At 42.5% G+C, this 261,614-nt stretch overlaps 3 protein-coding genes and 1 long non-coding RNA gene across 14 annotated transcripts in view; 2 read left to right on the forward strand and 2 right to left on the reverse strand.

The window, feature by feature from the left end:
* The window catches only part of dnah9 (dynein, axonemal, heavy chain 9), a 175,913-nt gene extending 96,169 nt beyond the window's left edge, over positions 1-79,744 (reverse strand). For all 5 annotated transcript variants that reach the window (XR_015111651.1, XR_015111652.1, XM_086196258.1 and 2 more), the window contains exons 1-47: positions 79,332-79,744; positions 76,903-77,099; positions 76,653-76,811; positions 73,953-74,083; positions 73,600-73,811; positions 72,337-72,570; positions 72,095-72,262; positions 71,621-71,737; positions 71,387-71,537; positions 66,796-66,910; positions 66,554-66,622; positions 62,954-63,080; positions 61,954-62,100; positions 59,756-59,864; positions 56,326-56,567; positions 56,084-56,219; positions 53,674-53,870; positions 53,254-53,516; positions 51,885-52,046; positions 51,296-51,518; positions 50,942-51,108; positions 46,470-46,613; positions 46,181-46,340; positions 44,352-44,507; positions 43,711-43,843; positions 43,355-43,632; positions 42,896-43,026; positions 42,651-42,777; positions 38,870-39,022; positions 38,339-38,464; positions 35,200-35,439; positions 34,826-34,986; positions 30,405-30,561; positions 26,942-27,046; positions 23,731-23,888; positions 22,284-22,422; positions 16,984-17,271; positions 14,042-14,252; positions 13,827-13,954; positions 13,414-13,522; positions 12,378-12,525; positions 11,743-11,917; positions 10,732-10,905; positions 9,709-9,916; positions 8,609-8,774; positions 7,878-7,980; positions 6,204-6,443 (exon numbers count right to left, since the gene is read on the reverse strand). Coding sequence is in view for 3 of the 5 variants with exons in the window: in XM_086196258.1 (XP_086052384.1) it covers positions 6,204-6,443; positions 7,878-7,980; positions 8,609-8,774; positions 9,709-9,916; positions 10,732-10,905; positions 11,743-11,917; positions 12,378-12,525; positions 13,414-13,522; positions 13,827-13,954; positions 14,042-14,252; positions 16,984-17,271; positions 22,284-22,422; positions 23,731-23,888; positions 26,942-27,046; positions 30,405-30,561; positions 34,826-34,986; positions 35,200-35,439; positions 38,339-38,464; positions 38,870-39,022; positions 42,651-42,777; positions 42,896-43,026; positions 43,355-43,632; positions 43,711-43,843; positions 44,352-44,507; positions 46,181-46,340; positions 46,470-46,613; positions 50,942-51,108; positions 51,296-51,518; positions 51,885-52,046; positions 53,254-53,516; positions 53,674-53,870; positions 56,084-56,219; positions 56,326-56,567; positions 59,756-59,864; positions 61,954-62,100; positions 62,954-63,080; positions 66,554-66,622; positions 66,796-66,910; positions 71,387-71,537; positions 71,621-71,737; positions 72,095-72,262; positions 72,337-72,570; positions 73,600-73,811; positions 73,953-74,083; positions 76,653-76,811; positions 76,903-77,099; positions 79,332-79,682 (7,995 nt within the window). In the remaining 2 variants the exon portion in view is untranslated. The remainder of the gene's footprint in view (positions 1-6,203; positions 6,444-7,877; positions 7,981-8,608; positions 8,775-9,708; positions 9,917-10,731; positions 10,906-11,742; positions 11,918-12,377; positions 12,526-13,413; positions 13,523-13,826; positions 13,955-14,041; positions 14,253-16,983; positions 17,272-22,283; positions 22,423-23,730; positions 23,889-26,941; positions 27,047-30,404; positions 30,562-34,825; positions 34,987-35,199; positions 35,440-38,338; positions 38,465-38,869; positions 39,023-42,650; positions 42,778-42,895; positions 43,027-43,354; positions 43,633-43,710; positions 43,844-44,351; positions 44,508-46,180; positions 46,341-46,469; positions 46,614-50,941; positions 51,109-51,295; positions 51,519-51,884; positions 52,047-53,253; positions 53,517-53,673; positions 53,871-56,083; positions 56,220-56,325; positions 56,568-59,755; positions 59,865-61,953; positions 62,101-62,953; positions 63,081-66,553; positions 66,623-66,795; positions 66,911-71,386; positions 71,538-71,620; positions 71,738-72,094; positions 72,263-72,336; positions 72,571-73,599; positions 73,812-73,952; positions 74,084-76,652; positions 76,812-76,902; positions 77,100-79,331) is intronic.
* A 43,830-nt stretch (positions 79,745-123,574) lies between these two features.
* On the forward strand, positions 123,575-125,108 carry LOC147239158 (uncharacterized). Its single transcript, XR_015111690.1, has 3 exons — positions 123,575-123,655; positions 124,532-124,587; positions 124,885-125,108. It is a non-coding gene; the product is annotated as an uncharacterized LOC147239158 (long non-coding RNA).
* Positions 125,109-128,910: 3,802 nt separating this feature from the next.
* On the forward strand, positions 128,911-241,985 carry myocd (myocardin). Of its 3 annotated transcripts, XM_086196042.1 has the most exons (15): positions 128,911-129,117; positions 131,381-131,418; positions 169,425-169,622; positions 213,871-213,936; positions 222,268-222,423; positions 228,669-228,853; positions 230,530-230,634; positions 230,716-231,023; positions 232,204-232,360; positions 232,460-232,993; positions 233,911-234,417; positions 235,975-236,121; positions 236,430-236,549; positions 238,397-238,454; positions 238,719-241,985. In XM_086196042.1, exons 3-15 carry the CDS (start codon positions 169,466-169,468, stop codon positions 239,252-239,254), a joined length of 3,036 nt encoding a protein of 1,011 aa, XP_086052168.1. In that variant the 5' UTR covers positions 128,911-129,117; positions 131,381-131,418; positions 169,425-169,465; the 3' UTR covers positions 239,255-241,985. The 3 variants fall into 3 exon arrangements, with proteins under 3 accessions (XP_086052168.1, XP_086052166.1, XP_086052167.1); XM_086196040.1 differs by lacking the exons at positions 128,911-129,117; positions 131,381-131,418; positions 169,425-169,622; positions 222,268-222,423 and having other exon boundaries at positions 213,919-213,936; XM_086196041.1 differs by lacking the exons at positions 128,911-129,117; positions 131,381-131,418; positions 169,425-169,622; positions 222,268-222,423; positions 236,430-236,549 and having other exon boundaries at positions 213,919-213,936.
* A 3,215-nt stretch (positions 241,986-245,200) lies between these two features.
* Positions 245,201-261,614, reverse strand: part of map2k4b (mitogen-activated protein kinase kinase 4b) — a 17,199-nt gene continuing 785 nt past the window's right edge. The window contains exons 2-13 of one of the 5 annotated variants that reach the window (XM_086196047.1): positions 260,512-260,547; positions 257,319-257,351; positions 256,197-256,299; positions 255,716-255,890; positions 254,698-254,817; positions 253,856-253,975; positions 253,710-253,761; positions 253,456-253,583; positions 252,287-252,364; positions 252,052-252,200; positions 250,514-250,559; positions 245,201-247,939 (exon numbers count right to left, since the gene is read on the reverse strand). In XM_086196047.1, coding sequence (XP_086052173.1) covers positions 247,886-247,939; positions 250,514-250,559; positions 252,052-252,200; positions 252,287-252,364; positions 253,456-253,583; positions 253,710-253,761; positions 253,856-253,975; positions 254,698-254,817; positions 255,716-255,890; positions 256,197-256,299; positions 257,319-257,351; positions 260,512-260,547 — 1,094 coding nt within the window. In that variant the 3' untranslated portion in view covers positions 245,201-247,885. Of the gene's footprint in view, positions 247,940-249,421; positions 249,568-250,513; positions 250,560-252,051; positions 252,201-252,286; positions 252,365-253,455; positions 253,584-253,709; positions 253,762-253,855; positions 253,976-254,697; positions 254,818-255,715; positions 255,891-256,196; positions 256,300-257,318; positions 257,352-260,511; positions 260,548-261,614 lie in introns of those variants that run through there. The other 4 variants (XM_086196043.1, XM_086196046.1, XM_086196044.1 and 1 more) reach the window with 4 other exon arrangements.

A 261,614-nucleotide genomic window follows, 5' to 3' on the forward strand; every position in this document is an offset into this window, starting at 1 on the left:
GCGGATTTACTTCACGCTCACAGCAACTACTTTTACACTGATTTAACAGAAAACTCCACGTAGTAGTCTGGTTGTTGCTCACTCCAACTGCAACCTTATTCAGGTTAAGGTCATCAGAAAATGCTGCTTACATAGCACTGTTCTTATTCAATGTTGACTGTATGTACATGGGCGGCAATATCCCTCGCAAGAGCGTCCAACCTAGATGGCACCAGTATAATATATACCAGGGCTACCAGGAATAAACTATATCAGCACAGTATGGGGTGGGGGACTGGTGCATGAAGACAGGATCGAGAGAAATTGGGATGTAAATCGAAACCGTTTACGGATTTATCGCAGGCTCCATCCCAGTTTCACCCACGTCTCTAGAGGGGGCCGGTGCAACATGAGGGCTTTCCCACTGGGCTGATCACCGAGCAGCCAGGTGGAACTCTGCACAATCCAGGAGCGTCACGTAACAGGTGCTGTGCAGAATGAGGAAGGGGATGAAGGGGCGCCCAGGCTCTGTTTGTTCCCCTCTGAGCATTGTCAGGAGGCAGAGACAGAGGCAAGCAGATGTTGTGTGTTTCCAGCCCCAGAACTTATTCCAATCAACAGAATCATCTCTGGGGGTAGAGCCAGCTAAATCCGATCTCCCTTCATATCTGAGCCCACTGAATGTGACAATTGGCTGCTAAATCCACTGTGTAATGGTGCAGATGGAAGGTGGGCCTGGGTGTGTGGTTCGTCAGGAGGATATGTGTATTGAAGATTCAGACTAAGCCTGAATTATTGCTGCCACTTTAGATGTACAAAAGTCAAGATGTTTTCCTCAAGTGTGAGTGAATCCTCTAATCCTTTGACTTTTAATGGATCTGCCTTTTTATACTCCATTTCATTGTCTAATGCTGTCATTCTGGCATGAAACAAAATCTGAGCCCGGCCATTCGTGCTTGCTTTAATCTAATAGTTGAGTAATACTCCTAAAAACAAATGATTGGTCGATGCGTCTTGGGATATATATCATATCCTGTCACCCTTTAAAGGCTTGAGTGCAGTTACAACCTGATCGATTTCTTATGGGGTCTTATTTTCTCTTCAATAACTTAAAGACCCAGGTAAAATGCAAAGCTTGGCGTATCATTCCTCATCCACCACCCACTATTATGAGTATGTGTCCAGGTGCAATGTTGGTGCATTCCTATATCAGGGCAGTACGAAGCTTTTCCACCACTGACCAATAAAAACCAGGTCTAAAGTCTACTACACAGTTTTTCCTGCTATTGAAGGGTACAATGATCAAACAGTGGTCTGGTCCAACACAGGCAGATGCACAAGACACAAACGCTATTTTTTACACACACAGGGCCACAAATCAGTCCAAATATGCAGAAGAGGACCACAGAACATTGCCAAGATGATTACTGAGAACATCACGTCAGCGTCACTTCAGGGTCCACGTGCTTTCAGGTCTGCAGCACAAGTGGCTGATGTGTCTCTCCTTTAGACTTCATCTATATTTATGTAGCATGGAGTCACTGATGATTTAAATCTTTACGCAGTGATGTATGTTGTTCTTTATTATTGGAGAGGCTGTTTTCATTGGACATTTCACCAGCAAAAGTTATCAACTTGATGGGACAGAAAATCCTGAGTACAAAGGAAACTTTGCAGGAAAAAATGAGCTCAGCATTGAGCTTCTAAAACAGACAAGTGAGAGGTGTTCCTGATAAATAAATAAATACAAGTTTTGTGTCACACTCGCTGCATAAACTATTTAAATAGTGATAAAGTGAGGTGCACACACACCTGCCACAGGACAAAACACACCCACAAATATTCTAGAGACTAATAACAATCCCTTTGCACTTTGTGCTAAACCTGCGGCCACCGTTTAATCTGAACGGCATGGACATGCCCTGAAAGCACCTGGACTTCATACCTTTGGTTCAAGATGGCATAAATGAGGCCAGTTCAGTTTATTTAAGATGGCATAAAGACACTCATCCTTCTCACAAACCTATGATTGGTTGTAAAGGACCATCTCCTAAACCCTGAGAAAGCTTAGATGATGCATCAAATGTTCATCTTGATACATGATATAACTTGTAAAACTCCTGCAGCGATCTCTCCCAACACAAACCAATGTCCACAGGCTGGACAAAGTTTACACTTGTATTGATTTATTGCCTCAATCACTGACACGGCAGAATGAGCTGTCGGAGCTGACAGAACCACAGATGAACGATTAGTCCACAATGCAAAGTGTCGAGCGGTGGTTCTGACAGTCGACCGCTCTGTGACACGTCTATCCTGTGCAAAGCCCCCTATGGTACCTCCATATAAGAGTCCGACGCCTCAGCTGTTTGTCATACCAATCGGACCGCCGCCAAAGTGCTAACAAACTCAGGAGAGAGAACTTTTCTCCTATCCAGACGATTTTGACAGACTATCTCATCCTCTCTGTCCTTGATCCTTCATTGCTGCGTTCGCCTCAGAGGAGCGGGATTAGAGAGTTCTGGGTGTTTCTGTCTGTCTGTCTGTCTGTCTGTCTGCGGCGGGCATGCTTTCCTTGTAGCCTGACAGCTGCTCTGAGCCCCAAATACTTCCTACCTTTCTCGAACAAATGCTGACTATCCACAGAACATCATACAGACATATCGTGCACTCAGTGCGGTTCGGCTTCAGAGTCTCTGCATCGTAAGTCTCATGTACTCTCATTCTTGTCCTCCTCTTTCACTCCATCTTGGCCCCACATCTCCTTTCTTGCCTCTCGAGCTTTCAAGGAGCTCATTTAGGCTGATGTGGAGGAGACAGGCCTGCAGATATGCCCGTTGGTCATGGCAGAGAACAAACACTGGCGAACAGAGCTCTTTGACAATGCTCCCAGTCGGATGCTGAACTGTTTGTTCTGCCCTATTAGTGGAATTTGGCGACTGTACTTCACTTACAATACGTCTAATTTAACATCCACAGGGCCTGATCATCGCCCAACACCTGGAGAAAGTTTACTGAAACTATGGAGGAGAAAAAAGAAAGTAAATTAGCAGTGAGGGAGTGCTGGAGAAAAAAGGGTACTTGCTATTCCACAAAAAGCCCTAACCTGAGAATTTAGTCTACAAACACCATCAACAATATTCTCATAAAGATGCAGCCTTGAGTCTTGTCTGTACCTGGCTCATTTGTCACATTTAAAAACACCTTTGAAAGGTGCGTTGCAGCCTCACACAGTGCCTCTGAGCTCAGCTTCCCGGCTTCCAAAACAAAGCAAAATAATAAAAAGAAGTGAATCACAAAAGTCCCTAATTATTTCAGCTGAGGCGAACATCTGAAACGTCAGACTGGTAAACACCGAAGTGCCAACCATTTAGGTCTCATGCTGGAAAATTAGAGGAGACATTTGTACTGTCACACAAGATACTTTCCAGCCTCTGAAGGTGCAAAAGCAGAGGTAGGGTGTGGGAATTACAGCTGAGGCAGAGCTGTGAGGCTGCTAACCTCTTCCCAGCTGTCCAGAAGTGTTACAGGCAGGAGCTGAATACGTAAGCCAAAGAAAATTTCAAACAAGCTCCAGGTCTCCCTCTCTGGCTTTTCTTTATATTCTCTCAGGGTGGGGAGAGGAACGAAGAGGAAGCTTTGACAGTGTTTCCTCTCTGTGGCTATCTGACATATAGTTGCACTCTGCAGACCACTTAAAATACAAGGAGCTCAACAGAGCGGGCACATCGAATAGCTTCTTCAACTTTGGCTTCAGGGGTTTACGCTGCAGAGAAATGTAATCAAAGGTCTGGAGGGTAAGTTGGAGGGGTCATTAAGGGCTTCAGCTTTACGTCTGATGTCAAAGTGCAACCAACTCACGCTGGAATTTTGCCACGAAAACTGTAGGTAACGCTTTGCAAGAGGGATGCACTGAAATATTGGCACATTATAGGTATGAGCAAATATTTGTCATGTTTGGAATATATAAGTATCGCTCTGATGGCCGATTTTGCTCAAGTATTTTCAACTTAGCTTATTATCTGTCATTAAGGATTAGGAATGTTATGGAAATTATACAAAGAAAGCTTTTTAACATTCACAATTTTACATGTGTTCATCTGTATAGAAATGTCATCTTCATTTATTTTCATACGGATAACACTGAAGTGTAAATAATGGTTATCAACCAAATTAGGGAGAAAAAAAAAATCATCATATCGGATCCTGGCAAAAGATCCAATATCATGCACACCTACTTTGCAAAAAGGATTTATTCCATTTAGGTATTGCATAGTTACCAGCTGGTTTACAGTTCACTAATGTGTCTAATAGTCATTTACTAATGGTGTTCATGTTAACCTTACAGGTTACAGCAAAGACGGAAGCACAGAGGAGGTCCATGTGGAGTAACAGAGGTTTATGGGCTTAGGTAGCCTCGGCACCTAGACCAAGGGAAATGATACAGAAGACAGCTGATCTTGCTACGTACTGGAGATACAACTGCATAACATTTCAGGTCAGAGGTAGATCACGGAGTGAATATCTAACATAGCTGGTAAAGGTTGAAAAAATACAGGTAAGGGTTAAGTGAAGGAACTGGGCGAAAATTAAAAGGATAGGTGGTTGCATGGAAAAGAAAAAAGGACGTGTAAAAATGAAAAAAAAAAGCGTAATTATAAACTAAAGGATTTACTGAACAGAAACATTTGTGAACAATGATATGATGAGGGGAAAAACTGAAATCCAGGAAATTAGAAGATAATGAAAGTTATTGTGCTGGCGAGTGAGTATAATGCTCCTGCTTCCGTGAGTCAGACATCATGGAACACATCATTAGTAGAGCTGGAGTGAAGAAAGGATGGAATAATAAATGATGATATATGCCTATTCAGCAATCATCCTGTATATATAACTAAGCATTAATGAACTACTATTAATGCTTATTAACAACTTTTCAAACATTGAAAAAGTATCATCTTGGTCCCCACTGGACACACACGCAGGTTTTTAAGCACAGGCACAGTCACTAAAAAAAGACAACAGATCGGCGTCCCATTCGAAACAAATAACTACCAACGTAGAACTCTGCCAACAAGATTGAGAAAACAACCCGCGTGGTCGTAGCTGCAGCAGCATGGAGGGTAGTGATGGCATTTTTGGTGTCAATTTTCCATTTTTGGCTCCAGTCTGTTTTTCAAAGTCAACATCCATGTTGGATGTTAAAACACCCATCCACTGCTCCTTGTATGTGGCTGGTGGTGAACCGTTCACCCATGTTGTGTGTTTAGATCATGCTGATCAAAGCTGGAGGCGATATCCGTGTCTACTGCAGCGTCATTTGACCTGGGAGTGAATGCTGCTTAAACCTGTTCCTATTGCAGACAAAAGCCTGATGTTGGTGGGTGTTTTGAGAGGGGTGAGAGGGACTCCGCAGCACCGCTGTGCCACAGTGCAGCCTCACAAAGCTCACTAGCTTAGTGCTCGAGTTGGAGTATTGTTTGACCTCCCTGCCCTTTCTTAACTTTTGTCGGGTTTCTTATTCCCCTCTGTGTTTAATTTCCTGATTTTCTACTCATTTTAATGTGTGTTTGCATATTTGACACACTAGTCTCTGCTTTCTATGTGTCTTTTTTATGAACCTAAGTACGATCTATAAACAATTAAAGTCACTGTTCTACAATTTAAGAAAGTGCCTATGAAATAGCACAATGCACCTTTGTATTCTTATAAATCATAGCTACCTTTGTAAACTCCCAGATGGAATGATGAAAAATGGAGGTCCTATAGCTGAGTGGCTTAAAGCATTAATTATACAAAGAAGTGTGTTAAATGAGGGAGCCTGCCCTCCGCGAAGCCGTGGAATATTTTGACAGAAATATTGCCGCAAAAGCTTCTCCCTGGACAGCTTTCATGCTCTAATATTATATTCATTAAAATACATTAAATCATCGCTAACACCCGTGGAAGTGCAAATCCATTCTATATTTCAGACTTATTTCTAGCTTTCAGACCCAGCTCTTAAATCAATAATCATTTAAATGAGAAATTAGTGACAGAAGATTGGCTCTTTCCACATGGGAAGCAGAGCCACAGAAAAGGAGAATGAATCAAAGTTTTTGCTTGAGAGGGAGAAAGGGATGATAGGATAGTTGACTTCTGACATTACAATGTGAAAAGATTAACCTGAGGTTGCTCATCTACATGCATAATGCCTTCTAGTACATTTGCCAGCTGTGTGCCACCTGGAATATATTGGAGAGGTCACGTAGGTTGAAGATGTAGTGGAACTTGACGGCGGTGGGGAGGAAGGTGGAGGAGACACGCAGGTGCAGAGCCAGGGCTAACTGGACCAAGGCGGAGCAGCTCTTCTGTAGGGAGGCGCTGAAGCCTTCCCCTCGCAGGTGCTGCGACAAGATGGAGGTGTAAATGGTGCTGAGGGCCTCGGCTCCAGGAAAAGACAGGGCAAAGACCGAGAAGTGGCGCTGTGGAGAGAGAGATGGCAGAAACATGGCGGCATGTTGCTCATCACTAATCAAGCAGTCAAGTGTTTGCTGTGCAGGGCAAAAATAAGTCCTCTGTAGTCGACACAATAGTTCACAAAGACCAACAATGATTGCATGCAAATGAAACCAGTTAAAAAACCTGCCTGCTAAAGTGCAGTCACCTGCTACTGCACACACTCTTCCTCAGTGTCATGAGGAAGAGGCTGGCTGAAAAAAAAGAGCCCTCCAAAATGTAACATCAGTGTGTACTACAATGTCTCTTCTCTGACTTCTTGCTACTGTGGTAAATTGTCAAATAATTCAACAAATTTTAATAGCTCAATTTTCATGAAACGGTTAAGGCATGACAACCTTTGGGATTAAAAAAATAGTAAAAATAAATAAATAAATCAATTCACGATTCCAATTCAATTACAATGTTTAGCCCTTAAATAAATGAAAAAAGAGTTTTTTGTGTAATAATTTCATAGAATATCTGAAAAAATTTGAACTTTGTATGAACCACAAATCCTCTCTTTGAAATACAGTCAAATTTAATCGAGGAGATAATTAAAGACACATGGTATTTTAACAACCCATATCTATAGACACCCCGACACAGAAGAAACTGATTAATACTGGTTTATTGATGTAACAGTGATAACAACTTGTGTCTTCTGAAAACTTTTTAAAGGGATATATTCAATTGTAAAGGATTCTTTCTGTGGAACAAACCTAAAAGAGATGATCAAAACGACAATGGACATTTTTGTATGGGTTAACCCCTCAAAATACACCACTGACAGTTGAATTCTGTTCACTCCACTGGCCAGATGCATCATCAGGCCGCATATTTACAAAAGCACCAATATCAAAGAGGAGAACAACAGTCGAGTTAATGCAACCTGAATTTAACATCATTTTCACAGTCAACACTGATTTGTAGTCACACCAACATACTGTGTTTAATGAGGTTTTAAGAGTGGCGCTAAAACAACAACAATGATGTCGAATGATATTAAGATGACACACCAAACAGCTTGACAATTATAACAGTGTTTGTCTGCTGTGTGCTTGCAGGATTCATCACATTTCAACTGCTGCTTCATGTCAGAATGCCAGAGGAATCAGAAAACTCAGTGGAGTTGGCAGATTCAAAGGTCTGGACCCACTATCATGTTGAGTAAATCACTTTTCTATCTGGTTGTGCCAAAATCCAATTAACTGTGCGTGAATGGCTTTGCGAACGAATGAATGGACAAATGAATGACACACAAACACAAACAATGTTGTCATTTTTCCACACCAAAAAAAACTCAAATACTGTCTACAGTAACACGAGCAAGCAGAGCACATGGAGCATCAAGTTTCATAATCAGTGGAACAAAATGTGAAGGGTGTGTGTGTGTGCGTGTGTGTGTGTGTGTTGTGTACCTGAAGACGAGGATTGATGGTGAAGCTGCCAGCGGTGGGGTTCATGCAGGACACATATTGGATATTGTGTATTTCCTTCAAAAGGAGCTTATTACGATCATACCTGGGAGTAAACACGCACACACGCGCACACACACACACACACACACACACACACACACACACACAAAAACATGGAAAAGAAAATCATTATATATCAGCCTTCCGTGCACACAAAGCCCTCACATGCTTCCAGCCTGGCTCACACACTTGTCCTCGCCGTGCTTTCACCGATATGGACGCCTCAGCTACCAGTCAAGCTGGCGTGGCTCAGTAGCAGCCACGATTTTATACCTGAAATCCTCCAAGCATATCTCTAATGGGCTGACCGTGTCTAAGCCAGTCAGCCTGTGTCTGACACTATGGAAACAGGTTCAAAAGTAGCAGCAGCATTCTGAAGCAGGGATCTATCTGAATACTAAAGGGAGGATGTTGTCAGTGGAAAGGCTGTTCGTCTGAATTATTGGGCTATTACACCCATTAGCTACTGGCATTCTATTATCGGAATGATCCTTTTCTGTGTTAAAACATGGAGAAATGGCTCTCATTTAAACAACTGAAGTGAGGAACAATTCCACGGCTGGTGAGAAAATCACTTGGAAAGCCTCACACATAACGTTGTTTAATTTGAACAGCAGACACACGTGCTTGTGCATAAATACATATTGCCTGGCTACGTGAAAATGTCATACCAGTGGTTGTAGTCCATGTGTTGGCGTATGAGTGTGTGAGGCTGGACGGTGCCATACGCATCCACCTCCGGCATGTTCATATCGTCTATGAAGTAGATCAGCCTCCTGCTGCCGGGAGGTCCATAGTTGCGCCCTGCCTTCTTCTCAAGGGGCTTTTCCAACACCGCTATGCAGAGGAGGAAAGGAGAGGCAAGCAGTGGAAATGTAAATGAGTTTTGTGAGTGAAATGGAATAGATATATTTATAAAACATTTATTGAGTGGGTCAGATTTGGAGTTGGGGGTCAGTGTGGAGACATAAACAAAAGCAGTAATACACAGAGGTGTTCTGAGATTACTGTAAAGTACGGAACAGACAAGAAAACAGCAGAACAACCATTTTATGGTCAATTTTCTAAACTTCCTTTCGCCAATGTTCATTAGTACAGCCTGAAACTAAAACTTTGAAACGCTGACAGAAGTTCAGCAGAGTTCAGTCGTAGTGACACATATCTGCACCTTAAGGTCCAACATGACTAGTTATATTGATGACAATAACAGACACCTACGGTAAATTTTCTAAATTTCCTTCGCCACAATTAAAACCTTTATAAAAAAAAACAAGATGTATTATGTATTGAAGCTGTCGTAGAAAACTTATTGTAATAAAGAAAAGGCTGATATTCTATATCAACATGCTGTTTTTGTTGTCGTGGAGCGAAATTAGCATTCACTTGCATTTCTGCCACTTGCTCTCCTTTTACAGTAGTTCGCCACTAACTACTCCGGTGTGATTAAGTGTCCGTAGCAAATTCATTCGTTGTTGTTTTGTTTTTTTTTTCCCCTGAAACGAACTACTGGCTGCTGGAAACCAGATGAACAGTGAGCATCAAGAAAAGAATAAATATTACAGATCATGAAAAAAAAACGCTGAGCAAGAGGGTGCTAAAATGTTTTGCCAACCCTCATTGTTAAAAGTATCAACTTCTACATGAAATACTCCTGTAGTTTGGGTGTCGCCCCAAAAAAAACGACACTGTGGTGAACACAGGTTAAGTGTTAAAAAGTATTTACCTGTAATTCCTTTACTTTAACACAAAGCTACTTGATTTTGGTTTCTACCTTGAAGCATAGCAGACGTGGTGTAATAGTTAAAGGGAACATTTTTGATCATGTATTTCTCTGCATCCAACGCTCTCAGTTTGTCCCCAACCAGAACAGACTTCCCGCTGCCGGCGTTGCCGACCAGCATGACAGGCCGGCGATGCTCCAGTAAGCGGTCCATGAAGTAACGCACTCGAATGGTCTCTGTGGTGTGGACCAGGCACGCCTGCACAGAGGAAAAACTAGCATAAAGGATTTCAGCACATCAAACGTTCCTTTAAAAAATATAGATATCCTGGCCTCTCTAGACAAAATAATATGGTAATGCTATTCATTGCGATTCCTTATTTTTCTGACGAGGAATGATACGAAAACATACGCTTAAATATTACACAGGTTTGGTGAATATTCCTGTGGAAGCCTGGTGTTCTTGCTAGCTGATGCTGTAATTTGTAGCCGTACGTGTTGCAGTTTGGACAGACATGATTATCAGTTTGGACTCATAAGTTATGATTTTGGACTTTTAAATTCTCACCACACTTTCCACAGGATACTTTTTTTTAAAAAGATATTTGCCCGCTTTAACAGAACTGGAGTTGTGGTTAACATTTGATGTGAAAACTTGCTAAAAATGATGAGATAACTTTTTCCCGCTCCAGTACGAACATTCCAGAACATCTTTATAGAAGTCTGGCTAAAAAGATGATGGACAATAAGCTTATTTCCTTTAAAAAGAGTGTTCCTTTAATCAGTTTTTGTCCGCCCTGCCCTGTTCCTTATGTCCAGTCAGCTCCTTGCTTGAGCTTGTGTTATCCCACCTGTTTTTTTTGCTGTGTGATTAGCTCAGTTTGTATTGGTTGGGCATTCTGTGTCAACCCTTTATTCTCCTTATTGTTCACTGTGCCTGTCAGTTCACCTGGCCTACAATATTTCACCCGTCTGCTTTCCAGTGTTGTAATCCAAATTTTACGTAATGTAGAGTGGGAGTAGGTCAAGTAGAGGAAGCCTGCAGCATGAGTACTCTCAAACAGTTGGATGTACCTGAAGTGGAGTATCTGCATCCATCTCAAACTTGGGCACCATTTTGGACCAGGGTTCAAACTTCTTGCTCTCAGGGTCGATGTAGTAATCAAACACCGTGCCCTGGGATGGGAACTTGATGGTTTTGAACTCCGCCACCCACCACTTGCTGAACTCCACTCGGTAGTCGACAAGCTAAGCTCACACAGAGCACACACAGAGAACCAAACGGGGGGTAGGGGACTGGTCAATACTTTAAAATGACTTCCTCTCTGCCTTTCTTCCCTATACAGTAGCTATGGATCTGTGTGTTTGATTTACACTGATGTGAATACAAACCAGGAGACAAATAAATGCAGCAAAGTCGAGATACAGCCACAGCAGCTGAAGGGTAGAAAATGAGAGATGGCAGCCCCATCTATCCATCTGTCCGATTCAGATAGTGAGGCAGGCTCATCACCTGCTGGCTGGCAGTTCCTCGCCTTCCACTCCGCCTCCTCCACCCCTTGGTACTTCTCTGCTCTATTCCCTCCCAACTCTCCAGTCAATAAAACCACTTAGCATTTAAATGCATCTGTGATGGGAAAATAAAGTGGAGTACATTTATACCGAGGGGATAGCAGTTTTATCCAGTAACTTAGATGGACGCCCTTACTGTACAGCACTAAATAGATTGCTTAGCAACTGCTCACCCCAGCTCTCCAGCTGATTTGAATTCAGGTATTCTATGTGTTGTTGAGCCAATATGAAGTCCACTTCATTTTAAGAAGGAGATCTTTCCCCTTTAAAAGGCTGCCGTTCCTTCAATTCAAAATAACTTCCAAATGACTTTTCATAAACAGAGGCAAAAAGTTGAGTTGCATAAGAGCCATCGGGGCTGGAATAATACCCATAACGCATGTGCAAAAATCTCTTTCAAGAGGGAGTTATGAGGGGGAAAATCATTCAGCTGTTTCAGACAGGTCCCATTCTTTTCCTTCTCTATGCAACCACTTAGCGAATGCCTCACATGCCCACAGGCTGGTGCAGTACCTGGTCCTGGAACATGGCTCCCCCAAAGGCCCAGACAGCAGCGAAGACAAAATAGAGCTCATAAAGTTCATTTGCACAGTCTGGTGGGGTATTTTCTGGAGTCAGCAGACACTCCAGCAAGTAGCAGAGCATCTGGACCATACTCTGCTCAGGAATCGGGATGATCTTCTTAAACCTGAGCAAAGACACACACACAGTATGTCATAAACATTACCAGGGGACGGAAAAAAATAAGGAAGAAACTCAAACATTTAATCATGGTTACGTCTTATGTAGTTTGAAAGTGTATCACAGAGCATTACACCGGATTTAACAGAAAGAAGGCAGTTTCTTTTGAGAAGCAATACTGCTGCATTATATTCATATCATAGACCTCTGCTGCATTTCCTAAATTTGGCCAAAAAAATTGGGAACAAAATGTTCCTCTGCCTCTACACCCGGTTATTGTTTTCTACTCCAGTAGCACAGAAGACAACTCAATGCAGGGTATCATCCAGTTCTGTTGAATCCCTGTCTGTTCCAGTCCAACACACCCACTTTTTGCACTGTCCCTCACCATGTTATGTCACACCCTGGAAATGACTGTGAGAATGTCATGGCAAAGAGATAAGAGATCTGCTTGGACACTCCTTCACCTTAATCTGAGTGCATCCAGGCAAGAGGGGAGGTACATGTCAAACAGAATGGTCAGGTTGGCCTTCTCTGATTGCACCTCCCTCCTGTCGATCCAGCTGGACACCAGCGGGCTCCAGCCCAGGTCTGCTGGGTTTATGTACAGGATGCCTGGAGAGTAAAGCATTATTATTATTATTAGCTGTTATTTGGAACCACAACAGTCCACTTTCAGTGCCGTGTGGATGGACTTTGTTACCTCAAGCTCACTAAACAAAGTAGACAATTCAAAGACAACTTCATCATTTGATAATGACTAGAGCTGTCACATTTAAACAAATCAGGTTCTAAAAATTACATCTGACAAATGTGTTTGAATAAATTTGAATGTAACCCACTTAGCCTGATCCCATACCGAACAGCTGACTCCAGACTTCTTCTCGTGCTTATATAACCACAAGTAGCAAATGATCTCACTGATATCCATAACCTCTGAATGCTAAATGTGCCCCCACATCAAAGACCTTACATTGACAGGAAGTGAGAGCTGACAGGATGCTCCATTGCACCCTAAGTGCACAGCTGCAAACCCCCATCATTTTGGATTGAAGTTCCAGAAACTTACCAGGGGCTAACTGACTGATTTCAATGGTCATTGTTCAAATCTACTGGAAACGCTTTGCAATAAGGGGTAAATTAATAATGGTTAGTTCATACTTAGTTATTAGTAATTTACTGATGGTGTTCATGTACATGTTAACTAATATAGCCTTCGCAGGTTATATGAGTTAAACAGTTAAACACAACATTTCACTGTCTACAGGTTCTACAGCTGAAATTCACTACCAGCTGTTTTCTGGAAGCTCAAGTGACCTTTTAAACATATTTAAAAATCAATAAGTTTGATACTGAATCAGACAACAATTATGGAGTTAAGTTTTAAAGCTAAAAACTATAGAGAGGTTTTCTTCATTGATACAGCAAAGAGAAATGAAGCAATTCCCCCTTGCATCGGGACTTTGGCCCACATGTGAAACAAGGGGGCGAACACTACTGTACCTGCTCTAGATACAGTAGCAGGGGTAGCAGTACGAAGGTGGCTGATCTCAAACACCAGCCTCATGGTGGGATTCAAGGGGATGCGCTCATTACTGGCTAGAGTCAGCACCTAGCAAGAGACAGGGTACGTTAGACAAACAAAAACTCTGTCCACATTCTTCAGGAAGATTTAAAATTCTTAGTATCTTTATGTCATACACACACACACATACGAATACATACACACCTATACACACGTATGTGTACATACACACACTACCATTTATCCTCTGAGTACAAATAGTTTACAACTCTAACATAAAAAAATTAGTCAACATTGTTGACCTTTTCATAGCTGAGTGCTGAGTTAGTGAACAATAACAAAAATGAATGAATGAGTCATCTGACTCGTTCTCAGACAAACTCCATCACACCTTGTTGTCATCCATGACTGTGTTGAGTGACTCAATCCACATTGGGTCAATGTCTCCATCCAAAACAATCCACTTGGGCCCATCGTGGCTGATGTTAGCGAGCTCACGCATGATACAGGAGAACAGGCCTGTGGGAGGAAGGAGCGTACATGCCGGTTAGTTGAGTCATGTTGTGTCGACCGGCCATGATCTTCAACTGAATTACTGCTGATCACCATCTTTCCACTCTCTGGTTGCCGGGTTGATGATGCCGAACAGCTCATCGTTAGTCACGGCCTTTGGGTTAAGGTCCACCCACACGGGTCGTCGCTTCATGTTCTGATAAGTTTTTTGGAGTGACCTCATGACCTGGCTCTTCCCAGTGCCGGCATTTCCGATGACAAACACAGAGTGGCGCACAGCCAACAGCTCCTCCAGTTGCACCACCTATGAAACAAACAAGATATTTGCGACGATGATTTGTTTATCACACTTGTTTATCACTGATGACATGTTGTACACACTAACACTAACCCTTTCACAAGAAAACCAGGCATTTCACGGGCTGCTGCACTCCTACTACTGCTTAGTCTCCTCATCCTTAACGTTGTGGGTTTTAGTGGAAATAATTTGATGCGGAATGACAAGCTACTGTGATGCACTGTAATGCAGCACAGCAGCTTATTACACTGTTCACAGGCTACAATAAATGACAGCAGTGATCTACTGCGCCTGCACACACGGGAGAGACAGCACAACTGAGCCTCTGAACACACTTTGTCTTCTTTCCTTCCAAAGTCTGACACTGTGGGCTGAATTTAATAATTCATTGCACTATTTCACAATTGAATAGTTACTTTGTCTGTTTTCATGTCATTTTTTTTTCTCAGGGTGTATTTATTCAGTATTGAATACATTTTGCAATCCACATTCTACAGCATTCAACAGGCTGAAAAACTAATGATGTCATCAGGGTTATCTCGATAGCCACGCCACAATCCATGTAGCCCCAGTTAAGCCTCCTAAACATATAAAGAAATATGTAGAAGTTAATATGCACCCATTATGGTCCCAATCTGATCCCTGGCTTCATGCTTGAACCTGACTTGTTCTCTCGAATGTGTGTGATGGACAGTTTTCTATGGAAAATAAAGACCCAGACTGTGTCTCTGAGGGTGCCATTGAAGAAGAGGAAGATAATGAGTCTCAACATGAGGGAGGCTACACTGTTAGCTGCACTGTTAACACAGCCACCATTTCCTCTCATACACAACATATTCATTAAGTAACTGAATCATCAAAATGAACTATTTTCTGTACACCCCAAGTATTAGTCAGGCTCCCTGGGAAAAACAAAACAAAAAACTCCCTCGTGGAAAAGTGAAATGAAACAGTCAACAATCAGAAACTCAACCCAGACACAACCAGTCCACGCCACTACAAACAATGTCATAAGAAGACAGTGGCACACATGCTAAGATCTCTATCTTCTTTTCATCAAGTTTTACTGTATGCCACTGGTCTTTGCTTTGTGAAATGAGCTGAAACAACTTTCTAGTTGCCCTTCCAGGTGATTTGTGCTTGATATGTCTTTGTGAGCACCAGCTAGCCAGTGCCAGCCGAGCTATGTAGCTACCATTAGTCATGTTTTCCGGAGCAGATTTAGATAGGAAGTTCTGGATAGTGATGGTGAATTACTGACTTCCGACTCACAACTGATGGTAGTGAAGGGAAGGTAGAATAAAGAATACTACTGCAAGCATCATGGAGAGAGTAGGACCGAATGCTTTTGGCATTTGACTCATAGTTGACCAAACTTAAGGGTCCACAGTGTTCTATACTCCTGGTGCAGTTGTATGTTCATGAGTGATAGCACCTGGCTTTTAATTCTAATCTCATCTGAAATTAAATATCTTGCTTCAGATTCTTAGCAGATAATTTTCTATCTTCAGAAGTTGCAACTATCTCCAATACTATCTGCTATGTGATGCTTCTGTTACAAACAATGCACAAATATTCTGCTGTGTTCAATACAGTCTCCTGAGATTGGATGATTGTGCACAGTCAGTATCACATCTTGATTTAAAAATATCACATTTAATGACACCTCATCAAAACCTAAATAACCCTGAAATTTTCCTCATCATTGACAATTCAGGCATGTGAGGAGACATCATCGAGTTTGCAACTGAGAGAAAGGGGAAAGAGATTTCTTCCCCATTTCCACGCCAACATACAGATGGCAAGCTCAATCAATGCCATCGACCTGGCTCCTCAGGGCTCCTACTTCCCATCTATTCAGCTGGAGCCCAGGTGGCTTTGCACTCTCAAAGGCCCCGACTGATTACAGCTTTGATGTGGGGAGGACTAATGCTAGCACAAGCTAATGCTAAAGGTATGCAGTTTCTCTCACCTCGCTGCCTCCCCCTGGTTGTCTAAAATTAAAAGGTTGGCTGCACAAACAAAGACAGTAAAAGTTCAGGCTCTGGGGGTGGAGGCTTGTTATTGAGCGCTCTGCCATTCACTCTCTTTCTCGCTCTGTTTCTCCTCCTCTTTATTTATTTCTGTGGCTGTCTCGCACAATGCCAGGGTTAAGTGGCGTGGTGAAGCCCCAGCCTCCGTTGATGGAGTGTTATTATGTGGTTCCTGTGTCTATTTGACCTGAGGCAGATTGCACTTATTTCCCCTGGTCCTGCGTTCATCTGTTTCTGACATTTAACGCCTTCTATTGTGCATGTGTGTGTGTGTTTGTGTTTGTGTGTGTGTGTATATCTGTGTGTGATATAATGACAAGAATCGGGTCAGCAGCTCAGGCACCTGAAGTCTCATTGCAGCCAATCACTGGCTTCTGCAATATTTGTGCGATTCATCCAGATCCTGCAGACGTGCTTGACATCAATGTCCATTTCCCACTGGAACATTATGACGTGGGGTAAACGGCTTTTGGAGAGAAGTAAGATAAATCTAAATGAAAGCACTACAACTCTAATATCTGTCTAAATTGTTAAAGATGAAATCCCATTTGGGGACTGCACTGGTGCTTCTCAGACAACTTGTGATTGCATTTGCTTGTATCTTTGGCCTAGCGACCAGCTTGCATCTTCTGAGTATTTTTTGTAATCAAAACAGAATTCAATGCAGCAGACAGGCATGACAAGAGAAATTGCATTCTCTGTACCTTTAGTACAAAGTTGTCCTCTGCCTGTAACTTCAAGTCTAGAATGGACTTCTTCACGTGCTTCTCGAACCCTAGGTCTCTCTTTCTGGGTACATCCAGGGCGGGGAACAGGTCTCCGATCAGCCCCATGAACACAGGCATGTCATCCGTCACTATCTTGGGGATGTTGAAGTCTCTCAGTGCTCTCATCAGGACTTGGTCCTCAGCTCGTCCGGGATCCCCTCTCTTCAGAGAACCAGCAACCACCAGCACTGACTTGATGGCTCGGAGCCCCCAGTCATAGTGGTCCTGCAGCAAAAGGAGACGTCAGTGAGGGAAGGAGAACACACACTTTTATGGTGTGTAACATTAGTGCACTCAACTAGGGAGTGGAGAAGTGAAGCCAATCAAAACTAATGAGCTGCCTTTTTAGCTCCTTCTAGAGGAGTTTTGTGTGATGAAGGAATTCATCAGACACAAGAAAGAGGCTGCAGACTCAGAGTTGGCTTACACTGGACCACTTTAAGGGACGTCCATAACAGATGTACAAGGTTTGCTGGAAGATGAGGTTGAGTCAGCTCCCCAGAACATCTGTGTCCGACCCTCGTAAACAGTCATACTCGTAATGTCAGACACTACCAGTAACACCTAACTGGAACATCCGGCACAATGTGACCTTCACGCAGTCTAAACCCAGCTATGCATCAGGATAGCACTGGCATCGTAAGCGTCAGCTTCACTATCAGTAAGAATTCGAACAAACAATTCACTGTTATAAAAGAACTTACGCAAGACACCACACGTTCACTCCCAGCCCAAGGTCAAGGCCTGGGGTCAGATCAGCTCTTATCCTTACGAACAAATTATGAGGATATGACCAAGAAAGTTAAAACAAAGGATACCAGATGAAATCCCTTATAACTACCCATCATTATAGTTGAGAAAACGTTCAGTTGGTAAATTCCGGGTTGAATTTCTCCGATGTTTGATGGATTGTTTTTAAGCTGGGACTTAAACCTGGAACCCTCTTGCTGTGAAGTGACGGTGCTAACCACTGCACCACCACGTCGCCATATTCTTCAATTCATTTCAATATACGTACGTTACATCACAAATAATAAAACAAACTTCCACAACTTTTGCACTACTTTGAGGACACTTTCCACACCCTGCATCCTCTGAAACATCTGTTTACACAAATAAACTGACGGAAAAATCCATGTGTAAAACTCAAATCAGCGGCCAGTTACATGGTTTGATACAACACTGTCCATCTTAACTGAGGCACATATACTCTACTATTCCGGAATTCATGATGCTTCCATTACCCTTTTTCCAGATTTTCTCATTTTCTTTAATTTTAAGAACTTTTCCAGCCCTGTAAATTGCCATTTTCAAATTTCATGACTTTCCCAGGTTTTTTAATGACTATGAACCCTGAAATTCTTCTCATGGAAACAGGGGAAGAATATTTCCCAAAATGTTGCACCACAGTAGTGAAATATAGGCTTTGCACACATGAAGTGTTTCAATAATATCCCTGTTTGGACCTTGCACGTCTTACTGATTTCACAGGGAGTGTGGTTTGCTTAAAATCACTGCGCAATATGTAAATTTCATTTCCCCCATAGTTACTCAAAAATGAATCTCAGATATTTTCTTATATTAGAAAACTATTAGCAAGTGTGCGTCCTGCCCAGTGATAATCCGCATTTGTCTGGCCTGGATACAGCCAGAGGAGGAAAACACACACTTACACTATCAGCCACAAGGCCACAAACTTATGAGAGCAACGGTTGAGCTCCCACAGCTTGTTGACTCCATGAAATGAGTTTAATTAAGGAGTAAAACACACAGTGGGCACTGGTGTCCAGTCTGACAGAAAAAAAGAGCACAGTCATTCTGTACCACCATGCAGCAGAACTTCTCTAATGTTTAATCCACATTTATGAACCAGTTGTTGAACTCCAGAGACTGGATTTTGCATTGATTTTAGCTTTAGGAAGCATAGCTCCAGGAAGCAGTCCGTTCATTATTGTTTGATTTCATCGCCACTTAGCTGTGAATGTTGGAACATTACAATGAAACTCTGTGAGGAGGCTATGAGGATATAATTACTGGGATATCTGAAATGTCTAAGGAACTTCATAAAAGAACCATAAAAAGGAAGTTGTGTGATATTAGACTTAAATGAGTCCTGTGGTCATGGGAAATCCATCCATAACTGAGGGACCATAAAACATCTTACCTACACTGATGAGTTCCATTGTAACGATTCATCAGTACCATGATTGATTTGATAGCTATAACTTTGTCAGCAACGTTTCATCAAACTGCTTTGTAAACTCTGGATGTTTTTTCCGTTTCCTAGAAATGTGAATTAAAAACGCTCCAAAATAGTCAATTTTGGATTGTACATTCATTTGTAGAACTGTGTGAGAGCAATAAAAAAACAAAAAAAACAAAACAAGAACGTACGTCTTTGAGACAGAATGCAGCTCTTGATTGCCCACTCATTTGCAATGAGACGGTATGCACATAACAGTAGTTAGGACCACTGAGTGGCAGTGTTGACAAGTTGAATAAAGCAGAACCACATGAATACATATGATACTGGAATGAGCTGTTATGAAACTGACTGGAGTAGAAGCTGTTTGAAGCGACTTCACTTCGCACAAAAAAGCTTGGGTACAGGCATCTTGACTGTACGTTTTTCACCGCTGCGTCTTTTCTCTCTGACCCCAGAATGCAGAAAGGGCCAGTCACGTAAGTTAAGCTTGGAGGTAATGGCAAGTGACAGCTAACAATAGCTAAACTGTCCAAAGATGTCCATCTATTAAAATTTCAAGAACAGTGTAATCCAAGTTTTCTTTATCCAGCCGGATGCTCAATAGTCCACAGACCACAACTCAACAGCAACACTTCTGGTTTGGGGCTCGTTCACAGTGGCGCCGAGCGTCACCAGCTGACACATCCATTTGAAGAGTCACACTCATCTGTGCTTGATAAAAGTGGCGCTGAACTCTAAGTGTTAAAGCTTGTTTGCTTTTGGCTCAAATCAAAGTGTTTGTGGGTGACTGAGCATACAGCTGAACAAAGATGACATTATTTACACTAAACGATGGGCTTGAGTTTGTAAATGGATGTTTTTGGACAGGTTTTTTTTTAGGACAGACATTAACAGCTATGGTTAGCCTTTAGCTTCAAGTAAGATATATGTGGTTGTCTCTTTCTGCATTCTGGAGTCACAAAGAAGTGATGAAGGAGAGGGGATAATGTCTGTGAACTCGAGACATCTATTCGTGAGTGCTTGACGTACAAAATATACTTTTTGGGTGAAGTATCGCTTTAAGTGTGTTTCCATCTTGAAATATGACAACAACCCCTTGCAATGTGATTTAGAAAATATTTGAAAGGAAAACAGAAAATAACTTGTGAAGTATGTCTGTTTATTTTTTGGTGGATAACGGCTATTAATAGAAGGACGATGGTACCATGACCGCTGCTAGCGTTAGCATCTAACAGTAGTTGACTTTCAACACAGGATGACGGTAGCTCAGTGGCTGTGTCAGTGTTCATATATTTTCTCTGTAGAAGGATATGAATTAGCATTTTTCAATATGATGAAAAATTGTAGTATCACATTGTGTTTTTTAATGTTTGAGCTCTGTGTTTAAGTGACCTTAAGTTTGAGACAGTTGTATGTCTGAAAAATGTCTTGCGTTAGACTTCCTGTTTCTGCATTCAGGCAGTAAGTTTCCTATGTTCTTCATTTTCTAAAAGTCCATGTCTGGCAGGTGGGAAAGCTGGCAAGAGTTCAACTTCTATTCCCTCTTTTCATATGACAGCTGACTTTGTGTTCTTGCAACGCCCAGCAACAAAGACTGTCTAAAGGCTCAAGTGACTCTGTCCTCTGTGGATTCTTCTTCAGCACATGCTTGTTGCGTGTTCAACAAATTTCCTTCTTGCAGGATTAAAGAATTGTTCAGACTCAACAACAGTTTGTTTAAGTGTTATTTCTCATCTCGCCAGAACTTCGAGCTTCTCAGGACAGACAGTGAGTCCATCTTGATCATTTTTCCACCACATTCAGACAGAAATTTCACAACTTTGAAACTTGATAAAAAGGCTTTGGTTTTATCTTCTGAAATAGGTAAAGGTACTACTCTCAGTTTTTTGAGTGGCCTCTATCGAGTGTGAACGCATGTGTGGTATGCGGTGGCGGTTTGGGTGTTATGGAATGTGCATGTGCGTAGAAGGAGGGAGAGGAGGGGAAGGAATCATCACAGTTCACCCGTGACGTCCAACCAGGCTGCCCCACTGATAAAGACCCACTCAACTCTTCAGTTTACAAAAATAAATAAATAAATAGCGTCAACTTGGAGATTTACTCAAGTATGAAACATTTGCTACTGAATGACATTAAATATTTCAAAGTATTGAAGGAATTCGGTTGGTGACTGATAACATCAAAAAATGTGCCTATTAATACTCTGGGTCCATTTGATATCTACAGTCTCCAACACCAGGCTTTCAGCACGACCACAGACATCATAAGGCTTTGGGGGAGTTGCGTGCTCGCCGAGTGTCTGCTAGTTTTATTTCAATGTATTATTCCCTTCATATAATGCAGTCAATTGTATCCATGGGAGTTGACAGGACACTTTCAGTCAACTGTACCAAGTCTTTTATTGTCATACCAGACTGATGGCGTTACCTTTTACCATACAGTTACCTTTGACAATGGGGTGGAGAGTGTGACAGGTGTGGTGTTAACCGTCTTGTCAATGCTGCTGGTTTAAAAAGAAAAGTGTCCCACTACTGAATTGCTTTTATGACGCCAACAATGTCCCCACACTTCTGAAAACAGCTTTTGAAATGTTTACAGCTGATGAAAAGAAAGAAAATGATTCCTTACTGCTTTGGTGCGAAGTGTGTGTTGAATGCAAGAATATGGATCACTTTGGAATCTGTTATTTTTAGACTGGTAAAATACATAAAAACGTCAAGGCACATAAAATGACCTTAGAATTGGCAAACAGGCCTCAGACTCTGGAGTATTAAATTATTACATTAATGGCATGATAAACAGTACCTGGGCTGAAAAGGGATTAAATAAAAATCATGATGGCAGACATCCAAGCTCCCTGCAGCGTCTTATTCAAAGTAGACAGTTAAATTAGACAACCACCTCCCTGCGTGATACCACTGACTCATTCTTTTTGTTAAAGTTCGAAATAGGAAAAGAACACAGTGACAGTTGTTTTGAAGTTGAAATGGATCTGGATTCTTGTAACGATATAACATGTTATGATGGGTACCTGTTTGGACAGCAGCTCTTTACACAGCGTGTAGAGAGTGATAAACTTCCTGGCCAGGACCCGAGCGCTGATGAAGCCCTCAGCCACCAGCATGATTTCACAGATCAGCTCGAAGTCTGGCACCACCATGGCACACGGCCTGAGGAGAACAGAGCTCATCATAATCTTCTAGCTGGAGAACTACAAGTCATGCCAGCAACAGTGAATCGCCATGGTAGCCATCCTGACTTTTGTGGTCATTATACCAGGAACATTAAGTGTTGTAAATAACAGTGCAGATGTCTCAATGCAATATTTGTCACTGATGAGATTCTAATTTGTTCCATCAGTATCCTGTGTTCCATCGGTTCATACCGCAACTCCACTGGATGTGTAAAGTTCAACTGCTCAGTTGAACCCCTCCCACATCATATTGAGGTTCATATCAACCAGAAACACTGAACACAACAGATGTGTGTGCACATGTGGGCTTGCCGAAGTGTGGATCACTCAAGTCAAGCACTGTCTCTTTAAATCAATGCACATAATATTGGTATGAAAACTGAGTCACCGAACCGATGGTCCTTCAAGGAACATGGCGACATTTTTGGAAATACACTGATTGGGCAGCATGACTCTAACATCATGTGGCCATCTAGATGTGGCTGTAGGATCCTCACTTCCCCTGGTACCTGAAGTGTCCTTGAGCAAGACACTGAACCCCTACTTGCTCCGAATGAGTAATTTTGCACCTGGCATGGACCCCTCAGCATCAGTGTGTGTGTGTGTGTGTGTGTGTGTGTGTGTGTGTGTGTGTGTGTGTGAGGAAACGGGTTGAATGAGTCAACATTGGAAAGCGATTTGAGTACCACCATGGTAGAAAGGTGCTATATAAATCCAGTCCATTTAGCTTTTAGTCATCGTCCGTCATGCTTGGAGGCAGACAAGCAGATAGAGACCCTTCTCTTCCCCTCCACCTCCTGCATGGAGTATGGGCTGCCAGACCCCCACCAGACGGTTGACTTCTGGTCATAAGGATATTCCAGACAGTTGGCAGGTTCCTTTGGGCAGTGTGAATTCAATTTTGACTTTGGCCACAATGTTCTCTCTGTCAGTGGAATTATTTTGCTCGATTATCTGAGAAGGAGATCAATAACTGCAATAGTTCACAGCACTATATTTCGCTCAAGCTACAGTGTTTATCGTAATAAAGAGAGCATCCCTGTCCTGGCACGCTGGAATACAGTTTTGCACATCTACCTTTTTTCTAAGCTGTTGGTGATAAAATATAATTCACCTTTGAATAAAACATCTTTGGCACTTTGGATTTTCTGGAACTTGAGTTTTGTGCAAACCTTGAGCTTGGCGAAAGGAGCATTGGTTCAATCAGACAATGAATCAATTCTAAAGATTCAACTAAATGAACAGCTACCAAAGCAAAAAAGAATGAAAAGCCATTCCCACCAACCTGAACAGAGCCTTCAGGTTCTCAGGAAGCTCCGTCCTGCCAGCATAGCCTGGATTCATGGTGATGAAGATGCCCACAGAGGGGCAAAGACTCACCTCCTCCCCCATGAAATTAAACCTCTGCTTCTTATTTCGAATGGCATCCTGGATGCTTTTCACCTGCACAAGCAGAACAAGACAACAGCCATCAGAAGGCCACTGTTAGCGCCAGTCGAAGATCTTTGCTCTCAGTTTAACTGCAGGGTGAGAAAAAAAAGGCAGTTTTTAAAAACGCAGAGTTTAGCATTCGTGCTATTTTCTAGCATGAATGTGCTGTTTTCATTGAGGTGTAGGAATATTCTGGTGATCCATCTCTCCACAGTGCATGGACGCAATTGCTTGGATTCTCAGATTGAAAATTGGCAGTTCAACGATACTCAGCCCTCGTCACTGTCAGTGTCTACTTATACTCCCTGAAGATGTTTCTTAATAATATAGCCGGAGCCAGAGTACTATCATTCATTAACACACCGTTAATACCACTGAGCGCATACAATAGCCAATTTGTAAGCACCTGTCAGATTGTTATGCAGCATGCTCCTTTATATTTTCAGGGACACAATTTCATCACTAATACTGTAGGTGCACAATATAAGCCAAGGTTTACTGGATAGATGAACTGCCAAGGCTCTGCTTGTCTACATGATGATTGAATGAGATATCAGAGATGAATTTTTAGGTGTGCCGTTAAATTCTGAACAGCATTGGGTGAGGGGCTTTATGAATTTAACATGGGGCTGGTAAAAGAGCGTAACAAGTCGACAGCTGGAAAGAGGAGGAACATCTCTTCAAGGATGAGTAGTCGGCTGCAGATCACTCAGTCACAGTAGTGCGACAGAGAGAGGAAGGGACAAAATGGAAAAAGAACCAGAGCAGAAGCTGCATCACAGAGAGAAAAGTTTTCATGACAGTCAGTGTGGCTTGTTTTTGTCCGTGAAATGACAGTGGCCCACTGCTGCTATCCTACAGAGATATAGAGGGAAATGAAACACCAAAAGCACAATTTGAAAGAGGAATCAAATACTGTTCTGAAAGGTGTGATCCAGTAGGGGCCACTCATCGCTGCTGCTTTGCTAGCAGGGTGTAGCTCATATATTCACAGTCAGGCAGGCCTGTGTTAGCTTCAAACAAGTCTTAACCAACTAATCTCCATATTGTTACATCTGCTGGCCTTCTGTTTGCCTCTGCTTTTTTTTAACATCGAGCTCGTCCACCTGTGTTAGCAGAGCCAGCTGCGATGGTAGCTGCTCCAACTGTAAGAGGGTGGATCTGGTGTGTGTACCAATGCCTGCTATGGTGAGCGATGGCTGGGTGTTGGCTCCACTGAGGCAAGCTGAGCTGTGGAACAGGCTGCCAGCTGTCACAGCAGGAGTTTGACGTTCCTCTGTTCCCAAGGTCTACTTCTGCATGTATAAGCTACCATGATTTATTATTCATTACACCATGCAATACCTATTTATTCCTATGGCACTTTAAAATTCTCTAAGTACTGTAGACTTCCAGAGCTTGTCGAGAAGGTTGGAGGACTTTTATTGCTGCTAAAGAGCAAAGGAAGGGCAGAGGACTGTCTGTTAAATATAGCAATGAATAATGATCACCATCGCCTCCACTAGGAGCCTTTGAGGAGCTCTATCACCATTATCATTGTGATCATAATAAGCATCCTTATCAATTGTACACATTTTTCTGAGACAGAGTTGCTTGTGCATGAAAATAATGTCAAAAGGGGCAAAAGCATGCAGGATATGAATACACAAGAGAGATAAGAACCACACAGAGGGGGTTTGTCTGATCTGGGATAACAGAATGTAAGATGGCAGAAGAGTGCGCATCAGCTGAAGCAGAGAATATGACTGAATTCGAAAGGGCAAGCAAGGTCACAAAAAGTATGCACCATTTAGTGTGTTGGGAATACAAAACTATTTGCTATCTTCATGTGTTGCTACACATGGGATGATGATGCAGGAGAAGACTCGGTATCAATGTCACTGTTTGAAGGCAGCACAAGATGTAAACATATCGGACAAAGGATCACCTCAAAAACCCTGCAAGGTAACACTGCTGCTTAAACCTTAGCAACTAGAAATGTTTCTTAAACCTGCACAATTAGTAACTTTTTTTGCCTGAACACGAGCCATGTAAATTGCTGCCTTAACAGAATAGCATCAGAAAACTGATGATTATATAGAAACTAAGAAATTAGTTCAACATTATGGCTTAATGCCTCATGTAAGGACTTTTCAATTTATACCAGTGGCCTACTTTTAAAAAGCTTTCTGCCCGAAAGACCTCCTGGAGGAAACATCTCCCATCATCATCATCACAGTAATAGTTGTAGGGTTAGGTAGTTTGGTGTTGGCTCAAGGGATGGTAGAGTATATACTGAGGGGTGAAGACTGTGGAGGACGTTCAGACTTTTACTCATCCCAGAAATATTTTTGTTCGCCCTTTCATTCATTCAAGCTGGGCGAACTCATTAATATGGTTACTGTAGACCATTTTGCATCAGTTTATTCAAAGTGGTGCAGGAGATGCTGCAGAGACACTTTTTTGTTGTGAAATAAAAGAGCCTCCATCCCCACTCAGGTCCCTGATGTGAAACAACTCCAAATAACAAATAGCTGTTGTATTTTGGCCAAATTAAAGACGCTCATTTGCACTGTTTTTGTGAATCAAGTACTCAGAGCAATAACGAGAGCAAAAACTAATTCACCCTAATGACTGTATCACATCCTTTGAGAGCTTAGAGCTCGTCCACTCACAGAGGCTCTTACTAGTGCTGAGAGATGTGAGCATTATGATCACCACCACAGAGGTGGGCAAAAGAGCTTTTGAATCCTTGACTCTCAAATCAGATCAGAGAGCGCTCCAATTATGAAGAAGCTCTGAGGTGCAAAGGTGGCAGCCTTGGTGGATTAGTCTTCTAGCTGAGCCAATTTGCACTTGAAATCAGTGATGAAGAGGCTATTTACCTCTGCAGCGATGTTTTCAAGGGCTTATTTTCACCACAACTTGATTTTCTCGGAACACTTTGTAAATAAGATTAAACATTAAAAAAAAAAAATGAACCTGCCTAAAGTGCTCAAACACACATGAACTGAACTCACAATACACTCTTGACTTGAAAGGGATTTTGGGAGCAGCAGAAAGGGAGGACCTGGACATGTTCTTACCTGTACAGCCACCACAGACAGCACCTCCACTGAGATCCTGTTAAATTCATCAAAACAGCCCCACGCCCCCGTCTGAGCCAGGCCTTTGTAGATGTTCCCGCAGGACTGTTGGACAGAAAGAGAAAGATATTCAAATGGACACAGTCAGTCATGCTCACCAGTGGAGATTCAGTCAGACTGACTGGTAGGACATGTGCTGTGTTCAAAACGGGTAAAATGCTGTCTCAGGAGGGTGTCTAACACAGCCGAGAAGCATCACAGCCGCTCAAAAGTACTTCCTGTCTACTGAGATGCCTTCAAACATCCCCCAGAATAGTGATGCACAGGTTGACCAACGACCCGTTGGTGGTTTCAGGTTGACTTGCTGGGAAATATGACGGGTCCAGGTGGGTGGGTCAAAAACATGTCAGAAGCAGCATTCTGAGTAATCTAATAATAACCTTCATGCATGTTAAAAAGTAGTTTTTGTATGTGTGTGAAAGGGAAAGTCACAGTTGGTGTTCAAGCAGAAGTCTAAACTTACGCATCAGCTGCCATCTTGTTAAAATTCACTTTTTGGATGTAAAACCTGCATCAGTTGTTTGTTTATGTGAGAGAGACAGACACCAGAGATCACATGCTTAATAAAGAATTGATTTTTGATACAGCAATTATTATTTAATTAAAATATTGTTTTGAATAATCTATGTTGTCTTAGGCTGACCTCGCCACTGCGGGCGGGGACAGCTCGCTGACAGCTGTTCACAACAGCAGGATCAGCACCACGGAGAGCGCTCAGGTGGAGTCAGTCATCAGAAGTGGAGCGTAGCATCATCTAAGCGTCACGGAAGTCAAAAGCAGCTTCCATCTCTGACAATTTCCCCCTCAGCTGATCCTCTCGCATGATCTCTATAAAATGACATTCAAGGCGCCTTCATTTTAGACTCTGTTCTGGACCCTAGGGGGGTCTGTGCCACTGATGAGACGAAGATGAATGAAGCATTACTCAGCTTAACATGCTGAAACTTTCAGGCAACCTCAGTTGCGAAAAAAACCTACGTGACCCTAAAGTCGCTTTCACCCCTGAGATCTTTGGCCTATTCTGAACCCTGGTGTCTCTCCAGGTGTGACCAAACCGCCGGACCCTGGTGCGGTTCATGTAGTGCATGAAAGGAAACTGACAAAATTTAACAAGAGGATGATGTCATGCAACTGAGAGGCGTTCAAATGTATTCATTGTATCAGGTGTATTGGGTGAGTTTTTTTAACCAACGTTCCAGTGGCCTCTGACCACATGACTTTTTTTTTTTTTTTACAATGTTTGCTGAGCTTGACAAACTGAAAGTGTGACTGGAAACCGTACCAGGTGAACCACATCGAACCCACCAAGCTAGAGGTGTGAAAGCTACATAGAGCTGTAATTGAGGTGCAGGATATAAAACCCTGTGATACACATTTTCAAGAAACTCAGCAGCAACTTTGTGAAAGTCATTTCATAAAACATCAGTTTAAATAGCGTGATAGTAATGAGTCAGGTGACACCGGCAAAAACCACTTTTGATGGTGTCACATCAACCCATTTCAACCTGACAGTGTGACTCATCAGCTAAATGGAAAAATAAAGGATGAGAAGGTTTCTTTGAGGCTTTAGAAGATTATCCTCCACGCGAGGGTGGTCACACTAATGAGGGTTGTCAACAATAGTGGTTTTCCCATACATATTGATACAGAAGTACTTCCTTGCTCTGTCTTTCCTCTGACAGCAAGCTTACATTGCTGCAGTGTTGTGCCCACCGAGCCCCGCCTCCTCTGGCTCACACTGCTGTGTCATTTCATTCACTTCATCTTGTTCTGGTGAACTGACGTTTCATGGAACCTGACACCAGTTGGATGAAAGCGTCAGTGCGAAGGCAGCAGAGCATCCCAGGCGTCATGGCACAGCATGGTGACATCACACATGAATGTAAATGTGGAACTCAACATACTCAGCAAACGCCTTCACTCCAAAGTGATATTTTGGATTAAGATTCTAACAAGCGGCAGTTGCTCCAGCACAGCAAGAGTTGGCAAATAATAACAGGAGGATATAAATAATGACTAGCACCAATAAAACTAGGTGTTAATAGAGAGGCCAAAATGCCTCCCACTGACGTTTTAGTTTTCCCAACATCAACTTGTGAGAAGCAAAAGGCTCTCTGGGGAGCAGCTGGACCACGGTGATGGAGGCAGCTGACTTCTCTCTCCAATTACAGGCCCAAGGAATCCTTCTCTGACGCAAATCTGAGCTGACTGGAGGATTGATTCAGCATGTGTGTGTGTGTGTGTATGTGTGTGTAACTGAATATGAGTAACAGTGCAGAGCTCTGAAGCCTGTTTGTAGTGCCTGTGTTCCTCCTGGAGTATATTAGCACTTCTCTCTGACACCTTGCTGTGCTGTGTATAGCTGTGGGGGGCTGTATGCCTGTATACTGTAATGATGCCCCTGTCTGGGGAAGCAGGAGGTAGCAGCTTCACAAGATTATGTTTATATCTCCCTTGACCACTCTATATGCAGAAAGTGTGAGAGTATAAAAGAGTGAATAATAAATCAGGGTGGAGGCAGGATGCAGAGAGGGCATTCTGACAAGGTTCAGTAAAGTAATAATCATGGTGGAACAAATCAACTTTTCATTCATTCATTGGCAAGCAAAGAGGATGAAGGGCTTCAGGACGGGCTGACACCTTTAGTGACAGAAGTGTTGTATATAGAGTGGCTCAAGAATTAGCATTGCTGAGCCTCCAGTTCCTTTGTCTCAAGGTCACAGTGGGTAGTTAGAAGGCTTTTTTTGGGGGGTTAAATTTGTGTTGAATTAAGGCTGAAATTCACAATAGCTTAAGATATTTTAAAACTTTGTTCTGCAGCAAAACACAGGTCATATCCTCTGTGGCTCTTCTCCAATCCCAGGATGAACCACAAACTAGTGCATCACCAATCTGTTAGGTCCCTCGCACAGGGATCAACCTAACCTGAGGTCCTTCAGATGAATGGCAGGCTAGACATGCCTCTGATGACCTCAAAGCGGACCATTCCTCCTCTGTCACCATGTGTAGCAAATACAGAGGGCAGCCAACACACCCTGGTCTCGGACCTGACTCCACAAGGTACCAAACATGTTTGCTGACCGCAGCACCAAAGAGCCAGACTTGTTGGCATGGCAACCAGAGTGCATATTCAACTGTAGTAACTGTGTTCCTTCACAGGCTGTTGCTTCAAGTGGCTAAATGAGACTATGGAGGTTGTTGTGGTCATTAAACAGGGCAACTTGCGGTGACGGTCAAGTCATTCGTCCAAAATCCAATGTAAAAATCCTGTTTGGTTTTTGGACTTGATAACGTCTGAGTTGGTCTACAAAAAATATGTCATCCTGCAGCTGAGAAAGGTGAAGATTGAAAAGACATAATACGCACTGCAGTGACTCACCTGCAGATGCTTACACGCACTCACCTTGTAGTCCATTTGCTCCGAGCAGTTAAACACATAGACCATGATGCCGAGTGCTCGTCCCAGGTCTTTGGTTGTTTCAGTCTTCCCTGTACCTGCAGGTCCGGCTGGAGCTCCACTCATGGTCAGGTGGAGGGACTGAGTTAGAGTGATGTAGCATCTAAAGGGAGTGAGGATGCACATTTAACAGAAGTGTGATAGAAAGACTTCTGGTGGCAAACATCAAGACATCATTTAAGAACAGCATGGTTCTGCAGCGGGTGATTGAAACGGGCCTGAACATCACTGGTAGCCATCTATGCAGCATCAGTGGTATCAGCACAGGAGGTACATGAGCCACCCCAGCTCCAGCCTCCCCCCCTGCTGCTGTCTAGCATGACATATCCACTGACAAACCAGCTTTTTTTTTCCCCCATGAAAAAAAAAAATAAACGATAAAAATTTCAAGGCTTTTTTGGAACGTTTTAAAAATCCATCTTTACATTTTTTTTGTTTTTATGAGAAGCATACAGGGAGTATGTCTAACTCTGTTGTAAAATGATGAAATAAGTTAAACTTGAATGACCTCAGAGGACTGGAGTCTGACAGTTAGCCATAAAAAAAAAAAACGCTTTGGACTGACGCAACAGAGTGCTCCTCATTTACTGTATGAAGATCAAGATGAAGCTGCTTCCCTCTCTCCTCTCACAGCGAGGAGCCTGACATGCACACAGGCACATTCATCTAAGTTAGCATTGCCTCCTCAGAGGGTTGCAGTTTCGCTATCAAATCTATATTATGTCACTGAAATAATTAGACATATTTTCAAGCTTTAAGTCATGTTCTCTTTCGATGACCTAACAAAAGTACAAAACTTGCATGAAGAACACAAAGTAAATGTATCTGAGGAGAGAGGACAAACTCCAACAGTTGGACGTCACGCACCACTTGACTAGAACAGTGTGTTATTTTGATCAGCAGAGGCATCGCATGATTTGACTCGGATGGTTATGAAGGCAGAGAGGCATGCTGCTGAAGCATGCACCCAGCACTTGACACAAGTGGAACATGAAAATAGTCAGCAGACTCAGGCTGATGCGGAGTGATTCCTTTCTTTGAACAAATGCTCGCTGACAATAGCAGAATTCATTTCCATTAAATTCTTGCTTAAATGTTCTCCTTTTCTTCGATCTTTATGTCATTATCTTAACTTAGTCTTCCCAAGACCAGACAAGCTTTTCTGGGCCAAGAGCTTTAAAGGTAGGTCTGATTCAAACATGAAGTAGTTCCTTTAATGACCTGATTAACTTAAAGTATATGTGAAATGTTTCATTTACTCTGCACTTACTAACAGTAGAACTGACACTCCTAAGTTGACACAGTCTCATAACCAGTATCGACGTCTCGTCATACACAACCTCATTGGGTAATATGATCGACTGGCGTGTTGATTATCGCGCAGGCTAATTACCGATGCCAGTGATTGCTCCTCCAGCAGGACCTGTCAGCACCAACACACAGTCTGCCAATCTAGTATCAATAAAACCCAGCAGCGGCATGGACGCAACCTGATGGAGGCAATCAAGACTTCATCGATCAGGCTACTAAACACAATGGTTTTGTCTTTGATAGCAACACAGTTATGATTTGAATGAGCTGCTGCTGGTTAATAGATGATGTATGGAAGGGGGAAATATTGGAAAGCATAAGTAGAGACAGAAGCTGAGAGAAGACAAATGATCCCATCTGTATACAGTGTATCATCCCAATATCAGTGCCAGCAGGCTTTATGGTGCTCCCTTGAAATATGGCCAAAAATCTCACATTCTGTCATCTCAGAGGCTGGATGAGAGGGTCCTGCACAGAATGGCGAATTCAAAGCCAGAGAAAAGATTCAGGAGTGAATTAGATGTGGACATCTGTGACTGCTTGAGTTGTTTTATCACAGTGTTTTTAAATATCTGTATCAGCCCGTCTGTTTGACTCCTTCCTCCATATCTCGCTCGCTCCGTCAGGTTCGCGTGCGAGCTGGCTAAAACAGTCCTAACATTTTAGATAAGCTTTGAGGATCGTCCAGTAAATATTGATGATTTCATAGTGTTGATAAATTTCCTGCTGTTACTGATTAAAGGCAGGGACTCCAGTAGCTTCATGATGGTGCAGCTGGGGGTGAACGCACCACAAACACGCCAGTCCACTTGGTAAACGAGCACATACATTGGAGGCCCTCCCTCATTAATTACAAGTATTTTATCGCTGACAAAAAAAGGAGTCGTTGGGGTGATGTTTTAAGAAAGCTTTAAATATTTCAAAGAAGCTGAAGACATTTTCACATCTAACTATTGTAGATGTGGTTGATGGATCAACTCCATCAGGCTCCTTCACTTCAGAATGCTGGTATTGAAAATGCAAGTGGTTCATAAATGTAGTTTTACTACAACATTTCTCAGACTTTTCCATGATTTTCATGCATTTGCATGACCGCACGTCCTGTTTACTCGTGAAAATAAACTCATACATGTCAAAGTTGACCCAAAGATATTTATCTATAATTAATGACAGGTAAAGCAAACAAATATTGACCAAAAGTGTGTTCTTACATGCAGAGGAGCAGGAGAACCGTGCAGCATGCTAGCTTACCTGGAACAGTATCTTAGCTCCTTCCACTGGCTACCTGTCTCCATAAACTGCATCAGTACACAAATATAAGCCATTCAAGTATGTGTAACGCTGTACTCTTCCAGTATGAACTGTTGTGACCACTAATCTAAAATAATCTCCTACAATGACATCACACTCCTATGCGATTAAGACAGGACTTTTTCCTTTGGTCTGATATCCTATTCATGTTGTGGACGAAATCCCCTCTTGGCCCAAAATTGACCCACCATGAGTTTGAGTTTGGCCAGCAGGATGTAGGGTTACAGTACCAGGCTTAAAAATGTCACAATTTTAACACAAAGCCCACAAAGGTCCTGCCAGGAAAAAAGTCTGGGCACCTGTTCTTTAATCTATGAGTTGATTCTCCTTTCTTTCCTGTCTTCATTTTACCTTTCTCATCTTGTTGTGATGACTCTTTACGTAACATCCTCATGTTTGAAACCTGTCATAGATTTTCACTTTATCTGAAATTTTGAATTGAAGCATTTGACAGAAAAGCCCACTCGTCCATGTTCCATTGTTGAAATGAAAGCCGGTGGCAAACAGTGTGACTGTCAGCGAGGGCATGCACCATATGGTGAAGTCTTGCTACATGGCCGCTGATCTGGCCATCAAAGCCCATTGTCTCTGCTTTGTTCTGGCTTCAAATGGAATAGTGGTCAATCTGGAAGACCACACAATAAAAGCCTGCAGTTTGGAGGCAGGTATTCATCTCTGTGGAGCTGAAACTTTATCAGGAATCCTGTAGAAACACGTGTCTGAGGACAAACAAGCTACTGGCAAAGTGCCCTCGGTGAGTTGTTCTAAAAGCTTTTGCCTGCAGTGGGTGTCCATATTGAGGCAAATGAATTCTCAGTGTGTCAGATGGTTGTAATTAGATGGGAAACATGTATCTCCGAGACACATTTTCAATTACAAGTTATGAGCTGAATTGTCAACAACAACATGTTCTTATAATAGACATCGAAAGTGCTTCATACAAGTTAGCACACCTGATGCGTTTACCCGTGAGTGATTAAATGCCAAATATATTTGATAAATACTATTTTTGTTTAATATTTGTCAGAGGTAAGCAGGGTTACCACACTCTGAGCAGCTGCCCTTTGATTCCAATACTCCCTGAAACAGCAACTGTGACATCATCGGCTAGCCCTAGCTTAGCTCCGATGAAACTCCTGGCCACCAACCCCATAATGATAACTTCCCATTTAACCCTCTGTGAATTTGAATGGGGATTAAATGATTTAATCTTAAGCCTCTACTAGACTTTCCAAATGATCAAATTATGATAGCGGGTATGTGAGTTAAAAAAAAAAAAAAATCCATCCATTTTTAGAGTCACGTCTTTCACAATGCAAGTCTTTGTATGCCATAGTTGAAATAACATGGTTTGGCCTCTATGTAAAATTGGCAGCAGCGCCCGGTCTTATTACACATTCAAGTCCTGGGGAGTCACTTTCAGTTTAACTTGTGACTGTTCTTTAAGACCAGCCATGTTGCTGCTGTCCAGAGATGAAGACAAGGTTTTGAAATGTCTGGGAAGATTCTGGCAGTGGAGAATATTATGTCTGAGATTATAAAAGAAAGAGGTTTCCATCTTGTCTTCCAAAATAGAAAAAATAAACACCTCAAGGGAGCGGAAAAAGCCTTGATTTTTAAATTTGCAGTTTCTATTAAACTTTTCTGAAGCAATACTTCAAAATGTGCATCAAAACAGAAACAGGGGTATTGTGATCGTTTGCTTCATACCCGGAGCAAAGACATCCAGACTGACACCTCTGTACCTGTCTGTTAGAGGAGTGATGACTAATCGTGGCGTGTTGCCCAGGTATTCGTAGGAGTAGAGGAACTGGGCATCGCAGATGTTTGCATAACAATGCTTGTCCTTCTCATCCCAACGGTGTCTCAGCTGGGAAAGCCACATGAATGCCTGAGAATTCACCACCTTTAAAAGAGTCAAAAGAGAGGTTTGAGATAAAGCCTGAAATAATCTTTGCTTCTCCACCTTCTAATTATGCTAATGACAAATTGCTAATGACTTGAGTGCATTATTCACTGGTAATAGCCTCTCAAAAGATACTGCAGCAATCATCGCCAGCAGAAGAATTTATACACAGTTCAGGTGCTCATATAGATTTATCCACCGTGCCGTCCTCACCTTCTGAGCAATCATCTTGGCTACCACGTCTCTGGCGTGGACATCGATGGTGCAGATTGTCATGACCTTCTGCCGATCGCCAGGTGAAAGCTCGCCGATCAGCATAGAAATTAGGGTGTTGAGTTGAGACACCTGTTTTTTATTATATTCCTTCAGAGCTTTGTCAGAGCCTTCCTCCAAAGAGGCGAAAGCCATGCCCACATCAGACGTCCACCAGATCTGAGTGCAGGTCAGAGCCACCTGAGGGGAGCGTCAGAGACGAGGACAGAAATCACAGGCACATTCACAAAAATGGTTGAACCAAGTGAAAGAGCTGCGCCACAAGACAGAAATGATGTACACGAACATGAACATAGGCAAATATGCTTCTAGAGTAAAGCTGCTCAGACTGAAAAGCAAAGGTAATGCATGTCAGCCTCCAGTGTTCTTGCTGATCCTTGTGGGAAGTCTGCTTCAAAGAACACTAGATAGGCTGAGCACTTTTCCTGTGGTTGAAACAAGAATTCCGTTAAAAACCAATTCTCAGGAATAAAAAACAACCTGAAAGAGACCTTCAGTCTTCCTTTTCATCAGTGATAATGTGAACATGAGAAACTGAATTCCTGATTCTTACTCGTGCTCTGAATGTCTCATGATCCACACAAGAAGGCGTGATTAAAATACAGATTTATGCTCATTTATGCTACATTCAGTTATCACTATACATACGGTTTTGCCTTGAGTTTTGTCTTTCAGGCTACAGGCTGCCCTCTAATCTTCTAATAAGTTTGCTGAGGCTGTATGCAGCCTGAGAATGTGTTCTGTGCTGGAGAATGCCTCCTATATTTTGATCCATAGATCCTATCCTCCTTAACCCGAACAACCTCCCAAGCCATAATATGTCCTCAGATCCTCCATTAATAAACAAGTACCAACACCACAATGCAAAAAAGTTCAAAATAAGTTGATCTAAAATCTTAGTAACAGTAACAACTCACCCAAAAAGTGTACATTGCCTTTCACGTACCCAAAATAGGAGTCTCCGGCTTCAAAAATGTACATTTTTTTCCTACCAGCATCATTTCTCGGTGACTCCAGAATACAGAAAGAACCAGCCACATATATTTAGCTCAAAGCTAATGGTGAGAGATGGTTAACATCAGCATAACTGTCCAAAAACTGTCAGTTCCCAAACACTCATGCCCATCATGCTGTGGCCCCTCTCTCACAAACACACACACACACACACACACACACACACACACACACACACACGCAATGAAAGTGTGTCCCAGATCTAGTGAAGGGTTTCTCCATCATCGGAACAAGCTCCCGACTGTTCCCTCCCAAACAGCAGGAGGGTCTCCATGTTTGACAGCACGCACTTTACAGAATTTCCCCCCAGGATTAATAAAGTATTCTGATTCTGATTGTGCTAGCTTGGGCAGTTGCTAATGATGTTTAACACACCCCAGAGGACATGAGTCACTGCACAACACCTTCACACGAGCGTCAGAGCTCAGCATCTCAGAGTTTGATCCCAAACACAAGTGAACGCACAGCAACACACACACTGGCCAATCTATGACAGGTCCTACTGAAACGTTGCCTTCATCTTTGTTACGTTGCAGTGACAGAGGGATTTCTCCCTTTAGTCTGGTGCTGTGTATTACCACTTAAAGGTCAGTGTTTAGACACAAATTCTAAAATTTGACTTTTTGAACTGAGTTTTTTTACTTGGGCCCCTCAGAAGATGAACGTTACATCCTTGGTCCAGTTTTTCACGATTTATGGGACAGATGTGAGAGGAAAGATGAAAATAGATCTGGCAGCAGATACAAAATCTGTTTGTCAGTTTTGTTTTGCTCATCTTTGACTTCTGATAAAATAGATCATTTGAACCGTTACTGACATGAAACCACATGAAAGGTTTTGAAGAAAAACTCAGAAGAGGAAACAGTGGCTCATTTAATATTCCATTCAAGGAGCTTGACCCAATGAGCCTCCGGTGAGGGCATTCTCCCTTTGACTCAAATCAGTCATCAAACATCATCAGACACGTTATCGGCATTTTGATTAGCTGTAGTGTGAAAATAGTTTCCAGCGGAGAGCTGTTGCGCTGGAGTTTCAGATAAGTTTCAAATGTATTGCAGATGTTTTTAAAACAGGCAAATGTAATGTGGTTTAATCTCTCTTTCAACTCAATGAAAGCTTTGACTGAGTAAAATCCGCCTTAGTTTTTAACCATTCAAATCATTTTCAGAGTATGGAACTTGTAAATGATGGGCCTATTTTGCTACTGGAAGCATCACATCAAAAACTACAGAAACCTTATTTTCAGGTAGAGATTAGTGGTCCAGTACTGCACCAACACAGAGAGATGCATTTGTTCTTAGTCCTTACCGCACTTGCTCTTGCTGCTAGAACAGTCGAATGATAATGCAGAACGTTGCATGCTAAACTTGGGAGAACATGTGCATCGGGTGGAGACCTCTACCCACCCGATGGAAAGCTAATGCTCCACTCACTGGAGTCAGGCAGACGGAAGACAGCAGAACGGTATGAGGAGAAAAAAAGGCTGATGGTGTGGCAGGACCGCACAATACAATTCTCATGACAATATGTTGCCATGGTGATGTATAAACAAATGAGAAAAATGTGTTAAATAACCTGATTTTGTGTTCATTTTCATGTTATCATTGTAGCACTGTACAGGTAATAAAGGACAATTTCTCTTCACATTCTATCACAGACTCAAAATACCTTTTAATTTCCCCCCCGAAACATGAGGAAAATTCCTCCTAATCATAGCCTGCTTTATCTCAGCTCCCATATCTCATATCTCACCAGGATTTTAATGTGTGGTTCTATAGCTTCAGGTGTTGTGGCACCACAAGAATGAGCTTGCAATTGTCCAGGTCAGCCATGTTTCCTCCTTGTGCAGGAGCGACAGTTACATCCGGTTAAGAATTCTGTTCCAGAGGGTAGCAAAAACTTAAAATAATTGCGAATGGCAACGGCTCCCATTCAGTTAAAGGAATTATGGTTTGCCATCTTCCCTCTGCCCACTCCATTTGAACACAGCCTACGTAATGGGGGGGGGGGGGTACGCAACACATGAATCAGTTCTGTGCTTTTATCCATCCAAAAGCCATTTTACCTGAGCTGGGTAGTCAAACAGCCATTGCTCTCTGGGTTTCTCCTCATAGGCACTCACTGCCTCTGTCATCTCATGCCGCACCGTGGCGCGCATGGCGTCCAGGACCCGGTTCAACCACACCTCCACCTTACACAAAAACACATAAGACAGACCCATTAAACAAATGCAGAAAAAAAACATTTGCATGTGTGTCGCATGAACACTGATAGGCTCTCTTATCAGAGAACCCTAATGAGGCCATTAATAAGCATTAGAGCGGAGTTGGAGTCAGGCAAATAGTATGGATGGAATGGAAAATTAATGGATTTATGGGGTTTGATATGTAAAACCCCATGGGGAACACTGAAATTAATTTGTCTCTTTTTGTAGCGTGTGAGATCTCCAGCTGATATTCCCATCTTCCCTGCTCACCTACCGACGTCCATGGTGCCTATGTTGTTGCGATGTCCTCAGACAGTCTTAGGTATTTAGCTCAACCTACAACTGTTGACGTTTCAGAGGCATGAATGAAGCAGAAGTGGTGTATTTTACCTGTCCAGAGCAGTCACAGGGCTGATCAAAAGGGACGTACTCCTCCTCTTTGCTGTACATGCCCAGAGCAGTCTTAGAAGGACTCCCCTCTCCATCTGCCTCAAATCGCATCTTAGCCATGTTGTCAAACAGCTTAGACAGATGTTTCTGGACCTGAAGGAACGCGTACGCACGCACGCGCACACACACACACACACACACACACACACATAGGCTCACTGCTATTTTCTTTTCTCAACACATAACATTGCATTACTTTTGCATTACTGTTTTTCAGACTTAATAGAAAGCCAGCGATACAAGGCTGCTGACTTCCTCTTTAAGAGATTTACTGGCAAGTTGTGCTTAACAATGATTTATTTCTCCAAGGTGGAAACGCATATGACAATGTGCTGATGAGGGAGGCAGGAAAGAAGCAAGCTGTAAATCTATGAGCGACATTGCCTCAGTGTGGACACTCAGGGTACTGCAAGAGACAACAGGGTGAGACAGAGACATGCAGTGAATTCACACTGTGGCGTGTAACAGAAGGAAGATGGCATGTGTGTGGGTAGGGGATTGAAGTATTGAAGCAGCCTATTTGAAAAAGAATCATCTCCATATCTACAAAAACACTGAGGTTTCTCTTCCAAGAGGTTTCTTGCTAGTGAAACATCGTAGCACCGAACAGGTTTAACTCTTCTGATATCAAATGATACCTTGTGCATGCATAGTGATTCATCCATTTCTGAAACAGGAATGTTTAATCATTATGAGTTAATATAGTTCATTTGCTGTATGCTTTATCTAAATGATGATTGTGATTAATGAGGATTTTGTCACAATGACATCGACTGAATGAGTGAGAAATGATTGAATCTGACTTTGACCAAGACTGAGGCTGGATACACTGGAGGGGCGAGTCATTGAGCCGGACTTTGAACAGAATGGGGCTGCATGGAACAAGATCACATGATAAATGCTGCCTTCCTTTGAACCAGGTCATCCAAAAGAATGACACGTTTTTGTAGCCCAAATATCATTTTTAGCCAAATAGTGGAAGTACAATCATTTTATTAGAAATTCATTATCATTCCTTTGTCTGTTTTAGAAAACCTCTCAAAACTTGTAAGGTCTTAAAGGTTCACTAAATCAACAAGCATCAACTCATCCACTATAGGTGCAGTTTTTCTGGGAGGAAAGCAGTACTGTACTGCCCACCCTGACCTTTTCAGTCTGAAAGCTTATGTTATATTGAAAACAGGGACCACACGGAAACAACAACCACTCAAGCGTCGACGCACATACAATCTCGCCACCCCCCATGTGGATCATACCATCTCCAAGCCGCTTGTCCCTGACTACCCTCTTCACAACATGAGGGTGAACTAGCGAAAACGATTGACGCAACTGTGATTGACAAGTGCTGTTGTTTCATGTAAATGACTAAATAAACATTTATGTCTTACTTTTAGTTTCTGAATGAGTTGACAAGCGTATAGTGATGAGATGCTCAGTACAGTAAAGCAGTTGACACCCCCCCCCACCCCCCAACATGGCGAGCACTTTAATTTCCAATATATATTGATCTCAGATTACGGATTCAACATGAGGGAGAGGAGTGGAAGAGATATCCATCATTTATATCCCACTAAAAGAGGAAACTTGCAGAACTAAGAGATGATACTGTAGTCTATATTTTCTGTGGTTTTCATGCAGGCTTCATACTCAGCAGGACAGTGTGGTTGATAAATGGGTTTTACAATTGAGGGTGCGTTTTTTTTAGGAAGCAGAAAAAATGACATTGAGCAGGGAGCGGAGCTCCGAGCAAAGAGACGAGTTGGAGGAAATTGCACTTAAGGATTTTCCTTCCATCATACCTGATACCTACACAAATAGGTCTTTGAGAAACCAATGGGCCGCACAATAACTCTGTTATTAAGACCCATCCTGAGTGATCACATCAAAAGTGGACAGCCTCATCTCCAGGTACATGAACACATGCAATAGGTCCTGAATGCCTGCTGGACCTGAGCATTGTGACCACTTTCAGAGGTGGTCTGTGCTTCATGTGGCCACGGTGGCCAAATGCGTCTTAAGCCACACTGAAAGTCAATCTCATCAGCCTCTTTTTTAGGAAGTAATGCAATGAAAAGTGCATAAATGGTGGCATATCATCCCAACCCTCAGTGACATATGACAGATGCATCAGACATCTTGGGTGGTTTGTCAGGGACAAGCTAAGGAACAGACAGGCTCTGTATTGCTTTGATTGCTGTCTATAGATGCAAATACATGTAGATGTTTATTCCCATACAGAAGATCCCCTCACAGGAGGTCCACTTGTGATCAGACCACTCAATACAGATCTTAGTACCAGGTCTAAATAGGGCCTACTGTATGTGGAGGCCTACATGTAAGCCTTTCTTTATAGATTGTCCACTTTAAGGTTGGATGAGACCTGTGAACATTTAATAGGTAAAAAGGAAAAATGAAGGAAAATGTTTTGAGAACCTATGGAATGCAATGTTTTGTCCTCTTAGTTGTTTATTGTGTTCACTGATTGCAGTGAACCCTCAGGATTTTCAGCTGATGCCTTGGTGTGAAAGACTTCATCTGACTATTGGATTGAAGTTTGGTTAAAAATTGGGTCATGTAATAACATCGTTAATTTCTCATTTTCACAGTTTTCTACAAGCTCTCTCAAGCCACTTGAGGGACCTTCCATGCATGTCACTCTTATTTTCAGACTCCCATCTCAGGTCACAAAGGGGTGAAACATTTCCAGGTAGTTTATGGACCCTTTCCAGACCTTTTCCAAGTTTAGTTGTGGAATTTTGGGAGGGAATTTGTACCTTTTTTTTTGCAAAACTGTTGGAAACTTTCCATGGACATTAATGGGAATATATGGGTATTCGCTCAAATATATGGGAATTACAAGTTATATATTCTGTGGTATTTTAAAGTATCTGTATTTAACTGCCCTGTACATTTTTCTTTGTGTGGCCACATTACTGTATTTGACCCTGAAGACTACATCCAGTCAAGTTGGATGACATTACAGTTAATCAATAATGTCTAAGTGAACACAAATTTCCATCCATCTATCCGTCCATCCATTAAATTTCTTCTACTTATTCCTATTAAGGGTCGTGGGGGGGGGGGGGGGGGTGGTGGAGCCTATCCCAGCGTCTACAGGCAAGAGGCAGGGTTCACCCTGGACAGGTCACCAGTCCATGGCAGGGCCAACATACAGAGACAGACAACCATTCACACTCACAGCCACACCTACAGTCAATTTAGAGAATCAATCAGCCTCGTCCTCTCTTGATGTCTTTGGACTGTGGAGGAAGCTGGAGTACCAGAGAGAACCCAGCAGGAACAGGGAGAACATGGAGACTCCACACAGAAAGATCCTGTGCTGGAGCCGGGACTCAAACCCGGAACCTTCTTGCTGTGAGGCGACAGTGCTGACCACTGCTCCACTGTGCAGCCTTGAACGAAAAATTCTAAATCTACATGTGTTAATAGCTACTAATGCATCTTGCAGGCTAGTTTTCTGCATACAGAAAGACTTTTGTATCATAAATGTTACATGGACATCTGCTACTGAGAATACACAACAGTTATATTTATGGACGAATGCCTGTGAAAAGTTGAATACAGTCAGTATAAATGATCCCAAAATGTCTCGTTTATTCCCAATAACTCCCATGGTCAGATTCCAACTTTAAACATTCCTGGAATATTGGCTGAACTGGATAAAAATACCACTGCAGCCTCTCAGACTAAACCTTCTCACCTGGTGTGGGTTGGTCCCATTAGACAGGATGTCCAAGAGATCAGCTGAGGAGATGAAGTAAAACCTGGGGAAGGCCAGGCGCTTGGTGTCCAGGTACTCTGCCAGAGCTTTTTCACACAGAGAAAGCCTATAAAGAAATTTGTGGTCACTCAGTGTGTGTGGATCCATGTGTATGAAATCTAAACCTAGATTGAGCCTCAAACATCAAGGTGCGGAAAGAAAAGACATCTTTGCTGTACCCTCACCTGCTCTGGATGTCCTCCAGTTTGCTGAACAGGCCGGGTTTATTGGTGGCCTCCACTACATTGGGCGTTTGATGCATACTGTTTGCCAGCTCTTTGAAATCAGCATCAATCCCCTCGAAGCGCTTGGAGTCCTGCAGATGATTTCACAAGGGAGCCCGGCCAGGGGATTTAGGTTCTCACATGAGAAAAGGAGAAGGAGAGGTTTAATAGCAAACATCTGGGTGTCGGCAAAGCCCGACATCATGGGAGCAATTAAAAAGTCAAATAATCTCCATTGCTAAGCTAGCAGTAGGAGCCAATTAATGGATCCTTAATTAACAGCCATAACAGTCATGCTATCTGGGTTCAAATGGTAACAGCAAGTGCAGGTTAAGGCCCATATCCCTAAAACATAGAGGTGTAATTAACTGTGAGCATGCATGTATCTGATTAAATGTATCCAGGGTGTGCAGAAGTAACCTCAGGCAGCTGTGAGCGAATGTCCTCTGAGCCGATGAAGATGCTCTCCAGGTGAGTCCACGTCCGCTGTACCTCAAACCAGATGGATATGACCGAGTCGGCCACAGACAGCTTGCTTTGCCAAGACGAAACTTCATCCAGGAAGTGAGCAATATACTTAGATGACATGAGGTTCTGGAGCTGGACCTGGTTGTCCTCCAGAGTCTCAATGAGCTCCTCGTCTGAGCGCAGCAGGGGCACCTGGGTGCGATGGTGGGGCTCATACTGGAACTGCATAGCTATGTGGGATCACCAATAGGTCACATTCTCATACAGCAGAATGAAAAACTCTATGAAGTGTGTTCTTCTTGCTGTACCTGTCCATGTGGTGTTAAGCTCTGAGAGGACTTTCTCCATCCCCATCTCTTTAACCGCCTTGTCCACAATCCCTCTCACCTCCTCCTCAAAGCAGTGCAGGTTGAGCCGCAGCAGGTCGGCCAGCGTCGTCTCCTGCTCTCACAGAACCACATCAGTTGTTGAATGCTACATAACATAATGTGTTGAAAATTATGTTTAACACTCTAACATGCTGACGCGCAAAATTAATCTGTAAAACTGAAATGTTACTTTGACATCAGACTTTCTAAAATCAATTTATACACAATCTGAATATGCAAGAAATAAAATTTGAAAAGCTGTATGAAAAAGGCCAGTTCCAAATGTATCCCTATCAGAACACAAACCTCCAAATTAAATTATTACATTTAGTGGGTAAATAGTGTGCATTACTTAAAAATGTTCATGTCAGTGCTGTAATGGTTATTGAAATTTATATATTTATAAATTTATATATATATATATATATATATATATATATATATATATATATATATATATATATAAAAATCTGGTAATGTCGCTCCAATATATTTAGACTACATATGAAAACATTCACCCATGACTGAACAGCAGCACTTTTGTTGTTCTCAGTGCTTATCTCAAAGAAAAAGTTAGAAACCTGGCTCATGGTGAAGCGGACTCCTGTGGCGGCCATTAGCTGGTGCCAGTGTCTGGCTCGTATGGCTGGGTTTTGGAGCTCAGCCACAGCCCGCAGGGAGATGAGGAGGTTCTTTACCCTGCTGTCCAAGCCTGTGAAGGCCTCCCATGCTCTAACCTACAGGAGACAAAAGCCAGGAAATCAGTACAAGGGCTTTTGAGAGGGACAAGGCAACTCGATACTCTGTTTTGGTGTAGTTTATTACACCCAAAATGAAAAGCCTCCAGGAGTGCCCTGCTTCAAATTCATGTAGATACACACATCCTGCTTTAATGGCTGGGCTCAAGGACATTTAACTCAGCTACAGCTGAAAGAAAAGACAAAAAGGAAGTCATTTTGAGCGTGTTCGTAACCCTTCATTGACACATGGCAAAAAAAAATCCCACCTGAACTGATACGATTTCAGTTCTTTATGCTTGACTTTCAACATTGGACGACAAAAACGGTTCTTTACATTTCTATCTTGCAACTGTCAACATTCCTGGCTGAAAGGGCAGTTAGCTCCATGAATCTCACTTGGAATGTGTCTACTACAACCCAGCTCCAGAAACAAAATGCAAAAATGGAGAGGGCTGGCAGGACATGGAGCTTGTTATTCACAATTGATTTATTTGTAATTTATTGTACTAGTGTGGTATTTTGCCCACTATTGTCTGTGAGAGTACAAAGTTTGATATCGAGGCAGGAGAAGAACTGGAGATTGTTAGTTAGTGAGTTAGCAATTTAGCTTGATTCAAATGGTACTGTAGCTTAAGAAGTTAACATAATGGGTTACAAACATATATTTGAAAAGTAATGTTATCATCAGCAGATTTGAAATTATGTGTCACTTCTACATGTCTTTGTACCATTGTACTTCAACCCTGCTAGGGGGTTGTCACACCAAGGGCTCCCCCCTGGCTGCAGCAGAACTCTGCTCCGCCATCTGGGAAAAATTTCAGTGACTGCTTTTCTACAAGTCCCCTTTGCTTTGTGAAACAACAACCACTTCTGTTAGCTAGCCAGTAGCAACCTACATGCTGAAAATGGCAAGTTATTGAAAAAGATTTTGATCGAGACGGCACGGTGGTGCAGTGGTCAGCACTGTCGCCTAACAGTGAGAAGGTTCCAGGTTCGAGCCCTGGCTCGGGCATGGGGTCTTTCTGTGTGGAGTCTCCATGTTCTCCCTGTTCCTGTGTGGGTTCTCTCTGGTACTCCAGCTTCCTCCCACAGTCCAAAGACATCGAGTGGACGAGGCTAATTGGATACTTATTTGACCGTAGGCGTGGCTGTGAGAGTGAATGGTTGTCTGTCTCTATGTGTTGGCCCTGTGATGGACTGGCGACCCGTCCAGGGTGAACCCTGCCTCATGCATGAAGGCTGCTGGGATAGGCTCCAGCCCCACATGACCCTTAACAGGATAAGTGGTACAAAATGGATGGATGGATGGATGGATTTGGATCGATCACTGCACCCTGGGCTTACCACAGCCCACAGCAATTATGATTGGATCACAGAAATTCAAACAAGCTGCAGCATTTTTTTTAACTACTACCCCATAGTGATAATAGGATGAGCCCAATGCTTCCCCTGTTTTTACATATCACAATGAAGAGGGGCCTGGCTACACAATACTTGTTTACGTTGTACAGCTCCATGTACAATCACACCACTGGTTTAGCCAATAGCAGCTGGAAACCAGCAGGAACCTGTAAATGATTCATCATTTCCATCAACCTTTCCCCAGCTTCTCTTCCCTCCCTACCACTGTGTTCCCAACCCTACTGTCCTCCAGCCTTATCTTCCCTCACCTCTTTATCCAGCCCCCGAATATCTTTAGCGAAGCGTTTGCACTCGAGCTCCATGTCCTCCACGTGGATTTCCCTCCATGGAGTCCTGGTCCATGCCGCCATACTGGACTCCACCACAGTGATCATGTCCCACAGCTCCTTCAGAAGGCCCACCTCACGCCTCAGGGATGACAGGGAGGAGGCAAAGTGAATCAAACTTAATGAAAATGGCAACTCTTAAAGTGTTAATGTAAAATGGTTCAAATTTCAACAGTTGGCGGTATTTCCTCCTTCCAGCATCAGGTTTTACCTGCATTGTCGAAGCTGTTTATACTCAGAGATGGTGACCTCAAACAGGCTGGCAGACTCCACCAGGGAGGCCATCACCGCCTCCTGGTCCAGGATCTGCTGGTGGAACACATCCAACATCTGGTAGGGTTTCTCGCTGTCGAATCTGGATGAATGCATGGACGCAAGCAAAGGCTGTATTTTGGTAATGAATGGCTGCGAGGGTGCCAAGGCTGACTTGGCTGCAGAATAAACAGGCCAGTGTCTCCAGCACACCACAACAATTACAAATGACTTCCGCGACATTAATGGGAAAATAATCACCAGGTTATTAAGAGACCAATTACATACATAACTAATCTGACAATTAGACATTATGACAAAGCATCTCTACTTATGAATTAATTATGATTATGGTAAGATTCAATTAGCCTTGTCAGATGCGAGTGCCTCGAGCTATCACACCTCTGCGAGCGAGAAGGCCAGGAAAGGTGACATTCCTATCTTTTCACAGATGCGCTGTGTTTGCCCTCACTGGCTGGAAACCAAAGAGGAAGACTTTTTTATGTGGAATACTAATTTATTGTGTAATTACAAATAGTAATAGTCACTCTCAATGACAGAGTAAATGAGTTATGGATCGTGATTGGATGATGTAAATGAGCACATTTGCAACTGACATTTCAAAGTTACAATGATTGCATCGCATTAGTTTTTGCTTATTTTGATATTAAGTCTCATGTATCTTTTGTCTTTTCTGACGACCTTGGATTAAACCACTCAACCTCATATATGAAACGTACAGCATTTTCTGTTGCACATACCGTAGCTTCTTGGAGGACAACTAGGAATGTAATAAACCGCAACATTTCTCAAAGGCTACAATTACAGCTCTGATTGTGTTAGAGTTAACTACAGCGGCACTGTGATAACTTGATATGAGATCACGATCAAACAATTAAATTTGACAGTGGAAACTAAACCACACCATTTCCTCTCATCTGGGATTTTTATTTTTACATCCTTGTCAGTGCTGGTCCACCCAGTCTTACTCCCATGACACTTGGCAACACTGCGAGTGCACTGAGGGAGTTCTCCATCTACTCAAGTCTTACATTTGTGAATGTTTCACTTCGCTTCTGCATTAGCAACAGCCGTGGGCCGGAGACAGTATGTTTTTTGGTTGTCCTCATTAATGCAGTATCTCAGGAATGCCTACAGGGAATCACTTGAATTTGCAACACATGTCCACTGGGACTCCAGAATAAACAGACCATTTTTGTGGTCAAGGGTCAAGGTAGCCATGACAGGCACATTTTGCTGATGAGAACAACTGCAATGTGGTATTTATAGCTGTAGAGGTCCTGCATAACTGTCACCATTATTAACACAACTCTCTTTGAGGGCATGACAACCATCGAGGATCTGGGCACCTATTTGGGGTTATTAATTAATAATGGAATGGAACAGAAAGACTCAATTGTCATTGTGTTTTGCAAAATATAATGAAATTCATGAGTTCATGATCGTTATAATTATGCAAACTGCATGATTGCATGATTAAGCAGACGGCTATTATTCACGTGTAAAGCATTCAAATTCCTCATGGTCCAGCCAGCAGTGCAACACTGTGCATCTAAATGTCACACCTTTTCCTTTCCTTGACTATTGTTTCATCCTATCAGTGACTTTTTGATTGACAGCCTCCGTCTGACACATTTCTCTCTGCGGTGTCCTCTCTGGATTCAGACTGAAGTGTCTCCAAATTTTGGAAGCTGCAGAGAGCTACAGCCTGCAGTGTAATGGCAATTTCCCTAAACCAGTGCACTTTTATTGAACTTAGAGACGGTGTACCATCATTTATAATCTAAAGCAGGCCTGACAGGAAACAAAAAGAACACAAACAAACCAAAAATGTTTATTGCGGGATGTTTAAAGGAATGTGAGAGCTGCTTCTTTCTTGCTGTGGTGAGAATATTTTCCTCATGTTCGTATGGGTTTTCTCTGGGTGTCCTCCCACATTACATCATCTCAAGACTATTAAACTACTCTAATGTAAAACCTATCAGTCCGTTAAAAAAAAAAAAACCTGGAAATTATACACATTTAGTTCTCTCAATGAGCACATCATTCGTCACTACAAGTTACAGAACTAAAAGCACTATTATCAGCAGGAGAGCATGCTTCATTTAGTACGGCTCCAACAGGAGGCTTTAGATGTACAGTAGATGACTGTCGTGTGTAGGACAAATGGACGCAGGGATTGTCTTTCTACCTCTAGCAAGGAGGTTTTATGGGGCTGTGTTTTGCTCAACTGTATGTTTGCCCATTAGCATCTTTACTCAATAAGTCACGGATCGATTTTGATGAAATTTGGCAGAATGAGGGAAATTAGGTTGAAGAACGATAGATCACCTTTTGGAGTTGATGCCTGATGTTGACTTATTAACTAGTAATTGTGCTCACACACAACATAAAAGTCACAAACCTGTTAGAAAAGGGGACAGGAAAGTACATCTCTCTGTAGTAAAATATTTGGGGGTTAAAATGCAAATTGCTGAAGAAGAAGTTCATAAAAAAAACAATGCACATACTGTACACTCCTCTACTTGCAGTGACAATGTATTTCTACTTAATTTCTAAGCTCTGAATTTTTACTTAGAATAACATACTTTAATTGAAACATAACACTAATAATATATTTTAATTAAAATCGAATGTATTCACCTTATTTCCCTTTGCATTTCTTATCATATTAGTCATCTATTGAAGTACTGCATTGATAGTAGCTCACTGCAATATAGATCTCTGCATACAATTACTGTTTTGTTTTTTCAAAAACTCAGTCTTTTACTTTGAATGTGTCAGAACTTTCTTGTTTTCTACATTTTTCAGGCTACAGCTGATATTTATAGCTTGTCTCTTGGTTTTTGTATCAACGTTCATATTTAGAAAGCACCCGTCGGATGTTGCAACCTTGGTGACCCTCACTCTCGTTTCGCCTCTGAACCTCGGGCCTCACTGATGCTGTCACCCCGAGCCTTCCCTGATCCCTGCTGACTTTACGGCCCCACTTCTTAACAACATCATGTTTAAAGGGTAGACCTCCAAGCAGTGTTAATGGAGAATTTGACATAAAGTGCATGGCACATATCTGGAACAGCACACCCAGCACGCACGCACGCACGCACAAACATACACAATGACAAGCCTGTTCGTTCAGATCAACATTAGTCAACCATTAAATTATATATGACAAACAATATGAAAAAAAAATTCTTTGCATATTTTTTTTATCAAAAAATAAAATATGTTGTGTGCTTACATGAGATTATAGCAACCATTTCAACCAATAACATCATGACATTCAGCCATCAATCAATCTTCATCTTTTAGGGACTGGTGTTTATATCCATTCTACAACACTAATCCTGACTGCTGTGAACAACATCGTCTACGCTGCTGTGTTAGAGTCTGGGTGTGTTAGTGTCTGGGTGTGTTTGTGTCCGGGTGCTTTGTCACCAGGGTGGGTGAGCTGCTGTCTCAGTGTGTTCCTGGGATGGAAGTGAACGGGGATGTGGTGTTTGTTGAAGTTCCTCCTGAGTTTCTTCTCCTGCTACATAAGGAATGACAAAAATGTTCTGTTCTGTCTCTTCCATTCTGTCTGAATCTCTTAGAGGTTTTGATAAAGACCCCATTTTGTTAGCTACAGGTTTGAAGCGGTTCCCAGATCTGTTTCTGTTCCTTCTGTTTCCCTCTTTTCTTGTGTGTACATTTTCAGCTTGGTTCTGATGACCCAACTTGTGTTACCGTGTTCAGAATCTAGCAGCAACGGTTGATTCGTGTCTGTGGGTTTTCTGTCCAGTGCATTGATGCTGAGTAAAGCGGGATGTATGGAAGATTTCGGCAACTACACAGGGCACAAGATGGCTTTGGTCTGCCTTATCTGGACCGACGAGAGACTCACTGACTGCCCTATGATGACACGCTTCAGTCCAAATATACCCACTTTCAGCATTCCAAACAAATTCCTTCCAGTGTGTTTCCTGCCATTCTACCTCATCTTATTCTGATACATGCCCATGATGCAGCAGTTCAACACTTGAAAGAAAACTATTTTAATATGCTATTCTCATGTGTGAGTCAATGAATTATTAAATGTAGACAATAAAGGGAACAAATTGAAATTGTGACAGTTTAAATAATGAGCACTGTTACAATTAATGCGCTTCTCTATTTTTACTTGATATATAAAGAATACCAGCCATTATGTTGATATCAGAGAGTTTTACTAGTAAATATCGGCGCTGAACACAAATCAGTCTGATGGTGGTGGTTCTCTCGTCCCTGGACAAAGGCAGGGTGAGCTGGCCGGGGGAAACACAAGCTACAGAGGTGAGCTCGCTCATTTTTGGGTAATACCTGCATTAGTATATCATGAGTAAAATCTTACCAATTACAGTTTTTGCTGCAAATAACAAATATTTATTCCACCTGAAGGGTCCGTTTTTGCGAAACCGCTCCCTGAAGTTGTGTTGCTCCACGTCAAATGAAGTGCACTTTCGCCGCAGGCTCGCCACCTCGATAGCCTGCAGAGTCGCAACCTGCTGTTTGACTAACACAGCTTGCTTTTTCACATTGGTCCACTTCTCAGGCAACTCCTGGAGACAGTCAGACAGACAAACAGAGAAGGAGCGGGCAATACAGAGTAGGGAAAAACAAGGGGTGTGACAGTTGATGAATTGCCTGGAGGAGGAGCGAACTGTCTCACCCGAAATAAACTATGACGACAGGTTAGAAAAAGAGCGTGAGAGTGTGAAATGACTCAGCGAAATAGTGAGGCCTTACCTGTATCTGCTTGTAGACAACATCAGGCAGCTCCTGCTCATAGACTTTCAACAGAGCAATGGTTTGTTGCAGGGGCTCAAACATTGTGTCCGCAGTGTTTTGTCTTTCCTTGACAGCCAGGAGGTGACCCATGACCCCCACCAGGCCACTGTAGTCACCCTCCTCCACTTGCTGGGCCATGCCAGTCTGAGCCACACTGATAAAATTCTCCAGATCTGACAGGCTAGGGATAAATGAACATGGCCATTGAAGAGGTACCTGCATCACTACACATCAGATGAGTTTAGCTTGTCAGGAGCAGTACTACTCATCCAAGGGTAAATGTCCCGTTATGGCACTATCCAAAGTTTTAACCTTGGTTATATCAGCTTATCTGATTGCAGCAATTACACTGAAATGTGTCTATTTTGCCTTAAAATTTTACTGCTATATGCTACTGTGACCAGGCCTTGAAACGAGTACAGAGGTGTCATAAAATCCAGTCTGATGTCACGACATCCATATAACATTTGCTAAATCATTAGCCATTTCAGTAGAGAGAGTGCATCTGTGGCAGCAAAGCCCCCCGAGCGTACTACTTGAACTTTACCTGTTTGTCACATGGTCAATGAGGTGCTGTTTGAACATGAAGCTCCATTTTTTGATGACGTTGAGCAAGGCAACCTTCATGCTGCGGCCGTCCACCCTCATCCACCCATGGAAAAGCCGTACCAGCTCCAGACCCTGCACCTCCTCGTAGATCTTCTCATACCTGCATCATGATGAGAAAATAGATATCGGTCTGGCAGAAAAAAGAGATTTGGTAAGGATGATCCAAGCCACACTGTCAGTGGTAACGAATAAACAGAGAAACCAAAGGGCTTGTTGAGCAAACCTCCCTAAAGGCATTATGATGTCATCAAGTCAAGGTCGCTCATTCCAAAATCTGATGGACGTTCCTAACCCTCAAATTCTATTATCAGATCGCGACTTTATTGATATGCTTGACCTTGCTGTGATGAAAATTGTAATCTTAAAGAAAAATATGTCAGCATTAGTTCATCTTCAATTTAATAAATTGTTGGCAGCATGAGAACTCAGTAATGAGAACTCCCTGAATAACTTTGAGCAGCATGATCCACCAGTTAAAGCTGCACACAGCTTATCACCAACATAACATCAATGCTGTGTCTGCCCATGTCCCCACCTCCAAAGCTCTGATTGGACAGATGATTCAATCAATTAGTTTCAAAAGAAAATGTGTCTAAAACTTAAAATGAAACATTATCTAAACTTTAAGATAAAAAAAACTCATCATTGCACTGAATAGCAGTACAATTATCTTGGGTATTTTATTACTATGTTGTGGGGTGATATACATGGGGCATGAAAAATTATTTTCTTAAAGAACAACAAATTGGTGGTCCCTAGCAAGTTGCTAAGTAAGTTGGAAACGTTATACGTCATAGCATAAACAGAAGAGGCGTGAAGCGGGTTGTGGTGATGTTGAAGTCCTGGTAGCATAACGTTGGCTTTATACTTCTAATTCTGCATTGTCTCCTCAAAAAGTCTTAGAAGTGGTGTTTCTTTTGTGAAAGTTATCTTGTTGAACAAAATATATAAGTCTCTAAGACTTTTTATTTGAATTTATTTTCGACAAACTCTCATCTGCTTTTGGTCTTGAGAGAGCCCATGGCGATGCTAAAAACAGGCCTGGCCAACAAAAACACATCCTCACCGCAGCACTCTATTTGTTTCTCTTTACTTGTCTTAAGTGTTTTACTCAACAAGATGATACATTTACAGACTTGTCTCACTGCTTTTATTTCACACATACTGCCCCTGAAGTATCCTTACTCCCTCACTTCTAGTTAATACAAGCTTTCTTTCAATTTTGACTCAGGACCAAATTTCGAATGCTACTGTATGTAAAGCATCTAAAGGAGACTTCCGATAGGGATTAAAACTGCAGAACCTACCCATCCACTTGCTCTCTAAAGTTCTGCAGTATTGGCGGGTTCTCCGGAACACCATCATCAGCGTACAACTCCATCTCCTGGTTGGTGAGAATGTGACCATACAGGAGGAACTGACGCATGAACTCTTTCCTGTCATCTACATACAGGTAGCTGTAGTGCTCCAGAGAGTTACGGAACTTGCAGCATGTGGCCATGACATCCTGTACACGATCCATGAGGAGGTGACGCATGTCTGCCAGGTCAGCCATGTCCTCCATGTCGGCCTGCGGGGGAAAGTGTTTTGACAATGAGCATGTGACGTGTTGACATCCTGCTTGTTCCCGGCAGGTGGAATCTCATGACAGTAAAAGACATGCAGGATGTTGTAAGTGAAATAAATTAGGAGGCTTAAAGTGTAGAGGTGCAGTAATCCTCCAGTACCTGGTAGTGGGGGAAGGGGCTGTGCTGGGCGAGGCGTGGTACCAACGATGAGATTCTGAACACATCATTGATGAGACTTTCCACCAGCTCAAACAAACTGTCTCTTTCCCCAAACTCAAGGGAGGGAGTAAACACCATGTCAGGAACTTTTAGATCCAATTGAGCCTCAAAGAGGGGAGCTGTGGCTTCTTTTTGATCTACACCCAAAGACAAGGTTAGGACTGTTTTAAGACTGTGGAGGACTACACAGCTACAAAGACACATTTCAGTATTACTTAGACACACTGTAGTAAATTCATGACAGACTTTCCAGCGTTTGCAGAATGTTCAACATTTGTTCCAAGGTGAAGAATGACGTAGTGAATTGTATCGAGAAAATAAATATATATTCAACTGAATAATAATCCAAAATAACGTTAAATGAGATACATAAAAAGAACAGCAAAATACAGTGTGAAGGAAAATGGGCTACATCAGAACGTTTCTGGCTGAAGAGTAACCAGTCTTTTCCCTGTTCATCCAGGTATGTGCCAGCACTGTGCCTGTGTGTCACTGCCTCCCTACTGGGGTGCAAAGGCAGCAGGCAGTGGTCCACAAACATGGCAAAGCGGATACCACACTGCCTGAGCGTGGCTTTGGCTGCCTCGCTGCATTTTACAAACACCCTTGGGCTCAGTGGCAGGCCACAGAAGAGCATTATATTGTAAAGTGTGTCCTGAAAAGCCAAGTTCAAATATTTCGTGTGTGGAGGATAAATGCTGATGTGAAAGTAAAGGACATCACCTCCTTGACCTCTTTATCTTATTATAAATGCAGGACATCTCTGAATCTCTCTAAAGGTGCTTAAAAAATAAGCACAACATGTTCCTCATTACCTTTTATCATTACGAACAATTAATAATATTTATGAATTGTATTTTATATCTTTTACTGCGGCAGCATGGTGGTGCAGTGGTCCTCACTGTGGCCTCACAGCAAGAAGGTTCCAGGTTCAAGTCCCGGCTCGGGCACAGGATCTTTCTGTGTGAGTCTCCATGTTCTCCCTGTTCCTGCGTGGGTTCTCTCTGGTACTCCAGCTTCCTCCACAGTCCAAAGACATCAAGAGGGGACGAGGCTGATTGATACTCTAAATTGCCCGTAGGTGTGAATGTGAGTGTGAATGGTTGTTCGTCTATATGGGTTGGCCCTGTGATGGACTGGTGACCTGTCCAGGGTGAACCCTGTCTCTCGCCCGTAGCCGCTGGGATAGGCTCCACCCCCCCCCCCCCCCCCGCAACCCTTAACAGGAATAAGTGGAAGACAATGGATGGATGGATGGATGGATGGATCTTGTACTGTGGGTGTGCAATTACGATAAAAGAATATGCAAAATAATTTGTTAAATTTGCAATTTGCAGCTGGGTTGTATTTGGAGAGTATATTCCAGTGGTGATGATGTCTAGGTTTATTATCTAGTTTTCAGGGCTTGACCACACAGAGATCTAATTGGGTTTACTGCTGTTTTGTTTACCTGGACTGAGCAAATGACATCGTTTTGTTTTAAGTTGAAATAGTGCAACCCCACTTCTCAAGCGTACAACTCTGTCCAGCAGGGTGGAAGCTGAGTTCAGTAAAATGGAGTGGGTGTGTTTGCTTCCATATGGGAGTGTTTCAGAGGGAGCAAAATAAGTGGAACAAAACTACTGTAGGAACCCTGAGATGGTAATTGCTTCTATTCAGTTTAGCCTTCACAGGAGCAGAGGGATAATTTGTGTTTTGGATTTCATATCATTTCCTTTTTTTTTTTTAGCAATTCTGTCTAAGATTTGTGGCTGAAAACTATGTTCAAAGTGAATCATGATGCAAGGATACAGAAATAACTCTTAAATTCGTTGCTGATAATATTCTCTGTATTATATCCCTCTTACTTCTCTGGGTGGATAAAAACATCAGCCAAACCTCCTTTGATGTCATGAAGACAGTCTGGTTTCTTGGGCTAGATGGATACTGTAGGAGGTGAAGAACACAGGCTCTATTCCTCAGCGTTCAGAGAGTAGACTGGTTCTTATCACTGCTGCCCCTGAGATATTTGCAGGTCAATTCTTCACAAAAGACTATCTGAACCCAGACGAGGAGGAGAGGATGAAGCAGTGAGAGCTAAAGAGAGTAGAAGAAAGACTGGACATAGTAGCAACAATCTGGCAACAATCCACCATGTCCTGAAGCCCTTCCCTGTCCATCTAAAAACGGACAAAACCCAGCAAGCAAGGTAAGGACTGTTCATGTCCACAGCCAGGATTGTTCCTTTTCTGAAATGCTGTGGAACTTGAAATTTGACATTTAGCGTTGACAGAAACATTCTAGCATCAGGCTATTGTCAGGGGCTCCCCTTTATTTTGTTCATGAGTCATATATGTTATTGAAGCGTTACCTGTGTTATCCAGGAGGAACTTGAGTGAACACTCGATGCTGTTGAAGAATCCATCAATGATCATGTCATCAATATACTCCACATAGGCCTTCCACTCCTCGGAGGCTGGTTCAGCTCTGAACAGCTGCAGGTTGCTCTGCGAAGATAACCAATCATGGCGACAAAGAATCATCAATAAACTTGTGGAATTATTGGATGCCAGTCAAATTTCAATCCAAACACAAGAACACCTTGTGTACTACCTTGAGAAGGAAGTGGATCTGGTCTCCGGAGGACCGTATTAAACTGTAGAAGCGGTCCAGCCTCTTGGCACGGTCCTCCAGACAGAGCAGGGTGTCTTTTTTGCCCTCTTTCCTGTCAAACATGGGGCTTGCCCAGGACCTAATGCAACTCTGGATTCCCTCCACGTTGGTTTTGGCTCTCTGGAGGCGGCTCTCCAGGTCACAGACGCAGTCCCGCACCTCTTGGATATACTGCCAAACGCCTAGGAAGGGATGAATCACAGTCATCTTTGTGATTGAGAGGTCAAAAGGAAATAAATGTGTGAGTAAACTACTGCAACACTGCAATGGGCTCAGTAGTGTCCTTGATAAGATTTTTACTCCAGTAGTTATGTTACATTGCATTAGGTGTTGTGTTCTCATAATGTTCAAATATGCTGTTATGTTATTATTCTAACTCATTCTATTCAACATTATGCTGTAATGTTATCCTATGTTATGCTACATTATGTGACAATATGCTATGTTCTGCACATAACGCGCATGGATATACTGTTGACATCAGCAGCTGACTCTGTCAATCACAGAGAAAGCACCTGTCCTCACGGTGAGAACTGTTGATTAAAATGCCTGGATTGGGCCATCTTAATCCTGCGGATTAGCATAGGGCATCTTTATTAAAGCTTCAGCAATGAACCAATATCTGCTCTGACAAAACACTGGAACACCAACTTTGGAAGAAAATGACTTTATGTCTGACTCAGGCAGCTGAAACCTGATATTAACTTCAGGTGAACTTTGTAATGTACTGTGCCCCTGATAACAGGTTTAGAAACTGAAGGAAAGCAAATGGAGTTTACAAACATGAATGTCACTGAACACAGTTTGTCCAAACGAACTCAATGTCTGGTTATCACAAACTGGAGCCACACAGGCCATATCAGTCCATCATGGTGGTAGTGGTCCAGGCTGAAATACCTGGACTCTGGGATGGCTGGCCATCAAATCTGGCACACAAACTTATGATCCCAACAGAACGGCTAGGATATCCCTTGTGTGTGTGTGTGTGTGTGTGGGGGGGGGGGGGGGGGTGTTTCCATCACTTTTCTTTATAGGACTGAATATCTGCACAAATGCTAGCAGCCCAACAGCCTCACTTGTCTTTGATTATTTGTGCTCATCATACCAGAGCAGAGTTTTCTGCTTCTCAAAGTAGTTGATACTGTTGTCAATCAATCTTGTAGATTTCACAAGCAACACAGTACATGGAGCACATGAATGCCATGACAGCTCACATGTGAACACGAGAAGAGTGGATATGCTCATCAAATACATTTTTCACAATTATGTGGGAAATATATTGAGATCAGTGCACCTTTGCACACCACCAGTGAAATCTACCAGAGAGAAAATCCACCATCTTCCTATAAAGTAAAATGTCTCCACACCACACACACACACACACACACACACACACACACACACACACACAGGATGAAGCAGATAAGTGTGCGGCTGATATGCAGAGGGACTGCAAGTGTGTCCCCACAGACAGCTGAGTATGCCAGTTTCTACCATAAACACTTCTCATTTTAGCTTTGCTCATCTGGGACTCCTGGAGTGTTAGAAACTACCAGCGTGCCTGTCAGCGCCTTGTCAGTCAAAGCTTGTCAATGATTGAACGACTCTCCCGCTCTATTCTTGTTTCATATGTTTTCACAATGCAAAGCCTCTGTGTTGCTGTTACATCTCACAGCAGTCTGCCCTAGAAATGACAACCATGGATACATGTACATAGATAATATATACTGTGTGTGTGTGTATATATATGTGTATGTATGTATATATGGCTCTTTCCTCCTTTTATTTGTGACATAAAGCTGAACATCACAAATGAAAAGAACTTTTAAATGACATTATTCAATTCCAAGTGATGGAAATATCCATTGATGCACCCAACAAACACCAAATGTTGGTCATGTGAATATCAAATCCAAAAAAAGTAAACATATCTTTAGTTAACAACATTAAATACTACCATAAAGCAGTTCTGCAGCTTCTTCATGACAATCATAATATGAATGGAAGCGGTTTTTATTTTTCGATAGACATTTCATATCCTGCTAGGATATACGTGGTAACATCGCAAAGCCCAAATCTAAGGATGTAAGTGTGTGTTTTCTCTCTCCCAGATGTTGGCCTTGTTTTTACTTCAGGAAACACATCATCGCGATTCAAGGAAAAGTGGGCACAGGAATTAGTCCTAAACAAACCCAGAGCGAAGTTGACATTGTTGAGCGTCTAGTTCTCTTGTCTCAAAGTCAGTGACCTTTTTGGATGTGTGTTTGCTTGAGTGCCTGAAATAAGGTCTGTAATTCACAGTAGCTTTTTATCAGGAGCTTGATTTTGTTAGTGAAATCTCTTGAGTTATGGTAAAGGGAACCTATAGCAACGCTAACCTTCACACATCCCCACATCACCATTTGTGGTGCATAGCTGCCCACTTTGTGGTTGCATTGGCCCATGAATATGAGTATATGTAAAAAGAAGAGGGGGCAACGGGAAAAAAACAACGGGCCATCAAAATCACATACAGTACAATACAGTGTGATTCTTTATGTATTAAATCCTAGGGAAGACCTCAACTCCATTAGCTGCCCTGCCTCAGGATAAACCATGAACTTGATCCTGATCTACTCAAGATGGAATTTACACAGAGGAAGAACTGCATGCTTTGGAAACTGAGAGAACAAGAGGAGGAGGTCCAAGTCGTTAGGTAGGAGGTAGGAGGTATGTGTCTGATTAAATAAAAGCATCTTGTATTTTCAAGGTTTTTCACAGCAAATATTAACAACAGCCCTGTTCAACTGGTGCAAAGACTGTTTCAGGTGGAATAGTGTTTGATCACCTTTGCGATGACTTTATCTACTGCTCCATAGCTAGCATTCATTAAAGCTAATCTAACGAGCAGTCACTCTTAACATTAGGAGGTAGTTTAATGTCTCAGGATGGTTTAATAAACGCATAAGTCTGGGTTTCTGTCTGAGCCACGGGACGGGACGAGATTCTGGGGCTGCTGACAACATAGTATGACTTGAGACACAACACCTGGACAAACGTCAAAATAATTATTGTTTCTGTGTGTGATTAAAGGAGCTCTGTGTTTCTAACTCAAATGTGCACGTTCAAAGAAAGACTAACAGGGCTGTGAGATCAGCAACACAGCCCCAAAAATGGTTGAAAATGGTTGTTGACACAGATTCTAATGGAGAAACTCCTTAACTGCCATGATGTATGGTGCAATGTCATTTGAGGGCACTTTAAAACAACTCTTGTGAGCACTTCTGGTTTCATTTTTATCATGATTAAGTTCATATGTATTCCTGAAATGTGACCATGTATATGTGCAATACAAGAATTCAAGCAGCTGATTATCAGTTTGTGTCCAGACCTTGGCTGTTCCAGTTGAGACTCTCCTCTGCCTGTTTGAGCTGGGCATCAATATCCCTGAGCTGGCCCTGAACCAGTGGACGCTCCACCTCCAGCACACACTGCACCACCTGCAGTCAAGACAGTGGACAAGGGGGAGAAGAGAAAAAGACGTGATTTGAATTTCAGCTTCTGTTAAGTGGGTACAGAAATATCATTTTAATATGTCTGCCACCGAAAGGCCACGCAGGAGCCAAGAGCATCAAGACGGGGTGTCAGCCTAATTAAAGTCCCCATTTCTGGATCATTCCGTGTTGCCATGATTTAATTGGACTTGAACTTTTAACATCCTGAAGCCATGAATTGCCGTGTTTTAAAACTGTAATTATCTGACTGAGGTGGCTATGATCCATGCGGCTGTGTTTTGTATGAGCTGTCCTCTGTGTGGCTGAGTTAATTACATCAGGGATTGGTGTTGTATTGTTTTATGCTACCGTTTGCCTGCTCCCATTAAAAAGCCAGGTTCTCATTTCTCCAAGTCTGCCTCAAAACAGCAATTATGTGCCCCTTATGCATGTCAAAAGAGTCACTGGTTGCTGAATTGTTCCCCTGGTCCACAATAGAGAGACGCAGGAATGAAACCTAGAACTGGAAATAAGTTAGCATTCTTGAACATCCAGTTCCCTCTTTCCTAATGGGATTCTTAAATGGGATTTTTTGGTTGGATGCCCAAAATAAGGTTAATGGTTGACACTCGCTGAAGAAATGTAAATGTTCATAAAATGTATCAATAAATACCACACTTGAGGGTTTTGAAGATTTTTGTGTGTCTTGAAAGCCACAGTTGCTCACAAGCGGCTAAACTAGACTACAGAGGTTGTCGCGGACATTAAACATCATCAAACCAAAGTAAGAAGACGTGCAAAAGTAGTTGGGGTGATGTTGGAGTTGTGTAGTTCACCGAAAGATTACAATTTTTGATACAAAATATAACATGAAACACAAAGCCCAAATACAAATTTTGGTTTTGTAGTTTTAACAATCACATCTATTCTTGAAAAATCATAAAAGTGGTGTTTCATTTGTGAAGCTAATCTTTCTGAACCAAATGTTTCAGTCTCAAACCACAGAGCTTTTCTGCAATCATCTAAAATCAAATGTACCAATCAAATTTTTGGTAGACGGAAGCCAGAGTGAAACTAAATTCCATGTTGGCCAACAAAAACAACAAAACCTGCAGCACTCTGTGAACAAAGCCAAATGTCTGTGCTTCTGGCCACAACACTCACAGACCTGAGCTAAGACTCAGCAGGCATTTTATTACTTCTTGCTAAATGCGAATGTGCACAGAAAGAAATAACTATCATGATGATACAGCACTCATGGTGTGTCTGTAATTCCATCCAAACAAGCTAATTGGTATGCTAAAATGTAAAGGAGGTTGTTTTTTTTTAGCATCATAGAATGCAGCCACCTAGCGGGCAATGCATTGCAGGAGAAATATGTCATAGGGGAAGTTCAGTGCAGTAGTGATGGCAACAACAGTAAAACAACAGGCACCATCGATCAATGAGATTATTGTTTTGTCAAATGGTTGAATGACGACAGAAACAGGGAATTTTCCCTCAAATTCTAAAATGCGTGTTGACTCCACCAGTTGTTGAAGATAATGAGGAGGGCATAGCGAGCTACATTTTCAATAGTTAATCTGTTAAATCTATAGTGTGGCTCTTTAACATATAAATGATCTCTCCTTGCATCAAGCCCTGGCTGCCAGGTAAATCCCTCTGTATTTCACAGGAGATGGAGTTTGGATCTGTGGCACTGCTGGGATGATGCATACTGAGCTCTGCATAGAGCACGCGAGTCTAACACCAATCGGGCTGCATGGCTACTTCCAGTTAGTCCTCTTCTAAATTGCATGTGGATCAATAATTTTATCATGTGACTTTCTAGACTTTCAGAATGTTATCAGACCAACTGGATCAACCTCTGCTAATGAAAGGAGACATTTCACCACGACAGTTTATTCCGTTTTACTGTACATCCGCAACAGTAACAGTGGAGTAGGTTACGGGGAAGCCCGTGTGAGAACATATGTCAACTGAAAGAAGATGGAGACAAAAAAAGTCATTCTATAACATTAAAAAATCTAATTAGCTCTCTATTCTTAGGGCTAGATCCTCCAGAGATCAGGAGACTAATCTACTCTATGCCTACCTTGTTGTACCGGCCCACAGTGAGCTCCAGGTTGGCCACATACTGCCACAGCTGCCACCTGGTGGTGTAGATTTGCATTGCAGTTTCAGGGATCGCTTCCATTTGGCGGGCCTCCAGGTACTTGACTTCCCTCAGCACAGACGCTAGCTTGGGTGGGGAGGCAGAGGAGAGGTCAGGGATTAGATCAGATGAAGCCACCACTAATATTTTCCTTTCAAGGAATACTTCAACCAAAAAGTATTCTTTGCCTTTCAAGTACTCACAAATAATATACCCTCCAGTATTACCGCTTTTTGATGCCAGAATGCACAAATGCTGTTTATTTATCTTAAAGATGATGGCAACTGACAGTTACGACAGCAACAGCAACCAAAAAAACAACTAAAATGTCAGTTTACAAACTCTCAAGCTCATCGTCCAGTTGGTCCACTGGTTACCAGCTAGATAAAGAAGATATGGATTGTTCTGGATGTACTTGATAGTTTGGTTTAGTGTAAACTGACATTTTTTCGGGCAGTTTTGCTGTTGTTAACCGCAAGACTAAATTATCTTCAAGCTCAATATACATATAAATTTGTAAGCTCAAGGAACTTGTTAGTGAGCACTAGAAATGAAAAGTGAAGTTCATCATCATGATTTTCACACTCATTGTCATCGTAATAAAGTTAAGAGACACCAGTATTCTATTCCCGAGTCAAAATAATGAGATGTAGCATGAGCATTAGGCCAGTGTGACCCATCTTTTATTTATAACTGCCTTGAAATGAAGAATTGAGATACTGACCCAACTAATTAAAAAGAAAAAACCTGCAAAGATAATAGAACTTTGTCTGATGATATACTTTGTTTAGTGCAGCTACAGGGAGTAAAATTTAAGAGAGGGGTGATGTATCACAACATAATTATCATTCCAACCATAGACATATACTCAGGAGAAGCTTTCGGCAGTGACACATCTCACACCCTGCCCTGGATTAGTGTTCCAGTCTGATGTAAAAACCTGCGGGCTGAAGTTGACTGAGAGCAGCTGAGAGGAGGGGTCTCTGCTGATTAAAGGCAGGCTCAGGTTGTGCTGGGAACTCTCGCCCACGGTCCCTGTCCACATCTCATACAGGCTGGTGGAGTATCTGGAATACCAAACACAAAGACAGCAGTCTGCCATCAAACTAGAGCTATTATCAGACAAAAACAATTTACCAGCTGGCTTTAACACAGTTTCATATTCCCATTAAAAGGGGTGGGGAGGTGTGAAACTGGCTCACATCATGGATATTAACATTAGCAGCAAAACAAGCATGTGATTGAGCCATTTTCCCAATCCTCTGTGGTTGTAAACAATATGAGAGGCATGGCTGGTCCATCTGTATCAAGCGGATGATAAGGATGGAGGGGAAAGGTGGTGCGAGAGGAGGGTTAGCAGCAGCTGTCAGGGGGGCAATCTAATGACGAGCGCTGATTCATCTGCAAGAGGCCAGGAACAGACAAGATGTCAGGGCTCTGCACAGCTATATTAATCTGTAAATAGCCGCCATTATGATGAGTACTTCGGTGTGCACTATGAGCTCCTTATTGGATTTCTGCTCTGAGCTTCATTTCCTGATAGTTGCACCGCAGACGCAGAGGCAATCAAACGCTTCGGTCATGGTCATAAATCACACAGCATTTTGTCTGTGGGAGTAATGAGTGAGGATGCCAGTCTTTGTCCTGACTGGAATATGTATAATAATGGTAGCATTCATCTGTGGCAGTGGTGATGATTATTACAGCGTAACAAGGCCTCTAATTTCTGATGGGAGTACACAGAGAGTTGGTGGTGTTCATCATGCCATGTCTCTTGGTGGAGGAATGTAAAGTGAAGGAGTGAGATTAAGGGGGTTACGTGTAAAGAGCGAGTGTTCGTGGCTGAGCATGCAGTTATCAGTGTCTCGCTGGGATCAAGGTATCTTGCTGTAATGATTCATTTGACATCTTCATTCCACAAAGCATGTCTGTGACTTCACATGTGCAACTTGGTCTGTTCCATCTTCCACGCGGCTTGCAGCTCCACCTTGTTTGCGAGCTCTACTGTGCTGTGTGTTGCGTTTCTACCCCACCAGAAGCATCTCTGATTCGTGTGCCGTGACCATGGGTGAGGAGGCATCATGGTTACATCATGTCTTTTTGTTCATTTCTAACAGAGCCAAGAAAGTCTCTGGTTGTAATGACTGTTTTAAAGCCATCACCTCAATATAAATGAAATATATCAAAAGCAAATAAACCCTTTATTTAGAGAAAATCAGTTTTGTTGTGTTGAGATAATGAGATGATTTTAATTAAGTAATTAGAAGGACTGCCTTTTTTGGCTATGTTGTGGTTGGAAAACAGAATGATGATGTAGTGAAGTCAAATGCAGTCCATGCAGGAAGGTTTATTCTGAAAAGTGAACAGATTCTCTGCTTTTTGCTGTTGTCAATCTGCTCTGAGCAGTTGATGCAGCGTCTGACAAAAATGGACGAGTTGCTTCATTGTGTACTGCTGCAGGCTTGCAGCCGCAGAAAAAAACAGAGCTTTATTTAAAAAGTACATACTTTCAGGCGATATGACATTTTACTGATTGTTGGACAGTCGAAATAATGACATGGAACCATCAGACAGGGCTGTCCACCTAAACAATCTTAACAATCATATTTATGTGACATTAGTATTTTGCAGTGTCACATACAGAGACAAACATAAAAGCAGATAAATGTAACAGCACCATCATTGCTGTTCTAATTACAAGATATGGTGCTTTAAATACAAGATGCTGATCTGGTAATTTTTTTTCTTTGGGGGAATGTCACCCCAGAAAGAAAATAACAGGGCGTATATAAAACGTTGCACCCTTTTCCTAAAATACTGCTGGTTCTGTGGTGGGCCATTTCAAATCAGATGCCGGCAGCGCACCATAGGGAGAAAACTGGGAGCAACACTATGGATACATCACTGTCCTGTTCCTGATGTACATTCCGTATAATTTGAAATGCAGGTAGATTTATCAGGGGGCAGTCAGCTTAAAGCAACACTTTATCCAAAACAAGTGGATTTGCCTTTTGCATATTCTCAAAAAGGTACAACAGAATTCCATTAAAATCTTTTTTACCAGTCTGCTTGACTTCTTTGTGACTCCACAATGTGGAAAGAGCTAGTCACCTATATTTAGCTTTGAGCTAAAGGTGAATGATGGCTAACAGCAGCAAAACTGTCCAAAAATGTCCCTTTACAAGCGATCAAGCACATTCTTAGTTATCCACATGTATTCTCAATAATCCAAAAACACTCTGATCTGAGCTAAAAACGCACTGTAACACCTCCAGTTCTGCGTGATTAAGGACAGCGCCAAGCGTGGCCTGCTGGTGTATTCAGCTGAACCAATGCAAACCTCAAAATCAACGCGTTTGAATAAAGCAGATATGGATGGACTTAAAAGATGCGCTTGAGTTTATGAGCTGACACTCAGGAGAAGTTTTACTGTTGTCTTGTCACTGTAGCTTTTGGCAGTCAGTCTCAATTAGCTTGAAGCAAATTATAATGTTGTTGGCACCTCCTTCATTCTGAAAACAAAAGGAATTTATGTGGAAGGGCAGAAAGATCTTTGAGAGCTCAAGACGCCTCTGAATATCGCTTTAATGAAGACTGTGTGAACTTGTTCGCTGATGGATTGAATATTAGGGAGATCCATCCAGCCATCCATTTTCTACCTCTTATCCTGTTAAGGCTCGCGGGGCGGCAGGAGCCTATCCCAGCAGCCTTCGGGCGAGAGGCGGGGTTCACCCTGGATGGGTCGCCAGTAGGGAGATACATTTATATGAAAATATGATGCACTACAGCTTTAACACACAAGTCTTAACAGAGTCACTTGAGTCGTGTCAACACTGTGCACCGCCCTCAGATCATTACAGGTGGTGTCAAGTGTGTTTCATGTGTAGGTTTCAGGCAGAGTGCAAGGAACTCAAAATCAGTTACAAGATAATCAAAAGCATCTAAAAAGTTAACTTACTTGTGTACATCAGTCCCCAAAAGAAGCCATGACCTACAAACGTTATTGAGGCGAATTGGAAAGCAGGGGTATGTTTACTGTGAGGACATTTCCTCTAAAATATAGGAAGATAAGCTATTTCTCTGTTTGATTCTTTTACAACTTATCTTGATTCCATATAAACAGCGTTTCCCCCACAAGCTACTTTATCTTGCAGGTTTTGATGCTGAATGTGGTCTAAAAGGCCATTTCTCACTTGGCATTAGTGAGCAGCGACAGAGCATATGGGATTACGGGAGTCCTGTGAAATAATCTGCAGAGCAGTGCCACAGTAATGAGAACATCAATCACGCCAAGGGCTGCATGTCTGCATGCATTCCATAGGGGCAGCTTCATAACTGTTATACACTTGGCTAACGAAATCACACGTGTTGAAGACACAGTGCTGATTCATGTTCCTATATTTAGAGTGCAATAAGGTGACATCCGAGTCAATCACTGCCAAGTCTCTTTAATCTTCCTCTCTCTTCTTTTATTCAGTAATACATGCTTGAAAGCATGATGACAGATTTTGTAATATAGCAAGATAAGATGCACTCGCACCTGTCCAACAGTTGCATCATCTCCTCGTACTTCTGGATGACCCTGACTCCTTCTGCAGACTCCAGGCACCTGCATGGAGAGGCAGATTTTATAGCCCATGCAAAGTCATATTCAATATCTTTCCTGCAGCCAATACTGCAAAAGACCTTTTTATGAGGCCTTGGAAACAACTCAAACAGCCATTGATTCCTATAAGAATTCCTATAATGAATGGGTTGTACTGGAGGAAAGAAGAGACTCACAGGTGAGATAGCTGTCTGAGCCTGGAGAAGGAGGCCTGGATGCGCTGCTGCAGCTCCTGCACCCATCGCAGCCCCCCTGTTACTGCTGGCATGTTGTTGTCCACTGGAGCGCAACCTTGGGATGTAAGGTATCAGTGAGGACTTTTACCGCTAAGTCAGTGAAACATTTAGTGCATTTGTTCAACCAATCAACCTCTGGTGACACAGTAAAAACAGGTACACTACTAGTAGTATAATAATAACTGATACATAAAGAGAGATATATTTGTGTGAGTGAAAGACAGTGTATTCAAAACAAAAGGATAGAAATGATGAAATTAGTGAAAGAGTTATTTATACAGGATGTGGGGATGATGCAAAGCACTGTCCTGCTCAGGCCCTCATTAACCTGACAAACAGCCATGAACCCCTGAAACACCGACCCGAACACCGAGTGTCCGCTCCGAAGCCAGACAGGAAGGTGAAACCTGATAATATCTAAGAGCAGACTTGTGTGTATACTGTGATGCTAATTTCACATCACTATATATTAAATTACTTTACATCATGTGAAGACAACACCGGTTTGGGCTTGAGCTTCTCAGGCGACTTTTCCTGTCATTCTAAATGAACTGTCTTTCAACGTATCAATGATTGCAGAAACTTAATATATTCAAGGTTACCATGTCAATCACATTAGAAGCTGATTTCCTATTTTGTCTGCCTGGCCCAGCGTGAAGCTTGATCTGTTGACAACAATTTGCCTCTGGTGCAGTGGAGAAAGCACTTATGCTTTTTAGTTTCACTCTTTGGTCAGGGATGATCAGAATCAGAATCACTTTTATTGGCCAAGTTTGACAAAAACATGGAATTTGTTTCCAGGTGGGCATTGCTCACTGTACAGGGAAGGGAATAAGTTAGGGGGCATATAACAGACATATAGTGGTTTGTACAAAAAACGACAGAATACAGCGGGGGAAAAAAGTATTTAGTCAGCCACCAACTGTGCAAGTTCTCCCACTTAAAAAGATGAGAGAGGCCTGTAATTTTCATCATAGGTACACTTCAACTATGAGAGACAGAATGGGAGGAAAGAATCCAAAAAATCACATTGTAGGATTTTTGAATTAATTGGTAAATTCCTCAGTAAATTAAGTATTTGGTCACCTACAAACAAGCAAGGTTTCTGGCTTTCACAGACTTGTAACTTCTTCTTTAAGAGGCTCCTCTGTCCTCCACTCGTTACCTGTATTAATGGCACCAGTTTGAACTCATTATCAGTATAAAAGACATCTGTCCACAACCTCAAACAGTCACACTCCAAACTCCACTATAGCCAAGACCAAAGAGCTAGCAAGGGACACCAGAAACAAAATTGGAGACCTGCACCAGGCTGGGAAGACTGAATCTTCCGTAGGACAGCAGCTTGGTGTGAAGAAATCAACTGTGGGAGCAATTATTAGAAAACGGAAGACATACAAGACCACTGATAATCTCCCTCCATCTGGGGCGCCACGCAAGCTCTCACCCCGTTGGGTCAAAATGATCACAAGAAGGGTGAGCAAAAGTCCCAGAACTACACGAGGGGACCTAGTGAATGACCTGCAGAGAGCTGGGACCAAAGTAACAAAGGCTACCTTCAGTAACACACGACGCCACCAGGGACTCAAATCCTGCAGTGCCAGACATGTCCCCCTGCTTAAGCCAGTGTCCAGGCCAGTCTGAAGTTTGCTAGAGAGCATTTGGATGATCCAGAAGAGGATTGGGAGATGTCAGATGAAACCAAAATAGAACTTTTTGGTAAAAACTCAACTTGTCATATTTGGTGAATGAATGCAACTCAGCATTCTAAGAACACCATACCTACTGTGAAGCATGGGGGTGGAAACATCATGCTTTGGGGCTGTTTTTCTGCAAAGGGACCAGGAAAGAATGAATGGGGCCATGTATCGTGAGATTTTGAGTGAAGACCTCCTTCCATCAGCAAGTGCATTGAAGATGAAACGTGGCTGGGTCTTTCAGCATGACAATGATCCCAAACACACCACCCGGGCAACGAAGGCATGGCTTCATAAGAAGCATTTCAAGGTCCTGGAGTGGCCTAACCAGTCTCCAGATCTCAACACCATAGAAAATCTTTGGGAGGTGAAAGTCTGCGCTTGTAGGCCAAAATACCAGCAACACTGTGTGAGAAAACCTTGTGAAGAGTTACAGAAAACGTTTGACCCCTGTCATTGCCAACAAAAGGTATATAACAAAGTATTGAGATGAACTTTTGTTATTGACTAAATTCTTATTTTCCACCATAATTTGCAAATTCTTTAAAAATCAGACAATGATTTTCTGGATTTTTTTTTCTCATTTCGTCTCTCATAGTTGAGTTAAATATGATGAAAATTACCGGCTTCATCTTTTTAAGTGGGAGAACTTGCACAATTGGTGGCTGACTACTTTTTTGTCCCACTGTATATGTACAGTATGGGCATCCATCCATTTTCTGCTGCTTATCCTGTCTATAAGTTGTGTGAAATTCTTTTGTTATAATTGATCTCCCCTCCTAAGTTCCATGATGACGTCCTCATGAGCGACTTATCCCAGCAGCCTTCAGACGTGAGGCGGGGTTCACCCTGGATGGGTCGCCAGTACGGTACGAGCAGTCTAGTGCGATTTATCCAGTGTGCATGAGGTTGTATTTTATTTTCTGACACTCTGACTATTTACAGTTCATCAGAGTGACGGCCTGGGGGTAGAAACTGTCTTTGTGCCTGGTGGTCTTGGCATAAAGTGCTCTGTAGTGTCTTCCAGAGTGGAGGGGTTCAAACAGTTTGTGACCGGGGAGTGATGGTTCTGCAGAGATGGTGCCTGCCTATTTCCTGACCCTGGACTGATACAGGTCTTGGATGGAAGGCAGGTCGGCCCTGATGATTCTCTCTGCTGACCTGATTGTCCGTTGCAGCCTGATCCTGTCCTGTTTGGTGGCCGTTCCAAACCAGACAGTGACGTCCGTGCACAGGACAGCCTGAGTGATTGCAGTGATGATCAGCTGTTCCGGTGGCAGGTTAAAGTTCCTGAGCTGTTGCAGGAAGTACAATAGCTCAAGAAGTTTAAGCTGCCACGGGAACTGATCATCATCCTGGTAAATTCTGATCACAAGTCAAGTGGTTCTGTTCCTTACACTCTTTTTCAAAACCATACCTTATATATTATATAGGCAGTATCATGTCTTCCTTCCTAATTTGACCAAATTGGATAAAACACCCAGTAAAACACACTCAACCCTCCAGTTGTGGTGAGTAAGTCCAAGCAGGATCTTTTTGAACTTGAAATTTTGTATTTGGTGTTTGGGAACTCTATGTGAAGCAACATTTTGAGTTAAATATAGGGGGACTTTAAGTGCAGAAGTTGGCAAGACGAACATTTTGAGACTGTCATTTTATTTTGGTCAATGCCACCTCTGGGGTCATACTGTACTGTAAAATTGTTCATGTGTATCACTGGATAATAGACAACCTTATCTGATACATGGAAGACTGCAGTTATTTACTTTTCAAAAACAAATATTTTACTCTTCATGAAGTTTTCAGTGGCATTTGAATTTCAGCAATCAAAATATTGATTATGTAAATATACATTAATTTACATATTACTAGAACAACTCTTTGCTAAATTCTGATGCCTTATGGCAATGTGGACGATACCCACTAGCACTTTGTAATGAACAAATAAGCACATGATACCTTGGCACTTTTATCACCAGCACTTTCACATTTGCTCTTTCATCAGAGGAACATGCCATTTTTTTCCAGCTCTATCTTCAGATACGGTACAGATGTGGTATATAAAACAAGTTGGATACACACTGAATAGGATGTTTGATTTGTCTTTGTGGTGATTGATCTGAGTAGTGTATGCCCAAGAAAACACAATCGAGAAATCGCCTTGACAACATCATGTCTGAAACTTGAATCCTCAAACAATCAAATCATCAAAATACTTTGTGCCGCCTCAAGATAGGAACCCAAAATTAACATAAAACACACACTGACACACTCACGGGTGCACAGAATGCATCAATGCCTGCAATGTGCTCACACAGCACAGAGAAAATGACACCTGCGCTGGTCACATGGTACAGCCCCAAATGTTAAGAAGTAAATATTTGAAGGTTAAGGTCGCACACATCTACTGATAAAATGACAATGTTTCTTCACAAGATGCAACAAAAGGAAGAGTGAGGAAGCTGTTAATCAAGTTCAGAGTATAATTATTTGTCCAAGTCTGACAAGAGGTCTAATTAAGCTCCAATATACTTGTGTGGGTATATTACGAGTGGGCTTTAAAGCTCATAAATTAATTAAAAATATGTCAAATGCAAGACTTTTGTTGGAAGTTGGTTCACTGAAACAACCTCTGACCTCGTCACGTTTGTCTGTTATTGTTTCTGGAAAAAAACAATTCAGTTTCACTGGTTTAGGTTTTGAGGTATCAGATTTTTACCTCCACCCTCATTTATCCCTGTAACCACACTGGAATCCTCAGTACTTCTCCCTTACATATGTTTCAGTTCAGTATTGAAAGTAGTAAACAGTTCAGGCATTGTTGTAAATCTCACCCAGCTGCTCCGCCATCTGAATGTGTTTGTTGTAGAGGAGTTTACAGCGATCCAGCTCCTTGTCAAACACGGCCACTAAGCTAGAGTGTCTGTCTGGGGAACCCTCAGCAACCAGGGGGCGCTCCAGCAAGCTATCGAACATAACCAAAACCTGCCGAAAACAAAGAAGTGAAAGTGCTTTGAAGTGACTGTTCGTTAATGTGCGTGTATGTGTGTATGATTAAGTTCCCAGACCTTGAACGGGTGCTCCAATCCCACAGCGTCATCTAAGGCCTGACAGAGGACTGTTCCTAGTCGCCGGTCCGTGTCATCCACCTTCAGTTTGAACTTCCTCACATCTTCCTCAAACTCCTGCAGGGTAGATAGCTCAGACTGACCCACTGCTAAAATGTTTCACATCTCACTGACTCAAAGCCATCCAGCCGCGAGGTTTTACAAGCAAAGTAAATTGCTTTTCCTGCTTTACCTCACCTTTTAACTCCTTGGTTGTATGGCATTGAAAATTGTCCATTTTGACAGCAACCACTATCAGTAGTGACCAGGCTCTGATGGTGTTTGCCACCACGGGGACAAAGAGTGTGTATTGAGGAGTATTCAGGGGTAAAAATCCCACCAGGCTTGAGCTGTGCGTCACCTCACAAGTTGCTCTACAAGAGTCAGGCAAGTGAAAATAAGCTTCGTCCATTCCTTAATCTCTCTATTCCTCACCTTGTTGCTGAGGTCCAAGCAGTCATATGGTTTCTCTGTGAGCAATTTGTAAGCGTCTAGGAACTCCTGGTGGAGCATTTGGATCTGCTGGCTGAGGGCTCGGCCTCGGATACCTGCGATCTTCATTTTCTCCAGCTTTAGGAAGTCCACAACAGTCAATAGGATATCCTAAAATAAAGAAAAGGTTTAAGTCTGTATCTTTATCTGCAGACAAGCAGTCCTGACATTGTCCCTGCGCTCACCTGAATGGTCTTGACTCTGTTAATAAAGCGGTCCAGTCCAGAGAAGACCAAGGACGGAGAGAAATCCCAAGGCCTCACCAAGTTCCCGTTCTTGTTGTACTGGCTCAGGTTGGCTCTGCGTTCTTCGTAGGTGCTCCTGAAGAGCTGCAGGATCTCTAAGCTTGTCTGCACCTTCTGGTGACTCTCTGAGAGATCTCCTTTAAGAAGCTCCTCTGGAGCTAAGTAGAGCCGAGCCTGGTGTTGCACGGGGGGAGATTTCATGTCGGTATATACTTTATAGGCTCAATGCCTCACAATGGATAAGAACCTGTATGAGTGCATGCATGTTTGATTGGTGGGCTACAGGTTTAGTTGAACATTTAGTTGGATGTCACGATTGAAAGTGCCATTTTTCCTGAGAAGATGAATTTGCCTGTCAAAGTCTCACCATTAGGTGTCCTGAATTAACAGTTGTCATCCTCCCTGCATGACGTCTTGGTGACACCGGGGGTCAGTAAATACCAGCCACATATTCGATGGTAGCTGATGCAGACAGATTGCCAACAACAACAAAACTGTCCCAGACACTTGTCACAAACCCTCAAACCCAGACCACAACCAATTCAGTTTAACACATTTACAGTCACGCTTAAGGGTTAAAATTTGTTTTTTGCTCTAATCAATAAATGGATTTTTATTTGTTCTCTGTTGAATGGTAGCACTCTGTTAGTGCTAACTGGAATCACAGATTTAGTACAGCTATGTGCTGGGGTACTGTAAAATGTGTCACTTGTCAGTTTCAGCTCGATTGTGTGTTTTGTTATATCTGCTTTGGGGCTTTCCTCTCTGAGCTCAGCCAAAGCTAAGTGTGGTGAGGGGGCGTGGCCCTCCGTTCCACAGACACTTACGCAGCATTTACGTGGCCCTTGGATTGTCCCTTTGCTTCTTCCAACTTTGATGTGGTTGTGTGTTTTCAAGTCATTTACTTGAAACATAAACTTTATTGCTTCAAGCTCATAAAAGCTCACGATACACACAACTGGAGATATTTTCCTGGTTTTCTGATGTTCACTGCCTCTGACGAGTAGCAACAACAGATAGCTGTTTCCATTAAACTGAACACAGAGGAACTTAACAGTAAAACATATAATAAAGAGTTCCACCCACAGATATAAAACTTCATAAACAGAAGGCAAGTAGTACCACCCTCCTACTCTGCACTCACAGGTGATCTCTGACAAGCACCAATGGGATATTGTTGCCATCTCTGGGACAACAGCGTACCTGCTGTATGAGAAGGTTACAGGTCTCCTGCAGCAGAACAATGAGGCGTGCCGGGGTGTTGTAGTATCTGGAGTTGGCCCACACTAGGCACACTGTGTGCATCAAGGTGCCAATCTGACCCCTGACCTCAGGAAACTCGACATTCTCCATGTCCTCAAACAAGCACTGCAGGGAGCTCAAGTAGGCAGAGATGTCATCTGCTTCCTCCAAAGCTGGCATTTCAAGACACAGAAAGCCGAAAATCACATGTGCAAAAGCGGATGCTGTTTAATCATCTTCAAATAAACAGAAAGCCGACCTCATGTTGATAAGCTGTATTTTCCTAAGTGCTGATTGTGTCAGAGACTCATTACCTGCATGGATGTCCCGTAGGATGTTATTAAAAGCCGTAGAATAGCTGCTCTCCACAGCATCCAGCAGCATCTCTATCTTCCTGACCTTAGACGAGGTTAACTGGGAGTGAATACATTCCAGATCTGCAAATCTTCAAGAAGGAAAGAGATGGAGGACAAAAATGCCACATTCTTACTGGATTGCTTTCACTACCTCTCTGATTCATGTCAAAGTCGAACTAAATTCACAATATTCTTTGCACCTACAACTGCAGCTCGATCATGCTAAATGTGGTTCCACCATGACCCACTACCAGGTAATTTCCTACTTAGTTATGGAGTTCCATTAGGAGGAGATATTTCAGGTGGGCCACATTCCCATACAACTTGAAACTGAAAAGCTGTAAACTCTGCAGGTTTAATCATCAAGCTAAAGTGAATTTTGGCAGGCAAGGTACATTTTGGCAAAACTCATCCAATCTCAAGCATGTACAGTGCTAACAGCCGGAGGAAGCTAAAGTTGATTGTGTCTGGACAACTGGACAACACAGTACAGTAGTTTTTAAAAGGTTGCTTTCACACCTGCGCTTAGCTGGACTTGCGGTGCGATTCAGAGAAGAAGTAGAAACAAATTAGAATTTTTCATTTGGTTATGTTTATCGAGCAAAATAAACATTTTAAACAAGCATCACATGGTCAGAACAGAGAGGCTGCTGGAATTCCACATGCATGTCTCAAATGACACTCAAAGAAACAGAGACTTCTTCTTGTATTTTTTTGAAGTTCACCGCAAGTGCGTCAATACTGATGTAAATTGCAACATTGTGAGTGCACTCACACTAGACCAGGTTTCCCTGCACCATGTTGAGGCACGACTGTCTCCCATTCTCTTGCCATGAGCACACGTACCAGTCTGACGTTTGGTCGGGAATCCTGTGCATCTGGTGTTATTTCTTTATCTATTCCCAGGGGGGGGACGCTCTCTATGCTACACATGTAACCCACGTGTGCACTTTGCTGAGAAAGTTGACAAAATTTGCATCCCAAACTGTAGGTTCACTCCTTGGTTTAACACACAGCAAGTGAGAGAAAAGAAGCACATGCAATATTATCATGCTCTCATCACTCCACAACGTTATTCGCCTTATGTCTGGGCTTTTCTTTTTTTTTTTAATACACCAATATGGGTTCTAAAAACTAGTCAGCTGTCTCTATAAGGGTCGATCAGAGGTGCCAATCATATGATGCAAAAGAGGAAAATGTCTCTTTGTTGTGACTGGAAATTTATCAGGGTGTTTGAAATGCTTTGAAGGTTTGTCACATTGTATGCATATGAGTGTGCACAGGTTTGGAGCTCTGGCTACTTCTGCACAGCTGCCTGTTCCACAGCGTTGCAGAAATGTTGCGCTTTGCCCAACCCGCTTTGTTGACTTGCTAGGATTCTGTTGATGTCCTTGTGTACCTGGAGTATGCTGTTAGCTTTTGTCCTTCTCAGTATAATTTTGTGATCAGGAGTCTGCACATGGTGTATTATATTGAAAACTGACCAGGGTCACAATTTTATTTGTGGGGGTACTTTCTGTGTGGCTCAACCCGATACATCTTCTGCTAAAAAAGAGCACTAATCCCCACGGATCCCTATTCTCTGCAGAGTGAAGCACCAAGCCGCATCTAAGACGCACCACAGCGCTTCTGGTGGAATCACAAGCCATGTCTGGAAGCAGCTCCAGCAGCCGCAGCACAGCTGTGCGTGGCGACATCACCTGAATTAGCTTCACAAGTGATATTTCTTGTTCAACTATCCAGTGTTGGAGTGGAAGACTGACGTGAAACGATGTTTGGAATAGCGTTTTTTTGTTTTAGCAGCTCTTCCTCTATAGTTTGGAGTGAACTGATAATGGCCCCGTGTTTTGTTTTGTCTATTTGAGCTGATTGTTTGTTTCCTCAGGTTAAATAGTTGTTTCAAACTGGTTGGTTCTAGCATTTTTTTTTTAAGATTTTATTTCATTCTTAGGAAAATAAACTTTGTTAACTGAGCTACTCTCAAATGTTAAGTAATATAGACTGCTGGGGGGGTGATACTGCAATATACATATATATATATATATATATATATATATATATATATATATATATATATAAATAAATACCATGATGAATATTCAGCATAAATGACGAATTCCACATGATAGAAATCTTCATATAATAAATGATTGCATCACTTGCTAAAAGGTGAAATAAAAATTTGATTAAAGAGCTGCAACTTTCCACTCTTCAGCCTAAAACATTTACTAGCTGCGAAGGCTTTGACAGTTAGCATAATGACTATACAGTAAATGAAGCAGGACCATTATGCTGCAACCAGTAAATCTTAACATGTATTCTAACTAACATGGACTGAAAGGTAGCATAAGGTTTTTGAAGAAATTTCTATCAGAGAAAAGTAAACGTTAGAGGTGGAGAACATTGCCTTCATAAGATACCATTCTGCCACTGTAGTCCAACAAAGGAACAGAGAGAACACTGGGCTCGAAATTACATTTCTCACTTGATTGCACAGGTGTTCTGAAACTCAAATTACGAGTAGCACCAGGCAGCCAAATCACATCAAACAATTCACCTTGGAAGTCCTGTAGGGATGCGTGTTTACTTCACACGATCACGGCAGTGGAACAAGCGTTCCCGTGGATATTTAGCATGTGCAATAACAGAGCAGCTGACCTGTTTTTCCAGAAAAGCAGCTCTGTTTGTGGTGCTGGGTTTCTGCCGTCCAGCAAAGCCTCAGAGGAGTCTTTCTTCAGGACCGCTCGGACCTGATGGCTCCACTCAATCACAGCTGACTCCAAGGCGTGAACAATGCTCTTATCCATTGTATCCCCCCTGAGAAGTTTCACAAGTGACACGCTTTTTAAATACAGAGGTGGGACAAATGATGTATTAACATAGAATGAGGTCTTGTGTGTTTGTCGACCTGTTGTCCACCTCCAGGGCAGCTTGCTCCACTCTCTCATATCCCGCAGGGAGGGGAAGCAGAGTTTTCCCTTGGACCTGGCCGGACACCACATAAACATTGGTCTTGAGGGAATGAACGATGCGCCTGATGTCTTGAGCCACCACCTGTGGCCATTCAGCATGGTTCCTACTGTTGGACAGCAGTGGCGCTGCAACCTGGATATGTGTGAGGAAAACACAAGATCTCATCACTTAGGGGGGAAAGTACTCCTGAATACAGGAGCTGAAGAAGTGCTTAGGTCATTGAATTAACACAGTGTGTCCATGTTTGGACGACTATAAAAGAAGCATCATCACAAAATATCCTCATCAAGGTGCTACGCAGTAGCTGGTTGAGGTGATGCTCAGCTCAACTTCTGTCTATTTAAGCACAACTGATATATTAGTTGGCAGATCTTACTGGTCTGTGACCTTTAATTTGGGTTTCCAGAATGATGACAGGCATGACAATGCATGAACACAAGGCATGTATATTTAGCTTGAATCTAATGGTTACTGGCAGCAAACAGCAAAAGCAACAAAACAAAATCAGAACTTTCCAAAAACTGCCATTTACAAACTCATGTGAAAGCTTGCAGGTGCCTCCTCTGATGTTGCTAACCGATTTTGCTCCTGTCATTAGCTTCAAGCTAAATATATGTGGCTAACTCTTTATGAACTCTAAAGCCACAAAGAAGTGATGCGGGAGGGGATAATCATCCGTGTGGGCTCAGGAATCCTGTTTGGGCGAAGTACTGCTTTAGGCCAGTGTTTATGACCTTATAACTGACATTTAACCAAATATCAGCTGAGTTCAAGACAAGAGAACGGGACGATCAACAGTAATAACTCATTTCCAGGTCTGAGAACTCATTCTCATGGCACATATATATTCACATCAATGTGAATATGTATATATATATATATATATATATATATATATATATATATATATATATATATATATATACACACACACACTAAACTGGACAGTTTTTAATCACAAGGTGTCTGGAGAACAAAGACGCATATGAGTGACTCATCTTTTACTGAGATAAAAGTAGCGCTACTGCACGAACACTCCAGCACGAGTATGTGTCACATGGGTAGCCCTCTCATAGCATTCTGGTGGCTTCATTACCACGTGGAATATTTTTTGGATTATTTTAACCAGTACAAAAATGTGTGGATTTGTTTTTGAAGGGCTCAGACTATTATATTCCCCTGCGTGGTAAAAGTTTTGAATAAGAAAATAAATATATATTCTGATGTACGATTCCACAGCCCGGTTTGGAAATTAAATCTAGAGGATTCATTTGTGCGGTGGAGAATTAATTCACATGTTGAAGTAATTTCTCTTCAAAAATGGACACCATATGAGTCCTGAGACAGTAAAATGTCAAAGCACAAAGACGCCATGTCTGACATATCAAAGTTTTGGTTTAAAAAAAAAATCAACAGTGCAATATGTACGTAATGTTTTATTGCAGTCCAGTGATAATTGGTTTTCTTGTTATGACAGCTTGCAATAATTTTTTGTCATTATTGTGAGATAGCAAAATAGTTAGCCTGTCATCTTCAAATAACTTCACCTCATCTGATTTAAAGCACAAGTTCAGCTTTTTTTGTCGTCTGTGAATACGGTTCCCACGTGAAATGAACATTTAAGATCGCAAATTTGTCAAACCATGTTCCATAGGCTGTTGAATAATTGACCAGTCATATGATAGAGATTGAGGATTGTGTACATATCTATGAATCCAAATAGAATGACATGACAATGTCAAGACTAAAACAAACTATAAGTACCTTTACTTTCTGATTTACAGGTGAGGTATTTCGAATAACCCCCTTAAATGCATGTATTTTAAATATATTTAGAATTAATGTGTTTTTAAAAAAATGTATATATTTTCTTATAATACTATTATTATCCATTCATTTTTACGCTGCTTGGATTTAATATGTTCAATGTCTAATTGATTTTTGGTGCATTTTCAGTCCAGTGATTTGATCAGCAATCCAACATGGCTGCCACAGAAAGTTGGCAAAAAGTGTGCGGGTGGAAAATCTTTTCAATAAAATCGTAAATTCCTCCATGAAGCGTTCTAATCTCAGGAAAAAAAAAAAAAAGAAATGTACCTCAAACTCAATGAAGACATTTTACAGATATTTAAGTTGAGTTTTTAACCATGTTAACTCCAGTAACTAAAAACTTTGTTAAGATTTAGCTAATTTAGCTAATGGCTGCTGAGTGCCACACTGGGTGGGGACACCTGAAAGACTCCTCCCACCAATCAATATGAAGCTATTTTATAGAATTTCAGTTTGAATTCTATCCAAAATGTTCAAAAGAAAGCCCCGGAGCTTTGAGTGCCTCAACAAGCCCCACCCCAAGGTGAACATTACCTCCTCCACCAGGGTGGAAAACAGGTCCAGAGGAGCGTAGGACATGTCCCCGCATACCAAACTGTCCCTCATGGAGTCGGGAGTGAGCGCAGATTTGTCTTTTTTCAGAAAGTACACTGCTTTGTTTTTGGAGCTGGATGTGAAGTCTGTGGAGGGCTGCAGCTGCCCGGCCGCGCTCACACACACCACCAGCCTCCGCGGCTCCGGTTTGTCCAAGAAGTCCAGCAGGAGACGCCTGTTGTCCTCCATGGACACGCATTTCTGCCATCGCTCCGGCTTCATTTTCAGAGCCCTCAGCACGTAGTCCTCTATGAAGTCCAGTCTCTCGTCCTCGGCAGGTGACTCCTCCATGTCTGCGGGGCTCAGTGCTGTCCCGGGTCACACCGGGTGAGTGTATGAACTGATTGTCTCGGTCTCCATGGTAACGCGCAATGTTTGCATTAATGAGGCCGTTGCTCGGGAAGCACGAGCGACCCACAGCTGACCCAGAACCAGGAAACTCTCCTGTCCTGCACCGCCTCACTGGCGACCATTGTTTCTTTTTATTTGACCTTCAAGAGAAACGAGCGCCACCAACAGCGACCTCTAATTAACCCGATCTCATCCATCAAGTTTGGATGTCACAGAGGGAATGGCATCAAGAGCTCTGCCTCTGAAGTTGTGACACAGCCTCGTACAGCAGCCCACACTGTAGCATAACTTGTTCCCTCAGTTCATTCAATTAATTTGTGGCCACAAAACTTAACTTTCCCTCTATAAATCGAATAACTCATCTTTTTAAAGCAAGTTTTATCACAAATCAATGACATGGGTGGATTAGGTTATATCTTGTGGCATCAAAATAACTGAACTGAGGAAACAAGTAAAAAGTCCTGTAGCCTCAAAATAACCAGTTACATCTCAAAGCTTCCAAAAATTAAAATAAACAAAACAAATAAAATGAAATGAATCTCACCAGGGATCCATAATCTGTGTTTGAACCAAATAATTTATAAGCTATCTATCTCAAGGCTCTTACTGGTGCTAGACTTAATGAATTTTGAATGCCGCAGAGATTTAATGTGGGAAACGACATCCAACAGCAAGCAAAGGTATCAGGATTGTAAGAAGTAAATCATTTCCCAGCTAGCTGAGCGACCGCTGAGCGTGATACATGGGGAGAGGGAACGACAACTAACAGTGTTTTGTTAGTCTGATAATTATATAAATTGGAGCTGGCTTCTCAAATAAATATCACATACAATACACTCACAGTACTACATGGTATCTGTGAAGGCGTCCCAGATGTCTCAGAATGACCATGGAGCCTCCACGAGGAGCTGACTGGAATGCTTCCCAGGGATCAGCTCAGCCCACTGGTGAAGTGGGGGGGAGGTGTGGGAAGTCAAAAGCTCTAACCCAGGAAATAGGTCCCTGAAAGCAACACAAGGATGTAAAATGTGAATACAAAAAAAAATGCCACGACGAGGTACAGTACCAGATTTTCACTGTTTTCATTTCAAATCGTCATATTGTGCAGAATCATAACGATGTATTTATTTATGTTAGTAATTAAATTTAGGCGTCATTTTGACGCCCTGATAAAGGAGTGCAGGTTCCAACGACCCACCTAAGACTTAAACCCCCATTTCCATTTCTGTACACAAAGATAGAGAAGGCTGCTTTGCTTTTGTTCATGATTGTAAGAAACAGATTATGTTATTCATGAGGGGATCTTGAAGATGTTGGGCTGAATGAAGATGACAAGCGCCATTATTCTCTTCAACACTTCTATTCATTAAGTGGAGAGAATAAACTGACTTCTAAAACACATGATCGGTATCTTCCTCTAAAACAAGTGCATGATTTGATTAGATGAACTAGTTTAACAGAAGTATTTATATGATTATCTTTATGATTCTAATAAAGATACTTACTGTTATTATTATTATTGTCCTCTTCATCTAGAAAGTAGAGGAGGACTATTATATCCATCTGCTTGTGGCTGATAGAGAGATGTGATTACTATAGTTTGCCACACGGTGGCACCACCACATTGAAAACCGTATTTTTAAGGTCGTTTGGTTGAGTGTTTTAATTCAAGTATTCAAACACTTGCATTGAAAGTGGTCTTAAAATAAAAAAAAAAATGTATTTTAAAAACAGGAAACATGAATGATTGAAGTATAGAGACAGATGACGGACGACTGGGTGGCTTATCTATTAATCAGAAAAGTTAATCAGAGAAGTTGTAGAAGATGATCAATATAGTTCCCATTTTTAATTTTCTTATAACAAAACATCAGTCGATTGTGTGTTGAGTGTGCAAACATCTTCGTGTAAAGTAACAAAAGCTGTCAGATCAATGCAGCGTTTTCTTTTGAGATTTAGGGAAGTAGAAAGTGACGAGAAAAGAAAATGACTGGGATAAAGTACAATGAGCTTAAATGCCTCCTTTTCTTCAGCAGTGTGTGTTTAAGTGAGGCCCAGCTGTTTGGTGCAACCTGGCAAGAACAAACAGAGTGTGTGTAGTCTGCTCAGTATTCTGATGTGGGACGCCAGAGAGGATTATCAACAACACCACATCAAATGTTCCCTTTGACGTCTTTTGTAACAAGGAGGTGCCGACTGGATCACACCAAAGCCCGACAGAACCCAGAGGAAGGTGTGAGTGAATATGCATGTGTGTGTGAATATGCATGTGTATGTGTGTGTGTGCACGCGCACAAGCCAGAAGGTTTGAGTCCTTCAGATTGTGCCGAAGCAGCAACTAAGGAGGTTGAGTTCCTCTGAAGGACTTTGAAGATTAAAATGACAGAGCAAAGAGGAGCGTCACAGGCAGACTTTCCATTCCAGAATCAAAGAGGCCACCTGGTCAGTGATATGATGGCGCTGCATCCATCTGGGTCGCAGTACACCGCAACACACACACACACACACACACACACACACACACACACACACTCACACACACACAAGTAGGCTGGTTGGCTTGCTATCAGCTGGAAGAATTCAAGTAAGTCAGTTACAGTCCAAAAGCACAAAATGGCTGGCGTTGATAAAGTTGCTGGTCAGTATCACTCCCTCATAAGTTTTTGGCATCAACAGACGGCTGACTGGAGATATGCTGCTCACTGTGTCCGTCACATTAAGATTCTGGCTTTTAAAAAAAAAATGCAATAGTGATTATAATGCTATGATCTAAAAACCTTCAGAGCCACGCATAAGCCATCGAAAGATCATTTTTTTGGCAATAATTACTGCAAAACGAGTCAAACAAGTACAGGAACAACTGAACAGAAGAGGGGATTATACTAAATAAGACAAACAAAAAGTGGCACCAGCAAACTGAGGAAAATGACCTTCAAACTGATCGGGTTATGATCGGTGTTTTGAGCCCCTCTTCCAATGATTTTACACTTGAAATGGTGTGCAATGCACATGGTCTTGAAGCGTTTTTTTAAAACTAGAAATACTTCATTCAGTTGTATGCCTGTGTGATGTCTGCCTCTCACGGTGACCTTTGACCACCAAAATCCAGTTGATGTTAGCGCCAAATGTGACGACTTTGCCAAATTTGTTCCGAGACATCCTGAAAGTGAGATGACAGTGATGTGAAACAGACGCTTGAACAGATTTTGCTTTTGTTAGCCCTCAGTCTCCTTTGGCTTCAAGCTAAATATACGTGGCTGGCTCTTTCTGCATAAAAACACCTTGGACACCTATATGTGACTACCTGAGAGGCAAAGAAAAACACTTTTAGCTAGATTTTTTCAGTAAGGGTATTTATTTGATTCAATTTTGATAAATTTGTAACAAAATATTTTGTTCTTTTCACAGATGTTATTTTACCTTTGCAGGGTAATCACAGGAGCGATTTATTACATTAATCATTGCCCTGTTTCATGAATCAATGGGGAGTGTGGAAAAACTGAAAAAGAATAGGAGGCAGGGCTATTTATCAATAAACTTTTAACTGACATCGACAACTGACATTTTGTTTGTGCCTCTGCACCCGAAACTTGATGTTCCATAAGGATCTGAAATATGATTTATTGTAATTCCAACCAGTCACCAGCAGAGGGGGGTATATTCTTAGATAATTCCATGTTCCTGAAAGGTTGAGACTCACACTATTATGGTTGCATTTTAATGCATTATTGATCAATTTAAGAGCAGATATGACTTTTTTTTAATGTGGTGGTCTTTGCAAATCCAAGATGTTTAACATAATTATCTGCGCACAGGAGAACACAACTGCATGGTTTAGGTCTGCGCAGGCATCTTGTCATCAGTCTTTGTGAGCTCCAACTCAAAACTTGAATACAGCCTTAAAATATGAAAAATCCAAAGAGTACATACCCCTGAAGTGACCCTAAACTGATAGTTCTGCTGACAAGTTCACTGTGCTTCAACTACAGATTTGCTCTAGTAAACCAGTAGGCTTGTAAACCAGTGGGCCAACAACATAAAGTGTTTTTGAACTTTTCCTCTAATGTTTGTAGTTTGTGTTCTGTTCCTTTTTTTTTATTGCTTTCAGATGTGGAAGAGCACCAGTGTGAGAGAGCTGACAGACTGAGTTCGGGAGAACATACAGGGTTGATATTTGTCTGACACAGTCCATCGACACCTTATCACTCCTTTAAAATAAAGCTAAACAGAATCTTTCTTTGGAATGGAGCTTATATTGCCTAGAGTTCGTTTTAGGCCTTCACTATAGTGTCTATATGTAAAGACAACATATCTGGGTTGATCCAATCTGACTGAGATACAAGAGCAAATATGTATATAAATGGGAGTCTCACATTTATCTCCATCGATGTTCCTTAATCATGCAACATCAACAATCTGGCATCTTGTAGACATTCCTGCGGGACTAACTTTAGACACAAAGTCTAAATCTGTCTGAATGAATTACTCGTAATCCATATCCAGGATGTCTCAGACACACCTGGCGAGAAAGCTTTATTTCCCCTCTCTTTATATAGTTTCTTATTCAGGTTGGCATGTTTTCACAGTTCCAGAATAATCACAAAAAAATAAAGGCATGTCCGTCTTATTTAACCAGACAAATTTGACCTTAATTAGGAGCTTTAGCTAAAGCTTCTAGTTATTTGTCTGTATCCAAATGGATCAAATGATAGGGTCTTTTTCACAGCGGCCATTTCAATCGGTCAATGCAGGGTGAACACAGGTGTGTCTGAATTAATAATATTAATTATGGCCTAGTTCCCAAGAGGCAGGCCAGGGCCTCTGTGGTTTGTTCTGTTCTTACAGCGTTCAATTATTGGTTTCCCTGTCTTCGGCAGACCCGTCAGTGTAAATTGTGAAGCTAGTGGCTAGCTGCTAAAGCTGTATTTAGCTAAAGTGTGAGATATTTGTCTCTGAAGTCCAAAACAGAGCTAAAGAGAGAATTTTATACTTCTACTGTCACAAATTTACAGCTGTCCTAAAGTGGACAAAGGAACATTACATTCCGTGAAAACCCAAGTCTTACTTTGGTGGTTTTGCCCATCATGAAATGTGTGTGTGTGCGCTTAAGAGTCAGAGAGAGACCAAGCTAATTCACTCTGTTGCACCATATTGCTTCATCTCAGTAGTAGCTTGGACACGAATGCAGTGAATAAATAGATAATTCCTTTTTTTTCTGTTTAGTTTATATTTTCAGTGACTCAGATATTTTGACACAGCATAGTTGACTTGTCTTACAATCTATTGATTGATTTATTCTGTCATGAAAATGATATTGCCGTGCGTGAGTCCAAGATGGGATATGAATCCCAGGCCCAAAAATGTTAACATTTGCTAATTAGTGCTGTATTACAGCTGAGGCAGAAGTCACTGCAGCCATTTTGACAAATATGGCAGGGTAAACACAGGTGTACTTAATAAATTTAATTATGGCTCTGTTCCAGCTGTTTAATTAAGGCCCTGGTATTGAACATATTATCTCACTAGAGGGGCTGTAACAATATGTAATTAGTTTGTTTAAATTGCTACTTTCCACAAAAGGCATGTTTTGCCTTTCATATATTCAACCAAAACGGTGTCTTGAGCTCACAAATATGTTTTCCCTGCATTTGTGGCTCCAGAATGCAGAAGTAGAAACATATATTTAGCTTGAAGTTAATGGCTAATAACTGCCAGGTCAAACTGTTCAAAAATGGCTGTTTACAAACCCTCAAGTGCATTGTCCTGAGTAATCCACATCTTCGTGCTCAATAATCTACAAACCATTTACAGTAAACTAAAAACAAACTATAACCCTTCCAAGCGCATTCGTTTAGTTAATTTGCTTGTGCCCAACTGTGCTTGCTCGCATTCGTGCTGAAACAGAGGTACAGTTTGCTTATGATTAGCTTTAGTTAAAGTGGATTAATGAGTGTACAGCTGGATGAAGAAGACATGGATTATACCACTTGATACGCCTGACAGTTTGTAATTAGTTTTTTTGGGGGTTTTTTTGGACAGCTTTGTAATTGTTAGCTGTTCGTGTCATTAGCTGCATTGGTTCTTTCTGCATTCTGGCGTCTCAAAGAAGTATTGGAGGAGAAAAAAAAACTGTCCTCATGACCTTAAAACACTTAAGTGTGAGTACTTGAAAGGCAAAACACACTTGTTGGATGAAGTATCGATTTAAAGACCCTGATATGACATGTCACCATGGCTGGAGTGCAAATGTGGTTTTGATTACTGGAGAAACTGAAGTTTTTGAGGTCAAAACTCATACCTAGACTATATGGAACAACTTTATTGTTAAACCATGATGCTCGAGCTTGTGGCCTTTATGTGAGTCATCATGACCACAAGCTGAATCATGCTGGTCAAACAATAAAATTGTATCCTTGCCTACCAGTGTTGCTGGGGTTCTAGGCTATACTATAGCTGTTGGTACAGTTTTCCTGAGGTGTGAATCATGGTTGTATTGACCCGTCAGGTGTGCTCATCTGTTTGATTCAGATAATCTGGCTGAGCTGCTGCTGTCATATTTAGTACATGTATGTCAGTATGTCGCTATGTACTACATTTATCACAGCCAGGTTGCACTCTTGAGCCACGTAGACATATGGAACATGTTTCCAAGCTGAGAAGCATCTCATGCAGGCATGTGCACGCGCGCGCACACACACACACACACACATACACACACACACACACGCTCTCTCTCTCTCTCCCATGAGTGCTGTACATAAACTTGTGGTTTGCAGGAGCATGTGCAAGCCACACTAAAAGAGCTGTCATATACCACAGGAGGGGGCTGCAGTATAACACACTGACAGCTCCTTCTGACACACACACACACACACACACACACACACACACACACACACACACACACACACGACCTTGCAAAACCTCTCACACAGTGCTGTGAGATAAACACGCGTTTCATGCCTGTGTGCCTGATAGCGACCTCACACGTGACGATGAGATGCCAAACGAAACTAGTCCCCTGGGTTATGATTGCTAAAGACACAGAGCCAGATGAGGCTATCTGATTTCAAAGGGAACGATTTCATTGAGCCGCTATCGATTACTTTAAAACACCAAAACCACGCAGAGACCACAAGTGAACCAAGAAAATGTGATTCATTTTGCATCCTGTTCCTCTCGGTGCTTTACATCTGCAATTTAGATGCTTACAGACATTTCCCATTGTCACGACTTCTGTAGCAGGAGAACTTTTATGTGCCGGGGTCCAACTAATTCCTGGCAGAGCTGACTAACCAAGAAATGTGACGCAGAGTCTGGTACTGAGGATGTGCCACAATTCATAAAAGCAAGCATCTGTTTCAGTAACAGCCTGGTTTCTGGTGTGTTGGCACTTGCCCCTTAAACCCCTCAGAGCTCCAAGCCTGACGTTCCTAATAATCTTATCCTGACACTGGCGGGGCTGGGAGCAGCACCTGACACCTGATGCTATTTGTGCATGAATGTGTTTGAGGAATTTGGTGAATACCTCAGCCTCTCGGGAATGCCATTAATCCCAAATGCTTCTGAATGATGCTGTTCTTTCTCGGTTTGGATGGAGCTTGATTCATTTGTTCTCTTCATGTCAAGAACAGTCGCATTAATCATACTGGATGTAGTCAGGGTTCGGTTGGTCTTACCTCAGTTAGATCAGAGAAATAATTACTCATATTTTTGCCAGTATCTCTGGTAGCAATTGCTTGTATTTGTCAGGTGTGAGGCTTCTCTTGAAAGCCTCATTGAATTTCGGTGACAATGTATTAATATACCTCACTTGAAAGTGTAAGTGGTCCTCGCATGACTGTCTGAGTTTACACATCAGAGGCTACTACATTCGTAGGAATGTGTGGTTAAGGCCTCTAGTGTCACATCCTCCAATAGTAAAAAAAAAAAAAAAAAAATTGCACAGAAGAGAGCACACCCTGAGACAACATGTCAAGTTATTTCTGGGTCCAGCACTCCAGAGGGATGTGACACATTGAGCGCAGGCCAGTGAATGTATGAGAAAGCTGATAACAAGCTGAGAGGAAGCCAGCGCTGTTTATCTGGGCTTTCTGCATAACTATAATCGCCAGGCCTTGTGGTTGTTGAATTACGAATGGCTCAAAACCAACCCTGGACATCGTGTTCTGTTGGAGGGTGAGGGATGTGAGAGGTTTTGTGGTCGGTGGTGGGCAATGTTCTGCCAGTCAGGCCTGGCCCCCAGGCTGTTCAGAGGTTCGTCAAAGGAACGCTGATGGCTTTTAAAGAGCTGGAGGCTATGACTTGATGGGTAATTTTCATATTTTTGCAATTTGGTGAGAGGCCAAAGGCAACAAACGAGAGGCTCGCTCTCTCTGAAACAGGATATTGGTTAGTAATGGCTATCAGGGGAGCAGCAGGATGACATAAATGTAAGGCTTTCTTCACACTTATTACTGAGCATTAATAGTCTGTGCATGTACCGCATGAAAACCACTGTAAATGATAGTCCGGCACATGGCTCATATTAGGAGAAAAAGTGAACACTACTGTCCTCCATCATGATGTAGTTCCCAAAAACCACTGTGTAATTTTTTTTAAACGTTATTTATTATGTTCCATTTTTAAATTGCATAAAATTATCCTCGTGAAGCGGTAATGTATTAGCCTCAATTTTGGCTTTAACTGAGGGCCCACTGGGCTTTAGCCCTGCAGTGACACCTTACCTGGGCTTCTGGCAGCAGTGTGAACCCCACCACAGGCCCACGCATTTGGACAACTCATTCTTAATAGCTGTGTAATGAAGCTCAATTTGACTCTAATCAGATCTATGAGGTCAGACTCCACATTGTTGCTGACTGGTTTAAGGTTTATTGATATTTCTGTGACTATAACAAGCGCATATAATGTTCTACCTTTTTCCCCTCAAAGCTATAGAGTATAGTGTGGTGCTCACTCTATACTCCGTCTCTGTCAGACCATTGTCGCCACACGGTTAAGTCCCGAGCGCCGCTGTAGCTGGCTTTTACTGTTCTTACTGACAGTAAGACACACAAACCTGGTGAAATTTGTCATTTCACTGTCAGAATTGGATCAGTTCGGTCACATAATGTTTGCAAAATCTAAAAGAGACACAGGATTAAATCGTTCATTCAGGTTCAAGATAGCGGGCTAGAGAGCTAACTGGAAGTCGCCGGCCCAGCTGTCGCTTGTCCTGTTGTTACTAAGGTGGATAGGTATGTCTGCATCATCACTCAACCTCAACAGATGGAAAATCTGGAATAGCCACATTTATCTTATTTTAAATTCTTTAAAAAAAAAAATCAGGGACCTCAGTGACATAACACACCTTCATCCAACATATTCAGTCTGATCACCACTGGAGCAGTGAGGGTTGAGGCCCTTAAGCAAGGACACGTCAGTGATGGTGATGAGGGAGGAGCAAGAAGAGAAGGAGGAGCCAGCGCTACTTCCTTATCTCCCCTCTGATCAGACGTATCCTGCCTGTCTGCTTGCCATGACCCCACAGAGTAATCAGGTTGGTGTTCAAGTCTTTGCCCAGCACACAAATTATTTCAATGTTACCACCACTAGTAGTACGAAGCCCTGACGCCCTTTATTATTTTGAGGCTCCAAGATGTGACTTGTTCCCTCATTTTAATTAATTTACGGCCTCTGGATTTGACCAGATCCCTCATTCTTGTTATTTTGAGGACAAATGATGTAACTTGGTCAAATCTTGAGGGTACAAGTTATATGTCGTGGCTTTAAAATAACTAAACTGAAGCTACACACCATAACCAAGTTATAGTTTGTGGCTTCAAAATATCTCTTTTCTCTCTATGCCCACTTTTTTAATACGGATACCCTCCAGCTCTGTCCTTTACGTTGTTGTTTTTTTTCCACAATCATTTGGCTTCATCCTTCAGATTGAGAAACACTGCTTTAGGGCAAGACTGTAAATAACTTTAAGGAGAAGGCTAACTATCTAAAACACAGAATAAATTGCAAAACAAGCCGGTTGCAAAACGGTAGTAGAATACGCCCTGTAGAGATCCTTGAGGTGGAGATAAATCAGACTATAGAGTTTTGAAGGTTTCAAAACTGTTTGGGTTTCATGTTATGTCATGCAACAATCACAAATCAGCCCCGAGGCCACCAAGGATACAGTAATAAGCTTTTGAGGCGAAGAGAAAGGGTCTGCATGACATGAAATTAAAAGATATGATGTCTGGCATGGCTGGTGAGTGTCCTTTACCTCACAGATTCCTGTGATACGAGTAAAGTAAATTTGGGCCTTGCTGTATATGCTTTACAGAAGTACACTGTTTATTTAACATCTCCAGTGTGCTGAGTTATGACTAGTAATGATTACTCAAATGCCCCGTGTTTGGGCAATTGTACCAGGAGTGCCTCCAAACAGGCCGGCTGGTGTTTATTTGAATTTTCCATTTTATATTGCCATGTGTCATTAGGCTGTTTAGAGTTTACTCGGAGTGATGGATCATTTCCCTCATCCTCTGCACTCACTGAAAAACCTACTGGATGCTGCACGCTTGTCCTAAAGGTGGAGGATATGTGGCTAATGCACTCCGAGCCCATGACAGATGTCTTGTGTCATCACAGAAAGGACAACACCCACACCCGGGGACTCAGGTTGGCTGACTTCTATCTCCAGTTTTAGGCTGTGTTCAGACACCTTTCATATGGAGTTACGACACAGCTAACCTGACACTGCGCTCTGTGTGCCTTGCTTGATGCTCATATCTCAGTTTTAGAATGTTTACAATCAAAACATCATGCAACTTTGCATCATCCACTCTCACTGCAAAGCGCTGATCTTAGTGTAACTTAATTTCAATTCCAACGTCTGTCTTTTTTCAGTTGTGATGACTTTTTAAAATGCAAGTTAAAAACTTTTCAATGTACTGTAAATGACCTAGATGGATGGATTGCCCTTCCTGGACACTCGGACCAGAGTTGGTACATAGAAAGAATCAAAGTCTTGGATTGACCATATATTCAACTGTTCTATTTCAAAGGTTTAGGGATAGTAAAATAAAAAGTTCACCTGTTGGCTCAGACATCAGGGGCCTAAAAATGCAAGTCAGATGAGAAAAGTATCATAAATTAATTCCCCCTGCAACGTCTGCACCCTGGCTGGCTGTCCCAAGATGTCCTCCTAGATTTAAAAGCAACAGTGTAATGTTTTTGTTGGCTGCAAAAGAATATGCATCAAACTCATTTGATGTTTTAAAGACGCCGCCAGTTTCTGTTCGCACACGCAGGTGAAAGCCGATTGGACGAAATCCTATTTTTTCCCCGTTTGAAGTCTGCACTTTGAAGGCAATAATCAATCTCAAGATAAGCAATTTCTAGAATCCCTGAATTAAAGTTAGCTATTACAGATATTTAGATGGAAAATGGGCTCTGAATGTCATTTTGTCTGGTAATTTGTATTCTTCTTTCATTCAAACAGAAGGTCAAGTAAATGGAACAGAAGAAATTACATGCACCATCTCTTATTTTCTTTCTCATCTCATTTTCTTTGATTTATTGGTAATTTGATCATTATTTTGGACTTTGTCATATTATCAGGGACAGTTAAATAAGTAAACTTTTGGCCACCTGTGTTGCTTTAAGATAAGCCAACATGAACCCTCTCACAGTTCAAACACCAAAATCCTGTTTCATGGGAAATAGACGCAGCTTATTTGGAAAGTCAAGCCTGATGTTAGTGTCACGCTACGCCTCCTCTGGTCCATGTGCGACTCTCGTCATGAAGTGTGACGAAATCTAATGTGAACACTTATTATGCAAGTTATGTCATGAAATATTCATATCATTTGTGGAACGTGTGAACTGTGCGATTGTTCTGAGAATAAACTGTCAGAAATTCCTCCAGGAGTCTCTTGAAATCAGAAAGCATGAAATGTGCAGCCATTTTCTCGACATAAACCAACATAGCTCTATGTGTTAGCATTTACTGCTTTCACGCTATTTAAAGTGTGAAATGCAGTAAACGCAATAAGAAATGAACCATAAAAAAGCAATGACAGCAATGTTTAACGGAACAAGATGTTGAATTTAATTGATGTGAACAAACATTGATTACCACATCCACAAAGTTAATTTCATGCCTGTCTATAACGTGGAAATCTGCTTTTCATTATTAGGTAACATAAAAGTCCAGAGGGGATGGAAGCTTTTCTTTAATGTATGAACATTTTATGCAACAATAAAGGCTACTTACTATGCACCCTCATCACATTACATTATGGAGGTCAAATGGAATCTGAAGAGAAAATCCAGGAAATTACGGATGAAAGAGACATTTGGAATTTATGGTTTCAACTGAAAAAAGAGATGAGGACAGAAAACAACTGATAATGCTGTTTAGAGGCTTCGTGTTTTGATATGGAACATGTTGGGTCTCTTAGGAACCTCCTTGCTTCGGGTGCTAGTGTCATTAGGCTCTTGGATACAATGCCTGCTAAAGATATTAAAAGACACTGCTTAGAGATTGGGGCATCTGGGTTTAGTTAGCCTGTGGGTTCGGGTTGAGTTTGCGGGAGGCAGCCTGGTTCAGTCATTGCATAGAGAATATCAGGGGCTCCAAATCCACATAGTGAAAGAATAAGTCTGATTTATTAACATAGGTCTTATTTACATAGTTTTGGCCACCGTATCTATGAGTTATGATAACATTTGTGCTCACCAGACTCATAGCTGAGTTCTGGAAATGTGGTTACAAATCCTACAACAAAGTCCAACAAGGGCAAAAAAAAAAAAAAAAAGAATCAAGTGTTCAGTGACACGGGGGCAATGCAATAACGTGCAAATGTAACACTTGCTAAACAGAGAGAATACAAGCTTTTATTTCAACATGCAGGAGGAGACACAAAGAAACCGATGTTTCCTCATTTATTCTCTCCCTCTTTAATCTGTGTTTGCTCAACTGTTTCTTTAGCTCCTACCGCTCTAAAGAGTTATCTAATTGCAAGTTTTTCAATGTGCTTTGTAGTGCTGTCGAGGTAACATTCCGGGTTCGTCAGGACCTTTTTAAAGCAATACTTCAACCAAATAGTGTATTTTGCCTTACAAGTATGTGTGTCTTGATCTTACCAAGACATTTTGTTCCCCCTTTTAATTTATGACTTCACAATGCTGAGAGAACCACTCATGAATATTTAGCTTGAAGCTAATGACTGCTATTAACAGTAAAACTGCCCAAAAATGTCCATTTACAATCTCTCGAGCACATCATCCGGTATAATCCACGTCTTCTTTATCCAGCCATGTGCTCGGTAATCCAGAGGCACTCTGAGTTAAGCTAAAAATAAACTAAATACTGTATGACTCTTGAGGGTTAGTGCTCGTTAAGGGTGGCACAGAACCGGAAGTGTTATGTTTGTGTCACTCAAGTTAAAGTGCTCAGCTATGTGAAGAGGACATGGATTATATTGGGTCATGCGTTTTCAGAGTTTTTAAAAGGACATTTTTAGACGGTTTTGCTGTTGTTAGCAGTTAGCCGTGATGAGCTTCAAGCTAAACACATACATGGCTGGCTCTAACTGCATTCTGGAGTCGCAAAGCAGGAGGGTTTACGTGTCTGTGAGCTCCAGGCACCTGTTTGTGAGTATTGGAAAAACAAAATATACTTTTTGGAAGAAGTATCACTTTAACCTTAAACAGCTGTCTAGTACGCCTGGATACAAGGTTGATGAGACTGAAACAAACTACAGCTGAAAGCCACGACAACACATCAGTGAGCTAAAGGATGCAAATGCTAAAATATAACATTTCATTTCCTAAGAATTTGATTCCTGTGTGCTTAGACTGAGTTCAGCGCCAAATCAACCTCGGAGTTCTGGTGCCATTTTAACGTGGAAGCAGCGCAGCACACGGTACATCATCGCGGCGGGTGTTAGGGTGAGAACACTTTTCTGTACAGACCAGGAATTCAGTTTTGTTTAATAGGCTTTGAATTTAAATAGCTTTTTGACAGGGACGCTGCTTGCTAACATGTTTGGTATGTGAACCGTAAGAAAGTCTGATTGCAACCAGCTGTAAAGGAGCATAGAATCACCTACCGTTCCAAAGGAGGACATACGTCTGTCAGTAAATTGAAATTACGTCTTCAACCAGATACAGGGAAGAGGAAATAACTGTCTGGACATCACGAACCAAATGCTGGGATGCGGACTCTGGAGTATCGTGGCAACAGAGGGGATGACATCACACATGGTTACCGGTAAAACAGAAGGAGGACGTAAACAACAACAGCTCAGTGGGTATGCGGTATGGATGTAGTCCCACGGCTAACAGTTCAATGTCTGGGCTCCTGAAAAGTTCCTTCACAAGAGTTTAACCAGGGTGGCATCATCTGTTGTTAATAAGTGCAATGACCCCGCTGTTCTTTTATCCGTTGTCCGTTGTTGTGTTCACCATGACAGCCAGTTTTAGCGTGATCAGCTATAAACAATGTGACCATGGAGCTTCAGAGCATGTGGCTGTGAAATACGGAGCACACCACCACTAGCCTGTTTACAGAGGGTGAATAATAATAGGTTTCTACAACAAAACGTGAGGAGAGCATCGTTAAGCGCGTCGTCTTGTTTTGCTGGTCTGCTGTGCGCGACTGTAGATTCAACATGGTGGGTTCTGTGGAAAAGGACTTCTCTTGTAGAAATAACAGACAAGGATGAGCTGCTACGGTGAGCAGGGGAGACATCAACAGTGTGTGTTTTTACTTTTACACACTTCCTGCGGTCAACAGCGTGATGTCACTCTTAAGTTCCTGAAGTAAAATGAACATTCTGCTCATAATGTGGACCACACTCTATTCACGGAATCAGGATCATTCCCCAAAATGCAAATAAAGGAACAAAAGTGAGAGAGAGAGAATGGGAGTAAACCCAGACCACCTGGCTCCTCCGGCCCTCCTTACCTCCCTGCGTGAACAGACTTGCACCAGCATGAGCATGTTTTCACTTTGCAGCAGTGGGACTAATATATCTGGAGGTGAACAATTGGGCTTGTTTTGCCATGATATTAAGTGAGGCTGTGCGGAGTTCAACATGCCGATAGTTGCTATTATGAGTGGATGACAGCGGCCTCTTTGCCCAGCACACACACACACACACACACACACACACTCAAGCTCTGCATGGCTGAGGTAATGCCTGGGTCGCAGGCCAGAAACCCATGCTCCGAACGGGGAAACGAAATCACATCTAAATTTAGAAGATTGTTAAGTACACTCTGTAACAAATCCATCAATCAAACAGTCTGACGTCTCCCTCTCAGGTTTGAAAAAAAGAAGATTTTCTGCATTTTACCACGATGTATCATGGATTACGTCACAGCTGTGTCTCATAAGCGAAGAGGTCTATGGTGTCACGTTTTGGGTCATGGTCAACATCCAGGTTTTACCCGCCTCCCACTACACTTTCTGCCTCTTTGTACTCCACATGACCAATGACTGAACCCCTCACTGATAAGTAAGGGAGCCTTATCCACGGAAGAGAGCTGAGAGGCAGGTTCATTGCTCATCCTCAGAATGTTTTGATACTTTGCTCTTGATCTGAGGTGAAGGATACAAGCTTCTGGTAAATACCGAGCTGACTGTAAAATATTACCCTTTCTCTTACAGAGTATCATATGAGCCTGCCTCAGGGCGTCGCTGAAAGCTCTTAATGCCTTCCACCCTGCTGCAATGCCACTTTTCCCAGGAGCCGATCTGTCTGTCAAACTAGTATCTTTAAGAGGGAAATTTTAAGTTAGCTTTCTGTTTGTATATATTTATCCAAAACAAGTTAATAAAAACAAATGGAGGATAAATGGAGTTCTTCATTAATCCCACTGAGGCATGGTATTGTTACAGCTGCCAAATCCTCTTAATCATGAAACAAATAAGATATAGTCAAGGAGTTAGATGGAGCTGAATCTGTAGTGGGAAACTGACACAATGTATGGGGCAACTTTACTGGGAGTTACTGATGTTACAGCCTTCTACACAACGGACCGCACTTCTTTCACTGGTCCTTGCACAGAATATTGCGCCAATCACTGTTCTGAGTTTGACACATTTAAACATTTGGAAATGTATTGTTACATTTTAAAAGTCCCTCTTTTCGTTATAATTTTCTTGGGTAGAAGTAAGTGATTTATTAGTGTGTGTGTACAGTATGTGTGTGTGTGTGTGTGTGTGTGTGAGAGAGAGAGAGAGAGAGAGTAAAACCAATACTCCACCAACAAATCTACGTAGCTGGCTCTTTCTGACCTCTGGAATAAAAATAAAGAAGAGATACAGGAGGGGAAAAACTACATTCATCATCTTATTACAGGTGAAGTCTGCAGCATTTGCCCTCCACATTTACTTCAATGTTTTTGTTTTTTCAGGAGGTTTCTGGACAGGAGTGGGTGCATAGCCCTTGGTTTGCTTGTCCTAGACAGTGTTTAGCATGTGCAAGCCAACGGTTGGTGTTTGCTAGCTAGCAGTTAGCTTGTCTTAGCTTGGTTAAATTGGAGACCTCCCCACTCAGTCACTCATTCTTGTCTGTAGGTGCAGCTAAATGTCTTGCTGGAACATTGGGTGTTCATGTTGTCAGGGTCAAAGGGGGGTACATTTCTGTTTCTTGCTTCATAGTGGGTATGTGAATTATGATATTTAAAGCACCTTTTATTCCTCTTTAATTCTCTGTTTTGACTCAATAATTATTTGGGTTTTCCTACACGTGTACACTACATAAGTCACAATAAAGTGAGAACCCCAGGAAGAGTAGCTGTACATTAGGGCTAGTGGGAATTTAAAAAAACAACATAAATTAACAATAAAATTACTTTTTAAGATGATTTTCTTGTAAGTTAAAGTGCAAAACGTAAGGAGAGCTGCTGGGAAAGGCGGCTCTCTCTTCTCTCTATGGTACTGTAGGTTGTGTAAATGTCCTAAATTGTGTCCCTTATATGTTTGCAAAACCTGTTTCTTTTAAGAAGTCCTTTTCAAATGAGTTCAGTAGTTATTCCATTCATCTGATTCTTTAGAGACCAAAAGAAAATATTTCGAATATTACTGGCCAGCAAAGGTAAGGGCCCTTATCTGACGCCTGGGTTTTCTCTCCTTTCACGATGCCTCGGGGCCCCACACCATTATATATGGAGCATAATCATCATTTTAATGTTGAGGGAGTCAGATACTGTACCTCATTTTAAGACCTGGCTGACTGAGCTTGCTGCAATGCTACACCTGACGAAAGTCAGACATGGTATGGTGGAAATACTTGAAACTTTCTGACATGTGGCAGCCATTTCTGTTACACCTCGTCTAGAGGAAGTTGTCAGACTGGCAACAATACAACCACCATCCTCTTTTCCCTCTGAATACTTGTCTTTGCATTTTTGATGACTGATTTTCTAAGTGATTTTACAGCATTTCCACTACATTTGGCCAACCAATGGCACTGATATGTTATTGAACATTTTCATGGAATAAACAGACACACATTTTCCCTTAAATCACATCATTGCAGGGATTTTACATTTCCAGAAAATGTAAATGTCAATTATATTCTCACCATGATATCGTCTGGTTGGGGTTCTCAGAATTGTAAAATATCACGTTGCATTTTATTTATATGAATGAGCATGTCCAAACTAGAGCGATGAGTGGTCACGAGCACAAAAATGGGAAGAGGAAGCACGTATTGGTACTTTTCAGAAACGTACGTAATAGCAAGTGGGCTACAAAAATGTGACAGAGGCAGACAAGTCCTGTAAAGTTCTGTAACTGCTGATGTCAGCCAGCCAGATGATGTCTCAGTAAGAGTGACTTAGGTAACAACATGGAGTGAGAAAAATATCAAGCCTTAGTTCCAACACATCCTCCAACCACCCGTAAGTGGTGTGTTTCAACCCTCAAATGAAACACATTAGCATTTTATCATAAAATTGTGATTTATGTTTGAATGCCTATCTTGGAAAAAATACTACCCCTAGGATAGGAACTAGTCCTTGGACCATCGCAAGACAATTTGCCAGATGCTCAAGGGAAAACAAAATGTCCCCAAATCAACAAGTTCAGAACACTGAGAGGAACGTTCTTTGTTTATTAGAGGGAATTCTTGGTGTAACTTAGGGGAACTTTGCCTGCACTGGGATGTGGAGAATCCCCCACCCTGGACGTAGCCAGCTAGACTTGGAGATTGGGGTTTTACTGGAGAACGGACCCCCCTGCATGAAAAGAAACCACCTACGTGGATGTGCATCAAACAGTTGAGTTGGCCAGGAAGCCTAAGTGGGAATGTGGTTAGGTGATTATCACTGGACATGTCTGCGCTGCGTGACAGGAAGGGGGGGCCGTGAGCATGGCCCCTCCTAAGGGGTCTTAAAGGCCCAATTCCCAGTGGGAAAAAAAAAACAAAAACGCTTTCAAGTGTTTTTTTCCTGCTGAAGACAAGTATGTAGTGGCTTGTCTCCAGTCGGTATTGATAACAACACAAATCCCCGATGATTGTTGTTATTATGTAGATGGCCTCTGGTGCCTCCAGTGATGTGGTGAGTGGTCGGAGCGCAGCGATCAACAATATAAACATCAGAATAAAAGCTTTTTGCCTCCTCTGCTAGCTTCCACACATTTACATCTTCTCACCCACTAACTGAACGCATCTGTGTTCAGACGCTGAGTTTAAAAAACAGACTGCCCTGTCCACCATGCTGCTTTTACTACAGCCACCGAAGATTGTATACGAGCCCAAGATGCTACTCTCTGGTGCTATTTTGAGAAGACTGGAGGGTGTTCAGTGCAGTGGTCGTGTTCAGGATGTTCACATGAACACTAAGAAAAAAAAAAAAACCAACTGAGAGGGAACTCCTCCCAGTGACAAAAGGAACGATCAGCCTCTACTAGCAGGTCGAAGACGCCATGTGTTCATGCGCAGAGGCCTGAATGCAGGTTTAGAGTGGAGGCCTTGCAGCTGGGATGTGCCAAGCAGAGAGAAATGTTGAAAGAGCAAACGAGGAGGTTTGCCGGTGGGAAACTGCTGGGGGTAATGTGGGCGATTAGCAACACCTTAGTGTTATACACTTTGACGCAAAGCCACTCTGATGACGCGCATGAGAATTCCTCTTACCAAACCTGCATTAAAAAACTTGGATGACATCAATTAATGCGTACAGATATCCCTTGTGTCCTCCTCATCACCTGAACTTTTGAGGGATGTAACAGCATGTACAAGATCTCCATATTATATGCATTTCCTCAGAAAAATTAATTATTATTAATTAATTCTCTTTTCTCTCCCTCAACGGTACCTCTATTTCCCGATGAGGGATCCCACCGCTCTCCCTGAGACACAAACGAGAACCGTCACGCAAACCCTCTTGGTTAGATTTGCTGATACTCCTTCCCTCTTCCATTTAATTGTTCTTTTCAGCACCGACAGTTTTATCTCCAGCAGAAGGATTTAAACAGGCTAAGCAGAATCGGCCTTTTCAAAAAGCCTAATCTGTTACCAGCAGATGGGATCATCCCCGGTTGTGTTTCAAACAAATGAGCTGGGCAACTGATAAGATTAATTTGTGCACTGATGGCTTCAAAGACATACAAAACTATCGGAGCTGCCATACTCATCCAGTGTGATGAGAGGTGTGGAATTGTAATGTGTGTGTGCGCGCGCGCGCGTGTGTGTGTAGTTAGTTAAATAACTAGTTGTCAGTAACTTACTGCAAGTTTTACTTCACAAAATCAGAGAGTGATGGAATTAACCAGTTTTACTGTATATGTATGGAGCAAGGGCAGAGCTACCCGCAGCACCACAGCACAACATGATGTCATCCAATGTTACAGCCTTCCATTGTCAAATTAAGCACGCTAATATTAGCCCCCAGGCTAATATTGATATTCTAACTGTTGTTCAACATAGTCCACCCATCCCTCCATTTTCTTCTGCTTATTCCTGTTAAGGATCCCAGGGAGCTGGAGCCTATGCCAGCGGCTTCCAGGCAAGAGGCAGGGTTCACTCTGGTCAAGTCACCGGTCCATCACATATAGACAGACTACCATTCACATTCATACCTACGGTCAATTTTGAGTATCAATCAGCCAAGTCCCCTTTGGTTGCCTTTGTACCAGAGAGAACCCACGCAGGAACAGGGAGAACATGCAGACTCCACACAGAAAGATCCCGTGCTGGAGCCGGGACTTGAACCCAGAACCTTCTTGCTGTGAGGCCACAGTGCTGACCACTGCACCACCATGCAGCCTTGTTTAACATAATGTAAAGGAGAAATGAATTTATGTAGCAGGTCCGTCCACTCTCAGAACAGTATTTTACAAAGGATTTTTTCTCCTTCTGGTCAAACTAGTAACTGCAGATCCGATGGTAGGCAATATGCAGTGTGTTGATAGGAGTGCTAGCAGCCCTTTGTAGCATTACTTCAACATGTAACTACGTGCAGTGTTGCTGGACAATTTTTTGTTGCCAAAGAAATGTGGACTCCCAAACCTTTTATGTTTTTAACTTTTATTTAACACTTCAGATACATTTCTGTTGTCTCTCTCCACCTCTTAGTCGTGTTTGGTTTCCCCATTGGTGACGTTCCTGCAACAACTCAACAGATGTTAATTGCTCCTCTCCATTATGTTGTTGGTCAGTTGTACCTACAATCTGAAACTGACAGTGTGAACAAATGTACTTTTATTGAGCATAATTTGATGGTTACCAGATATGGATTCCACTGGATTACCTTATAACCTGCTCTGCACTCGCTCCATACTCAAGTGATTTGAAAAATGATTATTTCCATTGCCCACTTAGACAAAAAAGTTAGGAAAATAAGGTCCAGTTTATGAAGTTCCCCTTTAAACCAAACCAAATTAGTTCCTAAACCAAACCAGACCTTAACCATAGTTCTGCCAGAACGAGCCGCTGGAAAGGATTGTCTGGTAGCGTTTTTGCCTTTCTGTCCCAAATCTGCTGGTGCTCTGCAGACACACACTCCTGCCCATTTGTTCTTGTGTTCTAATAACAGAGGCGTGTGCAGTGAGCGTTGTGTTGTGTCACGGATGTGCTCGGTGTATTTTCAGGCATCAATGTGGAAGGGAGCTGTAAGAAGGCCATGCCTGCTCTTTATCTGTGGGTGAACCACTCCCAAAAAGCTCCAACCATTATTTTGTGAATGTACTGCTGAGAGCAGGGAATGCGCTGTAGTGTTTCTCACTATAATGCGGGTGTATAAAGACTGAGACTGAAAGGAAGATGACGCACAAAAGTTCTCTTGTACATTACATCATCCTAAACTGGATGCCTGCAGCTGGTGTGTCCAGTTTCCCCAAATTTGAACCTGAGCTATTGTGGATGGGTGAACAAACTGTTTGAGATCAAGGCAGATAACGAAAGAGTGATTACACTCGCCTGAATTACCTCGCCATTGAGCCACTGGAACACGCCAATTTGTTGTTTTAGAAATTTTTCTTATCCACTGACCTCACTTCTCTATCAAATTACTCAGATAAGAGTGGAGGTAACAACCCAGTCTGCAAACAAAAACTATGATTATAAATAGCCTTAAGGAGTGCGTCAGACTACTGGGAGGAGAGACACTTTACACACACACACACACACACACACACACAAATACACACACACACAGTTGTAGATGTGAAGCAGCAGAAGGGCTGGGTGAGGACACCCCCTCGCTGGATCAGGATTACCCCGCTGCTGCATCAAGACTCCACCGACGACTCAGTGTGAGTTATGCAATTTATCTGGTGTGTCAGGAGTGGACGGAAGCCAATTTCTAACCGAATCACAATACTGTACATGTTTGACTTCTTTTTTATTCAGAACTTCAGCTTCATAAAGCGAAGCAATCTGGAATAACAAAGCTAAAACATAAATAATGGTGAAATAATATTGTGAGGTGTCATTCATAAAGTATTGCAAACTTTGCCTGTCCTCTGCTTGACTCATTCAATTTCAGTTCTTGTAGTGTTGTACTTCACTCCTTCTCAGTGATCAAAGTGTGGTAGAAATGGATGAAGATATTTCACTAAAGTATGCATTGTGATACCTGCTTCAAAGGCATCGAGTATTAAGATTCATAACTGTGGGCTTTGGAAAGGTAACTTCAGAAGATGACTGTAGTCTGAGCAGAATTCTAGGTGATAATGCAAAGGTCAACTCACTAACTGCGGTGCTGTGCTGGTGATTCGTCCTTATGAGAAGGTAGAAAAGGCAATGGCGAAGGAAAGGAGTAATAAAAGGGTAAATTAAAAAAACCTAAAAGGTTGCGTAAGTTAGTGATGTCAAACTCCAGGCTGTCTCCTTCTGGTTCAGATGTGAGCAAGTGATGGTAAGATAAGCGAAAGCGACAATAACCAGGTCTGCTGCCGTAGCATTTTACTGCGAGTTTGCTAGCTGTCATTGCGTTGTTTGGAGAGCGCATCATTTACCTGACGAAAAGTGCATCAAATAAACAAGTATTTCTATAGTTCGGATCTTCTCTTCCCAGGATGCATTGTGATAACGACATGTCATGTTACGATGCCAGCTGCGGGCTATCGTAATGGACATGCTAGCTTACATGTCATCAAATGAACTTTTGATCTTTTTTGTTGGGGTTGGAGTTTGTTATTCTGTGCTCACTCAGAACCAGAGCTTGTTTTCTGTCAGTGAGCTCTGGTCATTGGTGATTCACTGTGCTCACAAAGGTCACCTTGGATCAAAAACAACATGAACTTTGACTGCACCTTCTCCCTGCCCAGCATTACACTGGCATCCATGCAGATTGGAGCCCTCCATCTTTGTAGTGAAGTGAAGCCTGCAAGACTCTGATCTGGATTCTCAAACACAGTTTTGGGTTTTGCAGGGATGCTGCTTTTCTTTCATCACAATTTAGACAGTCGAGCCGTTGACAGTCACCAGTCTCCATTAGCAACAAGCTAAATATGTGTGGCTAGCATTTGGAGTCATAAAGAGCTAATGGAGGACAAAATGCTCTAATTTGCAAGTATTTGAAAGGCAAAACCCTTTTTTCAGTTCAACACTTTACTGTCCGATAAAGTGGAGATGTGTTTTTTCAGTGATTTATGAGAGACATTTCCATGAGGTTACAATGAATTTGAGCAAAATTTCCACATTAAAACATGAAAAATAAATCTGGAAATTCATGTCAAAATTTGCCATAGAATATTTTATTAAAATTAATGATAATCTATATGGTTAGATTAAAATGAAATAAGGCAAATCAGTATAAACCAAATCGATTTTTCTTGGTTAAACGTATTCTAAAATAAATGGCATTTCAGAAGAAAAGTTCCATAACTTCTCCGAATTTTTCTGGCTTTATCTATTTTAAATAATCTTACAGGCCTGGTAAATGATCATTTTAAAATCCGATGACTTCTCCAGGTATCATGACTGTGTGAAGCTTGCAGGAAGTGTGTTTGCTAAGGCAGCTTCTTAAAGGTGGTGCTGACCTCATGCACCTCATTTGATGTCTCTTTTTACCTCATTTTCTGTATTTTCTCGGTTCCCTCTTTTAAATAAACTGTAGTAAAAAAAAAAACAACGACTCAGTTCAAATCGATAGTTGATCATTAAAAAATGTAAATGTGACCAAAAATAATTGCAAAATCCCATTTCAATAAATAATGCAATTAGAGATAGATGGATTTTTTTCTGTATGTCATCAGTAGACACATGAATATTGTTAGTTTTATTGCAGTGAGGCCATGTAGGTGTGTGGGTGTGTGTGTCTGTGTGTGGGTGTAGGTGAGCGTCGGGAGCCAGGTCTGAGGCCCCAGTCAGCTCAAGAGCCAGAGGAGGGTTGTTTATAGAAGCTGAGACGTTCAGGAGGAACGTATCTTCTAGGCTGATCCCAGGAGCCGCACCTAATTAGAAACAACTGGTTGAAATTCACTTCAATGGCTACGCAGATTTCTCTTTTTATGTTGCTTGGCTGGTCCTGCGCGTTCATCAGCTCCACCTCCGGGCTCATCTCTGTCTCTTAACTCACCTCTGGCTGCGTGGTGTTTGTGGATTTCATGGATGGTTAAAAAAAAAAAGTACGTCTGTCACCTAACTCCCCAGCGTTATCTCTCCTCTCTCTCTCTCTCTCTCTCTCTCTCTGACACACACACAGGTCTTCTCTTGAAACAACAGACTGCAATCCCACTTGTCAGGTCAAATCTGTTTCAGATTGGCCCTGGACTTTCATGTGTTTAGACCTCGCCCTGTTGCTTTTGAGAAACATTACATCATGGACCTGGTTTACTGTAGCTGCACTCTAGGTGCCTCATAGTGCTTTAATCTCTCACCCCGCTTGTGTTTGGAGTTGAGTCAGTTATCATTAGTGATGAGATCACCGATGGATCACGCTTGAAAGCGAAGAAGTGCCATTGCAGTGTTGTTCAAACCCGTCTCGGGGCACAGCATGAATTTTACCACGATGCAACAGCCATACAGTGATTGCACGTCTGGCAATATCACGTCTTGGCACTCGTGAACCCAGACATGAACCTCTCCAAGCTTTCAAGTCAATCTAATTCTGTCATCAGACCATCTCACAAGGAGCTCCTCATTCAATTGGCATCCAAAGGTTCCCTCTCAGACAAGCATTGGCAGAGGCTGAAGCTCATATTTGAACCAGGTGATGGAGTTTCACGTCAATATTTCTCATAATATAGACTAAATAATCATAGGGCAGACTTATCCTTGTTTTTTGGAGCGCAAATTCTACACGACGGATGGTGTTACTGGTAAAAAATAAGCTTTATATTCTCACCTGACAGCTTTATTAATGGAGTCTGTGGAAATATATTCAGAGAGAACGAGAGAACTTGAGAAATGGATGCGGGGATGAACGAGGAGGAAGAAAGATGAGACAGCATAAAATATATATATATATACAGCACAGAACAGAGCAGGCCTGTGTAGATCCTCAAGCCAGACACTCGCTGGTTATTTGAGTCACGAAAGAAAACAAATGAAGCCTCAGCTGAAATAAACTCATCTGACTGACTACTGAACCGATTTGACATTGTTGTAACCATAATCCTTGGATTTTACGGCTCTGTCCCTGACAAAATACATTTATAAACCAGTCATTTCCTTGGTAGGAGACTCTCTGATTTACCTTCATATGCAAGGTCCTATTGAATCAGGAAGTGTGACATCAGCGGCCGTTTAGAACGCCAGCGTATTCCTGCCATGCCATTAAAAAGAGTATAGCTCAGACTCACATCATAATTTATAGATAGATATGGCTATAGTATAAAATGTAGCTCATTATAGCAGGATAACAGCTTCTCGCATGTCTCAGTCTTAGCAGGAAAGAGAACTTACGATTACAACAACATTATAACATGAAATTTTCACGTTAAAACAAGGTTTCTTGATATAACACGATAAACACGTGATACTGGACCAGTTTTCTTTTCGACCATGGCGGCAGTGTGCTACTGTAGTTTGGCATTCAAATCACAGGACACCAGGTTTTACTTGTAGGCAAGAAAAACTCTCACTTAGAATTCGTTGTGTTCTGTACCTGCATCGAATTAGTGGTCCCTTAACTTTTAAAAATACTGCTCCACTGAAAAGTTCAACTGTCTACTGTTTACCCCTCTGCCTCCACCGGTGGCTAGGCTAGCCTGCACGCTAGTTCTGTCAGACATTCAGGACACGTCAGTATTTGAGTATTTTAAGCAGCATTGGATGCTAAAGGGCCCTTTTTTAACATTCCAGGAAGAAATGACCAGAGGCCAACGGCATCCCTCAAGGACCTGTGATGTGATGCATGAAAGAAATCTCTTATTATCCTGGAGATTTGTGATTTTACAAATAGAGACCAGCAACAACCCACAATGATAGCAGGGTACATTCATAAAAAGGGGCCAAGACTTGGCAATCACGCCGTATGCAAATACAGACACGGATGGACGAGCTCGGCTCTGGCAGTTTTCATTTGGACCGGCCTCTTATTTCTCATCAGATAACGTGCAAATAATACAAGTTATCTGATGTGTTGGTCAGTTTGCTCTCAATTGCCCGGAGAGGAAGTGTCTTAAAGTGTTTCTGCATAATCGTTAATCTGCCTCACTGCTCTTAACGTCAAACTGTTCATGTGGCTGCGGCAAACAGGATTTAGTGCACTGGCAGTAAGAACATTTTAAAGGATCAGTCTTAAGGAGGTTTTGTTTTCTGTCTTAATGATCTTCTGCTCCACTTTTTCACTTGTTGTCTTCTCCCATTCAAAGAAAAATCTGTTCATAACTGCCATGATTTACTTTGAACAATTTCTGACGTCAGCCTGAGATCAGTCTGAAGGGCAGAGGGGGTGGTTCCAGGACAGCGATGAGCACCTTTGCCTTGACATCTGACACCAGTGTGACGTTATTTGGATGAGATGAAAACACTGAGGTTTATCACTCGTAACAATAAAGATGCTGTAGAGCTGACACCAGCTCAGCTACAAACTACTAGCCCCGCCCCCACCTATGCACGCTGACCTTCATAACCTTCATTCCTCTGATGATTTTAAGCCACTGAGATACATCTGCCGTGAGCTTGGCACTCAAATCAGACTCCCCCCAAGGGATCGGGTGCTTGGTGTGTCCACTCTAACTACTTAGTCCATTCTGGGCTGGGGTAGAAATGTAGCGGCATTCTACTTTGATGTAAAGGTCTCATTTTGTACTGCAACATCTCTGTTTGTACTGTAGGTCCCGCTCTCAGTCCACGGTCCGTCCCGGCCTGTGACTACAGGGTTTGAGTTGCTTAACCATTCAAACATGATTGGTTTTGATTTGCCAACAGCAGATATGACATGAATGATGAATGAAACGTGGAACATTTTTGCATACTTATTCAGTAAGAACATTTTGTGGTGTTCGTGATTCATTGAAAGAACAAAAATCCTTGCTATTTGGACAAGGGAAGAAAAAAAAACAAGGATCATAACACTGTGACATTTCCTGCTAAACATATTTGATCCAGCAAATGAATTGTGCATATTCCCATAGTACGGGTGGGTTTGGCAATGAACTGCCACTGCTAAGAATAGCTATTTGCCACAGCTCTGTTATTGTACTCCCCATACGTCAGCGTTCGCCTATGTTGTGGCCCGATGCTCTGCATGGAGGATTTAATCTGTTGTCGTAAAACACACATTCTTCCGTCTGTGTTTGGGACAGAAAAAGATGAGAGGAAGTGTGTCTTGCTTTGAAAGGCAAGTCAACCTAAACGGGGGTTCCTTTACATCAGCGGAGTATGTGGACCAGCTGTGTGTGGGGGTGGGGGATGGGGGCACAGTGATGGCTTCACTGGTCAGTTTAAGGAGAACCTGCACTGATTCATAGCTCTATGTATTCAGCCGGACTGCAGTAAAAGAGTCACCATGACAAATGATATAATTCCTGACCCTCTTAGTAATCACGTAACACATCGGGGGCTTAGCAGTAAGCTTTAACCTCCTTCTTCCAGACCGAAGGGAGTTTCCTGAGACAAATGGTATCAATTTACTTCCAGTCATTAGAGCACATTGTTGACGGCAATGACATAGTCTAGAGCCAAGCTAGCTGGGACCCCGGTCTTAAATCAAATGACCCGCTTTCCCCCAGAAGAATGTTCTGTGTGTTTGCCAGTGGAAGAGACGACTCATGTCAGACTGGAAGTTTAACAGCGGATAGTTTGCAGGGATGATTGAAAGGGTTCCGGATCTTTCCCCTCCTCTTTTTAAAAGTTGGGGAAAGAATGAAAAACAAAACAACACATTCTCTCCCTTCGTCCCGCTCCCCCTCGCTATAGCGTGCACACCCCCGGAGAGAGAGCGCACCAGCGGCGTCCAACAGAAACACCAAACAGAAATAGAGCTGCTATTTCAGGCTGAACTGGCTGTTATTTTTAGAAAAAGTGACATGCTCTATGTTAAATTACAACATCATTAGGTCACTCCATAACCCCACTCCCCCTTCTCCCTGCCCTCTTGCCTCCAGCCTATGACTCACCGCAAACTATGTGGTGACGTTACTGCCATACTGTCCACCTCCATGTTCAGATCAAAAATGTGATATTGGCCTCACTGACCTGATTCAATCACAGGAGGTAACGTGCACCGTATCCTCCTAAATCTGCTTCTTGTTTAAACAGATGCCCGGATCTTAGGGCGCAGGTAGAACCTAGAGGCCTGATCGCTAATGTGTTTAGCTCACGTTGGTTCCTGTCATGATGCTGCGGCTGCCTTTGACAGCACTTCATAACATTTGTTTGCAGCAAGTGTATGAGCTGCAGCGCAAACATGTAACAGGATAAAGCAGCGGTTGGTACGCCAGGCAGGGACATAATGAAGCATGCAAGAAACACATGCTTCCAATTTCTTACTCAGCTCAGACTTCCATCCAGATAGTGATGTCAATGAAAAGGTGGGTAATCTCCTAACCTCTGTCAGTGGTCCATACCGGGCCATGCATCTCTAATAAACAAGGCCAGAATCATGACCATGCTCACTGAGGTACCTCATCTCTGAAATACCGGCGGATAAAAGTGAGATGAAAGTCTTCAGAATCAAAGACGAGTGTATAAAATGTGTTTAAAGGAGCGGCTGTAGTCGCTGGTAATGAATTCTCTATCTGATGCTTCTCTGGCTGCACCGCTCCTCAGTTTGGGATACGAGGAAATAAACGATGGAAGACATGTCAAGGTGCAGCTTGTCATCATTCAATACAAATTGTTACTTAGCCAAGTGCTTTCATGAGACTCAGATATGCGGTTGCTAGTGTCTTTACTTCAGTGGAAATCAAACTGTAAAGACGCTGAGTGCAGCCCTGCCTAAAGTTACTTTTATCCAGGTTTTTAACACAAGAAAGTCTGCTGCTGCAAAACAAACGGTTTGGGTTTTTAAAAAGTAAATAATTCAGTCTAACAAAGATTACGACTTTTCTGAAATATGTGTTTTTTGTTTTTTTTTAAGTTTCCAATGTTATTAAGTAACAGGGAATATATTTAAGAGCAGTGATTGCGACAGTCCTACATGAACTGATGATGTGACGTGACGATGCATGCGACCGTTCCCAAGTGTTAAAGTATTGTAGTATCACATAAAAGTTATTTGTTTTTTGTGATAATATGGTTAGTTCCCAAGTTAACAAGATAAATTCACCTTTACTAAAATAAAACAAGTGCATTCGTGATAGTATAAAAATATTTAATTAATAGCATGGCTGCTCTCAGCTTTTGTATTCATGCATGTTCTTGGTTTTAATCGGTTTTCAATTCTGCGTTATGTTTTGGTGGCTACCATAAATAAATAAATAGAGAAACATGCACATAATCTAGAGGAGTATTTTACTTTTTACTCCACAGGTTTTAGAGAAATAGTTGATTTTTAAAGAACTCACTTAGTTTTCCTTTTTTTTAACAATTATTTTCATTAATGAGTCATCCATTTCCTCTTTGAGTGAATTTGGTTGTTTGTGCAATGACAGTGTAAAAATGCCAGGTAAAACATCCACTGCCAACACTCCCAAATGTTAAAACATTGGTTTTATGAAAGAAAGAAAGAAAGAAAGATGTGACAAATAATAAGCAGTTGATTCCACCAAGTGGGTTAAACTAGGCAAGTCTGAGCTCGTTTACTTTCTCTCAGCGGTTCATTTGTACTTTTCTCCGTAGTACATGAGGTAGATGAAGGTGATACGAGGCCCAGTAGAGCAGCTGCAGGGTTCTGAGTTTAGACACTCAAGAATGTTCACAATGTAAGAATAGCTGCAATTTGCATTTATACTCTCATGAGGTCCCTTCCTCTGCATGACATGTGCTTTTGTTGCCTCTGTAATATTCATAATATTATATAATAATTATATCATGGCTTTTGACAAGACATTCTTTCACCTGACAAATGTAAGTGCCTTTACACCAGGCAGAGGCAGTTATTAGATGGCCTGACAAGCATGGAAAAGCCAGGTTTGTGTTCACTGGCTAATCGAACATGTGATAATTACAGTGTTTTTGACAGCACTTGAAGGCAGCTAAGATAAGCTTCCCTCATTCCTGAACCATTACGTGTTTTCCCTGGTCTCCTCTATCAACAGCAACACAAACAAATATTTATGCTAACTTTTCATCTCAAAATCACCCGCATCTATTGAAATATTTAAAAGAATGAATTTTTAGAGCCAGACAAGCAGACGCCCCTCTGTCCTCTCTGGAGCTCCAGGCTGCCACTGCTAGGCTGACTGATTGTTAGCTTAGCTACAGTGAATGCTAACAGCGGGGCAGTAAAGAAAGATGCCTCAAAAGTCATTAAATGCACTTTACTCCAAAACTGTCTTTGTATTAAAAGAACTGGAGTTGTTCTGAAAAACTTCAGGATCCGTCATGGATTCTCATTGTTCTGAAACATCACTCTCGTACACACTTGACTTGAAGTGTCTTGTTTATTGTTTCGATAAGAAAATAAAGAGTCAGGAGAGTGACATTTTTAGAGTTTGTTTACTTGATTCCTGCGCCAAAACATTGGGCCAAGCTTTACTTCTGAGCAGGTCAAAGATGAACTCCTGTCGATGGTCAGTCCTGACCTGGTGAAGTGTTTGTGCATTTTGTGCTTGCATCAGAAAACTGGGGTCAGAATCAATAAATTCTCTTAAGAACCAAGCGTCTCCCTACATGTGTGATTACACTATCAGTCAAAATTAAAGAGGAAAAATCAATAATGGCTGCATTCACATAAAATCCCTAAGGAATTGTCTTAATATTTCACCTCACAATAAATTAAAAATGAATGAGATCTTCAGTTTTGCCACAAATAATCCGGTTAACTTTGACAGTTGAGAATTGTAGAAGCGGTAGATTAGATTGAAATTGCCCCCTCCTAGCTGCAGAGGCGAGTATCATTGATTCAGTCGATCCAACATGAAGCAGCAGGCTGAGATGCATGCAGGCGTAGTGATGTTGGTGGAAGATGATGATGGAGAGACTGGTATAAGATGAAGACCGGGCAGGGAGGAGGAGGAGGAGGAGGAGGAGTGGCAAGACTGAGCAGAAAGAGACTTATTTAAAAAGACAGCAGCAATATGATTGGCCAACAATGACAGTGCGATACTGCGCTATTGGATAGAAGTGATCAGCTGCAGACAGCCGAACTCGGCCACGCCCCCAAGCAACCTGATTGCAATATATCGTCTTCTTGACTGAACTTGACCTGAGCCTCATTTGTGAAATGTTTCATTGCGTGTTACAGAGGTTGTAATCAGGGCTACCCCACAGAACACATCATTTGTTGTTTTTAATAACACCTTAAATATATTCTTAATTCTAAAAAGTTCTCAAGATGACATTCAAGACATTTGTGAGATATTTTGAGATCTGCATCTTCTGTGAGTCATAGGCTGGAGGCTGGAGGGCTGATAAAAGGCGAGTTGGGTTATGGAATGACCTAATAATGTAATTTAACAGAGTTCAAGTCACTTTTTCCAAAAAAAAAAAAAAATAACAGCCAGTTCAGACTGTTTCTTAAATTTTGTTTTCAGAATAATCTAATTAAATATCAAGGTTTTGTGAATGTACAGTAGCTCCAGTTCAAAGGAAGTAAAAGCCTGAAACTGTAACTGTGCAGCGTAAATATGAACCTCCAGTTCATGAAGAATCCAGCATGTGTCAGTGGTGAGGAGGCAGGTGGACATTAGAAGAAATCAGCAGAGATCAATATTGTTATTAATCGTGAGAATTTAATAAACCAAAACTAATCTTACCAACTAACCTGAGCAGAGCTGAAGGAAACAAAGTGCCATCAACAGGCCCGATGAACAAGGCAAGAAGAACAGAACAGAACGGAGGTGGGACACAGAGAGCTGACTAAAAGTACAAATGGAACGGATGACACAACAAGAAACAGGCAGGGGGAAGAGGAGGGCAGGGAGGGAGCGGACTGGATGAGAAACATTGCAAGAGAACTGGGGGGTCTAATGAATCCTCAGCTACCAACAGGACCCAGGTGAAGATGAGGAATGAGCTGGAAGTCAATTGGACAATCGAGGAAGTACATCTGAAAATACGGAGAAAACATACTAAAGAATAACACTGAATCTACAATAACTAATTAAACAAAGCCCATAATTTGATTCCATAACAGAAAATATTAAATTCCAGAAGTAAAAAATGACAGTGTCACATGGCACTTGTTTTGTTTCGTTAGTGAGCTCATCAAGACCACCCCTGTAGTCGCTCCGTTAACTCTTGGAATCTGAGTGCGCAGATACCTTTTCAAGGATATCATCATCTTAAAAGTGGTCTTACTTTTCAAATTAATTACAAAACATAGGTCTCACATTTTTTTCACAAGCTAAACTTTGGCAAGTCACATCAATCACAGATGTTATATTAAATTAATAAGTTAATAATGAGGTCCAGATGTCCTACAGACCTTTTCTAAAATTACTGAAAACTGGAGGAGGAGGATTTTGTTCATCATGGCATCAACCTCAAAAGTTTTGCTTGGATCAACGAGATACCCCCCCCCCCCCCCCCCCAAAGCTTAACTTGCTTGGTCATGAAGATGTTTTTCCTCCTCATTACTTCTTGAGAATGCAGAAAGAGCCGGTGACATAGCCTAATTAGCTCGAAGCTAAAGGCAGCTGACAGCTAACAACAGCATCATTGTCCATGAATGCCATGATACAAACTCCCGAGTGCATCATCCTGTATATTCCATGTCTTCTTTATTTAGCTGTATTCTCACTAACCTGCAAACGTTTAGCTAAAAACAAAGAACTACAGCAGTTCTGGTTTGACGCTACTGTGAGGAAGCATGTAGGATGACCAGCTGGTAGAACTAACCGGATGTGTCTCATAGTGTTTAGCTGTTTGAGGGTTACTGAGCAATTGGCTGGATAGAGACGACATGGATTATACCAAATGATACACTTGATAATTCATAAACTGACGCTTTGCTGTTGTTGCTGCTGCAAGTCATCAGTCAACATTAGCATCATGGTAATTACTTATGTTCTTAATTCAGGTTATAGGGGGGTGGGGGTATGGCAGGGGACATCTTTCTGAGCTCAAGACACCGATCTATGAGTACTTGACAGGAAATTACACTTTCTGGGTGAAGTATTGTTTTAATATTTGATTACTCCTCCATAAAGCCAGCGGTGCCAGGAAAAAGTGATGCTCCCTGACAGTGATGGCAGCAGAAGGAAGGAAGTCCCTGTCAGATCTGCGTTATGCAAAGCAAGTGTGGGGGCGGGGATGCAGGCGTGTGTTTGCATGCTTGACAGTTGTTGGACTTGGGAGCAGGTAGCAGCAGTTGTGAGGTCTCTCGCCTCTACCAACTGCTGCTACGGAAATTGGACATGACATGTTGGACCATTGTGTGTCTGAAGTGAGTTATGGATGGAGCCTACGGTAGTGAAGCAAATGAAAACAAGTGAGTCCAGTGACTGTTTATGGGAAGCAGCTGGTTGAGCAGCACATGCTGGTGATTGAAACGATGAAACCGCTCATCCTTCATCATAATGACTTTCTATCGTGCTCCAACCACACATGGACATAGGTGGCAACGGCCATGTGCAATCGTTCCTTTCCCCGTCCCAACTCACACCCCGTGAGGGTAATCTGATGTCATGACAACACGATAACTTGCCTCTACGGATTTACAGAAAAACAAGGTTAGTGTTTGCTTTCAGTCGCGTACAAACCCTCTTATCCATGTGTTTATTTACGTACACTGAATCAATTCATCTGTAATACAGCCAACAGTCATGTACTGGATAAGCTTTCATTTCAAAACATTTGGATTTAATTATCATGGGGATATGATATCCAAACAATCTGGCTTCTTCCATTAATAACATGATTGCGCCATGGCAGTACGAGCTAAGGCCCAAGCCTTTTCATATATTTTCATGGATTTGGATAGAGTTTACTTGCTATTATGGGCATGGGGCAAAAACCCAATTTAGAGTAATGACACAGTTTACGTTTTAGAGTTTTAAAAGATCTCAATGAGGAAGTGTCCTGGCTCCACAGGCTGCAGTATCCCGACTAAAAAACAAACATTACCCGTGTGACTTTTCCCCAATAAAAGAATCTGCCCTCTCGCAGGTCAGCACTGTCGACATGAGGAAAAGGAAAGCAGCCAAAGCTTTGTGTGGCTGATAAGTGAAGTACTGAGGAAACCTAAAGCAACAGCAGTGTGCCGCTTCACAGATAACATGCTGCAGTGCATGATGGTCTATTTATAGTGTCCAAGCATGGTGCAAAGTAGGAGGTGCAGGCTCTTGAGAAGTGTTTTTCTCCTCCTCCAGATGACACTTTTGACAGCAGAGCTTCAATGTCGCAACCATTCATTTCACCACCTACCTACCCAGTAGTGTTATGTGGATGTGAATATGTGTATTCATTTTAGTCAAATTGCGATAATTTGGAGGCGGCACAGTGGTCAGCACTGTTGCCTCGCAGCAAGAAGGTTCAGGGTTCAAGTCCCGACTCAGGCACGGGATCTTTCTGTGTGAGTCTCCATGTTCTCCCCGTGCCTGCGTGGGTTCTCTCTGGTACTCCAGCTTTTTCCCACCGTCCAAAGACATGCAATTGGGGACGAGGCTGATTGATACTCTAAATTGACTGTAGGTATGAATGTGAGAGCCAATGGTTGTCTATCTGTATGTGCTGACGCTGCAATGGACTGGCGACATGTCCAGGGTGAAACCCGCCACTTGCTCAAAGGCTGCTAGGATAGGCTCCAGCCCCCCAGTGATCCTTAAAAGGATAAGCAGAGGAAAATGTTTGGATGGCTGGAAGGATGTAACAATTCAATCAATTTATTGGTGGTAAGATAATCTTCTAGTTTTGGCTGCTAAAAGTGGGCGGGGTAAACCAATCCAAAGTCTTTAGGGTGGTGACATGCAGAAGTGGTATATCTGTAAACACTGTCCACCCTACCAGCAACACGTGGGCCTTAGGACAAACTATCTCACAACGGAGGACAGTCGAGGGTGAGCATCATTTCTGCTAAGATGCATCCTTGACTAAATAAAGGGCGTGGGTTTGTTTGTTAGTCGCCATTCAAGCTACTTTCTGGTGTTTAGAAATCGCAAGACCTTGGGAGGCAGAGGTGTCACCATTGCGGTCAAGTGTTTCAAAAACTTTACCACACTTTTGTGTACCTAAAAACACACCATGGTAAACCAGACTGCCCTTAGCTAAAAGTGCAGCGATTGGATCTCTGCTCCCAGTGCTGTATTGAGTACAACACAACATTTGGAGCCTGTTCCTCAGATGATTTCACAGATCTCGGTTCTCTTCTATGCTCACATGTTCTTTTATTCTTCACCTGGTAGTGGAACAGTCGTGGATGTACACGCATCTCTTACCACTTACACGGGTGAAGAAGAAAATGGAGTTTAATGCAAAAATATGGGGCGATGTGCAAGAGGACACTGGTTGTGTGTTCTGTTCCTAGTTGGACAAGTTCCCTCCAAAATCTAATTTATGATACTTGTTATCTTAATTTAGAAATAATATGTTACTTTATAAAAATCATTTATTTGTTAAGTATTAATTTACTGATCACGCTACTCTTGATTCAGTTTCAAATAAACAACAGCAGAAGTATGATTAGGTATTAAATAATAGAGGTGCATAATTCACAGCCACATTTATGAACATTTCACTCCTAAAAATATGGGGAAAATGGAATTTTTCAACTGTTCAGGACGTTCAGCTTGAAATTTTTGTTCAGCTTTATTAAATGATCATGAAAAAGATGAATACATTTACATGCTGTATGTTGTATTTGTACAGTCTTGTATACACATTGTGGTAACATTTACGGGATCAAGAGGTACTCTTGTCTGTGAAAACATACAAATTACCCACAACTCCTTGCACACTGGGTTGCTTCCTCTCACAGCACTGATTGGTCAACAGCGTCAGGTGGTAAACTATGGCAGTGTCAACAATGAACACAGTGCTATGGAAAAGAAATGAAAAGTTATTCAAACTTACAAAAAACCCACATTATATGACTCTGGTACTGCATAAAAGTACTATATTCCTGTTTTACCATGCAGCACACTACTCCCAGCACTGGTTCTGCTGAGTTCTTGTGCTTGAGTGAAACCACCATGATGGAAACAGCGTTCCATCCACAGTTGTGCTGACTTATAAACTGTTAAACGCAACCTTAACTTGTATTTGCCTCCAAACCTTTCTCACCGGCCCACACGTGTATCACAGCTCAGCTCAGACCGGTTTCAGTGGGCCCGGTTGGACTGTCGACTGCAGTGGAGGGGCTTCTCTGTTTGTTGATGTTTTATCGGTGTCTCATTCCTGATGTTAATGTAGGTCAGTGGTTTCATGATTCCATTCAGCTGCACACCTGAATGAATAATTCCCTTCAGTCATGTGTACCGATGTGTATCACAAGCTTTCACGGGGAAAGAAAGAGACTGCAAGGGTTGTAGCTTTCAACTTGATTGAAACGATTGAACTGAATGACGTTGAATGATAGTCATTTGAAGTGTTGTTTCAGATAACATTTGAAAAGTCTAAAAGAGCTGCATTCAAGTTAGCCCGCTGCTACCCAGGATGTTAGCCAGTTGAAACCTCTGCTGCTCCTGCTCTAAGGGCCTCTCAGACACAAATCAAAACTTTTTGTGACTCCAAGTGAAACAAAGGCTTGATAGAAATGAACGGGACCTCACCTGTGATGCAGCCTCTAGATTTCTGTATACATTGTGTTTTTAGTATCCCAAATACAGTAGAATATCATAGAAACCTGATGTTTGATGCTGAGCAGCAAATGACACAGTTACGCCTGCAAGGATTACTTTTTTTCTCAAAAATAGAAAAGAAGCAGCTCGTCCTGAACTGAAACTAGAGTATATGGGAATTTACAGTGGCATGTTTGTGTGTTTGTTTGCCACTGATTGCAGTAGCACTCCCAGTGGTAGAAGGGCTCCCCAGAGGGTTCCAGTCTTCTTAAGAATTTCATGTTTATCTTCTCAACTTCAGAGGAGGAACACATGACTTTGAGGTCAGTCATTCCAATTGTTCATAACTGTGTGGTGTTCTTCCCTCTGTTGCTGCTGTGACCCACAGTAGATAAAAACATGTCGCAGTCACAGTGTCGTGTTTCACGGGGAGGTAAATTGTTCAAATGACAGGAGACAAATCATTTAAATCGACTGTTATCTGGTAGGGCTTAGCTTGAGTGCTGCGCTCACATTTCAAAGAGCTCTCTTCTCTCATTTGTTCCCGATGATCAGATCAATCCTGGCATCATCTCTGCGGCTCAAGCTCACAGTTTGGTATGCTGTTTACCAATTTCTTTCATATTAAAGGTGGCTTTAAATGTGTTCCTGCACTGTTTTCTTGCACTTTAGTGTTTTGTTGTTTCTTGTTCTCAGCCGCTATGTGCCTTCTTATCTCCCTCTGATAAGACTCCCTCTTTGGTTTCCCTCGACACACTCATATTCACTTAACACTCAAATGTGTTGATGTTCTCTTTCTACTGGGAGTTGCTTGCATTACACTGGTGGTGAGTGGCTGGCTGAGCGCTGGACTCTGCACTGAGGCACAGACAGTATAACCTGACTGCTGTGTGAGTCTGATGAGGGGCATACAAACAACACAGTACTGATACATGTGGGTACTGTAGTATTTTACTGATACATCCAAGTACATGTCATATATCTGAGATGATGGTAGTTAATACACAGCATTTCACAACTGTCTTTCGAAAAGATGCCATGCTAACTTGCTAGCTTGCGTGCCATTTTAGCATCTGTGTGCATCTGTCCACAGAGACAGTTCTACTTACAGGTGCATGACAACAAAAGACTGGCTAACTGATGATGCTAACATGTGGAGCTGGAGCCCGCCTGATGTAATGGGGTGGGATCATGTTATTGGCCGATACTGGCCACTCACAGAGACTTACCAGGGTACAATATGTGCTCAAGTCAAACAGTATGTGAGAAATCCCACTGTAAAACCAGTATGTGCTGCAGCCATATCCCAGCCTGCAAATGGTTGCTGATCACAGTGGATGTAGTCACCTGATTGCCTTCAATTAATCACCTGCTTCTTTTAATCTTCCCCACATTTCCATAAGATTTCATCCCTGTAATCCATTCATTTTTGAGCGATATATTTGGTTTATTTTTGCACAATATTAAGTTTCTTGTGTCCTGTTCCTACAGTAAGTAGCCCGTTGTGCATATCCGTGGCTCTGTAGCCTCCAGTCCCCAGGTTGGTCTTTCTGTGTTGTTGGTGTTTTCTGCCATTCCCTGATTTCTGGTGTGTTTGCGTGTGTTGGATGTATGAATTCTCAACCAGTTATTACTTGTGTGTTTGGACCATTTGCCTTCATTGCAGGACTCTTCTGTGAATTTACCACTTAGAGGTTTTTGGACATCCTGTTTGCTTCTTCTTAGATTGTTTGCCTTAGTCCTCTTAATTAAAGACTGCATCAAGAATTTTTTTTTCTTGGCATCTGTCATCCCTGCATGAGTCAAGTCCCTTGTTTTCAGTGTTCTGATGGTCTATATGAACCAAAAGCCTGCAAACCATTTCTCTAATTTGGGTCAGAACAGTAAAAAGATGTTGTGTTTATGCTGGAGATGGGTTAAGCTGAGGTTTGGAGAGTTTCACCTCTCACTCACAGCTGAATGCCATCCAGACAGAGCGGCTGCATGTTTCTAGTTTGCTTATGAATTAGTACTTGAACACTTCTTGCCACATGTATCCAATTAGATTTCCAGTAAACTGAATTGGCACACAAATGCTACATGATTTGGGCTGCTGAAATGCTGCCTATGGGTTTCCTATGATGTCTAATTACATTGTAAGACACGAGTAATTGCAATAATAAGTAATGTGTTTAGATTATGCAGAAGTCAGTCCAGATGTAAAACATCTGTTTTGATCCTGCGTTTCTTACTTTACATGGTATTGTGAGAGCTGCTGTCAGGTTAGTTCACATCTCTTATGTAATATTCCGACTGGAGGAGGAGATGCTTGCACCAACACACGCTCTAAAAGTGTAAATTAATTGCATTGTCTCACAGCAGTATTACCGCGTGTCTAAAAACCATAGCATGAGGCCTTTAGGTTTCTTGCTGAGTCAGCACAGTTATCGGTGAACTTCTGCTTCTCACATCATGCATAAACTAACACACCGAACAGAGAATACCACCTGCCCAGTCAAGTAAAAACATCTTGGAGAGGGGAAATGTTTCCCATGATCAACACCTGAGGGCTACACTATCAGACATGTTTGACAGAGTCAGCCTCTCTTTGCGTGAGCTGGGTCAACAAAACTCTAAAGAACCAGTCAGAGATAACGAGAGGCACGACGGAGGTCCCCAACGTGTTCTGCCAACCCAAGCTCTCGTCATCAGGATGCACAAGAAAAGGAAGCTCCCAGAAACTGCTGGTGTGTAAATCAGTGGCTTCGACTGATACTTGACTTAAGTGCTCAACACCTTCTTTATTTCTGCCGTGGCTGCTGCACATTTTAGGGCCCCAAGGCTTTAAACTTGATGGAGGATTTTTGAAAATGCATTTAGCTTTTACAGCTCCGGGTGCTCTGTCTTCCTCTCACACACCAAAAACACGTGAGTTGAGCTAAATGGAGACTCTAGCAGCTGTTTTGACAGTTGGGACAGTTTCTGCTGCTCTCTCGGGCTTCGCCTGAGATCGATTCAACTATTCGTCCATATTTGAGCAAGTCTGGCAATATATGGAGTGCCAAAGAGCCTTATTTTTTTTTCCAATTTAGGGGGAACTAGAAATCTTGAGAAGACTTGCCCTCAGCAAGACTCTCCCTCTGATTGTCTAGACGTGAAGTAAGATCCAACAATAGTAGCAGAGAACAGAGGGGAGACATAACGTACTCTGATCCCTATTATTGATGGAGAAAAGAAGCTGGAAAGACTTGAGAGAGGGACGGCGACATTCATTCAGTTGGCGATGCAGAACAATCTGAGCAATGTGAGTATGTGTGGATGCAAATATTTCACAAAACAATGCATACAGTTTTGGCGCTACTGGATTTGCTGCATTTGGTTGCGTTACGACTGTAGGACTCAACAACTCTGCATATTTTATGTTCATAAGCATCTATACTGCTGATGGAGAATATCATCTTCACATACTCCACTGAGATGAGGGGCTGATTTCATGCTCAAATTATCTGCTGCAGGTTAGGTTAGCGGTTGAAGTTCCCATGGCGATCCAGCCAAGTTCAATGCTAAGTACAAACCTCACTTCATAGGACACCCCAGAAATAAGAGAACACGTTAGGGATTAAGCAGAAGGAAAGGAAGACAGAAGCTACGATATCAAACGTGACGATCCATATGAACTAGACTCTGCCTGACATCTTCTAACCGATCTCACAAACTTTGCCTGCTTTTCTTTCTAAATAGCTGCTACGTCAGAGCATGTCATTTCTTCTGAAATCCTCCCAAGGATGAGCGGTAGCATTCTGGCGCCTAATATGGGCAGAGACCTCCAATCACAGAGGTCAGATTTGGATGTACCGCATTAAAAAATTAGGAATGAAGCATCAAAAAGCCAGACATATCTGGCAGGTGAAGCAACACCTTTACAGAGCCTAATGAGTTTATTCTGCAGCTGTGCGCAAAATGGTTTTAGGATGTCATTATGAATTCTTGCAGCGGAATCTGTCTAATACTTTGCTGGGTTTGTGACATGGCTTAAAGGGATTGAGTTCATGAGATGTAATCCATGTTCAGACTGAGATGCTTTATCTGAATGCTCAGCGTTCCCCTTCCTTCACATTCATACCTGTATTGGCTGCTGACTTCAAAGGCTCCGATGTGAAGTAATGTTGGCGTCAGCGTGTGCAGAAGATGACGGGAGCCTTTTTTAGTCTAGGAAAGAAACTGTGTGAGGCTGCTGAGTTTGTGTGTGAGATCAATTATTCCTGCTATTCTCTAACGGGAGTTGTTTGTCTGAAGATGTTTGAAGTTTGTGAGAGGGAGTTTGACTGGAGTGAGATCCAGCCGTTGCTCATCACAACCTGTAAAACATGTAACTGTCACGGTGGAATGTTGCCCGCATAGCTGGTGACAAGCATGTAAGGTAGTGAATCAATCAACACCTTGTGGGTCACAAGGTCTCATGAAATGGTTCCAACTATTGAATATATTAAGTGGAAGAGATGTTGACAAGTCTTGGTGATGGGCGGGCTTTTATCTGCTGTATCCTCAGGTTAAAGTTAAGAACTCAGAGAGTTCATGTCCTCCTACTGTAGCTGGACTTCCGGCCTCTGGTACTAAGCTGCAGGCTGTGATGACCCCGGCACGTCATGTTTGGTAGTTCTGCAGGGCGAGAAGGTGCCAAGACCTGATGATGTTTGGATTTAACATGACGGAGCAGACTAATGTCACTTCCTGTGGCTGCTAAGTGGTGCTAGAGAGCACACACCTACTACACTGTATATTATGTTATGTGAAGACAACAGTGTTACTTGATGTCAATCAAATGATGTTTGTCACATCAGGCTTGCTTCCTGTAACCAGCAGGTGGCGCTATGATTTCAATTCAGCTTGTGAACGGTCTCAGGACAGGACTCTCATCAAATAGGTGGAGTCTGGAAAAGATTTAAGTCAGTGACTTGGCAGACGACAGTGACTTGGTCCACGGTGAAATGGGCTGCCTTGGGTCAACAGGTTTAGGTGTTTCTGATGACATCAAAAATGGAACCAGTTGATCCAGTGAATTAACCGTTTCCTGTTCACTTGTATTTCCACAGCACTTGAGGACCTACAGTACTGAAACTAATGTCGCACCTGTTGTTTTAGGGGCGGGGCCATGCATGTGCATGATGTTAAAACCTTTTAATCTCTTTTTAATCTAAAAATAAAGACATCTGAATACGGAAAACAAACCCTGAACGTCAGGACAGAAGCGGAAATGGCGTCCTCCGTCATCTCAGTCTATCACCTGACTGAAAATGAGAAGGGCTCATCCACATGACTCAACGCTGCACTTTGCTGAGGCACCAGCAAAGCACGTGCGCAGCAAGATGTCTGCATGTCTGTCTGCGACATGGAGACACACACGTCTTGTTCTGGTCGTTGGATGAAAGATTAATGAGAAAACACAAATGACCCCACAGAAGGCGCTGTAGTGCCTTAGTGCAGTGAGACCGTTCAGCCGAGGCTGATTTGACGCGATGATTACATAGTTTTATTCTTAACATCAGTCGACATCAGAGATGAAGATCAGCAGATGAATGTGATGATATTGGTTTCCACTCTAATGCACTTGTAATTAAAAGTGTTTAAAATTCTGTCCAAGGAATGTGTCCAACCTTCTGGCCAGTGAACACTATTGATGACTATCGCATATTCTGTAAAAACATATACACTGTTTAGAGTAGGATAGTGTGTGTTTATAGAATGAGCTTTAATTGTGAGAGTAGACACTGATCTCACCGTGCTGTTGTGAAGTTTCTGTGAAAAGATGTGAAACGGCGATGAGCCGCCGAGGAACTTTTCTTACTGGGTTTCTGACTTGGCAGCTCGGCGCTCACCACGCCTGATTAGCCTGTCGGTGTTGTAATGAAACCTTTGCTGAAGAATGTTATGATCCCACACATCAAGCAGATGTTCTTAATCAATATTTACTGTTGCAAAAGCCCATTAATTTGCTAATTACATTTGCATAATCATTTGTCCATCTCCTATTTACTATGCTGAATTGGTTTTCATGCAGAGTTTACATGCAACGACTCTGAAGTGCTTACAAATGTTTGGGCTAGAAACTGTTTGGCCAAGGTAACAATGTGTATACATACATATACAGCCAATCACATACTGTACATATTCATGGCCACACACACATAAACAAACAAAATATCAGCAGCAGCGTCCCGCCCTAAACAGCTTGCATTCCCCACCAGTGACTTGCCCCGAGTAAACAAACATGTATTTGCTTCAGTGTGCTGGTGCTATTTGTTTGGTGGCCTGATATAAACAAGCCATTGAACCTCGCTCAAGGAGAGGTATCATTTGGACACGGTAAGAGGATTTTTCTGTTACAACCTCTGCTGTGAACGTTCGGATTGCTGTGGTTTGGCTGGCCGTCACAGGGAGATCCGAATAGTTATGTGTTGATGGTGCTTATCAGAATGCCCACTCCGATGTTCCCAGTGCTGGTCCCCAGGCCTCGATTCACCGTGGCTGTGAGGACGTGACGAAAGCGCTTTGGAAGACATTCAAAACAGGACCAAAAAGAATTTATTGCCCAGCCAAATCACTCTCCATTCTGACAGCTGGATCCATCTGCGATGAGTAACATGAGCATAGTGATTGGTGCTGCAGTGATTCAGTGACATCATGTCTGACACGCCATCATTAATGTCACTGAGTGACGCAGCTAGTTTTTTTTTGTGGCAGGTCTATTTTCTTTCCTCATCGTGCAACCACGCAATCCTCCAGACATTCAAAGACAAAAATGGCAAAAATTAAATGACAAAATCTACATAGAAACACTTAAGATGGTGCAGCAGGAAAGCCAGAATAGTATGTCTAAAATAAGGAGGGGGTTAAAAAAAACCTGCTCCACGCCACGTACGGAACGCATCCCGTCCACCTCCAGTGTGCTCCAGGCTTCCCACTTTGTCGCGTTTCCATCAGCATGTTTTGATGCACATTCTGAAGAATCACTGAAGAAATTGTTGATGGAAATGGCACGATATGAAAAAACTCCTTCAGTTTTGCAAAAATGTCTCTGTGCTTGCTTGTGCTTTCGTTTCTTTTTCAAACAAGAGTAAATGAACCGTTTTTCAATCAAAGGTGGGCAGGATTTCCCTCTCATGAGGCTTGCCAGACCTTCCCTGCTCTGACCGACTGAGGGGCAAATGTGGCTAAAAGTTAGGAGGTACGTTTTATGATTTTCAAAATATGTTGTTAACAGTAACACGCTAGTTTAATATAGTAGTAAAGTATATTGATGTCAAATTCATTTTGAGTTTAATGAAGAATATGCAGATGTCAAGGCATTTCTATTCTTGATTGGCTGAAAAAGACTGGCGTGTGTCTGATAGCATGACAGATTTGGCTTTTAGCACCAGCTAGCCAGCTAGCCGCTTTGATCCTGGTTATCAAACACAATACCCAATGGTTGGGCCACGGCTATATGCTAAGATACTGCAGGTCTTGTGGTGGAGGCCCGGTGTTGTTGCCGCAGTTCAGCTAACGGCTAGCTTTAGGCTAATGCAAATATTGCAACTGATTTCATTTAATGGAAACGTAACCTCAGAAAAATGATGTGGCCCGCAGATGGGGGTTGGGCACGGACGTGTTCTGAGAAGTATATTTATTGTCTTTGTTTTGTTTGTTTTTTTAATCAAGTCAATTTTGGCCAGATAAGACTTCATGCTGCAGCTCCATTGTGTTCGTTGTTCAGCTAATAATATGTTCCAGATACACTTATCTGGAGCCATCTGCTTACCAATAGCAAGGATGGAAATAAAACCAACACTTCTCTCTCAATGCGGTGAGAGCAAAATTCAGATCGTCACCTTTCAGAAGAGACCAAACTTGTGCATCTTCTCTTATTGTTTGAAAAAAGAGCTTTGCATTTATTTGAATAGGTCTGCCTCAGACATCTGTTTAAGTCTGGTTTTATAAGAATGGTTAGAGGATAAAGCTGCAACAAGCCACTTCTGGGGAAAGATAAGTTGATAAAGTGTCACAGTGCCATGGTCTGCTGCGGCGCTACATCTTCATCTGTTTTTCTTTCTTTCCTTTCTAGGTAGAACATGTGAATGGGTGTTGGAGAATATCAGGTGTGTGGAAAGACAGTAACATGTAAGTATGAATTGCTTCAACACTGTAAGCTACAATAGAGTTGTCGCGGACACGGGTTCCGACTTTCCTGCCTGTACTCCGTCTGTGCCGGACAGTTCTCGGCAGAACTTGTCAAATCTGTCGGAAATCTGACTCAGAAGAATGAATTATATTATATTATATATGTGATATTAGCATTTTGCAAGTCCCTTGACGACATTTTAGTGAACCTCATTCTGAGATTTTTTTTTCGAGAGGACTTCAGCATTTGACACTTTTCAACATCTGATTCTAAAAAGATCATGATTCTATCGCAAGCCAGTTTAAGAAAGATGACACCTGAGACGGTCCCTGAGAGCGACGGGTCGACGTGGCGGCTGAGCAGCAGAGGGAGGCAGCTGCAGCCATCTCTGCTGAGCTCAGGAGGAAGGCCGTGGCCATGAGGGCTCTGCAGAACGGAGAAAAGGGTGGAACTGTGGAAGGCGGTGCAGGTGCTGCAGGATGAGGAGCAGGCTGAAGGAGCTGAGCTCCAGAAGGAGGTAGACAGGACAAAGAGAGGGAAAAGGAGGAGACAGAGCAACTTAAGAAAGAGAGGGAGGAGATGGAGCAACGAAAAGAGAGAGGAAGAAGTCTGTGAAATGGGATGAAGAGGTTGTACCTGTGAGTGTCTGCTGTGTATCTGGGTCAAGTTCTTTAATGGCCTGTTTATTCTGGTAGTATTTAATATAGAAAGATAATGATGACAAAAAGTTTGTCCATTTTGAAGTGATGAATGAATAAAATGCAGGGTTGCATAATCCAACCTCTGGGTTCGATTTTGAATCTTCCTTTTGAACACACACACACACACACACACACACACACACACACACACACACACACACCTATTCTTCAGAGAATATAGCTGAAACTACTCAAGTCTTATTTCAACATTCACACACGTAGGGGCTGATGGCAGTTGAGACGAAGGTGGTCGTGAGCTTTGGTTCACAAACACACACACACACACACACACACACACACAAACACACACATTGTCCACAAAACTTCCAAGATTTCTTCAAACAAGAGTTTACCTCTAAACCTGCACCTCCCCTGAACATCTGAATGTATTCCAGGATGTTGGATGTTTAAGAACAGGATTAAGTCAGCAACCTCCATTAATGCTCACTGATAGAAACTGTAAACAGATGCAAATAAAGTTCCATCCATCCATCCATCCATCCATCCATTTTCTACCTCTTATCCTGTTCACGGTCGCATGGGGTGGAGATTTTTGATGCATAACACTGACTGCCCCTAACTAATACATTCATCAGTGGTTTAACCTTTTTTTCAGTTTCAAGTTTTCACGTTTTTCTAAATAAAACTTTATTTACAGGTGGCACGGTGGTGCAGTGGTCAGCACTGTGGCCTCACAGCAAGAAGGTTCAGGGTTCGAGCCCCGGCTCCAGCACGGGATCTTTCTGTGTGAGTCTCCATGTTCTCCCTGTTCCTGCTGGGTTCTCTCTGGTACTCCAGCTTCCTCCACAGTCCAAAGACATCAAGAGGGGACGAGGCTGATTGATACTCTAAATTGACTGTAGGCTTGGCTGTGAGTGTGAATGGTTGTTCGTCTCTGTGTGTTGGCCCTGCCATGGACTGGTGACCTGTCCAGGGTGAACCCCGCCTCTCGCCCGAAAGCTGCTGGGATAGGCTCCACCCCCCTGCGACCCTTAACAGGATAAGAGATAGAAAATGGATGGATGGAGTGAGTGAGGTGCCTGCTGTACTTGTAAAGTGTCATGAGATAACTTTTGTTGTGATTTGGAGATATACAAATAAAACTGACTTGATTTGACTTGACTCCCTAAGTTTGCCCCTACAGCCTACAAACAATTCCTTTATTAACTTGTACTTCACATGGATGTGATGTCAGGATCTGACGGTTCTCACTCCGACTGATACCTGGCTCACCACACCTAGGCCTTGTCAACTTGTTTTATACATGTATAGACATTATTTGTACCCAGCCAGTTCGCCACTTGACCTCTGCAATGACAGGACACGTGTCTCCCTGGAGATTTGTGACACAATTGTTGTTTCTACCATGATTCGTCCAGGCACTGAAGTGTGGTATGAGTCTGCTGAATCTCCATGGATTCACTTGTGTACTCTGTTCATTTTTACGCGTGAGCCGTCATCATTTATCATCGTACGCATACCTTTGGAAGGTTTGTGAGGAATGGCCGTGTTAGACATCATGCTTTTCGTCTCCTAACAGTTCAGGGAAGGGCTTTTCTGGTAAGTGTGTCTGTTGAGGGGGAATTTTAGTCATTCCAGGTCCAGGCTAAGTTGTAAATCTATATAAGGATGTCTTATTTATTGATTCGCCAATTTTTTCTCTTTGCACATCCCAGACAGACAAATTAGTGACACGTATGATCGATTCCTGTGTTTGCCACATCACCCCCCCTCCACCCCTTTTGTCTGTCACTCTCTGAGTCCACTCACCCGTGGCCGAAGCTGCTCTGGCCCTCTGTGAGCTCACCACTCGGATTAATGGCTGTTTTGGCAACATATGAGCTCATGGGTAATTGGCTGAGGTGCTATTTCCTGTTGAATGCTACCTGGTTCTTTTGTGGTCGTCTCCATGCTTGGTCGCTAAGACTGGTAATTGAGCAGCACTTAAGTCAATCTGGTCATGAACCGTGGCGAGGAAATTATATGTGTCATTGGAGAAAACGACAGTGAAGAGTGACTTCTACAGGGAGGTGTGCTGCGTCTGCTTGCATGTCAGCTACTCTGATCTTTTATCCGTGATAGAATGAATAATTCGGCTTAGGTAGCTTTGCTTTTTTTGCTCTTACTCATGTACTTCAAACCATCACATCATGGCTGGATATCAGAAACCAGGAGCAGAGGGGTTGATTAACAATAGAATGTGTTTTAGACTGCATTGCTGATTGCGTAACGTATTTATTGGCACAGTGAAAATATGCTAATGGGGAAATGATGGCTGGCGTGCTGGCTGGCTGGAAGAGAGGGCAACACTAGTTGGGTTGGGACGTTTAAGCAAACTGTGTGAATCAGCAGGTTTGGCGCAAATCAAACAACATAAAGGCACCAGAGGATGTCGGTACAGGCAACGTTGCGCATTGTTGTGTTTCTAACTAACAGAAAAGCCTTCGATCAGTGGAACTGCAGCGTGGTCTTGAGAAACGATCAGCTTGTATCAGATACGTTGCTGCTGTCAGGCGAAGGAAACAAAGGGATTCGTACACAGCTAACCCAGCCACGTGGATGGACGCGCTCCGTCAGAACTTACCTAAAATGTTTCCATCTCCAGTTTGGCACATTTACTCTTTTCGAAATGGGAGCAGCCACCTCCACCAGCATATGGTGTTTTTCTTTTTCCTGTTTCCATTAATCTTTTCAGATGCGGTATTTCAAAGTACACTGATGGAAACCCGACTGGGTTCTTGTAGTGGGGAGGATGATTAGTGGATGTGGGTGCAGACTACAGCACAGTTGTGTAGCCAGCCAGCCGAGGGAGGAAGGAAAAGAGACAAAACACATCAACTTACAAATGCTCTTTTATTTTTTGTTAGATGCTCACAAATGAATGAAATGAATTTCGATTATCATGATTCTAGATCAAAATTATGTACAAAAAGCACTGATGAACTGGATGTGCATTATTTCTTGGTTTTCTGGAGTTGAAAAAGAAGATATGACCCATTTTAGTTTGTCAGCTGATGGTTGAGAGTTTCGCTTTCGTTAGCAGTCACCTTTAGCTTCAAGCTAAATATACATGGCTGGCTCTCTCCTACAGATTCACCAACACGTCATGTTGTTGAGGTCAAGACATGTTATCGTGACTTGAAAGGCAAAACGCCGTTTTGAGGCGAAGTGACGCTTTAAGACAAGCATTTGCTTTGTTCCAGTTGTTATATTTTGACAGTTGAACCTAAAATTAACTGCAGGAGAAGATGAGGGGTTTAAGAGGTTTATTGTACACAAGTGAGTTATAAGACGGGCAAAGTTAAGTGTGTGTTACAGAATCCACAGTCCAGAGTGGCTGAGCTGGAAGCAGGCAGGTTTGTGGTAAGGGTGGCAAGGCATCTACAACAGAAGGTTCCTGATTGCAGAGAACAGCAACTGAGACTTGGGAGAACCCCAACTGAACAACACTGTTAGCGCCACCTGGTGTCATGTAGATGAGAAACCAGAGTATTCCTCTACAGGACTGATGATTGTGAATTGGAGACAGGTGTGGAGGGAAGCCACACCCACACCACACCCACTGCAGGTGCTCAGAGAGAGCAGGGAACACTAAAATCAATACCACAGCAACACCAGTTGTAGTTTCCAGCAGATACGTGAGACATCCACACACAACCTGCCTCCAGATGTTGCGTTCAAGCCAGGATAAGAGACATGATAACAATTACTAGTCATCATTGTGAAGTCATGTCATGTGATGGATGCGGCAGTGCTCCCTTTCTAAATCACACTCCACCTGGAAAAGTCCCCAAATTGATCAGCTGTATCCTGATGTCATCTAAAAAGGTGAAGTGCAGATGATTTCTTTTTATTGTCAAGATAAGCATCCTGCGTGATTCTGGTGTCAGTGCATCTGCTGGTGAGTGGGACATGAGGTGAAGATTAACATTTCGAGGCTTCATCGTCCAAACAGGCCTTGAACCAGCTGACCATCGTCTCGCTTGTCTCTGCGTTCCCTGAGAATTCCCCATGTTATCTTTTTTCACTGATGTGTACCCACTGTATGTCTGGGGGCCTGTTGCAAACTCTGGTTGATGTTGGACATGCTGATTGGCCAGTGTGAGTTCTTTCCAAGCAGATGAGTCAAACATGGCTTCACGGCTTATCACTGAAGTGGTTAATGTTTCATCTCTGCTCGCTAATAATGATTACGTCCGCTTGGGAGGTCATGTTGTTGGTGGCGTCTGTCTGTCTGTCAGCACGATTATGAGAAAACTGGTGCAGATTTTCAGCAAACATGGTGGAGGAGGAGTGTAATACAGGCCAAGGAAGAACACATTCAATTTTCGGGGGCCTATTAGTCATAGCACCACCTGGTGGCAGCAGAGAATTACACGTTTTGTTACTTTGATGTCATCCTTGTGGGTTGACTAGATCCATTTGATATTTGGTGGAAAAAAATGCCTTAAGGCACTGGTGAAGTGTTACAGCACTAGCGTGGCGAGGTATTGCTGCTTGATATTTCATCACTGAGCAAGAAGCTGTTGTGACTTGACTCCTCATGATCCTCCATACATCCTCCATACATCCTTTACAGAATCCACGCTATCGATGAGAATTCTGGCCTGAAGACTTCTTAAAGCTGGATTAAGTTGTAGTGTGATGTAATCAAAATGACCCCGTTAGGCTTTGAGCTTGGTCGCTGTCAGCAAACCATTTTTGAACCGTTCTGTAAATTCTCAAACGCAGTTATTCTGTTCAGACCATGTGGGAAGGAATCTTCTTCCTGGTTTATATTTCCTCTTCAACTGAGTTGTTTACCTGTGTCGTTACCACTTCTGATGTGCGACGCCCTCTGTTGAGGATGTGACGGTTCAGCCCAAATCTGGTGAGACCGCGGGTCAGCACAGCAGAGAGAACCATGATTTGAAAATCTTGACCAGCAGTCGGGGTCTCATCACTGCTTGTAGCTTTTACTAGTTTGTGAGTGTGAGAGAGCCCAGGGGCAGACGTTTGTGTGTTTTCTAGTCTCATTTCAGATATAGAGGTTGTAGCTTTGGATTCTGGATGGTAGTTAAAAAAAAAATGGGACATGGACTGTCAGGTCATGTTCCCCTAAGACAGATCAAAGTGATTCTCAATTACTAATTTGCATTGATTAGAATCCAGTTGGACACCCGTGGAAACATTTAAAACTGAGTTAAAGTTGTGAGAATCCCTCGTGTTTTTACAAAAGATCCTCGATAACTTTTCAAAGTTCTCAACATGATACAGAAGCACAGACTGTCACAGATCAGCACTAGTCGTCAAAAAGCGAACAAAAAAAAAATAAACAAAATGGTCCAAGACGTCCCCAGGGTAAAGTCCAATAAGATTGGGAGACTTGTGATGTTTGGGTACACGATGTGCCTGTGTTAACTAACGAAGTAGGAAGAGGTCTTGGGTTCGCCTGCTTTGAATTCTCTCTGTGTAGTTCTGCCTTAAGCGGCCTGCATGCATAGATCAAAATAACAGCGCTGAAATAGACCAAAGTAAAACTGTCCAGAATGGGCAGTGGTCTGGATGAATGGAGATGGATGAGGAGACCGTGAATTCTTCCACCGGGTTACAGCCTTGTTGTTTGGATCCTGAAACAGATGTTACACTGAATCCATCAATCGGGGGTGGGAGGGGATGCGTATGATTTCACAAAACACAAATCAGTCAAGACAACACGTTCAGAACTCGTAGGGAAAGGAGATGAAAGGAGAGAAGGAGATCGTGAAAAATTGAGGATATTGTTGTTGGCTGTTTGGCTTGACAAAATACTTGAGTAATAACATGACGTCATGTCAGCATTGTTTCCATGAAAGGGTTTATGTTCCTCTTATCACATGGGAAAGAATTATGTTTAGAGGGTGTATTTAGGCGCCTGGGGTAGCATTGTTTCTTCAGTAATTTAGCAACTTAATCAAATGCAGCCCATTAACGTTCCAAAAAGGGAAATGTGACTGAGCGCTTGGTCACAGTTCACCACATTCAAGGACATTCAAGAATCGCCATTTTTTACGCAAAACAGTGTCACAGTTTAGCGTGGTATATAAATGATCCTTTCATCTCTGTCTGACAGGTGGAGGGCAGCGAGCCACGGCGCGGCCCAGTGAGCAGGTACGATGACACACTGGTGACACTTTTCCAGCATCGGCCCTGAATATGAGGCACAAATAGGGTTCCTGACCATTTGTTGTGAGACAGAAACAGAAGTGTTTCTGAGCTTTTGTTTCCATCTCCTACAATGCAGCCCTGACATTGGCCACCAGGTCCTTTCACAGCAGCCGATGTCACAGCACAGGTGCAACTGATCACCCGCATAGATTGGATATTGATATGATTTCACCTTCTAATTGATAAAAATGCAGTAAAAATCATCAAAACTCAGAAGGTTATTTTGCAAGAATATGGGATTTGCTGCTAAAACTGGATTTTATCTTGTGTTTATTGGCATATATGAGTTTCTTCTGTGATTATTAAAAAAGGTACAGCTAAAACAGATCAATACATTCCAATAAAGGAAAACAAGCAACAAAGGAAGACCAAACTTCGTAGCCATTTTCAATATAGATTGTACGAGGCGCACATTTGCACCAAGTCATTTGTAGTCAGTGATGTAGACACGAAGATTTACAGATGTTTTAGTTTCTAAGCAGAGACTGTGAGATGGCTCCTAAATGTAGCTGATGTGATTACGAGCTAAAAGCTCAGAGGAGGCGGGGCCATGACGGAGAACGTGTGACATGTCCTCGTGACACCACGTTGCCAGTGGGCTCCTCTTGATGTGCACTGCGCCCCTGGCTCACCGCTGTCTTCTTCAGGGGATACAGGTGGCAAACTAGATTTGGCGAATGCTTTCTACTGCCCTCTGCAGGTTATGGCCTGAACTTTAGTAGGAATGGAGCTCTGGTACAGTTAGTCAACTCAGGTACACACTACAAACACTACATGAAATACCTGCGCACCTGTGATGATCTAAATCCACTGCGAAGCATCAAGTGTGAGATCTGAATCAGGCTTCCTCCAACGTATCACTGACTGTTGTGTCCCACCTGTACAACTGACACACAAAGGGCTCATTTTAATGATACAACAATATAACGCCCAAAAATAGGGTTAACTTATGTGTGACATCGACAGGAGTAAAACCACTGCTGCTGTGATAAACATATCAGAATATTGCCTCACAATGTTGTCAAGAGGAATGAGGCATCTTGGGTCTATTTATTAAATCCTCCCATCCAAACACAGCAGGTTGACCCCCAAGTGTATGTTGTCAGATTTGTTTGTTTCACTTCGTGCGAGCCGTCATCTACAACTTTAGCACTCGCTCTTTTCATCCGTAAACCCTCATAGTACGTTGAACTACCCTGACATGGGCCTACTTTTCCATAGCCTCGATAAGATTTCCAGCTATTGTTTCCTTTTGTCCCGTGTGAACAGTTATGTCAAAAAGCTCTGACACTCGTTTATCTCATTAGCAAGATTTCTTGGCTCCTCTTCAGGGATTTAAACATTGTTGGCTCAGGTGAAATGTGACTATCTACATTTTTCCACATCAAAAAAGATTCCCTCCCAAAATACCGTCATCCATATTAATCTGCGGGATCTGTGTTGTTTACTTTGACTCTGTCAGTAGCAGTTGTGCAGGCCTCGTGTGTGCGCTACCTGCTCCATGGTGTGTCTGTGTGAGACAGACTTTATAGCAGTCTGTCAAAGAGAAGCAGGGGGAGCCTTTTTATTGTCATGCTTCAGGGGGGCTTATTTCCATGTCACTCAAGCATCCCTCTGGTTTCTCCATTTTCCTGGAAAGCGTTACAGACATGCACACATACACAACCAGCTTATCTATCTCATCACATGATATTTTGATGTTGGGAGGTGGCTTTGTTGCATGACCTTCGAAAAGTTAATGCCGTTTCCGGACTTCCTCTCGGTCGACGGAGAGCAGAGAGGTCAAGCAGTGTGATTCCAGGAGCCATTCACCAAGATACACTCTGGGTAGAACTTTGTCAAATGGCCAGCACATGTAATGCGATCACAGCCGAATCTTAGAGAGGATTATCATCGGCCGATATTCTTTAATTCCTCTGCTTAGGGTGAATCGTGATGGAGGGGAGGACTTTGCTGTCAGCGATGCCCACGTGCGCAGCGTTTTATGTGAGCGTGGCTGGAGGGAATGGTGGTGCACGAATCATGAGTGAGGAGATGACTTCAAATGTCTCTCCTTGTTAAATATAAAGCTCCATATATGGAGGCCTTTTCATATATATATTGTGACAGTGCCAATGTTAAACATTCTTGTGCTATATCTTGTTTATTTGTACTTTAAAGTGAAGCGCTCCCTATGTTTAGCCTTAATAAAGACAAGTATGCGCCCTGTCTGCTGTGCTGCAAGGGGTGATTGCTATATAGTAAATGGTCTTGTCCGTTTAGTCGACTTATAACAAAGACTTGGGATTGGAGTGTAATATATGAGCTTAAAAATAGAAGTGCTTGGTGCCTCATGAGGATATGATTGCAAGTGGCTTGTCTATATTGAAATAATGGTCGAACTTAATACAAAACCCGTTCCAAGTCATGGAAATTCAGGGGAAATGCACGTTTAATGACACAGAAATTCTGAGATAAAAGTATTGTTTTCCATGGGAGAAGAAGCTTCAGGGCCAGCAAGGATGCTGACCGAATCACAGGTTCAAGCCTGACTTTGTGACCCACGTCAAACCAAAACCAAACAAACACAGAAAGACAAGACTCGAGGTGTAGCTCAGCAGCAGGGTAATGAAGTTCAGGTGGCAGGATAACGCTTTGCCTCCTGTACAGCTTCTAAGCTGCAGGGGAAATCAGAGACAGTGTCGAACAAAGTGTTTTCACTTTTTTGTGCCCGCAAATTCCCCGCTGCAAGAAAAAGTCATGCTGAAGTCGAGTTTATTCAGAGCGAGGTGGTTGGAGGGGATGAGCCGCTGCCCTGGCAGGCCATCCTCACACAGCGTAGCAAAGATTCTGGCAGCAGATGAGCCAGAGTAAATCTTTTTGCAGGTAATATAACGTGAAATAAACACAGCATCAGTTGCCCAACTGCACCAGAACTCTATACAATGTAAGCCGAGTTGGGATACAAGTAAAGAAAGTTAGATCGTAATGCATTGCTAAAAGCACAATGGACCTTGATATCCTCTTTAAAACTAAAGTTAGTCAATTAAAAAAAAAAGTAAACAGATTTGTTCTGTAAACTGAACCATTTAGCCGGCCAGCAGTAAATGCTAGCTGAGTGAGCTAGCAGCAAGTACCAGCACTGTGTGTGTGTGTGTGTGTGTGTGTGTGTGTGTGTGTGTGTGTGTAAAAACAAAGTGAGTCAGAACGTTGTCTAACATTTGGGTCCACAACAACTGGCTGGTCCTTCATGAGAAATAGATAACTTGTAAGAACAACAAAGTGATACAGTCCCAGCATCATCATCAATTAGGCTGCCTGATCGTGACGGCCAAAAGCGTGACTGTGATTAATATTTGAATGTAAGAGCCTGGAGGAATGTTGCCACATCTGTTTTCTTCTTTTTTTCTTTTTTTCAGTTTCTTAATCGTGATGGGAATCAGAACTGGAATTTTCAAACAAACTTTTTCGCGTCGTGTGCCTCCGAGCTTATCAATTCCTTTGTATCGATGTTGAAATATTGCTCATTATAAAACGATGATGCCATGTTTCTGCTGAAAGGGAGGAGATAAGGATGCTCAAAGGCTTGTCGGCAGACATACATACTATTTTATCTGCAGTGTTTCTACACTGCGAAAGTGATGTGTCCTAAGAATTGTTATTTGCTCTCAAGTACTCACAAATAGGTGCCACGTAGAGGTTTCCCCTCCTGCATCCTTTCACTGTGACTCCAGAATGCAGAAAGAGCCAGCCACAAATGTTTAGCTTGACGACAGTGGCAACTGATGGGTAACAGCAGCAGAGCTGTCCAAAAATGCGATGGTGCAAATTCTCAAGTGCATCATCGGGTAGAAGTCATTTTCAGGTGTTTCACTGCACTCAGGTATCCAACTCTTCTTCCTAGGCCCGGTATTAGAACTCAGGTGTACTTCCACTGAAAGAAGAAGATAATTAAAGAGCATGTTTGGTGTGTCACACTTAAAGGCTGAGCTCTACAGCCAGGAGGTAGTCCAGCTTGTGTTTTTCATTACCTAAGCTGAGATAATTGTAGCCTCTGAGGTCCTGTTTCATTGCCTTCCAGATCAATCACCGACCTTTTAACCTTTGACCTTTTGGTCATCCTAAACTTTCCTGAAACTCCCCACATAAGATTAAAGGGGATTCCCTTCATCAGTGACCTTCTGTTTCTATTTTGTTGCTATTTTAAGGATAATCTCACTTCATTTTTCAACATTTTCCCTTTAAAGTGACAGCCTCTAAAGGCCAGATAATGCAGCCTTGTCATAAAATGGACTATTTGGCACAAAATCTGTCAATTCCTCTGAAAGTTTTATTCTTCTCGTGCCTCTTGGAGATGATCTTGGAGCATCAGCGGTTGCCCACCCACGGAGGTCTTTCTTGTGGGGAGGAGGCCAGAAGCGTTGTCTCCTCTCTGGATCTCTAAGCCATCCCCATGTAAACAGCCTCCCAGCACCAATCTGTATTACTCCAGCTGACAAAGCCATTCACTTCAGAAGAATGCAAATTTAGATTTCAAATGCTCCCTTTGCTTTATCACACTGGACAAACAGGCTTGAGTTATTGGGAGGATTATGAATAACTTTTTTTCTACAGTGGAAAAAGGGAGATGTGGCCAAGACAGAGTCATCAGAGTCCCTAAAATAGAGTGCAGTCTGAGAATGAATCAGAGAAAGGTGAACGCCGTGAGGCTGGTGTGTGATTCTGCTTTAGCTCGCCTCAAGAAACCCCAATTATTTCAGCGGAATCCTTCCTTTTCTCACTTGTTATAGCCTTTTCAGAGATGCTTTGGCTTCGTAAGTTGTGCAGCAATATTGTTTTCTTTTAATAAATGGTCTTTTGCGTTGTGTTAAATGTAAATGTTTTTGTTGAAGCATGCTGCGTGTGTGTGTTTACTTTGGCACTCGCGGCTAGCATGCCCTTTTCTGTTTACAGGTCTTATTGGCTCTTCCCTCCCACACTTTTAATGCAATTTGCTTATTCCTCTTCTCACTCAACGCGTCTGAGAGAAGTCAACAAGTCGTCCGGACGAGCTCGAGCGCGTGTCTGACCTGTGTGCGAGCTGCGCAGACAAACACACACACCCCCTGAAGTAGCCTCCCTTCTCCTGTGTGTTTTATTTGCAAAAGATAAACGAGCATTTGGATCAGTCATGTAAATGGAGGAACTCAAGGATGGCTGTTTCATTTATTCAAATCTCCACAGACAGTTTAGCATGGTTCCCATGACAGAGTCGCACCAGCGCGGTGGGCGGCTCCTGCCAGCCCCTTTATTTTATTTTAGACCGGAGACTCATGGGAAAGCTATTTCAAGAGCTTTTCCTGTTGGCCTCAGAAACCAGTGCCAGTAGTTTGTTAACAGGTGCAATGTGACCAGAAGGATTTTTAAAATAGGTTCGTTTTTTTTTTTTCTTTTTCTCAACAGCTTGATCCGTGTTTTTGTTTGCTTTTGGAGTGTAGAGAAAAAGGAGGGGGTCGTATGATTTTCTCACGATTCTCATGATTTTCTCCTGTGATGAATGTGCTGTATCACTGATCAACGTTATTAACTAGAACAGCACGCTCAGCATCCAAGACCGTACCTAGAAGAATGCTAATCGTAATTAGGAGGATGCACACCTCTAGTTCATTTATGATTGACGTAAGAATAATTACTAACGAACTGACCAAGTTCTTCAGAAATATGCCCCCATGTGTGTTTTTCTCCATCGTGCGTTCACAGCAAGGGTCAAATACCTGTCAAGCTAAGTTTGTTTGCAAGCCACAAAAATGCTGCAAAGAGCTGAAACTGTGGTGTAATTCACCAGAAAAAGGGATGACAAATGAAATGATACAAATAAAGATCCCCCCCAAAAAATTGAATAAATACTAATTAATTCACATTAGAATGGAATTCAAATTTAACTGAAAAAAGTTATTGATGTCAGAACTGAAAAATACACCCTCAAATACTTAGTACATACCAACTAATTACACACATCTGTGTAAGTGCATCATGGTTTACCGAACCTATCTACTGTGCTACAGTACAACAACACACAAATACAGATCATTCATTTTATTTCCATGAAATATTTGTGTGATATCTTGCCAAAAGAGATGTATATTATCCTACAAATGTCACCTTATGTAACTTTAGATGATGCCTTTCTAATGTAAAAGCTAACTAAGTGTTCTACAGTGTCATGTCATTCACACACACTCACACACTAATGGTGGGGGCTTCCATGCAGGGTACCAGCGCACTCATCAGGAGCAGGCAGGTTTCTCCATTTTGCTCAGGGACTCTTTGACACAGTCCAATTCTGTGACCCTTCAGTTACCAGATGGCTACTCCATCTGCAAGCCGCGCCAGCCATGAGCAGGCCAACACCCCTGCAGGGAGAACTCAACACTGAGTGGCAGAGGCTCCATTTGTTTTAAGTGGAAAGGGCGATGTGATAACTCTGTAGTTCAACTGTTGCTCTGCCCACAAAGTGTCTTGAATATTTTTCTCCCAGATAGATAGATAGATAGATAGATAGATAGATGATAGATGGATAGATAGATAGATAGATGATAGATGGATAGATAGATAGATAGATCTATATAAGTAATATAATTAGTGTGTATATGTGTGTCTTATAGTAATTGGTTTGTAACCTTTTTAACTTTTCACCTCTCACTCAAAATCGATACACTATGTAAACATATATGTGATAGAAAAGGCTTCATAAGATGGAAAAAAAGCAAAAAATAAAGTCAATAGCATACAAAGAGAGCGAATGATGGAGAAGTGTGTGTGTGAGTGAGTAAGTGAGAGAGAGAGACAGACAGACAGACAGACATGTCTTTGGGAGCAGGACGACCCATGTGACTCTGCCTGCCCCTCTTTGTGTTTCCCACACAGTCTGACATGACCGGAGCTATATCCACACCATCACATTCACAAGGGCCTCTGTCTGCAAACTTCCCCCTACTTATGATTCATAGCTCAGTGGAGGGCACACTGTTTGCTTATGGTACTGCCAGCTGCACATGCTATCACCCGCACATTTTTCTGACCAAATATATCAGTCACTCCCTCCTTAGACAAACTCACGAAAGCGCTGACCAGCTGATCTTGCTGATATTTATTCAACTTTCTCATGATGATGGAGACGTTGCATTTTTGTCAGCTTGCATCCTTGATGTATGTTTCGGGACGATGCTTTCCACATTTTTGCTCACAGGTGAATGATGATTTCATAGCTACGCGCTGCTCATCCTGAGATGCTGTGCTCGAGACACTGTGGGAATCATCTGGTAACGGTCTCTCATTATGAAAAATGATCTCTTATGGATGTTGCTGCCATGGAAACAGGTGACTTGGCATGAATGTTGAGTTAGCATACAGCGCTACCCCTATCTAACAATAATTGTAAATGCAATTACAGATTAAATCAAGCCTGTTTGTTTTCTGTACATATAGAATCAGATTAAAGTAGGTTCCTCTCAGTCAGGGTTTGTTATTGTGCTGTACCAGTGTTAAACATATCTGCCCCAAAGTCAAATGGGTTCCTCCTTAGCCCATGTTTGCTACACGCCTTCACCAAGTTTGGTTCAAATCTGCCTCATAGTTTTTGAGTAATCCTGTTGATAGACAAACAGCATCAATCACATGAACTCATTACGGGATGCAACAATGCGGAAAAAGGCATAGCTGGGGGTTAACACTATTTTTACTATATAAAGACATGTCAAGATTTGCCTCTTTGCCAGTCACATCATCCTGGTGTTGGGCCTGACAAAGAAAAACTTTTTTTTTTTTTTTGCCTACAGAGAATTCTTTCAAATTTGTCCTCTGGGATTCAAGGATGAACTGGAAACATTTTGGCAGTCACATACAAGCTGAGTACACCTTTAACTGATGAGATTGGGTAAATCTTTCGTGAGGATTATGAGTTTTATTTTGCACTCTATCATCTATGTTGTGCAGTTTTAAATTCTGTTTTATTCTTCCTTTCTTATTATAAAATCATTCATTTGCATACATAGTTATGCTTTAAATCATGCTTTTTTCCAATGTATCATGCTCTTTTGTTTTTCTGACATAAAATTCTATCCAGCTTTTCAACCGTAAAACAGCTGGAATGACAGTTTAAAATATGTCAATTTTATTTTGACACTTTAAGGAATCAGGAAGTAGCTGTCCAACATGGCAGACCTTCTCTGGTTCATGCAGAGTCCTCTCAGATGGTGGAGTGACAGTCACTGAGCACATTGTCTGACTCAGCAGGTTTGCATCGTGGATGGTAGTCCGTCCTCCTCTAGACTACCTCTCCAGAGGAGGAAGTCCAAACTTCTCCAAGTTGATTTTTTTTGTGTCATACATCAAACAAGCAGCAAATGGCGTCCGGCTCAAACGGTGGCTAATTTTACAGGACCATGTGTTGTTGTCGCCTGAGTACCTGCCATGACGATACTTTCTTGCACTGTCAACATCGCTGCCCAACCTCATCATCGCGGTGTGCTAGTCAGACTCCAAAAAGATTAAATTAAAGCAAATTAAAAAGACTGTTTCTAATATACCAACATATTGGCTCTTGTCAGTATTTAAATTGTCAGTGGGCTTCATGCAGCGCCAGTCTTGCCTCATTCACATCTATTTCATACACTAAGGATATCTGCACAACCTCATAGAATATTGTATTGTTCATTTGGGTTTCTGAAATGGCCAGTCTGGTTACTTCGATATAACGTGGAAAAATTTCTACCAGATCAAACACAATGTATCACACTGAAGAGAATATACCTGTGCGATGTTTGGTATTCCAGTGATTTTACTCAACACTGGCAGCAAATAAAGGAAATTGTACTATAATCAGTACTGTTGGGCCGCACGTTACTGGGACCTTGTGACCTTCCTATGACTCAGATTTTACCTCTTGCTGACTTGTGTTCAAGACAAAGCCAGACCTCTGAGCAGAAGTATTGTGGTATGTTGCGCATGTAGTTGCCGTCATTATGACAAGCAGACATGGCATTTTGGCATTATCTCCTCCCTCTGGTCCCTCGCTCCCCTAGGACGTCTCGAGAACATGGACGCAGCTTGTTTCCCATCTGCTGGTTCACAAAAAGACCCAAACAAAGTATGTTGAACAGTGTTGCCAAAAGGCCTATCACGTAATATTTCTCCTACCAATAACAGCCTCTACCACAGCTGTAAGGCCATCAGCCGGGCTGCGGTCACTGTCCCAGGGCTGTTAGAGGGGCTTTCCCTGTGGTCTGGACAGCTATTTCCATCCACCGTACTCCAACCCTACACCAGCAGCCCCTGGGAGTCCCTTATCTTGGCATCAACCCAGAGGCTTTTTTTTTTCTTGTCTTTTTTTTGTTGTTGTTGTCATTACTAGCCGTCACTTAAACTAAAGTGAGATAATTGGACGAGCCGAAGACTTCCAGGGCCAAGTAAACAGACAGCGTGAAAGTTCATGTGGAGCCGTTGGACATCATATTGGACTTTCAGAGCTAATAGTGGTAGGAGTGATTTGTGAGTCCCCAGTCGCTCAGCCATCATGACACAATCACTGTCTGTTTGGCAGATAGCTTGGGTTTCCCATAGAGCCTGACAAAGGAGTGGTAATGTCCCCTATCAGGCTCACTGTCTCAATCATCTGCCTCCAGTTGAGATTGCGTGAACTGGCTCAGTGGAGCGTCTAATCTCTGACATTGTCTCTCTTGTAATCACATTAGAAGAATAATAGAGCCGTTTCTTGACTTGAACTGAGGAGCTCTCTCGCTGTTTTAGCTCTTGGCTTCAGATGTTGCAGTCTAAAGGCACCACAATTTCAGATTATGACATTTATCAAAACTTAAATCACTCCTGGGAATGTTTTTACCATTCAACAATTTGTTACACAAATCCTAGTATTATGTCATTACCCTTGCAAATCAGTGCCTGACCACAAGCCAGACCACAAGTGCTGCTTCCAGTCGACCCCTCTGAGACTCGCACATATACAGCCCTGCACACTGAAGATGAAGGGGGGCCAGATAGGAAGAAATAAGAGGTGAAGTGAGAATGAGAGTCCAAGGCCAGGATGGCGAGACAGCGCCAGAGGGTGAGACAGAGAAAGAAATGAAGAAATAAAATGTGGCAGCAGAGAAGCGCAGAGCCAACAGAGCTAAGTGGAGGTATTTTGAGTGTAGGAACACAGCGTGACTCCCCCCTTGTTCTCTTGTCCTCTTGGGGGTCTGAGGATGGGAGAGGGATGTGGGATAGTGTGTTCCCAGCTCAGGATCCGGGGCAGGAAACCTCCCCTGCATTTCTTGGAGGTCTAGACCGCTCAGGGCGCCTGGCTTTGGCCCACTTCATCCCCTCCACTGCTCCCACAGACCCCAGATCTAGACACCACAGCATAGCTAGTCTGCCATTGGAGGGGAGTGACCTTGTTAGAGACAAAGACTCTGAGACTGCTTCTCAGAGTTTAGTGCAATTAGTGTTTGCAGAGCCCCATCCTACCAAAATCAAGTCCCACATACAGTTAAATAAGTGTGGCACATCTTGGGATCAGGGCTGCACGGTGGTGCAGTGGTCAGCACTGTGGCCTCACAGCAAGAAGGTTCTGGGTTCGAGTCCCGGCTCGGGCACGGGATCTTTCTGTGTGGAGTTTGCATGTTCTCCCCGTGTCTGCGTGGGTTCTCTCTGGTACTCCAGCTTCCTCCCACAGTCCAAAGACATGCAATTGGGGACGAGGCTGATTGATACTCTAAATTGACTGTAGGTGTGACTGTGAGTGTGAATGGTTGTTCGTCTCTCTATGTTGGCCCTGCTATGGACTGGCGACCTGTCCAGGGTGAACCCCGCCTCTCGCCCGTTGACGCTGGGATAGGCTCCACCCCCCCGCGACCCTTAATGTGTAGGAATAAGCGGAAGATGACGATGGACGATGGACATCTTGGGATCAGAGGTTTCACTATTATTCACAGACTGCTCTTCATAGTCATACCTAAAAGTAATGCACCAATATTTATAAATAGCTCTTCCTGATTATCATGAGCCAGGAGCGAGACATCAGGAAATTTGGAGCAGTGTTTTTTGTGACAAAACAGTGTTTTTTTAGTGAGACGTTTTGGAATTTGCAGCTGTTTTTTATGTATTCATTCATTTTTAATTTAACCCAAATGATAGCTTTCTTAAGCAAGCCGGTTCTTTGCCTAAACCTAACCAGGCCTCAACCTCAGAGTTGTCAAAACTCTCTTAACATTTTGTATTTTCAACTCAGAGGAAAAGGAAAATCTGGCATTTAGCTTCTCACCGCTGGGGTTTAACCTGTGTCAGGGAGGCGCAGTCCCAGGACGTGCTAGCGAGGAGGCCAGAACTTCTGCATTTGGCTCAGTCTGTCACCAGCACTTCCCTGGAGGTTTTGGAGTGTCACTTGAATACTTATTCCTCTACATGTGTGTGAAGTGCAACAATATGACCAACGTGAGCACCCTCAGCCACCAGCTTGACCATTTCCATCAAGTGCCTCCATTAGCCAGTATACCCCCACCCTGGCCTTAGCTTGGCGCCGCGTCTGTGTAGTCATGTCTGCAGTGGGTAGATTGTGATTTGAATCTTTTCTGCATTATAATCTCAACAATTCATTTTCAAGTCAACACACATCGGCCAACATATATGCCAATTCTAAAATGGCTGTGGTCAGAATGTAACCAAATGCATATTACTTCAAGACGAGCTATTAGCCTGTTGGCGCTATAGAGTACTAACCAACTGCCTACGTGTATTTATACTCGTGTGTATATTGATCTAACATCTCTGTAAGTGTGATACTTGATGGCGTGTGTCTGTTTGGATGGTCATACACATGTATACATACTGTATACTGTGTTACCAGGTGTATGTGGGTGACTTTATACTGTACATAATCAGCTTTTTTTAATGGGTGTGTTTGAGTGCGCACACATACATTCATCCTCATCTATGTAAAAAAAAATGCTTATTTAATTTGGCTTTATATTGCCAGCTTTCATATCCACAAGCTTTGTAAGAATACTTTTTATATATATATATTTGTTTGTTTGTTGTTGTTTTTTGTGCACTTGCTCTGGTATCGCCCACATTGCAGCATCATGTGGTCTGCATCAGGTGGTTACTGAAGAAGTCGTCTCACAATGTCTCTATTCTGATGAATAGCAGCGGAGCTTGATATTAATATGTGATATTTCATCTTAACTTATGGATGTGACTCAGGTCATAGATGGTCACCGCTGGACTGCAGACTGGGAATCGGGTTGGAAAACCTTGCCTGAAATGTCCTTAATAGTTCAGGGTTGAAAAAGTTATTTTCAGGAACCTCTGTCATGGTGGTTTTAACAATAACTGCTCGGTTATGGTTGATTAAAAAAAAACACTGTTTACTGGGAAACAGGAACCACATGGTGGCCGACTAAGTTAAGTTTAAAGGTCATGTTTACACGTTCATTCAGAAAGTTTTACAAGGATACAACAATGTTACAGTTGTAATGTTGATTACTCAAAATAAACACTGCTGTTGTTTTTCTTAAACAGTGATGGAGGGACGATCAGGGCAGTGCGGGTAAGAGGGATGTACTGTACCAGCCAAAGGTCAGCAGAACTGGAGGGTGGCGATGAGAAAGACCCCTAAGGTGGGGGCTCGTAAAGTTCAAAGCAGGCCATCAGAAGAAAATACAAGATGTACAGGGCACGCAGAGGGGCAGCACAAGTCCAAGCGTAAAGGGGAGAACTTGAGAAGAGGTCTGAGAGAGGTTGAATCCTTGAGGGCAAACGAGGGATTAAAGTGGACAGCTCTGGACAAGGCTGCGGAGCGTGTGCGCCATAATTGAATTTCACGCCCGCTGCCCTCGTCTGAAGTCGTGTAGCAAAGCGATCATTTGAAAAGAAAGCTATTAGTCAAGCCCTCTGCTAAGCTCGGAGCTGTACCATAGGAAATCTGGGATTACCCAGGCAGCAGTCTATGGTTTACTTCATCAAAACATAAATGTCACGTTGAGCCGCAGGAATGGAGTGACAGCAACAACATATTATGGGCTGTAATATGCAGATAAATGCACAGTTCTGCTCCTCGTCCCTCATCACATTTAGAATCTGTTTGTGCCTGCTACATACAGCTCACCAAAAGTGACAACTTTATCTCTGATTGCGTGAACTTCAGCTATAAAGAGCGGGCCTGGGCTGGGGTGCAGCAGCTACGTGTAGGTTACAATGTGGACTAGTTTGAACGTCATTTCTAAATAAATTTGTGTGCTGCTAAATACTGTGGGTGCAAGAAACAACTTAAATCTGTCACCAGCAGCCCCGAGCTGCAAAGTCCTGGGCAGCCGTGCACTTGAGTTGATTTGGATGATCACACATTGAACATTCATTTATTCATTCAGATCAGACAGGCTGCTTTTGGTTAGATTTATTTATTGCGATTAATTAAACTGAAATTTTTTATTTTTTTTGCACAAAATGTTCAGGAATCACAAAGTGAAGCATTCAAGAAGAGCCCATCACTTTATTTTAGATGTTGAAGTGACCATAAAAATCATGCACGCCGATGAATAAATGTTCCAAGGTTGAACCAAACTATAACTCAATGTACGGTTAAAAAAAAACAACAGACTGCATACGAGCCAAAAACACTAAAGTAGCTGTGAACTGATCGATGCATGACTAAATTACTCCGATGTAGTAATCTAATTAAGTTACGACAGTAGGATAGAATGAGCCTGCTCTGAACCTGCCAGGACAAACCTCACAAAAGCTAATTAATCATGAACTGTATTATTTATATCATGATTACTATGTTTATTGGAGTTTATTTATCAAATTATTCTCTAAGACAATATTAGTGAAGAACTATGAAGGGAAAGCGACAGGTGCAAGTATAAGAAACCCGCAAGCACGCAGCTCCTCCCAGATGTGGCGGCTCCGCTCTCAGCTCTGATTAGCAGACGGATAAAGATCTCCGTTCTCACTTAATACTGACTGACGTTGACTAGATCGAGCCTCTCTGTTATGATTACACGTTTATTTTGGGGCTCTCATGAAGTGGACCGATTCCATTTATTTGGCTGTGTAGAATAAGTGAAAACAAACACTGTACTGACACATCAATCAAGATCGACTGTTGTTTTTCGCTTGCATTGTCCCAGAACCTCCAGCAGCACAGTTCACATTGCTACAGAGCAGCGCTGGCCACAGTTACACATTATTACATGGCATAATGATAAATGATCAACTGTAACATGACACAGTGACAAAGTACCTCAATAAATAAATTTTCTCTCTTAGGCTGAAGTTGTAGCACTGTAATTCTTATTGAAGTAACAAGTCATCTTTAAGGGAACGTTCCGATTTCCTGAAGAGGTGTAACACAAGGTCATAGGTCATGGTACGGGTCTCACCCTCAGAGGATGTGGGTCAGCGCGTCTCCTGTGCGGGGAAGCCAGCTGCAGCGGTGCTCTGACACTCAGCACTCACACACACGAAGAACATAGAACCTCCTTTGTATTTCGACAGCATTCGGCACTGCAGATCAGCTGTTTCATTCAAAAAGTGCTGTTGCGGAGGGACACAGAATGCACATGAATACATTGTCTTGGCTAAAAAAAAAATACAGAGCCAACAGAAAGGACCAAGTAGTTGGCACAAGTGCATGTGAGTCAGGAAATATACACGTATGTGTAAATGCACAGTGCAAACAGCCAATGATCAAGTGTACATCAGATCTCAAGGAATGTCATATACACACGGGTATATTCAAGACATATGTCAAGATTGTAGTATTCTTTTTACATTAAAAAAGGGCATCACTATACGACTCAACACAAGGTTACATAATATACAAAAATATCTACAATATACACCATACAGTCCCCCTTTATATCTCCTTTGAGCCACAGCTATGACTTTTCTTTGCTAATCCATCCATCGTCATCTTCCGCTTATTCCTTTCTATGAAAGGTCGCGGGGGGGGGGGTGGAGCCTATCCCAGCGTCTACGGGCGAGAGGCGGGGTTCACCCTGGACAGGTCACCAGTGCATCACAGGGCCAACATAGAGAGAAAGACAACCATTCACACTCACATTCATACCTACGGTCAATTTAGAGAATCAATCAGCCTGGTCCCTCTTGATGTCTTTGGACTGTGGAGGAAGCTGGAGTACCAGAGAGAACCCAGCAGGAACAGGGAGAACATGGAGACTCCACACAGAACGATCCCGCGCCCGAGCCGGGACTCGAACCCGGAACCTTCTTGCTGTGAGGCCACAGTGCTGACCACTGCACCACCGTGCAGCCCTTCTTTGCTAATTTACCTAAAAATAAATCGGAGCATCACGCCCTCACAGAAGGTCCAGTTTAGGCTTGTAAGTCGTCACTTATAAACGGTTAAGTAGAGATGCTCATTTTATTTCCTGGCTCTTCCTTCCTGCATCGTCTCAAAGAAGAAATACAAGAGGGAAAAGCATCTATGTGAGCCTCAAATACGTAGTCATCAGTACTCGAAAGGCAAAATCCACTTTTCATTGAAGTATTCCTTTAATGGTGAACAATATAAGTTGATTTTTTTTTAAAGTAAAAACAAAAAACAGCTTGATAATTATAGGATCTTCGCCCCGGCTCAGGCCCTTATTAGTCACGCTCCTCGTCACCGTATTGTCATGATCTTGACTGCTAAGTCACACAATCTTTTCTACTCTCAGGGATCTAATGTTTGAAATGAGAGTTTATTTACTGTAACTGATTACATATTTCAGTGAAATGTCACAAAGTTAACAAGGAGGGAACTGCAACAACACAACCTTTTTGACTTTGTAATAAATCATAGCTAAAGAGACAAGTTATCAAGTCTCACTATTGCAAGAAACTTCCTTCTTAGTCCTTCCAGTCTGAAATTATGCATAAGGCCTAAGATCAGTTTCCACATGTCACAGAAGCAGGAGTCATCTCAGCCTTTCATGTAACAGGAGTCAACTCAGCCTTTCATGTAACTGTCTGTGGACGTCTTGTATTTGTATCCCTTTGTCCAAGACAGGCTTAGAATTTGAGGCAAATGTACTCCAAATGTGAACTCTGAAAAATGCGGGAATCAAATTGGTTTACAAAGACATTTGGAAGATGATGATGATGATGATGATGATGTGCATGTGTGGTAGAAGTGGGGCTGAGATTCACGCCAGGACTCCCAAAGCAAGAGCTTTGCTGTGACATATAAAGTGACAACAGGTCTTTTATCTGTCTGAGTGCAGCGGTGCAAAGATGGATCGCCGTGTCTTCTGCTCTGCGCTCTCACATCAGTGTCTCAGACTCACTTTTGATTTCTGCACGTTAGAGACTGATTTTGTTATGACTGTTTGTATTCGCGAGAAAGCTGCAACCAGTAAAATCTTTCTCCCTCTGTCACTGGCCCGCCTCACAGGAATGTTATACACAACATTCTTCCACACACACTTGCTCTTTATACATTTGGCGTCCAATTTGGACTGCAGAGACAGATATTAGAACATCATTTCAAGTAATAAAGTTTTTGAAACACTGTGTCCCCTCAAGGAGTTTTGATATATAGATGTACCTCAGCCTTGAACAAATATGGAAATATGTTAATGTCTTTTTTGTATCCCTTCTTTTGTCTGTTTTTGGCACACTGAACAAAGCTAAGAATGAAGCATTACTTAAAGTCGTGGCCCAGGGATGACCCATGTTAGCCCAGGGAGACATGGACAACCCATGCTAGTCAATGTATGACCCAGGGTGGAGCGTAGAGCTGAGGAGCTCCAGGTGTGTGCCAGAGGATATTAAATATTTCAATAGGTGGTTCATCCAAAATGCCATACGATTGGTGTATTGAATGTTACTGTTGGCTAAACGGAGGGAGGTGATGCAGTTAGCGAGCTTTCATCACGGACCAGCCATCTTCCTTCCTGTGGCCTGCATGTCTCCCCTGACCGAGGAGTCTGCAGGTCAGCACCTCCTCCATTTAGACATAGGTGCTCATTTCTTCATCTATTCTGGCTGGGACACGTCATTCACATTTGTTGGCTTTGAACATCCACCCATTGTACAAGTCATGGACTGCTCCTCTGCTCTCTTGTGCTGGTCTTTGTCTCCGGCTTTGAGGGCTTTTATCTGCTGTCTGTTCAGCACCTCTGAGGCTGTTGATTACCTGATGTTGACTTCCAGAATTCCGGACTGTCCGCCTGTGTGGAGGCAACTCAGGAGCCTGCAGGTCAGACTCATTAAGCTAATTAGCAGCCAATTAGAATGCAGAGGTTGCACAGGACACCACAGTGTTTGTTTCCTGCTGGGGAGGGTCCAGGACCAATCTGACCCCTACCAGCACCCGTGGTTGTGCTGAGGCTCGCTGCTCACTGGTCCTGTAAACACAAGGGCCTCTACATCACACACACACACACACACACACACACACACACACACACAAATCCAAACACAAAGTTTAGATTCGACTCATTTTTATAAGGCTGGTGCCAGACAGTTTTATTATTTTTCCAGCAAAATTAATTAATCTGTTATTCTTGCAAGTCAATCAGTGTATAATGTTATCATTAAAGTAATTACTTTCATTTTGGCTCTCACAAATAACAGCAACAAACCTTTGTGCATTTCCATCTTAGATCATAATATATACTAAAATGTATTTTAAACGTCCACAATCTGACTCTAATTTAGCCTCTCATACAGGAGTGACCATTTATACCTTATGTTCAGATAAAAGTTGTCCACAAAACTAATATGAGCACAGTAAGAAACACACTTCTACTGCAATACTACTCCACCTTGAAACACTGAAATACTGCTGGAAATAACTAGTATTTGCTGTATGATTCAAAAAGGAATGAACAACTGCCAATAACTTCTTCACAGCAGTATTCTCTCTCTCTCTCTCTCTCTCTCTCTCTCTCTCTCTCTCTCTCTCTCTCTCTCCTCTCTCTCTCTCTCTCTCTCTCTCTCTCTCTCTCTCTCTCTCTCTCTCTCTCTCTCTCTCTCTCTCTCTCTCTCTCTCTCTCTCTCTCTCTCTCTCTCTCTCTCTCTCTCTCTCTCTCTCTACATATATATATATCTATGTTCCTAGCAGAGACATCATCATTGAAAATATAGTATGCAGTCTGATTTAGTATTTCCTCTGTATCATTGTCCCATCCGTGTTCAAGAAGGTTAAATTGTAAAAGGTAAATAACATAACTGTCACCCCTAGATCTCACTTTTAAAAAAAGATCACGTTAATTTCGTCTAATAAAACTAGGCTGGGAGTATTTATCGATTATCCTTTTTCATCTCAGAGATTAAAACTGGCAATAATTAAGCTGATTAATGGATGAATTGCTGAATAGATTAATTGATGACTGCAGTTTCTAGAGATGCACGACAGCAAGAGTAAAATTGACGAAAACAAATCTGCATTCTAGTCGAAAGGCTCAGACTGAGGAGCAGCGAGTCTCTGCAGGATCGCTGCTCCTCAGTCTGAGCGAGATACCAAAAACCTGATAGGAACTTGGGTCACTTTTCCTAACTTGACTACATAAATGACACTGAAAACTAATGAGGGTATTGGACCCAGGACCATGACTTAATTGAAGAAATAGCTGCCAAAACAGAAAAGTCGTAAATTCAGGACATCTGCAAAAACGGTGGGTTTTTATTGTGTGTATCTCTTCAAACCAATAAAACACACCATGGAAACACCCTAAATATCATCACCAGATCACATCACAAGCCCCGTCCCCCAGATAATAGCTCACTTCGTTTCATTTCATCTCCTCTTCTCTCCGTCTCCCCTGCATCCTCTCCCTCCCCGTCAGTCCTGGGCCAAACTCCTGCCACCTCAGGGCTCACACAGCTTTTTTGGGTGCTGCTCCCCCAGGAGGGTCCATCCAGGCCGCATCAAATTCCACTGGCACCAGCTTTGCTTGTCTTGGAAATACAACACAAATCACAAGGGAGAGAAGAAAGGAGATAAGATGTTGCACGCGTCAGAGCAGCTAAAGTCCATTAAACAAGTGTGACAGGCCCTCTTTTGTTTTTACGGCTTTCTTTCTTCACACCCGAAAACTTCACTGCCCAGAAATGAGTCTTGTTTTTCTGGGATGGCTGTCCTCACGCAGTGTGGTATCACCACTCCAGCACTATCTGCAGTCTTTTGGCAAGACAGAGGAGCATTTTCAAACACTCAATTAGAAACAATACACTGAAAGAAGTTTATGTCCAAATACTATCACCATATTAGTCCTCAAATATCTGCCCTCATCACAAAGAGAAGTTTTTTTTCAACCTTTCTGTCCAAAAAAACAGCTATTTATAATATTAGCAACATGTAATTGAAACAACAGGCTTCAATTTAGATGACATCATCCACTTCTGCCGCACTTATCTGAATTAAATCTCTGAAAACATTCCGAAATGCAAAATGATTTCCTCTTGAATAAATAGAACAAAGTGAAGCAGCGGTTTTATTTTGGATACTCACGCACCACGTCCCTGACAGGAGCCGTGTCTACATTCACTTTATGAAGCAGTGAAAGTACACAGGCTACGTCGGTGTGGAGCCTCAGGAATGGAAAAAGCCCTCTTGGCTGTCGTATTCTGCAGAAGGTGTAGTGTTTTGGAGCTGATGTGACACCTATTAAACAAGAGCAGCATCTCGACTTTGCGTCCCCGCACAGACTCACATCTGCAGGACACGCTGCACTCCAGAGGACCCATCCTTTTTTCTTTTGTTTTTAAACAATTTGCAGTTCTACATCTCTTCATAAGCTTCTTGAAAAAAAAAATTGGCAGAAAAAAAAAATCCACACATGGCCCTCGTCAAGCTACGCAGAGTCGCGTCAGGGCGAGGCGCTCCTGCAGCGTGTCACGTTTAAATGTTTGGGTGGAGGAATGTACTGGTGTGTGTCTGCTCTGTCTACTGGTATGGGACATTTCCAGTGCCGTGGAGCAGGTTGTCCAGCTGCTATCACATTGGGAATGAATCAGCTCTGTATCTTAGTGACGCTCCTGTAATCTTCTCAGATTTGACTTTACTTTGCTAAACCTTTTATTTAGAGTAAGATAGACAAAGTAAGGACTGCCTCGTGGCGTGGCTTCCTTGTGATTGACAGGTCAATACTGCATGAAAACAAAAGAGAGGCGGAGCAGTCTATGACTGCCAACCAGATCCTCTCATCCAGTTTTCAATACTGTAGTCTGCTAACTAATGGGTGACGTCGCAGTGGCCTCAGTTAGTTCTTTCATTCAAATATGAAATCTTGACTCCACTCCTTGACCTCCTGACAATCCTGTCTGCACGTTTCAGAGCCAGGCTGTTATTCTGCCTTCGTGGTTTGGTAACGGCGGTTCTAAGGCTTCCTCTGCTAAATTTTAAAGCAGCTTTGAGTGTACCTTTGCCATGCTGGTGGCATGATTGGGGCCCAGTGATGGCAGTGGCCAGATTCAAGCTAATATATTTGGCCTGATTTTGTCATTCAAGTCCTGGATGTGGCCCTGCTTGTTTCTTCTGGCATGCCGATTTCAGGCTGATATTAGGCCAGGTCATTATTGATACCGTATTATTTTTTGCGGTGCCAAAATTTGGCCATTTCATTTGAGCCAAATCATCTTGATCCTCAGCCAAGTTGGCTATCAGACGGGACCTGGCTCATGTTTTCTGGCATGCTGAGTTTTAGCCATTGCTGGGCCAAGTCAGTATCAATATTGACTCAGACATTGCAGACAAAATCAGGCCATTTTTTTAGCCTGAGTTTGGGACATCATTCATGTGGACTCTCAGTTGTGTGGGCTGCCAAATGTAGCCCACTTCATTTCGTTCCGGCCTTCTGACGTTGGGCCAATGCTGGGCCGCATCATTTTGGCCATGTGGGAAGTAGTGCTTGGATGAAGGGACAATAATCACTATATTGTTGTTAATGGTCTTTGCTATACAGATTGTAGTAATTGTGGTAAAAGTACGAGAGCAAGCCTCCTTCCTATTTGTCACCAAGTTTGTTGTTTCGATGTAGGAATACGGTGACAAAAGCCTGAAAAAAGACGAGTGGCAAAAATGAAGACAGGTGGGCCAGACAAATGTGGGAGAAGGGAATGAGAAGTAAAGTTGTTATTCGAACTGGAAGTAAACAATGGGCTGTTGTGCTCCCTGAGATCGAGCCAGTGAAACACTCGATTGCTGTGTAGGTGATGGGAGTTGTAATTACAAAGTGAATGTAACTGATGTTTGCGGTACATAGCAAGAGACTATGTGGTATCATTTCTTGTTGTGATGATTTTAACATGCCCACAGTCCATTTAATCATTCCCAGAATGAATAGAGGTCAGCCATTTGAGAGTAAATTGATCTGAAAATGAGCATTTGTGGAAAAATTGGATTTGCGAGGGGAGGACTTGTGAGAGCTGTTTAACAGCAGTGAGGTAATGGCTGGTTAGCTGCCGTGGCGTTGCCAGCTCTCATTGTAGAGCTCACGTCAGTGACGGGTCTTAACACGGGGAGACCTAAGCAGGCGGTGAATGTGTTCTGCTGCCACTCATAATTATTGTCACCCCACTGCTGCCATTTCCTGGACCACTTCAGTTTGTTTTCTCCACTAAATGCATTTCAGAGGGAGTGTTACATCAGCGCTCTGGGCCTGAAGGAATTCTCACGGCACATGTTTCCTGTAGTAGGAGGGATTGAATGGACGCATCATGGCCAGACAGACATTTCACCATAATTCCATTTCACTGAATGAATTTTGAAAATTGTCACAAAAGACATGAAAAGGGCAAACCATTGTTGTCATGTAGACCAGCTGCTAGCATGCTTGTCATGAAGCTCTAACCAGGAAATGCATATTTAGCATAGCATCTGTTTTATAGACTACAGCTGAAATAAAGCTGTTCACTGTCAGGACATTTGTTTCTTTTAACAAAAATAAGTGTTTTTGGGGAAATGTTGAGACATTGCGAGCTGTTCCTAGCAATAAAACTGGGTGTTTATATCTGAGACACCTTATCTTTAAACTCAACCTAACCAGAGCTTAACAGTTTTCACAACTATCTTATAATGCATTTCTCCCACTGAGAAGAAAAGGAATGTTTAGCATTCATCCTGTGGTTTTCACTGCAGGGGTTTTCACAGGTGTGAAGACAAGGCCGGTCTCACATTAACCTTTAACCCTGGGAGGTGGATGCACCGGGCCCACTGAGACAGAATGCTTTCCTACCATCTTTATTTTATTGAATGAAAAAAAAACACCTTTTTCTCTATGCAACAAACAGCAGTAGTGTGATGAGGCGCTGACGTGAGCTGTTATTTTCCAGTCCCAGAGAGCTGAAAAATGTTCAGCTTTGGCTACAATCTAGTACTCACTACTGTCCAGCTGAGGAGGGGTGGCAGTATTACCACAAAGACTAACCTACATGTTCTAGTACTGAACTGTAACGGAGGAGTCAAGATGTCCTGATTGTAAATCTGGCAGTCCTGTCCTCTCTCCCTAAGTCTCTATCCACCCAGAGTGAGGACGGGAGGAAGTGCTGATGTTTTAACTTCTGCATGATAGCCACCAAACTCTGCTCCTCCAAATCGATGTCAAACTCTCCCAGCCAGGCACCTTCAGGCAAACGTCTGCCGTTTTTAATTGGAGGAATGAGCTTTTGTTGTGGTCACAAGATTTTAAAGTGTTGGTGAGTCACTTCGGCGTTGTTCATGTTGCTGTACATTAGGATTGTCGACCCAATAACTGTGCGTATGAACGCTTCATGAGAATACAAAGCAGGAGACATATGGACTTGACTGTTGACACACAATCTGTTTTTGTGTGTGTGTGCAAAAAATGGAAGTGACGTAATCCCGGGGTGTATGTTCTGAAATGAGAGAGCTTGTTACTCAAGCTTCCATGTAGTCAGATAATATTTTCATTTCAGTTTCAATATTTGTGTTATCACTTTTACCTCTGACTGTGTTCCTGCAGCTACTGTGAGCATCAGCCTGAATAGTGTTTGGCTTCCAAGCACCTAACTTAAAGTAAATATTACTTCTGAAGGATGTGGCTTCTGAGAAATGATGTCACGTGGAACTGCTATAATTAGAAATAGCTGCGATTAGTTGAAATAACAGATCGATGATGGGCCGTCCTGCTTGAGCACGACTGCATCTGTTCATCCTGGTCAGAGGGTTCATGTGGAGCGTTTCACATCGGAGCACAAACAAAACGTCCAACACATGTACTTAAAAAATTAAATAGACGGCTCTCATAAACATAAAATTTTTTATTTGGATACCAAAATCTTGTTATTATCATTCCAGGAGTAGTCGACTTATCAAATAAAGTATCCAATACCCTAATATATTATCAGCCAAAATTTACATTTGGACAAGAAGAAACAGAACCAGGTTGCATCATGGGAAGATGGAAAGATTGTTGCACATCTCGTCAAGATGAAAGTGGCAGGGTCATGCACCAGCCGCTCTGGCAACATCGTTCAGAACATCCTTCTAATCAAAACTGACACCTTGACTGAGATACCAGCTCCTGAGTAATTCTTGACTGAATATTTGTTTATATAATCAATTCAAGCAAAAAGAAAATGATATTGCACATGATGGCAGAAACGTCTCATTGTTGAGCTTTACAAAGTAGCACATCCTACATATGACGGATGGCCTCACCAGGTGGTGAGTCCTGCAGCTGGGGCGGAGCACTTGCCTCGACAAGCTTCTTCTGACAATCAGCATAACAAAACACACCGAATCCAGGTGGAAAAATGTTGAAAATATTTTTTGTGCCAAGAAACTGCTCAGTTCAGTTGCTGTTATTGAGTATATTTCTGCAGTGGCTGCACTGACAGCTGAGTTTACTCTACTAACATTACCACTTGTTGCTTCAAGAAACACCCTGCACCTGCAATGTTATTAGAGTTTGCTAAGCACATTGCATACTTTTTGGTTTGCTTATGTTGATGATATTGACTCCTAAAGTACTTCAATTTGGCAAAGACAAGTACGTTGGTATACTATCAGGGTAGTTCAGTTCCAGCGCGAGGTTTGGAACCAAGTCTAGGTTGGGATTGGTTTGAAAAACATGATACTTTGCCTCAGGTCTTCATCTGTTTCTTTGTTTTTAGGGTTTCCTGCAAAAACAAGGTCCGTGAAGGACTTGATTGGTTATGGTGGTGGTGATAACAAGAGACCATAGGATACCTTCACAGTCCAGGCCTCAGTGGGTCAGAACTGTATGGGCTGCATGAGGGGCACACACGAGCAGGTAATGGTAACGGTGTTCTTCCTTAGATTGAGAAGAAAGTTCATGTTGGCTCACACACAAGCAAAATGCTGCGTATTCCAGGATGTAATACAGAACTTTGTATCGTCTTGGAAATGGGGAAGTATCTCTTCTCTGAAGTCGCTAGTTGAAGCGTTTGTTGATTTATTTCCATACTGAATGAAAACGTACAGTTCATCAGGAATGTTGATGCCATGCTGTTGCTGCGTGAGCCTTTGTGCCACTTTGACCTCAAACTAGAGGCCAGGGTGGGTATCGTGAGTGTGATTGGAATATTGAGACGGTTATGTTGGAAAATTGTTTGTCTAACTCGTATCAGAGTGATGGTGAAAGATGGAAGACAAAAGTGAGGTAAATACACGGTAGCGTGGTTGCCTGCAGCCTGACAAACAAATCCAGTATTAATGGTCAACACAGGTTTTCTGAGACGATGCAATAAAGGAAGCAGGGGACTGCATGGAAATGCATGAATGGAAAGTGGCAGAGTGGATTCCAGGGAGGTCTGCGGCTGTTTTGCTGCTGATGGGTATGGTGCGTTAAAGCTTGTCACACAAAGTCCAGCAGAAGTACACTCTCTGTAAACTTTCCGGGAGCTTTTTAAACACAGAGAGTGCCAGCCAACCCGACCAGAGATGGAGCAGGGGGGCAGAGACAAAATGTCACCTATCTGCACACACAATTGAGTCCACAGCCACACTGTGTGTGATTATACCGTTCCTTTGTATTTATACTACCTTATGTATTTAGATTACATGGCTTCTTTGTATTGAGCAAGTTAAACACACAGGCCATTATTCATGTTGCCAGCTGGGAGTCTGTTCAGCAGCACAGCAACCGCTGGACAGAGGCGCAGTGATGTCACAGGGGTTATAGCAGGACAGGTATTTGCAGACCTGATCTTCACTGCTCAATTTTTTGCAATTAGCTCTGTATCTTGTTATAATACTAACAAACGAATAAATCCATACATGTGTTTGTTTAATGATGGCGACGTCTTGCAGAGATAACGACTGTTACTGCGAATTAACCTGTTTATTGTTTGTCAAGATAATACTGACAAACAGTGAGTTCATGCAGGGAAACCACATCTCCAAACCATTCGTTTTCCGCTGACATTTACTTTGACAGGTGCTGACGCCGACCACGGGGCTTTCTCAAACTCCATCCCTGAAACTGTTTGTGGTCACACTCACAGCTGAATGACGCACCCCAGGAATGTCATCCACAAATACAAACCTACTTCTTATTGGTTAGTCATACTGCATCATTCGAAAGCTAGGACCCTTTCAAAGAAATGAATGTAAACTTCTTCAAGATTCAACAACTACAGTGGTTATTCACCAGTCGAACGAACCATAAGCTAAAAATGCCACTCAGCAGCAGGGCTGCAGAGATGATCCAGGGGTCATGAATGGTCTTGTTATATTATTAGAAGTCCAGATAATCCAGCTCTAATCAAACATTTAGTCCAAAACATGTTGAATATACATAAAAATAAATGTACTGTCGGCCCACAGACTGGTTTAATTGATTATCAGCATAATAATTAGCCGTAGCTGTGCAGGAATCTGAAGCTTGTGCGGTATTTTGTAAAGTAAATCACGGCAAAACAAAAATAACACACAGCCCCTATGAAATAAGCCTGCTGCCTGAGACCCTGGAGTGGTGGTGACAATTATCAGTCAGGAAACCCAGTGTCAACAGAGATTCTTCAAGTCCAGTTCAGAGTGTTCTGTTTGGTTGTTTTATCTCGATAAATCCCGTTGCTACGGCCGTGGCCTGTGAGCCAGTGATGAGGCATGCTAATTAAATATCTGCTGGCCCTCAAGCTTCTGTTAGCATCTCATGTTTAAGCACTACAGCAATGAATCAGAGGCAAATCTCATGCTGATTCGCCAATATAAGATTCTTCTCAGCCATGGACCATCGGCACCAACCACCTGAGGCCAGTGAGTCCCGGCTAGCAAGTGGCCAAGCATGCTAGCTGAAGTGAGCACTGCCATCACAAACTGCCCTATTACTGCAAATTGTCCTGAACTTGCTGCTAGCTCATGTGTGTCCTGGAGTGGTTAAAGACTGTTATTTGTCCTCAGCTGAACCAGAACCTCTTCAAACCCCCTCCTGTGTAGACTGCTAGTGTTAGCCTGCCTTAATGCTTCAAACTGACTTATTTCTTACTCATCAGTTTGAAACTTCATGACATGAGATGAGACAACATCAGAATGTGTCATTTTGTCATAGCTTTGTACTTCTAGCGAAGAAAGAAAACACATACACATGTAAAGTTGCATTAAAACACATCCCGTTCTTCACAAGCTAAGACTGAATAACGAGATGGAAAAAACAAGGGGAAAACACACACACACACACACACACACACACACACACACACACACAGATCCGTGAAGCAGAAGTGGCCATGACCTCTTCTGAACTGGGCTCAAGTTTATCCAACTCACAGGAACACTGTGGGCCGCTTTTAAGAGCTTAGGGGTTTTACAGAAAGGGTTGGAATGCATATGAAATAATTCATTAACATTTTCTGGCCAAACAAGGCTAATTTCAAAGTAAAGCAGTCAGTCTGGATCTGGAACTTTTCATCAGTAAAATACTATTGATATGGTGGTCTGGACTTGAGACCGTAGGATACAGCGGATTTCTTGTGTAATTGCAGTTTTCTTTGTGTGGTCCCTTTTATCATGATTTATTATGGGGGAGGCTAAAAGGCTGATATTCAGTTGGTAGCTGTGATGATACACTCGCTGAGCGGTCGGTGGCCTTCATCTTGTGACACTGCACAGTCTGTCTACTATACCATGACGTTTATCTTGCTTTGCATTTACTGTGGCTTTGTTTATTGTCTGCCTTGTTGGGCCTGATCCGGGATCAGTTGCAAGGAAGTGGAGGTGACTGTTGCTCCCACTGTTGTTTCACTCGCTGTACAAACGAGTGACCGATAGTTGAGGCCTCAGAAAATAACATATTATTCTGTGTGTAGACCAACAGCAGCAGTTACAGGGAAAGAAAACAGTATATATGATACAAATATTTCAGTGGATAGAAGTCTTTTAAGGTCTTTTAAAGTTTTCTATATTATCCCATTTATGTCACCTACATGGTTGGAACAGCTGTACCACAAACGTGATATTGGCCCCAAGTGAGCATGAGTATGTCACTCTGAGTGCACCGTTATTCAATTCCTGCTTTTGCCTCAAGAAATTTTGACCTGAGTCTCGATCCCCTGCCTATTGAACGTGTCCAGTAGATGAGGTACAGGAGGAGGCCTGAGGCACGCTCACTCTCTCTGCTGTGGTGCAGATAATGCATAATTGTACTGCAGCAGTGACACAGCATGTCCTCGTGACTGGCCTGTATATTGTCATGGGTGCATTAACGCCTTTGACGTCCTCAGCTTGGTGTTGTAACATCTTTTACACCAGGGTGGGAGGGAGCGTTTCACGTTGAGGTAATAGCTCCTCATCCAGTGCCGGACGCTTCCTTTGAAGTCATCTGAAGATGATGGATTCATCGAATACCCCTTGTTCCTAACACATTGGACCGGTGAGCTGTAAAATATGAAAGTATCCTCTTCTCTGGAATATTTTAATCTTTCTTGGCATGCGCAGCCAGACAAGAGATGACAAAAGCTGCCTCTGCCGCTGCTGCTGCTGAAGCTGCTGCAAACCATTCCAGTTAATTTCTGCTGAATGTGTATGTAACAGGGTCTGGGACAGCTTCCATTGTTTTCACAGGGAAAAGTGTTGATAAAACGCTTGTGGCTCAATTCCTCATGTGAGTGTTGTGGATAAAGGCCGTCAAACTAAACAGTTTGAAGGAGGGGAACATTAGAAAGCCAGCTGCATTGACAAGAAGAGAAACACGTCAGCCTGAATACAGCTTCTCTCTTACCCTGTCATACTAATCACACAATTCACACTCGACCACTAGCATTTGACAGAAGCTTGGAAGATGAATTAGAACCACGCGGATATGATTATTCTAGAAAAATGAACAGATTAAAAGTCTGAATCTGAGTTGAAATGCAAAAAAAACCCCAAAAAACCACAAAAAAACCACACAAAAAAACCACACCGTTGACCCCAGCAAAACATGCTGAGACCCTGCAGACCAAAGCTAAGAGACAATATCATTCCACATCAAATACACAATAAAGACTGCATGGAATATAGAACTCACTGATATTTCCTGTACTGGAAAGTCAAAACTCTCAGGTGACCAATTAGAGGTCTGGAATATTTGCTAGACCATAGTTTTCTTTAAAAACACAAACAAAAACCACAAATGAAGGAAATTCTCTCATTAGAATAAAAATAAAATCTGAGTTCTTGTCCTTACAGTTAGGTTATTACCCACTGAGAGGTTGTCAAAATTTAAGTGAAATACTTTGGAGGAGTCTGCAAATGCTGAAGCGAAACAACATTTATTGCACGTGACTTAAGTAAACAGACGGTTTGGTTTTCAGTGCAGACACACGATGAGACTACAGAGGACGCCTCCACGGTCCCACATGGATGTAAAAAGAACAAGAAACAGCAGGCAAAATGCAAAATACTGGACTATGAAATATTCCATTGTTTTAGATGAACAGCAATACAAAAAAAAGGAATCTTTGGCTTGATAATTTGACCTGTAGTCAGCAGGCCTGTAACCCAAAAGCAGAGGTACCAGGTTAAATAATACTCTGGTAGAAGTAAAGATTTCCACTCCAAATGCTTCTCCAAAAGTAGCAGCGCTCAATCTGTTGACGTCATCTTCATCAGGTCTTATCTTGGTACCTGCCTTCATCTTTTTTAATTGACTTCAGATCAATGTAGTGGATTTTAAATGTACAATATTTCCTTAAAATCTAATGAAGTAAAATACAGTCCTAATATAGTATAATCGGTATGATAAATATAATAAAAATAACGTACAAATACTGCAATAACTGTACTTAAATACAGTACTTATGTAAAAATACTTACTTTCCATCTCTGACAGAGACTGTAAACATTCTCTAAGGTTTTATTGCGAATGAACAGATTGAAGCAGAAAATAAAGAGTTGCACTGTAGCTGCATCACTGTCTTCAGACTGTTGGTGCAGCTGTAAACACCGTCCTACCAGCAACTCCTCATTATAGTTCCTTCTGCAGTCAAAAAGATCCTTCAATGTTTATTGATGCATTTGTGGTGAAACATTCATCGTCTATCTTTTATTCTGATCCACCCTGCTGGACTTCTGCTGTGTGTGTGTGTGTGTGTGTGTGTGTGTGTGTGTGTGTGTGTGTGTGTGTGTGTGTGTGTGTGTGTGTGTGTTACAAAGTAATTTACCATATCTCCTGTTTGTTTCACTATTGAGGACAATTAAGAGCAGAGTTTCTCGTAAGGTGTGTCCTTAACAGTTGTTGGTAGCTGCTCTTGTTGTCAGCCAAGCAACTACCTGACATTCAGAAATCTACAGACTTCAGTCGGCGGTGAGGCTTTGACAGGTAATGATTGGCTGAAATTGGCTGCTTCGTGTCATATTTTGTTTGACAGGAAGGAAATATGAATGATGATTATTCTTTATTTGCACAACAGGTGTAAAGGAGGATAAGGGATGTGAGACTTTTTCCCTGACTTCGTCTCTGTCTGTGCGTGAGATAGGTTGACGGATTCAAACGCAGCTTCTCGCTGAGCTGTGCTGTTGCACACGTTTACAGTGTCTTCCATATCTTCTTCTTAGAAATCTTCTACTTAGGTAAGAGGGAACGTGACATAAAAAGCTTATCCATCCATGGTCTTTGATCTGGCCTTTGTTTTTTTACTTGTTTTTCTGCAGATGGTGGAAAAAAGTTATTGTAGCCTCCTCTTGTTTATTTGAAACATGCGACCTTTCAACTTTCTCCACAACGCTCTATCTGCTATAAGTTACAGCAGCTCTGTGTATGCATCAACTGTCACCCGCTGCTTTTAGGGGCCTTCTAGACTAAACCACATTGGTCATAAAATAGGTAGAAGTAACAAAAAAATGTGAGGCTTGTTTAATACAGTTTCAGATGAAGAAGAACTCTGACTCTTATAATAAATCCTAGAATGAGTCCGGGGGCAGGTTGAGAAGGTGCACTGATAGAATATTTGATCTAATGCTTTGTTCCTTGTCACGCTCTCTGTCTCCTCGCCGTTCCGGGATTCTTCTTGTAAATATTTCAGCTCATTCCTTCACTTATTAACTATCTGAACTTGCCCATCACTATAACGCTGTCATCGTTTATAAATCCCGTAAATGGGGGGAACGAGAAAAAACAAAAGGGCCACGGGTTTTTTTTTGGAAGGTTCTTCAAAAGCTGGGGTCTGTGTTTACAGGTTGAGGGAGGGCTGGGCTCGGGGGATGTGGAGCCTGCAGTCTTTTACAACGTTGTCTTGTCTGTCACTTGACAGTTGACTGCTGCACTGCACTCTCCTCCTGCTTAGCAAACACGTCTGTTATATTTTCCATTCGAAAAATCCCAGGGGTCACCAGTGTGTCTGACTGTGCGCTCTGAAGCCAGATGGGGGTTTTCCTATAAACAAGTGTACAGGCAGTATTTATACAGACTGTGGCACCTGACGCCATAACACTCATGACAATCTATTTTGTGGCCAAAGTTGCCATAAGTCACTTTAGAGAATTAAGTAAATATTTTCATTATGGCCATGCCATTGTTTATTATAGAATGGCAAAAGTTCTAAATCTTGCCAAATCCTCTGTTAAAAAAATCATTTACTAACAACGTGTCTAAAGTGAAGCGCCATGTACATTGAACTGATTCCTTTCATAATTCGCAGGTCTATTTACTTTCAAACAAATCCAGAAACACCACCTGTTTCAACAGCAGTCCGAGTAAAAGCTGCGATTAGAGCGGAGCGTCTCAAACGCTGCTTATTCTAATTTTGGCTCCATCCCACAGGAGGATAAAAGCATACCTCTGGCCTGTCAAAAGACCCGTCATCTCATTCAAACACAGTATGTCACCCATCACAGATACATTCCACCCTGCTAAGTATTATCATGCTGCTTTAATCCAGCAGCATGAGACATGAGGATGCATGATACAGCGCTGGACGCTGAAGTGGCGAGGAAGAGGTCAGCCCTTTAAGATAAAAGCATTCCAGTAAAGAATTTTCTGCTTTTGCTGGAGGTCATAAACCGGTGGATTTGTATTTTAGCTCATCACGCCATTCAGTTGACAAACACAGAGCCGAACCCTCTGCTGGAAGAACCCCCATACTGAATGCAACATAAATTCAAAATCATCAGTTGAAATCCTGGACTAACCCCAGTGTAAATATTCCTGGTCATGAAAGCCTCCTGTAAAATTTGGCTTGGCTTCAGCTCGGCTGGTGGTCGCCAGCGAGCCCCCGGGGCGTCAGAGAGGATGAAGGAGGCAAAATGAAAGAAACCGTGCCAGATGTGACCGCTCAAATGATTAATCAATGAAAGATTACCAGAACTGATGAAGAGATTCAATAAAGGCTAAACCTGTTGACCTTTAGCTGAAAATATGCAAATCTAGAAACAGAAAGTGCATTATAATTCACCATGAAATAGTGCAGGCTGTGATTGTAGTCCAAGTCAAACAAAGAAATCTTGGTGAATGCCTCTAGATATCGTGTAGTGACACTGTTGGTGCACAGCTATAATAGGAAGTAAACTACTTGTGGCCTTTGGTGTTTGTTTAATTTAAGAGGAGTTCCTGCAAATTCTCCTGAACTATGTCAGATCAGATAATGTCAGAGCTTTATGGTCCCAGGAATACCTTCTGTCTTCATTTATTCTATGAATATACAGTACACATAGTCAGAGAGGACCTGCATGTTGCTGACTGGAATACCTCACGACCTTCAGCATCTTATTTACTGTGATACTAGATGATATTTCAGAGTGCCTGTTCAGACTTTCAAGATGATTCAACCGCTACGAGGAGACGTCTAAAGATGAACGATCTGTTTTACAATGAGAAAACACAAGGCAGTCGCTCAGAGGAACACACGCCTCTGGTTATAGCAACAACCACACAAACGGTTCGTTCCACCCTGGGATACGACACATCGGCAGGGTCCATTTCATAAAATAACGATTTCGGATTAGTCAAGGCTTTGTTAAAGTCTGGTTAGGTTCAGTTACACAAATCCTAGGTCAGGGTTGCAAAAGAATCATGGTTTGGTTGCAAATGAACGCTTTGGTTAAGGTTGAGGTACAACGAGAGTTTCTAAAACACTTGTTTTGACTTGAGGTTGAGGGCGCAAAATGAGCAGCCGTCCAGTGCCCATTGCTGCAACTGCCAAAGCAGAATTCCCTGCTCCCCTTGGGCTTCGGGGATCAAACGCAAGTCTAAAACACAGAAGTCTGGATAAAACGCAGGTGGGATCGAACATAATGGGGATAAAATGAGTCTGTTTCACCAAAGTCAAGTTCAGGAGACAGCTTTCTCCATGTGCGGTTAGCAAGGGTGATCAAGTCAGACATTTGCTTGAGCCATCCTACTTTGATAGTTGATGTCATCTGGTTTCCTACGACTACTATCACCACTAGATGGCATCTGTCTCTTAAATGTCAACACAGGTCATTTTCGCCTCTCGTTTCGATGACCTATCTAGTTGTTCTTAGGTCTCTTCAGATCTTCTTGAGCATGGCATCGGTGCTTCGGCTCTGAGAGTAGAGTGGCTGTGTGGGAGTGTCCTTGAGCAAGTTACTGAACATGGAAGTGTGTGAGCATGTTTCCTGTTGATGTGGCTCTTGATCTTGACATGATTGTAAAAACAAACTAGATTTGGAAATTCTGGGTTGGCATGAGGCCCAACCGACTTTTGAGCCAGATACAGTTTTTTTTGTTTTGTTTTGTTTTTTGAAGCGGAAAAATTCACCCGTTACAGAGATGGGCAACCGCTTTTGTGAATTTTTGTACTGGACTGAAAATAGACCCATTCTATGTTTGTTGTGCACCAATTCTGAACCAATATGATCATGTAAAGGTACTGAAAGGGCTAATTCTTTTTTTTTTTTTTTTTTTTTTAAGAAATACTGAACATTGTTAGACTTGTTTGATCCTCACTTCCCCCGGTGAACATGTCCAAGTGTCCTTAAGCAAGATACTGAACCCGTCCAGGGTGACCCCCGCCTCTCGCCCAACGTCAGCCTGGATAGGACCCAGCAACCCAGCAACCCCACACCCCCCAACCCCCCGTGACCCTTAACAGATAAGTGGTATAGAAAATGGATGGATGAAAAGACTTAATCATTAAAAAAAAACGATAACGGCCGATATATCAATATCAGTCAGGTCCAGTTGACATTTCCAGTTGGTAACCATCATCATGATGTATCGGTCAGTGCGGTCATAAGGTTTTGTAAACCCACTTGACTTGAAAATATCCTGGATTTGTTTGACTCGTATTACTGGCTCTTAGACAATAGCTCTTAACGATATGTTTTCAGTGTGATTGCAAACTCTTGATACTCTCCGCCTATAATGTTCCACTCTCTGTCACAAACAGCCACAGATGCACATCCAGATCCAGACGATAAGACAAGACCATATTTGTAGTTCCGGCCAAAATGCTGCTTTGAAGTTAATTGGTTACAAAAAGGCAAGGCATGATGCGTACACACGCATACGCAAACGTGCATCGCTGCATAGACGATCTCACCCACAAAATCTAGAACACGGCATTTTGAAGTGTGACATCACACAAGTGACCACTGCTACAAATAACTTAAACAGCAGGCAATAAAGACGAACATCCCTACATGCAGAAGATACAGAGGGAGGATCTGTAAACATCCTGATGCTAAGGACTTGTCTTTCTAGTTACCTCTTAATCTGTGAGTCATTAGAGAGAGGACTGGCAGATAATGGGCTTTCATTTGTCCCAGGCTGAGGCAATCGATAAGAGGACAACTGTTAAGTGGGACCCCCACTATCAGTTGATCTTGATGGAGCTCCAAGTGCCACGTGTCTTGGCTCTTATTGTGTTGACACAGAGATACAGACCACTGCTCAGGCGTCAGATAGCATCAGACTATAACCTGGCTCTTTTGAAGGCAGACATGTTCCTTTTTTTTGTCTTTCAGTCTCTCAGTCAACGGGCATTATGCTTTAGTTACCGTGTTGTAAAAATGATTCACCTGATAACTTGTGTGAAATATGAAAAGTAACCTGCGCGTCAATGCCGTTGACTTTACTTTGAGGCTGTGTTTTCCTCCACCTATTCCCAGTGGGAGTTGTCAAAGAGGTTCCTATCTGTCTCTGGGTGGGCTTTTAAGCCTGGCCCATCAGTTAAGGCTTCATTGAAGAGGTTAGTCCTGATGCTGCCTGGAGGAGTCTCGGCCTCCTCTACCCTTTTAACAGACTATGATTTACTCAAACTATTTTCTTGTGTCTGAGGTAAATGCATGTCACTGTTTGCCCCAGCTGATGTTTATTTACAGCATAAACCCTTTTTGTTCTTTCAACCAGGCTGCTTGTAATCTCTGTGTCAAGATACGGGTTGAGTGGATGCAGTGTCTTCAATAGTGCTTTCTAGAAGAGGCGAGACAAATCCCAGAAAACTGAGCTTCTTATTTATCATAGAAAATATGATGAATAAGCTTAAAAAGAATGTCCTGTAACTCTTATAGATAAAAGAAGGGTCCAAACAGATACCTCACTCATAAAGTGTGTTTTGCTTTTCAAGTGCTCTCAAACAGGCATCTTGAGTTCATGATTCCATATTGCAGAAAAGGCCAGCAGTGTATTTGGTGTTTTGCAAAAGTATTCACACCCCGTGAACTTTTCCACATTTTGTCACATTACGACCACAAACATACACGTATTTTATTGGAATTTTATGTGACCGACCAACACAAAGTGGCACACAATTGTGAAGTACAAAGAAAATCATACGTGATTTTAAATTTAAAAAAAAAACAACCTGAAAAGTGTTGTGTGCAAAAGTATTAATCCCCCCCTTTTCTCTGAGTGCAACCAGTTGCCTTCAGAAGTTGCCTGATGATCGCTGAATGATTGAATGTTGACCCGATGACTAAATAGTGTCCACTTGTGTGTAATCTAATCTCAGTACAAATACAGCTGTTCTGTGACAGCCTCAGAGGTTTGTTGAGAGAAATTGGGGAGCAAACAGCATCATGAAGTCCAAGGAACACACCAGAGAGGTCAGGGATAAAGTTGTGGAGACGTTTAAAGCAGGGTCGGGCTGTAAAAAGATTTCCAAGCTTTGAGCATCTAACAGCAAACGGTGGTTCCACAAAGTATTGACTCAGGGGGGCTGAATATTTCGGAACACTGCACTATTCATTTTTTATTTGTAGGACAAATTTAAAGACGTGTAATTTTCTTTGTACTTAACAATTGTGTGCCTCTTTGTGTGGGTCTTTCACATAAAATTCCAATCAAATATATTTATGTTTGTGGCCGTAATGTGACGAAATGTGGAAGAGTTTCAGGGGTATGAATACTTTTGGAAGCCACCGTAGCTTGAAGTTAATGGCCCCCATTGGCACGCTACAGAACAAATTCTTCCGGTCTGTCGTTTGTTCATAGTTGCGCTGGACTATGCTAACATATCTTTGACTGCATTTTCTCAGGTTTTTAAAAACACATTTATTGGTCATCCACATGTATTAGGATTGGTGTGAGAGAAATGAATCCACTGTAAAATGCAGACATAAAACTCACAAATATAGCGGCGACAAGGAATGATGACTTTTTCTAATGCTAACCTAACGCTATGCTAATTGGAGGTTAGCATCTAAATGGGTTCCCTCGAACAACAGCGGGAATTCCTATGTAGAATTTCGAGTGTTACTAAAAATAAGCTCTGCGGGGCTCTCAAGTTCAGAGCGAGCTTTTGGCGGCAGCTGTGGGGTGTGGGTGGGGACGGTGTTCTTATCTGATAAATGACTCATCAATATGCTTTGTTTTCTGGATAAAATATAAGGAAATACCCTCGGCCAATAGTTTCACAATGGAGAGGATGTGCCTATTATTAATTGGCTCAAATTTCCTGCCAAAACAGGCGTCAGAATAGCTGCTGAAAAAAGCATTGCTGTATCTGGGCAAGATTTAGACATTCCGCTACAGTTAATCAAATAAAGTATAGCTACTGAACAGCCAATAAGAAAATAGCATTGCTGTATCTGGGCAAGGTTTAGACATTCCGCTACAGTTAATCAAATTACAAGCCAATGACACGGGCTCGCAATGACAGTCGTGCTCTTCTGTCATTGCGAGCCCGTTCTTTGGTTTGTAATTTGATTTCGATTGAATATCTAAATCTTGCCCGGACACAGCAATGCTATTTTCTTATTGGCTGTTCAGTAGCTATACTTGATTTGCTGGTGCATGGTAGGGAGGGCCTTCTAAAATCTTGGGGAGGGATTTTCTTCCTGTTCTTTTTAAAAAAAAAATCGCAGTGCAACTTCGTGGGCGTTACCCTGGAGCTTTCGCTGCGTGAGAAATACAAGATTTGGCGTGGGAGCATGTGAACGGACTGAAATGTGTGTGTCTCATGCTCAGTGCATGAGACTTGAGAGCCCTGGCTTTGTGGCAAACAAAAGGTTCAATAGACGTTACCATTTTTGTTCAGAAAGATAATCTTTATAAAGGAACACCAGTTTCATCATGTTTAAAGTGTAAATTTAATTGCTAGAAGTACAGCGCTAATGTCATGCTATGAATAAACTGCAGTGTGACTTTAATGTCATCACAGCTAGCTTTTTGCTCTTCTTCTGTCTTCAGTGGGATGATGTTTAATGGATCTCTGTAGTTTTACCCCCTTGCTATCAACCGCTATTTTTAAGACATAGAAAAAACCTCTAAATTCACAAGTGAGGTATTATTATTTGACCGAGGCAAATGGACATCCAAAAATGCTAACTTATTTCCAGTTGATTGCTTTCCACTTATAAATCTACAACCTTGGGTGTTTTTATTGAAAAGAATCTGCTATAAAGTGGCAGCCGCGACAATATCCCAACCTACTACTGCAGCAGGCTGTTTTTATAAAGTGTAACATACATGGATAAGATTTGTTTTTTTGTCCATTAAGTATATGAGCGCTTCTCCAAACACAGATTATTAAAGAAAACAGAAATGTATGTTTGTGGTGCCCTATGGTGCAGGCCTTGGGAGATGATGTAGTGTGTGGAGCGTGCAGAAAACTTGGCTTGTCTGCAACCAGGGTGAGGGGCTCATTTTTCACATCGACACCTTGTGGGGGCTTTCTAAGCTACTGAATCCACAGAGTAAATGTGTTTAATATTTGTTCAGGAGGTAGGAAGGTCTGCTCTTTGTAAATTGTGTAAATTGATAAGTTGGCAGCAGCGGGGGATAGTGGCAGCTGATGGGGGGGATGCATCGCTGAGGTTGAAAGTGGGCTTAGAGCTCTGTAAACAAACAGACACACACTTCGCTGTCTGCAGTGGAGATGGACCTCTGACAAGAAGCAAACCAAAATCTGGAACTTGTGTTGTATTGTGCAAACACTAACATGGCCCATGTCCAGCTCCTGGCAATGCAGAGGATTTCTAAAATGCAAACATTTAATGGGTGTTTGCTGTGTCTTTCATGCTAGCTTAAACTCAATTAGTCAACTCTCAAACTGTTCCAGCTGACCGAGGTTGTAGTCGGAGTCAAGTGCCCTCACTGTGAGGTGTCTCTATCTTGCTCTGAAAGGGGAGTCGAGGTGACGGGAGAAGAGATGTGGAGCGTGGGCCATGAATGCAGTGACATGCTCTGAGGTCCACGCCAACGGTGCAGGAGACAGACGGCGTCCTGGACACCTGCAGAGGGCTACACAGGGTCATGGAGACGCTGGACAGCTGGCAGAGTTGAGGAAGCAAGGAATGAGGTCGCTGCCACCATCGACAGAGGGTGAGAAGAGTTTATATTCGCTGGTCTATAAATGCAGTTGGTGGTTTGATTTGTGTTTTAGGGAAAAAAAAGAGTCAAAACTGGAATTAGCACTCGTGACTGGCTAGCATTGGACTGTAGTTCCATTGTCACTGCATTTGCACAGTATTTCCACAATATTTGAAGGCCCTGTGAAATGGAATTGCGAGCACTATTTGTTTTCATATATTATTGTGTACACCAAAGAAACGCAAAGCAAGGGAGGGACTTGCCAAAAGTGCTGCATGTGTGTAATACCCCTTGCATGAGCAGAGAATCATGCTTGGCTAATTCCGGTTAGCTCTCTGCTAACAAATGTGGATAAACTATTTGGGTCCCTTCACTTCCCCGATGTTATTGGACAAAACAAATCAAATTAAGATGTGTAACACTAAAGAATTTATCCGGCATTTTCCCTCTCAAACTGTTAGTAGCTAAGAAGCAACAGCGCGCGCAGCTACTCCCTCTGAGCACTCGGCTAGCTTGACTGTGAAAAAATAAATTGTGTGCCCTTTGGGATTTTCCAAATCAAACTAAACGGTTACCATTATGGAAGTGGAATGAAACATTTAACGGTTGTGTGACTGAATGATGTGTTAGCCCTTTTTCAGCCTCTGCTGTACATTGTTATTGCTTACGAGGACCAATAAATCTAATGTAATCGAATCTACTGAGCAACAGCGGATCAAACTACATCTGGGAGTGTCTACATCTGGGAGTGTCAACATCTGGCAGAGGGACACATTACCACGCGCCCCTTAGTGCAGGATAAGTCATCAAGTGAAAGGAAATGAAAAGACAGGGACATTATGTCCACAAACAAAAAAATCTCTGATGATATCTGACATATTTGGCCTATATCAAGAGATACATGAATAATTAGCACACACTAACTCGAAGAAAGCGGGGCCTGTAAGGTAAAGTCTTAAATGATTTGATCTTTCTGGCACTGGACTGTGATATTTGTGTAGTTTGAGTGGATGTCTTCTCTGTTAAAGAGAGATTCTCTGTGCTCATCTTAAATCTGAGAGTTAGACGTGTATCTGTGACCATTCGAGAGCCAGTCGTGGTCCATTATGCAACTTAAAAACGTATTGCCGACGTGTGTGTGAAACATTTGCGTGAAATTTTGTGATAAGTTTAGCGCATTGATTCGTCGACGCTGCTACAAATGTCAGACACAATGCAGGTTACAGCTGCTACTGCTGCTGGATGTACATTCCTTTTCTTCTCAGTGGAAAATGCAATATTTAAGATTTCGCAATGTATTGGCTAGATTTTAAGCACAAGAAACACATGGTTCGGGTTCAGGAAAACTCCCAGTTAAAATAAAAATACACAAATAAATAAAGAACTACAGCATAGATAGCTACGTTGGCTTCATTATTGAATAATTACAGAAATAAGCAGATTTCAGGACAAGCTAAGTGTGCTTAATATTCAAATAAATAAAACCATTTCATGATAAATTTCTACTTGTAATCTCTTGTGTTGGAAAACACATCATTTATTTCTTTTTGCTTTTACGGCCTTGCTACAATTCTACATTCTAAGTGTTTCACCTCAGGAGAACTTGTTCTGCACCAACTCTGAGGGCTCATCTTGTTCCCAGCTGTTACGCTTTTGAACCAGCACTTGCATATTCATAGATTCATTGATCAAAAGCAAATTCTAATTTTCATATCTAGAATGTTCAAAACATGTCTGAGGAGGATCTTTAGAGGCCTAAACATCTATTTCAGCATTTGGCTTTTTACCGTGAGCGATGGACTCTTACTTCCAGACATGATGAAGACTGAACAGAATTTTGCAGCAAACTGAGTCCAGCAATCAATCTTACTTTAATAATTTAATAATTTTACAGACTCTGCTATTAATAAAGGTAATTTTTCAACCAAAGTGATTAGGTTTTTTTTGTTGTTGTTTTTTTTAAGTAAATTTTTCACCTCAGAGAAAAGTTATGTTAAGAGCCACTTTCTATTTTTTCTTCTATCTTTAAAACAAATTGTCAAGGTCCCATCTGGACCTCATTGAGTTTACTTGTGGACATTTGATATTTGTGCTGTTTCCTGCTTTCCCTTGGTGCGTTTGTAGTTTGTGTTCCTCCCGTCTGTTGCAGGAGACCTTTTTTGTGGTTCCTCCTTGTGTCTTGTGTGCCCCACCTCCTGTCTTCATCCGCTTCTCGCCTTTTTTTCGGTGATCACCTGCCCCTTTGCCTGTATTCGTTCCTTCGTCTCTTCACCAGCTCCTGCAGCCGTCCTGTTCTCCTGTTTCTTGTTGAACAATCGGTTGATTTTTAGGTCGTCGGGTTAAGTTTGGTTAGTTTCGTCTTTGTCGGATTCTTAGTTGGAATTCTTAGTTCTGAGGGAGGAAGCATGTGGTAGTTAACGGTTGGCCCTACAGCATCCCAGGTTGGAGGTCAGGTTTTTTTTTTTATTATGCAATTGAACAAAATAATTTGGAGAGCAAGACTTTCCCTGTGACGTACCTTACGACTTCCAGTTTACGTCCCGCTCAGGAGATTCCCCAGGGCTGGATGCAAACTTTTTCGATCCACAAACAGAACCTTTCTATCTGCAAGCAAAGGTTTTTGACTCCTTAACCAAATGGTTTTATTCGCAAACTAAACTTGAAGATAATTAAAATTCACTTGACTTGCAATTTAAAAAAAAAGAAAAGATTACAGTTTGGAAAGTTTTGTTCACAAATCTAGTTTATAATCGCAATTTTGTTTCAAAATTAATTACATGTGTAATAAAGAGAACGACGACCGGGACTGCTCGGTCAGGGGAATTCCTGAGAAGACAAAAACAAAAAACAAAAGACCAGTGTGTGTTTAGCTAGACAAAATATTTCAGACAAAATATGTAATCATAAAACTATCAACAACCTCTTTTTCTGTTGAAAGGCAAATAAGCAGTGATTAGCGCTTCAGTCCTCACTTTTAAAATGTCAAAGATTGATAAGGGCAGCCTGTTGAATTTTCAGGTAGTAGATCAAATAGTTACCTAAAATACAAGAAAGCTCCACCTCTGCGTGCTCTTGTCTTTCATCGTCACTGGCAGTAAGTTTACAACTGTTTTATTTTGAGTGTAGAGTACTGCAAAGACCCCATTGAACTGCAGTCAGAATATATTCAGTAGGTAAATAGAGAAGTCTTTGTCATGAAATCTGTCTGACGATGAATCTATGTTGAATTATCTTTCTGTTTATTCGGGGCGTCCCAGCCCACATGGACCTGCCCTAAATGTTTCTGGTAGAGGTGACAGTATCTGCTCAACCATGTGATTTAAATCTGTATTTTTAGACTGATGTATCCCTGCGGACTCTCAGAATAGTGAAAGCAACGCAGCATTTCCCTTCGCGCTCTAGACTCTACAAAGTTTTCCATGATGTCATGTGCAGTGCAGGAGTGAGAGTAATTGAAGAGGCCGATGAACATAAACTGGAATCTCCTTGAATTCAGCCCCTCGAGTTCTTCAAATCAGAGTCTGGACAGGAGGGACAAGAGAAGCAAAACAAGTGAAGAGCCGAGACTGTGGCTGCTCGTGTTCCTGCCAAAGACCTGATGACAGACTCCAAAACACAAGTGGAACAGAGATAAGAGCGTAACTGACATGGTGAGCGCTGCTTCGTTTACCGCCGGTCCAAACCCAGTGAACTGCTCGTATATTCAGTCAAGACAGAGACCAATATTTTCTCATAAGTACGAACAGATATGACTCTTTTTAAAATCAGAACTACATAAGGGACTGCATGAAAATGAAAACTTTTTGTGATTAAATACATGTGAACTGGTGAGGCAGCTGGTTTCAAGCTTCAAGTAACGTGTGTGTGTCTTCACGCCATACAGCTGTAGGAGTCGATCGTTCTGACCCTCTGATGTGACTCAGTTTTAGCGATTTTAGTCGGATCAGGTTTAGATGCAAAGATACTTGGTCAGGGTCAGGAAAAGGTCAGTTCAGACGTCAAATCTCACCACTGGTGACATGAAGTCAAGGTGCATGGTCTCCACCCCCCTGCCCCCCCATCAGCAACTGTGCAGTATCTAAGTATCTTGTCTTGAGCCATGAAACAGCGACCGTGTAAACAGCGTTCTCCACTTGCCATCATGAGCTGTTCACTGCTGCCTCCACCTCCTTATACAGAATTCCCACCACTTTTATTGACATAATGTGACTTTTCTGCTTGCACATGGTCATTATTACGATGACCACTAGGTGGCATCTGTCACTTATCGTTGAATAAATGTAGTTTTCGCCTCTTGTGATTATGTCCTCCAGAACAAGCTAGCACGGGACAACAGCGATAAAGGGTTGTTCGGGAAGGTCAGCATAGATGCTGCGGCAGCGTCTATCAGCCCTGGAGAGCATTTCCTCTTTGAAAGAGAGAAAAGGACATTATTAAGAGCTTTTCCTGACAGTGGAAACAATGTTGTCGCTCTTCTACAGACCGCTTTTGGCTTCTGTGTATGTTCGTTGATTGTTCGGTTGAGGTTGGCCCACAATAGACTGCTGGTTCCTCAAATCACCTTACGAGTATTTTTTTTAAGTATTAGTAAAGGCATCTATGAGATTAACGAATACACTGCCATGCAGGATTATAATGTTTTTAATGAAGCAGTTTGACTGAGGGGATGATTTATTGAATTTTCAGTAGTTATTTAATGATAACTGGTAACTTTAGCCACCATTGAAATGTGGATGCTGCTCATGTGTTGTCGTCAGGAATGAATGCTGACGATGTTTTTTCATCAGTACAAATAACAAGATCAGATCATGCATGTGAATGCAGGCTGGGGGCGGGGCTAATGCAATCCTATATGAAGAGCAGCAGCGATACATTTCTCAGTGAGCACTTGATGATCTTCAAGAACCCCGAGCAAGTCGAGGTCGTTCTCGTTCAGGTTGTCTGCATTAACGTGGAGGAAAGATGGATGATGATGCTTGTGTGTAAGGGGGAGAGGTGAAGGGAGCTGTGGGGTGTGAGCTCATATTTAGGGTTTGGCTTGGAGCCAGAACTCAATGCTGAGAGCTGGTGTCTCATTAAAGTCATGTTTTCTCACTGCTTGGCTTGTTACAGTCGTTACTGTAATTTAGCATTTCCTGTCAGCGCCACCAGGCTCAAATGTGCAGATTCCACATAACTGATTCACTTTTTCTTTTTGAACTGAAGTTGATGCTGATGCTAGTACATCTTGGATTACTAAACCTTTTAGTAAGTCCACATGATGGCATCATTAACACAAGTTTGCTGTCAGAGGTGTTTCTAGTGCTCTGCTGCCTGTTCTCTTTCAGAGTTTCACTCTTCTGTGCTCATGCTCTGGTTGATAGAGACAGAACGACGCGTGTCGTCCCCTTCAGAGGTGTAATAACCTTCAGGACCACTCCTGATGAACTCTAAATCATACAAATGAATTAGATGTTAATCCTCATCATCCTTAGAGATACAGCTTAGCAAATTAGCTTGCACAGTTTAAAAGATACCGGAGGTAAGAGCAACACTTCATAACTGTCTTGACTGCCGCTAATCCTTGGTAAAGGATCAGAGATTGGTGGACACACACACACACACACACACACACACACACACACACACACACACACACACACACACACACACACTCAACTGTGGCTGATCCTTGTTACTAAGGAGGAAGTTGTGGGATCTGTTTTTCTGTCTGCTAGCACGATAAAGTTAAAACTATTAAACCAATTTTCTCGACACTCATTGGGAGGATGGGCTGTGGGAAAACCCAACAGTTTTTGGGGCGGATCTGACTAAAGTAGCGGATCCAGGAGTGTTGTTTGTTTGTTTGTTTTCTTTTGTGTTGTTGTTGTTGGCAGAATGAATTTGGAAAGAAGAGAATAACTGGCAGGATATACTGGAGCTATTAGCGGTATTTTTCTCTCTGTTGTTGACGGAGGAGCTCTCCAAATGCTTTTCTTTTTAAGGCCTCAAAAGTCAATAAATTCGACCAAACTTTTGATCTAATGTCATTTTTCCATCAGGGTCAGTTCCTTGTAGTACCACTGAACCTTGTCCAAATCCTCTTTTTTAATACTTCACATTGTGTCTTACCTTTTGAGAAAACCATATTCCTACATGAAATATATTTACTCTACTTACCTTTATACTTACCTGCAATGCATAGAAAAAAAAGGATTTCTCTAAAAACAGTTTCAAGCCCCCTTAAGCGATCAGAAAAACCTGTCAACTCCTGTCAGCATGTTTTTCTACCTCTGCAACTTTTCTTCATCGCGGTGACAAATTCAGCGCCGTCGCTGCCCTCCATGCTGCTGTCTGCCAGACTGCTTTTTTACCTGACATCGAATGTGATGCACCAAGCATACAAAATACAAACAGGAAAAGCAACTTCTCACAGTAAGAGGGAGGTCAACCTGCATGAACACGATATGTTTGGCGGGAAAAGGCGATTGGCTTTTGTCAGGAATTATGGGGTGACATTTACATGATTAGTTATGCTTAGTTACACATAAGAGAGCTGATTAAGCTTACCTGAGCAAATGTAGGCATTTTTTTTAATTCTCTTTGTGACTGTTATTGTAAATTTGGGAACATGCATCCCCCTATAACCCCGACCTCCCCCAATTAGTTCATCCATCTTTGCTGTAACCCGTAAAGATAACATGAACACATTAGCAAATGATTACCAACAGTAAATAAAGCATTAACTAACATTTAGTAATGAACTCTTATTGTAAATTGTCTTCAAAATGTCCAAAAACATTGAATGTCATGGACCGGAGTCACCGTGGTTACGTCCAGTATGCTTGTCAGCTATTCAAACTGGGAAATTTACAGCCATAGCCTACATATTGACAGGAATGAATAAGTGAGCACATTTTGGTGTCAACCTTTCTATTGAATAAAGTCCAACTTGTTTTGGTGTTGACAGGAATGCCTTCTGGTTATTTACAAGGTGCACCAGCAGCAGCTGTGATGGTTCTCTGGTTCAAACTGACAAGTCACGTTCACTTGATACAAATCTGGGCTTTTTTTTTTTTTTTTTATTTAGTGAAGTGGGAGGTGAGCGAGGAGGTCTGAGTGGGTACGAAGGTTGTTTGGCAGCTCAGGACTCTCCAACACCTGCAGTAATAACAGCTCTTATTGCCCAGGCTGGCTGTTCGTGCAGCTCCCTCACCACACTGGTTTAAAGAGATCGCTCTCACCTGGAGGAGATTAGCCTCTGATGCTAATAGACGTGTTTGTTGATGCAGATTAACAATGACTCGGCGTGTACCCCTGAAAGCCATTCATTTTCATTAGAGGAAATTAACTTTTTGATTGTAGATCATCATCCAAATTGGAACTGTTAGTCCAGTAGAAGAAAATATGTTTAATGAAGGTAATAAACTGATATTAGCTAGACATGATAAGAACTGCCTGTGCTGTGAATGGCTACAGAAAATGTTTAGCTTACTGTCCCCATCTTAGTAAAGTGTTTCCCGCAAACCGGCCAGAAATTCTATCTTAACCACGATCAACCTAAAAACTTCAACATCATAACAAAATCCAGCATCAGGCAGCAAGTGGAATGTGTGCATTTTTCCTGCTGTTGTTTTTAGCTGCTAATTCATCCATGAAATTACTCGCATGTTCATTCATCATCCTGGTGAAGCCGCAGATGAGAATCAGTTGATCGATATAGGACATTTCTGAGGGCAAATATTACCTCGGTGGGCAATAAACAGATTTATAATCTATCCAACGAGCCTGCGTGACATGATGAAACGCATGAAATAAATACTCGTATTCAAGGGGAAGGTTCAAAAATATTTAACTGCAGGGACTGTTTGTTTGTAGTGCCGACCCAAGTTTGTAATTGCTTTCATATTTAGTGGTACTACAGTAAAACGTCTTGAAAGGTGTACCGTGGTTCTGTGAGCTCAGATGTGAATAAATCAAAAATGCTGCGTGTCTCCGTGTGCCAAGTGTTGTGTTGACTGGACATCGATCGTTCTCTTTTTTTTTATCCTTTCTTTTTTCTTTTGTTAAGCTTTGAAATATTCGCCTGGCTGGGCCAAGCACTGTTCACCTAGCTGGAATGTACAGTTAAAATAGCTTTGCAGCTAATATAAATACAGGCCACGGCTGTTGTAGTGCAGAGAGATGGCAGATCCCTGGGTGGATTGTTTGCAACTCTGAGTCACAGGCTTTTCCATTGAACTAAAAGGTTGTCATGTTCGCTTTTATGTTGATAAATCTGCGTGTGTGTGTGTGTGTGTGTGTGTGTGTGTGTGTGTTCTGCTCCTGCCCTCAATCACTGACAAGTAATTAAGAAGATGAGGTCACTCCACCGCTGTGTGTCTATGATACTCAATGACAAACTGGCGGCTCCTCGGCCACACACACACCTCCCACTGAGCATCCCAGCCTTCATCACTTCTCTGTAATTCTGACCTAAACATTAACAAAAATAGCCGATGTATAACCGAGTGGAAATAAAACAGAAGAGGAAATAACAGTACAGATACAGTGTTTACAGGAAAACCCTCTTTTTAGCCTCCGAACCCCCCGGAAATGTTTGTGGGTACATAAAGCATGTGTAAATTGTTTGTTTTTTTTCCAATATAAATACACAGTTTATCCAAAACAGAAGTTATAAAGACTTGGAGTGCATCATGTAAAATGTGGAACTTCTGTCTGGAAATCTATTCTTAATATATCAACAAAATCACCTTATTTTATGTGTCGTTGGTTTTCATTAACCACATCCTGTAAAAAACAAAAAAAAAAAAAAACATAAAACAACGACAAAATCAACTAAGTTGAGTTAAATGATCATGTGACAGGATGTGAGAAAGCTCTCGGTGGTTAAAATGACATTTAAACATGTATACTTCCATGACTTGTGAGCAATTTTTGACGTCATTGTATTTACAGTCTATTGATTCTCTGTTTGTTTGTTTGTTTGTTTTTTGTAGAATAAATTGTGCCTGCCCCCTCACCTTTCAGCCAATCACAAGCCCCCTTGGCTCTGTTAAAAGAACATTTTGCTGCACATAACCAGTAAGGAAGAGATAGCTGGGGCCAAAATGGTTTCTTTAGTAAAACTGGCCTGGACCGCTGCTCTGTCACGCCGCCACTCTATGGCGTCTCACAAATCGTCCCCATTTCCTGGCTGCTGTTGGAGGAATGAAGATCACAGCGGGAAAAACCCCAATACAGGTGGACGTGCTGGGCTACATATCTGTCTGATACCAACTCAAAGAAATGCTTTTGGTGTCAAGAGTTCAACAAGGAAATCCCAAACAAATGGCAGGACAGTAAAATGGAATGTTATGGTCGTGTAATATTGTTTAACTCCATAAACTTATGACATTAACATGTACTTTACACATAAAATATTACGTTACCCGCCTGGCATTCCACTAACTTCTTCAATGTACTATCTGATTAGGTTCTGGTCATCTAATTCTTGGTGTTGCGTCTTACTTATTAGCTGATTGGCAAAGTTTCCTCCAGTGTGAGTGAGCTACGTAATATTTAGAAGTAAATTCGTAGCAGAAGAAGGCAAAAAGTTTAAATTATTAAATGTTTGGATGGCAGTGTTATTCTCTGCCAGCCTCATCTAATTATTCCTGCTTTAGTCCAGTTAAAGGATGATTAATTTGCAATCCATCCATCCAGGGTGGGGGGGGGGGGGGGGTGGATCCTATCCCAGCAGCCTTCAGGCGAGAGGCGGGGTTCACCCTGGACGGGTCACCAGTCCATGGCAGGGCCAACATACAGAGACAGACAACCATTGGCTCTCCCAGCCACACCTACGGTCAATTTAGAGTATCAATCAGCCTCGTCCCCTCTTGATGTCTTTGGACTGTGCGAGGAAGCTGGAGTACCAGAGAGAACCCAGCAGGAACAGGGAGAACATGGAGACTCACACAGAAAGACCCTGTGCTGCAGCCGGGGCTCCAACCCCGAACCTTCTTGCTGTGAGGCGACAGTGCTGACCACTGCACCACCGTGCAGCCCCAGCTGTATCCATCTGAGCTCAATTTAAGGAATCTTAAACTACCACAAAAATAACAAATCAAGAGTTCAAACTGTGGGGGGGGATAAGTACCGAAAAGAACCAAAGAAGCATAAACCAAACAGGGCAAGGCATACAGTCAAGGGAACTTAAAAGTAAAACAATCATATATATGAGTGGGGGTTAAATACTTTCAAAATAAAATGGAGTAGTTGTCCGAAACAGAGAAGCGTATGGAGGAAAGTAATGCTTGATTATTAGATGGTAATACTTTGATGACTTATTTCATGATGAATCTAGTGTCGAGGAGGCTTGCTCCAGAGTTAGACAGCAGAGATTACATTGTGTAATCCCATCGTCTGACTCACATTTGCACAGTGTGGACAGTGGGGTTGTGTTATTATGATTTCATAGTTTGTATTATTATGAAAAGGATTTACAGATTTGAAGCTGCTGTCCACTGGAAACACAAACTCAGCCGGACGGCTATTAAACTTTCCGTGATTGTCACTAATATGATGAACTGTAGATAAGAGCAGGGACAAATGTAATATAGAGGGAATTATAGGCTCAATCCAGAAGCTTCCATTCAAACTTTTCATTATTTGTTGGAGTCTTCATGAAGGCAGCTAATTAAAGGCAATCATGTGTCACAACAGATAATATTTATTGGATACAGCAACATGGACCAGAGATGATATATCAGCAAAGTATCAAGATTTAGTTCCTTGAAGAGCAACAAGGACAATGATCTAATCTGGAGTCCTCTGCAATTATTCACTCATCAGCTGTTAGCCCTAAAGATAAAGACCGTCTCGGATTATCTATCTCTCCAAAAGCTCTGGAAAAGATTAGCTCATTGCATCCACTAAGCTATTTTTAGAACCCTTTAACGGTGGCATATTAAACAAAACGCTTCAAAATTCAATTAAGAGACCACTCGGCCACAATGACCTGAAAATAACCCAGAGTTATTCTAAAACAAAGGCTCTGCCGACCAGCCGCTGTGCCGCCTCACATGTGGTTTGGAAACAGGAGTGCTTAAAACCACAGATTCTTAGGGGCTGCAGAGATTAATGAAGAGTTTCTTTTTCCAGGTGTTGTATTGTGGATACAAGAGCTTTAGGCGGTGAATTTTTACCAAGGCGAGAAATCCTCACGGTAGAAATGAAAACAGTAACACAATATACAGCTCTGATCCAGCTCACAGCTCAGATGCGAGAACAGGAGCGCATTCCAGAGCTGAGAGAAAGGAAGCGAGAAAAGACGGATGATTGTCCGATATCGATCACACGTACGGCGTTTATGTGAATGGAGGCGATGCCCTGTTGTCCCAGAGGAGCTGCTCGTTTAGTTTTATTAGATTTCACAAACCCTTTCTCCCTTACAGGTTCTTCATAATAGTGTGTGACTCCCTGACATAAATATCAATAAAAGAGACATCTTAGCCATCGCCAAGCTCCTCGTGTTTTGCTCTGTCATCGCGAGCAGGCTCTAAGTCATCTGCTAGTGCTTTCATTGGCCCTGCTCAAAGATGCCACATGCGTTTCCAATTTTTGATGTAAAATTACTCTCAGGCCACACGACGGACTGGGGATCTGTCCACGGTGTACCCCGCACTCACCCAATGTCATCTGGGATAACCCCCCCCCCCCACACACACACACACACACACACCCCACCCGGGACCCTATAGAAAATGCATGGAATTACTCTCAGATCATATTGTCCTCACCTTCAATGGTGAGTTTGACCTGCAACAGTAAAAAGTCTTACTGACATAGTTTAATGAGGATAAAAGAACTCAACTCCAACCCAATAAGATTGGGTTTATAGTGTTGCTGCATCCAGAAAAACTGGGATTTTTTTTTGCTGGATATGTGAGGCACTTTGAACCACTCTTGTTCACGAAATGTGCCAAAGAAACTTGCTGTCTTTTGCTGATCTCATGCATTGGCAAAATCAAACCGTACTTGATTGCACAAAAAAGAATTTCAGAAAAATTCGGATGTAGATGACTTGAATCAATCCAGCAGCACCCGATGGAGAAGGTCCCATGTGATCATGAGCTGACAAAGATACCACACTGGGGCAGGTTCATCATTTTTACTAAAAGATCCAGTGCAACATGTACGAGCATCCCTTACTGTCAGGTTCTCGCCAAACAAGTTCACACAATGCTCATCAAACCCATTGCCGCCAGGTGAAAGAGTTCATATATGTGAGGATCTTTCCTCCCTTCCAGGAGGATGCATGAAGTTTGTGCATACCAGAAGAAGCCAGCGTGAGTGTCAGAATGCTGAGCTTCATCTCTGGGTAGCGCTCTGCTAACTTCAACATCGATGTGTGAGCTAATTCGTTAGCTCTTCTACACTTTCCAAATGCTTTCGGACCAAATTCTGGTTGTGAATAGAGTCATTTCACTGTTTTGTGTGACGCTCATAACAGTTACACCACCATTCATTTTACAGCCCAGACAATGAAAGCACTCTTTATGCGTAGATGTACTCACTTTGTATTGGATGTACTGTTCAAGATCATACGACCTTCCAAAGTGGTCTCACAGAAAATACATTAAAAAAATATGACGTCTTGATGCCGCATTGCATGGTGGTAGCATGTAATTTATTAAAAGAGATAAATAATGTACACACAATGTCTGTGGTTGTTGTGACTGAGAGTAACCGCTTGGTGCCCATACTGATGTTACGGAATGACTAATTCCTGATATCAACACATCAGCCTATATATATATATATATATATATATATATATATATATATATATATATAAAAAACTTTTCTTTACTATCCAAAAACATGTGCATTAGTACACTGAATGCCCAATGCTGGGTTGGGCTGATGTTGGTACTGATACATGGATTAAAACAAAAGAAAAATCGAATCAAAATGCTCAATATTCTTTTTGAATATTTTCTGAAATGTAGTTATGAATAACTGATGAGAAAGATGCGCACTGGAGGCAGACTATTTTACAGTTTTACAGAATCTTAACCAAGTGGGGTGTCGGTTCCCAAACCGGACTTTGCAGCAGGAGAAACATGTTCAGTTCCAGTTTTTGCTGCTGTTAGTTGTTGCCCTCAAGCTAAATATACGTGGCTGGATCTTCCTGTGTTCTGGAGCCACAAAGACGCAATGCAGGAGAGGAAAACATTTGTTTGTTTAGGTCACTCTTGTATATTCAAATACCTTAATACTTTTTATACTCTGATGAAACTGCTCCATGTCTAGAATGCAGCATTGATGAATGAAAGCCCGCTGTGTGTACTTCTCTCAGCACATTACACCCGTTTGGACAATTTATATATTTCACCTTTCGAGGCGCACAGAATGCAGACTGCAACTTTGTTTTTGTTTAACGCAGTTGTTTCACTGCAATCCCGGGTCATAAAAATATCACATTAAAGTCTCTCTGCTTGTGTGTTATTGCGCTCTTCAAATATAACGAATAACCCAAATAATACAGAAATCCCCCCCCCCCCCCAACAAAAGAAATCCTTGGATAAGCCAAGCATGCTAATAACTGTGATCGCAGTCATGTATCAATGTACAAAACAGCAGCAGCAGCAGAGGGTTGCATGCAAGGTGAAATCATTCTCAGCTCTGTTTTACCTTCCTCTCCCAACCATCCTCATGTGCTGTGAATAATGAAAAAGAAGAATTCATTTTACGGTTTTACTAGTCAGCAACCCAGGTATGCATTTGTCAAAATAGGGGGAAAGTTAGAACCATATGTTAATTTGAATGGGAGGCACCTGGTTGTGATTAAGGCCGTGCTGTGGATGATAGAAACGCACACTGGGGAGGGAGAACAATGGAGCGGACAACAGCGGCTCAAATCAGAACAAAAACACTTGTAAGATCTGAAGGATTCCTTTTAATGAAGAGTCTGATAGTGGAGCTTACTGAAGACACATGCTTGTGGGCCCATCAGAGCGATGATGGACGGCCCAGAATCTTTACGCATATCCCATAAATTATTATGTCATTAATTTAACTACTTCCCTCTCAGTACGTCTTGTCAGACTTTATAGGCACTTTTTAGTATTTCAGATTTATGTCAGAGGCATAACTTTTAACAGGTGTTGGAAATTTAGGAAAACATTGTTTGAATAAGTATTTTTTTTTGGGGGGGGGGGTCAAGGTTTTCTTTTTTTGTATCTAGATCAGGGGCTTTAAACTCCCATCCCGGGGGCCCAGATATGCCCCCCCCCCCCCCATGCTTTTGTATAGCCCTCCATATGAAAATAGATTATAGAGAAATTGTGCCTGCAATCGGTTATGTTTTGGTGTTCCCTCTTAGTTCTGAGCTAAAATGATGTTTTGGTTTATGGTCTTAGTTCTAAGCTCTTGTTATCTTTTGGTGTTGGTTCTTTTTTCTAAGCTAATGTTATATTTTGCTGTTGGTTCTTAGTTCTAAGCTAACATTACCTTTTGTTTCTTGGGTTTGGGTTTGGGTTTTCTGTTCTAAACGACTGTTATCCCTCAGTGTTCATTCTTTGCTCGAAGCTAAAATTATCTTTTGGCGTTTGTTCTCTTTTCTAAGGTAAGATGATGTTTACGTGTTCTGTCTTAGTTCTAAGCTGGCATCATATTTTAGTGTTTGTTCTTAGTTGTAAGCTAACGGTACCTTTTGGTGTATGTTTTTTTGCTCTAAGATCTAAACTAACATCAATTTTGTTGTTGTTGTTTTTTTCTTAGTTCTGTTGCTCAGTAACCTGCCGACATGTCCATTTCTTTTGTTGGAACACATTTAAAGTGGACACCCTCGTGACAGGCCTGGACAATCAGAGGCCCCCCCAAAGTCTTGAAAACTGCAGCTGAAAGACAACAAGTAGCGTCTTCAGTCAGTGGCGTGCTACTTAGTCAGGTATGTAAGGACCGTGACGCTTGTTGGTCTACATGGCTGATGAGTAACGAGAGCACAGACAGCACAACCACCCAAGGGAGCCTAATTAAACAGAGGCTCCGATGCATACAGAAGCTGTCAACTTGACTGTAATGGAAATAGTGGAGAAAAAAAAAGAGGTGGAAAAAAAAATGTAGAAAGCAGTGTGAGCTTTCCTCTAAGGGAGAAAAAAAAAAAAAAGCTCTGACATTGCATGAGTGTCACGTCAGGTGAACACGGAGCAGCGCTAACCCAACACACAGTTGTGAGAAATGCTTGCCAGGTCAGTCATCCTTCTTCTGCACCTCAGCAGACACTGGAAATAACCACTTCCTCCAGTGCAGTGCACCAGGAGAACACTTACAATAGGACTCAGCAATGATGTTCTTGAGGTGAAAATCCCATTCTTATTCTCCACAGAGAGGAATTGAGTTGGAGCCAAAATATCATAACCCTCCAAACTACAAGCGATCTTGCAGAAAAGTACGAGAATAGGCAAGGCAAGGCAATTTTATTTGTAGAGCCCGTTTTCACCACCAGTTTGTCTCAAAGGGCTTCATGGCATCATAACAACATCCTCTGTCCTCAGACCCTCACATGGACTGAGGAAAAACTCCATAGAAAACCCTTTGAACAGGGAACTGAGAAACCTCAGGGTGAGCAACAGAGGAGGGATCCCTCACCCAGGACGGACAGACTTGCAGTAGATGTTGTTACAGACAAGAAAACAGTTTACAATACAAAATGTGGGAAACATGGAAATGATAATAACAGTTGAAGAAGGAAGCTCCTGGTAGGGGAGGCAGGGAGAGCAAGCCAGCTTGATGGGGGACTGGATGGTAGACTGGTTCATGGAAGGGGAGGCAGGGAGAGCAAGCCAGCTTGATGGGGGACTGGATGGTGGACTGGTTCATGGAAGGGGAGGCAGGGAGAGCAAGCCAGCTTGATGGGGGACTGGATGGCAGACTGGTTCATGGAAGGGGAGGCAGGGAGAGCAAGCCAATATAATACTGTGGTGTAACGGCGATGTCTGTGATTGGTTGAGTGCCCTGTTATATTATATATATAGTTATATATATATATAGTTATATATATATATATATATATATATATAGTTATATTACCCAACAAAGAGTTTCCCAACGATAGTTTGAGAGGAACCCTGTGTGATTCTACAGACCAGGGGTCTTCAGTGTTTTTCAGGCCAAGGACCCTGATGACACTGGACACTGATGGAGAGATGGAGCAATGTAATGCCACGTTGTGTCTGGGATCTCAGTCAGCTGAGGACTGAACAGGCTCTCGGCCAATCACGAGTAACCTGACAGACCCAGCGTGAAACATGGGGCCTCGTGATTGGCACAGCAGCGATACGGGCCAGCCCTCCTCTTTGTGTACAGGAGGCTTGGAGGGGAGAGGTCCAGGCTAGCTTCATACTGTGAGTGAACTGGTGCCCATCAACCAAAAGGTTCACAACCCCCTGCAGTACCCCTGAATACATCCTAGGGGTCGCCGACCCCCTGTTGAGGACCTCTGCAATAGACGATGAACGTCCAATATTTTGATATTCGATGTTTATTAACATCAGCGACAAGTTAGCTACTTAGCGAGCCAACTTGTCATGTACTTACTTCAAACAATGTAGTGTCTGGTAGCTGGTTCGCTACAGGTTTAAAGCTCTTCAAGTAAGAGTTTGCTGAAACATTAATGGAGAAGATGGATGGATAATTGAATTAGCTTTTTCCAAATGGCGGGCTGATTCGATGGCACAGTGCTGTGGGTGTTACAGGAGTGTGGAACAGACCTGCCGGTCCACTAGAGGTCACGTTAGTGTGTTAAATTAGCAGGCTGCTAATATCATGGGATGTTTCTATTTTGTGACAAAAGTTGACCTGAATTCTATGTTGGGACAATGTCACTGGTGTTTGATGTATTCACAACAACTGACGCCTACTGTATATTCTGCTGGTTATAATTTGTGTGGTTAAGCAACAGCAACAACAACAACAACAATTTCCAAAATCATGTTTTACGTCTTCAGAAAGCTAAAAATTAATATCTTGCTTTTAAGTCCACCATTGGAGCTTGATGTCAGACCCCGACAGATCGGACACAGTTCTAGGTGGAAAACTAGACTCATCATATTAATAACCTAAAATTGCCACCAACCCACCCTCCTTCTTATTAAAATTCCAGATTAGATTAATTCCAAAAGTTCCATTTCACATGTTTAACGGCTGGAGGCAACAATATCTCCGACTCCTCTACAGTCTTCAAGTCTCCACATCGTAATCGTGTATGCTGAATGTCGGACCGGGATTGGCTGTGAAAAATATTGGTGATGTCGCTCCTCCTGCTCTGGGACCACCCGTTAACAAAGTTTGCATTTTCACCAATGAACGTGTAAATAACCTTCCAGTTTCAGCGTCTGCACATTACACTGTTGTGTTAGTATGACTACAACTGGATTTTTGAAATCCTGCTGGAATCCTACTTGTCAAAATCAGACTAACATTCCAAGTTAATCCGCGTGGGAATCGAATTACTCTGGTGTACTGCATATCGGCTTCAGTCAAACAACGAGCAGTCATTGGAGGTAAGTGTAGGGTTAATGAAACCATGGCCAAAACAAGCATTTCTGGACAAACAGACCAAATTTATGCTGTTTTACCTTAGCAAGTTGTCAATCTTTGAATTTAAGTCCACTGTTGGACAGGCACACTGCTCGCCACCACTTTCCTTGTATTTGTAGGGGATGAAAAGGCCATAGTTCAGCAAGTTCTGCTTTCATAGTTGGTTATGTCATTGTAAACAATATGATAACATAACATCGAAGTTCCTGTAGTAAGCATATCTGGTGCCCTCAGTCAGGAGACGGGATTCTGTACAGTCATGGATCATTTCGATGTTGATGCTCTCAGTATCCACAGTAAAACATACACTGATGAATGGGCTCTTTAAAATGGGGCCCCTCAGGATAAAACACATGCGAAAGCACAAATATTGAGTTTACCATCCAAATCTGTTCATCCCTCAAACTTTAAAATACAACACAAGCATTAACGCAGTAAAAAATATACCATCCAAAACTCTAATTTAATTCAATTTATTTGTTTTTTTTTCTGAAAGACAAAACTAGAGCTTACAAAAGCCCATAATTTTATAACACATTCTCTTTTTGCTCTTTCTTTTTGGATGTGTTTTGCCATTTGCAACTGTTTTCAGAGTGGACTCAATCGTGCCCTTGACACTTGACCCTTGACCCAATGTGTGGATTTGTAAATGGAGAGCTGTGAGTAACCAGTGGAGGGCAGCAACACACCTTGGTTGTATCCAGTCTCCAAATACAAAAGACAAAGAAGAAAACCCCTGTGTGTCATGGAACACGCGCTGGTATTTTGCGGCGAAAGCAGGTGAAAGGTTAGCAGTTTGCTCCTGTTGCTACGCCCTGCAGAACTGTAGGCTGAGATGCTCTCGTCGAGGATGTTAGGCTCCTATTTATGATTCTTACAACTATCGTCGCCTGTGAGCAGAGAAAAGTGTTCGCAATACATGGGAAATAAAAAGGAGTTTCTTTTCATCTACCGACACATTTATTAAAAAATCTATTTGGACTGAAAATTCTTGAAAACATTGTTACATGCAGTTAATTTAGATTCATCACAAACATGTAATTAACAACAATATACATGTAATTGGATGCATTTTTTATTTCAAAATCACTTTACAGCCCCGGTTACCATCAACTATCAAAGAGATACTACACCAAAATTTGCATATTACCTGTTAACTGTTGCGTAGGTGTCTTGAGCTGACAAAGACATTTTTTTCACTCCTTGTGAAACCAGAATCCAGTAAGAGCCAGCCATGTATATTTAGCTTGAAGCTAGTGGCAACTGACAACAGCACAACTTCCTAGAAAATATCAAGTCACAAAAAATATCTGCTTTCATATTCTCTCTTTTATTGTCTGGAATAATGCACAATTATATCATATAATAATCCACCAGTTTTCGGCTCCTTGAATGAGCGTGAGTGAGCGCTAACAGCGAGGTAGCAACTCGTTCAAATCAAAGCTCCATTCAAAGTGTTTGAGGATTCCGCTGGATGAAGAAGATGGATTATATTGGATCATGCACTTTTGTTTGGCAGTTTGTTTGTTCTTAGCCACCAGTTTCCACGCAAATTCATTAGCTTCAAGCTAAATATTCTGTTGTCTTTCTGACATCTTGAGTTACAAAGAAACGACGCACGAGGGAAAGAAAAATCTCCCTGAGCTCAAGACAACGATTTGTGAACACTTGAGAGGTCAAATCCGCTTTTTTGGTCAAGTATTGCTTTCTCTTTTAGTTCCGTTTTTTTCCCCCTCAACTATCAACCATTTGAGTTACTTGATGTTCCTCTATGTTCTACAGCTAATTGCTAATGTAAAGTGTCCAGTTGTACTGTGAGGACTTAAGAGGTTTATTTTCTCTGGAAAAGGAAAAAGCTCTAAATTAAACTGTAAAAGTGAAAAGTATCGACCTAAACGGTGAAGTTGCAGCCTGACTCCTGAACACAGAATCGAAAGTCACTATGAACTCTGTTAATCCTTTAAATTACACATCTGAAACATTAGCAAAGACATTTTTACACAGACCAAAAAGAGAGCTCCTCATCGTGTGAGAATATTCTGTCCTTCACACACACACACACACACACACACACACACACACACACACACACACAGAGGTTAATTGCTCAGATTCTGGCCTGTGCCCTCTTGTAGACATGCTCCTCATTTCGGTCGGGCACAGAGATTCCATGAAATGTTGCCTTCAAATATCTCCTAAATGCTGTCCATCCCATAGGCCAAGTATAACATGGCAGCAAGGGTCATATTTTTAAAGTTTTCAGCTGACATACCAGAAGCTATGGGAATCGGCTTCAGAAAAAACAACAGAATACCAACTGTTATACTGAGATCGCACTCACGCCAATCGTATGTCGATGCTATCAGGGATAAGTATAGATGTTCTTCAATTGCAATCATGTTGGAACATTCTCTGTTTGTGTACATTGTCCTTTATTTTTCAGAAGACCTCGGAAATTTCATTAAAAAGCAGAAGAGCTAGAACAGGTATCTGGCTTTTGATCCACTGTTTGCTTTGATAGACGGCTGTCGAATGATACAAGGCATTGTGCTTCTTGGTTTTTCTGAGAAACTATAAACTGCAAAGTCTGGATGTCTCATAAAAAGAGCTGAGTGGGGTGAGAGGAGTCCATTTTATGTTTGATGTTGATACAGAAAAATGAATATCTCCTTGTTTAAATCCATCTTTGCTATATTATACTTTAGGATCTGGAACTATCAGGAAAATGTCACACCTTTTTGAACAAAAGAGGTTTTGCTTCACGCCTGTGTTCCGGCCCGTGTTTGTAACGTTTCAACAGTTTGGTCTTCCAGGTACGTGTATTTCATGTTAAGGGTCGCGGGGGGTGGGGGTGGAGCCTATCCAAGCAGCCTTCGGGCGAGAGGCGGGGTTCACCCTGGACAGATCGAACTAAGCTACTTAATATCTTTTTAAAAACTCCCCAAGAAGTGAATAACTTCAGTAAATATAATGCATCACATCAGGTTTTCAATAGGTACGCTCAAAGTGTTAAGACAAAACAACAAGAAAAGCTATATGAGTGGATATGAACATTATTTGGAGCTAAATTATCCGTATAGGTAGCAAGACGTGATGCTGTTGACCCAGAGCAGCTGTCTGCCAGCAGGAGCATCATCGTCCATGCTGTGATGGGCTGTTTTTTCCCTGCACAGACTGAGGGGTTAATGGTTGATTGATTCCCTTTGCAAAAGCTCAGAACAGTCAAACCTGTCCCCAATAGAAGTCAAAGCAGCTCAATTAATCAAGTAGACGAAGAAAATGGTGACCAATTTCATAAAAATAGATAATAAGATCATAAAATGCCTCCATACTGCTCATCCAAAATCAACCAGGTGTCCCGAGGCCCCAACATGCCAAGCTGATGTAACAAAGGTCGCTGATGCCGTGCATGTTTAGCGTAATTGTTTGGGTGAATTAATCCTTTAAGGGTAAAAAGTATTCTGCAGAAAATTTGGCACATCTGCACGGCTCAAGAGACAAACTGATGTCTACAATGGCAAGAATATCGGCAGCTGATGTGATTCGTGGAATCTTTCATTGAAAACCTGAACGTGCCAAATTCCCACGATGTTTCCTCGCAACATCAATACCAGCACCAGTCCAATTAACAGTATTACAGTTCAAATGTACCACTGTAACTCTGTCCGAGGCCTTACAGCTTTCTCCACCTCTCAAATTACTCCATCATAAATTTTTCAATTGCAGGACACCTGTGCAGTACATATGAACTGTTCATGTACTCTGACTCCCTCTGAACTAGCGGGTCAGCAGGTAGTGCTTCCACAGCTTCTGTCTCCCGTGTCCCTGGTATGCAGCCAGTGGCCAGCGTGATCCTTGACCTGTCGCGTCTGAGCCAACAGCAGACCTCTCCAGAGAATTTCAGGCAGCCATCCCCACAGGCCATAAGTGTTCCCGTCTCTGACAGACGAGGATGATAAGAGTCGCCAGGCAGCACGTTCCCAATCAGCAGGCAGACAAATACAGTCGTAAAATACAAGGTCACACTCCAAAAGGCTCTTCTGTTTGATTCGATTTCCCGATGAGAAACTTTCACATCCTGCGTACGTCTCGCTTTTTCCTGAACGTGGTGAATCTAACAAGTTTTTTAATGTGCAAAAAAGTAACAGCGCATTTACCCGTTCAAGTAAGGAGATGAAGAAGTAACGAGAGAAGAAATGACAGATTAAAAACTTAGCTTTGATAATAAAAGTGTTCCAACATCAAGTAAGAATTTGGAAAGAAAAAGTCAAAAAATTATGAGGTCTCGTCAAAACTGTTTGGTAAAATGTCACAGTGCAACTCAGGAGTTTAAAAAGTTAGCATGAGATGAGTCCAATTTTTGGGACACAAAGTCATGACTGTGCAGAAAGTCCAAATTTGGAGATGAGATTTCATAATTATTAGATTAAAAGACACTTTTAACATTGTTTGACCTTTTTGTCACTCTTTTTTTGCAATTTTTCCTCAAATGTATATATTTTTTTATCCCTAATTGATTTTGTTCCTCAAAGTTTTGACACTTATATTCATAATTAATTTTGACTTTTTCCCTCAAAACTATGACTTTCCATGGAAATATTTTTATAATTAAAGGCTGCATTTTTTGTACTGGCAGAAACTGGCTTCCATTGACAAACAAACAAAAAATCAAGATATTAATTATCTGTTTCACTATTGGCCTGATTAGAGCAAAGGGCAGAGATAAAACCAGTGATTAGTGTGTTACTCTCACTTTGTCCAATTTGCTGTCTTCCGCCTCCTCGTCTGACAGGCCCGTGGCTGTCTGCCTCTGAGAGTTTTTTATCTGACAAATTGCGCCCTCGGACATGTCAAGAAGCCAAGCATTTCTCAGCTGTCAATCACGCCGAGGAACAGTGGAGGAGAATTTGCAGGCTTGTGTAAAGTATGCAAAGGCTGATGTTCGTGTCAGCGCGGCGCTAAAGTGTCTCCCCTCGTGAACAAATACAGAGCGTTACTGACGGGGATGTGTGTGTGTGTGTGTGTGTGTGTGTGTGTGTGTGTGTGTGTGTGTGTGTTGGGGGCGGGGGGGCGGGGTGGACAGACTGTTGCAGAGGTCACACACTTTAGTGCTACATCGTGATCGGTGCTGGATCTGATGAATACCTGTGACCACTGCAGGATCATTGAATTTAATTCATCCCTGTTCTCACTGCAGACAAAAACCAGATGTTAGCGGGTGTTAGCAGAGCGTTTTGGCTGGTAAGTAAGGGGCTATGTTGTCTCTGTCGTAGTGTAATTTTCCCCCATGAAACAGTGAGATGTTCTTGAGCGTTTTTAAAATGTCACATGTGATGGATGGTATCGGGCAGACACAAGCCTCACTGGATGTTTCTGATCATTTCTGCGCGGTCGAGGACATTGCGGGGTTGTCTCTAGCCTTTCTTTCCAGCCATTTACCCTCCCTCCTTCCCTCCCTCCCCCTCGTCTTCCCGTTGTCCTCCCAGCTCGTGTGGAGCCTGTGAGTTGTTGAGCCTGTGATCATGGCGCTGGTCCACGACTCAGCCGACAGGCAGCCAATGACATCATACTACACCATGGATATGTGTGTGTAAAGTGACACCTCTGGTCACTGTGACACACTGTCTCACCAACGAAGTTCGCACTGTGAGTCAGATCTAATTGTGGTTATGAGAGAGTGTGTTTCAGTCTCTGCTCTTTCTCTGGAACAATTTTATACTTCCTCTCTGGTATTAGACTCTCTTAGGTACTGAAGCAATGAAATTATAACCATGTTGAGTGAAGCTGAATGAAGCAGAAAACAGAATACACACACAGCAACAGCAATGAATTCTTACTGTGTGGAGCGTTTCATTCCAGAGCACAGCCTGTATATCCAAAAGCAAACAACAAAGGAGGCGACCCTCTCATCTCTAATCTCTGTGACATTTGAAATCATTTGTAATGGAAGTTCTGTCTTCTCAGTGGAGCAAATCCATAGACGGTGTTCTAAGCAAACACTGTGGACACTGTGACCGTACACAGGGTGACTACCGCTGAATATGTCCGTTCAAAGCTGTCTGTGCTGCAATGAAATAAAGCTCTGTTAGGTCTAAAGACTCAAACGAGGCTTCACTGGATCTCCTAAAGTTCAGCAGCAGATCTGAACACAGATTCACTTCCCTCATGTGTCGCTGAGTTCTGCTGATGTGTCATCTCAGATGTCATGTGTACTCATATCAAATGGGGCAGAGATTCGAGATGGCGGGCAAATTTACAATTCAAAAGCCACTGTCAAACCACAAGAACGGACATACAAGATTGTAACAATAATACAAACCCACCCCCCCACCCCCTCCCCAAATGATGTCGGTGTCGGTGTGTACAAAGACTGACGCCGCAGTCAATAATCCTCGTATCAGCTGGAGCACACGCAACACCACAAACGCTGATATCCACATTGAAAGAGCATATCTTTGTACTTAATTTGACTGCCTGTCACTGCCAAAACCAATCGATATCAAATTCATATCAACCGAAGTTTTCTTCTCAGCAGGTGAACCCAGTGTGCTTTTTCAGCACCATCACCAACCGTGGGGCCGAGGTGCAGTGTTTTGGATCCTGGAGGGAGCCGGCCCTACAAACGTGTCAGGATCCGACTGTCTGACTCTGGGAGTGATCGACTCCAGATTGTTGAAGTAGCAGAGCAATTCACACTCCAAAGCTGAGGGTGGTGCTAGCAAGCTGGATGCTGGTGTCAAAAACACCCCGTTGAGTCAGTCACGTCGACATGCGACGCGCATCAGTGTTTGGGCACCAGAGCTGATGAGTTTAACCACTACAGAGACTTCTGGGCCAGCGTGGGCGCAAGCTCGCCAGCAGTCCCACCCCTGTGAGCGTGGCCAGGAAACCACTTAAAATGAGGTTGACATTTTGGATTACCTGAGCACATTTTGGAGGTCAGAGGTCACTGTGACAGGCACATGTAACAAAGGCATACGATTCAGATGCAGTACTTCTACTTTGATGAGTAGATTTAAAGATTGTAGTCTGCATGAACTGACTCAGATTCAGTGACTGTAGACTGACTTGGATTTACAGTCCTCCTGCCGCCCTCCTTCCCCAGGCTGCCTCGGGGACATGAAAATTGCCATAACCAATGAGGTAAAGGCAATAGTTTTCCACAGTTCACAATTCTGTTAGCTGAGTCAACAGCATCAGCTTGGGTTTATCCTATTACTCTCAATCATGACACTTCTAAACATTTCTAACCCCGCTCAGACTGGAAAGGTGTGCTGGGGTTAAAACGCGCACGCGCGCGCACACACACACTCTACAGAAACAGGAAAAAAGACAGCAAGAAATACACACATATAGGCCCTTCCAGAACGCTAGAACAACATGTGATCATGACCCACTGAGCGTCCCTGGGGTGTTAAAAGCAAGCACGACCATGTAGCTGTTGGTGCCCCTTTGTTATTTCAGCTTTCAGAATCGGGCAAGGAAGAAAGGAAGGTTTGTCTGACTAAATTACCTATCGCAGGAAAAATAATAAAAAAGGCAACGTACCGAATCAATGGGTTGCCGTGACGATGGTGTAATTTCTTACTGACAAGTCTCATAAGTCAGGGTTCTCAACATCCCGCTGGGTGAAGATAGCACATGTAGCCGACTGTTTGCTTTGAATACGGAATGGTGAAAAATGTCACCCCTGATGAATGCGTCGCGGTGCTGATAAGACGCACTCCCCTCTGGGGTGAGCGTGCAAACACATATGACACACGTGCACACATATGCAGATAAACATGCATACACACAGAGTTGGCCCTATAAATAAGTCTGTGGAACTGAGGGGTCAAGTGGAGTCCAGCCCAGCAGATAGCAGCTCTGTGCCCAGGGATCAGTCTGTGGCCTGCGGCAACCCCTGTGTCTGCTCTCGATCTGTCAGCCACCTCAAATGCTGTTCCCGGATCAGATTACACTGCGGTGAAATCAGTTTGTTCATGCAAATCGGACTTTGTATCAGCGTCTGGAGCAACAGTGCATGTTTTATACCATCAAATAAGATGTCAGGGGTGGAAGGAGGGTTCTGCAGGGTTGTGGGGAGGACGGGGGTAGGGTCATACCAACAAAAACACGCTCTGTTCGGCCTTCATTGAGAGGAAGAATGTACGAGCTGACAGTCCATTTCAGTCTGGCTGTTTGGAAGTGCTGGAGCGGTTCAGCAGCTCTACATAGCTAAATATTTGTACTGTTGGGTCTTTCCTGTACGTTCTCCATTACTTCTGTGGTGATGCTGCGGCGGGTCTACATAACTGTGACACCTTGTCACATCAGGAAGGTCCAGTTTGCTAATCTTGATTACTTTTTTGTGCAGAAATTCTATAAATGTTCCTTATTTTTGCCTTATTTGCAAATAAAAAAAAAAAAAACTCTTGCAGATTTTTGGAAGGTCTTGCATCCTTTGTAGGTTCGTCTGTTTGAAACCGGAGGATCCTCTGAAGTTGTTTTGAGGAAACTTTAGGAAAAGTTTCTTAGAAGTACCTGTGCCTAAGAACTGTGAAGAACCTTTGCAAGTTCTCCAACAGTAATTAAGGTTCAGTTTTCAAATCCCAAATGGTTTTGCAACCACCTTTAATGACACTGATGAGCCTCTGAGTTGTTCGGGGAGCCCTGTGATTATTTTAGGAACCTAAGGGTTCCTCATGGCCATTTTCATAGTGTAGCTAGTGAGTTAGCTGGGGGTTCCATCTGCTTAACTTTCTTTAAATTAGAATTAATTGATAATTGGATAGACACTGCTTTATACATTTCCACTGATGGTATGCAGACTTAGGGTTTTTCCCCAGATAGAATCCACTAAGAAGGTGAACTGCTTCTGATTCCTGTATGATAAAGTTAGAGCACTTTCACTCTCGGGGAAGTTGCCTTGAGCAGTGCTGAGGCATGGCTGTCTCCCCTCCCCACAGCTGCTCACACTGCTCCAGGTCTGAGCGCGCTTGCATCGCTGAGGTGTTCTAGTGAGACGGAAGTTATCTTGCAGGAGAGGAACGGTGTAAGGCTTTACCGACAACAACAGGTGCATCCCAAAACGTTGCTTTCATATTTACTCATTCATAAAATATCATTTGTAAAATGTATTTAGTCCAGTCATGTCTCAGTGTGGCCGAAAAAAAGCCCTGCCGTGCTGCTGCTGATTTTTTTGTGCATTTGATGCCAGCATGTACAGTGCATGAGGGTGTGGCCTCAAAAATCCTAAAGAAGCTGCAAGAGGCAAAAAAATCGGTGTCAGATCTCCAGTTTGTTCCTGTTAATTCCCTATTTTTGCCATGTATTCATGCTAATTCCTCCGCCCTTTGCAACATGTACTATACCACAATGATTTTTTTCGTTGATTGATTCGTAATGACACTGAGGGGGAGGAGCTTTCAATCAGCTTCAGTTTCCAGACTGCAGCACAGTTTCATTGTCATTCCGTAGTCTTTGCCCTGGAATTGTTCCAGCCTCACTCTATTCAAATTTTACAAATGTACTTACAAACTTAATTGGTTTCTTCTCGGTATAACTTGGTCAAGAACGATGAAAGACATTTGCCTGGCATCGACGTGTGTTCCTCTGGACGTGTCTTTCATCTGGACTCGTTCGTCACGGACACACGCATTAACAACAACAAAGTAGACTCGGAGTTATTAAATTTCTGATAGTGAAGTTTCAGGAATGCCGCATAAAGCCGGCACATAGCCCTTGGTAATAGGCAGGAGTTAGGAGTTAAGCTGTGGTGTTGCAGGCTCGTCTCTGCGCTGAAGCCTCACAGACGTGCCCTCCCCGCCATCCTCCACCCCCAGCCCCTCCTGCCCACGCCGCCGTGGCCACCAGCCAGCGCCTGCAGACTGCAGCGGAGGCAACGTCAATCGCCGAGATTTAAACAAGCACCAAAACATAAAACAGTGTCTCCCCCTGTGTTTTCGGTTTTTACATGATCTCCCTCTCAGCGCGCTTGCTGTGTTTAGGGATTCCACTCAGAATTGGCGGCAGACATGCGCCGCTCGCACCCAAGGGCCCACAGAGGCCTGAGGAGAGAGAAGCAGAGCAAAGGTGACCAAGCCAGAGTCCAGATAAAGATGGAGAGCAGAAAGCAGAGGTGGGGAGGGGTGGTGAAGGGGGCGCTGGCTCAGGCTCGTCTTTCTGTCACTTCTGGTTTGGATTCAGCTCGTTCCCCTTGGAGCTTCAATTATAAACCATGGCTCAGATGCAGAGGGGAAACGCTGAACCTGATTCCACGTTTGGCGCCGTCCACGTCTCATTCTCTGTGTTCCCACCCTCCCTCACCTCTCCTCTGCCTCTCACAGAACAGTTCTGGCTCCTGTTCCTATGCCATGCCCTCGTGCTCGCTCTCTGCCCCCCCCCCCCTTATATTTCTAATATTTTCACCATTTTTTTTGCCTTCTGTAATCACCCAGTCTTTGTTTTTACCCAGCCAGCTTGTGTCGTGGGAAACCCCTCTGTTTTCTGATAAGACAGATTGGGTGCTGATAACAGACTGAATCACTCTCAAGTCTCTGTGTTGACTAATCCAGCTTCCATCATCTGACCCTGGATCACCCCACTGACTTCTTACATATCTTTTACGCTGGAGCTTAATGATACATGATAGCTTACAAAAACACAACTTCAAGTTCACTTTAACACTGACGAGAAATACATCAAGTGAAAGAAAAGAAGAAACGCTGTGTTCCTAAAGGCAAACGTCAATTTTGCTAGCTGGCTAATCACGCTATTTGTGGCTCTCATCAGATTCAGAATGCGGCGCATGAATTGTGTGTACATGAGATCTGCCTGAATGTAGCATCATTAGCATGTTTCTGGGCATGATAAACTGCCCCAAGTTGGGAAAAATAAAAACTGATTTTATCTTGATTACTTTTCATGTAAATTAAAAGTAATTTTGCCAGTTACTCAACATGACAAACAACTTTTTTTTTTTAAACAGTTCTTTAGAATATATAGAAAGGACTAATGGGTTTTATTATTATTTTATGATTGGTATTTTTCTTCAAACTTTTCTTGATTTCTAGCCACATTACTGCTGTGTTCTGCCACATATTGCAATACCTTTTCACTCATCCATTATATCTGGATTTGATTAGGATACACTGTCAAGAGTTTCCACAAAGATTACTGTGCTTGGCCATCTGAAGTGGGAGTGCCGAAGTGAGACCAAGTTGATCAGCCTCTTACGTCACCCACAGCCGGGGCTGCTGCGATGCCTCACCCTCTGCTGTCTTGAACGGTCATTTAAATGTCATTTTATAGCTGAAAGACCCCCAGCAAAGGTCCAGTGGAGAGGGAAGAGCTGCTGTCTGAGGCAGAGCAGCATGATGGCACTCTGACTGATGCAACACAGCTGGAGCTAAAGGCTGCCCTGCAACGACAGCAGACACGCACGCACGCACACTCCCCTACCTTTTAACTACGAGGGGCTCAACGGCGCTTCTCCTGCTGTTCAATATAAGAGCTGACAATTGGAATTGTTGAAATATGATTGAATTTTTTTCCCGTTCTTAATTTTATTTAACAATCTGTTCATACAACTTTTGCACTGAATCATAACACAAGCGAGACATTGTGATGTTCCAGACCTCTGCTTGAGGAAATGTTCTCTAACAGAACCTCTTTGAATTTTAATTGAAAAGCCCTGGTTTGGAGAGTAAAGTGCCAGTGTGGAGCAACCCTGGTGAGAGCCACTGCTGTGTGTAACTTTAATGTTGCCGTCCTTGTTGCTAGCAGCAACTGTGCTGTTTGTCTACCATCAAGCCTGCAGCTCATTTCTGAAGAGACACTAAGCTGGGATGTGTGTCTGGTTTGCTGTTGTGGTTTGTGCAAGTGCTTTTTGCAATAAACCCAATTGAGCCGATTAGTCAGGATGTGACTGATACAGTACATATCCTGCTGCGATTGTGATTGTTCATTTCTGAGTAAAATATTCCTCAAGTGTACACACTACATTTATAGCTCCAGCTATGTGTAACCTTCTAGTTGCCTCTCATTTCTCGTCACATTTGAGTGTCATGGTGTCCAGCATGTGTTACATTCTAGCACTCTTCCCCCTGTGACTGTCTCTCCTCGCAGGAGGCAGAGGGACAGCTGGAGTCCAAAGCTGGCATATGAGCAGAGATATTTAAAGCATTTAAAAAACGTGACAGCTCCTATCAGCAGTGAGGAGAACCACATTCCTCTGATTCATCATTTATTGGAACTGATGGCAACAGCGATGTGAAAATTCCTGCCTCGGTCGGCGTATTAAGTTAGTGTTTCTAATTTTTGTGTTGTATCTGGATGTGATATTCCTGATATCTTGCACGGTTTCGGCTAGTTGCATCTGTTTTGTCTAAAACACAAGAAATCACACAAAACACTAAAAGTCATAGTTTGATCTAGGGGCCTGTGTGGTCAGCCAATAAACACGCTGCTTTTTACACTGTGGAATGTGCGTTTCTCACATGCTAAGGGATATGACTTATTGCGATGTGTTCAGACAGCAGAGCAAAAAAAAAAAAAGGGCTGCGCTGGGACACCCTGCTGCACGCTTATTGTATATAATGTACTAGATGTGCTCTCTTCTGTCTTTGTCTTTTTATCACACTCATACTCTCCCAAAGACACACACACATGCGCACAGGCATGCTCACACACATACACACACACACACACACACACACACACACACACACGGCTCCAGACAGTTCAGATGAGACTTGTCACGTCCGTTGACATTAGGCCCAATTAAAGGGGAGGATTAAGCCAGGGCTGGGTGACCTCTCCAGGAATCCCTCCAAGACGCTGTGTGTACACTGTCAAACCCTCTGACAGACCTTCCCTTTAAGCACTTTCACCTGCTAATTAAGACGCCCATGCACGCCTCTTTCGTGTGTGTGTGTGTGTGTGTGTGTGCACCCGTGTGCCGCCATGTGTAATTTGTGTGCGCTTCCATTCACCGCACATTTCTAGATGAATGTACCCTTGGACGTCTGCATCAGATTTGCAGCCTTCGAAGCTTCTATGTAAATATTTGAACTTGAGCATTGTATGGAACTCGCTGCAACACACGTCAGGACTCAGGCTTACAGCAACCAGATAGGGCTTGTCATTTATTAAAGTAAATTATGACATGTTTTGGTGTGTGTGCATCTCACTGGTGTGTGTAGAGGCTTCTCTGCAACAAAAGCTGAGCGGTGTTTATGGTGTGAAGAGATTAAAATGGACAGGCAGGAGCAGTGAGCTGTTGCTGGACAAAGCTCTCAATGACTGATTAGTGCTGTGTTGCTGCAGGTTTTCACAGAATGAGGAGAAAAGGCCGGTAGTAATCACACAGAGAGGAAATTGGAGAACAGTTAAATGGAATAATGACACAGAGCAAAGTTCAAGCAAAGACATAAAGCTGTAAAAAGGAAGGAAACACGCAAGTATGGAGACCAAAATGTGGGAGGAAGGACCAGAGACATTGGACCGCTGATCCCAACTGAAAACTGGAAGATATCTAAACTAAGGAAAATCATATAAAAGCATTAAAATTCGAGAAAACGTTTATTTTAAGTTAAATCAGCTTCTATGCTTCTTAAGCAGTTAGCTTCTCAAATTTTTTTTGTAACATGAAGAGTGTAGCACTGAACTGAGTCCTCAAACCCTTAAATAAGTTAAGATTGTTGAACTTGCGGTTGGCTTGTCTCGGAGTCAGTGACATAAGCACCGTGGTTAACACAAAGCTTTACTTCACCCAAAAAGTATTTGCCTTTCAATCACTCACAAATGGGTCTTGAGGTCATTTTCCCTCTTGCATCACTTCTCTGGGACTCCAGAATACAGAAAGAGCCAGACACACATATTAAGCCTGACGCTAAGGGCTTGTACCCGTCGACAGGAAACGACAGCAAAACTGTCCAAAAACGCGCATCTACAAACCAGCAAGTGCATCAGCTGGCGATGTCCACGCCTGTTTCCTCCAGCGGTCAGCTCAGTCTTAGCTCTACATAACAAGTACTGCCAATTCCGGTTCTACACAACCGTGAACGTTCCGGACGAGTGTGAGCGAGTTTGCTCTTGTGAATGTGCAACGCAGTCGTGGTGACAATGAAGTCATGTACCTCAAAACCTGAACCTTCATAAATAAATGAGTTCGTTCAAGATTATCTCACGAAACAAAACCCGTAAGTCTCACAAACGTTTGTTTGCTTTAACAAGCTTTATTCATGTTTTTATTTGTATTTGCAATAATCCAACATAAAAAGGACTTTTGTTTGCCGAAAAAAACCTCATCTTCGAGGTACTTTACAGAGATTAACATATTTGTCTGACCCTCCATCAGCAGCGCAGCAACTCGCACCGTCAGGAGCCGAACCCTCAGCAGCTCAATGGTTTATCACCATAAACCTCTACCCACCACATCTGGAAACATGGTCAATGACAGCAGTGAAAGTGAACCACAACAGTAAATTTTCAACCCCTAAAACCAAAACATAGTTGTTCTCCAAAGAGCCGAAGGGATTTACAATGTCGGGTGTTAATTCTTTGCCGGCTCGTCGCCACCAAGCATCAACCTCTGGGGTAGAAGAGTGACGCCAACACTCAAGTGCCAAAAACTGACTGAAAAGAGTTTCAGTCCCTGTAGAACTCCGTGATAATAAGCCCACACGTTTATAGCCTGGAACAAAAAAAACTATTAGTTTCAATAGTTTAATTTCCTCCTTTAAGTTATTTACCAAATGACCCGATGGACTTTAGATAGAAATGAAACTGGAAAGACGGATGTTTTGAATGATGTTTGATGGATGTCACCTGTTCACATCCTTGTCTGTCTGTCAATCTCTCCCCTTTCTCTCTCTCTCTTCATCTCTGTCCCTCTCTTTCCTTCTGTATATCTGTCTTTGTCTGCTCTCCTGCTCTCTTTCCCCCCAACCGGTCAAAGTAGACATCCGTCCTCACTGATCCTGGATCTGCTCAACATTCCTGCCTGTTAAAAGGAAGGTTTTGTCGCCGCTGTTGCCTGATGTGCTCGCTGATGGAGAATTGTTGGGTGTAAATTCAAGGAGTGAGGTACTGGACCTGCTCTCCTTGCAAAGTGTCATGAGAAAACTTCTATTGGGATTTGGCGCCGTACGAATAAAACTGACTGGACGACTTTTAATTGTAACGGAGTTGACGCGTTTCGAGCTCAGAGGATGAGAAAACAGAATTTTAACGAGAATGTACAAACAGTTTTAATCAAAAATAAGCGGATATCAACGTGAAACTTCCCAGATTGTTACCTAGTAAGTGTTTCTTTAGCAAATAATACTTTATGTCGTTTGAGTCTTGTAGAATTGTGTGTGATAATGTAACCGAGTGGCATTAGGTAATTAGATATACATACATTTGCATCTGCAACGTACTGAGGGTTCTGGATGTTTTCTATGCCAATGTCTGAGAGGTGATGTCATTTCCAACCCTGTTAGTTCTGAAAATCCAGACTTTTTAGTTAGGAGAAGTTCATATATGTAATGAAAATGGATTCAATGTTATGATGTTCTTGTTCCATGTGACCTGGCCAGGGACCTGGTATTGTGAGGGTGGCTCACTGGATCGGCTGTACACTCTAAATGGAAAGATACTCTGATTAGGTTGATTCATCCCATCTGTGTCGGTGAACCCCTCGTAGCTTAGTGGAAGGTCGGGGCTGGAGACCAGACAGGTCCAGCCACGTATTTCGCTATCGAGACTCCTTACGTTTTTAGCCGTAACCACTGGACTTTTTACTGCTGGCGCGGAGGAACTGAGCTCATGGGTCTCCAGCCTCCAGGAGCTGTTTAATACCTCATCATCACTGTTTGTGTTCTTTATTAAAAGTGGAAGAGGTGGAAGTGTTCTGAAAATTGTTGAGAATTCAAAGTTGTGCGCAGTTGTTCTTGTGTCTATGACACCCCCCCCCCCCCCCCCCCCCACGAGAGATCCCTCAGAAGGCCCACAACCAGCAATGAATGTCTGACAGCAATCCAGCACCAGACAGATCTGATACATTATGAATAGGTTTATAATGAACCTGGGAAACCCTCTGCGTGTCCAGCAGACGTCCCGCGGTGACGGATGTTTAGAGCGGGCACAGGGCTCAGTTCAGCTCTGACAAATGCTCGGCTGGTATGTGGGAGCTGGAAGAAAGTTGTCTGGTTCCATGGAGGCTGGAGCAACGTCATCATGCTGCTGCGGCGGCTGCTGCTCAGCTAACTGGACCTTAGCTTCTACTGCATCTATCAATGAACCTTCAAACCGTATTGCATTTGACAGTTGTTTGGTCTCGACACCGGTTCCACATCATCTCTGGGACTGATATTTTGTCTCAGCGTCTCCTAAATCTCTCTCAAATCATTTCCTTTTCAATGTCTTTCTTGGCTTGACACATACACACACATTAATGGATGAAGAAAAATGTTCTTATCGTGAAACAAACCAGTTAGAAAAGAACACGGTGTAGCCTATGTGATAGTGGAAGGCTGTGAGTACGTATCTGTCTCTTCAGCTGCTAAACGCTCCAATGTGTTTACCAGCTGGTGGCCGTAAAACCGAAAAAATGAGCTGAATGACTTTAAAACTAGTGCTGAGAGGAAATAAATGAGAGTTGGAAGATGATCAGCTCCGCGAGGTAGTTAGGCTTTTGGCGGCTTTTGTGTGTTGGCATTCAAACACACAACTACCGGTCCTATTTTTGCTGAACTTGGAGTCGGCTTGTAGCTCAGGCCAAGGAGGAACCTGGGTGGGAAGCAAAAGGTGGGACAACGCGTGTGTTTGTGCGGGTCACGTTATGCCGCTGATGCTGAGAGGAAGATTTTTTTGTGGGTGTTTCATCGGTAATTCTTCTTCTTTTTTTGTTGGAAAACCATCAGACACACGTGACTGCTTCAGCCTGTGGATCTTCATGTGTGTGGAGGGGATCTTTTATCATGAACGTTTCTATTCTTCCTCTTCGTTCCTCACATATGGCAAACGGCACTGAGGAAGAACCAGTGTTTGGTAACATCAGCTGATAACATGTGCAGCGCTGTAACGTCACACCTCAAAAACCCTGTCGTTGAATATTACATCATCATCATCATCATCATCATCATCGTGTGTTAACCAGCGGTTCGTGTCTGAATGCCTTATGAAGTTGGTTTCACTGAGACCTAACATATCACAGCAGGTTGCAAGAGATGCTGCAGCAGCAGACGGGACTGATAGTAAGAGAACCGAGGCACTGAGTTGGTTCTACCAGCACCGAACCATCAGATACAGCACCATGGGAACGAGTCAGTTCTGTGGTGAATTACGGGTCCTGGAAGATGGTCAAAACGCAGTGGCGGGCTCACTGTATGTTGAATGAGGGGTACGATAAAACACGATGTCGAGTACGAACAGCTGGCCGTGCTCGGTGGCCTTCTGGAGCAGATCACGTTCACCCATCCAGGCCAAAAATGTTGAGAAAATTCGATGGCATTTTTTGTATTTTGTAAATGTTTTTTTAAAAAAGATGGAATTTTCATTGTCCGCTAAATCTTTTATTTCTAAGCCTATGCACAAAAGAGCAAAAATGAAATAATACACAAAAGCTTTTGTGTAAAATGACATGTATCCATAAACATCACCTAAAGTAACGTGGTCTTGAAGGCAGCACCAGGCAGACCCTGCATCAGGTCTGAGTAACAGTGGAAAACTGCTTTGTAGTGCGCTGACATTCACTGAGGTCTTTCCGCTTTCTTTCTGTCAGTGGGAGCTTAGACTAGAAAATGTCATGGCACCTCCAGTCATTCAAAACTGCACTTCCAAATAGAGCGACTTTCTGGACAAACTTGAGAGACTTTCCACAGAGGACAGTCACCTGCAGCCTCCTGCCTGTCCCCCGTGTTCAGGGAGGTGGAGCGGCCGAATGAGCTGCATGTTAGACCTCATATCCTGTTGATCAGCTTCCTCTCTGACTGATTATTCTAAATGCACATACGACCACAGCCGCCGTCTCCAAGCTATGGGGTTTCACGTTTTTCCAGAGCAGCAGCGTGGAGGTGGCTGATGGTTACTCTTGTCTCATGTTTTACAGCAGAAATGAAGTAACCGTTTTATTTGGAAATGGACTCAACTTCTTTTTGGCATATTTTTTAGAAACACAGTCACACACACACACCCACACACACATGCATCCTTGAACTGATAGCGTTGAGAGGACTTTTATTGATGTAATACATTCCCTAGCCCCTCCCCCTTAGCCTAACCATCTCAGCTGACTGCCAGACTTTAACCTTGACCTGAAACCTAACCTGAACCTAATCCTAACCTCAACCCTTAAACCAAGTCGTGACCTTCAAACGGCCCTTTGAAGATGTGAGGACCGGCTAAAATACCCTCGCTCTGTTGGTTAAATGCGTATTCTAGTCCGCAATATGTAGCAAGTACAAGAACACACACATTGTTGAGATATGAAATAAGGTGACACCTCTCACATGACACGTGGTCATCAGAACCATTACTAAGACTAAAGGGCACTTGGTGAGCACTCAGCTGATGTGATATGACCACTGTATCAATGCAATAAGATAAGATAAACCTTCATTCATCCCTCAGTGGGGAAACTGGCATCACATGACCTCCTTGGCGGAGGTCCAGATTTGCTCCATTTGATTGAACTTTTTCATAATTCACATGCCTGCATTTTTTTCAAAATGCTACATCTTGTACTTCTGAAGAAAATCTGCGGAACATTGCCCTTTTTGTTTCTGATGTTAAAACATGCAGGATCTGCTCCAGGAACCTCTGGGTTTTGTGTTGGGCCGTCCCTCATTCTTCCTCCATGCTTCAAGAAATTTGGTTTCATAGTATTTGTGCAGTCTTGCTAACAGGCAGTCAAACCGAGAGCGCGTAGCCACGTCAAGGTAAACTCACCCAAACCCAACGTGTGGGTTGTCACTGCGTTAACATGATCCAAAAATGACAGGGGTTCCTTGACCCACCCTCCACCTCTCCACCAAGTTGGGAGAAATCTGCCTGATAGTTGCTGTATATAAAATCCTGCTAAACCAGCACTAAAGACACTTATCCAACTCTTAGAAAACTCTATTTGAATTCAGAAAATCCACAGTTTTATCCAGATTCACACTAGACTGCACATTTTCTCTGAACTTTTTTCCAATGCATGTGCCTGCAATTCTCCTTTTAAACTGAGTTAAAGAAATCCTGTATCCTGAATCCTTATCCAGATCTGCTCCAGAAACAAATGGCTTCTCCCTTGACCCCAAAAATTCTGATGATGTCCCTCAGTTAAGGCAGACTGACAAATCCAAAGAAGAAAATGCCATTTTTAAATGTTGTTTTTTGTTGTTGCTATTTTAAATTTTTCAATGGATTTGCAACACACATCCTGGTGTGTAGAATAGTGGCCTCACTGTTTTTATGTAGTCCTGCTAAAAGACTGATGAATGGTATAAAAAGTGAAAGTCTGACCTCCGCGGTGGAGGGAAGAAGACCTTCCTTGATACCTTATTTGATGTTCTTAACACAGCAACACTTTCTGATAGAGTATTATTTGCTACTCATCAGATATGTTGGAGTTACAAGCGACTGCTGCACTATTGTCTGCATCTCTATCTCGATCTCACCTCCCGAGGCAGCTCTCCCTCCCTACTCTTGAATGACAGCCAGCAGGCCTGATAGGCAGATATATTTACACTGGTGACATGGGAGGAAGAAGTCATCAGCCAAACTCTGTCCAGCCTCTGGCTCTAGCAGGCGGAGCTTTAGAGAAAACCCTGGCTGCCTTGCCCCTCCCCGAGCAGGGCATATCTGTGTGTGCTGTCCCCGGCCCGGCTCAGAGAGCTCTCAGCTAGATGGGACCAAAGCCTTGGCAGCCTGCACACTCTCACTCACTCCAGCCCCTCAGGGAGAGCGCACACAGAGAGCAGAGCTGCTGCTGCTGCTGCTGCTGCTGCTGCTGCTGCTGCTGGTGCGCACACTGGCTCACACTTAGTGCGAGAAAGCCAGGTTTTTTTTTTCTTCTTAAACTAGCGTTCTTCCTGAGCTGTTGATGAGGTAGTCAGCTCCGTCTCATCTCAGTGTGGCTCCAGAGGTGGCCGGTGGGGTCGACGTGCCTGACAGCTTCTTGTGTGTGGTTATTTTGCTACTTTGGAACACTGGAACTGTACTGTAAGCATTATGACTCTTCTGGGCTCTGAACACTCCATTCTGATACGAAGCAAGTTTAGATCAGGTAAGTCCAGCCATGACTTCTCTGCTGTCAGATTTATTGGTTTCTGTGTTCAGCTGGGTCGATTCTCAACAGCCAACCTGTTTGTCTGTCAACACTTGGCATTTATAGGCACATTATGTCCTTCATCTGTCTTCAAGATTGAATTGTGTTGACACTCGCAACGTGCTCTGCACTAACACCAGCCATGTGACAGGTGTGTGTAATATACTGCGGGCATGTGACTGTGTGGAATACCACAGGGGGGCCAGCAGAAGTCAGAAACTCTCCCGTGGAGCAAGTCTTATAATGCGTTCTGTCACTTTGTGATGGATTTACAGCAGGGTGTGTTTGTTGTTTTTTTGTTTTTTTTAAATTTGCATTCCATTCTCCTGGCACAAGTGTGGTGGTGATGTGACGTCCCGGGCAGGTTCGTGCACTTGCTCCATGCCAGCCAGCAGCCTGCTGCTGCTGCAGAGGGAAGCCAGGGACTTTCACACTCCGTGGCTCTGTATACACTGATAAGAGAGATTAGACACTGCAGAGAGGCCAAAGGTTATCTTAATAAGGTTGAATTGGAAGTTGATGCTATTTATGTTTGTGTGGGTGTGGGTGTGTGTACCTGGTCGTATCAAAGCGAAAGGAAGGGACTAAAGCTTTGATTCAAACTGCCCTTCACACTCTGCAGCTGTTAGAGCTTTGTATCATCCATCAACTTCACATACTCACGCTTAGATTCCATCACACTCTCTCCGCCGTCTGCCTCGGTAGATATCTCACTGAGCCTGAGCATGTGTATGTTGTGCTGTACTACTACAACGTGTGTGTGTAGTCTGACCAACACTGCCACCTCCCTGAGGAAAATGTAACTGATGGACGCTGCGATCAGAGCTCAAGTCCAAAAATACACACGATGGCCTGTGAAAGCAGCACAACACTCCACTGTGACCAAACTGGTGACGAGAGGCTTCAGCTACCCTCTCAAGTGTAATTGCGTTCCAGGAATGGCAGACTAAATGATGCTTTTCCTTTGAGTTGTTTGGAGCAGATCGGCTGGGTGGGAAATGACCCCCACTGTTCCTTGGAAGAGGGAGAGTGGATTGTGTTTTCACTCGGGTGGCACATGCTCCAGCTGGTTAATGTGGCACAGATGTAGCCCAGAGATGCTGCTTTTTATTGCCTCATCCGTTCCCTGTCTGACTGATGGTCACACTCAGAAGGACTCGAGTTTCAAACGAGAAGCTGAAAGAGTCCCTAAATCTCTCTGTGATAAGCGCTGATGCAAGTGTAGTCCCACGCAGTCGAAGCAGCAGAATCTCATGGTCACAAACGGAACGGAACAGTTCTCCAGGTACTCTCTAGGAGAGTGTTCCCTCAAAGGTACGTTTGCTACAGAGCAATAGTGGCCTTCAAAAGTGCAAAAGCCTGTAACAGTAAGGCTGTAAATAGAACTGAGTGATACCTAATTGTCTTTCAAAATGGTACTATCTTCCTGAGGTACCCTTTTAAGTACACATAGGTATCTGTATTTATTGAGTGTGTATTACATCGTGCGCCCCATGAAAACCAACTCCTTTACAGCACACTTGAAGTACATTATCAAAGCCATGGGAACGGCTGCTGCATGGTTGAAGCTAAAAGGGAAGATAAAGATCTCTCTTAAGTGCTCCCTGCGGGCCGCCGAATGGTTTGTGAGTGTGTGTGTGTGCGTGCATGTGTGTGTGAGAGAGAGAGAGAGAGAGAAGCTAGTTCTCATGCCGATTTGATTAACAGCTCAAACGGGTGACTGCCACTGACATAACAGTATGACAGACGTGTCCAACATGCCTTCAATCACTGCTACAAGCTGTCACGTCCAACGATGAATCTGAACTCACCTGTCAGGTATCACACTTGATCTACAACTCACTAAAGCTGATGAGAGTGGAGGCGTTGGTCTGCTTTGAGGCCCGCTCTGATGGCAGCAAACACAAACTTTCTCTGCCTTGGAGGAAAATATTTAGGATTTCGTTTGCTGCACACTGACACTGGACTGTCACTTAGTAGTCACACTCCAAACCATCGTTTTCATGTTGGAAAAAGTTAATGTGCACTAATCGGAATCTAGTCTGTCTGTCTGCCTGGCCTGCCTCGTGCACTGTTTCCATGTCAGAAACTAGCTGAATGACTAATCAATAAAGCCTTTTTTTTTTTAGTTTATTGCAGTCTTCAAATACACAAGAAATAAAACCAAGGCTGCTGGGCATTTGGCTTGATGTAATGATTAGTTTCCATGTTAAAAACCTGTTTATGAAAGGCAGAGAGAGTCTTTCAGTGTCCTTTTTTCACTTATTGGAACGTACATTTAGCTTGTAATTGTACTTAATCTTTTGATGAAGATATACTTTAAAAAAAACAACAGTAATGTGCTGTTGCCTTTTATACTGTCAATAATGCAAATCCCACGCAGGTCTCAAAGTGAATCAATCAGTACAGTAAATGTAGACGACGTCATCACTCTGAAGCCAAGCAACGTTCCATCAGTTTTGTTCCCTGGTAGTACAGTTCACAGTATAGTTCACAGTACAAAACAAATTAGTACCGTTATCAGTGGTTACAACTGAAGAATACTTATACTTTTGTAAATGATCAGTGTTCCTCTGCACACGTTTATGTGCAGTATTCTTTAAAATATACCGTCCTAAACTAAAAAAAACTAGCACAAACAAGCACTACCTCTGAACATGATAGACTCCTAGCCAATAGTGTACTTACAAGAATACTACATTGATGTCAGACCAGTCTACCTCTGAAATATGCCTGAACTTTATTTGATTTGTTACAAAAAGTGAATCTGAAGTGTTTTTGTGTGTTGTTCCTCAAAAGCAGAGTTGATTCTTTCATTTTGAACCTGAAATAAAAACACCAGTGCGACGCTGCTGTGGTTTGCGGTATTTCAGGTAGTTTTCCCTCACTTCAATCGAGGGTCTAATGAAGGACAGATGGTGTCGCACCTTGCGTGGATGTGAAGCCCCCTGAGGCAACTTGTGATTCTGGGTAATAGAAATACAGTTTTATTTGATTTGAAAATGACTGATGTGATCCTGGCAGCTTGTGCATCGGCACTGATGTTTGTCTAAAAAAGTAATATGGGCTAAAAGCAGGACTGGCAAGGACAGAAACTGCCATGCACTCTTCTCTCCACTCTTATCAATGAATCCACTCTGAAACTGTGTTGTCACCAAGACTCAAAGGCTCCCCTGCCTCTCGCTCACTTTCACAAATCTGCCACAAACTCTTCAGGACCATTGTGATAAAATATGAGCTCGGTTTTGAGATGGATACTCACTTTATGCAAAGGTATTAGACTAAAATAAACCCAATACTTCATTTAGAAATACCTGTTTATTAGAAGTTATACAGCCGTGCTCATACATCTGCCCTGAACACATTCCTGTCTGCGTTGAAGGGAAGTTCATGGAACAAATGCAACTCGTCTCTTTAGCTGAATTGTTGGAGTTTAAGTGTGAAATTGAGCTGTTATTCTTAGCTGCTTTTGTTCTTGTGTGGTGGTTGTGAGGCACAACAGTAAATCAGAATATCAGCTCGCTAGCTTGTGCAATTATCGCCACTTCACCAGTGCAAACCAGGCAAAATGACAATAAATTTACACCATAAATCTGAAAAGATGTAAATATAGCTTTGCATTTGTATATTCTTTGTTGTCAGGAAAGCCAGAGTTGAAAACAAATGTCTTTGATTTCAAAGTCAACAGTGAGAGAAGCGGAGGATCGTATGGTTCGGTGATCTGTGATTACAGCACCTGGCTGGGCTCCGCAGCGCTCCAGAACATGTCTGAAATTAGCTCCTAGCGCAGCTTTTTGAGAGAAAACACAGATTATGTGGCAGCTGCTTTCAGACAGAATTATTGATAACCCCAGAATGAGCTAAGCACGCCTGTTCACTGACTGAAATAGCAGCAGCCGCAGTGTAATGTTAGCTAGTCACCCAAGTAACACAGCCGCCACGAAAGGAGCAAAGCATGGATTCGGGACGAGAATAGATGATGTGAATTAATAAGCCTCTGAGTCAATGTAATACAAAGCCGAAAGTAGCTGCCGCACCAGTGAAAATCAAAGATGCTCCACCGAACGAGCCACATTCCATTTCACCTTGCCTTTTTTCCATGAGCAAAAGAACCAAATTTATGGCCGCCTGTAAACGTGAGTGTGTGCTGATTATCGAGCGGGAGCAGGAGGACAAATCAGTAACGTGTTCTGCTCGTGTTACAGTCAGCCACTCCGTCCTGCCTTTCCTCTCTGTGATGGTGCGAGCAGCAGGTCACGACCCCTTCAATGTAAACTAAAGCAGATGTCAGATGAAGGGAAGGGCCTGCTGTTACATAACGGAGGTGCTCTCCTGAGCTCGCAGTCGCAACATTTACAGGCACTCAGTAGTCCACTATTATTACAGTTTAATTGCCCTCATTGTGAAAATGAAAATACTCCGACTAAGTTGTACAGAAAATAAATATTCAATTACTAATTAATATCCCTTAAATATGCAGCCTCTAATATTCAGAACAGAAAGATGGACTCGAGGCAAGAGTAGGACTGGTAGCTGTCGTCGTGTCCCTCCTGTCTTGTAAAGGTTAAACACATTATCAGACTTTACAGTGATAATAACTCCTAACGTATTTTCAAAATATAAAAATAAACCATGTTAAATATGATTCTACTGTTTCTTATGACATGTTAAAGGATTAAGACAAGTTATATCGCTTGTTAGCAGTCTGCATGCTAGCATGCAACACATTTACCATTTGTTAACCCTTATCTTGTCGTAAACAGTCCTCAAGGTTGGAAACTGATTAAAAACACAACTCGAGACACATATTCTGAACACACAGTTTACATGACTAAAGAGTGCTCCTAAAACCTGACTAATATTGGCCTGTCCCACATGTCTTAATCAGAGGATTTGTTGTACATGTAAACATCGCCAGTTAGCGTAAGGCTTCATGCTCAACCTTTACTTCTGCTCTTGGTTTGTCAGATGAGTCCATCGAGTTTGGGTGGTTGCATGTAACATATGCCAATATTAGTCAGGTTTTAGGAGCATTCTTATATACTTATATACATATATACATATATATATATATACTTCTTATATACAGCATATCTGGAATATGTGTGAAACCAATGCGTTTGGATATCTAAACATGTGAGGACAAAGTAGAAAAATCTCTTTTTATGACTTTTCTTTCATGAACACACGTACAGAGCAAACAGGAGGGAAACCACAGCTAAGTTTAGTTCTGCCATTAGTCTTTCTGACAAGCCGGATTACGAGTGAAATATTTATTTTCCTAAGTCATGTAAAGAACTCAGTCACTAACTACTTTTATAGGCTCTAATTTTTCGACTGTTATTCAGTTTTTTTTGCCCTTAATATGAAAAAACTGTTAAAGCCAGCAGTCTATAAAGTAGAATTAGAGTAGCATATTTATGTATCTGGTTGCAAATGTCACTGTGTGGTTGTACAGACCCTGAATTAAGATGCATATTCCCAATATGCTGTAGAATGACCTCAAGAAATTCTCCTAAAACCTCCTTATACTTGCACGTGTATAAAATGCTAATTTTGGAAAAATCCAACCAAGAGTAAGCGGTTTACTTTATCAATATCCAGAATATTTCTGATAGGTTTTATCAGCGTGATGAATGCATGCTAATGTTGTTGAGGAGGTCCAATGGAAGTGTTACAGAAGTCATTGCAAAGCTGGAAAATTTGATCAGCATGAATATGAACCACCTGAAGGAGATAATGAGCAAGCACACAGGGAGGAACATTTCATACTGGTGTGTCAGATCCAGGATCTTAGAGGAGCCCTTCAGATAACAGAAGGGAGGAAAAACACACACGGACAAAGAAAAAAGATCCACAGACACAAGTAGACCAACAGACACGGGGGAGGCTCCATGTTTATGACCCCGCACACCCACCTCCTTTTAGACATACAGCATGCAGAAACGTGTGCACACATCGTGGACCACACACTGCTGAGCAGATCTGTTTAAAAGCCAGGAGCTGTGTTTATCATTCCCTACATCCTGCTCGCAGAAATATTTGTGAGCAAGCAGCTTTGTGTTTTGTTTTGTTTTCTGTTTTCTCCTTGCATATATATATATATATATATATATATATATATATATATATATATATATGAGTGTGTGTGTGGTGCATATATTCAGTCAGTAGAAATTGGCTTCAATTTTTTTTCAGTTTCCTGTACAACCTGTGGATGCATCTCCTAAAGCTACCAGTTATGTAACATAAGGCACACTGGTTAATCTAAGTGAATTCTGAGTCTCTTCCTGCCTTTTTCTCCTGTCCCTCACCTTTCTATCCACACCCCTTTCTCATCTTTCATGCTGTGTCTTTCTTCTTCCTCTTCTTCCTCATCTATCTGGTTCTTCCTCTTCCTCCTTCCCTCACCCTCAGTCCTACAGTTAAGACTTCAGCAGAGGAGGACACGAGAGCAGCTGGCAGACCAAGGCATCATGCCTCGTGAGTAACGCCTTCCAACACTGAGCTGCTGCACAGGCAAACACACACACACACACACACACACACACACACACACACACACACACACACACACACACACATGCTTTTAGACTGCAATGTGAGAAACACAATATCTTAACAACGTCAACTATTCGGTATACAAACACATTAACACTTCAAACTTTCCTGTAAAGCTCCCTGGTGATGTTGGTATCTCTTCCATTATTTGTCCAGGTTTCTATGAGGCTTAAGAATATTAATTCCAGTCCGCAGGTACGACATATTTTTGTTCACCAACCCGAAAGTTAACTCGGTCATGGCTTCCCAAGACCAGTGGAATTTTACACTGGATCTTAGATTAGATTTCTGCCCACCACTCTATGGCAAACGATAGTTTATGAGAATTCTATGTTTTTTCATGATCACTACTAAATTTCAATTTTAGGATTTTAAAAGGTTTGAGGCAATTGTTAGAAGCTCAGAACGAATGTTATGCTGTTAAAAAAATTGTATGAAAAGTTATGATTAACGAGCTTCAAACCTCTTCTGTTTTAAATGTGACTGGATCTAATGTGACTCTAATGTAATGTGTACAAGGCTCTGAAATTCACTTATTTTCAACCGCAGAATGAAAGAACAACATCAAAGTACCTCATGCCAGTTTTAACTCACACCTTTTTTCAAGTATTTGATTGAAAATCCATTCCAAAACAGCCTCACATCTAGAAACAGTGTCCCCGTTTCAAAAAAAAAAAAAAATCCAAATAATATCTGTGTTTAGACACCAGATCCAAGCGGTAAGTGAGGACGAGCCTTTCAGCTGATGAGAAATCCTGTGTTCAGCCATCTGAACACTGTCCAGTAAAGTTGACACATGCATCGATTCTTTTGGAAACCAGAACAATGTGCTTTATAATCCTGACAACCACAATCCACTCAGCAGACCAAACTGACTCACACAATGATCTCAGTAACCGTGGTTTGGGTTTGTTTTTTGTTTTTTTTTTGTGCCCAAACCTCACAAGATCGTTCAAGAGACCCTTTTGTCGGGCTTCGAGTGGTGCGTTTGTGTCCAGACACCAGTGGTTTTGGCCTGTCGCTCGGGACAATTCATTTAAAACAACAATGGTGGCGTCTGAAGATGTCAGCAGTGATGATGCTACGGTACAGAAAAGACGTTTTCCCACCTCTACCAACAGGCTCTGTTGGTTGATGGGATTGGTTGAAGTTAGCCTGTGATGGACGTTTCAGCCAATCCCCTGCCGAGTATTGATTGCAAGTGTCCACCCCTTTTCCAGCCAGTTTCTATAAACATCTCCTCAGAGAGATCTATGAGACGAACCATCTCAGACATCAGATTAGCTTGACCCTCAACAGTCAGATATTAATATGCAATCTTATCATTTATCTATATGTCAGAGATTTCTCTCTGAAAACAGCCGCTAGTTACGGAGCCACCTGTAGCTGCGCGACTGCTACCTCTCCGTAGCGCCCATGCAGAGAGTGCCGTGACGCATGTGTTAAATGCAAACATGACAACCCACAGGTCTTTTTCATTTTCTGTTTTTTTATTTTGTTGTTGTTGTTGTTGTTGTTGTTTTAAATTTCATTTTCATTGCCAGGTCACATCTCACATCTCTACAGCGCCGTAGAAATGCAGAACTGTGAGTTCGTTGGCTGTGAGAGACATGATTCTTATTACAAGTCATGTGTCCCTTGTTAAAGCAATACCTCAACCAAAAAGGGCATTCTGCATTACTCACAGGTGTCTTGAGCTCACAAAGTCAATTTTTTCCCCTCCTACGTTACTTCTTTATGTCTCCAGAGGGCAGAAATAACTAGACATGAATATTGGGCTTGAAGTTAGTGGAGACTAACGACTAACAACAGCAAAACCGCCCAAAAATGTCAGTGTTGCTAAGTAATCCACAAACAAATGATAACATTCCCTGTTACTGTGCTACCGCGAACAAGTGCAAGTCAGTAACTTTTGCATTCCTGTGGACGAGCACCAAACTGGAAGTGTTATAAATTGTTTTCAGCTCAAATCAAAGTGTTTGTGGATTGCTGAGCATACAGCTGTATAAAGAAGATGTGGATTATATTCAACCGTGTACTTTAGAGCTTGTAAACTGAAGTTTTTAAACAGTTTTGCTGTTGTTAGCCATCAGTCTCCATTAGCTACAAGCTTAATATACGTAACCGGCTCTTTCTGCATACCGGAGTCACAAAGAAGTGATGCGGGAAGGAAAGAAATCGATTCACAAATTCAAGACACCTATTTGGGAGTGCAAGAAAGGCAAAAAACAAAACAAAACACTTTTTGGCTAAAGTATTACTTTAAAATAGAACTAGTGAATACAGTGCAATGCATTTGGTCATTTCGAGTCATGACGGATAGAACATACCATATCGGAGTGGTTGCAACCATTTCTGAAGAGAATTTTGGGTCCTTTTAGCTCAGTCAGCATTATTTTGAAAAGCTCGGAACACATTAAGCTTGGAGTCACATCATTAAGTCTGGCATGACTTGCATGTAACAAAACAACACGCTGATTTGTGATTGTCTATTATAGTTTTGAGTTGACCCATTAAGATAAGGAGGCAGCCAGCTGTCTGAGCAGGAACATCAGTGAGTGAAATCAGCAGCATTAGTTTATTCCCGGAATCAAAGTGGTTGTAGTGAAACCTGCAGCTAGCTTGGACTGTTTTTCCTGACACACATGTAACTGATTCACTTCAGCTGTAAAACAATGTAACTTGGCAGTTTATGAGTGTTCCTCCAGGTCTCCTTAGATCAGTAGCGTATGTGTCCAGACATCTGCGTAATCACATGAAACCTGCTGCACTTCACTTGACAATCCACAGGAAGCAGCGAGCGGCAAAACTGAAATTAGCTGTCCAGGATCAGGATGGCGCCTCAGATCATGCCCGCGTGCCAGAGTTAAAGACAGAAAACAGTCATCATGACAGATGTTGTGAATGTAGAGGAAGCAGGTTGTTATATACATATATGCAAACATGCAGGCAGACATCACAACCAGCGAGCAGAGAGGCAGACAACTTGGCCAGTGACTGCAGAGGAATGCTTTAACGCTGGAAGGGACTCCGGGTTTCTGAGTGCGGGGCCAGAATTACATGGACGGTACCTGTTTACAGCACAGGCCTGCAGAGTCCTGCATCAAAGCAGGGGCACGCCCAAACACAGCAACTCCACCGCCGAGATTCGCTACCTTCAATGTCACATGAGACATCGTTATGAGGACGCGTAGACCTGACGGGACAGAGCGTACTCCTAAATCTTACCTGTCGCTCAGATTAACAGCCTGTTGAGGTCTGCAGGTCAGGGCCGCGCTGTTATGTTTGCAACTACCTTGTTTAGCTTCGACTGCCAACATGCTACATGCCAAACGTCACACACTGCTAAACATTTTCTGTGTTTTAAGCATCTCTTGTAAAATAAAGCCACACTTCAAGTTCACTTTAGGGAATGAACTCCACTAAAGTTCAAGTGTATTTCCTCGACACAGTATTCATATAGTAAGTTTACTAATATCAACGAGTATATTTGTATTCTTCAACACGTATTGGGACTTAATTAGCCTAATTAAAGCTTGTAAGCGTCAACTTTTAAGATTACTGGAAGTGTTGAAGGAGTCAGTTTCACATTTTTTAAACATTTTTTGCAGCAACTCTACTGTGAGCTACTTGTTGTACGGAGGCCAAGAAAGGCCATACTTATAATTACTTTGTTAAAGACATTGTCCTGCAATAATGCTTTGATTATCCTGTTATTTTAAGGGAATGAAGAAAATCTCAAGATAAAAAGATAAATTAACCCGTTATCATGAGATAATGAACCTCCTTTTCTTGCGACAACAGTATTGAGAAGTCATTTAAGTGAGCAAGTACGACAAGTATCGCTTACTTAATTAGTATTAATAATAATTCATTTGGTGATTATGTTTTGCTTTAATATTGTGAATCTTTTTTTTGCACAATCAAAAAGGCATGATGTACTCCTTAACAACACATAAACTTTCTCCATAAGGCAAAAACACTTTTTTCATTTAATATTTATTGTGTATCTTGAACAGAACTTTTAAAAACACTACTACATACTTTCACAGAGGAATTTGTATTCTTTCCAGTGTAAGCTAAATATGGTTAAGCTGAATTTCTGATGAACGTAAACTGAAAGCATACTGGAATGAATGCCACTTAATTTCAACTATTCTCAACAACGTAAAATGATCTGCTTGTTTAAAATAAGATGTTACACAGTCGACAGCCACTTGTAAACTCAGATCGTATTGATTCCTGGCACTTGAAAGCAGCAGCATATGTTCCTGGGAGCACTGAGCTATGCCAGTCTTTTTTTGGGTGGGGGGGGGGCGAGGGGGCAGGGGGCAGGTCACTTGCCTGCAGGAACAACAAGATGGGGACCTAGACTGCAGGCCAGGGATTTGTTGAATGATATCTCTGGCACCGTTTGCCATTTCACAGAGTCTCCAGCCTCCAGATAAACTGCTGGTAAGTGTGCGGGGGAACGGAATCCAGAGGCCCGGCAAAGCCCTATCAGTTTCTAGGAGTCTGTCACAGATAAGGCCTCTATAGGAGAAACTAGGCAAGCGGGGCTCCAAGCGCCTTTTTAGAAACGACATTTAAATTGGTTGTTTATCTCTTGATTGCAGGCAGTGGCACAGATACAAGGAGATGGTTCCAGAGCGCCGGGGCTATTTGTTAGCAACCACCTTATCGCTCCCTCAGACATCACCTGTCCCTGCTCTTTTCGTCTGCCCCCCAAAATCAGACCTGTTTCTGGGTGATGCCGCGTCCCCCTCCGTGCTGCAGTGGATGTGATCTGTCAGAGGCTGGCTGGATCTGCCCAGCAGTGTTATTCCTGCTGGGGAGATGGACACGGCACAGGGTCTGTGTATATATTACCCAGGGAACATCTGGTGTTTATTAGGCTTTTCAAGAATCCGCCCCAGCCTCTCAGGCCCGACTGGCGTGTGGCCTGCATAGGAGCACACTGTCTGCCTGCCGGCCACAGGTCTGGCTCAACATACACATATACAATCTAATATTTCCTCATAAAGATTACAGGGCCGTAGATGCTGCTCGACTGTGCTCCTTCCTGCATGCGTTCCTGCATAAAAAAACACCATGTTTTCGTGTCCACAGCTGCAATGCTTTAATCCTGCTGGATGGAAACACAAAGGGAATTATTCTTGCCTAATGCACCATACATCTGCCCACTTAGTGTAGTGTTTACATTTGACAGATATGCTCAGCAGGTATATGTATTGCAATCGCTTTAAAGTGCATTGTGTGTTTTAATACAACCACAGAATGTTTAAAACACTGTAAGCCAGCTTCAAACTCACTGGATCATGTTACGTTATGCCTCTGCGGGATGGCCCGGCCATCGGGGAACAGGTTTTTAGGCAGTTTGGTTACACAGTTTAAACACTCTTAAAGCTCTATGTATGCTTGTGATGTCAAATCAGGTCTTAAATCAGGCCGGCCAGTGACAGGAGAGGTGTTTAAGACAGCAGGCTTGACTCTGTGGGCAGTTCAGTTATAAACACATGATGATGTCACCCTGATGGCGGACAGCGACGGCTCGCCAGCATGACCACTTCTCCTCCGAGGGAGGGTAGTTGATCACTGTGTTCCTACACTATTTCAAACTTAATTTGTATCTGTGTTAAACCTAAAAAAACAACCTCATGCTTTAAATGATTTCCTCATTACTTAATTTCTTCCATAACATTATTCCTTCCTTCTCCTTCTGTCCATCTTTCTCCCCTCTGTTGCTTCTTTTTTCTTTTCTTTCCCCCAACCTCTTTGTATAAACCATCTTTCTTTCCGAGTTTCTCACATTCTTTGATGATGAAACATCTTTTTTCCTGTACTCACCAATTAAAGGAAACGGTAGATGCCTGTAATTTGAATAAGTGCCAGATATTTTACATCAGTCCTAATTTAATTTTGGTATTGGAATGATGTTTAATAATGCAGAACATTTCTGATCCATTTCTCATCAGCCGGTAATACTCCACCTGAGTTGTCCAGCCCAAAGCTCAATATCCTTCATTTAATTTTGGCTCTGAATCGGCTTTCATCTCTCAGATATGACCTCTGAAAAATCTCACTCAAATTCTATTTGACCAAATAAGTGCCGTTGCTCTTCCTTGCTCTCAGATAATCAAACTGATTTGGTCTGCTCTCCTCACTGCTGCGAGTGCATGTGGATGGATCCTTTGGCCAGGCCAGGTTAGTCCTGGACCTGATTATTTGTACTGGATTTAACGGAGAGAGATTGTGGAAGGTTGAAAATCTCACCCGCTGGAGCTCTTTAATTACAGCCACTCCATTTGTTTTTCTAGTAGTCAGAAGTGTCTGGCTGCACTGGGAGCAGCTGGATAGATAATGGCTGAAGGAAGCTAAGTCGTACATACTGAGAACATTCGAAGGAAACAACAGCTGAATGTTGCAGAGCTCAACAATAAAAGCTGATTTATATTTGTGTCAGCTCAAGTGGCCTGAGCTTTTCTGACCATGTACTTGCACACAGGCCTGGCTGGGCTGCTCTGATGTGACGCTGCTAGTTGGTGATGGCGGCTCTTTGCCACTGTGTTGATTTTCTTCACGTAATTCTAAAAATGCCAGCGGAAACAAAGTGGATCATTTCTTTCCACGCATCACATTAAGAGTGATGTCCTCCTCTGTTGCAGGAAACTCCCCAGTTTAACCACAGTCTGATCTGCTGCAGCCGTGGTTAAGGTCCTTGCTCAGAGGCTGGTGGTTTTAGGCGAGGGCAGATCTGCTACTTCACTTTCCCCATTCTGGACCATCCGGTCCAATTCTGCTACACTCCGTAGACTGCATGTTGTACTGTATGTGAACATTATCAGTGTTTTCAGATGTTTCCTTCCATCAGATTCTAATTAATACTATAACTCAGAAGGGAAGGAATTTCTTCAGATTTAGCACTAACCTCCACCTGGATTCAAGGATCAACGGGTCTTGGGGGTCAAAGGTCAAGGTCACCGTGACCTTATTTTCACGCCGTTCTCGTGATGAGGTAACACAATTTCTCATGAATGCCTGGAGGAAATTTCATTGCATCTGGCACAAATGTCCACAACAAATATCTTTTCTATGGCTCGTGCAGGATGGAAAACACTATGTTTGCATATGTCAGCCTTGAAGGAGAATGCCAGCATTTTTGGAAAATCCACTTATTTGCCGTCCTCTTAGGAGGCAGACATGTAGACAGTTGGAATTCTCTCCTCTGTGCTGCATTTGTGAGCTGAGACCCACAGAGACCAGCTGACTGCTAGTTAGCTTAGCATAGGAAGCGTTAGCATCCCTCTGTCAAAAGTCATCAAAAACTTTTCACTCAAAAACGGTCTTTGCTTGTATTAATGTAATTTTTCCATAACATTTCCAATGAAATAAAAAATGTTCAAATTATAAGATATTGAAAGCATGGAGGAGAAACTGGTGTATGATTCAACAATTGTGTCCCGTAGTGATGAGTGAGAGTTTTTATCGGAGCAGCATCATGTCATCTGCATATGATCAGATTTTCTGATGCATTTTATATACTTTTTATGTAGAAGATCTGACCAGTGGCTGCTGCTTAAAGTTTGATGAAACAAGTGAATAGAATGTGTGTGTGTGTGTCCAGTTTTCCAGTGTCCAGTGTGTGTAGATTTGTCAGGTTTCTCCATTTGTGATGACAATGGAGGGGGACAAAATGCGGACGTAGTGAAAATACAACTCCTATGAAGTCTCTCCAGTGTGGTGAAACGAAATTTCCAGTTTACTCTTTCAAAAACCTTGGTGGATGTGATGGTACCTGCTCATGATGAATACTGCATTAGATTAAAAAAATCTGCATGTTGCTGGATGTGTGTCTGCTTCGATAGGGGCAGCTTGATCTTCTGGTCTGAGATCTGGAGCCTCAGTCGTGCTTCTCTCATGATTCTTACTGTAACGGTCATGAGAGAAATGCGGGCGGTTGGTGTTTTCTAGGCCTGAGAAGTCGTGAAAGACTGGCTGTGGTCATGTTTTTCTGGAAATGTGGAAATTTTATTTCATTTGCCATCAAGTCAGAGCTTTGTTCTTTGGTGTAAGACTGAATTCCAATGCTGTTAGGAAATAAGTAAGTAAAGTAAATAAGAAATTTTAAAAATCTTAATCTAAAAAAGCTGCTGTAATGTAGTGAAATATTAAGTTAAAGAGACTAAAATGCTGTACTCCACTGCTGTACAGACGTGTGTTGCTGACGGTTTGGTCCCACTGTGTGTTATCCAGACTCCACCTCAGACTGCTCCTCACTGGAGGACCAGATGAGGCTAAAGCGAGGCCGCCTCGCAGAGGACCTGAATGAGAAGCTGGCTCTCAGGCCAGGACCCCTGGAGCTGGTTCAAAAGAATATCATTCCCCTAGACTCTGCCATCACCATGACAGGTACCAGCAGAGAGAGAGAGAGAGAGAGAGAGAGAGAGAGAGAGAGAGAGAGAGAGAGAGAGAGAGAGAGTGCTGCTGTGTAATATAACACACATGTACGCACCAGCATCTCCGCACGTGTTTGTAATAGGTACATAGAGAGCATGCTTCCCTCCTGATTCTGTGTGTGTGTGTGTGTGTGTGTGTGTGTGTGTGTGTGTGTGTGTGTGCGTGTGTGTGTGCGTGTGTGTGTGTTGGTAAATCAGTCATCAATCAGTCATTCACTAAGTAATACACACCCCTGTTGGACACTGTTATGCAGTTATGCAGTGAGCATGCATGTTCATGGCCCCTTCATTTTAATATTGTTGCTCTTTGTGAACACTGTTCACCCACCACCAAGAAGCTGTCTAATAATGGCAGGAATTCCATATTTTTACGATATATATACATATATATATATATGTATATATATACACACATATATATATATATATACACACATATATATACATATATATGTATGTATATATGTATATATATACACACACATACACATATATATGTGTGTGTGTGTGTGCATATATATACACACATATATATGCACACACACACACACACACACATATATATATATATATATATATACATATATATATATATATATATATATATATATATATATATATATATATATATATATATATATATATATATATATATATATATATGTTGTGTTGGAGCAATGTACTGCCCAGAAGTACAAACAAAACAAAAGATCCATCCATCCATTTTCTACCTCTTATCCTGTTAAGGGTCGCGGGGGGGGGGGGGTGGAGCCTATCCCAGCATCTACAGGCGAGAGACAGGGTTCACCCTGGACAGGTCACCAGTCCATCACAGGGCCAACATAGAGAGACAGACAACCATTTACACTCACAGTCACACCTACGGTCAATTTAGAGAATCTAATTAAATAGCAATTACCAGTAAAAAAAAAAAAAAAATTAATTATAACCATAAAGCAAACATATTTACTAAAATAAATGACTTCAATGATTTTGACCACTGCACCACAATGCCGCCCCAAACCAAAAGATGCACAGGATTAAAAAAAAAAAGGTCTCTGTGCCAAACAATCCAGCGTGGTTTGTTTTACGCCAGAAGGGAGCGGAGGGCTCTCTGCATCAGCTGTGTGCTTCGTGGACAAGTGATACTTCAGACTGCTGTACTCTGGTGGAGACTAAATTCAGCTTTTCAGTGAATGCATGTCACTTGTTTCCTGTCGAGACGGCCATCTGGCAGGGCTTTGAAGTTGAACTTTCCATTTAAAACGGACGTATTCTTCTCCATGTTAGTCCTACCTTAACGCTCATCTGCTCTCAGTTTTTTAGGGTTTTTTTTTGTTTACAAGCTGCAACCGGCTGCATCTCGCGTGTGTGACGAGTGGTGCGTTCACTTCTGGTTTTCCGCGAACTACGGCATGGTCAAAGTGTCAAAAAGCACCGTGCGCGTGAATCACAATAAAAAAAATGATCGGCAATAAAGGGATGTTGAGTTAACTAGTTAATAACGCGTTAACACTGACAACTATAATATATATATACATATATCTGTACCATATGCTGTATATACATATACTGTAATATTACTACATTACTGTAGTTGGCCTTGACAACAGTTTTACTATTATTATCATGTATGTAAACTAATTATGCCCTCTGTACTATTTACGATCAAGATTAACAAAAGTGAAACGTTCAATAATTTGCTGCTCCCATCTGCTCCCTTCATTATAGGACCAGTTTACCCAGTCCCAGAACAAATGACCCTGCAGTAGATGCAGGTGTGTTTCAGTCAGCATTGATGGAAGCACGGAGCAACAGCTTGGGCTCCACCATCAACAATATATGGTACATGAAAGCAGTGATGGCGTCTCGCCCTTAATGTCATCTCAGCCACAAATTCCACACGTCTGCGTTAAAGCAGCAGTGTTCTAGCATCGTTCTTTTGAGTGCGGGGGAACAGCCCCGGGGCAAAAAACATCAGAAACACCATCACTGTCCTCCATGCTGCTTTTACTACAGCCCCGAGATGCTCTCTCCCTCCTGTCCAGTGTGGTGGCTGCATTTGTGGCATCAATGGTGATGCACCAGAAGAAAAACAGAAATCTCACTCCTCATCCTCTCACAGTGGGAACAGGATTGATCAGTCTCCATTAGAAGGTTTACCCAGGTTTAAAAACAACAACAACAATAGTTCCTTGTAAATTACAAGGGATTTTCATTATTCACAAATGTAGCCCCATTTCAGAATATTACTGGTTTGCGATTGTTTGAGCATACATGGCAAAGCAGGTGGTGGTGGGAAATAGCCAGAGCAGATTTCCTAGAAAATCTGTTCTGGCTCTCATTGATACGCCTTCCTAAGAAAATGCTACAACACTTCTGGGAAAGACTTCATGTGTGAAAGACACCTAATAAACACTAGCATGAGTGACAAAAGGGGTGTCAGATGAGATAAAAAGATGGAGACGTTTATTTACTCTCCGGCATTGCATTTCACCAACAAGCTTAACAAGGCAACATGAAGTCAACACTCCACAGACTCGACCCGCTGACGCTGCTTGGCCACAAATACAGCACTGAGGATTGTAAACATCCCAGTGTTGAACAAACTCTATGTAGCTCTGTCTTTGCTCTCAACCTGCGCCTGAAGGGAATATCTGGCTCTTCAGTGGCTAAATTCTTCAGCGTATTCACCTGCATGTCACAAATTGGTACTTCCCCACATTTGGTGCTGAACAGGTAGTGAACAGCTGGCCTTTCGAGTGCTCCCTCCATAATAAGCTGCCTGCTGTGGCTAAAACGGACAATAAGAGAGCAGCGAGAGTTCCACAAAGCTGCAATCAGAACTTAACCGGAAAGATTTTTTATGTTGAAACTGGTTCATCTGAGTGTTTTCTTGCTAATAAAGGAGGAACTGTGCTTCAAGCGGAGTTTCTAGCACTCGCTGGGACCTGAACCAAAGTGCTGTGACAACCTCGGTGGGACTTCAAGGTGTCTCGGTGTTTGAAAGAGCTGTTAACATGGCATCGCTTCCTCTCATATTGGAATATGGCTGTCCTTGTGAATGTAGCCTCTGAGACTTGTCCATCCGCATCTCCAAAACTGTTGTTATTCATATCTCTATGAAGGCGCGTTCTCTTTAAACAGAGGTTATTTGGCAACAAAATGTATGGATGTATATTGTTGGATTCAAGTGTTTGGGGAGCCTCCTTAAACAACCCCCCACCCCAGTGTTTGATTTGAGGAAATGCAAAGCTTGGACACTGTTGATGTCGTGTTGAGTGTAGGGCTTCAGACTGCTCGTCTTCTGCTCTCCTACATGTTCCTCTCTCTCTGTAGATCACTCCTGGCAGTGGCGCTTGTGTTCTTTCGACTCTGGTGTCAGTGGTTTTATGTTTGCCCCCTTGAGCTTCCAGTAAACATATTACGTAAAGGAGCCTGCCATCAGCTGGTTTACACTACCTCTGCAGGAAGATGGAAGCGATTTATTGAGATGAGCAGCAGCTGGATTCGGGGCCACCCTTTTTCTTTAGTGTATGTGTGTGTGTGTGTGTGTGTGTGTGTGCGTGTGTGCGTGTGTGCGTGTGTGCGTGTGTGCGTGTGTGTGTGTGTGTGTGTGTGTGTGTGCGTGTGTGTGTGTGTGTGTGTGTGTGTGTGTGAGAGCATACCTATGTTTGTACCCACCTCCCCTCTTCAGCTTTAACCGGCCTGTGCGGCTCCAGTCAACCACCTACAGAGATGTATGACAGGACCAGGCTGTTGCAACTGCAACCCCTCACCTTAAAGCTCTGCAGCCACGAACACACCACTCATAACGATTGCTTCAACCTCTGTCCAGTGATTCTGGAAAGTATGTGCCGCGCTGTAACTCCTAAACCGGCCACTTAACAAGCGGATGTCTCCGCAGCGCTCAGATTTCCTGCAATTCTGCCATCTCAATCTCAAGCTGACATCAAGTTGATTTAAAGACTCATGGAAACAGCATGTACTGGACTGTATGTTGCAGAGAGCAACGTATGACCCCTTCTGTGTGTATGTGTGTCTGTGTGTGTGTGTGTGTGTGTGTGTGTGTGTGTGTGTGAGAGAGAGATAGAGAGAGAGAGAGAGAGAGAGAGAGAATCAGTGACCGAGGAGTGAAACATGAACAGGTGGGAGGAGAAGGCATTTAGAACAATGCTGCGTACTCTAATGTGTGTAAGCATTGTGTGTGTGCGTATGCGTGCAGGCGTGTGTGTGTGTGTGTGTGTGTGTGTGTGTGTGTGTGTGTGTGTGTGTGTGTGTGTGTGTTAGGAGGTCATCGAGTTCTACAGAATGAGCCTGGTGCTGTGATTGAAACCAGGGTCTGTTCCTGGCTGTCACATGTTTGGATGCAAAAGGAGAATCTTATATCCTTGAATACACACACACACACACACACACACACACACACACACACACACACACACACACACACACACACACACCAATCTTTACCACCTCTCTCTCTGTCAGATAGGCACTCTCAGCTCCTCCAATCACTGCTGAGCGCTCTATCAGTCCAGCCAATCAGGATGTCGAGCGCTAGTGTGGGTGACTCACTCGTGCAGCGTAACACCTCCAGACTGAGTGTTGGACCAGGTGTCAGTGACAGACGTTCAGTGTGTGAAGAGCACTGGTCACACTGGGTAGTTACATTATAAACAACTTTCATACACACTGTCCTATTTCACGTGTGTGTCAAACATTAAAGGATCATTCTTGTTTATCTAAACCTGAGCTGAGGATGCATGTGTGGCCTGGGACACTTTCTTGGCCTGCTAACTATTGCTGCTACAGATGATAACATCACACTCACCAGATTCTTCTGGGAAGACTGGGAGACTCCGACGATCAAATAGCTTTAAGCCGTAGTGCCATTTTAGCACATGAAACAAATATCTTATGAAAAACTTCTGTTCGGTTCTTTGTGCCTGGACTAAATGAATGTCCAGTAACAGGAGCAATCAGGGAACCTGCACAAAACCCTGCAGGTAGAAGCTCACGTGACTTTTCTTCTCCGCGGAAAATGCAATGTTGTAAGTTGTGACAACATTGTTGCCCTGGTTAGGTTCAGGTACAGAACCACCTAGTTAGGGGTTTGGTTTAAAAATACATAAACAGAGAATGAAGAAATGAATATGGCCGCACGTGTTCTGACGTCTTTGGTTGCCACCACAAAATCTTCTGACGTGTGGCTAAAATCATCAGCAGCTGAAAATGTTCTGATGATCTTCTGAAATTAGAATCATATGAGTCATATGAAGAAGCATGGCATGAATTTGTCAGGTGATCTCAGGTTTCCTGCAAAGCACAGTTGTTTACCTGAACTCACTTGTGTACATCCTGTCTGTCACAGCTCCATCTCAGGTATCTGCAAGCACACCTAATCAATCAGCACTCATAAATGCGCAAGATGATTCCGTCAGCAGTTAACATGAAATGTCACACTAACTTCACGACCTCACCGGTGAAAGCATGAGGGGCTTCACTGAGACCAGAGTGGCTCATCAGTTCTAATGATTTACCTGGTACTTCAGATGTGAGCTGGCAGGTTCACAGGCTGCACTCACACACTGGCCCCGGGGAACAGAACCAAGCAAAAGACACCTGCTGGCAGACTGACACACGTGCAATATTCTTCATCCTCCTCATGTAGGAGTCATCAGTTCTGTCGCTACCAGTTTCTAAAGACTTCCAGCATCAGCAGCACTGGGCCTTGCGGTCATTGCCTGGAACAGACTTAACCCACTCTTACCCATTCTGTTCTCTATTAGGGATGAAACGCCCACTTGAAAAGTCTAAAACCACAAGTTAATGGAAGCTTTTTAGCAATGTGTTTCTTTCCTGACAGCTGAGTCGCACCGCACACACGTGCACACACACACACACACACACACACACACACACACATAGACATGCCTGAGCTGTGTCTGTATGTTGTAACCTCACCAAGTATCTAATAGTTATTGATGATGTATTTGTTTAATCCCACAAAAAGGACAAACAATCTTTGAGATTCTGTAGATGAAATGCAATACTTCAGCACCTGCCTGGTTTATGTCTGAAGTGGGACACAGATCTGTGACAGACTCACACTGTCTCGTCCACATCGCACCTCACTGACCCCCCCCCCCCCCCACCTGTCTCCTCTGTGCCCCCCCCCCCCACACACACACACAGTAAACCATGGCAAGTTCCCGAAGCAAGAGGACTCCTATGCCTTTGAGGAGGACAGCAGCAGTGAGAGTTTGTCTCCAGAGCAACATCACAGCGATGAGTCTCAGGGCTCGGCCTGCCCTTCGTCTGAGGCTGTGGGCAGCACCCCCTCCTCCTCTTCCTCACCAGCCCTCATCAACCAGCAGCAGGTATAAATGACACGCATGTCCCTTTTTTTCCCTATGCTCACTGGTGCCCATCCATCATGCACACCTCGCGGCGTTGTATGATCTGTTCACCGTCAAAGATTTGCTCGCTCTGTCCTCTGGTGGTCTCAGAGGGAACTGCATCACCGTCTTCAGCATCCCCTGTAATCTAGTGACCGCTGCACCGCTTTTGACTAAGCAGGTGGCGCATTCCTGCACGTTGTGTCAGCTCCCCAGCACAGCTGCCAATGTTTTCTGAGATTTTTACCTTCCTCTCACCATGACCTCACTTTCTCCAACCGTCACCACCGGCAACGGTCAGTCCATCGAAATGTATGAGGAGAGTTGTTTACAATGCATCTTCCAGAGTTCTGTTTCAACAGAATCCTAAACTCAAGTCTGAAGGAAATGACTGTTTAGAGCTTTTGCCTGTGAAACATCAATACTTGTGCATGTTTTTGAAATAACCGGGTTACAAACTGTCTTGTAAGCAGACACAAACACAAACACACGCACAAAGACAGACACGCACACAAACACACAGTTCAGCATTTTGTAGAAAACATAAATGCTCAGACCAAAACACATCCAATCGGCAATAACTGCTAAATGGCAGTTGCTTTTCTCGTTGTTTTATTGCAGTGTGCCAAAGTTTTCTCAGAAATATATTGAAATACTTCATATATATATACATATATATACATATATACACGTGTGTGTGTATATTTGTGTATGAATATGTATATATATATATATATATATACACACATATTCATACACAAATATACACACACACGTGTATATACGTATATACACGTTTATATATGTATATACACGTGTGTGTGTATATTTGTGTATGAATATATGTATATATATATGTATATATATATATATATATATATATATATATATATATCCAAGTGAAATTATGGCTTCACTTAATCACTGCTAACTTGTTAGCTTCAAGCAGCAAGCAATAGTAATGTCTTTTGGTTCATGTTAACTTGAGCAACAGTTTTTAGTCAAAGGTTTCTGTTGCTTTTCGTAACATTTAGTAATCCTAGACGTGCTTTTATTTGATTGATTTATCAGACAACAAATTTTACTTTGTTAGTTTGTCAAAGAAAATAAACTTCTTTGCAGTTCACCCAATCAGGGTTTTGGGACAACTGATTGATTTAGTTTGGGCTTCAAACTTCGGACTAAAACGCTGATTAATTTTAGTCACATTTCACTCGTGAGCTTGTCAATGGAATCTCGGGAAGCTTTTGTCACATTTCATCAAGTTTGATTATTGTTGGTTTTGATCATTTTTTTTAGTCTACAAAATCTTGACCTTCATTCTCATTTTTGTCAGTTTTATTAATTTGGTCTTGTTTTAGTTGAAAAAGATCCTCAAAAGTCAACAAACATTTTTGGTGGAGTTTTTGTGGAGGACATCATACAACACAGTCTTTCTGACCGGTTAGATGCTTTGACATCAATTGATCCGATTGATTGTGGTCCCTGTTTAATCTTCATTTCCAAAAAAAAAAACAAAACGCAGATTTTACAAATTTGCATTTGGGAAGTTGAACTGTTGGAGGACTCGCAATATCGAATAAACCAGACTAATAAACCCCTTCTGACTTTTCACACTCCTGTATCAAACCTATATCTGTTCATGTTACTGTGAGCAGGGGGGCGTACCCAGAGACCCACCTGATCAAAACCAGGATGAAGGACTGTCTGGGACTAACAACAGCCAGGCGACTCCTCCCATCCCTGTTCCTGCTATAGTCAAGGTTTGCACATCCTTCTTCTGATCTGCAGACAGTGAAAGCGTCAGCCGCGTTCAGTCCTTTCACCTGCCTTTCTCTGAACAGTCCAAGACAGCCGACAAGAACCGACACAAGAAGCCCAAAGACGTGAAGCCCAAAGTGAAAAAGCTCAAATATCACCAGTACATTCCTCCGGACCAGAAGGCTGAGAAGTCCCCTCCACCCATGGACTCAGCCTACGCCCGCCTCCTGCAGCAGCAGCAGCTCTTCCTGCAGCTGCAGATCCTCAGCCAGCAGAAACACGCTCACACACACTCACAGACACAGCAGCACACACACACTCCACAGCCACAGGCTCAGCAGCGCCAGCCCGCCTTCAGCTACCAGCCTCACCCAGCAGCACAGCTGCAGAAGTAAGTCAGAGTAAGAGGTCGGCAGGTACTGGCTGCCTCATACACAAGCAGATCGGAGCACATCTCACTCACACTGATTAACATTAAGCTGATGTTAGCTAGTACATTAAAATACGGGATTTTAGAAGGTTTTATTGTAATACTGGTAACACTGTAGTTTCGCTTCAAAGGTTAGCTTCTGTCAGCTAATGAGCTGAAGCTACCTTTTACTCATTTATTCTATGGTGTATCAGAAATATCAAATATCAAAAAGGGGCCTTCATTACTCTCAAACAGGTGCCTTGAGCTCAGGATGATATTTTTTCCCTCCAGGTTCACTTAGAAACTCAGAATGCAGAAAGAGCCAGCCATTTATATTTAGCTAACGGAGACTGAGAGCGCATAGTCCATTGCTGTCCGCAAACTTTAACTCCAGTTCAACGCCACCTTGAACGGGGAGGGTTTGTTGGCCGGTTGGATGAAGAAGACGATGATTTTATGGGACTGCACTCTTTGAAGTTTGTCAATGGACGTTTTTTTTTGGTTCGTTTTACTTCTGCTAGCCAGTTGCCATTAGCTCTACATACGTGGCTGGCTCTCTCTTCATTCTGAAGTTACAAAGAGGTGACGCAGGAGGGAAAAAACCCTTGGTGAGCTCCAGAAACCTATTTGTGAGTATAAAATACACCTTTTAGGTAAAGTATCAACCTTATTGATGTTATGCCAGAGCTGTTACTGTTCCCCAGGTTACCCTGGGTCACGTGTCATTATTAATGTGTAATTACAGCTTTGATCCATTTAGGTGGGCTACTGTAGAACAGAAGCACCCCTACTTCAATCGGTTAAAAAACATAATTGTGGGCAAAGAATTACATATTGCTTTAAAAATGTTGCATTATAGTACGTTTTTATTCTTAAAAATAATGAAAACATAGTTAAGATTGACTGATTTGTGTTTTCAGTCACACTTCCTGAAGCACCTTTTGCTTCAGTTACCATAGCAACTCTTTGCCAGTTTCCCCACTGAGGGATGAATAGGTTTATCTTATCTTATCTTAAAAGCATTTTAATTTTTTCTGTTAAGATGTTAAAGACATTTGAAGAAAACTTATGAGCAATGCAGGTTTTATCAAAGTAATTACAGCTCTATATAACCGCCACTGTGTTGTTGTTCATGACTGCTTTACTTCTTCTATTCTAGAGGAAGTAGTGAGCAACTGTCGGCCTGCAGCTCCAGCGGCCCGTCCAGCGCCGCCAACAGTAACTCGTCTTCCCCGGTCAAGAACACGTACCCCACCCAGAGCAACATCTCACCGGTCAAACCTGGGCCTCTGCCAGCCAACCTGGATGACCTGAAAGTAGGTGTTAGTGGAGAGAAATGTGCAGTACCTTGTATCAGAAATACTGCAGTAGATTTTGGAGTAATTCTTTGTTCTGTGGTGTTTTATCTCGCTAAGGTATCTGAGCTCAGGCAGCACCTGCGTATCCGAGGCATGCCCGTCTCCGGCACCAAGACGGCTCTCATTGAGCGACTGCGGCCCTTCAAAGAGTCCAATTCTGGGTCCTCACCCTCAAACTCCTCTGACATCACCACTGTGACCTTCCCTGTCACTCCCACTGGGTCCCTGTCCTCCTACCAGTCCCCGTCCTCCTCCAGTGCCTTGTCCCAGGGAGGCTATTACCCTTACCCCAGCACCTCCTCCACCCCTCCCATCTCACCAGCATCATCTGAGCTGTCCCTCAGTGGCTCGCTTCCAGACAGCTTCAGCGATGTGCCCATGTCCTCGCCGCCCCAGTTTGCTTTGCAGCCATCCCCGGCCCAGCTCAACATGGAGGAGGGTCTGGGAGGAGGGAGCCTGGGCGGGGGAGGAGCCAGGACAGGGGAAGGTGGAGGAATCGATGGCGTGGAGGCAGAAAAAGATAAAATGCTAGTGGAGAAGCAGAAGGTGATTGAAGAGCTAACGTGGAAGCTGCACCAGGAGCAGAGGCAGGTGGGTGGCAGCAGGCTACATTCACCCTCCACAGGTGAGAGGACTCACGAGGCCCCCTAGAGGCCCACCACTGTCTCTGTCGTGTTATGTAGAAAAGCTCCAGTCGACGAGCCTTTTTCATGAGGATGCGCAGCTTCTAATCCATCAACTCGCTTTATTTAAACAAATCAGGGTTTGCTCTAAAACTTTTGGGATTTTTTTGTGTGTGTGTGAAATAAAGAAATGACTCTTCCATGCAAATTCTGCGTGTCTAGCAGTGCTATCATGTATTTTCTGATCTCATGATATGTTGATTGTTTTGGAAAATCTAAAAGTTTTATTGCATTAAATCAATGTGTTTTATCTATTTCAGGAAATAGAATTACTAGAAGATCAAAACAATTTAATACAGCTTTTAAGATAGAAGGTAGACGCCATGACATCAACGGCGCATTGGCTTTGGGTTGGTTCGTCACGCTAACTCACTGTTTGAATATTCCAGTGGGGTTTGAGGTTCCTTCTAACGATGTATTAAGTTTGTATTCAACTACTCAAACAGGCTTTACAAAGCAATCCAAACTAGTGGGGAAGTGAATGAATTCTTCACACAAAAACTAAGATTAGAAAGAAACCAGGGGAGCTTTGTAGAAAAGGCCCTGACACGAATCATCACCGATATTAATCCAACATGAACCAAGATTTATTACACAGACGAGGTTCCCACATTGGGGCACAAGGCCTGAATTGTTTCTAAAGATAAAAATACCAAAATAACGAGAAGTTTTGCCCTGAAGAGGTCAGGTTTCAGAAAACGCCATGATTCAGCGTCTGCTAGAAAGTCTCTGGCACCTTCATTTTGGGGGTCCTGAGATGAAAACTTTGCAGTCTAATCATAGGGCACTCACTGATACACTGTAACTTGTGGTCATGCTTATCAGGTTGAAGAGCTGAAGATGCAGCTTCATAAGAGGAAACGCTGCTATGGAGCGACACAGGACACCATCACCCCTCCATCTCAGTCCCACCTCCCCTCCATGCACCAGCAGCAGCCCCCTCCTATGATGGGCCAGCGTTTCTTTGGAGTGACCATCAAACAGGAGCCTCCGTCCCTCTCCTCCAGCTGCCCTCTGTCCTCTCCCAAACAGATCAAGAGCTCTCCTGGGAACTGCATGGAGGACATGGGACACTGTAACCCCCTGCTCCCTAACATGGGGGGCCATGGTGGGCCACAATGTATGGACACAGCCCCTCCCTCGGGCAGCCCCTCCACTATGTCTGCGTTCCTCAGCCCACAGTGCTCACCACAAGACTCGCCCATCGGGAAGCCTTCCGGTAGCCCACAGCCTTCGTCTCCTAACAACCCCTACCTGCTGTCCCCTCCGCTGGGGAGGGACGGCTGCGGTCACCCCCAGCCCCACTGCAACAACAGAGCACGCAGCATGCAGGTATGAACTCCCCCATCCCTCTTCCTCACCAGACGTGCTGGGTCCTCTGTCTGTTAAAGACTTTCTGAAAGTCATCTTTGAGTGAATGTAATTGAACCTATTAATGTTTACAATGATTTGATTACCTGGAACGCTCCAGAGCCTAGAGGCAGGGGGTTTTTATGTCTCAGTGTACTGGCCATTAATATCCACAACTGAAATGTTGAATTTCTGTCAGTGGGAGTGTTCTCCTGGCTGTCTGAGTAGATATCTGGAGAGGAAAGTTTGGCAGAAAAGTGAGTTTTCTTTTCTTAATATATTTAGTCTTTTGACGCGTGGGACACTGAGACCTTCTTAAAAAGCCTAACTTTGTAGATATTGTCTGTCAGAGTCCTTGCTGGCTTATGCAAGTTTTTAGTCATCATTACAGTGTGTGTGTGTGTGTGTGTGTGTGTGTGTGTGTGTGTGTGTGTGAGAGAGAGAGAGAGAGAGAGAGAGAGAGAGAGAGAGAGAGAGAGAGAGCTTCTCGAGTAAGTAATTCTCTCCATAAACCAAGTTCTGAGATTTAATAGACGCAAACTGACTTACTCTCTGAAAATTCATCAAAATGTACTGAAACTGGCAGAAAATAACTCCCACTATTTTTTTTTAACCTGAATAATATTAATAAAAATAGTGACAGTTCAGTCCAACATTATTATCATTAGTATTTAGAATATATTGACTGGGACACCTCCCTCTTGTGTATGGTGAAATTACAACAATCCGAACACGAATATTTCTCTTTCCTGGCCATTTTCTCCTTTTCATTTATATTAAGGAAATAAAACAGCAGTACCACGCATCCAAATTCTGAATTTAGCCTTTGGAACCACTCACTCTCTCATTTGTTCTTGTGCACACTACAGAAATATAAGTGCCGTGAGCATGGAGCATGTGGTCTGGGCCACAACATCCCCATGTGGACCCACAAATCACCAACAATTCTACTTCTATTTTTCTTTGTTGCATTGCGATATTGATGTTAGCAGGAATTACCGCTCTTGTGTCATTACTCACATTTGAATCCAGTAACAGCGTGAAATGACAGTGCTGGGATCTACACCAAGGAGCCATGCTGGAATATCTCTGCAGCATCAAAGTACTGAATGAAGAATACAAATTCAACACACACTCGGCCTTCAGGAAACATTACACCTGCAGCCAATTGGAAAAATACCTTTTTAATAAATCTCCCACTTTTGTCAGCGATGAAATCAACAATTAGGAAAATCACTACAATTGCATTAGTGCATGAAATATTTGTCAAACTGCATAAGTGTGCGTGTTTTAACTCACTGACGTTCATGGATACTTCATACTTGATTCGGATCTTTGAAGTTAATACACTGTTCATTTCTTTTCAACTGCAGTTGCAGTGCCGCATCAAAACAGCCAGAGTAGGCAGGCGGCCAAATCACTCGATACTGTGTTTCACTAAACCCACAGCTTTGCAACTCTAAGTTATACTGCGTTCTAGAACTCAGTGATTTCTACTGTGACTGTCCTAAATGTTCTGCATGTGCTCTCAACCTACAGGTACAGCCGAAAAACGGCGGCCCGCCCGTGAACTGCTCTTATGCATCAGACCAAAGAGGCCTTCAGGGAGGCTTCTCCTCCACAGCCGATTGCGGCCTTAACCACAGCAGCTCAGCCAAGGTTGAGAACCCAAGCATGCAACCAAAGGTGAACAATGCAACCATGAAAGAGACTAATTATCTGAATAACTACACATCCACCATTTTTCTGCTTCCCATTCATTTGTGATCTGTCTCTGAGGTGCATCATCACTCTTGTCATATCTCTACTCTTTGGAACAAAGTTCATCCGTCTTAATCACACCATCCTTCACATGTCAGGTTTCCTTCACAAGAACACAACGCCAAGCCTTCAGTCACACCAGGGCCGTTGTTCATGGTACTTGTGTCACACTCAGGAAGCTTCCCTACTCTAATCAGAGGGCTAACGTCACTTCTCACCTATTTTCCATGTAGATGTCAGTATTGCCCTCTCCTCGGCATGCTGGCCAAAAGTGCCAAGTGTCCATCAGTAGCTCAGATTCAGCTGCATCTGACTTAAGACAGCCCCCATGCTATGAGGATGCAGTCAAGCAGGTAAATTTAAGTCACTGCTAAAACTCCATAGATAATGGCTGGCCATAGATTTGATTGTTCCTATTGGCGTTGCTCTAATTCTACTCTTTTCCCCTGTGTTTTCTCCTGTTGGTCTCTTGACATCCATCACCTGTATTGCATCTCTTACTTTCATCCATTGCTTTCTCCAACGCACTGACTTTTGTTCAGCATTAACCAAGTCCGAAGCCGATTGTGTTTTAAACATGCTAACATGTAATGAAGGCAGACAGAAGCATGTTGATGGGTTGACTGAAACGGGCAAAATTATTTTCCCATCTGCACAAGGCACTTTTAGCAGAGTGAGAGAATGCCATAAATGATTAATTATATCAGCTTATTGCTGCATAAGTTTACACGAAAGCACAAGTAGCAATAGTAGCTGATACAAAAATGGGAAAGAGACACAGATTGTTAAAGATTTATTTAGAAATATATATTGTTCACACACAAAAAAAAAAATCCAAAACATTTAATCCTTACATGAGTTTATCTAAACTAAAAACTAATCCAATCTACTGTTTAGAGAACTCTCCAATACCAGTCTGTTGTATCGGGGTATGGCCGCTAACGGGTAGCAAATTCTTTCTGAAAATTACAACAGATTTGCCAAGTGGGTAATAAACTGTGCCAGCTTGAAAATGGATTGTAACTCGCTGGCTAGCTAACCCAGAAAAAAATGCACGTTTTTCTGCATTTATCTGTATCGGTATCTAACAAGCTACATTACGATTGTGTCTAGTTATTTGTACCTCCAAACAATGGGTGTTTACCAAATTTGTGTATCTCACAGCAGTTAAAAAAAAAAGTATTTCTGAGCATACGTAGAAGCCTGGTCTGCTTGGCTGCAACTTGTGCATGTAGGAATCTAAGTGGTTAAGTGTCACTGCTGAGATATTTCAAAAACTAGCTCTAGCATTCCTAGCGGAAAGCTCCCAGCATGCAAGCAATATGACAGTCCAGAAGTAGAGTTTCCTCTCACAGCTCCAAACCGTAGTTGTGAGGAACTAGCAACTCCATTGTTGTGTTAGCCTGTTTTAGCTTAGCACAGCTCATAGCTGGTGCCAGACTGGGGCCTCCCTGCTATTGCTGCCGTGGTACTGCCGTTTTCAGCCATATCTTTCGATGTTAGTCTTTCATAATGTCCATCAATAGCATTCGAAATTTCAAAGATGTAGTTTCGAAATAAGAGATTAAGAAGCATGAAATTGTAGACTTCAACTAGTTTATTTCTTGCATGCCATCTGCATGTGAGCGAGCAGCGAGGACCAGTCGTAACTCCACACCGTCTCTGCACCTGAGAACCGCCGCATCATTAAGTCCCTGCGGTATTTCACTGTATTTCAGAGCAACAAAGCCAGTCTGTGATGTTCTAAGCTATTTTCCTCTGATGACCCACATTCAACCTCCCAAACAACAAAGTCTGGTTTGTAACCATGAGACGCAGACATACTTTTCCAGAATGACAGTGAAGTAAATGCAGAGGAGCACTAAACCTGCACTCTTTCACGTGGCCAGCAGGGGGCAGCTCAACTGACTGCAGGCAGGAGTCTGATAGCAAAGAGGTCTTTGCTGCTGCTGTGATTTTGTTTCCCTTTCAGTAGAAAATCAAACTGGAACGTCCATCTAGAAGCAGCCAGCTGTGCAAACACTGTCCACTTTTTTCCTCCACTAATCTACTGATTTTCCAAACATGTTTGCAACATGAAAACACTGTCTGCTTGTATGCTTGCAGCTTTTTCAAGTCAATGTCATTCAGTTTTTTTTCTTCAGATATTTGTCCATTGTAATAAATATTCACCGTTTATTCACTATCATTACCGTTACAGCAACTGACCAGAAGTCAGCAGATGGATGAACTGCTGGACGTTCTGATAGAGAGTGGAGGTAAGGTGACGCTTGATAACTAATGTGAGTGTGCAGGAAACTAAGCGTGGCTGATCCTGCACCTGCATGTGCTCTTTGGCTTGACTTGTGATTCCGACTAGAGCTTTGGATCAGTGTTAGCCCGCCCTCTGGTGTCAGATCTCTCTGCCCGTGGTGATCCTCCCTCCTCTCCTCTTTCTCTTCAAGAGATGCCAGCTAACGCCAGAGAAGAGAGGGGGAGGTCCTCTGTAACCAAAGTTGTGCCTCACATTACTGTGTTCCCAGGGTGTCCTGGCCTACTTTTCCCGAGGTTCCACCGACATTACGAACACCTGCAACCCACTCAGCTTCCTTACGACCACTCGGCCAATCACATAGCAGACAGCCACCTAGAGACTCTGCTCAGCAGTCCAGTTGGCCGAGGCGGCGAGGCAACTCTTCTTAAAATGGCTACGGAGGACGGGGGCCGTGAAGATGATGGAAACAGAGACAGCGAAGGATACGGCAGCCCCCACAACCAGCACCGCCACCCTCATCATCCCCAGCAGGACAAACTTCCCACCAACAGGGAGCTGATGGACACGCCTTTGTCACCCGTCAGCAAAGTGTCCGCCACCCCCGAGGTGCAGGGGATGGTCAGCATGACCTTCAGCGAGACGCCATGGGAGACCATGGAGTGGCTGGACCTGACGCCACCCAGTTCAGCCACGGCCTTCAGTGTTGCTCCGCCAAGCGTGCCCAGCATTTTCAACACAGAGTTCCTGGACGTCACAGACATTAACTTGAACTCTGCTATGGACCTGCACCTGGAGCACTGGTGAATGCTGCACACCACGCAATTGCTGCCAAACACCAGCGCTCATGTAGCGGTACAGACAAACACCAGCTACGACCACACCAAAGAAGTGACTCCGTGCCTTAATGTACTCCTTGTTACAGCGACGTGAAGTGTCGACTATTCGCCTCCATCCAAAGACTGTGCTGCACTACAGAATGTCATAAAGAAGTTTCTTTTGACTTTTTGCTTCATTAAAATGAGGTTCTCGTCTTGTCGTCAAACCCAGAAACCAAAGATCAGACATGATCTTTGTCCTTTTTGGACGAAGATGCGCACAACATACGACCGTGGAGACGTGAAGGATTGACTACCCAGTGACCACAGAGCTCTACACCAACACCCAATGCAATATCAGTGTTACACCAGCTAGACTTGAAGGCACATTTTGACAATCATTGTATACTTTCGCAGTCTATGTTTGTATTACTGGAAAAAGGAATTACAAGGTGAATTGGGTTGCTTAATACGGCCATTCTGTAAATATCTGTGCTGACGGAGACAAGATGACGTCTGCGGATTTTGTCAGCAGCGTGAGAGAAGACAAAAATCAAGTGTATTTTTATGTAATCAGCTCATCATTGGATGTAAATATGAACACACACACACAAAAAAATCACCGTGCACCTTTAGCTTAATACACCTTTGTCACAGGTTGCTTGTGCTTAGAACATGTGTAGAAATGGTTGGCAATCCTTTGAGGGACCTTTTTTTTTCCTTTTTTTTTTTTTACAAGTTTCTTCTTCTCACTGTTTGTCATATTTACCCACATTATAGAAAGAAATGAAAGCCTGTGAAAAACCTTTGGTCTTATCAGTGTAATAGGAGGGAAAATGTGTATCAACAGCTTTTACTTACAAATAATTATATAGCAGTTTAGCCTTTTCAGCGTGTGAATTGACCATTCCCTGAAAGACGTTGTTGTTGGAAGCTCCAGAAATGTCAGGTTTGTCCTTTTGGCTTTGACAAAAAGATATTAACACATATATGCCAACAAACTGAAAACGCAACTTCATCTCCATTTTTTTTTTCTTACTTTTGTCCTTTCAAATTTCACCCTTATATTTTTCCAGGCCAATCACAGTTATTTATTTGGTGTTTTTTTTATAATATTTGTACCTCCATGTGCTATATTTATACTGACATTCCTTTCAAATAGATTGGGGCTCTTTTAGATTTATAGAAAACGTTGCGATCACTTGACCACAGAGGTAACCACTTCAAAAAGTAATGCTTCCTGAAATCTACTCCTTTGAGAAGAATCGAAGAATCATATAAAGCAGAAACGTCCATTTCTAGCACTTGTGAATAGGAAAATGTAATATATTCAGATCTTAACTGTGAATACTGCCTTTTAACTCAGCACAAACTTGTACCGAAGCCTTTGACACACAGTAGTGAGAGAATTTCAGACTCAGAACACCGATGCTAAGGTTTCAGTTTTGGTCAGTCATTTTCTGTTTGTTGCACATGAAATGTTGAATACATTTTGGGAATAATACCTTATTTACATTTGTGATGAGAGTTAAATGAGAAGGTCAGTCATTTTTGTTTTATATCTTTTCAGTAAAGCTACATCCAGCTACTAGCTAGGTTAGCTTAGCATAAAGACTGGGACAGGGGAAACGGCTAGCTCTGCTCAGTGATGGCACCACTCATCATTTTTAACCCTGGCTTATTCTGAATTAAACGATTCTAAACTGCTTCCCCGTTCCCAGCCCTTGCGTGAAACTATGCTTGTAAAAAAAAAAGATGAACAGAACAGTCTGAGGGCGGCAGTAGAGTCACATGATCGTCCTCATTGCTCAACTCTCAGCAAGAACGTGAATAAGTTTGTTTCCCAAACTGTTGGAACTGTTGCTTTAAGTTCATTGGTCAAATGAATTCTTGCGTTTACTGTTATGCTTTTAATAAACATGGGCCACACCATACAGCTTCATCCCGTGGATGTTTAATTAGACCTGGACACTCACTGAATGCCATTATTGAATTACAGTGTATTCACAACTGCAGCCCAATTTGTAAAGAGTAGAAGTGCCACCAGACAGTTTAACTGGCTGAACTGCTAGTTAGCTGGCTACAGTGTTTCCTCTACGCCTGGCGCTTCTCCTGGGCCTGCCTTCGACCCTGCGCCCTGGTCTCTTCGAATATGTGACAATTAAGAGAGGGGGGAAACAAAAGAAAGCAGAGAAGAGGAAGGTTCTGCTGTTTCGGTGTTCTTCGCCGTACAATTAATATCCAATCCCACTCGGAAGGATGAACCAGATGCTGAAAGAGCTCGAGAGGAGGTAGGAACAGTGCTAACCAATATGGGAGATTTTGGACCATCAAAATGCCAAATGAGGGAAAACCTTGAAAAAGAAACAGAGCTCATCCTTCCAACAGAGACTTGTAGAATCTTGTCGAGGTGCACCAGAGCTGTTCTGCTGGCCCAACCCTTTGTTTTTCCTTAAATTGATCACCCACTCTAATGTTCCATGTAGTGAACCCATTATTTTGAATATATGACAAGGCTGATGTGCTCTATCCTCCTGACTTGAGTTGGAAGAATAGCAACTGGCCTTTTATTAATGTGTTTGGTTACTATAGTTTTCCCCATTTGAAAAAAAAAATACTGACAGAAGCTTCCATGTTGCTTGGCCACTGACTTGCTTTATTGTAAAAATTGTATTTGCCTGCATTCCTGTATACTACAGAAAGAAGAGCAATAAATGTACCACAGCAAAATCAGCTCGGTAGTTTTATTCATTCACAAGAAGCACACAGTACAGGTTCAGTCTATTCCATGGGAACTTTATTTGTAACCCTTGATAAACATACAATATAATATTAATTGCTCTTAAGATTATTTTATCATCTAATATGAACATTCTAGTAGATTGCAATTTATACAACATGTACCCTGGAGATCGAGATTCACCAGTGGTAAGGAAACATCCCATGAGAGAGGAACGCATCTGGAGACTCTTCTGTTGTGTCCACTGAGACTCTGGGCTCTCACCGAGGTTTGCACCGTTTCCCAGTACAGACAGAGCGACCCGTTCAGACGGGATTGAGCCAGTCTGGTCTACGGTGCATCACTTAGTTGAAGAGACTGACTCTCAAATAAGCCACAAGTATTCAACAAAAATCCCTTTAGAGTCACTGCCTGTAGGAACAATGATACATTTAAAGGAGCAGTGTGTAAGATTAAGAGTTGTCTTTTGGCAGTCCAGATCTCTATTCTCCATTCATCACCTGAACTTGGAGTGTTTTTGCTAGCTTAAATTGAGCTCTATAGCTACAAAACATGAGTACAGGTTTCATTGGCTTTGGTGAAACAGTTCTTGAGTTACAGTACGGAAATGAAGGGCGAGTGGAAAAAAAAACAAGGTGCCCCTGAAACCTGTTTCTCTGGATACAATAAATACACAGGATAAATGCAACACTATAAATCGGGATATTTTGCTGACTACTTGAGTACTCATAATAGATCCCCTCCAGAGAAGTATTACAATGATATATCCCCAAAAAGTACTTTTAGCCTTATAAGTACTCACAAATAGGTGTCTTTAACTGACTGCGTGACTTTTCCGTCACACTAAAATGCAGAAAGAGCCAACCATGTACATTTAGCTCTAAGCAAATATTGACTTAGCGTCAACAACAGCCAAACTACCAAAATAAAACAAAAAAACATCAGTGTACGTGCACTCAAGCGCATCATCCAGTACAACTCTTGTCTTCTATGTCGAGCCACATACTCTGTAACTCACAAACACAATGATTTTAGCTAAAAACCAAAAAAAAAAAAACTATAACACGCAAACGCAGTTCTGTGCTGCCATGAGGGGGGACAACTTGGCACAGTTGGTGCAACTGAATGCTCCAGCTGGTTGTGCTTGGCGCTACCAGGAGCAAGCAGCGAACTGGAAGGGTGATGGGTTGTTTCGAGCTCAGATCAAACCCTTTGTGGATTCCTGAGCATACGACTCATCAAGACGACTTGAATTAGCTGATGATACACAAGTTTCTTCTTCTCACTGTTTGTCATATTTACCCACATTATAGAAAGAAATGAAAGCCTGTGAAAAACCTTTGGTCTTATCAGTGTAATAGGAGGGAAAATGTGTATCAACAGCTTTTACTTACAAATAATTATATAGCAGTTTAGCCTTTTCAGCGTGTGAATTGACCATTCCCTGAAAGACGTTGTTGTTGGAAGCTCCAGAAATGTCAGGTTTGTCCTTTTGGCTTTGACAAAAAGATATTAACACATATATGCCAACAAACTGAAAACGCAACTTCATCTCCATTTTTTTTTTCTTACTTTTGTCCTTTCAAATTTCACCCTTATATTTTTCCAGGCCAATCACAGTTATTTATTTGGTGTTTTTTTTATAATATTTGTACCTCCATGTGCTATATTTATACTGACATTCCTTTCAAATAGATTGGGGCTCTTTTAGATTTATAGAAAACGTTGCGATCACTTGACCACAGAGGTAACCACTTCAAAAAGTAATGCTTCCTGAAATCTACTCCTTTGAGAAGAATCGAAGAATCATATAAAGCAGAAACGTCCATTTCTAGCACTTGTGAATAGGAAAATGTAATATATTCAGATCTTAACTGTGAATACTGCCTTTTAACTCAGCACAAACTTGTACCGAAGCCTTTGACACACAGTAGTGAGAGAATTTCAGACTCAGAACACCGATGCTAAGGTTTCAGTTTTGGTCAGTCATTTTCTGTTTGTTGCACATGAAATGTTGAATACATTTTGGGAATAATACCTTATTTACATTTGTGATGAGAGTTAAATGAGAAGGTCAGTCATTTTTGTTTTATATCTTTTCAGTAAAGCTACATCCAGCTACTAGCTAGGTTAGCTTAGCATAAAGACTGGGACAGGGGAAACGGCTAGCTCTGCTCAGTGATGGCACCACTCATCATTTTTAACCCTGGCTTATTCTGAATTAAACGATTCTAAACTGCTTCCCCGTTCCCAGCCCTTGCGTGAAACTATGCTTGTAAAAAAAAAAGATGAACAGAACAGTCTGAGGGCGGCAGTAGAGTCACATGATCGTCCTCATTGCTCAACTCTCAGCAAGAACGTGAATAAGTTTGTTTCCCAAACTGTTGGAACTGTTGCTTTAAGTTCATTGGTCAAATGAATTCTTGCGTTTACTGTTATGCTTTTAATAAACATGGGCCACACCATACAGCTTCATCCCGTGGATGTTTAATTAGACCTGGACACTCACTGAATGCCATTATTGAATTACAGTGTATTCACAACTGCAGCCCAATTTGTAAAGAGTAGAAGTGCCACCAGACAGTTTAACTGGCTGAACTGCTAGTTAGCTGGCTACAGTGTTTCCTCTACGCCTGGCGCTTCTCCTGGGCCTGCCTTCGACCCTGCGCCCTGGTCTCTTCGAATATGTGACAATTAAGAGAGGGGGGAAACAAAAGAAAGCAGAGAAGAGGAAGGTTCTGCTGTTTCGGTGTTCTTCGCCGTACAATTAATATCCAATCCCACTCGGAAGGATGAACCAGATGCTGAAAGAGCTCGAGAGGAGGTAGGAACAGTGCTAACCAATATGGGAGATTTTGGACCATCAAAATGCCAAATGAGGGAAAACCTTGAAAAAGAAACAGAGCTCATCCTTCCAACAGAGACTTGTAGAATCTTGTCGAGGTGCACCAGAGCTGTTCTGCTGGCCCAACCCTTTGTTTTTCCTTAAATTGATCACCCACTCTAATGTTCCATGTAGTGAACCCATTATTTTGAATATATGACAAGGCTGATGTGCTCTATCCTCCTGACTTGAGTTGGAAGAATAGCAACTGGCCTTTTATTAATGTGTTTGGTTACTATAGTTTTCCCCATTTGAAAAAAAAAATACTGACAGAAGCTTCCATGTTGCTTGGCCACTGACTTGCTTTATTGTAAAAATTGTATTTGCCTGCATTCCTGTATACTACAGAAAGAAGAGCAATAAATGTACCACAGCAAAATCAGCTCGGTAGTTTTATTCATTCACAAGAAGCACACAGTACAGGTTCAGTCTATTCCATGGGAACTTTATTTGTAACCCTTGATAAACATACAATATAATATTAATTGCTCTTAAGATTATTTTATCATCTAATATGAACATTCTAGTAGATTGCAATTTATACAACATGTACCCTGGAGATCGAGATTCACCAGTGGTAAGGAAACATCCCATGAGAGAGGAACGCATCTGGAGACTCTTCTGTTGTGTCCACTGAGACTCTGGGCTCTCACCGAGGTTTGCACCGTTTCCCAGTACAGACAGAGCGACCCGTTCAGACGGGATTGAGCCAGTCTGGTCTACGGTGCATCACTTAGTTGAAGAGACTGACTCTCAAATAAGCCACAAGTATTCAACAAAAATCCCTTTAGAGTCACTGCCTGTAGGAACAATGATACATTTAAAGGAGCAGTGTGTAAGATTAAGAGTTGTCTTTTGGCAGTCCAGATCTCTATTCTCCATTCATCACCTGAACTTGGAGTGTTTTTGCTAGCTTAAATTGAGCTCTATAGCTACAAAACATGAGTACAGGTTTCATTGGCTTTGGTGAAACAGTTCTTGAGTTACAGTACGGAAATGAAGGGCGAGTGGAAAAAAAAACAAGGTGCCCCTGAAACCTGTTTCTCTGGATACAATAAATACACAGGATAAATGCAACACTATAAATCGGGATATTTTGCTGACTACTTGAGTACTCATAATAGATCCCCTCCAGAGAAGTATTACAATGATATATCCCCAAAAAGTACTTTTAGCCTTATAAGTACTCACAAATAGGTGTCTTTAACTGACTGCGTGACTTTTCCGTCACACTAAAATGCAGAAAGAGCCAACCATGTACATTTAGCTCTAAGCAAATATTGACTTAGCGTCAACAACAGCCAAACTACCAAAATAAAACAAAAAAACATCAGTGTACGTGCACTCAAGCGCATCATCCAGTACAACTCTTGTCTTCTATGTCGAGCCACATACTCTGTAACTCACAAACACAATGATTTTAGCTAAAAACCAAAAAAAAAAAAACTATAACACGCAAACGCAGTTCTGTGCTGCCATGAGGGGGGACAACTTGGCACAGTTGGTGCAACTGAATGCTCCAGCTGGTTGTGCTTGGCGCTACCAGGAGCAAGCAGCGAACTGGAAGGGTGATGGGTTGTTTCGAGCTCAGATCAAACCCTTTGTGGATTCCTGAGCATACGACTCATCAAGACGACTTGAATTAGCTGATGATACACTTGGAATTATATCTATTGAATTTGATTCTCTCTTCCTTTTTTTTTTTTGCTCCAAAGTGGCCATTATAAAAGTGTATAATTAGAAGGGCTCTACAAAAAAAAATATACATGAATTGTAGATTTTGGTCATACACAGTTTGCTGAACAGAGTTTATAAAGCTGATTACGATGTGACCTAAATGCGAAGAACCACCGTTAATTTTACAGTTGGGCTGATAGCTAGTGTCTAGTTGTGCAACAGTTGTTCATGTTTCATTGCGAGGGCAAGTGGGCCCCTACTGCTACTTGTGGCTTTCTGAGAGGGAATGCTAGCAGGTGAATCTCAGTAGTCTGAAGTAACAGCCTCCCGTGCACCCGCCTCCTTCAGGTGAATCCATCAGCGCTGATAGAGGAGGTGAGTTCAGGTGCGTTCGACTGCTGAGACCCATCGCAAGCATTTGGTGAGGGAAACATTCCATCATCAGTGCAAGCCCAAGAGACCTGCCGAGTCATGCAAGAACATGCCACTTTACCCAAAAAGTGTTTTTGTTGCCTTTCAAGTCCTCACAAATAATTCTTTAAACTCACAAAGATTTTTTCCCTCCCGCATTGCTTCTTTTAGAGTCCAGAATGCAGAAAGAGCCAACCACGTAAATATTCAGCTTGAGGCTGGGAGGCAAGGAGACGTCCACTTACAAACTCTCGAGTGCAGTTTTTTGGTATCATCCACATCTTCTTAACCCAGTTGTGTGGTCAGTAATCTGCAAACACTTTAATTTGAACAACAAAAAAACAGCTACTGCGCTACTTCACGGCAGCACTGAAATGAAAGTATTATAGAGAGCGAGGCAACTGATGGTTTTTCCGCGGTTTAGCTGTGGGTTTGTTATTGTAGCTGTTAGCCATCAGTTTCCATTAGCTTCAAGCTAAATACACATGGCTGGCTCTTTCTGCATTGTGGAGTCACACAGAAAAAAAAAAAAACACCTTTGTGAACTCAAGACGCCTGTTTGTGAGTACACGACACCTTTTGATAGAAGCATGGCTTTATGGGTCAGGGAGCGGTAACTCCATGAGTCATCATCTTCCTCCTCCCAGGACAGTTGTGTGGTTGGTACACAGGTAAACAGGATTTCTGGTTTTTTTAGCAGCATTTATGGGTGTAATTTTTCTTGCCGAGATCTTTTTAAACTTTAGTTACAGCTGTTTTCCTGTGTATTGCAGCATGGTGGATGTGTGATCAGTGTGCATGAGCAGTTGAACTGTACAGTGCTAGGACAGGCTGCTGAGGAGCATTTTGGCTCATTCTCCAACTGAAACATCCAGTCACATGTTCATTCTGCTCATGGCGCCAAGTTCTCACCGCCATTTGATTTGATCATTTAGGAATGAGCCCGAACTGTCAAGCAGAACCTGCCAAGGACAGCAGATTAGATGTTCTATATACATACACATTTACATCAGTGGACATAAAGCATCTTTACATCAGGTAAGGTAGCATTGGATCAGCCAGTTTGTGCCACTCATGTACTATCATTTTTAAGCCACAAAAATAAATATCTTTTTTCCTCTAAAATTAATTGTATGAAATTGTTTTGAGCGCATTTCCAGAACCATACAAAATATTTCTGTAACTCCATGTCCCGTTAGCTTGAAGTGACGTTATTTAGTAGAAGCTATGGAGCGGTTAGCTTCCCTTAGCTTCTATGCTAGCAAATAATTTAGTAGCAAATACCAAAGTAGAAATGTCTTGGTTGCACATGTCTTATTTTTCCGTTACGATTTAAGAGTATTCTGTTTGTAGCCAATTAATGCTAATTCTGTGATGGCTTAAATGGCACAATATCCCAGTTAAACATCATACATTTCACATCAGGTTCATACAGTGTAAAATAAAGCAGGCTACACATGTTAATACAATGTGTCACATTTAATCGACATTTCATATTATATGTTACGAAGTCATTTTCAGCTAGATGTGGTGAACATTACGAGTGCCACACAGAAGAAAGATTATCTCAGTTCTTTGTAAAACTAAACCCAATCAGATTAGGCAGTGAGAGGAACCGACTGCTAATCCTACATTGCTGGCGAACAGCTTTCTTTTTTCTTTTTTTTTTTTTTTAAATATTTGGAGTGACGTTTAGCTTTGTGGATTCATCATAATGACACTACAAGAGAGGTGCAAACTGTGGCTAGCACTGGATGCGAGAAGTACATATCGTCTTAAATAAGTGTTAAGACAAAACTCTCACAGATTGCATATTGAAAAGAGAAAAACAGAAAGAAAAGAAAGCCACAATACCAAATCCATGAGCTCTCAAGACAAACACTTGTTGCATACTCATCCTGCTGCAATGAGCAACCCCACAACAAACTCCATGATGCGAGTGTGTTTCGACAAACATCTGTACATGTCAATAATTCAGAGGTGAACACACAAATGCGTACACACAATCCACAATATACAATCCAATAGGTGGCTTTTTTGTTCTGTTCAACCTTTTATTTGGTAGATTCTTTAATTGTGTACAATTACTTCAAGTATATATATACCATATATTTATACTCTACTCCTTGTTGCTCACATTGAAAGATGCATTGCATTTAACTAAGACAATGATTTGTCTTCAAGTTCTCTGGCTGAATGGTGGATGAGAATATTTTAGGTTTAACTGATGGTGCGATGGAAGGTTTCTGAACAAGACTCATCTCATTGCGCTGGGCAACCTGGACTCACTTCCTTTGTTCTTTGGAACGTGTGAACCAGCAGGTGATTCTACTCTGAGAGCTAAGATGTCAAGCGTCGCATCACAAAGCTTTGTGTCCCACCCACCACATGGGTGGGTGACATTGACCCCACTCTCCCAACCCCACACCCCACACCCCAAACCCACCCGCTTCCACCCAACCCAAGCCAAACTCCCTCAGTCCACGTACATAGGAGAGATGGGAGAGGCTGGGATCTGATCCAGGATGCGACATACGTAACTGGCAACGTCCACAAAACGCTCCTCATACATGAGAATGAACGGTTGTTTCTGGGGGAGAGATACACACAGCTTCAGGCTGACAGCAAGAGACAGACACAGACAGCTACCGTGGCTAGCAACGCTAAGTAGTCCTGTTAAACCGGTCCCCAGCAGAGTAAGATCATTAGCATATGTTTAGCCTAAAAAAAAGCTAATACTTTCTGTAAATTACAGTCAAGCTGGGTGAAATTTAAAGCTTTTTATCCACTTCAGAGCAGTGGAAAAAGCAGTAAACACAACGACGACAATAACTAGAACAACTACGGATTGGCTATTGCTAACACAAAAGCAGAGAGCTCCATTTAGTCGTTTTGTGATGAACTCATGTCAAATATTCACACGTGATTCAGCTCTGTTCATCTCCGCTGGCCGGTTCCATTAACGTACGATGTTTGCTGTTTGGTGGTGGGTGAGTAGCGCTCAGTGTCTTTTCCAAGCCTTCTGTCATTTTATTCTGATTTTCTTCTTATGATAGGCATTCTGGTTCTGTTCTCTGTCTCACATGTTTCCAATCTTCTCTCTTTGTTGTTGAGCACTTTGAGCAGCCATTTTTTTTCTATGAAAGCTACAGTATATTGTGTTATTATTTTAGGAGAGGCCGCATCTACCAAAATATGTTCCGATTTCCATTTTGTTTTGTTTTTTCACCATCCTACCCACTAAAATCTGAGCTCGCGGCGTACTCACGACTCCCTCCTTCAGGGGCACATGTCACCAATGCTGACATCACTTCCTTCATGTGTTACCCTGGTAACTAAAACACTTCAGAACTCACAGACTGCACTTAAACTGTTTAATAACCCTTTTAACTAATATACCAAAGCTAACTTAGCATGGACAGCCAACCCTCGTGCTACATTTAATCTTGAATTTATTCGCTATGCGAGCCAAACCCTCTTACGTCCATCTTTCTAGAACATTAAACGTTAATTGCAGTACTAGTTTAAGAACTTACCAGAAGTTCCTTGTACTTTGGCCTTTTTGATTCATCCTTTGTAAGGCTGGAGACAGAAAGAACAAATCATTTCAACTAGTGAGCAAAGAAAGTGGCATAAACTTCTAGAATATAAAAGCGTATTGATGATACTGACGCTTGGATGGTTGAGGGCAGGTGACAAATTATAGCACGAATGAGGAAAAGATCCATCACATCCTCTGAAATGTGAACAAACCTATTCTACGCTTCAGTTTTCATCAGACCTGAATGAGTCCACAACAACACTCTAGTCTGCGCGTTGAGAAGCGTCCTTGGGGTCCGGCTGTCTGAAGCATAATTTCAGGAGGGAGGCACCGAACTTGACAGGACAGAGGAAACTTTACTGTCCAGATGAAATGAGAGTTTAATTTTGCTCCTAAATGTGTCAAGGAGAGAGAGCGTCATCGTCTACTGGAGCTCTTTCGCTGTCCGTGACACTCAAAAGCTGCATCATCTGCTAAATGACGCAGCGGCACCAGCAGGAGGTGCAGCGGCACCCACAGGGCGTCATCTGCTGTGAGAAATGAGAAATGAACCTGCTCCCGGTCAAACATCCATTCACAGATATTTTAGTTTGATCTGGTTAGCACAGGTGATTGTGATGTTACGCAATACTTCTGTTTACATTCAGAAACGTGTCCTTGTCATGCAGCCAGTTTTTTTGTAGCTACTGTAATGTTAGCGGTCAGACTAGCAAAAAATATTCACCAACTTTCAGCAATGTAACTGGCAGAACTCCTAAGCCTCATTTTTTGTTTATGGGTGATGAGTTTGTCTGCTCCATTTTTGCTGTTGGAATAGAGATTCCTGAAGGCAGCCATCTTGCCTGCTTATTGTCATCATCAGGAGGCTTTAAACCAGGAGGTGTGACATCCCAGCTGCATGACAGCACAATGTACTCCACTGTATATTCACATGATTAAAATAAAACGTGTGTATTTCAAAAGAAATTGGATATTGGAAAACATTTTCTCTTCGTTACAAAGAATGTCTTTCAATGTTAAGAGCTGAACTCTGTTTTTAGACCAGCAAATTCAAGAATGTAGAAATAGAAAATCTTCATGGAAAAAGTGAAATCTGAAAAGAAAAAAAAAAAACACCTCTGAATTTCACAAAAAGTTAGAACACTCGCTTGAGGAAGTTTTTGTGCAACACAAGAGATGGAAAACCCCCATTCAGATAACCTGTCATTCATGCGTGACCTGTTTTTCCGTAGCAGTCAGTTTCACCGACGGTCCCAAACAGCAGCAGTCCCGCGTCCAGCACTCGCTAGTACTTCAGAAGTATCTGAACTTGTTTTGAGGTATTTACTCAAGACTTCTCTCCATTTTGATGCTAGATGGCGCTTCTTCTTCTACTCTGGCGTTACAGCCATGCGTAACGTTGCCTCTACCACCATCTTCTGACAACATTACTACATAACAACTTCGCTCAGTCCAAACTAGGTGATGGAAACACTTCTCTTTTGTCAGTACATTGATAATTAAATGGAAAGATGCCCTCTGTGTGGAGCTTACCATAGGTTAACAAAGTTGATGAACTTGGGGGAGAACTGCCTCTCCTCGGAGTTGCTGAGCTGGGGAGGTTCTCCTTTCACCACTTGTGTCAGCTGATCAAAAACACTGTTCCACTTGGGGTAAGGAAACCGCCCCGTGGCCAGCTCGTACTGGAAGCAAACACAAACGACAGGTGAGCTCAGCCACAGCGAGGGACGAGGTGGCGGGATAAAGAGGACTACTCGATGTTCCCTACCAGGGTGATTCCCAAGCTCCACACGTCAGAGCGGACATCGTAGCCCTGTCTGGAAGCACTGGGGTCTATCCTTTCAGGCTGCAAACAAACAAGAGAAAGACTGTGAGACTGAGATACATCGCTGAGCCCGCAGGCAGGTTGGCTTCTCCTTCCATGAGGAGGTCAGGGGTCAGGCTCTCCCCTGCTTACTTGATCTTATGGCTGTTTTTGTATTCATTCTTTGTAAAGACGGGAGACAAAAAACAACAATTGATTAGACTCCACCGCAGTGAGAAATACTGTACGATGTGCTAACATGAGGCCAAAACATTCTTCTTGTCTTGATCACTTCACCAAGATTCAACGACGTCAGTACTACAGTATACACCACCCGCGTTCTAGAACAGTCATCAGGAACCAGGATCTACACTGTGGTCCGGATCCTGGTTCCTTTCAATATTATCTATAATAAATTTCAGCACAATTTGTCAAATACTTTTAGCAGGATATGATATGGTGCAGGGCGGCACGGTAGTGCAGTGGTCAGCAATGTCGCCTCACAGTGAGAGGGTTCTGGGTTCAAGTCCCGGCTGGAGCACGGGGTCTTTCTGTGTGAGTCTCCATGTTCTCCCTGTTCCTGCTGGGTTCTCTCTGGTACTCCAGCTTCCTCCACAGTCCAAAGACATCAAGAGGGACCAGGTTAATCCAGACTCTAAATTGACCGTAGGTGTGGCTGTGAGAGCCAATGGTTGTCTGTCTCTATGTGTTGGCCCTGCCATGGACTGGTGACCTGTCCAGGGTGAACCCCACCTCTTGCCTGAAGGCTGCTGGGATAGGCTCCACCCCCCAGCGACCCTTAACAGGATAAGCGTTAGCTCCATATCATCCATCCATCCATTTATTTTCGAACAAACATCGAATGATTTTTGCTGTGATTGGCCACACTGGCCATGAACTCCCCTGCTCACTATTTACCTCGAAGGCTGCACAATTTTGATTAAACATCTAATTAGGGTTGCTTTTTACACCATTTTTCCTCATTTTTATTGAAAAACATTTGTATCAAAATAAGATGTTTTCTTAAGTTTGTAGACTATGACACGCAGTGAGGACATCTCAAAAAATATATTTCTTCAATTTGAAAACTGCAGTTTTCCATATTGCAATTCAAACTGTGCAGTCCTACTTACTGCCATGTAAGGCCTGCAGCCTGCATCTCTGGTCTTGGCTATGGAGTCCACCAGCTGGCCGCTGATCCCAAAATCACACAGCTTGATGTTACCCTTTCGGTCCATAAGAATGTTGGAAGGTTTGATGTCTGACATGACAGGAGAGGACGACTTGAAGTAGAAGTAGAATCTGAATGCTAACACCAGTATATCTGGACATTCCCTCCCTCTGACTGGGTGTCACCGAGTTTAGAATCTAAATCACAATAACTTACCTCTGTGGATTATTTTCAAGTTTTCTTTTAAGTGGTTCAGTGCTTTAACCGTCTGTTGGTTTAAAATAAAATACACAGGTTAGGTTTTGATTAAATACGTGGGGAGAAATCAAAATGTCCACAGAAAAAGTAAACCGACTACTTACTGCTAATGTTATTTTGCCTAATATTTCCTCTGGAATGACGTCATCTAAAGCACAATATACATATTTGTAGAATTTGTCTAATGAGGTAGACATAAGCTCCATACAAATCCAACAGTCCCCCTGAAACACAAGGAGAGACTGGTCAGTTCCCTTGAAATATTCATTTGACAAGCTAACCAGGAGTGGAGGATGTCCACAGTCTGCAATTCACTTTTTATTTTAGTGAATTCTACCAGCAAAAGTGAACATGCAACCTTTTTGTGTGTATCATACAGACATAAAACACTGTGGTGGTGGTGACTGACAACAGTGTCAGAAGATGACAGGCAAATAAACTGTGTTTTATATCCATGATGACAACAGAAAAATACCTACATCAAAGCCTGATAAGAGCTGACAACAATTTAATTCATTATTTCTATTTGCTGCGTGAGTGAACTTTAAAAACAGATGTAGTGAAAGAACAACCTCCTGAACAACCTTCTGAGAACTCACGGGGTGCAACTGAACGCGTGGTGAAGTCACTCGATTACAGTCACTTGACAAAAACTTCTAGAAGCACAATCCAGGTCATTCCTAAAAGGAAATAGCACAACTGCCCCTCTCAAGTGTGGATGTGCGCTGTGTCCTGAGGACGTGACTGCGTCTGTCTGATCAGACGTCTCCATCACTGCAGCAGATATTCGGATGAGGTCACGACGTTTATTTCATGACTATTTAGGGTCAAAACTGTGTCTGCCACCTCCTCATTGAGAGCGTATTCTGACCTCACAAAAGACACAATAGCAGTCGGTGCTCGAGGGCAGTGGGGTGAGTCTGAAGTGTGTGCAGGCGTGTCGGACCTCTCTGAAGAGGGCGCCGTAGAACTGAACGATGTAGGGACAGTCGCTACTCCTCATCACCACGTCCAGGTCCATCAGCAGCTGCTTCTGCTCCTTCTCATCCACGGTGGAGCGAATCCTCTGAGAGACAAAACGTTTACACCTCAACATCACATTCGTCATCAGTGCCATCTTGTGAAAAGGGTGTACCAGAAACACAGTGCACAGAAAGTACATGCAGTTCCATGTAGTTCAGTGTTTTCAGGTTCACAAGGTTGAGGTAAGATCATGGAGGTAAAGCAACAGCAGTAGGATATTAGCTTGACTCAACGTTCTGAACTGTTCAGAGTCCTTTAGGAAAACCGTTAAACCTGACCTTACTCTAGTTTTGTTAATCTTACCATATGATAACGTGTTCATCCTGTGTCTGGAATCTCTTGGCACCCTTCCACTCAAGTCCCATTCAGAGAGGCACGATTTCATGATAAATCAACATTTTTGATTTAGATTTATCTAATTGATTAATTTATTTCTGTGATTACATGCCACTAGTACACAAGTGTATCTAGTAGTAGTAGTAGTAGTAGTAGTAGTAGTAGTAGTGGTAGGAACTATATCTGCAACCCTGGGTGATACATCAGATGTTGAGACAAGGCTCTATGTTACGTTCATGATGTCCTGATTTCAGCACCATGTTTATCTGTTTACTTAAATTAAATCACATCAAAATCTGAGTTGTTAAAGACAACCATCATGGATTCTGATTGGGTCACATATCTGGGACAAGCAGAGGGCAGAAACATGGGTCCTGGTTGATGACGGGGGACCCCGGCTCCTCTGCTCTTATTCCCACAACAAGGGCCAAAATTTTCGTGTTGGCTTAAAAGAAGTAACAGCACGAGCAATGAAGTGAGAGGACCCAAAAAACTACTTCCCCTGAACAGATCGGGGCAACAACCCAGCTCAGTTGAAAACTTCAAACCAGAGAACTCCCCTGTTTATGAACAGACATACACAGTACATCAGGTAGAGAGGTCACCTTGACTGCCATGATCTGGCCCGTGGGTTTGTGGACCATCTTGTTGACGGAGCCATACGCCCCGCGACCAATCTCCCCAAGATCTCTCAGATCCTCAGCAGTGAAATCGCAATGCTGCTCAGGGGAAATCTTCAGCTTCCCCGACGACTCGATACTGTGCGTCCGCAGGCGCTCTCTGGAGGATGCGATCAGACAGGATGAAACAAGACAGGAAGAGGTAACATAAAGTACAAGGACAGGAGGAGGTAGAGAGACAGAGTGGAGCCATGAGACCAACATGCATTATAGATTAATGCAGTTATGGTAAATATTTCATCAGTTATCCTGAGCATCCCTGGATGTGAAAGCTTTACAGGTTCTATGAAGCAGCAATGAAATCTTGGCTTTCTTCCATCAGCTGAGGGCTCTGCAGAAGTGCGGGAGAATGCTCAACAGTTGCAAACATTATGAGTGTCAGAAGCGACCGACTGCATCTACTCACATGTGAGGGTTCTGGAAAGAAGGAGGCGTTGGATTGATCGGGAGCCTGGAGGCTGGTTTTACTGGAGGGTTGGCGAAATTCAGCTTCAGAGCTTTACGTTTACCTTGTGGGACAAAGAGAGAAACGGATCCATATTCCCAAAACATGCACACCACACTGGCTGCGGTGCAGGACGTGTTGAGGTATGCACCGGGCACAGTGGCATCAAATGCTCATCTTGCCTCGATAACTTCTGTATGTAAACACTTGAGACAAACCCTCGCGTCACACGTAACTGTGCCTTTCAAATTAATCTGGCAAACAGGTGAATAGGGAATGTTTGAGGGGGAGGGGTTGTGGCGTGAGGAGCCGCATTCATAAGCAGACTTTGGGTTATCTCAAGCTTCGATGAAGATCAGAGGAAGCACAGTGCATTTTGAGCATAACCAAAAGTGCCCACACAGGCGCACAGGGGTTCCCAATGCTCACAGGATGTTGCACCAGCTGCTTTACCATTTTCTTCCAAATTATGAATTGATGTGAATGATTTGAAATGTTTGTTCCCTAAAAGTAGGCCATTACGGGATACTGACATTGGGAATCCCTGTCCGAAACGTTTCCATGGAGGACTTTGAGCCATTCCAGCCTTACCAAGTCCCCTGAGACATCAAAGTGACCCAACACATAGGAAGCACTTCATTCAACCTTCAGATTGGAGAGGAAATGAGTTGATGATCAAGTTTAGCTATTAAGTGCCGCATTAACGTGTTGAGTCCTCTTTGCCATGCCCTGTTCAGCTCGAGTGCAAACAGACGCCTTCACATTGAAGCCCCGATGCAAATGAATCTTTTGTGGCCATAACTGAAGTTAATAGCAGCGAACAGTGGACAGACTCCCCAACTACCAGAGCACCACACAGGCTGTCAATAGTGTACAGTGGCTTCCTTGCACCTCCTCTACCCTGTTAAACACAACACGTTAATAACCTGGAGAGGTCAGTAGGCAGCGGCATGCCACGTGTCAGCCAATCAGGGTGCAGAAGCTGGATGAAAGACAGCGAGGGAAGGAAACCACTTTAGACTATTGAGGTGAACCCACAAAGAGAAGAGGTCGGTGTGCTTTGTGTAAGAGTCTAGTGCTTACTTTGGGGCACTCCAGACAGGCTTATCTGAAACCCTGAAGTAAAGAAAACACGTTTTACTACATGTTCTTAGGGTGTGTTTGGATGTGAAATGGTCGTTACTTTCAAGACCCTTCCCGGTTTTACTTGTATAGTTTTTGAACTGGATCTGGGTCACCTTCACAGTATAGAGCTGTGTTTCAAACCCAGCACAGCACCTTTTTGTCTTTTTTTTTTTTTTTTTTTTTTAAACACGACTCCTTGAACGCCCTCTCCACAACAAATGTGTGCCATCATTCCACCTTGTAGAAGCAGCAAAGTCCAGATTCCCTGTCACAGTAATGACTGTATCCACTTCTCGTTCAAGAAATAGATGAACTAAGTCTGCTGGCCTCGACATACCGCATTTACCCGCATGTACCACCATCGCCTAGATTTTTTTGTGGTTAACTTTGTTTCGTAAGGAGATCGTCATATTTTTCTGATAACTCTTGACTCTGAATATTCTTTGAAAAGTTAAAAGTGAATCATTCTATGAGGGGGTACGATTCCATGGTTGAAACATTGTATCACAGTATTATCACTAATCATTATCACAAAATCATTGTCAAATCCATTAAAATACACCTAATATGACAGGAACGCCAGAGTTGTGCAACTATTTCATGTCACCATCTGTACAAAAATGCACCAAACTGCAGCGTCAGCCAGTACAAGTATGAAGTTAAAAACAAAACAAAAAAAGAAGGATTATTTCGAACAGTACTGTACTAACGGTAAAGAAACTGCATTTCTCATGTAGTTTTCATTTCTCAACACTTCTGCACAGATTTTGTATCTTATGATAAGATTGACTTGAGAAATCCGAACTTCAAAATTATTAGTCATTTGTGTTCTTTTTCTCTATATCCAAGCAAGTAGAGTCATGACACCACTTGTTTACATGAATGCAATACTGTGCACAGTAATGGCAATATTACTTGTTTACCAAACCGTACAACACCGCTAGCCATAGTGCGGATTTCAGGTCTGTGTAAAAGGAGACAAAAATACGGCTGAAACACTCACGAGTCTGGACACCAAACACCTGCTGTGTTACACATCGCCGTGTGGTTGTGAAACATCATCATCATGCTATCTGCGGTCACCACCAGGGCGCCACCACTCACCAGGTCTGGTGTGTCAAGCTAACACTGCAGTTGAGCAACTTCATTTTACAATGTCAGTCTTAAATATAGAGGTTATGCGCGTGATCTCACAGTGAGTGCGAGTCACTACCAGCTGAGTAACGGAAGAAACAAGCCACAGCGTTCAACTCCGACGCAGCAAGAACACAAAACATACATTAAAAATGGTGTTGTGTTATTGAGTGGCATATAGGCTGATCCCACTGTTTCACACAATGAAGCATTCAAAGAACATGACAACTTTTTTGGGAAGTGTACTTATTGTCCATCCTCCCCAAAGCCAGACACGGAGACGGACCCCCTCCTCAGTGCTGCAGCACAGAGCCGACATCTAAGGAGACCGGCTAACTGCTTGTGAGCTTAGCACAATGAATGGTAGTGGATGGGCTGTGTAGCCTACCTCAGGCAGGAGTCATCAAATACACCTTTTCTTCTTTGCCTACATCAGTTTTACTAAAGTTGTGTATAACATTCCATTCTATAAAATAGTGAGAGATTTTAGAATCAGATACAAAGCTGGAACTCCCTTCCTGACTTGCCAAAGTGATTTCATGCGTCGTCTCGAAACGTCGACCAACAAAATAAAACGTTTGCAGAGTTGCAAAGTCGGACTTTGTAAGAGAGGAAGAGGAGGATTACTTCTGGAAAACCCGAGCCAAGATCCTGAGGGAAAAACAAAACAAAACAAAACAAAAAAACAGAGGAAGAACTGCATGCTTTGGAAGCTGAGCAGGACACAGAGATCCTGGCTATCCTGGCCATCCATTACCATTCACTGTGCTAAGCTACCTAGCAGTCAGACGGACTCAGGCATTCAGCTCCCGAATGCAGCATGGACAGAAGGGTCTCTAACTTCATATCTGACTCCAGGGACAATGAAAAATAAGAGTATTTCCCAAAAAGCTGGCAAGCTCCTTTCACTGTGGTAACTACCCAGTGTTGGTTCAGATAGGAAACTATCTGAACAGCAGGATGGTTAAATTTGTGTGTCCGGATGGAGCAAACAAATGTATTCATAACTGATTAATCTGCGATGAGTTCCAGTCACTTCCTTTGTCCAGCCATCAATCCAAATAATCCAGAGACTCTTCATTTCCTGTACTAAACAACTAAACAGCAGGAGGAGCCAGCCAACGCGTCACATTTCTGCCAGGGCAAGACAGTTAATCGGTTATCAGGAAAGTGCGTGATTCATTTTCTTGCCGATGACAGGCAGGCAGCTAGCTTGCTGTCAATGTAAGATCATAGCGCACTTCCTCAAAATGTCAACATCTGGCGGTGGGTGTTGTTGTTTCAATGTTTGCGTCAATGTTCAGCTAAAATGTCCAGAGCAGCTGCAGTGAGAGCCATTCTGTTGTGTGGATGAACATTCAGGCTTTGCTTTGTTAACATTTCCCCAGCAGCAAAATCATCTTCATGAAGACGTGAGGATAAATATTTCTTGGCCAAATGTCGGCATTGATGGTGGACGGCTTCTTCGATAAGTGAGGATTTTGGTCAAGTTCAACTGCCTTTAATTTCAGTAAATAGTTGTTTGATTTCATCCGAATTTGCCCCCGAGTCCCACAGACGCAGCAAATTAACAGAGCTGTAGACTATCATGGAACTGTGAGCAGGCCTCACTGTGCTGCCAAGAAGGAGGAGAAGCAGCTCAGATTTTAGTCAATTAAAACACAAAATATTGACATTCATTAGTAGTCTTGACTCAAAACAATATACACTTAAGAGCTATTTTGTAGCAACCAACCAAACCCTCCCAGAGGGGTTGCTTGATGTGGTCTCATCCAATGGGGTCTGTCTACTGTCAATCTACTCAGGTCATTTTGTTTCGGGAACAAATCAGCATGCAAATACAGGAAGTGGATACAAATGCAGGGTTTACAGGAGCAGAAATCAAACTTTGGGGAAAAAAATAACAGAATGGAGTAGGTAGAGGCTATTTCATAGATTTCTTTGTCAAAATATGACCTAAACAGTCGTAAACAACCTCCATCAGCAAATTAAAACCTTGTAAAGTAAGTGTGAGTACCTGTTTCATTTTGACATCTCCAGCAGGTGTTGGTTTCTGTAAGGTTTAGATAAAACAATTGATACTAGACATCTGCCAGAGAATCAGAAAATGCAACACAGATCTGTTGACCAATGGATACACGAGTGTGCTGCTATTTATTTTGAATTAAGTGCTAGAGAAAAATAAGATCAATCAATGGAAATGGCGTCCAGCAGAGAGTGCGTAAAGCAGCGATCTGCACATCCATTATCCGACAGAGACGCTGCCTGACTTGCTCTGCCTCCTGTTTTCCGTTCCAATATGAAAGCACAGAGACTAAAATGAATCGTAAATCTGCATTTGATTGATATTCTTACAAAGACAATCTGATGCCAATTAGCCACTCTTCTCCCTCTCAGCTGCTACTGAACCAGTCCTTGCTTTTGCCAGCCAGTTTCAATTAACAGTTGTGGCTCAAAGCATCTCATCTAGACCACAGGGACTGGCTTGGTCAAATTAAAAACAAGCTACATTTATTTTGTCTCATCTAACCTTCCATATACTGTCTGATATAGGGTTTAATGTCTGCACTAAGAGGCTAACTGCCAGACATTATATCAAGATGACACACGATATACATGTTCTGACTAGTTTTACGACTAGCGTGTTTATTTCATGCAGGACATGACAGGGGCAGAAATCTCGACACTGAACTAGCAACATTGTAAATGTCAAGGACCCCAAGACATTGACAGAGCACTGAAGCTAATTCATTAAGAGCATGTAGCCGCTAATGTTAACCTGTTGAAGGTAATTACAATAACACAGCTAAGTGAACTGTAATATTTGCATCGTTTGTTTGCCAGTGGTGCACAGCAACTGGCCTGGCTGAAGACAGGCACTTTCAATGTAGGCCTAGCTTGTTGCTCGCTACTTGTCCTAGCCTCCCGCTCGTGCTTTAAATGTCAGACATGGATTCACCCCATTCTTAAAATGTTTAAAATACACTTTTTAATTGGAATCGTGTAAGACTTAAGAAATAAGTCACTCCACAGTGCCAAACAGGCCCAGAAAACCGGGCTAGTGCATTAATGCTAACCTTGTAGCTATGAAGTTTCAGGGAGCTAGCCTCAAGCTATGTG

This window comes from Aulostomus chinensis, chromosome 23 (genome assembly GCF_037954235.1).
Source record: "Aulostomus chinensis isolate RoL2024-O1b breed Wild chromosome 23, RoL_Achi_v1.0, whole genome shotgun sequence".
In the NCBI taxonomy this organism is placed as follows: Eukaryota; Metazoa; Chordata; class Actinopteri; order Syngnathiformes; family Aulostomidae; genus Aulostomus; species Aulostomus chinensis.

Excerpts from the sequence above, each read along its gene's own strand:
- myocd (XM_086196042.1), top strand. The coding sequence starts at position 169,466 with ATGAATGCAGTGACATGCTCTGAGGTCCACGCCAACGGTGCAGGAGAC. Across the intron at positions 232,994-233,910 it reads TGCACCAGGAGCAGAGGCAG|GTTGAAGAGCTGAAGATGCA; the intron begins GTGGGTGGCAGC and ends CATGCTTATCAG. Across the intron at positions 234,418-235,974 it reads ACAGAGCACGCAGCATGCAG|GTACAGCCGAAAAACGGCGG; the intron begins GTATGAACTCCC and ends CTCAACCTACAG.